Source organism: Equus przewalskii, chromosome 17 (assembly GCF_037783145.1).
Source record: "Equus przewalskii isolate Varuska chromosome 17, EquPr2, whole genome shotgun sequence".
Taxonomy (NCBI): domain Eukaryota; kingdom Metazoa; phylum Chordata; class Mammalia; order Perissodactyla; family Equidae; genus Equus; species Equus przewalskii.
The window spans coordinates 60027190-60315547 of NC_091847.1; the positions used below are offsets into that span (position 1 = coordinate 60027190).

Below are 288358 nucleotides of genomic sequence, written 5' to 3' on the forward strand. Positions count from 1 at the left end.
GACAAGAAATATTTTTGTTCTATTTCACAACTATTTACCATTCCAGAGCTATCCTAAGGTTCATACATCACCCCTGACCTACCCTTGCTGATGCCCCAAACTTTCCTAAGATCCTACCCTACAATTGTAACATCATCCCATTTCATGATGTTAAGCATGTGGGGAGGTGGTGATGGCTATTTGGAGGGGCAGCCACAGAACTACCATACCATAAGTGGTGTCATCCCCCTCCACATCCTTGTGGTTAGTGGGAAGTTCTTTTCTGTATTTCCTTTCATTTCTGAGACAGCCTCCTCAATAGCCCACAAAACCTTTCCTTTTGGACTGGTCAAGCTTCTTTGAGCCATCTTTTCTTTCTTCATAGCTCCTTGAGTTCTCAACACTCCCCATTCAAAGCAGAAACAACAAATGATGTGTACATTTTACCCAAAGAAAAACAGCTTCAGTTGTCTTTCAATATGTCAAATCCCCTTCATAATGAAAATATTTAATGAAAGAAAGCAGAGGGAATTAGGTCATGTAGAATAGTTTTTTCCTAGATCTCAGAGGACTCAGGTAAAGGGAGGGATAAGGGAAATGCTCTAAGAATGACAAACAGGGGTTGCCCGTGGAAAGCAGCCATTCTGGTTTTACTTGTAGTAACCATCCACTTTTAACTTCAACTTTCCTCCTGGCCCTGTGGAACACTATTAACTCCATACTTATCTCCAAATTCAAGAGAAAACAGAAACAGGAGGAAAATAACATTTTTTCCCACTGAGAGTCATATTTCTTTAAATTTTTAATCCCGAAAGAATCTCTTTAATTGTTTATTCACTTGCTCATCCTATATGAGAATAATTGCATTGAAATTTTTATTTTGTTGGTGAGGACAACTGAAGAGTTGAAGTGGCAGTGTTTGGGGTCAGAGTTGGGGCTATGCTATATAGACTCTCTGACATACTATTGGTAGATCTAAGTTTGAGAAAAAAGCATTAACTGCTGTGTGCCTGACACCACACTTTTTCACAAAGTCAGGATGGGTTTATCTTTTTATCAGCAATTGCAATGGTGGAAAACATAACTTGGGAAATAAGAATAAGAGGATCTGAGCAAGTTATGCTCCTTACCTAACTCTGAAGTTCTAAATCCTTGATTTCTTCATCTGTAAAATGGAAATAACAATATCTGCTTCACAAACCTTCAAGGATTACATGAGGTAACACACGTGCAAGTGTTTTGTATAGGGCTCTAGCCACTGTTAGACATTATTACCCCAAGGAGATAATTATCAAAGGTACGACTATACTGTTTTTTTAAATATTTATACAGCCAGCAACCAACTTGAAAAATTCTCTGGGTTGCATCTCAGTAACATTAGAAATCTCTGCTTTACCTCATTTTTACCATGTTCTTGAATGCTGGTATTATTTAAATATTAAAATTCGGTCTAAATGAACAGCAATCTTGAAATACTTAATAGTCATTTTACTTGTTGGAAAATAGCAAATAATTCCTTGCAGAAGGCATTAAGTAGTGCTATTTACTCACAGTGACTTAATTTTTATGTTTGCTTTCTTGATATATAACAGATGTGGGAAGACATGGATTTGTCCCACCCCACCCCCAAATGTTCAGTGCAACATATGGCACCGAGTCAGATTACACTCTGTATGTGACACAGGGAAATACTCACGCATCCAGGAGGAGAATCCAAGTTTGCTGTTATTTTAATTTTTACTAGCTTATTCAGCATGCATCTAACATTTTGTTGTTATTTGGCTAGGAAAATTAAAATCCTGAAGGTGAATAAGTTTCCAAAGAAATTTTAATTTTATAGATCTCAAGGTTACTGACAAGGATGCATATAGATTTAAATGTTAGTGGCTTTGAAAGTTAGTACCTGTCAGAAAATCCTGTAGGGAGACACTAATGAGATATATTTGTATTCTGGCAATTGCAGAGTAGAAACGGTCTAGCAGTCTGGTTAGAAACGTGAACATCGTGATAAAAATCATGTCATCCCCCAGAGAAAGCCTGCACATAGTTTATAAATGAAGATATTGCAACTCTCAAACTGAAATACCAAAAGGACTTTCTACCATTAGAAACCATAAAGTACTGGCAGAGCCTCATATAAATAAGCAAAATCAAGCATTGCCAGTACAGATTGTTAAAACGGAAAGTGGCAAAAAACACTGCTAAATCTGAGAATCTGGTCCTCTTTTGCTTATAAATATTATAATTGTATATGTATTGAGCATAAATTGCATCACATCTCTACACAGAAACTAAGTATTACCCTCCAGCTCCCAAAAAAGAAAGGGATGGGAGCTGGAAACATTGTGGCTTTCATTGTACACGGAAACATTTCGTCACTTAAAATTCCTCTTACTATGCTCTGGAGGTGTCAGACATTTTGTGGATTTGAGAAACAAATTCCTTTAAATCTCATGCAGTCAATTCTTGCCCTTCTTCCCATAGTTAACATGAAAAAAGCATGAGAGAAACAGGATGATGCAGAAACAAAACTTTCTAGTCCTCAGGCCTTCAAGTTGAGGCATAAATATCAGGATGAGAGATCCTGAGGTGCAGTTCTTTCAAGTCCAAAGTGCAGTGGCACTTCACTGCCCCCCTGTGATGCCCAAACTCCCTTTTTAAGCCTATGCCAGCAGCATCTAGAAAGAGATGCTCCCGCCCTAGCCATCTGAGACTAAAGTCCGAAGGGCAGACAGCGAAATTATCTGAAGGCAACCACAGGGCAGCTCCAAAGACTCTGCAGTCCTCCTGTGGGCACAGGTGGGTACTCCTTCTTCTGGGATTGTGCAAATTGTTGGGGTTTGGAGTCAGTCAGAAGGCAAGGATGTTCTCTTACTTCCAAAAGAGAGAATTTAGATGCATCATTATTTACCATTTTGGGAAACTTTGAATGAATTCCATTCTTGCGTGATTGTCCTTGTAGAAGGAAACATAGCACCATTTTGCTTCATAAGTGTTTTATTTGCAGCAAACCACAGCTTAGAAATTTGGTTCTGCTAATCTCGAACATGTAAATGGAAGGAAATGAGGTTTTCAAGCGATTGGCGCCGGCTCTCAAGACCCCTGCCAGAGGAAGGGTGGAACAATGGCGTTTGTTCCCTGTGGTCCGTGGGGAGCGCGCTGCAGCTTGGTAATGAGAATCTGCATTTGTTTCAAAAGTCAGAATGACCTCTCTCCTGACAACGATAATTCCTTTTATTAGGCGTATTTTACTGAGCATTAAACAGCACAAATCCAAATGATAAAGTGCAGGCCAGTGCATAGGCCTGTAATTCAGTCCAGCTTGGGTGTTAGTGCACAGACACACACATACACTAACACAGACACACGCCAAAAAAATTTAAAAAGGACCTTGCATATTTTACCATCCCGTGACTACAGCATTTTATAGAGCTACACATTTTTTTAAAATAACACCCCGGTGCACATGCATACATACTTTCTTTTCCTGGTCAGTGCAGCAAGTGAGATTTATTTTAAAAGAAGAAGAAGAAAAAAAGACTTACACCAATGGGTTTATTTAAAAGGAAGCAAATTAAGCAGCTACGCTGATAACAGCAGATGTCTAGTTATAATTCACTTCCCTAATGCTGATTAATATATTCATAAACAATTCAAACGTATTGCCAAGAGAAAAATGCTACTGTTAACACCCCAACAGCTACTGGGTTCAGCTGTACTTCTCAATCAGGCAAAATGTTCTTTCCCGGGCTCCTAAGACTATTTATTTTGCTTCCTGCCAATCTTGCAAATAATTCATCTTGTGTGTCATTTCCTTCTAAATGCTTCCTGGTGCTTGATTGCTTTGCCTGAGAGGCATTTGATTTCAAACTCCCATTTTACCTTTATAAACATTTAGAACTTTCTAAGCGTGAGGAGAATGCCCAAAAGGCATACGAAAATGGGGCTGTGATTACATCAGCAGAGTATGTTTTACAGCATATCTAGCTTTCTGTGTGTTGTGTATACTGGAAACCTCTCTTTGCAACCAATACAGCATTCCCAATCTGGGTGCAGAACAGTAAATTAACATTTACTCCAGCAAAGAGGCCCTGGAATCAACATGTTTAATTTATTATTATTGCAAAGAACAGTTTTCCCATGATTAGTGAAATAGAATACATATAATATATTTAAGGATCTGTACCCAGACCAAAAACAGTGTGGGGGGGGGGGGGCGGAGGGAGAAAAGCAGAAAACAAAAGAGAAAATAAAAGTAATATCAGTTACCACGTGATTTTTGTGGTAAAAAATAGAATATGACGTGCAATAGTGCAATTTTCCTTTGCTAGTCCAGCAATGCAAGTCTTAACAGGAAGTCCACTGATGTTCTTTCTGCGTTTCAGGATTTAGTTGCGTGCTTGCCGGGGGTTAGTGTTCCTGCCAGACTTCTGACTCTGGGTGGAATCACTGTGGCTGGAATCACTTTTATTCAGTCCAAGATGCCGGAGCTTCATATCCCAGCGCTGTGAAATTTAAAACAGAAGATGGTCACATCCATGGATCACCAGGGTCATCATTTCTATTATTCTAACAACTGAGTAAGACTGCAACATCAGATCCCAAAGCATTTTACTACTTCCCCAAAAGTATGAAACCTACATTCCAGGGCAACAACAAAATTGATGCTATATGATATAATTTTCTGATTTTAAAAAGCACAAAATTGTCCACCTATAGTAATGCTGTCATAGCAAACCTTAAACTTAAAATTTCCACATTGGTAAATGGTGACCAAATATCCGTTGATATCTGCAGGTATTTCCTGACGTAACATACTCAAGTCTGGCGCTTCACAAACGATCAACAAAAGGAAGATTGACATACAGAATTTGAAGGAAGGGCTATTTTTCATCTTCCTCTCTTACGACACATAAAAACATAGTCTTTTTAAACCTATGTGATTTGAGGAGTGAAGAAGTTGGAAATTTGGAGGAGGTGGATGGGGTCTCTTAAAAGTCGTTTTCTAATATCTCCCAAGTGCAACTAATAGAACAGACAAGGTTCTGCCCTCATTCTTAAGATTTAAAAAGCAGACATTACCAATGTTTCTAATAACCACAATCAAGTTTACCAATATTTCACATTAACAACGCCAATAATGTTTACAAGTAGTAAGTTAACAGGAAGTTATATTATGGGTTTTATAGGTAATAAATAAGAATAAGGACCACAGCAGTACTTCTCAAATTTCAATGAATATAGAAATAACCTGGAGATCTTGTTAAAATCGCAGATTCTCCTTCAGTGGCTCAGTGATGAGGCCTAAAATTTTCATACTTAACAAGCTCCACGTGATGGCAAAGTTGCTGGTCCAGGGACCACACTTTGAGTAGCAAGGAGGTAATGTTTGATGGCACAAGTTCCAATTCTAACTCCATCAGTTACTCTGAGAAGTTTCTTGAACTTATTAGACAGACCTCATTTTCATCATTTACACATTGGAATTAATAACAGAATCTGCTTATAAGACTGTTCTGAAGATTAACGGATGAACAACGTATAAAGTGCTCAGTAAATAATAAATTATCATTTTTCAGTTACTGAAAGTAATTCTTCATTTTAGCACACTTTACTCCGCCATCTTATTGTTTTTCATATTAAAAAACAGTTGATTCTCATCTCCCCAAGACAGGCCAAATATCTTGATTTGAACAACCTACTGCACCAGAGACTTAGGTAAACAACCATTTGCATGGCAAAGCCATAAAAAAGTCTTTATTTAATTCTTGATCTATCCACTGAGAGCAAAAATCAGCTGAAAAGTCAACTCATTTAAAAAAAAAAAAAAAAACCAGTATCCTACATAAAAACTCTTTTTTATTACATCTTCAAATGGACTGGAAAACTAAACTAAGGATCTTAGTAATTCTAGCCAAGAGGGATTTTCCATCCAACGTCTTTAGCCCTGAATATTGCATACGAATTAAAAATTGTTCAACTTATTGGTTTAATTCTTCCCTTTAGCATATTTATACCCAGACTGAGAATATAAATGATTTCACAATAATAACTCTGTGGGTTCCCTGTAAAAGCAATGGAAAACATGTTTCTCTTACCAGGGAACAACACAAACAAGCCATGTACCCTGGGTCTTTATATGATGATAATTGTTTTGGTACCAAAGAGAAGCAGCAAGCCTTGTTACATGCATTGCAGCAGACATGTTGAAAGCTCTTCCAACTGGTACAGGAATTTAGGACAAATTCCTGTTCTGCATTAGCAAGCAGAAAACCGAATTAAAAGGACAGTAAGAGATTTCAGCATAGTGAAGAAGGCCATACTGAAGGTTTTTAATAAACACCCAACTAATTGAAAAGAGATACAAATAGAGAACTCTCACATATCGGAACTTGAAATACATCTCATTTTTGACAAACACATGAGGATAATAAGAGCTTACTGGAGGGCAGTTTCTCCCTGCAAAATAATGCCCTTTACATTTTTGTAGGTCACTTAAACTCAAATGTGCCTGCTGTGTGAAGTGCCAGATGTATAAGATAAACTGCCCAGGGGTGTTTAACTTACCCTGTAAATGTTTCCCAAGCCTTCTTCAAACTCACAGAGAAAGAGGATGTATTATGTTTGGTACAATTCCCATTCTCCCCTTCCCTTTTCCCCTTCCCTGCCCATTAACACACACACACACACACACACACTCCTCTTTAGTTTTAGGTCCTGTATGCATACTCCTCCACATTCCTTTCTTTGAAATCGAGTTGCTTAGTATAGTAGGAAGAAATGGAACCTTCTATATTAAGGTAATTTACTGGGATTTTAAAAAACTGCATCATTCCAGAACCTAAGAGTCACTAGCTTAAAAATAAAACTACATTACTGCTCTAAGGGCCTAATTTAGTCAGATCTCTTGTATACAGATGAACGTGGCTACACCTTGTACATAGGACCTGGTGTCCAGGCATCCGGACAACATTGGTAGTTTCCTACCCATCCTTTATTCTCCCCTTCTTCTTTGACTCACAGAGGAGCAAATTTGTTCAAGGAAGCAATATGCCCAGCTAAAAAAGCTTCACTTCCCAGCCTGTCTTGCAGCGAGGGATGGACATGAGACTCAGTTCTAAGTAAAAGTTACGGGGCCAGCCAAGTGGCATAGTGGTTAAGTTCATGCTCTCTGCTTTGGCTGCCTGGGGTTGGCAAGTTCAGATCCCGGGTGTAGACCTACATGCTGCTCATCAAGCCCTGCTGTGGCAGCATCCCACATACAAAGTGGAGGAAGATGGGCACAAATGTTACTCAGGGCCACTCTTCCTCAAGCAAAAAGAGGAGGATTGGCTACAAATGTTAGCTCAAGGCCAACTCCTTAAACGAAATACACATTAAAGACAAACTCAGTGCTTGAAATAATAATACATACACAAGTTCAGGGTTTAATATTCCTCATGTAGTTGAGTGCAGCTATTTTGCTTAAATGACAAATGGCTGGTTTTCTACTTTTATTTCTGTGCATCACTTTGAACATAAAACATAGGCCTACCTTAACTTTTTTACCAAGTCGATCCTTCCATTTCTCAGCAATAGAACCTTCCACCAACAGCAATCTGCATTTTTTAAAGAAGCAAAGATTTTTGAAGAATTAAAACATACTAGTGAAATATACAAAGAATCATTGCCAGGAAAGACTTACCTGTTTATTTTAAAATACGACGGCCAAGGTTTAGAACAGTAATTCTTAACAATTTGGGAGTTAATGGACCCCTTTAAGAACAAATGGAGTTACAATCCCTCCCCCAAGAAAAATGCACACCCACAAATTGCACACAGACGCCTTGCTATCCAATACATGAAATGGAGGGACCTGACTAAAACCTATCTGTAATCCCCTGGAAGGTAGAACAGATCCCAAAGTAAGATCTCTAGAGAAATGCACTAAGGATGGACAGGCATAGAAAGTATTCCGAATCCTTAAGGGAGGGCATTACCTGGAGCGTTCCTCATCTTCATAGCCCATGATGATATACTCCTCATTAACGTTAAGTGGCGGACACAGGCAGCCAGAACTGGTGTAAAGGTTAACAGTGTCCCTTGGAATGTTTACCAGAGAAGCCTTTAGAATCTCCTTGACCTCCACTACTGCAGTCACGTCATGGCACTTGGTCTTTACCTCTTTAACTTTAGCCCGAATGACTGGATAAACGACAACAAAGACGATAAGGTAATATGACACGCAACGGGTGCCCCATTCAAAAAAGGCAAGTAGGCTTCTTTCTAATCAATTCTTATCCACCTCGTGCTCAATGAACGGAGAAGAAAAGTCAATCAGACATTTTTGCCTTAGACAGTAGTGAGTGAAACACTGTACAACACACCAGGCCCCTTAACATTCAGCCCTGATCCCCTTCCAATTTGCACGGACGTACATATTTGTGTATACATATGCATAAGTGTGTGCATGTATTTCATTGTGAGAAATCCATTTAAATAATCAAAGATTGAGTGAATCTGATATAATTTTCCCCAAAAATTTCATTTTGGATGTGTGTATATGTATGTATGCAGTTTCAATTGCTGCCAACAGGAATTTAAACTATATTAATTTCACTGTATGTACAGACCCAGTGCTTAAAAATGCTTTGTTTGCTTGTCAGCATTCTTCTATCAGGTCTATTAATAGATTCTCTAAAGAATTGGGGGTCTCTTCAGTAGTATAAAGCTACCCTGTTCTACGGGGTTCCCAGACTGATTCTGCAATCTTTTCACCTTCCTCATTTTCGCTCACCATTCAGACATCAGTTCCTTTCTTCCTGTCTTTCAGCACAGATTATCTTTTATACTCTCCTGTAGGTATTTTCTTTTGGAATAAGAGCTGTCACCACTAGAACTTGTTTCCTGCATCTGCTTTGAAGTCAGACACTCCAACATCCCCTCCCCTCACACGCTATGGAATATGGTCAAACCTGTCAACTGCATTAATCTACCTCTCTCAGTGGATATACTGGCACCCAATTTATCTCACAAGAGTCAGTGTCACTTCTCAGTATAAAGAGAAACTGCCTTAAAAATAATCAATTCAGTTGCAAAGTCAAAGTATTTAACTCAGAAGCTAGAAAGTACAGTACTGTTTCTTTTCCCTATTTCTCCCCTTTGGAAGAGCCAAATTCTTTAAATTCCTATTTCTGGTAAATAAGCTTTTTTTTTTTTTTTTAAGGGGGGAGTTTGAAAAGCCTAGGAAGAAGCAAAAATGTCAATTAGTAAGAAGCCAATGGCTTTTGACCCTCATTTCTCTGGTTCAGCATCCATGGATGTTACGCAGAGGAAAACACAACTTATCCACATGAATCCACTTTTTGAAAGCCTCTTAGGCACATATCTGCAAACCACTTTCATCTGAGTCCCTTCCCACATATTTTAGGGGTTTAGACTACAAAGGAATGGAAAAAAAGTAATCCATGAAAATATAAAGCCAGCTAATAAACCATTCCCCCTCAATGACCCCACTCCATACAGAAACTTTCAATAACGTTCCACCGGGACAAGATACATACGATAGAAATTGTTGCTAATTAATTCTAAAAACTTTAGGACAAAACCTCATTTTTGCTTCACAGATATTTCAATCTTCAGAGAATTAGCTCTCTCAAGTATGAGAACTTGTAGCAGACAAATTATATCTGCCCGGCTGTCCCAGCTCCGTGCGATTTGGGAGTGGAGTCCTTTTCTATTAGGGTTCTTTCTCGTCTGTATTTTAACAAAAGATAAGATTGCCCTTTTTGAAATGTCATTTGGGAAAATCAGATAATAAATCCACAACCCCAGCTAGCAGACATTTTTGTGTGTCCGGGCTTACGTGAATGTGCTTCATAGCATTCGTCAACCATGAGAGATTAGTGAGCTGTGCAAATGTTCTCAAGCTAGTGATTTATTTACCCAGTGTGTCTACTATTTTCATTAGAAATTTTTAGCACATGCACCCACTCCAAAGTAAATATCTCTCTACAAGCCTTACTTTGATTATTCAAGTAATTTTGTTAAAGCTCAAGGGCTTTTAACTGAATTAATCCAAAGGAAACAGAGGTTTTGTCTGAATTATCAATTGCTCCCACTCCCACTTTGTTTTCTGATTAGACACATGCAGATATTTTTAAAAAGATGAAAATCAAGATATTTTAGAATTTAAAATGTATTTTCTTTTCAGGGTTTTTCCTTCTATTTAATCAGAGTGCCTGCCTTCCCCAAAGAAGCTCTAAGTTAGCCCCAGACAAATGAAAATCCTTAAACTATGGGCAACCTGGTTATTGTTTGGTTCTGAGAAAGAAGTTGTCTCCTCATCCCATTTCATGTTATAATATTCACTCAGCTACCTTGTGAGCTTCTCTTTCCATGACTTGTAACCACTAGTATTTTAACTTAAAAAAAAGTAGCACCAACCATTATAGCACTAAGGAAGTTGGATAAAGTAAAAATTGATAATAAGTAAAATAAATACAAACTCAACTAAATTCCCCTGATGTAAAATTATTATACTTTTGTTTTTAGAATAACTTGACTTAAAAGTTCATTTAGCATTTTTCAATTTAAAAGCTAATCTCCTAAAAATTAAGGCCTCCTTTTCCTGTGATTTCCACATCAATTTGTAGAGGAATGGGTCCTCGGATAAGCAGGCATTTGACTTCTTAGACAAACATAACCTTTCAACCTTGGAAAGTGTGTCCATCATTGGCTGAGAGAAATTAGATTCCTCTTGAGCAGTAAGAAAAAAATAAAAGCTGATTCTATTGAAGAAAAACTTGGGAAACTAGGTGTATTTATTTTAAAGAGATTTAACCATACTGAGAATTTCCCACTTTATACCTTTTAATACACAATATTTTCAAAGATCAAAGATTACTCTTACGGTCTTACTCATTTCTCTCCTTCCAATTCCCAAAACTATAAAAGTAGAAATAAATATGCAGTATATTTCCCATATCCTCTAAAGTAGGACACATAAACTCAATAATAAAACTCTCATTTTAATAATTAAGTTCCCTTAAAAAATCTATTTAATTGCCATGTTTATTCATTGACTCAGCCTTAGCAGTCTTCTGCAGAGATAGTAACATGACCTTCATTAAGATCATGGATGCTAGGAAAAAAATCACAATAAAATCCCCATAGAAAACAGCAAATATTGATTTGTCCCTTATTTTATCAACTGAAAAACCATATTAATTGACTCTTCCAAATAGAATGGTAATTGATATCTGTGGCTTGGAAGCATGCCAGTACCCAAAAGTACATTCTGAATAATCAAGGAAAGGACAACTTAGCTTCAACAATGGCTGATAAAATGCGGATAATAATACATCCCACAGGGCAGTTGAGAAAATTACACAAGATAGCGTCTGGAAACCACCTAACCCAGTACCTGGCACAGGGACAGTAGGCTTTTCCCTCCTTCAGTTGTTTGTCAGCTACATTTCGCTTGGTAGCTCTTCAATTAATATTTTATCAGAGGGTCACATTTCTAGGCCAAGCTAGACAACAAAACATTTCCTTAATTGAATACTAACAACCTCCAGAAGTGTCACTTTCCAGCTCTGTCGATGTTTTCCGTGAGATAGACTGACTGAAGAAACCAAGTTTGACTCTTAACTCCCTCGTGTCATGCATCAAAGGGCTCCTCTGCCCATCCCAGTGGAGCACTCAAGCCCAAATGAGGATCGCGAGGCTCCACTCACTCAGCCCCTCAGAAAGGGAAGAGTCCCTCGCATCTATTTTGACGCACATCTCCGTGCCCTTAACTGCATGGTTCTAGGATGCCAGCACTACTGCCTGATATGCTTCAAAATCAAGTGTTTGTTAGGAATTTTAATTCTTTGGAAGAGGGGGACTATGCTCTTAAAGTTGTCCTTGTTTATTTGTTTCTAAGCCTATTCTTAAACTGCTTTACTAATTTACACACACACACACACACACACACACACACACACACACACTCCTTTCTTAATGGAGCAGTTTATCGGTCAAACATGAAGTTATCCTTACCATAGTTGTAATTGTTTCGGAAATAGGTCTTCTGTGTGGCTCTAATAGGCTTACATTTACAGCGTTCTGGAAAAGAAATATTTTAGCTATAAGCAAATTTCAACATTAGCTTTCTTTTGTTTATTCATATTTTTTGTTGGCATTAGATCCAGATTTGGTGGTGAGGAGCCTCTTAGCCATTCTATATATCTGATCTCTTTCTCCTGGGACCACATTCATATTTGTTCTATCTATAGAACCTCCTGTTTAGTGTCAGGATGCTCAGAAGTTCCTGCTCTCCAACAAACCACCCAAATCCTGAGGAAACACTCACCACACGTGAGGAGAGCACGACTCCGGAATCCTCAAAGAGACGTGCTTAGTGCTTCTGAAAGCACAATCAAGGCCTGAGAGGCAATGTTCTGCTTACGCTCAGGTGACTGGTTCACCTCAGTGGAGTACCTCCCGCATTCACATACGTTCTACAGATTGCACAGCATCCCTCCAAATGTTACTTCCTGGATCTAAAAGCAGCTCAGTGAGATAAGCAGATCTTATTACAACCCAGTGAATTTAGTGAAGTTCTTAAAAGGAGGAGCCATGAGCCCCTTCTACAGGCGGAAGAGCTGCCGTTTAACTTAATGGTATTTTTATGCTTATTGGAGGAAATTATTCATATATACATATACATACATATATGAAGTTCCTTTTTTTGTATGTGTGAGAAAGATTCACCCTGAGCTAGCATCTGTTGCCCACTCCCCTTTTTTGATGTGTTTTTTTTTGAGGAAGATTAGCCATGAGCTAACACCCGTGCCAGTCTTCCTCCACTGTGTGTGTGGGACGCTGCTACAGCGTGGCTGATGAGTGGAGTTGGTCCACACTCAGGATCTGAACCCACAAATCCCAGGCCACCAAAGCGGAGCATGTGGAACTTTAACCATTCAGCCATCGGCCACCCCAAGTTCCATGTTTTTTTAAATATCTGGTAAGTAGTGACCAGAACGCATTTTCTATGCAGTGTAGGTATATGTAATAAAAATTCTAATTGTCTCAAAATGTTTCATATATAGGATAAATCATTTAAAATCTTTGAGAGTGATTACTATATCTTTTATAGATTACATAGCTAAGAAATATGTCTTACATACATCATAACCATGGTAAATTGTTAGTCGTTAAAGCCAATGTAAAAATAGAAAATACACAATTACCTTAGAAGGCATTTTACTTTAGGTAAAGATTTCTTTAAAATAGTACCCCTGAGAAAGCTTCATTAAAAATAAAATGGTATGTGTTTCTTCTGTTTTGACACAGAAAAAGGAAAAAAGAACACATGAATCACAGAAAGGAAGCCAACAAAAAAGTTTTGTTAAAAGTGTTTTATATTAGCTTGGAGATCAATAAAAGGCAGAAGCTTTTGACGACCACTTGAGATTGTATTTTCTAATCAAAATAAACTTCATTTCCAGTTGAACTTATAGATAACTCTCTTTAAAGTAGAAGTCCCAAGGAGAGTAGCACCCTCACCACAGCTTTTAAGTTCTAGAAATAAGCACCTTTTCTGGGGATGGGAGCTGTCCCACAAAGCAGTAGGAGCAACAATGGTTGTCCTCGTCCATGAGAGAGGTGAGGGGTTTTTCAGCGCTACACACAGCACTTCCCTTGTTCTGCAGATAATTTTAACATGCAATTTCTGTGGAATAAGGATCTCTGCCCAATAAACAATGGGTAATATCAGTGCTGGTTGCTGTTTTGAAGAAGACTCCTCAAAAAATAACTTCCTGATTAGCAAAACTTTTGTATTCCCATTTCAAAGAAAATAGACAGTTGTCTAGTTCTATTGTGTAGTTGTCTTTATTTTGTAGTGAAATGAGACTATCTCTGAAGAAATAAATGCTATAGTCTTGGATTTATATATTAGTCTTACCAATATATAGATATGAACTTGTACTTTTCTATCTATTTAAAAATTGACATTCATTTATCAAAAATAATGCACATACATAAATTATCCACATATTTATAATTCTTCAAAAGTTTGCACGTGTGCTACTAAAAATATTCTTGGCAAAAATATGCAGCTGTCACTGGATGGAGACGAACACGATGTTACCACGTAACTTTGCTTGAAGCAGAAACAAATGGATTCCATAAAGCTTCCCAGGCAGAGATTTCTCAAAAATTATATCATAAAGTGATTTAGGAAGATTTCAAGTAGGTATTTACATAACTATGTATACAACTACATATCCATAGCTAAACTATTTCCTCATAGCTAATGAGCTAAGCAATTACATTCTTGGGACTAAATTTTGTTCATCCTCAACGTACTTGTTTCTCTTGCCGGCCTCAGAGGTGGCAATGTCCTTTCTATGCTCCAATCCCTAGCTCTTGCTATAAGCAAATATCTGTCTGGTTGAAACAAGTAGTAGCTCAATAAAATAATGGAGTAATAAGGAGGAGTGAAATTTTATATGCACGAGGCTCCAATGAGGAAGAACTGCCTTTCATTTATTTACGCTAACTCAACCCAAACATGTTCATATCTGAGGGTATTCATAAAAATTGTATCGTAGACCAATAGATCTGGAGGGTTATTCCTCTTCTAAAGTATGTTTACTCACCTCTACACATATATCCACCAAAACCCAAGAACTGGGAAATGGCAAAAAATCATAGAAGGATACACTGCATGTATTATTTATTCCATTTTTTGGACCAGCCACCCCAAATCAGACTGTAACAGTTTCTTTTTCTTTACTACCAATAGTTGATTTCTCAGACTTTTTATTGGGCCAGTACCATTATCATCGTTTCTACTTTATTTATTTTTTTTAAGATTGGCACCTGAGCTAACAACGTTGCCAATCTTTTTTTTTTTTCTGCCTTTTGTCCCCAAATCACCCCTGTATATAGTTGTATACTTTATTTAGTTGTGAATCCTTCTAACTGTGGCATGTGAGATGCCACCTCAACGCGACCTGATGAGTGGTGCCATGTCCACACCCAGGATCGGAACCGGTGAAACCCTGGGCCGCTGAAGCAGAGCGCACGAACTTAACCATTTGGCCACAGGGCCGGCCCCATCATTTCTATTTTAATTCACTAGTAATTTTGCTAGTAGTCTTCCTTTCCTGGCTTCCCAACGGTACAATGCCTTCAAATTTTGTTTTCTATAGCGGCAAGATGAAATCTATTATTTACCGAGCTTTGCACAAAAGCAATTAGCTATCGATTTGCTTGCATTTCACTGGTGAGAAAAAAAACTCATAAAAGGACTGCCTCAGTGTTCTTATCTAAGGAAAAAATATGAAAAAGTTAAAGGAGCTGGCTGCAACAAAATAAATTAAGTGACAAAGAGTTCTTCAAATATGAGGAAGGTTTTAATATTAGCAATTCATTCTCCTCGAAGTCTAGAATTAAATATAACACTCTGAATTGCAGAACAGCATGCAGTCCTGCATCCCACAAGCATTCATGGGCCACGACCAGGAAACTGGCTTTGGCAGCTCTCCTCACATCCTCTTGCTTGGTTCTCTCAGCTACGCTCCTGGAATCAATGATCTCCTACTTCTTTGCTAATAAAACTGAAGACTGTTTATTATCCTAGCACAAACATGAGTTTATCACCCAAGAACAAATATGAGCTTGCAAAATTAGCATACTCAGAGTTCCATAGAAGCCAGTCCGCAATTCAGGGGAGATGCCCTACAGTGCATCGCGGTGCCCGAGTCATGAACAGCCTCACTCTCTCCACAGCGAGGCTTCTTATAAACATAGTTCAGAGAGGAAAGTGATCACATCCTTTTTATTCCATTTTTTTGCTCATAAAAATTGGCTCTGGGGCCGACCTGGTGGTGCAGCGGTTAAGTTTGCACATTTGGTTTCTCGGTGGCCGGGGGTTCCCCGGTTTCGGATCCCGGTGCAGACATGGCACCACTTGGCATGCCATGCTGTGGTAGACGTCCCACATATAAAGTAGAGGAAGATGGGCACGATGTTAGCTCAGGGCCAGGTTTCCTCAGCAAAAAGAGGAGGACTGGCAGTAGTTAGCTCAGGGCTAATCTTCCTCAAAAAACAAAAAATTGGCTCATTTATTGAAAACAAATAAAGACAATAGTATTTTTTAAAGAGTCATATGGTTTTACAAGATCTAAAGAATTATAAGTCCCTAACATAATTATGAAATTTGATACTCACTGGACCTATTTAACACAACCTTATTTGTATTCAAGGGTAAATGTGATATGACTTTGTAACTAACCTTGACCTTTGTTTGAAATTTACTTCTCTTGGGTCTCATACAGAGCTGTAAGACTATAATTAACTTTGCCAGATTCCAAAACCCCTATAACTTTTCAGGTACCATAACTTTGGAATACTACTATCTATGAGTGAGGCTTTTTCTGCTTTTTTTAGGAAAAGACCTTAGATCTGTGCTCAAGATTTATTGTCAAAAAGCAGGAGGGCGGGGAGAGAAGAAAACACAATTCTATTTGTGTTACAATTTCCATTGTAACTCTTTCAAGACTGACTCTTTCTAATCAGGTCAGAATTTAAATAATTTTAATTTGTACCAAATGCACTACATGTTTCATATTTGACCCTGGAAGCCCACTTGTCTTCTTTCCTTCCAGTTTAAGACACATGGGACCAGACCACAACATATTTTTAAACAGATGTAATAAAATGTTTATGATTTGAAAATCTATATCCTTAACCATAACTTCTTTACTGAGATCCAGATCTATATTTTCAACTGCCTAAGAGATGTCCATGAGCATGTCTTTAAGTAATTTTAAACATATGTCAACACCCATCACACAATAAACTTATCTTTCTTCTATGAAAATAGTGTTTTCTCACTCTATGACCTTGGGATATTCAGGATTCTCTAAGTATGCAATAGGAAATGAAAAGAGAACCAACATATATTAAGCTCTTTCAGTCACTTACATATTAATTAATTCATTCTACAAATATTTATCAGCATCTGCTATATGCCAAGCTCTGTACCAGCCATGTAGGACACCTGATGGGCAACAGACAATCCAGAATAGGATACAGACGTTGAACAAATGGTTACACACAAATAATTTATTTTCATATCTGATGCATGCTATGAAAGAAAAATACAAAATTCAATGAGAACGTGTAATTTGATGACCTAAACTAATCTGATCTTCAAATTCCTCTGAGGAAATGATATTTAAGCTTCAAACTCTGAAAGAATGTTGTAGTTACAACTACAGGAGGAAAGGAGAGCAGTCCTCTGTGTCAAATGACCTTCAGAACTCAAATGAGTTAAGAGACAAAGGGATCCATTAAATTCAATTGTCATGGAGAGGATGGGACCTTGAACAAAGGGAAGAAGAGGACTTTGAAAGCCAGAGGGATACTTCAGCCGCTACACAAGAAGAAAAAGGAGAGAGGGCTACTGATGTTGACAAGCTTCGAAATCTGTTGGTTGGATGAAGAGAGAGTTCCTTCTGATGGTTCTACTTCCTCCTCGAAGGAGGAAGTGAAGTCATCAGCTGCAGGGAAAGAGTGGCTAAGAGAGGCCGGGTGTGGAAGAGTAAGGAGAGAAGAGAAAGAATTACACAGCTATTTATCAAATGGAAAGGCAAACTTTCTAGAGAAACAAGGTGGGATTGCTAGGCAATGTTGATTGTATTTTAATCTTATCTTGAACTTAAAGTGAAACCAGTCAGCCCAGTTGACTGATTTTCTCCAGCAATTAGAGTTGGGAATTTGCCAGCTGAGTATGGCAGAAGAAAAGAAAGGCAAAGCAATGGAGGATATTTTCAAGGGAATGATTATTACAGTAAACCATGAAATCTCAGGTAGACAAGGAGGTTAGGGTTGAACAGATAGTAAGTGGTAGCTGATGAATAGGCAGTTCCAATGCAGCAAAATTTTTAGCAGTGAGTACTACAGCAAATCTGCTGGAAAGAAAAGAAATGGTAAGCAAAGAACAGGATAAGAAATTAAGATTAAGATTACAGAGCTGGCACTACTGCTAGATGACAAAGGCACAGACTGTCCCCATGGAAGTGAATGGCCAAGGTAGAACAGACAAACAGGTTAGCAAAGTGAAGATGTCAATGCATTAGATGGGTGATCTACTTTATCATCAAAGTCATCAAAATGGCAACAGGGATGGGTGCAATTATGGAAATGGTTCAGATAGACCTTAATGGAAGGTGGACAACACATCATTTGGCTTTCCAGAAGGTCAGTTCCACTACCCTTCTAGAAACAGAGAGACTGTGAAACATCTCTAGATCTTGTACCAAGGACCACAATCCTCCCTCCCAAAATTGCAAGTCATGAAATGAATACTTTATTGAAAATCTAGAGGATCTTATTGTCCCTAGGGCATTAAAAAAAATAGAGAACCCCTTGTGTCCTGATCTCAATGCAATCGTAAAAAGAGAACAACAATGCATCTGCTGCAGAATCAGCAATCAAGTAGATCGATACCACCATGTAGATCTATACTACCACAGCAGAGTCAGAAAACACCGTGGCTAAAGGGACGGACTTTTATTGTCAGACACAGCTGGGTTGGAGCCTAGGATCCATCCCTTACTATTTATATGACTTTTAATATCTAAAAAGTGGTATCTTACAGAGTTACTGGATAATTAAATGAGATAATACACATAAAATACTTGTCACAATACCTGGCACACCATGCCCTACAAATTCAATTATGCTCCAGATTCACTGGGAATCCCAACCCACCATTAGATGGTAAAGACCATCTAACAAGAAAGAGGAGCAATATTTTACTAAGGCTCCTTGCCACCTATAGAACTGTGGTGCCTACCAAAAGTAAGCAAAACAATCAGATTTTTTCCATAGTGTCTGACTCTGCTTTTTTAATTCAGGGAGGCCAAGCTAATTTCTCTCCTGTTGTAGGGGGTCCATTTGAACTATTGTGTACATATCTAAAATTTGAAGGATCAAGCGTAGGAAGCTGAAATGACCATACACGTGGCTATTCTAATAAACTATATAGTGCTAAAGAGTATGGCATAGTGACTAAGGGTTCATGGATTTGAATCCCAGGGCCATCCCCTCCCAGCTGTGCAGCCTTGAGCAAATTACAAAACCTATTTCTAAACTAATGCTGTCTACCCCATAGGGTTCTAGTGAGAATTTAAAGAGTAGTTCACATGAAGAATTTGGCACAGAGCCTGAAACTTAATCACTCATGGAATGTTAGCTATTATTAGCAATAATAATATATAAACAAGCCAAAAAGATCTGAATATATCTTATGCAAATTCAAGAGCAGTTTATGAAACAGAAGAGACAAGTTTCCAACAAAAAAATCATCTATAAATTTGAGGATAAAAATTTGCTAAATATTTTCCCTAGAGATAGAAACTTTTAATTTAGATGTATTACATTTAGTTTGGGGGGGAACTATATAAAAAAGGGTGGAATTTAGAAATCATATTGGTATTATGCTCAAATAAGGGTGTACGATTCCACAATAAAAAAGAATGAAATGATACACAGAACTAAGTGGATGTCAAAAACATTATGCAAAAATAAAAGCAGCCAGTCATAAAAGAGTATGTATGTACTGTATGATTTCATTGACCTGAGCCTGAAGAACAAACACCATTAATCTATGGTAATAAAAATCAGACCTGTGCTTGCTTCACAGTGGGGTGGGTTATTGCCTGGGCTGAAGGGAATTCTCAGGGGTGATGGAATGTTCTGTATCTTAACGTGGGTGATAGCTAAATGAATGCACACATTTGTCAAAGTTCAATGTGGCATACACTTAAGAACTGTGCATTTTACAGTAAGTAAATTATACCTGAATAAAGTACTATTAACATAAAAATTCATATTTATATGAATTCCTTTCATTTTTCCATAAATTAAAGTATGTCATGACTTAACAGCTGTTCATTACGTGCTTAAAATAATATTTATTTCCTAAACATATACTTAGAGCAAAGAATACCATATTAGATTTTATTTTGAATTAGAATAGTATGTGGAAAATGCAATGAAGTTGATTGGTGAACTTAGATAATATAATAAGGCTTTCAAAAGCAAAAATAACATTTGTTCAATTTCGCTGAAAAAACAAACCTCAAATATTGTAATAAAGGTCTCAATTCATAGTAATTTGCACTCCGTAAAAGGGAATTGCTTAAGATTGAGAGGACTAACACTATATTAATGAGAAAAGGAAATTTAGTTTAATCCTTTGGGATTTATGCCCTTGGAAAATTTTAAATAAACTGCCTTTCACAAAGTTTCTGGATCTAAGAGTCATTCAGGGTATAGAAAATATAGAGAATCAAGGAAAGATGCCTGTTTTCTCTTATGGGATCTGAAGTGTTACGCTTTATGATGTATTCTAAAGAGGTCAATTAACAAAAAAACAAAGTGGGCTTCACCATCTTTCAGAACATCATGTATCTACTCAATGCCAAGCACAAAGAAAAGGGAAATGCAGTCAACTGCTCACTCCTTCATTTCATGTCTTCAGCATATAGTACGCCTGGTACGAGGAGGTGGTCATTAAAGTTTTGATGAATGGTGGGGTGGATGGAGTAATAAACTGACCATGAAGTTTCAGTACTGGGGATCTGGGAAAACCATAGTGCTACATAATAAACAAGAAAGTCGCAAGGAGAAAATTTTTAATGAAAAAATAACTTTACTGATCAAATATGTTGTATTTGAAGTACCAATAGGCTACCCAGGTGGAAGTGCTTTTTGAAGGAGAAATGTGGTCCTCTACCTGGCAGGGTGATCAGAAGTAGCCCCAAGAGTGATAATTAAGCCTATGTAGCTGGATGAACTCCAACAGGAAGAAATCATCGTAAGGAGAGAAGCACAGAAGCTTGGAGAATTCTATGGCTGGGGGAGAGGAGGAGGAGAATTAGGATAATTTAGGTAATAGCTCAGGGAGGAAAATGCTTAGGAACTGGTGAAAAGTGTCAAATACTGCAAAGTGATAAAAAAGAAAAAGGGGGTATATTTGTATGCTACTATATAATTATAAAAATACTATTTTTTATCTATCTTGATTTTTTTCCACGAAAGTGTAGAAGTTGCCCCAAGTTGATTCAGCCTCTGTAGTCAGCAAACATTTGCAAAGAAAATAACTGGATTCCTTCCCAAAATTAGTAGGAAGCCAAAGGGGAGAAAAGAAGTCTGGAGAAGGAAAGGCATAGGCCATCCCAATAAAAGACGGGGGTGCTGGGGCAGGCCTGGCAGGTGTGGGCAATTAGGAATCTCCAGTTACTCAGCTGCCCACAAGAGTTCTTCTGAAGCACCTTTGCAAAAGGGTCAGAAAGATGTTAATGAAAACTCTGGGAGAGTACGCAACTTACACCAGGGAACACTGCTAATGGATCCCTAATATGAACATAGATCAGAAATACATACCAGAACTCAGAGGTCAACATAATCTGATATTATATTAGGAAATAGATGCAGAGAAGTTAAGTAATTTGGTCATGGCCACAGTCAATCTGTGTCAGAATTTACCATCTACCTCTCCTCTTTTGGGAAATTCATGTTCTCCAAATATAAAAGCTCAAAAATTGGTCACCATCACAAAGGAGAAAACCGGGAGGATTCTTTTTCAAAATTGTTTTAAGTGAAAACGTATCTTTTCCTTGCACCATTTGAATACCCGCCTTAATTTTCTGTGTTGATTTGACAGACCAAGTGACTCAGTGGAATAGAACTAAAATTGTTTTCCTCCATATTCCATGTTATGGAGATTAGCGAGGATGTACTCCTTATTACGATAGCGGGTTTACAGCAGTAAAATACACAAATTGGAAGCTGCTCAGACAGAGTTATTATCTCCAAAAAAAGAGAAAGAAGATTGTTAAGCTTTGAGGCAAAAGATAAATTAACCAGAGTGAAAGAATTTCTTTTCCAAATTCCAGACAGAAACAGCTTGACACTTTTGAAAGAGGAGTTATGAGGGTTACAATGTTTTTGTGTCTTCCTCATTTCCTGTTTTATCATAATCAACCTCAGCTGTTACATTTCTCCAAAGTATAAAATTTTGAGCGTGAACAAATTATATTTTCTTTTCGGAACATGTGAATATGTCAATGTGTTTTCTCATAAGCAGAATGAACTTGGTTCTGCCTGTTTGTTAGTTTGTTTTCATCACTCCCGTTATACCAGGGAACAGGAAAACATTTATAAAAGAAGAACAGTAAACACTGAACCCAGGAACACTACATTTATTCTAGGTAGTTTTACACATTTAACTATTTTTGTATATTATTTATAGTGTTGTTGATGTCCTCTTTCCTCTTTCGCACGTTGAAGTGCTGTATTATCCAAACCACAGCTTCTGGACAAATTGATAGCATACGCATGCACTTGGCCAGAAATTTTGGTTCACCAATTGTACTGTCACACAAAAGAGCTTGTTGGTTTGTTTCAACCAAATGTAACAGAGGGAGTGATCCTTAAAATAGTACCCCACTACTGGAAATCATTAGTTTTCCAGTCTCAACAAAGAAATACAAGATATAACGAAGAACCAATTGGAAACTTTAACTTTGAAAATTACAATAACTGCAATAAAAAATTCATGAGCTCAACAGCAGAATGAGGATGACCAATGAAAGAGTCAATGAACTTGAAGACAGACCAACAGAAATTATCTAATCTAAAGAACAGAAAAAAGATTGAGGGAAAAATGAGCAGAACCTCTGGGACCTGTGGGGCAATACTGAAAGATCTATGATGCGAAGATCTTCATATCATCACAGACTTGGAAGTAGAAGAGAATGTGGTATAAAAATAAATATTTGGAGAAATAATTGCTGAAAGCTTCCCAAAGTTAACAAAAGGTATAAACTTATAAATTCAAGAAGTTCACTTAGCCTTAAACAGAATAAACTCAAAGAAGTCAATGTCCAGATGTATCATAATCAAACTGCCAGAAAACTAAAGACAAATTTAAAAATCTTGAAAGCAATCAGAGAAAACTGATGCATTACTTACAGGGGACAATGATTTTAATGACTACCAATTTCCCATGAGAAACTGAGGACAGAAGTTAAGTGGAATAACATTTTTTAAGCACTGAATGAACCAACAAACAAGAATTCTATATCCAGTGCAAATATCCTTCAGGAATAAAGGTGAAATGAAGACATTTTCAGATGAAGGAAAACTGATAGAATTTGTTGCCACCAGAACTGCTCTAAAAGAAATATAAATGAAGTTCTTCAGATGAAGGGAAATGATACCAGCAGGAAGCCTGGAACAACAGGAGAGAAGGAAGAACAATAGAAATTATAAACATCTGGGGCCGGCCCAGTGGCATAGCAGTTAAGTGCACACATTCTGCTTCGGCAGCCTGGGGTTTGCCAGTTCGGATCCCAGGTGCAGACATGGCACCACTTGGCAAGCCATGCTGTGGTAGGCATCCCACATATAAAAAAATAGAGGAAGATGGGCATGGATGTTAGCTCAGGGCCAGTCTTCCTCAGCAAAAAGAGGAGGATTGGCAGCAGATGTTAGCTCAGGGCTAATCTTCCTCAAAAAAAAAAAAAAAGAAATTATAAACATCTGTGTAAATACAATAGCCTATTCTTCTCCTCTCAAGTTGTTTAAAACAAATTTAATGTTTGAAAGAAACATTAATGGTTGAAAGAAAAATATAACATTATCTCAAGGGGAGATTTTATGTACATATATATATAAAACACACATGCATGGGTGTGTCTGTATGTGCATGCACACATGAGTGAGACAGAGAGAGATATTCAGATAACCCAAACAAAAGCAGGAAATAGGAAAAAGGAATGAAAAAGAGAGAGAACATAAAATAAATAATAAAATGGTAGATGTAACTACAAACATATCAATAATTACAATAGATGTCAATGGTATAAACACACAAATTAAAAGACAAAGATTGGCAGAAAGAATAAAAAACCAACACCAACAAAAAAACATGACCTAACTATAAGATGTCTGCAAGAAATTTATTTAAAATGTAATAAGTATGTTAAAAGTAAAAGGATAGAAAAAGATACACTTTGCAAACATTAATCAAAAGAAAACAAGAGTGGCTATATTAATATCAAACAAAATAGACTTTAGAGCAGAGAAAATTACCAGAGATAAAGAGGGACATTATGTCACAAAACAGGTCAATTTACCAATGAGACATAAAAATATTAAATGTGTATGCACCAAATAACAGAGACTCAGAACACATGAAATAAAAGGGACAGAACTGAAAAGAGAAGTAGAGAAGTTCACAATATTTGAAGACAAACATTCCTCTCACAATGATTAATAGATCCAATAAACAGAAAATCAGCAAGAATATAACATAACTAAACAATTTCAATCAACCAATGTGTTTTATATTTAAAGAACATTCTACTCAACAACTGCAGAATACGTTTTTCCCCAAGTGCATATGGAACATTCACCAAGATAAATCACATCCTGAGTCATAGCACAGACCTTCAAAAATTTAAAAGACTTGACATCATACAAAGTATGTTCTCTGACCATTATGGAATTAGAACAAAAATTAGTAACATAAAAATAATGATAAAAACCTCCAAACAGCAGCAAATTTAACAGCATAATCCTAAATAATACCTGAGTCAAAGAGGTAGTGTCCAAGGAAATTATAAAACATTTTGAACTGAAGAAAAATGAAAATAAAACCTACCAAAATTTGTAGGCTGCAACTAAAGCCATTCTTAGATGGATACTGATGGCATTAAATTATTAGAAAAGAAGAAAAGTTTCAAATCATACTCTAAGCTTCTACCTTAAGAAACTAAAAAAAAATTTAAAAAGTAGCAAAATAAATCCAAAGCAAATAGAAACAAAGAAATACTAAAGAGCAGCAATCAATAAAATTGAAAAAAGGAAAACAATAGAGAAAAATCAATTAAACCAAAAGATAGTTTTTTAAATCCAAAATACTTGAAAGAATTCTCAAAACTCAGTACGAAAACTGACAAATTTAAAATGGGCAAAAAACTTGAACAGACACTTCACCAAAAGGGATATATATGAATGGCAAATGAGCCCAGGAAAAATACCATTAACCATTAGGGAAATACAAATTAAAACCATGATCACCTATCACTCCACACCTGTTAAAAATGGTTAACGTTTATTTATTTATTTATTTGTTTGTTTATTTATTTATTTATTTACTTTGAGGAAGATTAGTCCTGAGCTAACTACTACCAATCCTCCTCTTTTAGCTGAGGAAGACTGGCCCTGAGCTAGCATCCATGCCCGTCATCCTCTACTTTATATGTGGGACGCCTGCCACAGCATGGCTTTTGCCAAGCAGTGTCATGTCTGCACCCAGGATCTGAACCGGCAAACCCTGGGCTGCCGAGAAGTGGAACGTGTGCACTTAACCACTGCACCACCAGGCCGGCTCCTAAAGTTTTTTAAAAAATACTGACAATATCAAGTGCCAGTGAGGATGTGGAGCAACTGGAACTCACAAGTATTGCCAGTGAAAAATTGAAGAGCCATTTTGGAAGCAGTTTGGCAGTTTTCTATAAAGTTAAATGCACCTTTACCATTTAACCCAGTAATCCCATTCCTAGATATCTAACCTAGAGAAATGAAAACTTACGGTTACACAAAAACCTATACACAAATGTTTATAATAGCTCTATGTACGATTGCCAAAACTGAAAACAACCCAAACGTCCTTCAAGGCACAAATGGATAAACAAATGGTAATATATCCAAGTAAAAAACTATTCAGCAATAAAAAGAAATAGACTATTGATACATGCAACAACTTAGATGGATCTCAAAGGCATTATGCTTAGTGAAAGAAGCCAATATCACAGGGTTACATGCTCTTATCATTCCATATACATGACAATCTCAAAAAGACAAAACTATGGTGATGGAGAACAGATCAGTGATCGCCAGTGGTTCAGGGTGGCGGAAGCCTGTAACTATAGGGAGAGCATGAGGGAGTTTTTTCTAACGTTGTGGAACTGCTCTGCATCCTGACTGTAGTGGCAATTACACAAGTCTATACATGCCTTAAAATTCACAGAACTGTTGGGGCCCGGTGGCATAGCGGGTAAGTTCGTGCATTCTGCTGTGGCCATCCAAGGTTAGCAGGTTCAGACACCGGGCGTGGACCTAGCACCACTCATCAAGCTATGCTGTGTGGTATCCCACATAAAACAGAGGAAGATTGGCACAGATGTTAGCTCAGCAACAATTTTCCTCAAGCGAAAAGAGGAAGATTGGCAACAGATGTTAGCTCAAGGCCAACTTTCCTCACACACAAAAAATAAATTCATAGAACTGTATACCAAAAGAAAAGGTCAATTTTACCACAATGTAATTTTTTTAAATATAAATAAAGAAGTAATTTTTACAAGTTTATCTTTAAAGTGTAGGGCCAAACTTCCCCAATCAAGACTTGAGTATCTAGCTAACATCAAAGACTAATTTGACCACAAACGAAAACCAGGAACATCATGATATACTCACCACCACTCACGCCTCTACAGTTTCCATTACTAGAATCCATAGGAAAATCTGAAAGGTGAGAGAATAAATTAAGAACCACACATTAATTATTATTTCAAGATTCTCATATAGAAATCTAATTCAGTCACAAATTTGATTTGGGTAAGAACCCAGGCATCTCAAGGAATTCGATTCTTACTGGTGTCATGAGGTTGGCACTCTATCATTTGTAGGTTGAATAAGAACAAGGTCTACTCTTTCATGTGATTGAAAGGCAATATACTCTTTTGAATCCTCATCCACTGTGAATAAAATTCCAGGATTTAATAAATAAAATTTGAGTTTCACAAAATTTGTGAATGATTAGCGTCCTGTCACAATAAAGCCTGAGCACATATTAGCACTCACCCAACACTTGTCTCATGATGACTAAAAGATCCAAACACGCCTCTTCAATAAAGAGATGTATCACACTTTACTGGCATATATTCAAATTCTTAGTGCCTAAAGAAAACATTCAGAGAGCATTCTCGCTGTGCTCTTTGCTAACTGCAAACTCACCAGTTCTTCAGGAGAAAGGAAGCCTACCATCCAGGGACTTCTCAAGCCAGTGGAATTAACGCACATGGTAATAATTAGATATTGCCATTGACTCTTTTCATCATCCTATAATCCCAGAAGACGGGAATGACAAATGGTAATGAAAATCATAATTATATAAAGTTCTTCTGTGTTCTAGTTAAGAAAGCAGCCTCTAATGAATAACACTGAGTGCCTTAGCAGATCGCCATGCTGAGCAATGTTGTGCCTAGCTACATATTCTTATGGACACTTCAACTCAGCACTTTCATATGAGTTTTATATTTATATTAATACTTTAGGTTAAATGAGTTTAATGCCTCTATTTATCCTATTAGAAAATAACATTCTTCTTTTTCCTTCAGAGGTCATATCATGAATATATTAAACAAGGAGGAATTAATACTATTTTAGGACAATAGCACCCAAAATTACAATTAATGAATTACTTTCACCAGCTGGTATTTAAAAACCTATATCCAGGCTCAGCCTCAGTGGCCTAGGTTAAGTTCAGCATACTCTGCTTTGGAGGCCTGGGTTGGGATCTCGGGCATGGACCTACACCACTCATCTGTAAGCAACCATGCTGTGATTGATGGTGGCCCACATGAAAAATAGAAAAAGAGGAAGATTGGCAACAGATGTTAGCTCAGGGTGAATCTTCCCCAGCAAAAAGAAAAACAAAAAATAATCCCTATATCCAAGGAAAGTTAGCAGCCGCCAAATAAATAAATAAATACGCAGGCAACAAATACTTGATTCTAAAACATTTGGCTCAACTCAGTCATACACTATTAATTTAATGACTTTTATTCTAGTCAAAGACTTTATTCATGATAAATGTATCCAAGTATTACAGTAATATGCAAAGATTTTTTCTATTCCTGAATAAGTCTAACAAACATGTAATACGCATATGATTTATACAAAAATGATCTCTCTGTAAATGATGAAATTATGTTGACCCACGTTTAAAATAATTGTTTAGTGTTGAAAAGTTGAAATAAAAATGAAAAATAAAATTTTTCTCTTGGAAAAACCCTTTGAAACAGCTGAACCTAGGAGATTGGTTTTCTTCTTTCATTCTTATTCACAGGAAAATGTTTCTATACTTTAAAAAGTGCTTAGAAGTCAATTATTAGAATTATACGAGAGAAAAACCAAAGTTTTCAAATAAAAAATAATCCCAAAAAATTGTCTTCAGAAAGTAGGAATTCTAACAAAATTATCCTAAATTAAAACAGTAGGTATTGTTAGTAGGTTTTATGCCCCCAAGGATTTCAGGCAGGAGTCATAGAAGTTTCCAGAAGAAGAGCCTAAAGGAGCCAGGGGAGTTGGGGAGGGTTTTCCAGATAGAGGATAGCATGTGCAGAGGTACCGGGTGAGAAACTACAGTGTTCATGAAGGGACCTGTACGCCTCCCAGTGGGGCTAAAAACAGAGACCGGTGTAAGCAAAGAGAACTGAAACTACAGACAGGTAAGAAGGGATGAGATCATGAAGGCTAGACGCAGGTACCAAAGGATTTTAAGCAACAGATTGCGTTTCAGAAAGATCACACTGTTGGAACATGGAGGCGCAATACTGGAGGTAAGTGAGGCAATTATCATCCCACTTCTGTAATCCGTGTAAGACACGGTGAGGCCCAAACAGGACCGTAGCCTTAAAGAAGGAGGGAAGGGAACTGGATTCAGAGTAGATCTAATAGCATTTGACTACTGAATGTAGGGTAGAAAGAAATGGTGGAAACGTGACTGACTCCAGGGCCTGGAGGATGGGTGTGGTGGTGCCTTGAATAATATAGAAAATAGTAGAAAAGCAGACAGTAGGAGGGTAAGGAAATGAGGAGTTCGCTGTGGGGCATGCCGAGAATGAGGGGTCAGGGTTAGATGGGAGAATCTGGAATGTGTGTTCCCTGCTATCTCAAAAGTCCAGAGAAGTTGTTATCTCTTATCTCTTGGAATCCATTGTCCAGGGCTGCCTTTTATTCTCTTAAGCTATGAATAAATGGGCTTTCAAAATATACTGAAAAAAACTGGATTCTTTAACCGCAAACCGATGGTCAAAAGACATTCTCTCTAAAGTTAGGAATCACCTCTTTCTTCATAAAAGAGGAAGTGTGGTATAGAACAGGTTCCGGTTTGCATCTGCTTTCCCTCAACAGCTGTATGAACTTGGACAAGTCACTTAACTTCTTCTGCAAAATCAGAATAATAGTACCCACCCTGTAGTTATTATGATAATTAAATAAATCAATATGCATAACACCCTTAAAACAGCACCTAGAACATGTGAAATGTTATTAGTTCTTGTCCTGTTGCTGCTAATGATGCTTCTCCTGAAGATGACAAGTCCTCTCCATCACCATGTTGATCTTAAACACTTACATTGTGCTTTACCGTTATCAGTCGCTTCACCTGAGTATTTCTTTTGTTCTGCACAATCCCTAATGTCAACATCAAATGACTTGCTCAAGGTACAACATTAATGGAAAAATCTGGAATTCCAACTAAGAGACTATAACTCTAAAGCTGTGGTTTTCTTTAAATTGAGGAAATATAGCCAATTCTTAATTATTCAAAACTATATGTCTATATGGTACTTTTTGGTCTCCTCTTTCTATACACCCAGTAGAAAGAGAATGGCCAAGTACAACTTAGTTGCTATTTATTGCAACAACTATTTGGAAGTTTGGTGGGAATGTAATAAAAAATGAAATATTAAAATAAGATTTGGTGACTATGTAAGATTCTATTACCACTGATAACAGAATCATGCATTAGCTGTAAATTAAATACCCTAACACTCTGAGATACTCTTTCCTACCCCATTCAGAGCACCTTTCAATATTCTACATGATGAAGGATCCTTAGAATCATGTTTTCTCTCTAGTCTTAATCTAAAATTTCCATTTCTCCTTTCCATTCCACTTTCCTCCTATCACACTAAATAATTCTTCCTTCTTGGCGTTTGGCCCCTCAAATATTTGTAAGCCAGGGCTAAAGAAAAGGCTGCCTGTTCCTCAGAGAGTGGAGAAATGATTAAACAGCAGTTTGTGCATGTGAAAGTTGGCACAGCTCGGCCAGGCGAGAGAGGGCCTGGAGAAATGTGTTGAGCAAGAGGTGGAGTGACAAGTTAACACAACCACGGAAACCAGCAATGACTGAGGAGTGATTATAAAGACCTTGGCATGGCGAACCCTGGGAGTTGTATAAATAGCTGTTCAATGTCATACCATAAATTTTCTTAAATACTTAATTTCTATGTTTCTGAGATAAACTATTTGTAACTAACAGACATCCATCAGACCCATTCCTTCTTCCTGTTGCTCCCAAAGGGATTTGTTCTTAAGCCTGACGTCCAGGTCAATTTGTATAAAATAAAATATTAAGTTTATATATTCAGAAGAAATAAGATCTGCTTTTCCAGTTAGGTCCCGTGTGAAGCTTGTTTTCCAGAGCTGAACTGTTAAAAGTTCTAGACTGTATCTGCATTGACCAACATACCATTTAAAAAAAACAAACAAAAATGAACATATCAATTTGATATAACAATGATAATAATAGGAAAACAGCAGCAGCAGCAGCAACAATTTGTTAAGGGCTCTGTACAGGTACTATATATGCTGCTTAATTTCATCTTCACCATGCCAGTGGGCTGTAGGCAGTACTGTCCTCATGTTACACATCAGAAAACTTTGAATCAGAGAGTTTTATAATTTCCCTATAACAGTTGATATGAGGCAGAGTCAAGATTCAACACCTGGTCTGCCCAACTCCAAATCCATACTCTTTACTCACCATACAATATGAAAGATTTGACCAAATGCCTTAATTAACTGGCTGAATGACTAAATTGAACTGAATTCACAGATGGAGCAATTGTACATGTAGTCACAACTCTATAGTGAATATAAAATGAGGAAAAAGAATAAATTTATGAATTTATTAGTACTGGTCAGGATATGATTTTTTCTTTAATAAAAGTATGTTTGCCCACAGTGTTTCAAAAGCAAAAAGCATTTTGAAGCAATACTCCATTGCAGTAAGATTTTGCCTTGTAAAATACCCTAAACTGGTTTGCGGAGTCACAACACACTATGAGGGTACATATCCATGTGAATGATAGGATTTGCGAATCCTCTTGGCATTGAAGAGATGTGAATGGTGGTCCCATTTTATTCAGAGACCTCATTTTTATGTTCAGTTGGATAGATTCTAGTCATAAGACAGAGGGACTCTGTTTATACTTAGAGGAAGGAAAAAAGTCCTGCTTCTTGAACTATTATATCCCACTAAACCAAGTAGTATATTGCATTGTAAATTAAACTGGCCACATGTGGTAGTTTCTAAGTAATTCCAGGTGCCTGAAAGTTTGACCCAGCATAGGGAGTGTAATTTTCAGCAAGGTGGCCTTGGAAGCCAGGGGACCTTTCAGGCTAGACTCCACCCCTCCATTGCCCATCCCCATGTCCCCTTAGCTCCCTCCTGCCACCACAGTCTCTGAGTCACACTGAAGATTATGGTAAAGGTAGGGGGGAACAGAGACCATCACTAAAATATGTTTCTAACTGCCACCTATCTCTACTTATTTTTTCGGCAAGGACGCTATCAGTAGAGCAGAGATTATGGCATTTCAAAGATGCTCAGAAATTAGGTCCCATGGACTGACAAATTGTTTCCATGCACGTCCTGTTTGAGTGCTTCAATGAGGCAATTGTTTGGTCCACGATGATAGGGAATTCAGGGCCACCTAAGGAAACTGCTTCCCATCCATATTGACTATGGCTTTTGAGAGCAATTAACCTTGCCAAACCTCTCTCATTTGAGGTCCATCTCTAAGAGAGGTTTCAGACTATGTCTTCTCCTTCAAGGGGAGGAATGCGTTTCAGCATGAACCATAACCACCTCATTCCCAGCCCTTGGCCTGAGATGAGCCAGCATTTAACTGATTCTAAGAGTCTGGCAGACCAGGCAGCAACTGACCAAGCTCATCCAGAGCCTGCATGGCCTGTGACATTAGTGAGTATAAAGGCTCAAGAGTGCTCTTTTAGCCCAAGGATTGATAAGAAATACATTGCTTTCTCATTACTTTATACAGCCAGTTCTTGGTTCTTGATTAAAATCAAGGCAATAGATGTATTCGAAGAGTGATAAACTAAGTGAGGTGATCATCAAAAAGCTCTTGGAATTTTTCTGTTCTGTTTTGGTTTTGCAGATCTTTGGACAATCCCCCGACCCCATCACCTCCCCCACTTTATGTTAAGCAGGTCAAGGTGCACAGAAAGCAATTTTTCCAAATCAGTTCCCTGACAACCAAGAACTACTACCTAGAAGTGGACTAAAGACATGAGCTTAGGCTGAGCAAGTTGAGGGTTGAGACGCAGACGAAAAGGTTGATGCCCAAGAAATGAACAGGGAAGGAGGCAACCAGGTCATCACATCTAAGAACAGAGTTGATCCAGGGAGAATATGAAAGAGGGCCAATCATAAAAGATTGAGTTTATTTTTAAAGCATATGAAGGGTGAAATTCAAGTTTTGGGTTAATTGGTAGGAAGGATATTCAGTTATAATTGAATGGACCATAATGAGCAATGTTTAGTTGGGGTCTTAAGAGTTATGACAGTCATAATCCAACTGACGCTAATGAGAAAACAACTTGTGATTGATTCCATTAAATGTAGAACTGCAATAAACTTTTAAGGTAGAGAAAGATCAAAATTAACGGGTGGCTGATGCACACACAGAGAAAGGACATGAAATAAGGTATTAAAGACAAATTATTTGCAGAGCATAAGAGTACGATAAGGGATAGGATTAAAAATAACATTACATGAGTGTAGATGATAACATGCCTGAAATATAACTCCTTTCATCCATATGTCACTTACAAAATGACTTGAAGGCATGTGGGAATGTGAAAAGAGGCCAGCAGTTTCACTCGCCAGCTCTGCGGCTGGAGTAAGTCACAGAAGCTAATTAGCAGTGCATAGCAATGTTTCACAGCTATTTCAGTCTGGAATGGAAGAACAATTTCTCTCATTGAAAGGAGGGGGAAATTTAAGGTGAAGGTAATTGCTCAAATTGGATATTGAGCAAACACATACCACTAACATCTGTGGTTTGGAGTAAGGTTACTGCAATTATCTTGGCATTTTTAATGATTAGAAGAAAATGGTTCTTCACTTTTCTGTTTTCACCATGCAATCTTGGCAAGTAGGTAAAACACTAAAGAAAGTAAGGAAAAAGCATCACTTTACAAGATGTGGTTACTTCAACACGTAAAGAGCGGAAAGTGAAGGGTCAGTGTTCCGCAGTGTGATGGGAGTTAAATAAACGGAGTGTTTAGAAAGACAGGCCACCTATTGGAACAGCGTGCATCCGTCTGGAAGGGTGACTGGGTGAGAGACAAAAGGAATAGTGCTTCACAGTAATTAAGAGATTAAGAGAAGTGATCCGAAGAGAAAAGACAGAATCAGAGAGTACAGGAGAGTAACAAGGACTCGGAGAAGTGAGCGGGCTGCAGGGCTGGGAGAGAGGCTGGGCAGTGTCAGGACTCACCCGCTCCATCCGCGGTGACGATGGCCTCGGGAGAGATGCACACGCCGCGGTCGTAAACCGGCAGCTCCTCGCAGGCCAGGCTCTCTGGCCACGAGTGGCGGTACTTGATGAGGATGGGCTCACAGCCCTGCCGGGCCCGCTCGCACACAGACTTGCAGGGCTTGATGGGCTCGTGCTGGAAGTCAATGGTGCAGATGGGCGCGTACATGGCACAGAGGAAGAAGAGCAGGTCGGGGCTGCAGTGGGTGCCCAGCAGACCTTCGAACTGCTCGATGGCCAGGATGGCGTTGGCCTGGGTGCTGTGGTGCAGGTGGTTGGGCATCTTGGTCATGTTCCAGGGCAGGGACTTGCAAAGGGGGATGCGGACGGGCTCACAGGCTGCAGCCCGGGCTCCGGGCACGCGGAGCAGGCAGAGCGAGGCCAGGGCGAGCAGCCCGGCCCGCAGCAGCAGCATCCCTCCCAGGCTGCCGCAAACCATGATCCCGGCAGGACAGGGCAGGATGCAGCAGTGCCGAGGACGCCGAGAGGCCCGTTCCGCCGTCTCCTCCTCCCCCCTGGAACTGGACACAATGATCTGGGAGCTTCTCCTCCCCCGGCAATCTCACAACTTCCTTGGATCAAATTCCCCCAATGGGGTCCCACGAGCTTCGACGAGTCCAGCCGCCGCCGCCCCTGCCGCTCTGGCTGCTCTTTCCCGACGTCTCAGCCTTCTAGGGCAGCAGCATCTATTTATTCCTCGCTCCCTCTGGCAGAAGCATCAGACTTCACAGATAATCAGATGAGAGGAAAGCAAGAGAAAGCGAGGGAGAAATAAAAACAAAAGTAGGATTCAGCTGAGGTATTTGGAGCTTTGGGGTGTCACGTCCCCTGGATTACAAAACGGTGCTAAAAGAAGCAAGAAATTCTCCAAAGTGAAGAGGAGGACGGGGGCGAGGTGGGGGCGGGAAAGGAAGGAAGGGAAACCAGAGGGGAAAGACTCCTAATGGGGGAGGAGGGTGCAGCAAGAGTTTGCAAGTCTTGTAGGCTGAGCGAACAGATCCGATTTTTGGTGTGAGCAGCAGCTGCTGCGACAACCGCAGCTGGCGAGAGAGACCGGCGGGAGAAGTCTGGACGGGAGGCCTGTGCCTGGACCAGCCGCTCTTCGCTTTCCTACCTCCGGGCCAGACGGGCAGCTCCGCCCCCTGGGGCAGTCCCGGCCCTCCAACGCCCGCTCGCTTCCCTGGAAGGGAATACGGGACCGGGGAGAGAGGGTCGGTGGGCTGGAGGCGGAGGGGAGAGAAGCCTTGAGCAGCAGTGAGGATGCGGTAACCCAAGGCAGCTCTGACTTGAGCCGTGCACCCCCACACTGGGCAGCAGCCCCCTGGCTCCAAAGAAGAGCCCCCAGTCCCTCACTGAAGAGCCCACCCCAATTCCCCACGAAGGAGTCCCCCCACTAGTTCCCCGCTTCGGAACCCAAGCCGAGCCCCTCGCTCCCTGGAGATATTTCCTTTAAGCAAACTACAGCTTTACCTCTGTGAGCACCCGCTCTGCAGAAAGTCAGACCTGAGGGAGAAACACTTAAGGGATGTCACTTTAAACGTCCAAGTCGCAGAAAACGCGACCCCTGCGAGCAGTGGTGGAGCCTTATCAGCCCAGAGCTCCTGGCTACAGAGGTCTGCATTTTGAATAATCAGGTTGGGGGAGCTGCCTTTCATAAAAAGAGAATAAATGCCGAGCAAAGTTACAAGTCGGCCACCAGAAGCAAGAAACAGTTTTTTCCTTTTCATTTTTTCCCTTTGCCTTGCAAAATTAGAACTTTTGAGTTTTGCTTATTAAGCTTAAGAGTGAAAACTGCTTTAAAGAACTGGGACTCTTTTTTTTCTGTTTTACTCACTAAAGTAAATGGCACTTATTCTTTAGCTCCTCTCATCAACGATTTCCCCTAACGCTTGAGAGAAATGTGTGGGAAAATTACACCGCACAGGTAATAATAATGATGATGATGATCATGACAAAACCATTTGCATACAAATGAGTCCAAACTAGAGAAGAAAATAGAAAACAGATCCCCTCCTGGTCTGCTTCTTCCACTAATGAGCCGCTTCTCTTCCTCCCTCCACCCCCGCCCCGCCATCTTTTCAGGGCATGTTGTAAATGAATGACCTGCAGAGGCCCTGGCCCCTGCCCTTTGAATGGGAAATCACTGAGCGAAAGGATTGCAGACTGTCAGAAAACACAGCCTTCATTGAGAAGAGAAGGAAACAAACCCTAAAACAAAACAGGAAGTCACCTCTGCCCCACATCGTTGAAGTATTTCCCTGCTTTAATCCAGCCATTTCTCACAGGCAGTAGAAGCAAAAAAAAGACGCCCCACTTTAGAGCACACAGGGGGATGTCAGTTTCCACTCCAGACCATTGACTTGATAGCACGTATAAAATGTCACTATGAACTTGAGTGGATGGAATTTTATCTCTAAAATAACCATAAATGGTAGTTTGTGACTGCAATAAATTATTTCAGAAGGAAGTTTGTTCCACTTAGGAGGAAAAAAAAAACCCAGATGGTAGATAGGGAGTCATTTAGTTGGTATACAACCTTTGCCTGGTCTCCAATTAGTTACTGTCATTTAAGAAAAGAAAGCCAAAAGTTACATAAATGAATTAGATGAAAAATTATTCAGCAAGTAAAATTTAGAGGGAAAAAAATTTAAAAACAGTCAATATTAGAGCATCTGGGGGTTATTCTGTAAAAGGAAATGTAAGTGGGATTTTCAATAAATTAGAAGGAAGAAGTGAGGAGCAGACATAATAGATTGTTGGCTAAATACGTTTTCCTGTTCATAAATCTTAACAGTGTAAGAAGAAATGAGCTAATGTTTTAATGGTTCTAGAACTATCTGAAATAAAGTCTCTTTTCCTTCCCCTGAGCAAAAGTCAATTACCCCCACTGTCTAACATGTCCCCTCACAACTTTTCTCTAATAATTTGTCTTTATCAAAACCCAAAATAAATTTCATTGCCTCCCAGAAGCCTTTTTAAGTACCCTGCCTGGTTCTGTTCATTTTTCTAGTTAGTTCCCCCTTGAATATTGTTCATTTTTGCAAATTGTTCTTTAGCACCTGCCAATTTATTCCTTCAAAAAAAATTTTCTTTCATTTCATCTGGATGTACTCTGCCTTCCTAAATAACACATATGATTTTTTTTAAAGAAGAGAATTCATCTTCTATTTCTTTTGTTATAGGCATTTGAGAAATGTTGGCTGATGGAATTTGGAATGCAGTATTTTAAATATTAAAGTATACATGTCTTAAAGAGACATAAAATACAAATTGAGTAAATAGTGATAGCTAAGTTTGAAAAATAGGCTTCCTGCATATGATCATGGAGGAAACAGGAATCAGATATGGCACATAGTTTCCACTAGTGGATGAGCTGTACCCCCCAAAAGGAGTGCCTTGGAACAGGCCCACTTTTATTTATTTATTTTATTTATTTTTTTGAGGAAGATTAGCCCTGAGCTAACATGTGCTACCAATCCTCCTCTTTTTGCTGAGGAAGACTGGCCCTGAGCTAACATCCATGCCCATCTTCCTCTACTTTATATGTGAGATGCCTGCCACAGCACGGCTTGTTGAGCAGTGCAAATGTCTGCACCCGGGATCCAAAACAGCGAACCCCGGGCCACTGAAGGGGAATGTGCAGACTTAACCACTGCACCACCAGGCCAGCCCCCCCCAGGCCCACTTTTAGAAAAAATTAGGGGAAGACTGCAACCTGGTACCCCAGAGGAAATGCGTCATAGGTCATTTGTTTCTCTTATGTTCTATTTTACATGGTTTTATTTAACCAGCGTTTAACTGACAGAACACTGATCCTTGAGTAAGACTGCACCTGGGCAACAGGAGAGACAGCCGACTGCCTTAGACAGTTCCTCAGACCTGATGAAGAATTTCAAAGTAGATAATCTGCAGGCAATGCACAAGGGGCTGGAGAAGTGAAGCTTTTAAATGATATTCTGATGGACATAGCAACAATGATCTTTTACAACTCACTTTTTTAGAATTAAGGGTGAGAATCCAAGAGTTTTATGCAGTGGATTTTATATTTGAGAAAGTTGTCAAGGTGGCGAATGAAAATTATGAATGTACCAATATCCTGCACAGCGCAGCCCCAGCACCTTCTTGGGACTATGAATCAACCCTGGGCTAACAGCTGCTTAGGAAGTGCACATAGGCCTGGTCACGGCCAATCTGTCCTCTTAGAATGCACCATGACTCCATGGTCAGTGGCACTTCATTTAATTTCTTGACAAGAATTTCTGTGGCAATGTCAAGAAAAGATTTTGCTAGAGGTTGACACTGCGAAATAGCTATATTTCCAAAACTTAAACTTGGCCGATTTCCAAAAGAAAGACTTGCAATGCCTTGTTTCATCAATCATTTAAATATTAACGTTATTTTTCACGTTTAAATACACTGTAAACTTACACCAGGTTTGTGTTTGGAAGACTATCCACATCTGTCCTATAAGAAAATGTGCTTATATTCCTACAAGCAGGGCTGATATGTGAAGGAATTAACAACTAGCCCAGCATGGACATCGATCAGTTCCATTCTGTACCAACTGAGGATCTACCCTGGGTACCCAGGGAGCTAAGGAACCAGTGTTTCTTGAGTACCTACAGTCTGTGAGACACATAAACCACACGATGCTTTACAGGAGGTGTTAGTTCCAAGAAGAAGAAACTGAGGCTCAGAGGAATGAAATAATTTCCCAAAGTCTCACAGCTAGATAAGAGCCTATCAGAAGTGGGACTGGAATCCATGCTCTTTTCATAATTGCAACAATCACACTTCTTCCTGGGCAGAAAGGAGCTGGAAACAGAAGGCTCCAGGCTCTCTGTGAGCCTGGGTCTCAGCCTGAACCCTGACCATGCTGGTTGTCAGGCACTGGCTCTGTCTGCCCAGGAATAGAATGGGAAGCCTTGCACTTCAAATGGGGAGAACTTCCTGCTTCATGGACTCTATCAGCGCTATTCTGTGGATCTAGCAATTCCTCGAGTTCCACTTTAAGAAGATCTCACCCTTTCCAGTCTCCAAGCAATCCAATAAAAGCATTCCACCTGTTAGCTACATCATCATTAGGGCAGCGACTCAGACTGTAGCCTGCAGCATAATCCCCTGCACGGCTTCTAAAAACACACATTGCAGGACCCCAGCCAGAGTTCCTGGTACACTGGGTCTGGAGTGAAGGAGGGGGGCCTGAGAATTTGCATTTATAATAAGTTCCCAGGTGTTGGGATACTGCTGTCCAGGGACAACACTTTGAGAATCACCTGTTTGAACTGATATTAAGCTCTGATTTACCCTTGGTAAACTCTTTTCATGCTGTAAAGACTTCATTATTTTATCTCCTGGTTATCTTTTCTTCCAGGGAATTTAGAAACAAAATTTCAGTAAAGCAGCCTAATGGCTAAATGACACTCTAAAAGGGGCATGGGGAGGTTGAGAGGACTAGATACCTCTATTAGTTACTCAAAGGCCATCCTAATAGCCCCAATAAGACTTGACAATAAAATCAGCTGGCTCTTTGAACGTCACATATTTTCCTAAAAGGTCATAGCACCACTCTACCCCCATTACAACAAAAGAACAATAGACCCAGCTTCAAAGAACTTCCAGAAGGAACCATAGTATCTTGGTAATGGAATGAACCTCAGCAATCTAGCCCACCGACCCATTCTCCCTCCCTAACCTCCCAGCCCTCCATATCTTAATTTGTAGAGAAAACTCAGGGATTAAATCACTTATGCAAAGTCATGAAGTCAGTTAATGGCAGATAGCCATGCTTCCCAGTTTGATGTTCTTTCTTTTTACACTATCCTCCTTCTCTATTGGAAGCATATGTTTTTCTTACATTTGGAAACACCATGTGCCTATGTAAAATATATATGATAATTAAACATAATGGTGTTCAGTTTACACAATCCCTCAAAATCATCTAAACCTTCTAAACAGCCCAATAGGGTTTGGGGGTCCAGAAGGGGAGATGCGGGCCACATCCAACAGGACCCCGCACTGTAGCTCTCCCTTTGTCTAATGTCAATTGAAATCCAGACGATTCTGAATTTCTTTCTAGTCTCCTATTTAACAAGTTCTAATTACAGATCGTTTCTAGAATACCCTTTCTACCATCTTCTCTAGAATAGACATATACGTTTTTTACACATTTCATCTTATCGTATCTTTGAAAGTCTTGGTTTACTCCTCAGTTTCCCCTTTTACAGTGACAGAGGAGAAGTCAAGTGGCACACAGGTCTTTCCAACATAGGCTTTAGGCCAAGTTATGACATAAACAACTAAGTAAGTGACTGTGACCATCAAGGCCAAGTTAGAAATTGACTTAAAATGATCCCCACAGTATTAGAAATCCTGCAAAACAATCAATAAGAAGCCATAACCCAGCTACTCCTCACTCATCTGTGATGTGAAATGTGAGTCGTACATCTCATGTGTAACCTGGAAGATGAAGCAGTCTCTTCCATGGATATATAAATCAGGAGGACATGAATCTGCCAATTGTATCAATTGTTAAAGCCAAAGATTTTTTTTTAAGTCACGAATTTCTTCCTTGGTTTTGAAGAATAAATTGCTCGTCAGAATATCAGAAATGGCTATTGAAAGATCTCTGGGGTCAAAGTGAGATACTTCAAAATAATTTAAGCCATATAAAGGGCCCAAATCTTAACATGGATCCTCCTAGTGCTAACAGAATCTTCCCTGGAACTAGGCTTAGTACCCTTATGTCACCATATCATACTAATCAACTAATATACCCCACGTGGGAATCTTGACCTCCTGACCTTCCTGCTAACCCAAGAACATTAATCATCATGGGCAGTTTTCCCCTGTGATCCTTTCTAATTGAGGCCCTTAGCCCTGAAGGCAGCCCTTACTCTTCCCAACACCAGTTAATAACTCCACCTCTGGCTAATACTCTTTCGGTCTTTCTCTCCATTCTTCCATCATAAAGAACTGGATCATTATAATGTGACTCAGGCCAGAATTGTGGGAGCCACCCAATGCTGACAACCTGAGTAACTCAATAGCTGTCAGTAGTTAATTTGCTAACCACAACTCTCAAAAGGTGAATGCAGATACCTTGCCTCTTTCTTGGGATATATTTAATCAAATTTCACAGACACAAGACTTTTTTTTTTTTTTAGGTAACATTGGTTTACAACATTACATAAATTTCAAGTGAGCATCCTTGTATTTCAACTTCAGTATGGACCACACTGCCTACACCACCAAAAGTCTAAGATAGTATTTCTTAGAATGTAGCAATAGGAGGAGGCAAATGTGGATGCTTTTTTATTCTTCCTCTGTATTTTGTTCTGTTATTATCTGTCTGAAATCTATCCCTTGGAAATCTATTTTCCCTTACTCAAACTTTGGCTCCTTTTCTCATGTGTTTACTCACTAAGTTGGAAGCAGAAAGAGTTGGAATTAAGTCAGCACCAGAGAGTCATGTTTTAAATTTTGTAGATTGTATAATAATAGCAAATACTTATATAGCATTTACTAAAATTTACTATGTGCCAGGCACTATTGAAGCATCTAACTCCTTTAGTCGTCACAACAACTCTATAATATAGTAACATTATTATTCCCATTTTACGAATGAGGAAGCTGAGCCACAGAATAAGTAAATAATATTCCCAAATTCCCATGACTTAATAAGAGGTCATGTCAGGATTCAAATCCAGGCGATCCAGCTGCAGGGCCCATGCGCTTCCCCTCGGCACCGCATTGCCTCTGCCTGAAGGCTTCCCCTTCCACAGGGTCCATGAGGAGCCGTTGGCAGGCTTTAATATAAATGACCTTCCTACTGAATTGCAAGCCAGTCCCTCAGATATCTTTTTTATAACAGCTGTATTGAGATATAATTTGCATACCATAGAGTTCACCCTTTACAATATACAATCCAGTGGTTCTTAGCTGATTCACAGAGTTGTGCAGCCGTCATCATGATCAATTTTAGAATATTATCATCACCCCCAAAAAGAAACCCATACTCGTTAGCAGTCGTTCCTCATTTCCCCCCAGTTCCTCCAGCCCTAGACAACCACTAATCTATTTTCTGTCTCTATAGATTTGCCTATTCTGGACATATATATGCCTATTCATATAATGGAATCATATAATATGTGGTCTTTGTGACTGGCTTCCTTCACTTTGCATAATGTTTTAGGTTCATCTATGTTGTAGCATACATCAATACTTCATTTCTTAGTGCTGAATAATATTCCATTGCATGGATATACCACATTTTACTTATCTATGTATCGGTTGATGGAAATTTAGGTTGTACTCACTTTTTAGCTATTATGAATAATGCTGCTATGAACATTTGAATAGAAATTTTTGTGTGGACATATGTCCTCATTTCTCTTGGGTATATTCCTAGGAGTGGAACTGCTGGATCTTACAGAAACTCTGTGGTTAACCTTTTGAGAAATTGCCGAAATGTTTTCAAAGTGGCTGCACCACTTTGCATTCCTACCTACAGTGTATAAGGGCTTTAATTTTTCCACATCCTTGCCAACGCTTATTATACTCAGTCTTTTTTATTACAGTCATCCTCGTGGGTATGAAGTGGCACCTCATTGTGGCTTTGATGTGTCTTTTATGAATGAGTAATGATGTTGAGCATCTTTTCAAGTGCTTATTGGCATTTGTATATCTTCTTGGAGGAAATCTATATTCAGATCCTCGTCATTTTTTCATTTGGTTGTCTGTTGTTGGTTTGGTTTTTGTGTGTGTTTGTTTTTGAGTGGTAGAAGTTCTTCATGTAGTCTAGATACAAGTCGCATATCATATATATGTTTTGCAAAAATCTTTTCTCATTCTACGGTTTGTCATTTTCTTAATGGCGTTCTTTGAGGCACAAGAGTTTCAATATTGATGAAGTTCAATTTATCTATTTTTTCTTATGTCTCTTGTGTTTTTAGTGTCATATCTAAGATGGCTTTGAGTAACTCACGATCACAAAGATTTACTCCTGTGTTTTCTTCTAAGAATTTTAGAGTTTTAGCTCTCATACTCAGGTCTATGATCCATTTCGAGTTAGTTTTTATGCTGGTGTAAAAGAGGTCCAACTTCATTCTTTTGCATGTAGCCATCTAGTTGTCTCAGCACTACTTATTGAAAAGATTATCTTCTCGCCACTCAATTGTCTTGACACCTTTGTCAAAAATCACTTGAATTTAAATGTAAATGTAAAGGTTTATTATAGACTCTCAATTCTAGTCCATTAATTCCCTAGATATCTTGATTCATTCTGATGACAATTAGTGAAGACCTTAACACCAAGATTAGTTTTATCTTAGGAAATTTGTCTTGTAAAGTCTGTCTTCTTTGAGCAATCTCTCAGAAATGGTAAGGCAAGACAGAAAGATTATAATTTCCAAATCCTACCCTGAATGTATGTTTGATATAAGATTGATGAAATATTATTAACTGAACATAATAATAAATAATTTCTTGAACCCAAAAGAAAAACACCTAGTCAAACCCTTAATTATACCAATGTTATGATACACAACAGTCTCTGGAATAATTCTAGGGGAGAAATATACCTTCTATTGCTAAATAAAATTTGTTTACTTATTTCCTTCGTAAGAAATAGATTCCAAGACTGTTTAGAAAATGATATTTATAATTATAATTTATAATAAGTAATATTTGTTTTGATCCTCAATATTGGCTGTCAATATTAAAATGAAGGAGAAGTAAGAGTGTCTCCAATTCCTTGCTTGACTCGATAAGGTTTAGGATTTGAGAAGACTTTGCACATAGATCTTCTGGGAAACAACCCTCTTCCTCCAAGTAACATGTCAGGTGAAAGGTAGCATGGTACGTGGGAAAGATTCCCAGAGAGAAAATTAGGGAAAGATGTTATATGGAGTGACATTGCTCATTTATTCCATCTGAGGTAGAAAGGACTATGAAGGCAGAAAATCAGCCATCCCTTGTCTTGGTTTGATAAAGATAAAAACCTGGCAAAGTTATGAAAACAACCACAGACGTGAAGATCAGCTAAGGTATCCAGAAACTTTCTAAATACACAATTTCTATAAATCCTTCATTTCCTCTCTTCACAGTTCAGATTTGACTTTTCACTAGTAATTACCAAACAAAAACAACTTGAATTTTTAAATATTTTGCAAGAGTAAGAAATAGCACTCTTTTTCTTAGATTTCCTTTCTCCCCAATTTTGAAACTAAAATGATTTTAATTTGTAAGCAAAATATAATCTGCTTTGGATGAAAACAGATTATAGGACTTCAAGAAAACCTTGGAATGGAGTGCTCATTGGAGTCCGTTTATACTGTTTTATAAACAATATAAATGTTTTAATGTTTTTGATGATGACGATGATAATGGTGATTAACACAGTGCCAACACAGCTCTCAAGGTCTAGAATACTGTATCTAATAGGACCAACTGGACAGGATACAGAGGCAACAATGAAACTATTTGGGGGCAGGCAGGGGGCTGAGTGGGTGGGAGTGGAATATAATCTCTGAAGAAAGTTTAAAAGAATATTGTTATCCTGGAAAAGATCATTTATCCCTCCATCCATTCATTCATTGAATACTTATTGCTGACCTTCTAAGTGCCACAGTTTTAGGTTGTGGAGATAAACAACAGAAAAAGCAGAGTCTGGGCCATAAAACTTACATCCTGGGGCCAGCCCTATGACCCAGTGGTTAAGTTCGCATGCTCTGCTTCGGCGGCCCAGGGTTTTGCCAGTTTGAATCCTGGGCGCAGATATGGCACCGCTCGTCAAGCCATGCTGAGGTGGCATCCCACATGCCACAACTAGGAGGACCCACAACTAAAAATACACAACTATGTACCAGGGGGCTTTGGGAGGAAAAGGAAAAATAAAGTCTTTAAGAAAAAAAAACTTACATCCTAATAAGTTTTCTCTACAAAATGGAAAGAAATATATAATGGTCAGTCCTCTATCTTAACTGAGGAAAGGCTAAGTTACAACATAATGTTACAGTGAAGAAGATTTACACTAGATCTGAAGAATATTCTGGATAGAGGTTGGTAAAGTCCTGAAATTAATCCCTTAAAAATTAAGTTACTGTGGTTAGAGAGAACATCTTTCTTTCCCAAATTTTAGATGACACTACCCTGCAAGCCAGGCCAGAAATATCACTGTTTTCTTCAGACAAGCCCTAAGCTTAATGTGGAAGGAGGGGGCCGTAGGAGGTGAGGCTTTGAACGAACTGGCAGGTGGAAAATGGTTAACTTGGCATTTTTGATGGAGCATAGAAACTGCTTTTGAAAAACCGCTTACATTGCACAGACGTATTTTCATGTTGGTATATATTTATTTAGTTACTTTTCATATACTAAGAGCCTAAGTGTGTGCGTTTGAAATGATTATTTGTCCTGCAGGTGACATATTTAATGTCTCATTTCATCAAATTATAGGTACATATTTTCTTTTTCTTTTTGTTTGTTTTTCCACCTCATCCATGGCCACGCTTTTTGCAGAAAATTGCATGTGTTCTTCTAGATAGAAGAATTTTTAACAAGAAGTATGTGTAAGACCATAAGTGCCGGGTTTGTGCAGGCCTCAAAGAACTCTCTGTCACTCGGCACCACATCAACAACTCAGTGGGTGCTACCGGGTGTTAAAAATATCATTTGTGAGAGGAAGATTGGCACAGATGTTAGCTCAGTGCAAGTCTTCCTCACATGAAATAAATAAATGAAAATACCATTTGTGGTGAAAGGTTAGGTGGGGAGCTTTGCAGGGCTTTATGACTGCTATGCATTTTGTTTTAGAGCTTCTTTTTCTCTGAAGAATGTGGTCAAGCCACAGGCTAAGATTTTCCCTAAGGCACTTAAGAAGAACCAAATAGAAAACCATAAAATTATAATGCTCAATCCATAGTAAGACTATGACAAAGGAACCAAAGGCCATCAAGAAACAATTTTACATAGAAAAGAGTTCAATCACATTTAGAAAAGAAAAAATTATCCAAATAACCAGCCAATTGCCTCTATCTAGCTATTACTACCTCTAGAGAAACACAAATTTCTAGGTTATGTTTATAATCAAACTTCATCTATATTTTTAACAATGTAATGTTCCTAGGTTTTCACATATTCCATGTTTTCAACCTAAGTATGAATTTGCTTTTTCTTTCCTCAATTTAGAGAATTAAGATTTGTCACTATATATATAGATCTCAAAATGTATAAAGTATTTGTTTCCATTTGGGCACTCATAAATGGGTATAAGTAATATCATTATTATATCCCTAAGCCTACTATATATTATTGAAATAAATTATTAGAAGAAAATGCAAAGGAACTCATACATCTCAACAACAAAAAAGCTAACAACGCAATTAAACAACGGGCAAAAGATCTGAACAGACATTTCTCCAAAGAACCAATAGGCATGTGAAAAGATGTTCAACATCACTAGTTACTAGAGAAATGCAAATCAAAACTACAATGAGATATCACCTCACTCCCGTCAGAATGGCTATAATTAAGAAGACATAATCGCTATAAATAACAAGTGTTGAAGAGGATGTGGAGAAAAGGGAACTCTCATACACTGCTGGTAGGAGTGAAAACTGGTACAGCCACTCTGGAAAACAGTATGGAGATTCCTCAAAAAATTAAGAATAGAATTACCATGTGATCTAGCTATTCCACTACTGGGTATTTATCTGAAGAACATGAAAACATGAATACGTAAAGATATAGGCATCTCTATGTTCACTGCAGCATTATTCACAATAGCCAAGAGTTGGAAGCAACCTAGGTGCCCATTAAGGGACCAAGGGATAAAGAAGATGTGGTATATATACACAATGGAATACTACTCAGCCATAAAAAAGGATGAGATCCAGCCGTTTATGACAACATGGATGGACCTTGAGAGTATTATACTAAGCAAAATAAGTCAAAGGGAGAAAGTCAAATACCATATCATCTCACTCATAAATAGAAGGGAAAAAAACAACAGCAAACAAACACATAGAGGCAGAGATTGGATTGGTGGTGATTACCATAAGGGAAGTGGGAAGGGAGGAGGGTGAAAAGGGTGATTAGGCACATGTGTATGGTGATGGATTGTAATTAGTCTTTGGGTGGTGAACATGATGTAATCTACAGAGAATTCGAAATATATTATGATGTACACCTGAAAGTCATATAATGTTATAAACCAATGTTACTACAATAAAAAAAAGAAGAGGGGCCAGCACGGAGGCACAGTGGTTAAGTTTGCACATTCAGCTTGGGCAGCCCGGGGTTCACTGGTTCAGATCCCGGGTGCGGAGATACTCACCGCTTGTCAAGCCATGCTGTGGCAGGCATCCCACATATAAAATAGAGGAAGATGAGCACAGACCTTAGCTCAGGGCCAGTCTTTCTCAGCAAAAAGTGGAGGATTGGTGGCAGATGTTAACTCAGGGCTAATCTTCCTCAAAAAAAAAAAAACACACACACACACACACAAAGAAGAAAGTGTAGAGAAAAACATTGATCGGTTGCCCATGATCAACACAACATGAACCCCCCTCCCTGTTGAAAGAGAACAAAGAAAATGAGAAGAGACGCAGCAACACAGGTTGGAAGGACGCTAGGAACGAACTTAACACTAGTGGGAAACAAGAAGGTGTTTCCACAGAGAGGACAAGACGTCCACTCTTCTCCCCAGGACTTAACACATGGGAGGGACCTCACAGGAGAAGCAACTTTTCTGATCTGTGAATTTGAACAAAGAAAGCTTCTGGGATTTTCTCTCTCCTTTGGGGATTTCCAAACCTTCTCTGGTGCCCCCTGTGGTCACTTCTAGAGGTGGTGTGGGGAAAGTTTGCTGTGGTCCAGCACTCCTGTGACTGGGTTCTTAATTCTTATCAATCCTGGGCCCCAAAATTAGCAAGCCCTCGTAGCCAAATTTCTAAAGCCACACTCTCCAATCAACTTTGTTACTAATAATATCCACCAGTTTGTCTGCTATAACTTATTTTCCAATGGTTCCAAATTTGGCTTGGTAAGAGGTGGGTTTGTTTATAGGACCCCTTGAAGATTTACCAGGAGTCTAATTTCATCCCATCGGCCTCGGGGACAACTGTAAGTCCCTGGTGTCTAGCTCTCCTATGATATGGAGTGTACCGGGACCTCCCCGCAGTGCCTCGGCAATACCTCACCAAGAAGACAATTCCAAAAAGACGCTTTGATGCTAAAGTACTCTTATTAATAACATTGTTTATTTTTATAAATAGGATTACAAAAGACAAATGGGTCACAGATGACAAATATAAAATGCTGTTTACCAGGGCTTCAACTCTCACCATTTTATTTTTCTCATGGTGCCATGACCCCCGCAACCAATTCTCCTCTCATATTGCCTCTTCTTGGCCTCTCTATAAACAAAAATGCCCTGGAGATTAAGGACTACATAAATGTTAGATGGAACAGGTGGTGTGCTGCATAACCCCATGTTCCCCCCACAAAACCCAGGACTGAAGGTGCTTTTGACATACTGTATGTTTTTATAAGGTCAAAACTGTGTTACATGGTTTTATAATATGAGCGCTATTCGGGAATCCGATCTGTACTGGGGCTGAAGCCATAAAGTATTATAAGATTCTGAGGCAAGAGCCATGAAAATAGCTGAGCTCCTGTGTGAATCTGCTTGTAATTCACCACGTATCATACCAAGTTTATAATTTTCTGTCACCAAGACTCTCCTGCTTGTTTTATTTGCAACTCCCCACTGATAAAAGTAATGAATTCCAGGCATGTTCACATGGGCTTGTGAACCAGCTCAAGTCAGGACATAAATATGTTCCCCCGTGATGTGGAATGGTTACCAAATATTGACACTTTAGGGGTAAAAATTCCTATACATTTCCATTATTAATTACTTTAGAGATTGTTTATTCCAATTTATATCTGTTGAATCCTTAACTGGTCTCTCCCAATTTCTTTTCCTTTCTTTTTTAAACAATGCCCACACATAGCTACCTATTTACTAGATAATGATAGCATGTAATTCCAAAGGGAGTGGTGATTAGGGCTAAGGCATTTTAAAACCCTTTATTGTTTGGAATGATTCTTTGATTGTCTAATGATTAACAAGAGACTGTGTTAGGTTAAATGTGTCCTTTAAAGGGTCTAAAGTAACTGCTACAAAAATAGCAATAAAGTATATAACTTCCAAGCTAATCAAGGGCAAAGTGCAAGAGGAGCCAGAGAAGAAAATGAAACTAAAAATTCAAAATGTATCTCTATACTTAAGAGCGGACATAAAATTATTTACATCTGCAAATATTCCAGAGGATGCATAACTCCTCCACCCTGTGACCTTAAACCCCACTCCCTCACCAAACCGGAGGGTCTCTCTCTCTCTGTCTCCCTCGTTCTCTCTCTCTCTCCCCATCCTTTCTCTTTCTCTCACTATACATGCACATATATACCTATACCTATATACTTTATTCTTTTATGTTCTCTACTTATTTTTAGATCAACTTGTCTACATTTTAAGCCCTAAGAAAACGATTTCCCCATCCCTATGATTGAATCTACATATTAATAAATAAATTTGACTAATTAAGAACAAAAAGTTAGGGGCCGACCCAGTGGTGCAGCAGTTATGTTTGCACGTTCCGCTTCTCAGCAGCCCGGGGTTCACCGGTTTGGATCCCAAGTGTGGACATGGCACTGCTTGGCAAAAAAGCTATGCTGTGGTGGGTGTCCCATGTATAGGATGGAGGAGGATGGGCATGGATGTTGGCTCGGGGCCAGTCTTCCTCAGCAAAAAGAGGAGGATTGGCAGTAGTTAGCTCAGGGCTAATCTTCCTCAAAAAAAAAAAAAAAAAGAACAAAAAGTTAGGTTGAATATAATTGAATTTTGACTTATCTGGTTGTTTGGCGATGCTGTTAGGGCTTTTTAAACCTATTTTTCAAAGATAAACAAACTCAATTAAATTTATGTAGCTTAAATCACTCTAATAAATCAGAAGCATATGTTGTTTCACTGATAATGATAACTTAGGGGAGAACAAGGAAGGGGGCGGAAACAGGTCATTAAGACCCATGGAGAAGCCATCTAGGGCTGGGAATCAGTCTGCAGTAACAGGGACGTGAGACCCTCCCCAGCCCGTTTCATCAGCTGTTTATCAACACCACCTCTTTCCTCTTTCCAACTCTGATTGGATGGCCCTGACTTGATAAACGAAATACCATGAGGTTAGAATTAGATTCAGTGTCTCATTATGACGGCCTCCAGAAAAGACAAGACAGTCCATGCTTGTGAATAACGCCATCACCTATAGCTAAGATCTGCCCGTAGCCTGTATGCAGCACAGCTTGATGAGAAGAGAATACAGGAGGCTTCGAAACTGGATTAAACATGAGCAAACACAACCCTTTAGAAAGGCATTCTATTCTACTTTAAAGAATTAGATTTTTCATGTTGAATTTATGGAGTTCCTCAAACTTGGTGAATATCCTGCAACAAATTTTAAATCCATTTGATTTAAAGTAAACCAATTAGAAAAACTTTAAAGAGTTAGACTTTCCATTACGGTTTGATTAATATGCCAATCTAAAATTGAAGTCTCTGTAATAATTTGTTCCCATTAAATATTTTCCAGAAACCTGTAAAATGTTATGTTGACTTGAAAATTCTCCTGGCCATTTCATCTCAGGTGGCACAGTGAACTATGAATTTAACGTATTTTGTATATTTGATTCTCTTTGGTAGACACATATTAGGCAGTGTTTTCCAGACAAACATGAACTATCAACTGGCTGAGCTTAAATAAAACCTTACTACCACCAATTAAAGGTTCCTTAGTGTAATGTTTTGAAAATGTTCCAGAAATCTCAATTTGCTAAAAAAAAAAAAAAAAAAAAAAGAAGGAGTTTTTGCCAAAGTCAGTATTGCTGCATTGGCCCAGTCTGAAATGCACAATGTAGGAGTTGTGGCCCTAACTGTTGAGAAAGCAAACAAGCACAAACTATTTTAGATGAATGATGCTCAGCGTTCTGGAGCTCATTTATTCCCTTTGGCTTTGTTGGGTGGCAAAGATGTGAAAAGAGCACTGAAATTTATGAAAATGATCACAGTGTTTATCTTTTTTTATTAGAGCAATCACAGCACTTAAAATATATTCTGAAGCTCCAACCTGGTCTTCCCAAAAGAAAGCTTTCAGAAGAAAATCTTATGTTGTTAATAAAGAAATCAACGTGCTTTGACTAGAAAAGTCTTGAAACCACCGTTCCCACCAAATGCCTCACGCCTCTTTCCCACTCAGTGGAAAACATCACTTGTTATTGGAAGAAAGCTATAAAACTGGATAACTTGAGCACTAGGTTCTTCTGGAGGCTGTTGACCTTCAAGGTGAGCACACGGACGCTTTCAGCCCTGGGGCCAACCGCAACAGAGAACAGTTTGGCTTTATTTATCAAAACGTTTGGTTCTGACTTTCTCCTCCGAGGCACACAGGTGCAGGGAGTCGCTGAAGTAAACCGAACCCCCTGTTTGAGGTTATGAAGAGCGGATGTGATGGGACGCATAATCAAACGGCTTTTTCCCACCAGAAAGGATTCCGACTATAAGATTATATGAGGAGAGCACAAGTCAGGGGCCTCCAGAGAAGGCAGGGGACAGCACTCCACCCATCCTGTGTCCCCAGCAGGGTGTCTTATATAGTAGATGTTCAACAAACATCGACTGTGAGAATGAAGGAGTGACTGAATGAAAAAATAAACAAAAGAATATGGGTCATTTTTCTCTAGTATAGCAACTTTCTGTTCTTTAATAGTGTTTTGACATAAAAAATCATTTTTTAAAAAGTTTCAGGACACATTTTCCTAGTGAGGTTCAATCTAACACTAAACGGGAGTGAAGGGAAGAAAGAAAACAGTCCTTGGAAGTCACCCCCTGTGCACCTCATGTCCTGAGCTTTAGGGAGGACCCAGAAGGTCAGTGGGGCAGCTCAGCCTCCATCTCCAGCATGAGGAGGGGCCCCGAGTCCCATGTCCAGGCTTCCCCAAACTCATGCCTCTTCCTCAAAGTGGCATAAGAAGTGGCCTGGAGCTGAGACTCATCCTTTGAACTTTTAGTCAGAACCCTTTAGAGTCTTGGCCCAGCATGGCCAGATGTCTCACATTCTCCCACCATTCAGGCCACGCTTCCTCCTCTACCCCCACCCCATGGCTCCCTTTGGTCCTGGTCTCTTCATACCCTTCATATAGACCTTATTCCACCACTCTCTCCAAGCCAACACAGAGCTCTTTCTCTCCACATCCTCCGCTCCAGGGAGGCTGCTGTATAAGCATGACCTTCATGAATTCTTCCCCAGCCCTGGCGCTGCGTGACCGCACGTACCGATGGCTACATCACTAATCAGACTACCCTTTGTTAGAGACGCATGTGTCAATTTGTGATGGCTCAAGGTTGAGGGCCATATTGTCACTCTTCCGTAGGCCCCACTATGCTTTATGATGTGCTATTCCCATAATAGTTGATTACTATTTGTAATCTCAATGAAAATAGGTTCTTTTTCTCTGGAACTACCTTCTGTAGCTTCTTTATTTGAGGCATGTTAATCCAGAGCAAAGCCCTCTCTGGACCAGCCTGTGATAGTAGTAGACTAAGAGGTGTCCCTTGTCATGTGAAAATCAGCTCAGGAATTCCTCCACCCGGCATATTCACCACTCTCATGGATACACAAAGAGGTGAGATGTAAACTTGCTCTGCAAAGCACTAGTGTGGCAGATCCAGGGCACACGACCAACATCCTATGACAGTTACGTGGTCACCGAAGTGATGATGAAGATGATGGTGGTGGTGGTGATGGTAGTTTACTCAGAGACCTGAGAGGGTCCTGGTGTATTTTCCACCTAAAAGGTGACCCTTGAAATTCTCATCTCCATATTTCTTAATGTAGGAGGGCCTCAGGGCTCGGTCCTTTATCCTCTTCTTTTCTCCATACTCTGTCCCTTGGTGATCTCATCCAATCCCACAGCTTTTATATTCCGTCTATAAACTGATGACGCCCAGATTTATGTCTATAGCCCAGACTTTGGCCCTGAACTCTACTCAACATTTCCACTTGGATAGCTAATAAACATCCTAAATTTGGCACGCCCCAAATTGTGTTCCTGATCTTTTACCACCACTATCCTCCAAAAATAAAATAATAAAAAATTTAAAACCAGGCCCACTTGTAACCTTTCCAATCTCAGTTAATGATAACTCCATCCTTCCAGCTGCCCAAGCCAAAATCCTGGGGGTCATTCTTCCTTTTGGCTCTACCTTCAAAATATATAAAGAATCTGACCACCTCTCACTGCCTCAACTGTTAGAAGAGTGTACACGTCTGGATTATTGCAATGGCCTCATAACTAGTCTCCCTGCTTCCACACTCAGCTCCTTACAGTCTCTTCTCAACACCACGCTCAGGGTGATACTTTAAAAATGTAAGTCAGATCATTTTCCTCCTCCAATGATCTTCACTTTCACCTAAAAGCAAATGTCACCTAAAGCAAATGTCAAAGTCTTTACTGTGACCAACAAGACCCTACAGGATCTACCTTTCCCTTTCCTCTCTGATTCATGTCCTCCTACTCTTAACCTTGTTCACTCCACTCTACCACATATATTTCCTTGCTGTTTCTTAAAGGTGCTCAGAGCGGAAATGCTCTTGATTCATGAATTTTGCCTTTGCTCATTCGTCCGTCTGGAGCACTCTTTCTCAGACGTTTTAAGTTTTTGCTCAAATGTTAACTTTTCAGTGAAGACCTCCCTGGCAACCCTATTTAAAAAGGTATACATGCCCAGTCCCATGACCCTTTTTACCCCTCCACTTTCACTGCATTATTTTTCTCCAGAACTCTCAGCATTTTGTAATATACTATATAATTTATGTATTTACTTTATGGTCTATTTTCTTCCCCTAGAACATAAGTTCAATGAAGATAGTGATTCGACTGTTTGTTCTGGTGCCTACAGCAGAACCAGGCACCCAGTAGTCACTCAAAAGATTCTTCTTGCACTAATTAATGGATGAGTGAGTGTGAAAAAGAGCCTTTAAAGATTTTTATAGAAAAGAACAGCAACATTGAGAACTCATTCATTATGATAACCCCACCGAATATAAAGTCTAGCAAGGAATAATAGGTTTTAGTCCTGGTTCCATCCATGCTAACAACTTGACCTTGCGTAAGTCATTGAACCTCTCTGACCCTCATCAGAGAGTGAGTGTCCTCACAGTCCTTTCACACTGTACATCAAAAGGCAGTTTTGAGGGTAAAATAAGATAATGTCTATAAAAACAGTATAAATTCTATGTAAGTTCTAGTTATAACAATGTCAAACAAATCATTTTAACAATGAAATTTCATGGATAAGTTGACTCAATTCCTTGATTTCTTATTCATTGAAATTATTGTCTGTTTGACTTAGCATTTTATCCCATTACATTTTCTGAAATTTCCAGGATTGTCATTTATACTTACTCATTCAACTTTTCATATGTGTCCACTAAAATGAGATTTTTTACTATTGCTTCTGTTGTCTTACAATAGTAAGATTCTGAAGGACGGAAATTTTGTGATACATGTTTTTGTATTTCTCTTTTATAATAGGTTCTCAGTACATATTCGATGCCTACATTTTCATTAAAAGAACTTATTAAACAGATTCCTAGAAATGTGAGCTGTGGTGGAAGTGGCTCAGGAACAGTGGCTTACAGAAATCAGGTCCAACTGACTTAGACTTGAGGTACATAGCAATATATAATTAATATAGCATAACATCACACAATTATATTATTATAACTATATAGTAAATTATAATGTAACATAAATAGAATATCAAACTGATTTTAATCTTTTGTTTATTTGTTTTTTTGTTTTTTGTTTTTGTGGGGTTTTTTTGGAAGATTAGCCCTGAGCTAACTGCTGCCAATCCTCCTCTTTTTTGCTGAGGAAGACTGGCCCTGAGCTAACATCGTGCCCATCTTCCTCTACTTTACACGTGGGATGCCTACCACAGCATGGCTTGACAAGCGGTGCCATGTTCTTACCCGGGATCCAAACCAGCGAACCCTAGGCCACTGAGAAGCAGAGCAGGCGCACTTAACCGTTGCGCCACTGGGCCAGCCCCTGATTGTAATCTTAAATATTATTTCATTCTTCATCCTTTCTTGAAGTTGGACTGAGTCTAAATCATCTTAAGATTGATAAGAATATAAAAAAGATCCTTACATTTCTATAGACCTAGGCAGACCAAGACATACAGTTACATGAAGTTAATTACATATGCCAGACTTAGGTGTGTAATTATCTCACTCTAGCTAATCCACCCCCAAGTTTTCAGGAGAATGCAAGTTTTGGGTCTTCCTAATTCTTTCCTCTATAAGTTTTCAAGAATAATAGCTTCACATAACTGAAACTCACCTATAAAATCCATAGAAAAATGAAAATGCTCTTAAATTAAATCCTACTTTTACAAGGACATTTGTTGCTGGCTAGTTTATAACAGAAAGTTGGAAACAACATAAATGATGTTGAGGGGACTGACTCAATAAATGAGGTACCTACCTGAGAGTGACACTGTATAGCATTGAAAAGAACAAAGTAGATTTGCCCATGGTGACCTGAAAATAAATCCATGATACATGAAGCAGAAAATAAATCCATGATACATGAAGCACTACTCTGCTTTGTGGGATTAAATACTTGCATATATCTGCACATATCACCGCGTGTCCTAAGAACAAATTGAAAAAGATAAGCAAAGAACCTAACATGATGGGGCACATAAAATTTTCCCTGGAGGGTGGGATCGAATGGGTGCCTAAGCAGAGGGAGGGGGCATTTAGCCATTTCCTTGATACAATAAAAAGATGGGATAAAAAGGGCCAGCCCAGTGACGCAGTTAAGTTCGCTTTGGTGGCCTGGGGTTCGCCGGTTCAGATCCTGGGTGAGGACCTGTGCACCACTTGCCAAGCCATGCTGTGGTAGGCGTCCCACACATAAAATAGAGGAAGGTGGGCACGGATGTTAGCTCAGGGCCAGTCTTCCTCAGCAAAAAAGAGGAGGATTGGCAGCAGATGTTAGCTCAGGGCTAATCTTCCTCAAAAAAAAAAGATGGGATAAGTAGTTTCTATGTTACTGTATTTCCATCATTTTTCAAATAAAAATTTTAATTTTAAAAAGTTACTTGCTTCCACAGCTCTTCAAGCACTCTTAGCAACACTTCAGAATCAAGTCTAGGGGAAGCAACTGCCTCTGTGAGGCTGAACCCCTTAGTCGGAGTTGTTGGTGGCGGTGGGTCAGAGGATGTTTCAGGAGCTGTGGTCAGGAGACAGGAAACCAAACCTTCTTTTTAGTGATTGCATAAAAACAGAAATCTAGGAAACAAAGTCTAGAAGTTTCCAAAATCTAAACATCTTCAGAAAGAATATTCCACAACCCTTCCCAGTGATGCCTTGAGTCTGCTTCCATGATTTACATAGCCTGCATTTCTCAGAATTATCTGCTCATCTCCAAAGCCTCTTGACATCTCTCTGCCCTGTGGGTCCCTTTTTCCCACAGACCCCAGGGACCCAGCTACCATCCCTGACCTGTCTCTTGGTCCCAAGCTCAATTCTTTTTACTGCCCCCAGAGACAAACATTCAAGCTGTTTTCACTTAAAATAGTAAAGTGAATTTTCATAGGGAAATTGAGTGGAATGACAAAGATAGGCAACATGAGGAGCTTACAAAGTTGGCAAACCACAAAGAGTCTTGCTCCCAGGTTTATGCTTCCTACTTACTTCTGGAATGGAAGTAGAAACCCCTAGGATTTTAGCCCCCCATTTTTATTTTTCTGGGGTTGGGGCTCACCAAATTGGCTCCGCTTCCCTTGTCCATCATTAGAGAAGGCCACCAACTCTCTGTAACTTTGAGCAAGTGTCTTAACTCTTCTCAGCATGAGTTCTTCCTCTATAAAATGGAGTCACAATAGTTCTTGATCTTAAGAGGTTGTTGTGAGGATTAAATGAGATAATACTTGTAAAACTCAGAACATGCCTGGCACATAGGAAGGCCTCATAGATGTTAGCTATTATTACTTATTTTTGTCCTCAAAAGCATCTCTTCTATCCTAAAAATCCCCCACCCCTTTGCCAGGAGGGCACTTTGCCTGTCCAAGCACCTCCAGGTTTCATGGGATCTGCCCTGCCCAGACATAACCTGGACATTTTCCCCACCTGCCGCATTTTGAACTCACTACTTATATTTTCTTATCAAAGGAAATAGCTCATTAATAATCGCCCATCCTCCTGTGTGGAAGAGCTTCTTATCTCCACTAGAAACCCAGGGAACTCACCTTACACTTTTTCCACACAATAATAGTTCTAGTGCCTGTCAGTGAGATGATCTCTGGCTTTGGATGAGGCGGACTGCCCAATGGTACCCTTCGTTCTAAGGAGACCACCTTTACGGTTTCTGCAAAGTGTGAGTGGAGGGATTTGCCCAACTGCATTGGAAATTCTCGCTCCCAGACTTTCCACTGTTTGCTTCTCCTGGACTGGAAAGGGCAGGCAGATCTGTGATCTGGGCCCGTCTAGCTGGAGCTCAAGCCCATGCCAGCAACTCTCCCCTGTTGGGGATTCCTGAAAAGCCGGCTGAGCTCAGCCCTTGTTGCAGACCTGTCAGTCACACGTTAGCGTGCTGGATGAAGAAAATTTGGAATCTATTTTAAAATAGGGAAAACAGGGATAAAGTGATCTGTCTTTATGAAAATAATGAATTTGCTCATTCAATAAAGATTTATGAAATATCTATTCTAGGCACTGGTCTTGGCCCTGAGTGTACAGCCATGACAGACCAATCCTACCACTTGCCTTTGTGACCCCTAGAATCCGGTGAATCAATGCCATAATCAGAAAGTGAGCAAATATCTGATCCCCTCCATTCCCGGGCCTTACCCCCTCCACAGTGAGTCCTGAATAAGCCCTTATGGGCTCTAGAATCCCCCACACAACACAACTTTCTCTTCCTTCTCCCTTGTCTTCCTGCTTTTCTCCTTCCCTCCCTTTTTCCCCTCCTTCTGTCTTCTATCCTTGACTTTCCTCCTCGTCAGCAGTGTTTATTACTCTGCTTCTATCTGAGTAAACTCCACACTAAGAAGTTGCCCCTCATTATACTGTTCTTCTAACCACTTCCAAATGGAACGGTCTTTCTTAGCTCTAGTGTAATAACTCAGCTGAGGAGCTCTGCCAAGGCAGACTTAGGTAGCAGGGGGTGGGGCTTTTTTGCTCATCCTGGAGGTGTTAGTCTTCAGTAAATATTAATACATTACAGCTTATTATGTTAATAAATACCATTCATTTTCCTCCTTCCTTTTAAGGAAAGTGAAATAGGAATATCTTAGTTATCAAGAAGAGCAGAGTAGGTGTCAAATCCACCGGTTTTGCAGATGGTGAAAATTGATCTTTGAATTCTAAGAATTACATAAACGTCCTCTTTCATATAAAAGGTCCTAAACTATTACGCCGGAGGCTGGCAGGATACCTGGGAGATAATTTAAAACGCCAAATGCATCAAAGCTGGTGGAAAAGGCTCAGCTAGACATGAAGATGAAAAGAGCACCACCCCCACCCCGCCTCCTCCACACACACATCCAGACCCCCGCTGCTGCGCGGGGGCACAGCTCATCCAGATACACACACTCACGTGAGCAGACACACGCACACACACTGGGAACCTTACAGACCACCTGCTCTCACAGCAGGTCTCTTCAGAGCTCGGGAAGCTGGGGGCCGAGCCGCAGGGAAGCGCTCCCAGAATGCCCCTCTGCCAGTGGGCTCAGCTGGGGCAGACAGGGGGTCCCGTGTAACCGCTGTCACCTCTCTCCCCTCTGTGGGGAGTGAATGAATTAAAACTTTCCATACTACCAGATTGCTGGCTCTTTTTGTTTTTTTTTTTTAATATTCTTCTTCCTCAGAAATGAATATACTCAGTGTTGTTCCATCTATTCATTCAATCAGCTTTTTTTCCAAACAAAAGTTCTCACATATTTATTACTGAACCAACCTATTAATGTGGAGGCACAAAGGGAAAATTTATTTTGCCAATAAAACATGTCCAACTGTCCCAATAGTGGCAATTTTTCAGCTCGATAGGGTAAAATGCAAGTGACCTTCACACAGCCTACCTGTGAGCCACCGGAAGTGTGAGTCCTTACAGACCGGGCTTGGTTCTTGTCCAACGTCTCCTCTTGGAGTTGCCCCTGATTTTATTGTGAGTTTTCATTAGAATTCATTGGGGAATGAAATGAATCTAATTTGTTTCTTGGCCAGAAATCACCTGATCCTGACAGTCTTGTAGACGACCCGACAAGGAAAGGAGTAAGCCACACACATTACTGGGGTGGAGAAAGGAGCGGAATTGATCAGTTATGATTTCTTACATCCATCTACATGCAAGTCTCTGCGTCAAAGCAAAATGTATTAGACATAGCCTTGCCGTCGAGGACGAGAAACACACTATTTGGTCAATAAGTAAACTGGGTAGTTAGTAGGTGCAAGTGGTTTAGGACAGGGGATGAATCTGATCTGAAGCCAGGATATATCTGGAACTAGCCTTCTTAAATAAATTCATTTTACAAGCTTGAAATTTGTAGGTCGTAGGGCAAAAAAAAAAGACAAGCAAAAAACATAAAAACCCCAACGTTTTACCTTAGCTGGCAGCAGAATTCTTGGAAAGGAACCTGTCTGTTTAGGAAACGTTTTCATAAACACCTTGGATGAATGCCAGAGCTAAAGGTCAGCAGCTACCAAGACAGCAAACAGGAATGTGGGTGGCAGAAAAAAGAGAAGAGATAAAGAAGAGAGGGGAGGGTCAAGCCACATAGTGGCAGGCCAGATAACAATAATATGATAGTAACAGCAAGAGTAAAAGTAATGGCTAACCACCTCATGCCAGGCATTGTTCTCAGTGTTTCTCATGGCTTATCTCATTTAACCCTCACAACAACTCTATGATTTAGGTATTATTATTCATCATCATTTTACAGAAACTAGAGCCCACTTTTTCAGAAACAGCCACTTTCAAAATCAAGAATATCTGCCATTTAATGTGTAAGTCAATGTGTCTGGGATGTCAATCCTTCTACCCAAAACTTCAGTCAAGTTTTCCACATACAAATAGATATTTTTAAAGAAATTTTTGTGTGTGTGTATAGAAATTAAAGAAAATCACTGAGTGTCACATCAGGGTCAAAGTGGCACAAAACACGGACAAATTTGTGGGATAGTGAGACACTCTTCTAACAAATAACTTGGCAGAAGCAGGAGACTGTAGCCATAGGTGACCGCAACCATAAGCTCTCGGGAGTTCATGGACATTTGTTGGGAAGGTATTGGATTTTCTGCAGATAGTGAAAAGGCGTTTGACTTTTAAGGAGGCAAAGAAACCCCCAATGACACCTAATGGAATCAAGATACTTAAATGGAATCCCAAACAATTGTCTATCCCACCTCCTAAAATTTTTTCTGTATGCTAAGTTCTGTGCTAAGTGCTTGAGATATATTATCTTATTTAATCCTCAATAAAACACTGTGAGTTTTAAGTCAGCCCAATAGCAAAGAGCTGGTAAGTGGTAGAGCTGGATTTGAACCCAGGGCTTTCAGAGCCTGCCTCCAGGGCTTTCAGAGCCTCCTCCAGGGGCAGTCTTCTCCTTTTACCATCTAGAGCTGAAGGATGATGCTGCCGGCTGAGTACCAAGATTTCCTTCCGTCATATGTTTGCCTGTGTTATATCAGAGAAACATACAGCAACGTTCCACTGGAGATAAAGTGAGTCAAATAAGGAATCACAATTAGAAGAAGATTTCCTCTTTCTCCTCCACTGGACAAGGCTGTGGAAATATCAGTTAACCTAAAACAAAGAGAGGGGATAAAAGAACAAGAAAATATTGAACTATAAAGAAAAGAGGGAAACAGAGAAGGAATGTAGAGGAGAGCGTGAAGGAAGACAAAGTGAATAGATGTGAGTACACGTGCAGGAATGGCAAGAACACCTCAGGAGTGGTAGACCCACGAGATGCCCACCTCTGCCCAGACCTGCCTACCTCTGTCACTAAATGCTTTCTTTCCATCGTGCATTTTCATGTGTTTTTGTTGATGTTCTACGTCAATCCAATACAGATTATTCCATTTTCAGTAACCCCTGGAGTAAATCTATCCTTAAGTGTGCAGCATTGGTTAGTCTATATAGTTTATATATAATTTATATAGCAACCTCTTAGAGCTAGCTCCTCATAGATGCAGAGTTTATGAAGGCACTACTAAATACCATAGCTTATTATTTGAAAATGTAACAAAAATTAGGGTTGCATAAATTCTGGCATGTTGTAGACTGAGCAAAAACTTCAAGCTGTTTTTCAAATGTTTTGTGTTTAGCCAAATGCATTTTCCAACAAATACAATTCCCTTGAGTCAATGAGCATTATCAGAAAATTCAATCTATATGTTTTTTATTAATTTATACTTTACTCACCAATTCTGTTTTAAAGGATATTTTGATATCTAGGAATTTATTTTAGTTTCTTTTTACAGGTCTCTTTAAAACCTATTTTGTCCTGGTGACTGGAAGTTGCCTTGCACTAAACTCTTGTAGATTAGAATTTGTTTTAAGGGGGCTGGCCCCGTGGCCCAGTGGTTAAGTTCGCGCACTCCGCTGCAGGTGGCCCAGTGTTTCGTCGGTTCGAATCCTGGGCGCGGACATGGCACTGCTCATCGAGCCACACTGAGGCAGCGTCCCACATGCCACAGCTGGAAGGACTCACAACTAAGCATATACAACTACGTACCAGGGGCTTTGGGGAGAAAAAGGAAAAAAATAAAATTAAAAAAAAGAATTTGTTTTAAAACCCTGAACTGACGAAATTTCTGAATATTACAAAACGAACCATGCCATTCTTAACGAAAATAACAGTTCTTTGAATGTATAGTTAAATGACATTTTGCCACATAGCTAAAAGAAAGAAACATAACTGGGAAGTCAGCTGACGAGGAGTCTATTCTCGGTGTTTGCTTGACCTAATCTTAGTTTCCTACGTCAACCAAATACTGGATATTCTTCACTAAACCAACTATAGCAACCCTCTTCACTCCCAGGCCTGATGTAGAAGACATTGTTAAGTGGACGTCCGCGCAGCAGTTGCAGCCATCCAGATAAAGAATAGCCCCTAAAAGCTTGAAGTAGTGTTTGGTAACGAGACAGGGAAGCAGTCCCTCTCAAACCTTGCTGGTAGAAGTAGAAATAGGAACAGACCATCTGGAAGACAGTGTCATTGAACAACAGAAGCCTTACAATTTTGATTCATAAATCCACTTCAGAGAATCTATCCCAATAAATAATAGGGGATTGGTCAAAGTATGATACATGGAATACCAGGCATTCGACTATTAAAAATGCCTTAATAGACTATATAGCAGCAGAAGAAAATGAGGAAAAATGCTCACGATACGTTAAGTTTTCAAAAGGTATCCAACAGTGGGTACTGCATGGTCTCATATAAGACTATATAGATAGAGATATTGAGACAGACCGATCAATTGATCAATAGATAAATGTATAGAGGGAGATGTAGATATATTTATACATACAAATGTAGATATAGATATAAAAATACATACAGCTCTATAATGTACATATGTATGTATATCTATATAGGTATATAGATATGTTTATCTAGATCTAGATTAAATGTTAATAAAGATGGGATTTTGGGTGATTTTAACATTTGTGTGTTTTGCTTATCTGTATTTTTCCTGAATAAACATGGATTTTCTTCAATAAAGATGTAAATTTTCTTCCATAAACAAGTATTACGTTATAATATGAAAAAATTATTTACGTTTATGACACTAGGAGAAAATAACATATATAAACCAAATAATAGACTACACCACACTTACTCTCAAAGAAAGAAGTCATTATGCATATTGTTATGTGCTTATACTTTTCAAGCCCAAAGTCTACAAAAGTAGTCTCAGGCCCTTTGGGCTCTGGTGTAGGCCGAGCTATATCTCCTGTGACATATGGCCTGATGATGTGGGAACAAAGTCACAGGCGCCATCCCAGGCCTCAGCCTCGAAGTTACTCAGGGACAACTGACCTGGCAGCTTTTGGTTTCCCAGGACCTCTTAAGGAACATCTGACTTTTCACGCAAATTCTAGGGCACGGGGCCACCCATCAGCTGAAACGTGAGAATCAGGCACTGAGTGGTTGTTTCTGGGAAACATTTTCAGATTTTTGAAGTGAAGATGAACCTAATTCCACACTGCATCTTTATATGGCAAGCAAAATAGGATCTAGTCCATCAACCCGGGGCCTGATGGCTGGCTAGCACAGGGAATAGGAAAATCTGTTTTGGCATCCAATTCCTTCTTATTTTTTCCATCTGGGCCTGTGTGCCCAGTTTAATAACAAAGGAGGAAATGTGGTCGCCTCCACTAGGGAATATCACCTTAGAGTTGAATGTTTCTGGCATAATATCCTCTCTGTAGAATGCTGGCTCTTAAGATGAATGTTTTAGAGAAATAAATACGGAAATATTCTTTTTCAGCTGTAGGAGATTGGGATTCCACCTGATACATGACAGAAGGTCTAGATATTACACACGAGTAGGAAGGAATGATTATGGAGCCCATTTTGCATTACAGTATACTCTATAAAGAAGCACATGGAGTAGAAAGGTATGTATGCCAAAAGGTTCAGTGTAAAGGTATCATGAAAAGAAATTGTTTCTGATTCTTTAATTTTCTTGAATTTGGTTTGTGACCAGTAAAAATAAGGTTGTTTCTTTTCTCTTTTTTAAGAGTTAGCTTTCTGGTGACAGTAACCAAAGAATAACTATACTGAATTTCTCTTGAATGAGCTAAAAGAAAGATAAGGTGTGGGCATCACTCGTATCATTGATTATGCCCTTCTCTAATGCCCAGCCTCATAAATTAAAGACTCCTTGAAAAAATATTGAGCTAATAAACCATATTCCTAAAACATTTCCTAGTTTTTAAGTCACCTAACTTTTCTCTATTCAAACTAATAAAATACAATATACCATTATTGGTCTAACTTGCTCATAGGAAATCCCATTACACATAACCTTTCCCATGCTTAATGTCAAATGTGTCTTTTCTCTTCATTTCAGTATCACAGTTGATTATGTGCTACCTACAGTGCAGACACAAGCTACGATTACAAAGAGGTGGCAAATATACAAAACAGGTTATTATTCAGCAGGGACTACTTAGTAATACATAATTTACAATGTAACTTACTTGTTTCTCCTACAAAGTTATATGACTATTGCAAACACCATAAAATATGTTCACTTCCACTCATAAAAGGGGGATTTATTGTATATTTCCTGTTTCAGCTGAGCTCTTGTTATAGCTCCCAGAGGTAGACAAAACACAAGAGAATTTTAGCTTCCTTTAATAATTGCTCAAATTTGAATGTAGCTAATATAGAAGGAATTAGAACAGGTTGTAAGTATATTGCACCCCCTGGGTGTCTGGGAATCTCTGGTTTGTATTTCCAAGTTGATATTTAATCATTTTATCTTTTAAAAAATTATTAATTGTGAGGTTTCTTTCTCTAAGAAAAAAATCAACTAACAATACATTGGATTGTATCATCAAAGCTGGATTTCCCAGGCCACGTTTCTGGTTCTTTCCTTAGCAATGTACACTTGCTTCTTAAAAATAAGAAATAATAATAAAATCATTTTCCCAAGCACCTCCGTCTAAAGTTACAGCTGTATTTGGTTACTCTTTGGATGGGAAAGCGGCTGGTTGCTTTTCTTCTCGGCATCCAAGCTTTGCTCCTGAATCCTTTCCACACACACAACTCTTATTTCAAAGAGAAACCCCACTGGGATGCTGGAAGACCTGACTGTGAGTGAAGGAAGTTATGCTGATTTCCCACCCCCAAAGACACCAGTGAGTGTTTCAAATGCTTGCAGCTTAGGGGGGAAAAAGGCTGCATTCTAGATTGATTTAAAGTGTGGTTATCACACTTGCAAGTTTTCAGGCTCTGCCATCTCCTCTCTCCTTCCCTCTCCCCAGCGACTGTGGTGATTGAAGACATGGACGGCTGTCATTCCAGGCAGCAGGGCAGCTGACACTTTATGTTTGGGGGAACACACAGCCCCCGAAGTGTTCAGGCCACAACTCGCCTGTGTAGCTTCCCTGGCGTTCAGGAGTACTTTGCCTCTCAAACTTGAGAGATTCCAGAAAAAGGGAAGAGGGAGCTCTGGGAAAGGAAACAATTAGTTAATGTTTACACACTTGCTGACGGTAAAATAATAGATTCTTGCTTTTGTTCATTGAGGAGAGTTTCTAATGAAGAAATCTTTCAAGAAGAAATGGTACATATTGAAAGGAATCTCTCCAGAAGAAATACCAATGCAAGCATTCATTCCACAAATATTTTATATATGTTATACAGCGCAAGAATTCTTAACCTCCTACCCATGCTCTTTGAAAATCTGATGAAAATGAACTATTTCCCCAGGAAAAAGCGCGCACACACACATATACAGAACCGAGGTCACCACCTCTTGCAGGGGGCCCTCGGCGCCCAGTCAGTCCCACCGCAGGTTGAGAGCCCTCGTTTGAATCCTGGGGTGAGGGTCCCACTCGGCACTCCTGCCAACAGCGCCCACAGCCCCTCACAGTGTGAAAGGAGCACTCCATAGGGCTCGAAGTCCCTGTAGGCACAATGACCGAGCAGCGTTGTGGAGAATGTTTTGCACATCCTTTTGTGTTGACCCAGGAAAGTGTGAGAATGTGTTCTTTTGGAAGAAAAACCCTACACTGGGCTGGGAGTCAGGAGTTCTAACAGGTTTTTAAAGTTGCTTCTCCCGCTCATGTAACGTCTCTAGAGCTCAGTTCTTCTGTGTAAATGTGTGAAATGAAGGAAGTGACAGAGCATGAAAGCAGAGGTCCCTTCTTGTCATAAATTCTGTGAACAAATTAGCTATTTGGATCATTGCTTCCCAGAAGGTGAGGGCAGAAGTCTTGTCACTTTACCAGTTGCCAGCTGTGTCACTGGGCAAGTGGCTGGAACTTGTTGAACCTGCTTCCCCGCCTGTTTGCCATACAGATTAAGTTATGACAAATGGAAGGCAATACCATAACGCTTCACAAAGTGTTTAATGAATAACTACTTTTTCATAAAAGAGCCAAGTTTTTTTTGCCATGATCCACATACCAAAATAATAAATCAATGATTTAAAAGTAAAGAATGAAGCCATAAAAGTCCTAGAAGTGACATGGAGAATTTTTTTAATCTTGAAAAAGTGGATGCATTTGTGTCTATGTAACTATTTAGGAGTTCTTCATGGCTTCAAAAATGTATAAAGACAAATGATAAATTTAGAAAGCTTTTGCCAAATATATGATAGACAAAAAAACCCTAATTTTGTTAATATGTATAAAAAGCTCTTGCAAATCAATCAACATATAAAAGTTGCTCAACCTCACAGACACTATTTTTCATCCACTAAATTGACAAAGGTTAAAAAATTTGATAATATCCATTGCTGGAGAGTGGAGAAACAGAGGTTTTTACACTGCAGGTGGGAGTGTAAACTGGTGCAAACACTTTGGAGGGAAATTTGACAATATCTACCAATACTATTAAAACAGATACCCTTTCACCTAAAAGCCATCATATATATTTACCCAAGTGCCCAAAGACGTATGTTTAGATGTTCACTGGTGTATTGTTTGTTTAAAAAATAATATATGCATATGTATATATCCTGAATGTCCAGCAACAGGACTCTAATCAAAAATTTAACTATTGGGGCCGGCCCGGTGGTGCAGCGATTAAGTTCACATGTTCCGATTCGGTGGCCCAGGGTTCGCCGGTTCAGATCCCGGGTGCAGACATGGCACCACTTGGCAAGCCATGCTGTGGTAGGTGTCCCACATATAAAGTAAAGGAAGATGGGCACAGATGTTAGCTCAGGGCCAGTTCTTCATCAGAAAAAAGAGGAGGATTGGCAGCAGTTCGCTCAGGGCTAATCTTCCTCCAAAAAAAAAAAAAATTAACTATTTCAGGAAAAGAGTATATTTTTTTTTTAAAGATTTTTTTTTTTTCCTTTTTCTCCCCAAAGCCCCTCAGTACATAGTTGTATATTCTTCATTGTGGGTCCTTCTAGTTGTGGTATGTGGGACGCTGCCTCAGCGTGGCTTGATGAGTAGTGCCATGTCTGCACCCAGGATTCGAACTGACGAAATATCGGGCCGCTTGCAGCGGAGCGCATGAGCTTAACCACTCGGCCACGGGGCCAGCCCCAGGATAAGAGTATATTTTGATACCATCTAAAGGAATGGAGTGGATCTATATGTTTTGATCTGAAAATAGGTCTAAGATAGAAGAAGCAAATAAAGCTGCTTACAGAATTCCTTACATTAAAATACACACACACACACATATATATGCATATATACTTTTAGGTATACATACATACATACATGTACACATATGCATAGGGAGATTCCTGCAGGAACACACAAGAAAAATAACAGTGGTTACTTCTGGGGAGTATTTTTAACTGCTTTTTTTATTGTGGTAAAATATACAAAATAAAAATTTACCATTTTAACCATTTTTAAGTGTCCATTTCTGTAGCATTAAGTACAATCATATTGCTGTGCAACAATCACCATCATCCATTTCTAGAACTTTTTCATCTTCACCAAGTGAAACTTTGTCCCCATTAAACACTTACTCCCTGTTTCCCTCTCCCCCAAATCCAGCCCCTAGCAACCACCATTTTAGTTTCTGTTTCTATGAATTTGACTACTCTAGAAATCTCATAGAAGAGGAATTCTACAATATTTGTCCTTTCATAACTGGCTTATTTCACTTAGCATAATATCTTCAATGTTCATCCATGTTGTAGCATGGGTTAAAATTTCCTTCCTTTTTAAGGCTGAATAATATTCCCTGTATGTATATATCACATTTGTTTATCCCTTCATCTGTTGATGGACACTTGTGTTTACTGCCTTTTCTTGTGTATTGTTATTTTGTTTATTTGTTTAAGTGAAAAATGACTTTTTCAAGACAAGTTTTCCCCGAGAATATGTTTAGAGCACAAAGCATCAAAATACAAACAATTTGGGGCCAGCCCCATGGCCTAATGGTTAACTTCAGTGTGCTCTGCTTCAGCAGCCCAGGTTCAGTTCCCAGGCATGGACCTACACTACTTGTGGGTGGCCATGCTGTGGCAGTGACCCATATACAAAATAGAGGAAGACTGGCATAGAAGTTAGCTCAGAGCAAATCTTCCTCAAGCAAAAAAGAGGAAGACTGGCAAGGGATGTTAGCTCAGGGCAAATCTTCCTCAGCAAAATAATAATAATGATAATTTGACTAAAGGGAGAGAGCTTTCTATCCTCCATTTTGAATTTGATTGGCAGCGTTCAGAGTGGAGCTTGGAGCACAATCTGATCTGAGGTTCAAAATGACCTTCTTGCAAAGTTTTAAGAAACATACTTCCCTGGGGTCCATTGTCAGTAACAGAGTTATTTAAGGGCCAAATATCCTCCTGGTCAAATACCACAAATTCTGTCACGTTTGGTGTTCAGACACATTTAACCATGTCTGCTGGAAGAAGAGTGGAGCTGGTGAAGTTCTCATCACACAGGAGACTAGCCAGCTGTCCCAGCACTAGTCAGGGTGGTAGGTACAGGTCTGTAGCTCTGGAGGGGGGCAGTCAACTCAGAGCAGCCCACCCCAGCTGCAGTTTTTGTGTGAGAGAGCCAGAATGATTTGTGTCTGTACCCAGGTGAATATACTAACGTACTTTAGGAAGGTGGAAGGGACTATTTTTCAGGGGGTTGGACGTTTGGTTGAGTATATGGGGGAAAATGGTGACTATAATTTGGGCCTGGATGTTGATGTGTCCTCATATGTACCCACAACATTTGGCGCCTTGGGAACATTTGGGTTATGTTTCCTTGGCAAAGAAGGTGCTTTTCTCCACTTGACCTGCACAGGAGAATCTCAGATCTAGGAGAGCTTCAGACCACTCAGGATTCAAAAACTAGGTAGGTGGCGTTACGAAGGCTGTGGCTGTGGTCTGAAGTAACCAAGGAACGCCAATGTCTTTAGTTTTGTCCATCATATGAAAGCACCATAGAATTTCACAAATTTTAAACAGTGAGCAGAAAACATTTTGTGAGGAGTTTTAGCGGAAATGTATAAATCAACCAATGTCTCAAATAAAGACCTCAGATTTCTAAAGTGAAGAAACCCAGTGAGAAGAATCTTTTATCAGGTTCCCTCATGGTGGCCAGAGGACAGGTAGAATGATATATTTGAAGTGCTGAAACAAGCTACCAATGAAGAGTACTTTATCTAGCAAAGTTGTCCCTAAGAAATGATGGCGAGATTAAGACTTTCCCTAATAAACAAAAGCTGGGGGTGTTCACCACCACTAGACCTACCTTACAAGAAATGCCAAAAAGAATTCTTCAAGCTTAAATGAAAGGATGCTAATTATTAACAGGAAAACATATAAAAATATACAAAATAGTGGTTAAAGTCAGTCAGATTCAGAATACTCTAATCCCGTACTATAGTGGTGTGTTAACTACTTACCTCTAGTGTAAAGGGTAAAGGACAAAAGTATTAAAAAAGCTACAATAATTTGTTAAGGGATACACAATATAAAGAGATATAAATTGTGACATCAAAAACACAAAAGGGGGAAGTAAAAGGGTAGAGTTTTGTAGTCAATTGAAGTTAAATTGTTATCAGTGTAAAACAGACTGCTAGATCTATAAGATGTTTTACATAAGCCACATGGTAACCACAAAGTAAAAACCTACAGTTGACTCACAAAAGATAAAGAGAAGGGAGTCAAAGTATACCACTACGGAAAATCACCAATTCACAAAGGAAGACAGCAGGAGATAAATAAAGAACAAGGGAACTACAAAACAGCCAAAAAACAGTTAAAAGGATGGTATTAGTAAGGCCTTACCTATCAGTAATTAATCAAAATGTAATTGAATTTCTCCAATCAAAAGACATACAGTGGCTGGATAGATAACAAAAACAAGACCTAACTATATGCTGCCTACTAGTGACTCAGTTTAGCTTTAAGGACACACACAGGCTTAAAGTGAAGAGATGGAAAAAGATATTCCTTGTAAGTAGAAGCCAAAAAAGAACAGAGGTAGCTATACTTATATCAGACAAAATAGACTTTAAGTCAAAAATGGTAGCAAGAGACAAAGAAGGTAATTATATAATGATAAAGGGGTCAAATCATCAAGAAGATATAATAATCATAAATACATATATGAACTCAACATTGGAGCACCTAAATATACTAAGCATATACTAACAGATCTTAAGGGAGAAACAGACAATACAATAATAGTAGGGACTTCAATACCCTACTTTCAACAATGGATAGATCATCCAGACAGAAAATAACAAGGAAATGTTGGACTTGAACCATACTTTAAATCAAATGAACCTAACAGACATAACAGAACATTTGATGCAACAGCAACAGAAGATACACTCTTCTCAAGTGTACAGAACATTCTCCAGGATAGATCATATGATAGGTCACAAAACATGTCTTAGGAAATTTAAGAAGACTGAAATCATATTAACATGACAATAAAGTCACCTAATAATGCATTTCTCAGAACATATCCTAATTATTAAACCATGCATGACTGTACAGTTGCAGGATACAAAATAACATACAGAAATCACTTTTGCTTCTATAAACTAACAAAAAAAAAAAATCTGAAAAAAGAAACAAAACAATCCTATTCACAATAGAATCAAAAACAATAAAATACTCAGAAATAAATTTAACCAAGGAGGTGAAAGATCTATATGCTGAAGACTTATAAGTCATTGATGAAAGAAATTGAAGAAAACACAAATAAATGGGAATATATCCTGTGTTCATGTACTGGAAGAATTAGTATTTTTAAAATGTCCATACTACCTAAAGTAATCTATAGAGTCAATCCAATCTCTATAAAAAATTCCAATGGCATTTTTTCACAGAAATAGAAAAAAATCCTAAAATTTGTAAGGAACTACAAAAGACCTCGAATAGCCAAAGTAATTATGATAAAGAAGAACACAACTGGAGACATCACACTTCCTGATTTCAAACTATACTACAAAGCTACAGTAATCAAAGTAGTATGGTACTGGCCTAAAAAAAAGACACATAGACCAATGGAACAGAATCAAGTGCCCAGAAATAAACCCTCACATATACAGTCAACTAATGTTTGACAAGGGAACCAAGAATATTCAATGGGGAAAGGACAGTCTCTTCAATAAGAGGTGCTGGGAAAACTGGATCAGCACATGCAGAACAATGGAATTGGACCCCCATCTTACACCACTCAAAAATTAACTCAAAATGAATTAAAGACAAACATAAGACTTGAGACCACAAAACTCATAGAAGAAAACAGGAAAATCCCCTTGACATTGGTCTTGGCAAAGATTTCTTGAGTGTGATACCAAAAGCACAAGCAACAAAAGCAAAAATTAATAAGTGAGTGCATCAAACTAAAAAGTTTCTTTACGGCAAAAGAAATAATCACCAAAATAAAAAAGGCAACCTATGGCATAGGAGAAAATATTTGCAAATCTTATATCTGATAAGGAATTAATATCCAAAATATATAAAGAACTCATACAACTCAATAGTAAAACAAAACAAAACAAAACAACAACCCAAACAATCTGATTAAAAAATGGCAGAATAACTGAATAGACATTTTTCCAAAGAAGACATACAAATGGCCAACAGGTACATGAAGAGGTGCTTGACATTGCTAATCATCAGGGAACTGTAAACCAAAACCACAATGAGATAGCATCTCACATCTGTTAGAATAGCTGTCATCAAAAAGATGAAAGATAACAAGTGTTGGTGAGGAAGTAGAGAAAAGGGAACCCTTGCGCATTGTTAGCAGCAATGTAAATGAGTACAGCCACTATGGAAAACACTATGAGGGGTTCTCAAAAAATTAAAAATAGAACTACCATACTATCCAGCAATCCCACTTCTGGGTATATATAAAGGAAATGAAGGCGGGATCTCAAAGAGCTATCTGTACCCCATGTTCATTGCAGCATTTTTCACAATAGCCAAGATAGAGAAACAACCTAAGTGTCTTTCAACAGATGAATGGATAGAGATGTGGTGTATACATATATAATGGAATATTATTCAGCTCTGAGAAAGAAGGAAATTCTGCCATTGGTGAGAACATGGATGACACTTGAGGGCATTGGGCTAGGTGAAATACGTCAGAAAAGGAAAGACAAATACTGAATGATATCACCTATATGTGGAATCTAAAATAGTCAAACTCATCGAAATAGAAGAATGGTGGTCACTAGGGATTGGGGGGTGGGGGCAGTGGGGAGATGTTGGTCAAAGAATACAAACTTTGTATTTTCAGTCATAAGATGAGTAAATTCTGGGAATCTAAAGTACAGCATAGTGATTACAGTTAATAATATTGTATTAGAAACTTAAAAGTTACTAACAGAATAGATCTTAGAAGTTCTCACCACAGAAAAGAAATAGTAATTATGTGTTGCGATAGAGGTGTCAGTTAGCTATGGTTGTTGAGTTATAATAAGTGTGTCAATATATAAGTGTACCAAACCAACACGTTGTACACCTTAAACTTATATAATGTTATGTGTCAACTATATCTCAATAAAGCTGAAAGGGAAAAAAGACTTTACTGGAAAAACAAAACAAAACCATATTTCAGGGGAGAGCTTCCCTCATGTACTCTTTTGTAAATGCCTCAACAATGTGAGATGGTTATATATTTTTCAACTTTAGTTTTTCATGATTGTATTAGAAAGCCATAACTGCATTGACACTCTTTCTGATAGTCCACTTAAGGATGAGTTTTGCATTATTCATGCATTTTTCACAATAGACTCTTCATGTCTTTGAGTTCTTTGAGCTGGAGTAGGAAATGCAAACAAACCAGCAAATGGACTTAGCCCTGGAAAGCCTATGTCCAGCTGAGTAGTTACAACATCAATTACATCAGGAAAAATGCCTTTTACCTAGAAAACTGCTAAAGCTCAGAGGGTTGCAGTATTATTTCTCAGCATAGGACAGACTGGAAAAGAAAATGTAGACCCCTTTTAACTATCTTTAGATGTTGGCAAAAATTAGAGTTTTTTGATAGGAGAAAAATAGGCATTTGCCTTTAAGGCAACATGTTGCCCATTATGTATTAATAAACTGGCTTCAACAAAGACTTTCTTATCCATTGCTAAAAATTGACCAACTATAAACAGCTACCACAGTTCTGTTTTTGCCAGTGCCAAAAAGATTTCCAAATCCTTTCAGCTGAAAAGCCAGCAAAGATCAAAGAGGTTTCACAAGCTCTCCATGTGCCAATGAGATACAAGTGCCATCTTTTAGCACATTATAATAATCCTGTTGTGCAGTACTCTTTTTCCAATGACCTGTAAAACATATATTTGAGAAAGGCATTTTTTTTTCAGTTAAAGAGAGAAAGTATGAATTAGGAAAGGTACAGTTAACAAGCTCAATGATCTATTGTTATAAGTGAATATACTTCTTCCCCATTCTGTAGAGTTCAGAATTGCAAATGCTTAGCTAATTAGCCATAATAGAGACAACTTGAATGTTACAGTGCAACTTTACAAAATGATTTATTGCACCTTGGTCATTGGAATAAACAATATATGTGATCTAACATTTATAGCTTTTCACTTATTTTGTTATGCATGCCCTGCACCAAATTAAAATATGTACAATAGCACAATATGGTAGCTAGATTTCAAAAAGAAAAAAAGAGAAGAAGGAAGGTAGGAAAGGAGGGAGGGAGGGAAAAAAATCCAGCCAAAGTTGAATTTTTAGTTAACTGCAATTTATTTATTCTTTTGCTAATGACATCATACTAATTTTCTAATGCATTCACATATTCATTGGCCATGATCAATAAATTGAAACTTTCACTTGACCTCCTAGTTAATTCTGATACTACAACACTGAATAGTCATTTGTCTTACTGTCTGTCTCCTGTATCAGATGATAAGTGTTGACACTCGGGTTATGGTCAAAATCAAATGTGTAAAATCTGTCTCCTCCACTATATTGTTAACCCTGTGATGTCAGGGGGCATATCTGCTTTGTGTACACGCTCAGCATTTAGGACACAATGCCCCACGCATTCATTCATTCAACAAGTATTTACTGAGGACCTTCTCTGCACAGGTCCTTTGGGTTGCAAGAGACATAAATTCAGTCAAATTAATTCAAGTAAAAGAAGAGAATCTGGTTATTTTCTCACCATCCTCTTCTCATGCTTCTTTGCTTTCCCCTGTGTATCCACTCTATTCTTTTCACCTGATGAGCTTTCTCTGATACTGTCGACCTTCACAACCTAAGAGCACAGGAAACCCCCAAAGGGCTGCCCCAGTCTCGACTCCATGAGATTTTCTATTTAAGTAGCCACTACAATCTTCAGCCTTGGGTCTAATTCATGTGAGAAAGCCTGATAAAAACAGCCCACCGTTTTCAAGTCACTGAACTAACCCTCCTTGGATTAAGTTTCCTCCCTCGTTTAATCAGCTGTAGCCAGAGAGAAGAAGTCACATATTAGGATCAGAATGTGTAATCGCGAGGAGACAGCCCCTGTTAGGAATAGCTCCCCAAAAGAAAGCTGTGCATAGGACAGGAAACCATAGACAAGTCTAGCTAAACTGTGTTTTTAGTTATTTTTGTTTTGTTTTGTATCATTCTGCCCCAGTATCTGGCAAATAGTAGCTATTAAAACATATTTGAACTGATGCCAGGATATGACAAAATATATTATTTCTTTTAAGTTTTATAATTGTATGGGATGGGGAAGGAAAGTGGAGGGAGAAGATGAAAGAGTTGCTGAGGTTCTGGATTCCGGAAAGATATATAATGCTCCCGGGATAAGCAGAATTAAAGCTAGAAATTTGTATTTCTTTAACTTTCCTACTCAAGTTATTGTTTTTAAAATGAAAACTCTTATCAAATCAATCTTTTAAAAATCATAAAATGGACTCTAGTATATAATTTCTCAGAAACCCATTGCCCACTATAACCATCCTTGGGGATACTCCACATTTCAAAAACGCCACGATACTGTATTCTCGCCTTTTCTGATTCCCTTTAGAACTTAAGTTATTTAGAATGACATGAAGGGTTCTATTATTAATTTCAAGATTTAAAAGTAAGGAGACAAATCTTCCTCTAAAAAAATTCCTCCTTAGAAAATATGCTATGAGGTGGAAATGGCTGATGGCTAGACAGATATTAGACATCCGTCGGTAGAGATGCCCTTTACTGCATGTTGAAAGTAATTATTTTTCTCTTTGTTCTTGTGGAGGGGCCCTTCTAGTGCCCAGAGGAGCATTTATTAGCTTTTCCTCCCTTCCTTTCAAATAAATCAAATTTTGTAAGGGGCAATAAAACCAAGACCAGATGGGATCATTTAAGCTGGGAATCCAGCCATGCCAGTCATCAGAGCATGTTGTGAGCTCCTCTACCTGGGTGCTCCCCAAGAATACAGATCCTCTCAAGGTCTCCTCCCTCTCACACAGAGACAGTCCAACTCATTCTGAGGACTCACCCACTGTACACATTTGTAGGAACCTCAACTTCAAAAGGTACAATGAGGTTTGCTTATGCAGCAAAGGAGAAATCCTACAATAGGTTGTTCATAGAGTGGTTTGGGGGATTCAGAAACTGTTATCGAAGCACCACAGTTGTCTTCCAGCTGTAACAATTTGTATAGCATTAATGTTCAGATTGCTTTTCTAGAAGGCCGTATGGCTTACGGCTGAAGAGAGCACAGTTGAGTTGTGCATCTATCCTTCAGAGCAGAATCATGGTATTATTTCACTTGCCAGCAACCCTTGGACTTGGGCTCAGATGAGACAGGAATAGCAGGACTCACTGGAGAGGTCATCAGCTGCTTCCTCTAATCATTTTCTGGGGGCTGTGACCTCCAGCAGCAGAGGCATGCCTTCTCCAAGGGTGTTCTGCTGTCTGGAAAGCCTATGAGCCTCCTCGGTCCTCAGTGTGTGATCAGCTGCCAGTGCAATCTTGAGAATAGATGAGAAGTTACACTGATAGGATAACATTTCAAGGCCTGCTAATCCTTGTGCCGGTGACATGAGAAGATCATCAGACCGGCTGGAGTATGGGAGGTATTTCTGCTAAGGGCTAAGATTACAGTTAAGTGTCTCAAAGCTCCTGCCTTTCTTATGAAGTACTGACTCTAGTGAAAGGTGGGGCACCAGATTAAAGGCTCATTTCTCTACCTCAGGCCAATGACCTGAGCAGTCACTTTGTAATTTCTCTGATGGCCCCTCGTCTTCGTTCTTAGCATTTCACTTACACTTCCAGATAAAGAAGTCATTTTCCTGTAATATGGAACACAGAACACCTTTTTGATCTCCTGGCAATGCTCCCACCCTTATGCCCACTTATATAAGAAACTCAGATTCTGCATTTTCTACCCCAAATACTCCAGACATGAAAAGCACTTAAATGGGAGAAATCACATAAACCACTTCTTTGTGTCACCATTGACACAATGGTGCTGGAAACTCCACTGACCTGTACCTCATAATGCCCTGCCCCTCCACAAGAACCAAGAGAAGAATAACCACTTGCTCCCAACATGAAGCGAAGGGCATGTTTACCAGTGCAATTCTGTAGCATCTGTCTAACCATCAGCCTTTTCCACCTCACAGTATACTTTCTGAGAGCTGTGCAGGGTTGGGGGTTGACTAAACAGAAAGATGAAACAAACATGGACCCTAACCTCAAGGCACTCCCAGAATCGAGGGAGACACAGATACATAACAATTAGACTATGATTCAATAAGTACTATCATAAAGGCATCCACAAGCTTCAGAAGAAAGAGGATGATGTACGAGGAAAACGGAAGTGATGTTTGAGCTCACTGTTTACAGTATGAGCAGGAACTTGCCAGCCAGAACATAGGAGAACACTTCATTTCAGGGGTAGGAAACAAGATGAGGAAAAGCAGAGGCTTCCAATAAGCAGCTGTTGAAAGTGTTCTCGATATTGCAATGACATTTGAAAATATAAGCTTTACATCTGTTGTGTATAGTATACAACAATACAGTATAAAGCATATATAGTATAGAGCAGTCTTAAAAAAACCTCTTTCTCATTTACAGTAACAAAAAGACTTTCAGCCAGAGCTGGAATATAGACTGACACAAAAATGTCTCATTTTCATGAATTTAAGTTGTGATGTTACACTATTCATAAAAACCATGATGAACTCTTTGAAAGTGATTATTTATAAGAAAAACCAAATAGCCTAATAATATCAGAAAAACAACCACCATTTACTGAATGCCTGCTATGTGGCAGGTCCCAGTCTCACTATTTATATACACGATCTCATTTACTCTAATCCTCACAACAGCCCTTTGAGGTAGACATTATCCCCATTCTATATGTACAGAAACAAACTCAGAACACCCAAGCAACTCATCCCTAAGTGACCGATCTGGGATTTAAATCCCAAATTTGTTTGATGCCATGGCATAGTATCTCACTTCCACCCCCAAAATCCTACCAGGAACCAGTACATGTTCATTATGATGACGACTTTATGATCATATAACTATAAGCAAATATGTAGCAGCATGGCACAGTATAAAGAGCACTTAGTATCAAGAATCAAGAATCAAGAGTCAAGAAGGGAGTATTCTAGTCCCCACACATCTTTTCTATGTGACTTTAGTTAAATTACTTAACCCTTGAGTAGGTTGAACTAGATAATTTCTAAGGCTCTATCCCACTATAAAAGACTAATATGCTCCATTATCACAGTCATTGCTGCATAATGAGTTTTTCACTCAAGTATTAGCTATTATCTTGAAAACAAGTTCCTATTTCATAAAGCCAGAATCATTCAATCAATCAGTTATATTTACAGAGCTCCTTACACTAAGTCTAATGCTAGGGCAGGTGTCATATATTCCAAAGTACGATCTCACTTCAACAGCTGGGTTAGCTTGACAAATTAACCAAACCATCTTTCTTAACATAGAAAGTAAATACTGTGTGAGTTTAAGCCTCAAAAGTAAAATGAGTATTTTCAAAACTGGTAAAGATGTGACGTACTATGTACTACACATAGCGGAGGAGTGTGAAGATAGACTAGGAACGAAATTTGATCCCGTAGAGATTAACCTGTGGAGGAGAAGAGAGAAAAAGCGAAGTAAATTAGGACCAGGGAGGACAGAAAGTGGGCATGGCACCCCTGCGCCCACTGTCAATCACCCAGGAAATGGTTTTCAGCGTTTGGGGAAAGAGCATGATACAGTACAAGCAAGGGCCAGAAATTTAACAGCCATAGATTTTAATCTCAGCACTGTTACTCAATAATTTTGTGAAACTGGGGCAAAGGATTCAAAGCTCTGTGAGACAATTACCTCTTTCATTTATGAAAATCAAGAAGATAATCCCTACTGAGCAATTTGGTTGTGGAGATTAAATGAGGTAATGGGCATGAAAATGTCTAGCATCGAGTACTATAATGTAAGCACTCAGTTATTTTTCTGTTCCTTGAGCTGCAGTTAAATTCGTGCAAAGCACCTTGAAATGCTATTGGATTTTAAAAGCCCGCATTCATATCTGAGAGATTGGAGAGACAATGTTATCATAATATACAGCTCTGGGCCAGATTTAAATCTTGGCTCTGCTATTTCCATGCAGTGTAAGGAAGTTACACTGTACTTACAAGTTTGTAGGAGTTACTCACCTTCTCTGAGCTTCAGTTTCCACACCAGTAAACAAGGATAATTATCACGTAGGGTTATTGTGAGAACTAATGAGCAGTACTTAGAGGATTAAATTAGATAAAACTTAGCACAATGTCTGGTGCATAGTGAACTCTCAACAAACGTTTGCTGTATTATTACTATAGCCAGCATTTTTGGCTTGGACAAAACTTCTTTTAACAGCCAAGTTGAAAATTTCCCCTCCCTCTCATCTCAAGTTCTGCCAGTTTGGGCTCTGCCTCAGGCTGCACACAAAGACCCTTGTTCATTTTGGCTGAAGTTAAGAATTAGGAATGAACTGAAGTTCAGCTTCAGCCTGGGAAGTTGTGCATTATCTGCTCCTCAGACTCAGCTTTTTCAAGGTCTGACAGCTGGCTACTTTAACGTGCTTACTGGCACCCACAACTTGTGTGCAATCAATGACCATGTGATTACACAGGTTACAGTCATGCCTAATTAGCATGGCACCCTGATTATTAATAATTGAATATTCACTTTCAAATAAAGATAAGCATTTTAGATGTAACTTGGAGTGAAAATCTCCCTATTTGCTTTGTATGTTAAATACTATCCATTGGTTTAAGTGTGAACGTGCCTTTAGAATGCAAGTATTTCTTACATGTTACTTGTAGTAAAGATTCTCTTTCTACTCCAGAGAAGATGCTGAAATTGGTGTGCATGCAATTAAAAGTCATATGCAAATAGGAATTCAAAAGCGATATTTTCATCTTGAGAGTCAGTTACAACATTGCCACATTTCTAGAACCCAGTTTATGGACAATTTTTTTTTCTCTAGTAACTGTGTGATCCAGTAAGTGTACTGAAAAAACATTAGAAAACAATAAGGGCAACATATCTTAGGTTCATTTCTGAAAACATCATTCCAGAGCACATGAAGTTTCAGTTTGTGAGAATATTTTAATGAAATTTTATATCACTAACCATCAAATCTTCAATTCTGGGAGTTAAAGAAGAAATGCCTTTAACTTAGTTATTAATGGAGAAAAAGCAAATCTTAATAATAATTTCATAGCAACCTTACCATAAGTTGTTACCTGCTCTATACTTGAAAGTAACTATCTTAAATGAGTAGTTTAACATGAGTGCAGGAGCTTATTAGCAGGCAACAAAGCTAAGAAATTAATGATTCTGAACTATATTAGATTTCAAAAATATGACTTTTGTTATATAAAAATTTTAAAATAAAATTTCATATTTGTTCATGTATTCTAGAAGCTTGTATCCTATGATGGCAATCTTCAACTTAGGTGTTGGCCAAATATTAATTTCAAGACTCAGCCACTGAGCATTTGGTAAATATATATGAATGTGACTCAGCCATTCATCACAGTTAAGATATGGCAATCACCAAGGTTGCATACCCAATACAGTTCCATCTCCAGGTCACATATCTCCCAGGTTTGTGGACCTCATTTAAGAGGTTGACTAGAATTCTCCTGCAACAAGAATTTGTCCATCCATCTTACTCCTGAAGTTAAGAGAAAAAAGTAGTATAGTAAGTAAGGGTCAAGATGGGTGCTCTTACATAAAAAATGAGACATGGCCCTCTGTGGCTAGGTTCCTGACTTTAGATTGCTAATCTGTCCTACTTTGTTATTTTTAGCTTGAAAACTTTTCTTGGAAATGAAACATTTCAGAGTTAGGCATTGCTGTTAATAACAGCACTGTGTCTGAAAGTTCTTTTCACACAGGAAAGAATGAAATTTTAACATACTTAAAGCAATTTTCCACACTGAAAATAACAGCCAAGTAGAGTCAATAAATATTACTTAATTTTTCTTTCAATTCAACAAAACCAAATAACTCAAAAATCATTGTGCACTAAAGATTAAAACACAAAATTTCAAACAAATTCTTTTCCTCAAAGACAGAGGTCATGGCAAATCTTTAGAAAAAGAGGGCATGCTGTCTATTTGGAAATTCAGGCCAAGGCCATCAAATGAAATGATGGTTCATGTTCAAGTGGCTATAAAGAAGAGATAAAGGAGAGATGGAAGGAGTTACTACTTTAAGGATTATTCATTCACAAAAGTCTTTACAAATAACACAGCTGAAGTCTCCCAAAGACAAGTCATTATAATAGAAGGGTGGGCATGATTACAAGTAAATTAACAAATAGATTATGGTTCACTGCCTGATAGAACTCGAGCTTGGTTCAGAAGGCCTGATAGTGTATAACAGACTTTACCAGTCTCAGATCAATAACACAACATACCTGTGAATTCAATTCATTTCCTTCTTTATAATCTACCTACCTTAGATTGGATTTGTGAACTCTGAATACATAAGCAAAGAACAAAGAAAGAAAGGCAGACCAGTAAAAGAAAAGAGCTGGCTAGCCCAATGAGGCTCCTAAAGGAGCCTCAGGCGCTCCTTGTGACAGAAATGCTAATTGGTATTACACTTCTTCCTACTTCTCATCCATGCGAAGTTTGCTCCTGCCTTCTGGGCCTTTACCTTCAGTGTTCTCTCTACCCATTTCTGGTTCCTTCTCATCTTTCTTGTACCAGCCCAAATGTTTCTCTTACAGAGGCTTTCCCTGATGACACTTTTTAAAGTAGTGCCCCAAGTGACTCTCTCCCCCACTCCCTGGCCTGTCACTCTAATATGTCCCTGTCACTTTGAGAAGTTTGCTCCTTTATTGTCTTCCATCATTCAAATGCAAACCCAATTGTAAAAAGGGACCTCTATTTTGCTCATCATGATATCAAGACATCTAGAAATATTTGCTCAAAGAATGAATAGAAAAGTATAAGAAAATGATTACAAGAGTGCCAATGACTAACAGGAGGATCCAGAATGGGAAGCTATGGGAAGCACATGTGCCAAGTTCCATGATTACCTCTGGCAAAGAGAAGGAAGGGAGAATTAAGAGAGAAGTTGGAGAAAAGAAGAAAACAAAAAAGGAATGAATAAGGGTCTAACAGAAAAGGAGGAAAGCCCTCACCTCAATTCTGAGGCACTGTTTACTAGGTGGGGAAATAGAAAGACCAGGTCGGGGTACTGCTAGCTTCAATTCACCTCATCCAGCCAAAACTTGTTCCACTGCATCAGGTCCTCACAGCTATCTCCACAGCACTATGCCAAGTACAGTCCATAAAGCCGGACTCTGACTTTTTTCTGGACTCAACCTTCTCTTGCCTGTAAGTTCCCAGCAGTCTCTTTTCCTGAATAAATACCAGAGCCCTAGTCTTATGGCACTGAACTCCAGAATTTTTTCCACCCTTCTTGGATTAAAAAATTGGCAGCGCTAGCACAACTAGAATAATCAGCTGACTAAAATATGACTTAAAGGGTACAAAGTTCACTTAAACAGTGCAAAGCTCCTGAAAGGCAGGGGCAAGATCTTACACATCTTTTACGTGCCCAACAGTACAGACATATGCTCTCAAATTGACAGAGCAGAGGACACTCTGTGACCAGAGATCCTGTATTAGCTCAATCTATGAAGGTAAGGATTACAGTAAATAAAGATAAGGTGAATTAATGACACGTAGGCAGTAATTTCCTCTCAAGGAACTATTTACATTACATTTAAAATAAAGTATGATAGAGATTTCTATTTCCTTTGTATATTTAGTAACAAAAAGGCCACTTTATCTAGGTTCCAAAGCATTTTGTAAGATGGGAAAACTTTCCATAAAAAGAAGGCTGGGGTGGAATGAATGAGAGAAACTTAATTCTATCAAAAACATTAAAATATAAAGAGCTTTAAAAATTAACTTGAGAGGATGTAATTTAATTGGAAGACAAAGGTTAGTATAACACTTTAGGAAGAGAGTGATTTTTTTGGTCTTTTCTCCTTTCTTTTTTGAAAATTATGTATACCAGGCTATTAGTAAGAAAGGCAAGGAAAGTCTTACACAATTTTTTGCCTTCTAACTGGTGGATTTTTTTACTTGAGAACATAAAGTTTTCAAAATGACATCTCTGAGAAATGAGGTTAAAATTGGTATATATACCCTCTCCTACATATAGCATCTAAGCACACAAACAGCATCTTCCTGAAACAGCTTAACATATAATTTACAATACACCTATTTAACAGTATAAATTTAGAGTAAAGGAATCAGAATCTTGGTGTAATTGCAATCCACTCTGACGTTCATATATTTAAATTGGACATCTTTTCATTTTTTAACAGGTATATATCTCTCCTATATTAATGCTATTCTTAACTTGGACTTGGAAATAAATGTCCTATACCTCTAAAAGCTAATTAAAATTCAGTTACCAAAGTAGCTGTACCCTAACATTAATTACTACGCATTATCAGTATATTTTAGTAGTTATATCAACTACACTCAAGATGGTATAGGCATTGTTTTAAGTCCTAATTACATGTACTAAAAAATTTTATAAATCCAAGTAAGCGTTCCATTAGTATTTTAAAAGAAAATCATTTGAATACTCCACTTGAAAAAAAGAGAATAAAAATGAGCAATTCATTAAATAAAAGCAACCAATATACATAAAAAAGATATTTCACCTCGCTAATAAACAAAGATGTACAAATAAAACAAGATTTATGTTTCACCTTTTGAAGAGGCAAAGATGTGTCGGAAATAGTGGAGGAAATTACACTCACACACACAATTGCAGGAGTAAAATGGATATATTCATATTGGAGGGAAATCTAATAATATGTATCAGCATTTATAATGTATACATCTTTCCATCAAGCAATCTTACTAGTAAGAAATTATCCTAAAGGAAATAATATGCCAAGTTCACCAAGATACAGATGCAAGATATTCATAATAATGCAAAACAAGAAATGGCCTAAATTTTCACCCAAATGAAATTGTTAAATTAGCTATGGTATATATGGAGTCATTAAAAAGAACATCAAAGAGCTTTTTCTACTATCAAGTGAAATAAGTAGATTATAGGCTAGCATACATGGTATGATCACATTATTGTAGCGAAAACAACAAAAACAGTATGTTGCAGTTTAAATTTAGAAGAAAAGTTAAAACAAACAAGATGCTAAAAATAGAAGCTGACAATTTACTTTAAATTTTAATTTTTTCCTCCAAGTTACCTTTGCCTTCCCCCCTCCCCCTCTTTTCATAGAAAAACTCTCTGTAAAGAATAATTAATTAGTACACCAGTCAGTCAGTCTGTTTGGGTATATGAGGAAAAAAATGTGGGCAAGAAAAGCTTCAGGTGACTATTTAAGTGGTCTTTTCTTGGCCTGAACAAGGGTAAAGAATTGCTTATGTACATTCTTATGCCCTTCCACATATTACCCTAATCAAAGTGCACATACTCAAACGCCTACGTTACCTCGTAGGATCTCATTACCAATAAGTTATTACCACTTTAGGGTCCTAATATTTCAAAACAAGCAGCATTTAATCTTAGTTTCAACTGTTCACTGTGTAATGAGGCTATTTCAAGTTTGAAACTATTCCATTTAAAAATTCTTTCCCTTTTAGAAGCCTCATACACTGCTGGTGGGAGTGCAAACTGGTGTAGCCGCTATGGAAAACAGTACGGAGATTCCTCAAAAAACTAAAAATAGAACTACCATACGACCCAGCTATCCCTACTGGCTATCTACCCAAACAACTTGAGACCAACAATCGAAAGTGACCTATGTACCCCTATGTTCATCGCAGCACTATTCACAATAGCCAAGACATGGAAGCAACCCAAGTGCCCATCAACTGATGATTGGATAAGAAGGATGTGGGGTGTATATATATATACACACACACACACACACACACACACACACACACTGGAACTCTACTCAGCCATAAAAAAAGACAAAATCATCCCATTTGCAACAACATGGATGGACCTGGAAAGTATTATGTTAAGCGAAATAAGCCAGACTGAGAAAGACAAACACCATATGATTTCACTCATATGTGGAAGATAAACAAAAGGACAAAGAGAACAGCTCAGTGGTTACCACGGGAAGGGGGCTGTAGGGTGAAGGGGAGCACTTACATGGTGACAGACAAGAAATATGGTGACATTACAAGAAATAATGTACATCTGAAATTTACAATGATGTAAACTATTATGAACTCAACAAAAAAAAATTCTTTCTCTTTGAAAAACTTCTCATAGAATCACTAAAAATTTTCAACAGTGACAATCATTCCCTGCTTTAAATACAGACTGGAGAAACCATACACAAAATAGCAAAACAATCATCTTGTGGCACCTCAATTTCATTCCACTCTCTGAACAAAGAAAAACATTATAACTGAGTTCATAGCAGCTTTCTTTTATCTTAATACAAGTTACCAGTGTACACATAAGAAGCCCTGAACAGCAAATGCGCTATGTGATATCCAGACACAAAGCTGTTGAGAAAGTCTTTACAATGCCAATAAGAACAAAACATCTGGTTAGTTTTCAAACTAAATGAGCTGCTCCACCCTCCGTGCCAACCACCAAGCAACAGGCCCTTTATATCTTTTCCATTAATTATTGACTGATGTAATAATTCTTAAGAACATTTTCACTAGTTCCACAATTAGTCAATTTTTTCCCATTCTTTCAAGTATTTATTTGATCACAGATACAATTAGCAAGCTGATGGCACAAAAGTTTCCTTTTAGTTCATAATTTTTATTAAAAAAGTTATATAATTTTATTTTCTAATTTTAATATTTTTTCCACTGCAGTGTTTTTCAAAACTTTTAAGCAACTCTTGTAATAGATGACCTGGTATCGAATGCTATACTGGGACATTCCTAAACTAAGCTAAAGTTTATTTTAAACTAAGTTTAAATGAAAGTTTTCATAGATTGAATAAATTTCTGAAGATCCCAAATTAAAGAAATCATTCAAAAAGTGATACAGTCTAGTGTTTATTTTATGTTATGGCAGGTACACTTGAATTTCAAAAATTTAAAACATATAAAAAGTGGTTAGGGACTAACATTTGTATCAACAGCTGATAAATGTCTAAGATTGTTTATTATACAGCAGGGTACAATGGTAGTGCTAATGCCAACAGGGCACCATGGAAGTTAGTCTAAAAATTACCACTAGGCTTTATACAAGCAACAACATATGCTGCTGTTTTAGAATTTCAGGACATAGTCTGCTTCTAACGCTAAGCAGTCCTTCAACATTTTTAATGTTATACAGTGTTTTAGTATTTAGTTTGGCAAATGTTTCAAAATAAAGTAGAAATGTATTCATAACATCACAGAAATGCACATCCAGTTTTGTTTTCAATAAGAACCATAGGTACAGATCAGAACTCTTCCCTATATGAAATAATTTACACACAGATGAATGCTATAATATCACTATCTAAAATAATCACTAAATACAATTCTTTTTCAGAAATAAACAAGCAAAGTTTTTTTTTCATTATCAAATATCAAAAACATAGAGATAATGTATGTTTTTCAAACAAATGATATCCCAAAATTATAGGAATAATTTCAGTGAACTCAGTGAATGTGCAACGTAAATCAACCAAGTATACTGTAGTACAACTGTATTAAGAAACCAATGATCAGAAAATACAACCATATGAAAGAAATTTATAATCCACAAAACTGTTTTTCAGGCCTTAAGGTAAAATAGTTCCACAGTTTACAGGAAAAACTGAGGCAACAAAAATGCGTGCTTGTCTTCAATAAGTAGATATTTTAAGCAGAAGATGTAACACTTTGCTTGTAGACAGCATGGTATGCATTTCTCAGCAAGACATAAGGAAAACAAGATTCCAAAAGATCCATTGTCAGGAATGGGGATTCCTGCACAATCTGAAAAATTCCAAAAATGCATCAGAATTCAAGTTACTTATTATAGGAAGATATACTGACAACTGGTAAACCATAATTTTATGTTACTCTTATTGGAAACAGACACAAATTGTTTTCCTTTTACTTTAAAACCTGAAATGTAAATGTGCCAGAGTGTATGCTATCAAAATGTTTACAGTACTACTTTTCAATTAAATCAATTAATCAACAGGAACATACTGAGCGCTTTCATTGCCCTCAACAACATACTAGACATAGAATACAAACATATTTAAAATGTGGTCCGTATCATCAAGTCTAACCAGGCACTCAAGACTAAGTTAGAAAGTCAAATCAAACATAAGACCAACTATAATTAAGTAGAAAGCTATAAATACTAGAGGAGTTCAAAAGGGAAGAAATGTTAATGTAGGCCAGAGTAATCAGGAAAGTCATCTGGAAAAAAGACTTGAGGTACGGAGCATGCTGAATCATTAGGATAGACATGGATCTCCACAGGTAAAGGAAATTATTCTAAGTGAGGGAGAGTCACACGGTAGAAACAAGTATGGCTGGTCTATGGACAGTGAAGAGAAGGAACTGACTAGGTATAAAGACTTGTAGGAAATTATATTACATGGGCAGAACGGAGTCAGAAAACAGAAAACTCGTAAAACTGGAAGAGTTAAAATTGATACACTAGAAAAGTATAAGGCCCAAGTGTTTCTCAACAGGGTAAAAAACCATCCACAAAAGAATACCCTATAGGTAATTCTAATCTTTTATTTTGTTATTTTCTGATATGATTATCATATGGTAAAATACAAGTAATGTCAGTCTTCTCAGTAATTTTTAGAAAGTGGGTGGCTTGGGTAGAGTGAACACAAGGGATCAAAAAAATACTTCAGCTCTTGTTATTTAATCACTAAAATGCCAAGAAAAGACTACTAAGAATGACTGGAACTTTTTTCTTGTTAATAAAAATTAAGATGAAACTTACCATATCTAGCAGTAAATAAACAGATTCTCTATTTCTTGTTGTTGTTTTGTCTGTCTCCTGGCCAATTTTCAGTAGACTGGAGGATGCAAGCTTAAAAGTATACATACATTTTAAATAAATTTTTTTAATGCAATGTTCACCAGTAGTTTATTTTCATTACGCTTCAACTTGCAACACATTGCAATCATTCAGCAGCTATATATAAGATAATGAGCAATTAAATAACAAATAAGACGAGCTTAGAGTCCTTATATTCAAGCAATAATTTAGAGTTATTAAAGTATGAGTAGACACAAAGATAATAAATGTAATCAAATGTTCCTGTTGGTCTTCAAAACTGGTTTTTTTTTTTTCAGAATAAGTCTTTTTTTAAAAAAACAATTTAAATGATTTTTTCTCTTTCCAATATCTGTATTAACTATATTTCTTAGTACTCAAATAAGAAGAAAATTTCACATTGAGTTTGAATTAATGGAAACACTGTGAGATTAGGACATTAAGTCTTGAATGAAGGAAATAAAGGAAATGGAAAGAAAAATTTTAAATCTTAATACTGTTTTCTTTGAAATAGAGGTTATTTTCTCTTCAAGTCCGTACTATATTTGCTTTAAAAATTAAAACAAAAATTTTTTAAAAAGCTAACAGGATTTCTAACTTAAAAAGCAGCAAATATTCTAGTGTTCATCTTTCCTTTAAGTAAACTATGGAAAAGGCACACTGATAAAGGAAAAGAAGAACACTGCTTACACAGAAACCAAGAGCCGTGCTTCATGAAGCTAGTCAGCACGACCACCCTCTTCTGGTAGTGATTAGTATTCTTATTTTGAGCTTGTCATCATTAACAGTCTTTCTCCAAATAAATGGAAATAAGTAAAATACATCCTTTTGGAGGGAGCACTCTCTCTCTGCTTCAATTTCCCTTTGTTATGTTTTTTCCTTTTTCAAATCCTAGGCAAAACTCTAAGGCAGTCCAAACATTAGCTTAGCAAAAAAGCCACATTGCAGAGCTCTAGAAACAAGAGATTTCTAAGTTGGAAAAAATGCTACGCTAACTGCTCCTTGATTTTAATGCCCTGCCTTCACCTGTTTCTCCTTCCAGAAAAAATAAATTAAGAGAATTTACTCTGTACATCTCATAGTTATGATTTTTAATTTTCTTTATAAAATGTCATGAGTTTTGCTCTTCGATTATACGTACCGCCAGAAATTCTTTAAGACGGTCTTCAATGCTTCCTTTGTGGATTGTAAACAAAGCGGCAGCAATCTGGTTGATGGCTTTGGCCAAGCAATGTATGTTGTTGCAGTGCCCTGAGAAAGTGCAAGCAGAGTTTGCGGTTTCTGTGTGACCCCAAAATGTCAAATAATACACAGAAGGCAAATCTTTAACCACTTCACAATCTGCATAGACAGTAGCATGATTAAAACAGAGTGAGGGCATGACCTGCTTGCCTTGCTTTCCTTTCACTTTCAGGAGGACTAGTGCTTTTAAAAAAAAGGGTAGCCAAAAGAGCACCAAATGATTATGCCTGTATTAGATAGGTAAATTTTCAAAAACCCTTAGAAGAAACCATACATCAGTTTTACATTGCCTTGGGAACGTAAAAAAAAGTACTTAGCTACTTTCCAAACATTTTCTCATTCAGTCCTTAAAATAATCCCAAGAGTTGGATATTCCCTTACCATCCCCTGCCACACACAAGTTCAGGCACCCATAGGCTCACACATACACATTTCACATATCAGGAAACTAGCGCCCGGAAAAAGAAAAATCAACCTTTCAAGTTTATACAGCTAGTAAGTGGCAGAACTTAACCCATTTTATTATAAAAGAACATCAATTACTTGAAAAGTGTCTACTATATCAAAACTCATGACTTTTCCATTGCCAAAACAATTTTAAACCACGATTACCTTCTATAGCAGGGCTATATTGAGACATCACATTACTGGCCAGTGTTGGCAAAGAAACTGCCACAAAGACCATGAGGAGGCAGGCAATTTTATACTCTTCTTCTGGACTTATGTTTTCTAAGGGAGAAAAATTAAAAATAAAACCAAGGTATTTCTTCAAGATTGGTTAAGAGTTCATAATCTAAACCAGAAAAAGCAAATTTTAATTTTTATATCAAGTATTTTACTGAGCCTCTACAGAACTGATGACAATTCTCTTATAAGAAATACAGAATAAACAGAAATAATATACATTATTATTGGCTATTATCAACTACTTAGGCATAGTTCAAGGACCTCTATGAAATAATAAGGAAAATTTTCCTTTTTTTAATTTTAAGATTATAGGACAAAAAATATGATTAGGATAACTAGAATCCTAAAATTTCCTAATTGAAAACTGATGATAAATTATTTTACAAGAAAATTCTATTTACTACTTTAGAAGATTTATCTCAAAATTACTCTGCAAAATCATAAAAAAATGCTTAAATTTTTTTTCTACAATAGATATGAATGTGATTAGAAATTTACTATTTAAAAGATATAAATGGGGGAAGTGGACTGTATTTCCACCCTCTTCATTTTAGAAGACAGAAAGAACCAGTCGTAAGTGAAAATAATTAGCATTGCCCTAAGGCTTTTAAGAGAGAACCTCTTCTAAAAGATTCACTGTAATATGTACTAAAATTGTCGGTTTTCTAGGCACTTGACTGATTTGGTATCTGGGAACCTCCAGTTACCCTACTATTTACCACCACATGTAACTAAGAATTAAACATAAGAGCCAGAGTATCTTTTAAAAATTTGGTTGATTATGAAAAATACAGCTGTAGCAAATTAAGTATTAGTACTAATTATCCATATGACTATAATTAACACACTGTATGAATGACCAAAACAAAGCACTGTTAAATAAAAAAAGAACTGATGAACCCAGTCAAACACCAGGCTACATGCAAGAGGGTAGGAGAGGATAATTTAGCACCAGAAACAGATGAAATGTTGTTTACTTTGTAAACAAATCTAGAAACATCTAGAGCATTCTGGGTACATTTCAAAGGGCTGGCCTTAAAACCTTTTAAATGTTTACTGTTATATAATAACGCACAGACCCTCCATGACAAGCAGCTCTAGTCCAATTAAAACAGGACACTTCTCTAGATATCAATTTTGCCATCTCCTGGGCCATCTCCATCAGCATACAAATGCTGTTACTTCCCCATCTGAAAAAAATCCTTCCCTAGATTTCACTCCTGCCTCCAGCTGCTATAACTTTATTTCTTTGCTCTCCTTTACAGTAAAACTCTTTGAGAGAGTTGTTTTATACTTATTGTCTCAAATTCCTCTTCTCGTATTCTCTCTTAGGCCCTCTCTAATCAGCCTTTTGCCCCTAAAACTCCACTGACACTGCTCTTGTTAGCAGCACCCTTTAATTCTACATAGCTGATCATTCCCTTCCTGCTCTCCTAGAAGGTGCTCTTTCCTTGTTTTTCTTCTCCTTCACGGGTCCTTTCTTCTCACTTTCTTTTTTTGGCAGTTCCTCCTCTTCTCCCTGAGTCTTAACGTTGACAGTGTCCCAGGGCCCAGACCCCGAACATCCTCACTTCTGCATCTACACTAAATAGCCTTAATAATCTCATCCAGTCTCACGGCTTAAATATCTAATTTGTGTGATGACTATGCTACAACATTAGCTCCAGAAAACAGGGATCTTTGTCTTTTCTGCATTGATACATACCAGCTACCAAAAAAAAAAAGGTTTGCTATAAAGCAGGCATTTAAGTAAACAGATAAGTATCACACCTATAAACACTGCCCTGGTAATTTTAACTACTAACACTACTCCGTATTTACTAGCGCGTGTCACCTGATTTTTGTGAGGAGAGAGCTACCACCAAGGCAGGATCAATCTCACAAGGTAACCCAGCAGCTGAGGACAACTCATACACATTCATTGCAACCTGATAAAAAATAAGAATTACAGATTAAGAATTATTCTAACAAATTTCTGAGAAATCTCACTTTAGTAAGAAAAGATATACCATTTAAATTAGAATCTGCCTACAAGAACACTACAGAATTTCGGAAGCGGCTGAAGCAGGAACTACAGCACCACCGACCTACACTGAAGAGCTGATCTAGTACTCTGCGACGTGCTGCTGCTTGTAACTTCCTACCGTTAGGCCAAACAAAATTTGTCTACTATTGTGTGGCAAATTCGAACAGAATCATTCTAGAGTGATTATTTTTTCTTGGAAGCATGGATATAAAATATCAAGCCAAAAGAGATGAATAAAACTCAATCAAAATTACTGAACTTATGTTTATGTCCATACTTGTTTAAAGAAAAATTATAGTGGTTCAATGCCTAATCATGTATCTATAAATATGGTAAATAACTTACTATAATAGACTTTCTAAGGGGTACTGATTTAAAATCTGATAAAGGAATTCTTAACAAAGTAATTTTTTTTGGATACACATATGGATTTCAAGTATTTAAGATATTCTGACTGCTCAAACCTCATTTAAAAATCACCTACATAATTGGTTACTTCTCATATTACACAAACAAAAAACTCAGGATAAAATATGAAGTAAAACTGTGTATCTTAAATGGAATGCCATGGATTAAGTTTTAGATAATTTGTGATGTATTACTCACTCCACACACAAAAATTTACTCAAAATGGATCAGAGACCTAAACATAAGAGCTAAAACTATAAAATTCTTAGAAGAAAATACAGGCATAAGTCTTTATGACTTTGGGTTAGGCAATGATTTCTTAGAAATGGCACCAAAAGCAGAGGCAGAAGAAAAAACAGATAAATTGGATTTTATCAAAATTAAAACTTTTGTGCTTCAGAGGACACTATGAAGAAAATGAAAATACAACCCACAGAATGAGAGAAAAGATTTGCAAATCATGTATCTGTTAATGCACTTGTATCTAGAATATATAAAGAACTCTTACATCTCAAAATTAAAAAGACAAACAAGTCAACTGAAAAATGAGCAAAGGATGTGAACATTTCTCCAAAGAAGATATACAAATAGCCAATTAAGAACACGTGAACAGATGTTCAACATAATTTGTCATCAAGAAAATGCAAAACAAAACAATGAGATGCCATTACACACACACTAGAGTGGCTATAATTAAGAAGAGAGATAACAACAACTATTGATGAGGATGTAGAGAAATGGAAACACACTGCTGGTGGGAATGCAAAATGACATAGCCACTTTGAAAACAATTTGGCAGTTTCTCAAAAGGCTAAACATCAAGTTTCCATGTGACACAGCAATTCCACTCCCGCGATATACCCAAGAGAAACGAAAGCATATGTCCACACAAAAACTTGTACATGGATACTCACAGTAGTAGTACTTGTAAGAGCCAAAAAGTGCAAACAACCTAAATGTCCATCAACTGATGAACGGATAAATAAAATGTGGTATATAGCATACAAGGGAACATTATTCAGCAATAAAAAAATGAAGTACTGATACTTGCTACAACACAAATAAACCTACAAACACTGGGCTCAGTGAAAGAAGCCAGTGTCAGAAGACTACATATTGTATAATTCATATGAAGTGTCAAGAATAGGCAAACCTATAAAGATAGAAAGTAGCTAGTGGTTTCCTAGGGCTGGGGACTGGGAAGAAATAATAATTGCTAATGGGTACAAGGTTGCTTTCTGGGGTGATGAAAATGTTCTAAAATTGCGGTGACAGTTATATAACTGTGTGACTATACTAAGATCCACTGAATTGTATACTTTAAATAAGTAAATTTTATGGTAGGTGAATTATATCTCAATAAAACTATTAAAAATTATGTTTGGCTTTTTAAAAAATAATAAGTTCTGTAGAAAGTTTGCCGGAACTAAATACAATTATCAGGTGCTAAGAGAATTGAATTTTTGCTAGAATATTAATTAGTATTCTCAGAATCTGCACACTAGTATCTTTTCAGGGACGGATTTGTCTTTAATATTTTCTTAACTTCTTTTTCCTACAGTGTTTCCCTTAAGAAATAATTTTGTGCTATTCACACAGTTTTCAATCATAGGACAATCTTTGATCTCAAATGTTTATTCTATGCAAAGCACTGTGGGAGAAACAAAAATAAAGCAAAAAAGGTCTTGGTCTTCAACATATTTACAAACTAGTAGAAATTTAAGTGGAAAAATTAAACTATAATACAAGGCAGAATGTGCTTAATTCTACAATGGTTAAACAAAGAGTTCTCTGACAAGACAAAGAAAAAAGAAATTCTTTATCACTTGGGGATCAAGACATCTTTCTTAGAAGATGGCAACTGAATCAGGCCTTAAAAGACAAGTATGATTTCAAAAGAGAGAAACAGAGAAGGGTGGGATTTTCAGACAGAATAAATTAGAGGACAAAACAGATAGATGTAGGAATGCTCACAGGGTACATATGAAGACAGGAGTAGAGTAAGAAAAGGAAGAGAGCAGGAGAAGGATGGAACAAGCGATGGAAAATAAGCCTCAAAAAGTTAGAGTGGCATCAATCTGAGGAGAGACTTCAGTGTCATACAAAAGAGTTTAGACATAACTTTTTCCAGTCAGTGCTTTCCAAAATATGCAAAACAGAAAATAATCTTTCCAAGAAACATGAAAGCTTAGAAAACATAGATATGAGCCCTGATATGTCACTTACTAGAGGTGTAACCACTGGTAAATCATTGCTGGGATTAGATCAGTGGTGGGATTTCATGATCAATAAATTTTCAAAACAAACAAAAACTATGGACTCACATAAGACTACCAACTTTCTATCTTACATTTATTAATTAAAAACAGGATATTAAAAAATTTAAAAATTATAGCCCACAATTAACATCCTTCTATGACTTTTTTTTTCCTGAGGAAGATTCACCCTGAGCTAACATCTGTGCCAGTCTTTGTCTGTTTCATATGTGCGTTGCCACCACAGCACGGCCACCAACAAGCAGTGTAGGTCTGTGCCGGGGATCTGAACCCAGGCCACTAAAGAGCAGCACACTGAGCTTAACCACTAGGCCACGGGCCCAGCCCCCTGTAGTGACTTTTTAACATCAATTTTTAAAAACTGATTGAATTGAGCTTTATTTAAAATAAAACAACTCTCACTTCACTGACTTATCTTTCTCACTCTGCTTATGACCATTTATAAACAGCTATCAGTTTAAGGAAAAAAAAGATCAACATCAACTCATTTTACATTGCTACAGGTGATCAAGGAAGACTGACTTTCAAAACGTCTACATAATATTTTGGTGCTGAGCTCCCAAAGATGCATTTTCAATGGCAAGCATGCTAAGTGATCACTCTAAAGTAGAAACTTTACCCTAGTACAGGATTTATTAAATCTTACTTTTAGAAACCGTAAAATCCAAATAGAAGTTTTTTTTACCTTCATATCAGTTTCCCTTGGAATGTGATCCTTGAAATCTTCAATTGAACTTACAAGAAAAGGAATGTGATAGGACAAGACCTGACAGGACAACAAATAAGAATGCAGAATTATTTTTAAATGGCAACCTCTAGATTTACGAAATATTACCATTTGATTAATTTTGGTTTTCATAAAAGTTACTTTACTTTATCTATTTTCATGTGATTTTCTAAAGGACTAAGATACATAGAAATGGAATGTATTCGATACCAAACCGAGTATAGTCAAAATGGAAAGTATTTTCATAAAGAGAAAAGTTGAAAAAGTAGGACAATATCCAGGAAAGTTATACCCTGTGCATTTCAATATAAAACAAAATGAGTTTAAATAACTATAACTTCTATATACTTTATTTTATAAAAGTATGAAAATTTGAATTTTAATTATGTTACTGCCAGGCAAAATTTAGAGTAACTTTTAATTTCTGGGAAATGGAAAGGGATTATTTAGATAAAATATATGTACTTATAATGGTTTCTTACGTCTCTAAGTGCTTCTTGTGCCAATGATCGGAAGGATAAAATTACACCAATTATTGTCATCCTCTTCAAGACACTGTCAACAGCTAAATTTAAAGCAAGGGGAGGAGAAGAGAAGAAAAGAGTGTGAACTAGAGTCTTTCTTAACCTTGGAGAAAACACTTAGTCATAAAACTCCCATGATAAAAGGCACAATTAATAGCAATTTGATTACAACAAATGACTAAAGAGGCAAAAGTACTGAAAGCTGATATTAAAATTAAGAAAATTATAGTTTACTTCAAATGAAGTACACTTTAAAATAGTTTAGATGGTTTAGCAGAATCTTGAAACAATCGTAAGTAGCCACCGGTATAATCCTGTCTCAGAAATGGTAGAGGTAGGAAGAAGGTGAGAGACAAGGGGAGAAAAAGGAAGAAAATGATCAGAGTGGATATGAGTTAAATCTTCAAATGGACCCAGAACGTCCATTCTAAATTGGAGATGCTAAATTCTTAAGTTACTGAGCTGTGGAGATCCAGAAACAAAAAATGACCTTTGAGATCACAAGCAGTTTTGCAAGACTAGGCAGCTGAAGACTATGAATGGATTTGATCACTTCATTGTGGTTAGAGAGCATTTTTCTGAAAATTATTACTATATATTTAATATTAGAAAACTTGGCTAACAAAATCAAAGGCAATTAGGATTAGAAGGATCAATACTTTCATATTTTAAAAAGCCAACAAACATTTATTGAATTACGCTCCATATACAAGGCACTGTACTATGTAATAATACAAATATACAAATATATAAATACAAATATAAAAATACAAAAAATACAAATATATAATACAAATATAAACAGAATAATAATCTAGACCTTCAGTAACAGTCTAAATGGACTGTCAAGAAAACTAAGAAAATAAGATCCCATTTACATGAGAGAAAAAGATATATATATACACACATATATGTGTATACATACATTTATATATACATACATATAATTGTATGTACATACATATAATTTGCATATAGATGACAAATTGACAGAAAGATGCATAGAAAACTCTTAACTGTAGTTAGCTCTGAGGAGTAGAAATGGAGAGAATTATTTTGATTTGACTTTCTACCTCCTGTACGGTTTGTTTAAACCTTTACCATAAGTGTCTTTTATTAAAACAAAAAAACAGGCATAGTATAAGCCAAAATGTGATGAGAATTAAAATAGCAGTGTTAACAAAATGATGTTAGGCACAACTATGTTATAAATTCCACATGAGCAGGAACCAGTCTTATTAATCTTTTTATCTATCTCTAGCACTCAGCAGAGTACCTGAGACCCAGAAGATCAGATGTTCAATAAGATGATTATTTGAGAAATGAGGGGGAAGCCAGAAGTTTGGATTTTTATGTGAAATTTCCCATTTAAAAAATAACGACCAAATTTTTTCTCTTTTAATTTAATGCACCATAGGGAGAAACAAAGTATGTCTTTGGGCCAAATGTGACCCACCAACTAGCACTCTAATCTGCAAGATACAGCTATTGGATGTGGATTGTGATAAGAGGAAGTATCAGGAAGGATATCCAGGTTTTCTTGTGTGAGTCACTGGGTGGATGGCAAGGGGCGTAATGAAATGGTCAATTACCAAAGACTATCAGGCTTTTTCTCCCCCACCCACTTGCACCTCCCATGAGGGGAAGATCCTTCCCATTCCAGAGACGCTGTGAAGTATCTATGAGTCATATAGCTGAAGATGTCTAACCATGTTTCTTAAACTTTAGTGCAAATCAAGAGTCACCTGCTAGGCCCCAGCAATCTGATTTAGTAGGTCTGGGGACCCAACAATTTACATCCTTAACAAGCTCCTAAGTGGTGCCGTTGCTTGTTGCTTCTGGTCCCTGGACCACACTTTGAGCAGCTCTGGTCAAACTAGCACTTGGTATTAAACATCTGGAGCTCAATAGAGAGAGTCAAGGCTGGGGATGAAAATTTAAGACACAGTGATAAATAAGACTGGATAAATTTTCCCAATAGGATTGTAGAACAATGACTAAAAAAGGTAGAGATAAAAGTACTGGCAAATGAAGAGAATAAAGTTTCAATAAAAAGGAGAATAAAAGAGATAAACACTACTGAGCAAGTAGAATAAGAATGCGGAAAGAGGGGCAGATTTTGCAAATGAGTAGTCACTAATGACCTGTTCAGAAAAGCGTCAAGAAAGTAGCCATACTACACTGTACTTAGGGAAGATGAAACAGCGAATACAATTGAGTCAAAAAGTTTAGCAATATGAAGAGTGGTAGGATGAGTAAGTGGCAGGTTTAAGAATAGACTTAAGAAGTGTTACTTCACAAGCAGACCAGGCTTCCAGGGAGCAGGAGACTTTTCTAGGATCAGGGAAATTGCTTAGGATGTTCAATGTAACAAAAAGTCAAGGGTATGACAGCACAAAGGAGAATGCAATTAAAATCAGTAATCACATTTTATAGTCCAGAATAAAATAAGTAAGTAAGTAAAGCCAGGAAGAGGCTGATTAGAAAACTGGAGAGACATCAAAGTTTCAATGAGCCAGAACAAAGTTTAACAGGAGTGAAGGAGTAGGAGAGCTGGAAGACACAACTGTGGTCTGAGAGTGAAGCTCCAGATTCAAGATCTTACTAGTACAGCCGTTTCGGGATAATAACATCCAAGCAGTGCTAAAGTGAAGGTCTCTGGAGGCAACAGAAGGTTTGTAGATGGTGGTGAAGTCAGGGCAAAAGTGAGTGGAGCAAGTTTTAAAAAGTAAGAATTTGTACATGAAAACCAGAAAATAAAGGTCTGGAATAAGAGAGCCAGTAAAGTGATGAACCTAGCCCCAAGAAACGTAGTGTCAAAGACTAGAAAGTAAGGAGTAGGGACAGTATTAAATTTGCTCAAGTCACACAGTGAGAAAGTCCTAAAACTGATAATTCCAGATTGCTCCCCAATCCAGAGCTACTTTTGATAAATTATATCGCTTTTTCTTTTTAAGAGTATTTAAAAGAATGTGCTTGTTGACTATGAAGATCAAACTGCTATAAAAGTACATCAACTTCTGGATAAGGGGTGAAGGAAGCACAAAGGCAGAGATCAGAGACTAAAGAGAGTATTTTGAAAAACAGGTCGACTGGAAGAGTATCTTTCTCTATTCCCCTAAATGAGCCACTCTCAAGCAGATCTTTTCTTTTTCCAAATCACAAAAAAGATCTAATAAATTCTATTTTAAGACAAATTCGATATATATGGCACATTAAGACTCAACAATTTAGCTTTTGATTTTGGTCAATTCTACAAGTCATGAATCACCACTACTACACACAAAATTCAAGTAAACGGTTGCGGCTGGCCCAGTGGCATAGCAGTTAAGTTCTTGCACTCTGCTTCAGTGGCCCAGGGTTCGATAGTTTGGATCTCGGGTGCCTACACGTCACTTATCAAGCCATGCTGTGGCATGCATCCCACATATAAAACAGAGGAAGATGGGCATGGATGTTAACTCAGGGCCAGTCTTCCTCAGCAAAAAGAGGAGGATTGGCAGCAGATGTTAGCTCAGGGCTAATCTTCCTCAAAAAAAAACAAAAAAAATTCAAGCAAACAGAATCTAGATAAAGGATTATGGATTTTAGTTTGAAAACTTGAAAGTTCTGCTTGGAATTTTAACAAATTCCATTTTGTTTCAATTCCACAAACAGGTGAGTTAAAGTAACAGTAAAAAGGCATTGAAAATTGCAGTGGATTAGTAGCCTCTAACCAGATAATACAGTGAAAACATTGTTTATTAGTAGGACGTTAAATAGGGTTAAGGTTAGTTGGGTGGTGAAATAAGTATTAAAAAATAAGAGAAACATGAAAAAAAACAAAAACAATAAGAATAAAGAGAAAAAGACTGGAAAATATAAGTATACAGTAAAACAATGAACAAAAAAAATCCGGTAGAGATTTAAAAAATAATGTTCTACGAAGTATTTATTTACACTCCTCCTCCCTATAAAGCTACTAAGTCAGTCTTGTCTTTCCCATTTTTTTAATTTCGTATTTTAAAGTACCATACAGTAAACCTTTTTTCTCCCTTTGGTGTATAGCTCTAGCAAAAGATTTTAACATGTGTAGATTTGTGTTACCACCATCACCACTATAAACAGTTTCACTACCCCTAAAGAACTCCCCCGTTGCTTTCCCTTTATAGTTCTGGCAATCACTGATTTGTTCAAGGCAACCTGTTGTGTAATTTAATTTATATTCATTTTTATTAAGTTTGTATTTTTTTTAAGTAGGACAAGACAGCCTAATAAATTGATCCTCTAAATCATTTTATAGTTTTATAAAACATGTTATAGCTGCAAAACATTTAAAAGAAAAATATCAAAGGGGAAGAATGTAAAATACATGCATGGCTTTAATCTTGCTCAGGACTATTTTTTATTTGGGAAGATAAACTCTTCCTCTGGTTGTCTCAAATACAAAGACTATTTTATTTGGGATTTCACTAATTTTTTTTTCTTTTAAGATTTTATTTTTCCTTTTTCTCCCCAAAGCCCCCCGGTACATAGTTGTGTATTTTTAGTTGTGGGTCCTTCCAGTTGTGCCATGTGGGATGCCGCCTCAGCGTGGCCTGATGAGCAGTGCCATGTCCATGGCCCAGGATTCGAACCGGAGAAACCCTGGGCTGCCGAAGCAGAGCGAGAGAACTTAACCACTCGGCCACAGGGCAGGCCCCGGGATTTCACTAATTTTTAATGTTGGGAAGGCTTTTAAATAAACAAGAAGTAATGGTTATGTGGATATATACATTTGTCAAAATCCATCACACTGTTCACTTAAATTTAAGTGAGCATTTTGTTGTATGTAAATTGTACTTCAATAAAGTTGATTTTTAGAAAGTTACACACATAAAAGTTAATTTTCCTTTAGTCTAAATTAATATAGATTTACTGTATTAAACTTAATAGGTTCATGAACTAACTGATAACATTCAACACATCATACTAAGAGTAGGGCAAAAAAAAATTGTGAAGCACATAAAAATGGCTTGACTGCAAAAATTTTCTAGTTTTCTTCATAAGCTAAAGAGTACTTTTCATAATTTACTACTTACATTTATGTTTACAGATTTTGAGCACAAGCTGAACACTGAGTGTCAAGGTCTTTTTAATGCTTATAAAAAAGTATCATGAGTTACCCACATGATAATCTTTTAAAGAGCGCGGCCATCTGGTCTGGTTTGTCAAAGCTGGTCCTCATTTGTGTCAGTACATCAACATTCTCCACCACAAGTTTCTAAAAAAGAAAAAAGAAAAATCCTAGGTCAGGCATAGACCTCCTTGTGTTAACTATATAAGAGCATGCTTGGAAATTACAATCTGACAAGTAGGAAACACAATTTATGAAACCCAGATACTCTACGCTATGTATTTTTGTTGCTGTTTTAATAAAAGAATCTTAAAATTATTTACGTAGGATTGTTTTCCTTCAGTTTTCAAATTCAAGAAGGGAGGAGTTCAGGAAAAAGCAATAAAGATAAGCAGTAGGATAAAGGATTATCTTATGCTTAGATACAGAACAGCCTCAATAATAAAAAGCAGACACTGAAGTGGACATAGAGAGCAATAAATTCCAACCAAAACAAAAAGAACTTGCTAAAGTTAAAGTTGGTCAAAGACAGCCTAGAGTTCATCACGGGACATATGCAATCAGAGGGAGGATAACATGTCGGGGTATGGGACCACGTCATGGAGATTATAATAGGGCAATGTCTCCCAGCACAAATTATAAAATGGAAGTGTCCACTATCTACTTTCTCTTTCAGGGACCATTGAGAAAAGGGAAGAGAAAGAAAGAATATACATAAGGGAAGGGAGTGAAGGACAGGTACTCAAAGAAAAGTATAACTCATTAAAGAAGTTTTTCTTAAAAGGAGCACTGGAAAAGTAATTTTGCTTAAAAATTATAACTAAAATGAACAGAATTAACTTGATTCTGGCAGAGATAATGGATATATGTATTTGGAAAGCCTGGATTTTTCAATTCAGTGGGTCTGGGTGCAAAGATATAGCAAGCATATTGTTCAAGTGCCACAGCAGTTTTGTTACAAGCCAAAAAGGCTGATGACAAATGATTAAGGGGAGCATGCAAAACACTACACAGAAAATCTATAAAAATAATTTTTCCTGTACCAGGATGAACTTTGTTTAGATTACTTGATATCATTTCAGATCATTTCTCTTTATGCTCCCAATCAGCTGTTCAACTCCCATTTTTATGTTTTACTCAACTTCTACAGTCACTGATTAGACTGCCTGCTCTCTTTGGGGCCAATTCGATACTCATCCCATCCTAGAACTTGATTCAATCAATACACACTCAAACTATATGTCCAACTTTGACAGTACCCATGCACCTTAAACATAATATCACATCAGTGCATCAAAGACATCACTGAATTTTAAATGCACCATTATCTTAGGTACCATTAAGAAAAAAACCTCTACCAATTAAAGTGACACAATGTTTTTCTGATATGTGATGATAAGACACATGCAATTTCAGAAATATTAATATAGGATCAGTGTGTTTTAGAACAAATAAATTATTGTTAGCACAGTTGAATTGATTCCAACTCCTAGCAACCCTGTGCACAGCAGAGCAGAACCCTGCCTGGTCTTTCTGCGTCATCCTCTCACCTTCAGGCACTATATCAGACAATGCTGCGCTGCTACTCATAGGGTTTTCATGGCCAGTTTTTCTCAAGTGGGTGGCCAGGTCCTTCTTCCTAGTCTGTCTTACGTGGAAGCTCCGCTAAAACTTGTCCACTATGTGTGACCATGTTGGTATTTAAAATACCAGTGGCATAGCTTTCAGCATCACAGAAACATGCAGCCACTACAGTATGACGACCGACAAAGGGGTTGTGTGATTCTCTAACTGAGAAACGAACCCAGGCCACAGCACTGAGAGCGCCAAATCTTAATCACTAGACCACCACTGATAAATTATAGTATATATTTAATAGTAAGGATACTACAATCATTTTTAAGATTCTACATTAGGCAATTTACAAGTAATCCCATTAATCTGATTCAAATGAGGGAGGTGATATTCTAATTTTACAACTGAGAAAACCAAGGCTCGAAGAAGTTGGATAACTTGGCCAAAGTTGCAGAGATATTAAACAGTGGAATTTGGAATTTGAATTCAGATATGCCTGATTTAAAAATCCATGTTCTTAATCACTAAAGAGGTGGTTCCCAATCTTTAGTGTGCATCAGAATGATCTGGAGGACTTCTTAATTAAAACACACATTCCTAGGTCCAGTCTCACAGGTTCTGATTTAGCAGGTCTGAGGTAAAACCAAAAACTGTACATTTTTAACAAGTTCCAAGGTAATGCTGCTGGTGATGTGGGGATTGCACTTTAAGAACAATTACCCTAAAGTATCTGTTTGCCCATTACCCTTTAAAAGAAAAAAAGAAAAGTTAATGTCATCTCCTCTTGAAGGTAATGGTTTACATAATTTTTTTCCTTTTTTCCCCTCAATTGTATGCTGAAATAGAGCTCTCTATATATTTAAAGCCATTGATTAATATCACTGACAAATGAAGTGAAAGCTGGAAGTAATACTAGGAAGTACCAACTACATGGTTTAGAACAAACTGATACAAATAGAGTGAAACAAATCAAGGGCACTAAAAGAAGAACTGGTTAAAAAAAGTGTTAAAATTTTGCCACAATTCATATTTAAATTTGCTACTTCATTTGAAAAATAAAATCTTCTAGGACTCTGTGAAGTACCAGAAGAAGTGATCCATAAAACGCCAAAACAATCCTTTTGGCAGGATTGGAAGGAGAAATTGACTCAATGGGCACAACTTCAAATGAAACACACCAAGAATTTTAGTAGGCAATAAGACTGGTTGTTTTCTTCTCCAGAAAATAATAAATACATTTTACCATGAGTGTACACGCATAGTGCTGACTGTCTGACACATAATTTATTCATAATCGTTAAATATAAAGATCATCTCCTATTTTATTGGAACACGAATTTATTCTTTGAAACAAAAAGATTCTCATCTAAAACAGGAACCAAAAACAATTAAGGTCATCTCTAAAATAAAAAGATGCAGCCATATAATATCTAGTTTTATGTTGGTTTAGATTAAACATTAAAAAAATAGAGAAAAAGAAAAGATAAGATGTTAACAGGACAACCTTAAAAATATTATAATTCCCCTCAAAACATTTTATGATCTAGGGGCTGGCCCCGTGGCAGAGTGGTTAAGTTCGCGCGCTCCGCTGCAGGTGGCCCAGTGTTTCGTTGGTTTGAATCCTGGGCGCGGACATGGCACTGCTCATCAAACCACGCTGAGGCAGCGTCCCACATGCCACAACTAGAAGGACCCACAACGAAGAATATACAACTATGTACTGGGGGGCTTTGGGGAGAAAAAAGGAAAAAAATAAAATCTTTTAAAAAAAAAAAAAACATTTTATGATCTAATTTCAAAAAAGACTAAAATGCTATTACATCATCATGTTCTAATGTGGAGAACATAAGTTACAATCTTTTCAGAGAGGTATACGGCAGTATCAGAAAAAATGTAAATGTTCATATCCTTTGATCCACTTTCAGAAATTTTTCCTATAGAAATGTTCAAACAAGTATGTAAACTATGTGGAAGTGATAGTTAAATGTAGAAAATTCTTCACATGCCTAAAACTCAGCTTCTTCCAGAAATCCACTGAAGTGAGAAGAAAAAGAATAAAAAGGCATAAACCTACAATAACAGAGGAAACAAGACCAAAGGAGAGAGAACAAATTCCTAGAAGATGGAAACTAGAACAAAGAAGTAGAGGTGAGAATTCTGATCATCAAGTTCTTGTTGTGGAGATAGAAGCTAATGCACACCTCAGGACCCAAGCAGGGCTCAGAAATTGTAGGCAGTGGCACAGAAAGGAAGGCTTGAGGTTGAAAACAAGCGGGTTACCACATGTCTGTATGGGGATTATTATGTACTCAATTTGTTCTCACTATCTTAAGAAGTAATGCAGCTAAAGAAGACACTAAATTCAAGGAACACCAGAAACAGGGTGCTCCTCGTTTGGTGGCAGGAGAGAGGCAGAATGACATAAGAATCATGGCAGCCAGCCAGATGTATTAAACCTCCTACCTCCACCCTCCACTGATCTCCCACAGACTTCCACTCCCCAGCTAGAACTCATTGTGTTTGAAAAACTATTTGTAGCAATCATTTAAGACTAGGATGAAGATAAACTTTCTCCAGAGTGGATTTTTGTTAGCTTCGGGCAAGCACCTTGGGGCACTACTAACATAGGACCGCCTTAACCCAGGTTCAAGGCTCGAGATTCCTTGCACAAAAAGAATAACACGGACAGGGCTGCAAATCCTGGAGAGGGGTGAATCACTTGCAGTTCACTGTTACCCTGCAAAGGTAACCTTTTGGGCAGTCCATGTAAAAAGGGTGACGGTGACGAAGAATTTAAGCAGACTTCCCACTCCCACTTTGGGTACGCCTGGGGTTTTGAGTATAGACTCCCTCACCCGACAAGGCCACCAAAACTACAGTTTAATCTTACAAATGCCACTTCTGGATCAGCAAATGTCCTCAGGTCAAAAGTGCTTTCCAATGTCAGGCTTGTCTCCTAGTTCCCACATTCTCCTTATTTTAGCCTAGAAATACCGATCTTTTTTCTCTCCTCTTTAAAAGAAGACTCTTTCTCTCTCTCTCTCTCTCTAGTTTTTTAAGTTGCCTATAGGGGACAACTAGATAACCTAGCCTACCAATACTGGAAGCAAAAATCTACATTATTTTGTTTTTCCAATTTAATAAACTAGATTATCCTAAGGAAAGTAATTTTGTAGGACACTTAAAGATGCAAAACAATTAGAATCATCACTGAATGAGTACTTTTGGAGATTTATTTCAATGAAATAGAAAAGTATACAACACATTGAACTTGTCTATATGAAACATCATTATATTATGATCATAAGATTTCTTATAGAATTAAATACAAGAATACACATGGAATTATGTTTCAGTACACAGAGGCTGAGAATATAAAATCATGAGTAACACCTTCTCTAGTTCTTAAATAATACACAAGTAGTTGAATCCAGAGAAATCTGGATTACATCTTGGGATTGTTAAGAGGCATTTCCAAGAAAATCACTGTAAAGCACTGTGCAATTCCAGAAAACTGAATCCTTAGGACTAACTTTGTTTTGAAGAAACTTAAATGATAAAGACACAATGTTAGAAAAGTAAAGCTTTCATATTTATGGTTGACCATATGAAGAAGCCTTTTGAAAGACATTTAATAAAATCAGGATTTACTACTTCAGAAGAAAGAAGTAAAAATAGAAAGCCCCTAAATACCAAAACATAATTGCATGATTTTCTAAAAGTCTTCCTACAACTAGCATTAAATCATTAATAAAATACACAAGTTTTTTAAAAGGTAAAATGAAAAGTCAAGTGAGGAAAATCACATAGAAAATTACCAAAATGCTAAAATCAAAAGTTTTAGAGAAAAAAATGTTTTAGTATCCTAAACCATCTCAGTTTTGGAGCATATTACATTTAATGAGAAACTCAAGCTAATTCACACCCATAGAGCTCAGAGATAATGAACCTAAGCTCTTACACAAGTCTCTTTTGCCTAGGTTTTGGACTTAGGTTTACTATTATCAAATATTTGAAAAAGAATCCAGCCAAGAAACAACAATCTCGAGTCAGAAAATTCAATAGCATTAAAAAAGAAGTTAACATTATTTATATTATTAACACATCAACTTTAAATTAAATTTTAATAATAGCTGAGAAAGAAAATATAGTCACCCCAAGATATGAGAGAAATGTTAAAACACAAGCTCCTTCCATTTCTTTTCAAGAATCAGAGTATTTGATAACATTAATACTTAAGGAAACAGCTAAGACAGTTATGTTTATAAAAGGATTACTAAAAGACTGACAAAATCTCAACTCAAAGATCTGGAAATAATGGACACTAGCTAACAAGATCAATTTTTAAAAGAGCAATAAAGTGACACTTAGGTCATAAAAAATTGTACAAAATACATGATGTGGAGAGCCACAGTTCAAGGTCAATATATATAAAAAAAAAAATCAAAGAAAACGTATCTGATTGCAAGTTGATATGAAAATAATATGGCACAGCTACCAAAAGTGTTAATGCTACCTTAAACTGTATTAGTAAGTACAGTATCCAGAGTAGGCAAGTGGCCCTCACTAATCAGATCTCTAGCGAAAGTTTACTGTCAGTTCAAAGCACTATTCTCTAAGAATGACACTAACAAGACAGAATTTGTACTGAAGAGAGGGAGACCAAATATAAATGTATTTCACATGGGGATGACAATAATACACAACAAAAATTTTTAAATATGTGAAGAGTGATCTTGTCAAAGGCAGTCTCTGCCTCCTGATGTAAGAATGAGGCCCAATCAAAAATTCCTATTTAGATATTGACTCAACATAAGTAGAGATACACAGTAATTGATAAGACTGCTTCATTTTCAAAAAGACCAGATCATCACCTATCACCTAGCATATGTGCCTGCATCAGATAAGGGTGGGTTAGACGACTACTAAGATTCTTTTCTTTTCTGGAGACAGTATAGCATGGCATTAGTATCAGCTCTAGAGCTAGGCAGACTATACGGGTTCAAATTTTAGTTTTACCACTTACTAAGCATGTGAGTCTTGACAAATTACTTAATCTTTCTTGGTCTTATTCTCCTAACTTGTAAAATAGGGACACTATCAGTTTTAAGGATTTAAAGTTAATAATATATGTGTAAAGAGCTTAGAAAAGTCCTGGAACAAAGTAAAGAGTCAAGAAAGCTAACTATTTTTATTTTTGCATCCAACAAATATTTACCAAGCACCTGCTACGTGTTGGATATTAACTTAGCACCGAGGCTTTAAGAGAGTTTATGCAGTCATCCCTTGGTACCCACGGAGGATTGGTTCCAGGACCCCCCCAATCCATTCCAAAATCCCTGGATGCTCAAGTCCCTTATATAAAATGGCACAGTATTTGTACATAACCTATGCACATCCTCCCGTATACTTTAAATCATCTCTAGATTCCTTATAACATCTAATACAATGTAAATGCTATGCAACTAGCTGTTACACTGTATTGTTCAGGGAATGAAGATAAGGGAAAAAAAAAGTCTGTACATATTCAGTACAGATACAACCATTGTAGACCTTTCTATCTGCAGTTGGTTGAATCCACAGATGTGGATCCAGAGATACAGAGGGCCGACTGTAACTGAGTTTTTATTCTAGTGAGAGTGACATAAACAGATACGTGACATGAGAGGTCACAAGTAAGATACACACAAAGCTGGATAAAGAGAATAAAAAGAAATAATGTAGAAAGTGTGGTCAAGGAAGGATATTCTGATATGGTGACGTGAAAAATACACAAATTTTATGAAAAGACAAGCTAAGACAATATCTCATTGAAGAGTGTTTTGAGATGAGGCAACAGCAAGAGGCCAACGAGGCTGGAAGAGTAAAGGAGGTGAGGAAAAGTGGAAGGCCAGATCCTACAGGGGTCTTGCAGTGCTGTTAAGGACATCAGATGCCTCTGAACTCTCATAGATACAATACAGAGAGATTCAAACAGGCTAATTTTATTACTACATCACAATACTCAATCCAACACATTAAATGGCAAAGAAGCACTAAAAACACTAACAATTCCAGAAGTATCTACTAATTTAGTCTGAGATTAAAAATAGTTGCCAAACTAAAACTACTGGGCCATAATTCTTCTATTACCTCGTACTGAAAGGAACACAAGAAAGTAAATTGGAGATGAGAAATTTGTTACCTGAGAACAGTAGGACAGAAAAGAGATCATGTATTTACAGGGAAATGTGTCTAATAAACAAAAATGATATTTCTTGTAAAGAACCAAAACTAGTATTGTAATGTTTATTTAAACTCACATAAAGTATAAAGTTTGTGTATTTAAAATCCACATTAGAAAGTCTAACAGTTGGTTTTTAAAAGAGAATGGTAGAGGAGGCTGGCCCCGTGGCCGAGTGGTTAAGTTCGCGCACTCCACTGCAGGTGGCCCAGTGTTTCGTCAGTTCAAATCCTGGGCACGGACATGGCACTGCTCATCAAGGCATGCTGAGGTGGCGTCCCACATGCCACAACTAGAAGGACCCACAACTAAAATATACAACTACATACCAGGGGGCTTTGGGGAGAAAAAGGAAAAAAATAAAATCTTATTAAAAAAAAAAAAAGAGAGAATGGTAGAACATTCTTTTAAAAAAGAATGAGAGGAGGGGTTGGCCCCATGTCCTGGTGGTTAAGTTTGGCATGCTCTGCTTCAGTGGCGTGGGTTTGAATCTGAGACATGGACCTATATCACTCATCAGTCATGCTGTGGCGGGGACCCACATACAAAATAGAGGAAGATTGGTACAGATGTTAGCTCAGGAGGAATATTCCTCAAGCAAAAAGAGGAAGATTGGGAGCCAGCTCCAGTGGCCTAGTGATTAAGTTCAGCACACTGTGCTTTGGTGGCCTGGGTTTGGTTCCCAGGCATGGACCTACATCACTCTGTTAGCAGCCATGCTATGCTGGCGGCCCACACACTAAAAAAATAGAGCAAGATTGGCGTGGATGTTAGCTCAGGGCGAATCTTCCTCAGCAAGAAAAAAGAAAAGATCAAGAGGATAACGATATGATAAACACCAAAATAATATTTACTCAGTACTTACTGTGTCAGGCACTATACTGAGTACCCGGGTGCTTGATATGTAGTACTTCATATAACTCTCTCAAAGTAAAAGGCTGGTGAGTTTAAATTTTGTCCAAAGTCAAAGTTCATAAGTGAGAGTTAGGACTGAAATTCAGATAGCCTGACTTGAAAGCTTGAGTTCTTAACCACTGGATAATGTTGCTTCTCCTTTTAGTCACACTGACTCTTGCCATCTATTTTATTCACTCAGCAAAATATTATTAATCTTATAGGAATTGACTTATCCAATAAATTTGATCAATTTTCAGAAAATCAGATTACCACATATAGACGTCTATATGCTACATTTGAAATGGAGGCTACTTATCAGTGCTATAGACTATTTTCTTAAGAAATTAAAAATGCAAGGCACAAATAACCACCAAAAAACTTTCACAAACAAAAAGGCATATTTTCTATTCTGCTCATAAGTTCAAGTTTTAGTGGCTCAAATTCCAATTCTTTCAAAAACTAGATACCTATTATATACACAGGCTTATTCAATATAAATCACCTTGGCACGGGGATGTTTCTAAAAGGCCTTCAAAAAAAGTTATTTAAAATGTTGTTGCTTCAGTTCTTTTATGTCTTTATTAAAACTCTAAGCATTCTAAAAACATTTTTCATTTAGCTTAAAAAGGGCATAAGACAATTTAAAAGATTGCATAATAGTAAGAAAAAACAGTAAGCGTAACAATGTTTGTATTTTAATCTGTGGAGAGTAACACATTCAAACTACAAATTTAAACAAATGACTCTGGCTGGAATTTTTAAACACGGTCATTCAAAGAAAAGCATCATGGTACAAGAGAATGAAGACTTGACCAAATGTCAAGAAATCTGAGTTTCAGTCTCCTTTAGTATGTCAATTCACCCCTCTAGGCTTTCAGTTTTTTCATCTGTAAAACAGAGAGAACTAAACTAAGATACTATTGAAAGGCCCTGCTGGCTCTATAATTTCATTTACATACAAGAACTTCCATGTCAGGTTAAAGTAATTAACATTCTGGCCTTGCTGTTCACAGTCTTGAAATGTTTTTCAGGAATTAATGTTTTTACTAAAAGCCCAAATCAATAAAGTCTGTATTACCTTAAGTTCAGCAACTTGTGATGAAATATGCCACATAAGGCTTTCGCTTAGGAACTTCATACCATAGGGGCCTAGTAGTTCTGATAACGACCTCATTTCTGAAAGGAAACATAATTAATTTTATACTTTGACAGAGCAAATACTTTAAGAAAATAAACGTTAACATACTGGAACATTCCATTATAGAAGCAAATTATTAATATAGAATCTTGAGAAAAGTCTCCAGAATAAGAAAAGTAACAAATGCAAAGGTAAGTCTAAGATATAATGTATGATCACGCATATAATTGAATGAAAATAGTCATAATAGAATCAAAATCCAAAAGAATCCAAGTTTCTTCATTCTTTAAAATATGTCATAGTATTATTCACCTGATATGTCAGAATATTCCTCTGCATTGAATGTTAATTCATTTTCTGTGGGTAGGTTCACAAATGCTTTCATTGCAGGGAAATAGGCTATATGACCATTGCTGACTTGTCTTAACAAGGTTTCCAAATACCTAAGGAGAAAAGTAAATATATGACCAGGAGAAATTGTTTAATTCAGAATTTATTATGGTATACATTCCTGCATATATTTTAAGTTGACCAATAAATTAACAGGAATGAGCACTTATTCAAAAGAAAATAACTTTCCTAAGTAGTTCATTACAAAGACACTTTATATCACTCCAAATTTCTAAATGTGTTCCTTACCAATTTGTGTATAGACTTGTAATGGTTGGCTCTCCATGACTGTCTAAATGTTGTGTTTGTTGAAGAAGAACATTATTAAATACTCTTGTAATATCAATTTGCACATAGTTTTCTATTGACTGGAGTACAGTCATGTATGCTCTTACACTTGTTAGAAGCTCTGATGGTTTTGCAATTTCCTGTGTGGCTTGATTATACATAGTCATTCCAACAATTGACCTGGGGGAAAAAGAGTAAGAAAAGAGCCCTTAACTTTTGCATTTATGTCAACAGGCCATTCACCCTCTGATCTCTATTATTAAATAAGCGATAAAAATTAATTTTAAATAAAAATTCGTTAGAAAGCCATGCAATTACTATCATTATTTTCCAAAGAAACAACAGAAAAAAAAGAATGAATACCAAAAAGCTACAATGAAATGGGAATGCAAGTGATCAAAAAAATTCTAAGGACATCAGTAATAAAAATGACTTAAGGATAAAGGGGGTTTAAAAAGTTCCTTTAACATGATATGTGGTCTGTAGCAAGTACAATGGACTATTTAGGCCATAGCTTGAATTCACCTGGGACTGTGATGTGCCAGTAGTTTTTTAGGCTTTATATATATTACTTACGATCCAAATAACTTTACTATGTAGTTACTATCACCACCATTCCACAGATGGAAAAAACTAAGGCTCAGAACTCAAGTAAACTAATCTGATCAAGGTCACTTTCCTTGGAAGTGGTGGGTCTAGGGTTTGACCCACGATGGCCTAACTTAGTGCTGCCTCTCAGCAAAATGCATGACATTCAAAACAAGGCAATAAATAATTTCATCATTCTTTAATCACTCACAGCACACAAAACACAGTTCTATTTGGTTTATATCCTAAGAAACTGTATAAGCCTAAAAGGAAACAGAAATTTTGAAAATATTTTCCTAAACTGGCCACCCCATTTCACTGTCTTTAAAGCTCCCTGAGCATTAGATTTGCAAAGATCTTAGAGCTGTATTTCTAAGGATGAATCCTTAAAGACGACAAACCTCATCACTAGAAACAGTCCCAAAACACCAACTCAAGACAAAAACTGCTATCCTTGTATACAGCCTCTAAGTCCTAAGATTGTACTCAAGTGACGAGCAAAATTCAACCGACTAATACTCATAACCTATTTCTCCTGGTACAAAAATCTTTCCCAGGTAATCAAGTTTACAGGCTTGCCTTGATCCTGATCACTAAGCAGTTTGGTAAAAAGAACATCTGCTTCTCCATGGATTAATGGACCTGACTATTTACAGAAGGAAAACAAGGGAGCTATAAACTAAACCCCACCTTCCACCCACCACTCCACCACCCCCACCTGGTTGAAAATAATAAATACCACAGGGTATAATGTCCCTTTGGTCTAAATACTAGAGCATTCTGGGTTTCACTGTCAGGGTGCCTGCTTACTAAAAGAGAGCAAAAGACAGTCTTTGTTCAACACCAGACTCTTCTCTAGGCAACTGATGGCTTAACACTCAATTTACCACCCATTTATATAGTCTCCTATTTTGTTCTCTAATTGTTGTAGCTCTAAGCTTTATACTGTTTCATTACTATTCATGGTACTTAAAACATTGTTAACCATATGGTACAAATACTATTTGTTAATGACTACAAAACTTTGAAAAACTTTTGGCAAAATTTTGCTTTATAAATTGCTTTAAGCCTTTCAAAAAAAAGTTGTCAAATCAATCACTATTTTCTTTGATAAATAAATGTGTAATTTTAGGAAAAGTTTGAAGCAACATTTATAAAACTGAAAGGTTTCTGTCTTACATGCAATAACATTTCAAGAAACATATATACAACTTACAAAACTCTAATTAGAATTGAGCACCTCAAAAGTCTAGAATTCTACTGGCACAACAGCATAGATCTGAATTCAGAAAAGACTTAAGAGTTCATCCAGTCCTGAGGTTTTCAAACATTTGACTATGACACACTGTAAGATATGTATGTAGCATGATAACTCAGTACACACACATACACATAACTGAAAAGTTTCATGAAGGAATATTTCCACTTATTACATACAATGCACAGATTCCGTTTTATTTCTTTTTGGAGGAAGATTAGCCCTGAGCTAACTGCTGCCAATCCTCCTCTTTTTGCTGAGGAAGACTGGCCCTGAGCTAACACCCATGCCCATCTTCTACTACTTTTACATGTGGGACTCCTACCACAGTATGGCGTGCCAAGCAGTGACATGTCCACACCCGGGAGCTGAACTGGCGAACCCCAGGCCACCAAAGCAGAACGTGCGCACTTAACTGCTGCACCATCGAGCTGGCCCCGCACAGATTCTTTTTATTCTTCCTTCTTTCCTTTCCTTCCCTCCCTCTTCTTTCTTAAAATGTTGACTACAACCTTCTAAACTGATTTCATCACCTTATTGGGTTACCACCTGCCTGCTGAAATACACTGATTTGCTCCGGTCTTCTCATTCTGCTTACAAGGAAGCCAAGGATCATGGAGATTAATGGCTTGTCCAGTGTTACAACTAGTTAATAACCAGTACGGGACAAGAATCTGGGTAATTTAAGAAATTCCCAGTTCATTATTCTTTATACTATATCAGTTCTACTAATGCTTCTCATCATAAAAGGAAACACTGTATAGATATGAAGAATAAATATAACAAACATTAACTGAACCAACAACCCAAAACAGTTTATATTCTTTCTTACTTAGTAAAGCGGATTTCCAGATGAGAAGTCAAATATTCTCGGGGGGTAAAGGTATGCTCCCAAACCACCATGTTTGGTACGTAATTTATAGAGAAACACAACTCAGAAAGTGCAGTGTGCAATTTATCAAGGCTGAAAAAATATTAATAAACAGTAAATAAAATTTTCAACATTTCATCATAGCAATACAAAATTAATTTTATAAACATATCAGATCTTACTTGGAGAAAATAATTACAGAATCCAATTTTTTTCCTCTCCTAAACTGACGAGGTTCAAAATCTTTAAGGGTATCGCTAACATATGAGAGCAACCTTATAAAGACAGTGTCATTCATTTGTTTCTACATTCAGATGATAATGACTATATTAACTTAATACCCAAGGAAGAGCTGATTCTGCACTCATAAATACAATCACTTCCAACTCCTGCTGTACCTTCTGTTGTGGAGGAAGAAAATTATCTACAAAAATGGCAAATAGCTTGCTTAATGCAGGAAACAAGGAAGTATGAAATTTACTTTAAACAAAAAAATATTCATCCATTATTGCCCACCTATGCCTCCCCTTCAAACAAACAAACAGCCTTGAATGCCATCTAGTCTGACACATCCATTTTAAAATGATACTAGGTATGTTCTAATATATGACAACATACCAAAATAAAGTCTCAGATATCTGATTTTAAATAAATTGAAAATTACCGATTGCTTATACTGTGCCCCCCCACCAAATTTTTAGACAGGTTCTTGGCCTTCACTATTCAGTATATAAAGACAAATATCATCTATTACATGTATTTTCTTCAAAAATTCAAAATCTGTATTTTAGGATGAAATAAGCACTAACTGGCTAATCAAGTTCACAAAAATAAAAAAACTAATGACTAGGAAATGAACAATTTACAATTACTAGCATTTCCTCAGTACTAAACGCCACACAAAAACATGAAAAAACCTCTTCTACGTGTAACAAAAAGATACAATAAAAGTGGAGGGCTTACTTGGTCACCACCAGCCTGTTTTTCCTCATGCTCTCCACTCCTGGTTTTTCCCTTTCAGGTTCCCCTTTCTTACCAGTCTGTTTTTTTGACTTCTTATTCACTGCTTGACTAATGGTTTTGGCACAATGCTTGGGCAGCAACTACATTTAAAAAGAAATGAAATCTTTACATTACTTTGAAAGCACAGTAACTATTGAAGCAAACCTCAGCTGAATCCAGACTGCGTAGCAATTACCACGCGAGCACTACTGTGAGGAGGACAGTTTACCTAGCCAGCTTGGGGGAAAACAGAAATAGGTAAATCTTTTGTGAAGAAACAGTTCATAGAGGAAGTTATACCAAGGCCACAGTTTAAAGGATAAGTGAAAACATATCAGGCAAACAAGGAAATGAGAAAGAACATTTTACTGGAAGGAAAATGGCCTATGAAGAACAAAACTATGTTAGGACATGATGTGTTCACAATCTTGTGAGTACTATTAGGTGGTGGAACAGAAAGCGCAGGGGAGAGTAGGTAGGTTGGAGCTATCAGGAAGGGACTTGAATGCCAAGCTAGAGGTCGGATTTTAAACAGAAAGCAATCCTAAAGACAGCGGTAATTTTTTAAAAACCTACTAACAGGGCTTCACAATAAGAGGTAATGAGATTTCCTGAAAGTCTGAGAATAAAAAAAAATTGGCTAATAGCTAATTTTCTTGCCTTCATACACAAATTTTCTATCTGTAAGGAAACACTTAAATTATTACCTGGTCACTAAGAGTACACTGCTCTGTGCAGATATCAGTGATGAGATTTCGAGCTTGTTTGGCCATTTCATCCAGAAACATATTACATAAGGAAAGACTGCGATCTCCAATGTGATGTCGCTGTTACAGCAGAATAACAATAACAATAATAAAAGTTACAAGAAAGTAGTTTGAATTAAAACACAACATGGAAAATAAGCTTAAAGTCTATTCTACAATAAGTAGTGGAGGTGGGAAATGTTATAGATTTCTTTTATCTCTTGTAAGAACTTATCTACCATATTGCATTTGCATACAAATGACATGAAATACATATTTTGTGATTATACAAGTAAACTATGATTAGAAGGAATCTTAAAGAACCAGTATTTTCCTTCACTAGAAAAACTATTAATTTAGTATTCAAATTCCACAATGTCCTATATCCAGTTCTTAAATACTAAAATGTCAAGCAGAAGATGTGAAATAACAGATTTAATGTTTTCTAATCTTACCTGATTTTATATGCATATAAATCTTGACACAACAAACAACTTTGTAGTGTATAAACAGAAAAGAAAAGCTCAAATATTTAAAACTGTTAGAAATCGAGTCAGTAAAACAAACAAATTCACAAGGCATTTGATTCCCCAAAATCAAACTCCCTATCCCAGAGGACAGAGAAAAAGCTGACTATGCATTTTCTGAACACCACAGGGGAAAAAAAGAACATTGTATTTAATTTTTAGGAGACTTTATAAATATATATATGTAGACACCCACTCAAATCCATCCATCTGTATCTACAGGATTCTGTATCTTTTTAGTTTTGGGGGATGTTGCAATAGTTTAATAGGTTTTTCTTGTCAATGGTAACTGGAATGTTGAGTATATAATGCTGTACAATTCTGTACTATACATTTGTAATACTTTACAAAGAGACAAATTTTAAAAAGTTTTCCTTCCTTGATGGTCCATAATTATATAACATATAGCAATTATATACATTATTTCTCTGCTGCTGTAATAAATGTAAAAGAATATAAAAATACTTAAACATGCAAAATAATTATATTCCTAGATCTATCATGATACCTTATTAACATATTTTATTTAAAATACCCTTTAAAACTTTAATAGGAAGCCAAATCAAAAGGGATCCCCAGGCCAGGTAATGTTAAATATTAGTTCACTTTACTTAAGGAATGATTTCAAATTATAAACATCTAAGAGTTTTGTTTAACTGAATTCTGACTCCTGAAAGATAAAACATGTCCTTTGCTGCCACTTCTTCCTGGAAAAAGAATACTGAATTAGCACTGCTTCAAACTTACTAGACTAACATCTAAAATACAGATCTGATTTCACTACTCCTCTTCAAGAGGCTCAGAAATTCTGAGACTGGAAAACAAAACAACTATGGTTTCTTAACATGTCACAAGTCTCTCCATGATCTAGCTGCTCTCTGTCTCTGGCTGCAGGGCTGAGAACAGACTTTAGAAGGACAACGGCAGAAGCAGAAAGATCATTTAGGAGACGTAACAAAAATCCAGGCAAAATATGATGTGGATTGGACAAGAGTGAGAAGAGGCAGGAGTTCAGATATATATAAAGGTAGAGCCAAAAACATAAAAGGCTCCAAGGTTAGGGGTGGGTTAAGATGCAGAGAATTAACAGTTCTATTCTGGACATGTTACATTTCAGATGACTAAACATACCTAAGTTGCAGCTGGATATAGAGAAAACCTAGAGATGAAGGGAAGAGTTAAGGGTGGAGACATAAATTTGAGAAACAACAGCATATGGAAGATTTTTAAACGGTGAGACTGGAAAAGATGAATGAACTACTTCTATACTCAAAAGTACTGACAGAGGAACACAATTACTAGTTTCCCATTAGTTCTGGCTGTCTCTATCTGGGGACCCTGCTGACCTAGCAGGGTGTGAATTTCAAATCTGGTTCAAAACATACTGCCTTTCTGCAAATTCATTTTAAGTATTCCAGCTCAAACTGAGGCCTCAGCATTAAGAAGCTGTTTTGGAGACTTTTCCCATAATGTTTTTGATCTAAATGCGCCAAATGGCTAAAATCAAAATTATAATGCTAGACTGCACTGAGAACTATGCCCACCAACTTACTCTACCCTCACCCTTATGTGAATTCCTTCAATGCTTCCAGAGTGCCCCATGCATATTTCGACCACAGCACAGATCATCAGATCAGAGATTTGTTAAGGGTTGAAATTGTATCTTCACATCTTTTTATCACAGGATTTAACAAGGCACAGCTGGAAAATAACAGGCTTTAATAAATTAGCTAAATGAAAAACAGAACATTGCCACTTACTAGCTTCATGACTACAGGGAGAAAAAAACACATCAGTCCACTAGAGACTTTCTTCATCTGTAAACTAAAGGTAATTAGCTGTACTGCCTATGTTGTCACTGCAAGAATTAAATGCAACAGAAGAATGCCATATAAGTTTTATGGTTCTATAAATATATAAACACATTATTAATTACCTGTTGTAATTACTTGATAAGAATTCAGTCTTGCCCTATTAAGGAACCATAACTTTACCAACTAAATGAGGCAAAAACATTAAAATAAATGATACAAAGTAGACAATGACATATAATCATGATATAAAGTGCAATGAAAATATGGTAAAGGAGGGACAAATTCTAACTGGATAAATGCTGAAAATCTTTATGGAGGAAGTCGAATTTAAGCTGAGCACTGAAGAAGAAATAAGAGTACAACAGGTAGAGCTGCAGTGAAATGAATTTTATGTATAGGGAAAAGCCTTTAAGAGGCCTAAAAGTAGACAAGTAAATTAGTATGATTTGTATAACATGGACTAATTATAATTACTAAGGAGTGGAAAGCAGAAGATAAGAATGAGGGTAGAGTCCATCAACAGAGGAGTGGATAAACAAAACGCAGTATATACACACAATGGATTATTACTCAGCCATACAAAAGAAGGAAGTTCTGATACATGCTACAACATGGATGAATCTTGAAACAGTATGCTAAGTGAAATAAGCCAAGTACAAAAGGACAAATAGTGTATGATTCCATTTATATGAACTATCTAGAATAGGCAAATTCATAGAGACAGAAAGTAGACTAGAGGATAACAAGGACAGAAGGGATGGGGAGTTACTGCTTAATGATTACAGAGTTTCTGCTTGGGGTGATGAAAGTTTTGGAAATAGATAGTGGTGATGGTCACACAACACTGTGAAGGTAATTAATGCCACTGAACTGTACATTTAAAAATAGCTAAAATGGTACATTTTTATATTCTACCTATATTTTTCAATCACAATTTTTTTTAAAGGCCAAAAAGAGACACTGGGAGTAGAGATCAAATTGTTGAGGATTTTAAATGCCTGACTGAGAAATTTTTACTTTCTCCAAATGCAATGGACAATCCCTGACAGTTCTTTAAGAAGGAAAGAGACACTCTAGTGGCAGTATCTTAGTCTTAAAGATAGAAATATTGAAAGAAGGAGAACTATTTAAGAGTACATATGGAGAATATTAAAAATATGAACTACAATAGTGACAACAGCAATGGAAAGTAGAGGATAGATTCAAGAAATGATACTACACAAGTAAAATTAAGAGGACTTGACGGGTAATTTAGTGGGAAGGATGATGAGGAGGAAAAAATTAAGTATATCTTATGTATCAACCTTGTGGGAAAAAATCTATTAAATCCAAAAAATTTGTAACTATATTAAAATTTGTGGTGTTAATATCCTCACAAATATTAATCCTAAAAGTACTCCCTAATAAACTTCCTGCAGGCTAATCTCTGTCTCAGAGTCTGCTTCTAATGGAATGCTAGAATATAATCTGCAACAAATGTTACCTAATGCTTAAAGATATTAACAATGCTACTGCTATCTGTAAGTTTCTTTTCTACAAGTTCTACAGTTCTAAGTAAAGGGACTTAGCACTAAGTTCAATTATAAAGAAATATACCATTTAGTTTTAATATATATTCTTACCACACTCATAAAGTGATATTTCTTCTTTAAAGATTAAAAGGAATACTGAGTACATTTTTTACATACTTGGTATCAATAAAACTACTGTGTAGTTCAATCATTCAATAACTGTGTATGCCTACGTGTGTGTGTCTTACAAATACCAGCAAATCTGGGACATCAGCAACGTGGCAGAGTGAGCTGTTCCCTTTGTCTCTCCTCCTCCGAAGTAAAACTGAATGGACATTTGTTGATCAACAGAGGATATCCACACAACACATCAGGACGCCTGAGAGACCAGTGCTGCTGTACATCTGAAGATGGATAGACTACCCTCAGGAGATAGCGGAGCTTGGTGAGCAGTCTCCAGCCCCCAGGCAGTGCAGTACACGCATGCTACTGATCTCCCGGCTGAAGCGCTCATAGCACCACTGCAGCACCAAGGGCCTTGGCAAGTGCCTTGACTCAAATGTGGAAACAGGTGATGGCATCCCTGAGCCCTATGTGATTGCTTCCCCATCCATGGGAGAGTCCAATGGGAGTGGCTTAGGCTCAGACCCAGTGAGGTGGCCCCGCCCACCAAGCACAAAGGCTTGTGTGACCTAGGAGCAGACAGCGGCAGAGCTGTGAGCATGGGCGAACAAGCTGCTGGCTGCCTCAAACACCCATAGTACTGCTGCAGTCCCAAAGGGGAAGTGCAACTCAGTGAGACTGCGGGGCAGGTGGCAGCAGCCCTGAGCCCACATGTGATCACTCTCTCCACCAGTGGGAGAGTCCACAGTCCCACCACAGTCCCAGGGAACAGCTATGGCTCAGATCCAGTGAGGAGGTCCCGCCCATCAAACACAACAGCTGGTACAACCTAGGACCAGACAGTGGCAGAGCTGGAGTCTAGGCGAATAAGCTCCCGGCTGCCATGAACACCCATAGTACCACTGCAGTCCCCAAGTGGGGAGGGCATCTGGGCAGGACTGTGGGAGCAGGTGGCAGCAGCTTGGAGCCCCTGTGTGATTGCTTTCCCATTTGGTGGGAGGCCCTACAGGGCCACTGTGATCCCAAGGAGCGGACCAGGCTGGGACAGACACAGCTGACAGGGATCCTGGTGGGCTCAGATTACACAGGTCCTGCCCCCTCCCCCTAGTGGCGGCAAGTAGAAACTGCAACCAAAGTCTGTCTATGTGGAGGCACAAATCCATGCCATCAAGCACTATGAAAAAAAATATTAAATCCCCAGACCAGAAGGAAAATGACAAGTACCCAGAAATCAATACTGAAGGCCTAGAAATTTATAATTTAAATGACAGAGAATTAAAAATAGCTATCATAAAAAAACAAGTTAAAAGAAAATACAGAAAGACAGTTCAAAGAAATCAGGAACAAATTTAATAAACAGAGGGAATTCTTCACAAAAGAGACTGAAACTATAAAGAACCACCAATCAGAAATGTTGGAGATGAAAAACACAATGGATGAGATAAAGAAAAATCTAGACTCCTTGAACAAGAGCTGATATTGTGGAGGAAAGAATTAACAGTCTTGAGAACAGAAATATAGAAATGTTTCAGATGGAGGAGGAGAGGAACTAAGACTAAAAAGAAATGAAGGAAGTCTCCGAGAAATATCCGACTCAATAGGAAATGCAACATAAGGATTATAGGTATTCCACAAGGAGAAGAGAAGGAGAATGGAGCAGAAAGCTTGTTCAAAGAAATAATAGCTGAGAACTTCCCAAATCTGTGAAAGCAGCAGGCAATCCATGTGACAGAAGCCAACAGATCTCCAAACTGCATCAATGTAAAAAGACCTTTTCTAAGGCATATAGTAGTAAAGCTGGCAAAAGTCAATGACAAAAAAAATATTAAGGGCAGCAAGGTGAAAGAAAATAACTTCCAAAGGAACCCCTATCAGGCCTTCAGCGGATTTCTCAGCAGAAACCTTACAGGCTAGGAGAGAGTGCAATGATATATTCAAAATTCTGAAAGACAAAAACTTTCAGCCAAGAATACCCTGTCCAGCAAAAATATCCTTCAGATACAATGGAGAAATAAAACCTTTTCCAGATAAACAAAAGCTAACAGAGTTCATTGCCACAAGATACCCCCTACAAGAAATCCCCAAGAAGGCCCTCATACCTGAAAAAAAAAAAAGAAAGGGGTTACAAGACCCTGAGCAAACAGATAGATAGACGAAATCAGAAAATTGCAGCTCTCTATCAGAACAGGTTACCCAACATTTAATGTAACATTAAAGATAAGGAGAAGGAAAACACCAAAAATAAATATAATCTTGTCTTTTTAACCACAAACTTCCAACACAAGAGGGCATAATATGTGACAATAACAACTTAGAAGCGGAAGAGGCAAGGGATGGAATTGGCTTGGTCCAAGGAATTAAGAGGCTATCAGACAATGGACTATCTCATCTACAAGATTTTTTATACAAACCTCATGGTAACCACTAAACAAATAATTAGGACAGAGACACAAATGATAAATACAGAGAAAACTAGAAAAAAAGTATCAAAAACTACCTAACTGAAATGGTAGTCTGAAATACACAGGACAAGAAACAAAAGAAATGCAGAAGAACCAGAAAACAAGTGCTAAAATGGCAGCATTAAGACCTCATATATCGATATCAGTCTAAATGTAAATGGACTGAACTCTCCAATCAAAAGACACAGAGTGGTGGGATGGATTAAAAAACAAGACCCAACAATATGCTGCCTCCAGGAAACACTTCTCAGCTCCAACAATACTCCAAGCTAATGGCAAACAAAACAAAACAGGTGTTGCCATATTTAGACAAAGTAGACTTCAAGATAAAACAGGTAGGGCCCAGCCCAGCGGCACAGCGGTTAAGTTCACATGTTCCACTTTGGCAGCCCAGGGTTTTCCAGTTCAGATCATGGGTGTGGACATACCCACTGCCACACCCCTCATCAAGCCATGCTGTAGGAGGTGTCCCACATATAAAGTGGAGGAAGATAGGCACGGATGTTAGCTCAGGGCCAGTCTTCCTCAGCAAAAAGAGGAGGATTGGTGGCAGATGTTAGCTCAGGACTAATCTTCCTCGAAAAAAAAAGATAAAATGGGTAAAATGGGACAAAGATAAAATGGGACAAAGAGGGGCAGTATATAATGATAAAAGGGACAATCCACCAAGAAGACATAACACTTACAAATATTTATGCACCCAACACAGGAGCACCAAATACATAAAACAACTATTAACAAACCGAAAAGGAGATATTAACAACACCACAATAATAGTTGGGGACCTCAACACCCCACTTACAACAATGGACAGATCATCCAGACAGAAAGTTAACAAGGAAATTGTGGAATTAAATGAAAAACTAGACCAGATGGATTTAACAGATACATATAGAACACTTCATCCAAAAACAGGAGATTACACATTTTTCTCAAGTGCACATGGAACATTCTTAAGGATAGACCATATGTTGGGAAACCAGGTAAGTCTCAATAAATTTAAGACTGAAATAATATCAAGCATCTTTTCCGACCATAATGCCATGAAACTAGAAATCAACTACCAAAAAAAAAGCTGGGAAAGGTACAAAGATGTGGAGACTAAACAACATGCTACTGAACAACCAATGGATCACTGAAGAAATTAAAGGAAAAATCAAAAAATATCTGGAGACAAATGAAAATTAAAACACACCATAACAACTCATATGGGATGTAGCAGAAGTGGTCCTAAGAGGGAAATTCATTGCAGTACAGGCTCACCTTAACAAACAGGAAAAATCTCAAATAAGCAATCTCAAACTACACCTAACAGAATTAGAAAAAGAAGAACAAAGCCCAAAGCCAGTAGAAGAAGAGAATTAATAAAAATTAGAGCAGAAATAAATGAAATTGAAACAAAAAAGACTGTAGAAAGAATCAATGAAACAAAGAGCTGGTTCTCTAAGGAGATAAACAAAACTGACAAATCCTTAGTCAGACTCACTACAAAAAAAGAGAGAAGACTCAAATAAATACTGACAAATTTTAATTCTGTTTACTATATCTACTATATTAACAAGTCATGAAATTCTTCTTTGACATGGTTATGTTTGGTCAGTAATCTGTACACTCAATTTTCAAGTCTTCAATGATAGTTTCAGACTTACAGTAAGCATACAAAATCAATTACTGTATATAACTTTACCATAAACATTAGTACCTGGCCCACGATTTATTTTAATAAAGTTAATTCCAAGTACCTTTATGCTATGTTCTTATAAAAATGTATGTATGTTTATCTATCCAAATATATTATATCTATATCACATATCTATTCAAGCATTCTTCTGATTCTGCATAAGGATGCATTAGGTGGGAAGTTAGATTAGATAATTATGACTTTGTAAACATTTAGTCAGCTACATGTTTGGTCTAGTTTATTCTGCATACCATATGAATCACAGTAATACTCTGAAATTACCTCTTCTGGACACAGTTCATGAGTGCAACTCATAAAATGAGTGCAAAGTAGTGGAAATGCAATTGAGTATCTTGACTGAGATGGTAACTCCAAACACTGTTGAAACATCTTCTCAAAAGCACGACTATAAAAACTACACAAGGAAACAAATTAAAAATTAGAATCACAATTTTTATAGTTAAAATTAAAATTTTATGATACAGGACCTTACAGTTAATTTAACTGAATGAAAGTTACCAACTGGTAGCACTTATTCCCTTAAGAAGAGAATAGTTATTTTTCCAAAGAGTACCTCTTACACATCAATAATCATTCTGGAGTAATAAAAATATTTTTATAATATTAACAAATTTTAAAATAAAAACAAAATAAACCATATCTATGGCATATGAGTATGTGACATTCAAATCTTACATCATCAAATTTCATCAAAGCTAAGTCACAATCAATTGCAAGAAACATCATTATTTTATGTCCTACTAAGAAAGAAACACACTGCCAATTCAAAGACACACCATTAATTTTAAATTACTTCTGAACTTAAGAGAGATTAAATCTAAAATAATGTGAGGCAATAAAATATAGTACATCTTGGAATAATAAGACAAACAGAATTTTGCAGACAAAATAAGAAGGTGGCTATGAGAAAATATGGATAAAAATTAATTAAATATGACCGAAAATTGCAAATTTTAAACATTACTCAAACTGCTTTTATTTCCAAGAAAAGGAAGAGGACTTTCTAATTGCTATATCCTTCTATCACAATAGGAACCTTTCTGTAGCTCAAAAATATCTAACCATATAATGTTCCTTTGTCTTTCCAAGGTAGCCTCTGGGTCAGAGAACAGTACAGGGTTTCAAATAATCTTTAAAATTCCTGCAAATTTGACATGTCATGTGTTGTGTTTCATAAATTCCTTTAAGAGATCCCTTATGCTTGCCCTGTCTGGTGATTCGGATTTCTTCTGCAATACTGCTAACTAAAGCCATCCTAAAACAAACTGCCAAAATCAGTGTGGATTGTGTTATTTTCCAAAATAAAAGCAATGAGAAGCTTTTCATAATGATCTCTATTCAGTAGACGGAAACTAGCACTATCCACTGAGATTATCTCAGAGTTTTAGAAATAAGGGGACATACTAGGTTATTCTGATCAGCTTCCCTAAAGGAGCAAAGGCCAAGGAGCAGAAATAGAGTTGATATTGTACAGCTTTGGAGCCAGAATACTTGAATTTGAATCCTGGCTCCACTGTTTATTAATCTGATCAAAATCAAGTTCACTTATTCATTCAAACATTTATTAAGTACTTACTATGTTAGACACTAAGGAAACAGAAACAGGATCTTCCTTCAAGGACCACATTATGTGGGGAGAAGGAGAGGGGGAAAAGTTATAAACTACTAAGTATAAAGAAAAGAGGGCATGATAAAAGCAAAAGTGAGTGGGGCACAATGGAGAGGGCAGTCACCACATCATCATATTAACATCTAATTTAATATTGCAGAGTGACATTACTTGGTATTTAATTTCCAACATTTGTTCTATTTGGTCTTGATCCACACTTCTTTCCCCTCAGCCTAATCATGCAAAAAAGCGTCCTAAGGCAATCTGAAGTGAGTGTATTTCACCTCTTCAAAAAAGGTGTAAAAAATAAATTCACATAAGTAAGAGTTGTTCTGACAGAAAATTAAAAATAAAACATAAAATCTCAATTTGTTAAACTTCTTTTTGTTGGCAAGTTGTCCACTATTCCCTTTATTCTTAAGAGTCAATTCTTGAACTGGGTTAAGGACTACAGTAACATAAAGGCAATCAAGAAACATATCTTTGAATACTAAAAATTTAGAATTCTGATTTGAAGAAAATTACAACATACCAAAATATAGAGAGATCTGATGTTTCCACCAACATTTCCACCAAAGAATCTACCATTTTTGTATGAAAAATTATTGTATTCATCATCTTTCCAAGTTCTCTGTGATCGCCAAGGCTGAGTGAAGCCTTGGAGACACTGGTATAGGCCTGTAGAAGCGCAACAGGAAGAAAAGCAGTTCAGGCAGAGACCAGTGACTTCAGCCTCGTCATTCTACAGGAAAAAATACCTGCTACTGAAAACATATAAAGTTTACTGTGACACTCTATCAGTAACATCATCTTTTAAAAATTGTCTATAGTGACCCAAACTTGAAATTCCCATCAAGAATTTCTTTAAAAAAATAAATTGAAATACTACTGTCCATAAAATAGAATATATGAGTTATCCATCACGAATCCCAAAGGAAGTGAAGTTACAATATCAAAATTATAAAACCATGAACTGTTATGTTGACCCTCCCAAAAGAAGTTTTCAAACTAGTTTGAGAGAACAGGTACCTAGGAAACAATTAGATGAAAGTAAGTATTGCACATGTTGATTCAGGGAGTGTTAGATTATATTGAATCATTAAAAAGTGGATAGTGGGGCTGGCCCAGTAGCGTAGGGACAAAGTTTGTGCACTTCGCTTCGGTGAGGTGGGGTTCATGGGTTTGGATCCCAGGCAAGGACGTACACATTGCTCGTGAGGCCATGCTAAGGTGGCGTCCCAGATACAAAACAGAGGAAGACTGGCACAGATGTTGGGGGGGGGGGGGGCGGAGGGAGGGAGGGAGGGAGGGGGAGGGAGGGAGAGAGAGAGGGAGATATGGATATGATCAAAATCAGATCATTTGTATCTCTTGTGAAGATTTGCTCCTTCTTGTAGTAATACTTTATACTAAAAACTCACTTTACTTGCCCTTGCCTCACTGTTTGCCCTTTTCCTGTGTAGGCTATTTTCCTATTCAAATTCTACCCGTCGTTCAATGTCCAGGTAAAATGTTGCTTTCTCTATAAAGCCACTACCAGCAATTCCAACTTGGGAAAAGGCTTTCTCCCTTCTGAGAATACTGTAAGTAACTGATAATCATACTGTCAGTGGCATCTTTTAACTTAATCTTTTAGATTTTCAACTGATATTTAATTTTTCATATCTTTTATGCCTTGTCTCCATAGCCAAATTTATAAAATCCTCAAAACAGGATCCATACTCTTCTACAGATTATATAATACTGCTCTCAATATTTTGTCTCTTGTAACCTATGGTCTAGAAGTCTGTAGGCTTGGAAACTTCCCTGTTGACCTGCTCTTCATCATCTATGCAAACCTCCTAGATTCTGGACATTGCTTCCCACCTTGCACTTTTGCCCTCTTTTCCTAGCCCAGACTTCTCTCGACTACCTGTATGCCCCATTCTTTCCTTCCTTGGTATGCTTTGTCCTACTGTCACCAGAAAATAAAAGTCTATTATGCAGTAGAAAGGGGCCAAGTGACTGTATGTCCCAATCATGGTTAAGAACAACAGTATGGGTTGAAGTGTCCCCCAAAAAGATATGTTGAAGTCACAGTCCTCAATACCTCAGACTATGACCTTATTTGTAAACAGGGTCTTTACACAGGTAATCAAAGTAAAATGAGGTCCAGTATGACTGGTGTCCTTATAAAAAGGAGAAATTTGGACAGAGACACACACAAGGAAGACTATGTGAAGAGAGACAGGGAGAATGCAATTAGAGTGATTTGTCTATAAGCTAAGAACACCAAAGACTGCCAGCAAATCGCTAGAAGCTGGGGAAAAGGCATGGAACAGATTCTACCTCACAGCCCTCAGAAGGAACCAACTCAGGTGACACCTTGATTTTGGACTTCTAGCCTCCAGAACTGTGAGACAATAAGTTTCTGTTGTTTAAGCCACACAGCTTGTGGTACTTTGTTATGGCAGCCCTAGGAATCTCATTCAAGCAAGAACTGACTTCGTGAAAGTATCTGACAGACAGCAGGTGATATTCTCAAAAATATCTTATAAAAGTAAAAAATCTCACCCAGAGATATATTAGTTCTACATTCTCAATGCTCATGCAAATGCTTTATATTCTGCCATATGACTGAACAAAGCTAAAATTCTCAAATGAATCCTTTGAATGAGTAAGTTTAATAATCCTGGAAGTATTTAGTAAGGGTAAATTTGAAATCCACCTAAATCTCTAAAATTCTCTGAACTCAAATATTGGTTTAGGCACTCCCACAAACTGAGGGCAGGAGACCAAAACAGTCCAGGCAAAAAAACAGCAGGATTGGCAACAGATGTTAGCTCAGAGAGAATCTTCCTCACCAAAGGAAAAAAAAATTGTGGATGGTGGTAGTTCAAGAATTCTTCCCTGATCTCAATCAGCTCTGCAACCTCAGTCAAGTTACTTAAAACTGTGACCTAATTTATAAAATCTTCATCTCTAAAACTATGTTGCTGTAGAACACAGAACAAGAGAGAGAAAAGTGTCTATGTATTTTGAGGTCAGAAGGAAAGAACCTAAGAAAAGCAAAAGCAACTCAGGGAACTAAGAAGACTACCTGAAAAGTATTTGCTGCTTAGGAGTACTTCCTGAGACTGTATTCTTCTAAAGGTCTCTTACATAAACTACATACTGCTTATAGTTCCACTTTTTTTTGCTAAGGAAGATTTGCCCTGAGCTAACATCTGTTGCCAATCTTCCTCTTTTTTTTTATGTGAGCTGCTGCTACAGCATGGCCACTGACCAATGAGTGGTGTGGTTCTGCACCTGGAAACTGAACCCAGATTGCCAAAGCGGAGCATGCCAAACTTTAACTACTAAGCCATCATGGCTGGCTCAGTTTCACTTTTTAATTAAAAAAATTTTTATTTTTTTAAGTTGCAAAACAGTATATAGTATAATCCCATTTACATGTTTGAACCCCTAAAAGAATATAGCCCAGTTATAAAAAGTGAATACTTCTAGGGAATGAGATTGGGAAAAGTGTAAACTTTGACTTTATACTCTGGATACTTTGACTTTTTATAATGAGAACATACTACTATAATTTTAGAATATACCTATTTTTAAAATATGCAGTTATTTAAACACTGGGTGACAGCTTTATCATAATTACTAGAACTATTTAACGGCCAAATTAAATTCTATCATTAAATTTACAGTATATACAAAGATTTTAGGCTTGAATTTTAAAAGCCCTTAAAAACTATTTGTGTGAGAGTTATATATTAAATGAAAACTTTAAAATTCTAATATCATTTATTTCTGCATTTCAGGAAAATGAAGCTTTTGGCACTAGATCAGGGGATGTTAAACTATGGCCTACGAGCTGGCTGCTTGTTTTCATAAATAAAGTTTTACCGGAACACAGTTATGTCCATTTGTTTATGTATTGTCTACAGCTGCTCTCATGCTACAATGGCAGAGATGGGTAGTCATAACAGACTATATGGCCCACAAGCCTAAAATTTATATCAATTGGTTCTAGATTATAAATGTCTTGTCAAAAAAACATTTTGTGCTTTCACTTTAGAATTAAATATTTGAATTAGGATAATCAAGATATTGGGATTTAAATATCTGGATATTTTAAAATTATAATAATGTACTTTATTCAAAAATCCTTTTATATTGGCATAAGTTAGAAATATATTTATCCAAGTTTAACAACTAATACAAAATGTTTCTTCTATATACAACTCAATAGCAAAAAAGCAAAAACTTCGATTAAAAAATGAGCAAAGGATGTGAATAGATATTTTTCCCAAAAAAACATACAGATAGCCAAAAGGTACATGAAAAGGTGCTCAACATTACTCATTATCAGGAAAATGGAATCAAAATCACAATGAGATAATCAACTTACACCTTTTAGAATGGCTATTATCAGAAACATAAGAATAACAAGTGTTGGAGAGGATGTGGAGAAAAGGGAACCCAGTGCACTGCTGGTGGGAATGCAAATGAGTGCAGCCACTATGGAAAACAGTATGGACGTTCCTCAAAAAATTAAAAATAGAAATACCATATAATCCAGTAATTCCAATTCTGGGTATTTATCCAAAGAAAACAAAAACACTAACTCAAAACAATATCTGCACCCCCACGTTCACTGCGGCATTATTTACAACAGCCAAGACATGGAAACAACCTAAGTGTCCATCAAGGGATGAATTGGTAAGAAGCTGTGGTAGATGTATACAATAGAATATTATTCAGCCTTGAAAAATCAAAAGGAAACCCTGTCATTTTCAACAATAAGGATGGATCTTGAAAGCTAATTTATGCTAAGTGAAATAATTCAGACAAAGACAAATAACATAGGATTTCATTTATACATGAATCTGAAAAAAAAAAACAGACACACAAAACCAAACAAACAAAAAACTAAACTCATAAATACAGACAACAAATTGGTGATTGCCAGAGGCAGGAAGCGTTAGTGGGAGGGGAGTAAAATGGGTGAAGGTGGTCAAAAGGTACAAACTTCCAATTGAAGTCCCAGGGATGTAATGTACAGCATGTTGATTATAGTTAATAATACTGTATTTATATTTGAAAGTTGCTAAGAGAATAAATCAAAAGTTGTCATAAGAAAAAATAAAATTTGTAACTGTGTGGTGATGATATTAGCTAGACTTATTCTGGTGATCACTTCACAATACATATGTATATTGAATCATTTTGTTGTATAACTGAAATTAATAATGTTATGTCAATTATAATCTCAAAAAAAATTTACTCTACAAGATAAAGAATACGGTAGTTACACAAAAGAAGTTTTTTCAATAGGTATACAACAATGAATATTTCTTCACATTAAGTAATGTTTTCATGTTTACTAAGGTAGTCAATAACAAACCAGAATGACAATGAAAACTATTAAGTTATTCTTACCTGTAATCTGAACCAATCTAATCTCATTCCTCTGAAATCAAATACTTCCCCATCTTCAACTAGGACGACAGAAAAAAAGATTACAAAGCAAATTAATGTCTTCACAAACCTATAATCACATTTTAAAATTTAAGTGCTAAGACAATCCCACCTCTGGGCATACATACAATAGAAGTGAAAGCAGGGTCTTGAAGAGATATTTGTACACCTATGTTCACAGCACTGTTACTGACAACAGCCAAAAGGGGGAAGCAACTCAAACATCCATCAACAGATGAATGCATAAACAAAATGTAGTGTGTGTACACAATGGTACATTCTTCAGCCTTAAAAAGGAAGGAAATTCTGACACATGCTAGAACATGGATGAACCCTGAGGACACTATGCTAAGTGAGATAAGTCAGTGACAAAAAGGCAAAAACTTATGATTCCACTTATAAGACATATCTAGAGTAGTCAAACTCATAGAACCAGAAAGCAGAATGGTGAATGCCAGGGTCTGGGAGGAAAGGAAAATGGGGAGTTTTTATTTAATAGCTATAGAATTTCAGCTTTGTGAGATGAAAAAGTTCTGGAGATTGGCAGCACAACCATGTGAAAATACTTTTGAGTGTACTGAACTATACACTCAAAAATGGTAAGAGAATAAACTTCATGTTATGTGTATTATACTACAACTTAAAAAAAAATTTAATAGCTAAGACTATTAAAGTAATTAAAGTAAATGGGTAAAATAATTCTCAAATCCTAGAAAGATGGTGATAAAGGAGGCAGTTATGCTAAGAGAAGTGTAAAACATAGACTTCTCTCCTAATTCTCAGTTTGCTTACATGTCAATTTGAAGGAGCTTGAGGAACCCTGTGAATAGAAACTTTGGATAGCACACTGAAGTTCCAGAAAATAACTCTATATAAACAAAACATCACCAGGGAAGTTTATAGTAGTTTCACTACTTCAGCATGATAACCATAAAGATTGATTAAACTAAAATAAATATATTCATTACTCAGAAATTTTCAAGGTTTCTGATAGCTTTTACTTAAAGATTATAAAACTAAAACATCATTATCAATCTATTGAAATGGAGTCTTCAAGTAATGGAGAGGCATTCAAATATAGGACATCAACTTTTGAGACTGACAGACCTGAACTTAAATTCCTATTCTAGTATTAATACCTCTTAGAGCTTGGACAAATCATTTTAAATAACTGAGAGGTTAAGTCTCAAGCCTTAAGTTTCCAAATCTGACAAATAAAAGTAATAATAGCTTTTTAAAAATGATGCAGATAAAAGAGAGTAATTACATAAAGTGCCTGGCACAAATTAAATATTTTACCAATGGTATCCATTATTGTCATATGTAATGCTTGGACCAACTATACCCTTTGTTATGATATGAGATACTCTTTTTTTTTCCCTTCTTTTTTAAATAAAAATGTCCCTTTTCCTCCTGCTGGATACTAAGAAATTTCATGCTATAATTCTTATGATTTTTATAAACATCATCACACATTCACTTTGGAAACTTTTGCTTCAGAGAGACAAAAGTTAAGACAAAAGAGAAGAGATTAAACATGTCCAAAATTAAGATAAATGATTCTATAAAAATGAATTGTTAAATCCTCTTCTTAACAGTCAAATTTGAAAACCTAATTACAAAACATTATGCTTTTATTTAAAAGACTCATTACCTTGTTTTACACTCAGGGAAGTCATAGTGTTGACAAAAGAGGACATGATGATCGACTCATCTTCAGGGCAAACCGAAAGATTCTGGGAAAAAAAAAATAGTAAGGTTAAAAACGCCTAGTTGGGAAACAACTCATAGGTGGTCCATCAACTGCTGAATGGATAAACAAACTGGTATATCCATACTATGGAATATTTTTCAGCAATAAACAGGAGTGAGATGCTGATACACACAATAACATGGATGAATCTCAAAAATATTATGCTAATTGAAGCAAATCGAAAACAAAAGATTACACAGTGTATGCTTCCATTTATACGAATTTTTTTTGCTGAGGAAGAGTCACCCTAAGATAACATCTAGGCCAATCTTCCTCTATTTTGCATATGGGTTGCCACCACAGCATGGCTGACAAGTGGTGTAGGCCCATGCCGAGGATCCAAATCCATGAAGCCTGGGCCACTGAAGCACAGCGCGCCAAATTTAACCACTACGGCATGGGGCCAGCCCCTGAAAATTTTTTTAAAGGGAAAAAAAGTGACAAAAACTAGATGGATGGTTTTGAGGGGTCTAAAGAGGGAATCAACTACAAAGATGCACAGAAAATTTTGAAGTGCTGGAAACGTTCTGTCTTGACTGTGATGGTGGTTACATGAATGTACAGAGTTGCAAAACTTCAAACTGCATACCAAAAATGGGTGATTTTTATTGTACGTAAATTACACCTCAACAAAATTAGGACCAAAAAAATCCCTCTCAAACTGGCCAAAAAAATGAATATTTGAATACATCTGAAGTGGATGTTAAATAATAAATTTTTTAAAACGTAGATGCTTAGCTTACAAACTGCATAATTTTCAAAACATTAAGACCTACACAATAATGTAAATGTACATAATGTCACTATACTGTACACTTAAGAATGATTAAAATGGCAACTTTTATGTTATGTGTATTTTATAAATAAATAAATAAATGTAACCCCTATTACAATGAACTATATTAACAGGTTAATCTTACTTCTAATTTTAAGTCCTAGCAAATGGTTAAAAACACCATGAGTATACTTTACAACAGAAGAGGGAGGTGAAAAGCTCAGGTGTTGGAGTTAAGATGTGAGTCCAAATACTGGCTCTACTACTTATGAACTATGTGATGCTGATCAAATTACATAAGGTCTTTTTTCTTCAACAAATAATGATAACTATACCTAACCTCAGAGTTGTCGTATATTATAAATTATAGTATAGTTTATAGTATAATTATAAATTATAGTATAAATTATACTATCAATAAGTTTGCCAATCATTAATATTAGTATTATTATTGCTGCTACTACTATTACTATAATTTCAGAAAAAATAAGAAATTCTCTCAACGTTGTTAAAATCCAGCTTGTATTTAATAAAATACCAAAAGATATAGAGTGACATAAAATTTTAACATCATAACTTAAGTCTGTAAAATTTATTACTAAATATCCAACTAGCCACAGCAAATGACATGAAACCAGCAGTCTGGTTTACTTTTTAAACTGTGATAGCCCGACAGCCTCTGATTTATCTGGTTATGCAGTAACTCTTTAAATAAAATTACAGCAAAGCAATAACACTCTAGGGATAAAATCAGCCTTTCTATCCCCTTTTTTAATGGACATTCTAGAAAAGAAGCATCTGAGCTCCATCTAGTGGATAAAAGGAGAAATAAACTAGTTTAGGGTAGTCACCTATAAGCTGTGTATAACTCAAGGTAAACAATTACATGAACAATTTTTCTATCCATGTTTGTATTTTTAGGTAGGTTTGAAAGAAATTAGAATTTCAAAGTATGTTGTTTCTCTGGAAAACCAGCAGTTTTAGAGTAGTCTTAATATAAAGAAAATTTGTGCTGTTCTTCCTTTATACTAGTTTTTAGACATCTGTGATTTTATAAAATGAAGCAAATAACATACTATTGTCCTTACACTCAGTTTATTTGGCGTAAAAATAAAATAAATTTACATTAAGATGAAAAAGACTGAATAAAGACATTATGGAAAGTAAAAAAAAATGCTAAGACTAAAACTCCAAAGATGAATATCCAAATTGAAAATAAAATTAAGACATTAAATGAGGACATCTAGATAAATTTTTCTTTTACTGGCCAACCTCTGACACACTTGCAAAAAGATTTATCTTCTATTTTCCTCTAATACTTAATTGTCAATTATAATGTCTCCATCATCTCTTTTTTATCTCCACAGCCTCTGTCCAAGTTCAGGCTCTCCCAGGTTCTCAGCAGCCCACCGCAGTAATTCTGATCTCTGCCTCCACCCTTGGCCTGCAGCAATCCACTGTCCACACTGAGCCCGAGTGATCTTTCTAACTAGTAAAAGTGATTTATGACTAAGGCCCTCTATAATTTGGTTACTGTACCCCCACCCCCAAGACAAAGAATCATTCCCTGCATTGTGTTCACTCTGAGCTTCGTCCACACATAAGCCTAACACCTACCACACGGGACTACAACAAAATGTTTTTTCCCCTCTATAAGATGATCCCCTTGACAAGACATGGCCATAATTTATCTCTGTTTGTATCTCTGCCACTTGGGGCAAGATTATATTTTATAAATGCTTACTGAGCAAACAAATCAGTCACTAGAAAGGAGGGAAGGGAGAAGAACATGAGAGAGTTTTTACCTGCACAAGTTCATTGAGGACAACAGCATCAAAGCCAGACAGGTACTGCACGTAATACCTCTGCATCACAGGCCCATATTTCCTGACATGTGCTCTAAGCTCTTCCATGTAAAATATCAATTCAGCAATGTGCCTTTTTTAAAAATTCAAGAAACATATTTCAAAAAATAAGTCCATTGCTATCAAGGAAAATATGAAATGACTTTGATATTACTACAAGAAGTTTTTCTCTTAGAAAAAGCACTGTCAAATATTTAATGTTGATTACTTTCTTTTAAAATTATTTCATATGAATAAAGAAATCACGGAAAGAAAAAAGAAAGCTAAGACTAAAAAGCTGATAGAGGAAAATCCAAATGAAAATAAAATTAGAACATCTCAAATTCATCATTTAAAAAAATCACAAATGAAATAGGATTAGAAAGAAACAAGATTTCCCTGTATGCTCTTATTTCTCTGCTTCATTTATTTAACTCCTATTGAGGGACTGTGGACTAAAATGAAAGAAAGACATTTCAAATGACACACTCGGTTGCAACTCTACTGTTAGGATTCTTATTTAAATTGTGTGGTATATCATTTTGAAAAGTGAATTCCAATGGAAATATTACTGGGTATACAAGGAAAGAAATAAGAACTTTATGACAACCTAGGGTACTGGAGAGAAAATATTAAAAGCCCTCATTTTAAGCTAAAGTTGACTTTGCATTCTAATTCATATCATCTAATGATAGATTACAAATATTCCTCTATTATGACAAACATGAAAAGCCCAAAAAAAAGCTTTTCAAAATAATTTTACTTCAAAGTCCCCAAATTCCATAGCCCATAAGTCAAAATACATTTTAAATATTGCTAACTTACTTATCTATAAAGTCATCTGCACTCTTCTTTGGCATGTTATCTGCATGACGAAGTAGCCAGATAATTTCATCACGGGCAAAGGATAATGCCATAAAAACAAAAAGTGCCTAATTAAAAAAAAAATAACATTGCTTACTCTCATGCAAAGATTAAGAAAAAGAAAACCTATTCATAATCTTTCTCCAAGTGAAAAGTCATTGGCAAGAAGTGATAACATCAAGTTCAAAAGATAGAAATGAGAGGACAGAAGAGAACTTGGACATATGTATGAAGGAAAACATGCACATAAGAAGCAAGGAAAATGCAGGAAGTGTGATGGACGAGTGTCAAGTCAGCAAAATCACTCTCAGCTAAATATAAAACCCTTTTATATAGTCCCTCACTCCAACTTTAGTAAAACCTCACTCAGAGGTAAGAAACTGTTTTTAAAGTTTAATATGGCACACTTGTAGTTGAAATAATTAAATCAATTACCTTGGGACCTAGCAAGCCAGGTTGATCAGACAGAACAGTAGCCAATTCTTTCAGTGCAGACCTTAAAAACTTGCGTCTTTCTCTGTGCATTGAACCACTATAGGAAAAGATACCATTACAGTTTATCCGTTTCTACTGAAATTACTACTGGCAATTAAAGAACATCATTTCAGGCTCAACTTCCAAAGTTTTCTTAGAAAGCAGAAGCCCTGAGAAGTGTCATCTCTGTGTTTGTCATTTAACAACTTTCCAATCTTACATTTACCCTTGCCTTTGTTGTGCTGCTTTTGTGACTGTGTTTATTCTGTTATTCTCCACCTATCAAAATCCTACCCAAATTTTAAGACCAATCCATCAAGAAGCATTTCTCAACATCCAGATGTCTATTTCTGAATAACTTCTACAATTTTAGTATCATATAGCCTAGCACTTTATAAACCAGACTGCGAAATCCTTGAAAGCAAGCACTGTCCTACTATATAAATTTTTGTCCCCTCCACATAGAAATCACTAAATATAATTTAATAAATATCTGATTATCCATACCCTTGTTTATTAAATATATTCCTATTAAATACACAAAACTGACTAAACAAGAGCTATATTCAATAAACATACTGGGATGAGATCTATTTGGCAGTCTTGTCAAAAACAGAACGATGAGGCAAGGAAAGGATAACCTTAATATTTAAAAATCCCACGTATTTTTAAAATAAAATGGAAATTAAAAAGAACTTAGTCTCACATATTACCACGGGGAAAAAAATTACAGAATGTTCTAAGTATTCCAACTCCTCATACTATGCAAAATATACACTGCTCCAAGAAAGTTTTAAAATTTAATAGGTGCAAAAAATAAATGGCCATACACACATACACAACGCATATGACAAAAAACCAAGTATAAGAAATTTACAAGCAATTACAAGTTCTTACTATTTATAATTATTTTATATAATAAAGGGAATAAAAATGCGTTACTTTTAAAACTTCATAAAAGATAGCTATATACCCACAATAGGGTCTATCTTATGAAGAAGTGATTGATAATCATATGCATTTGTGTAGGTCAGGAAAGGAATTCTAACACATTCCAAAGTATGTTATCTGTATCAGAAAACGATTTTTTAGAAATATAAGCACTTCATTCAAGAGAAAAAAAAATACATGAGAAAATGATACAGCACAGACAGCAAGGAAAAAAGACAATTTAAATTCCCAATATCCATGCTACAGCCTAAACCTAAATTCTAAAACTTCTTGTAGTTTTATATTTTCATCTACGATAACAGCACTTGTGTTCTCTCTGCTTTATAGAAATACCGATGGATCAGATAAGGTTGTCACTGCATTACCTAGGCTCATTGGAGAAAATATTCTACACAAGCATACCATATACATACCAATTAAAATGAAATATCAAATTATAATTATTTCATAAGAAAATTCAAAAGTTCAAAGATCTTAAATACACTAATTTCTAATTTATTTATTAATCAAATATATTTGCTAAAATTTGGGAGAGGTGTGGGATTAACATAATTTATAAAGTAAATCCCATTTGGAAGAGTGTGAAGATATGTCAATTTTCATGAAGTAGTACAAAAATAATCAGAATCTGCAAAGTACTGGCAGGGGAGCACAGTAGCAGTAAGAAACATGAATGCTATCTAAAATAAAACTCCTTTGTATGATACTTCCTTAAGCGTTTTTATCAACACTTCGAAAATATTTAACACTTGTCTGTACTAACTCCAAGATTACTAGATACTGAGATTATATACTTATTTTCATTGATTGAAAGTCCCCTACTTCAATTACCACACCTTGCACATCATTAATTTGCATTTACTTCAACAAATAACACTTTAAGAAAGGAATTCTTCTTGATTAACAGTACTATAGATAAGACAAAACTACTTACGCATGTGACACAGCTGCCTCTTTGCATTCTCTTATGTCATTAATACGCTTATTATAGCTATGCGCAAAAAAAAAAGAAATGGAACCATGTTAATCTTAATTTGATCAATAACAGCAAAAATAAGTCAATCAAATACCAAAAGTCAATTAAAAATGACTTATTATCAACAATAAAAACTGGTTCTCAAACTGGAAATGGATGGAAGAAACTTACCTACATCCTTTCCTACCACTTTAAGTACCCAAATCTTCCTGGAAAAGTATCTCTTACTATATCAAATCCAACAATAAAATTGAACTTCACAAAGCAGATTATTTTATTAAATATATTTCTTTAATCCACAATAGAGACATTAAATTATACTTCCAATGTAACTAACAGCGATTTCCAAAAATCTAAAGTGCTGACAAAGCTATTACTTCTGACTTTTTATGCCATCTCATAAGCATTAATAAGATCGGAAAGGACATTTACTAGTGATTAACACTAGTGACTATTTGGGGATAGGGGTTTTGTGGTGGAGAAAACTGGAGCAAGAAAGCATTTGACTATTTTAAATTATTTTAAGGAATAGAATTATGGGTGATTTTTACCTACCATTTTTTTAAAAAACACTTATTTTTCAAATTAAAAAAACATTTAATGAAAAGAAAGAGAACACCAACATCAAACAATTTAAAGGTGGCATCTAAAAACTAAGTACTAATAACTATGTTAGTTTCATGAATACTAGAGACAAAACCTCAAAATTCCTAAAATGCTAAAGAAATACTATCTTCCTAACAACCTGGCTAAAACCACTTAACCAATAACTTCGACTCCTAAATTAAGGACTCTAAGATTTACGTGTTCTCTGAGCAAACATCCAAAATAGTATACTAATTCTGTAATCACTGACCTTTATAATTAAGGAGCTTTTATACTGATGTTTTGATTTTTAACTACTATGATAATTCATATTTTAAATTCAATTGATCACTCACAATTTAATAAAAAATTAAAACTTCTCAACTTTAAATACAGAGATTTTTGAATGATAAGTTTAGCATTAAAAAAGCATAACAGGGGGTCAGCCCCATGGACTAGTGGTTGAGTTCAGTAACGCTCTGCTTGAGTGGCCCGGGTTAGGTTCCTGGGCACAGACCTATACCACTTGCCAGTGGCCACGCTATGGCAGCGACCCACATACAAAACAGAGGAAGACTGGCACAGATGTTAGCTCAGGTCGAATCTTCTTTAAGCAAAAAGAGAAAGATTAGCAACAGATGTCAGCTCAGGGGGAATCTTCCTCAAAAAAAAAAAAAAGGCATAACAAAAAAAGTTGGTTTCATGGTGCCATTAAACTTACTTGTACCATTCATAAGCTCATGTAATATGCACAGACTACCTGATTCTAAATGTTTACATATATTTAAATACGATTATTCCACAGAGAGGTTGTCAATATGCTAAGACATCATACAAGTTTCATGATTTTCAATCTGAATCAATCAGAAAATGAGAGAGCCCACATGACATAGAATATTTCCAGGTACTCCACCGTCTAAAATGAAAGCCAAATAAGAGATGAAAAGTACCTAAGAGCACTGTTTCTCATGTTATGACTAAGAGACTATCCTCATGAGTATCTCAGAATCACCTTTGGTGAGAGAAATCAGAACAGTGGTCACCTGAGAAAGTGGCTTGGGGGAGGGGGACCAGGGGTGACAGTACTGACCAGAAAGAGGCATAGGAGAAATTTCTGGGGATAATGAAAGTGTTCTATACCTTGATCTAAGTGGTCACCTTGAGTATTCATATACAAAGTCACTGAGCTGTACACCCAAAATTTATGGATTTTTCTGTCTGTAAATTTGCCTCAATAAATTAGTGGGGGGAAGGGTAAACTCCTTTAACCTTTCCAAGATACAGATATAGAAGGTGAGGGGTAATGCCCAGGAACCTAGATTTTAATTCGCAACCCAGGGTAATTCTTATGCACACTAAAATTTGAGGCAGTATACTGGCTTAAATTATTAGTGCAGACACATCTTTGTTTTTTTTAATAACTAAGAGATGCTTTATTTCATCTCAATTTCAGTAGGACATTACTGAATTAGATATGAAATAAATGTAGGTACATTCCATTTCTATCTGAAGCTAACAAGCCCAACATAATTATTCAACACTTTCAGGTACAGGGGATCCCAGGATATTTTGGATGCTCCCAATTTCAAAAGATTTCCTAATTGTTACTAAGTCTGAACCCAACTTGGCTTCTACATACTGGCTACAGAACCTCAGGTGGAAAGAAACACAGGCATTAAAAATTTCAAAGGAAACAAATTTCTGAGAATTATCTGCTTTACAGAGAATGAAGATAAATTAGTCACCTGCAATATCTTCTTATTATAAGGAAAAATGATTTTCTATATACCATTGGTCTGACTTCTCTAATTATTATAATTAATTTAATGAAGTATTTTTGATTGATTCACATACTTTCAGGAACACAGTGTATTCTAAAATAGCACTTCCAAAAATTTCAAAACTCTAAAATGTATGGTGTTTTTAGTAACATTTATGTCTAAAACCATATTACGATTTGCAAAAGAGTACATATCTTCTTTCTCCTGGAATACAAGTTTCAAAAGGGCAGGAACACTAGATTTTTTAATCTGTGAAGTTACCTGTAAAAAACATAATTACTACCACACTAGGATGTAAAACCAACTTGCTGGACCCGTAAGATGGTACTAGCTATGTCTTCTTGCATGATATGACCCTTCTCTAGCCCAAAACTTCAATAGATAATCCACTCACTACTCTCTCCAAAAAAGACAGAATAAGTGAAAATGCCATACCCTCGTATGTTTACAAATAAGTCTTCTGCAGCTTTGTGAATGTGGAAAACTTCATCCCGAAAGAGAGAGAGGCAAGAGCTACTTTGAAGAGCTAGCTTCCAAAGGTTCAGTGCTGTTGCATCAGTATTTAGGATCCCATGGCACAAAATAAAGCCAACTTTAAATAAAAAGAAAAGTAAATACAAATATGAAAGTATTCCAAAGCTATTTCCGTTATAGGGTAGCTTTTCAAAAATACAGAAATATAAACACAATCACTAAATTGAGGCTTTTAAGTGACGTATACATGTAAGATGGCAACAATATTTCTCTTTTTTCAATAATAATTTTCTGTACTCTGCAAAATCAGTTCTTTGAATCCACACTGACAAAAAAGGAAAAAAATATTGCTTCTGGGTTGTGAAGGAAGTCATTTCAATAAGTGAGTAAAAGACATTTTCAGAAATATTTATAAAATATTTTAAGCCAGAGACCAGAAGTTACTAATTAACAGATAACATGATAATCATTACAGCTGTTAAAATAACTGAAAAGTAAAGCTAATCTACTTTTCTAAATTACTAGAAGAAATGAAATACCATCTTGCATTTTCATAGCAACTTAGAGGTTACTAAATAAGTCTTTTCACATATATTCTCACATGATCATCCTGTGGAGTAGATGGAATAAGTGGTATCCTTCTTTTACAGTTGAAGAAATGAAGATTCAACGACTCGCCTAAAGTTATACTAATAAAGTATTAGAGCTAGACTTAGCCTCAAATAATTACTGTTAAAGTCCAAATCCGTTCAATGTATTATGTTGCTATTATATGAATTCAAAAATCTCTTTGACCTTTTGTTATCTAATTTGGAAATTCCACACAAATGTGTAATCCTGAATATGTTTGTTGATGTCCTCCCTGGCCCTCTTTATTTGTGGTAATTCTACTATTTCATTTCCACTGTATTTTATAAAAGTATCAATCCAAACAACACTCAAAAAGAAAAACTGGTCCTTCACGATAGTTTAAGAAACACTATAATAAAAAGTCAACAAATAGTATCTAAAGGTTAATAAATCCAGAAAAAAGAACTACAAGAACTAAAAAACACAAACTGCTCAAAAGTATTCCCCCTGCCAGTGGATCTGGGGGTGGTAGAAGGAATTATATTGTAGCAATTCTCATTCTGTGTCACATCTGTGTGTCCCTGGTGTCTATTTCCTCCATAGTTTGTGAACTTCTTAGGAAGAGAAACTAGTAATTTTATACCCCATGTACCTAACAAACTGCCAAACATATGAGTCATTTATTATACATGCTCAAGTAAATTAAAACCAAAACCTTTAACTGAATAAATGCAATAGTTAAAAAAATCATTAAAAACAAAACAAAAACTTAGTTTTGATGGCTATGTTGAGAGGCAATATAATGCAGACCATAAGCTCTGCAGTTAGCCTGAGCTCTTACTTTGTCTTTGTCACTTACTAGCTGCGTGGACTAAGCTCCAGATCCTCATTTATAAAAAAGACTACCTACCCGGACAGGGTCAAGGAGAGGCCTGAATGAGATACTGCACACAGAAGGCTTGGCACAGAAGTAATACGTGTTACCTGTTACTTTTCTCTAACACTTACAACCTGAGGAGTAATCACAAAACTAACCGATTTTACTTACAAATAATCCATTTTTCCATTGCATCCAAAGAGAGATATTCACAAGGCATCTTAAAAAGAGAAAATATAAATTTGTGGTTTGGAGAAAATCTAAAAAAAAATTCCATATTAAGTCACTCTCCTCTTCCTCCTGAGAATTCTTACTCCTCAATTCTTGGCTCAAATACCACAACAAATTTGAAAAGATGGACAAAAGCTTTATAACCTGTATTTAAACTTGCAGTCCATCAGTTGAGAGCTGTGCCCCTTTCATGTTTACACACCCTGAAACCTCTCTTTAAAAATACTGTTGCCAAATTGTCCTCAATTTGGTAAGCGACAACTTCCAAATTCCCCAAGTCTATTTCAGAGTTTGCAGCATTCCCAAGGATAAACTTTCAGTCAAGATAAAAAAGATTTAGGTACATTGATGCTCACTGTCTCACCCAAATCAGTAATTATGTGTGTGTTCTCCATATGCATAACACCTATGTTCATATACAAAGACTGAAAGGAATATAACAGAATATAATAATTTTCTCTAGTTTGTAAGATTTGAGGTGATTCTTGTTTTCTTCTTTATAATTTTCTGCATCTTCCAAATTTTCTACCATAAGAGAACAAAACAAACTTTAAGAGAAAATACTCATACTACTAACTGTATTAACTTAGCATCAGAATCTAGAAATAAAAAACTAAACAGTATAACTTAACTACTCAACATTTTACAATAAACTTCACTGACAGGTTAATACTAACTGGAAGAAAAACTGCAACAGCACTGCTTAACTGATATTTTTCAAAAAATCAACTTCACTATTTTCATTCAAAAAAGGGAAAAATGGAACCATACAGTGTCAGACTGTGCAGGATTAAGCATTGTGCTGGGTGCACTGATGAGACTCAGTAACTGGGCATTTCTCCATTGGTCAGCTGAAAGATTTCTTCGAGGATACACCATCTGAAGAGAGATTAGTGCATCTGAAAGAGACTAATTAAAATAGGAAAAAAGAAAGTTGAGGAATAAAAATGTTTTTTTCTTTTTTCATTTAAATTCCAGCTAAAACTGTTGTGCACTTCTAACTGAACCATCGTAAAACAACAGAGCCTAACTATAACTGTGCTCCATATAATACATGATGAGGTGAGTCCCAGCTACTCTCCTCTAGATTTTTTATTTTTTTTAATTTCATGAAAGCTACATAGATTCTATATTCCTGGGCAAGAGGTTAGCTCAGGAAATCATGTTACTTTCTTAAAGGTTAACATGTTTAGCAATGTTGGGATCTTTATTTCAAGAGGGGTAGAGCGCCTGGCATCATCCTTTCGTGCACATCATTTTTTACTTTAATAGGTCTCACTGAAAGAAACACATTACGGTTATATGACTAAGTGTTAACAGAGCTCAACACGTTTCAGATCTTTCCAAAGAGTGTCTTATAAAAATAATCCACTGTACTTTATCTTAACAAATTACTTAACGTCTATTTGCCATTTGGTCCGTTAATTATATCTTTATCATCAAGGCATTTAATGTTTTATTTCATCTGCTTCTTGCTTGCTTTGAACCATCTTTTGCTATTCATCCCTGTTTCCTAAAAATTCTGTACAGAGTGATTCTTTAATCTGGCTGCACATAAACTGCCAGGGTAGTTTGTTCAGAACACAGAATCCAGGGCTCCACCTGAACCTTAGTGACCCAGAACCTCTGGGAGTAGAACCCAAGAATCTACATTTTTATTACACTCTACCAAATGATTCTGAATGTTTCAGAAATCCTAGAAAGTACAGTATAGCTTTTCTATCAGAACTCTGAGATATCATGGAACATTGAAAAAACTAAGACTAGGAAATAACTGGACAAATGGACAGTTCTCCTCAAGTAATTATTAATAGTCTTGGATATGCTAATGGCTGTGGAAAACTTAAAAAGATCCAACAGCCTTTAAGGAAATAATCATCACCTAAGTGGGGAAAGGACCAAATTTGAAGTGGCTAAATACAAACAAAGCCATACGTGATCGGCGAAGTCAGAAATGGACCCAGAGAGAGAGAAAGAGAGAAGGAGGGCAGAGAGCTGCAGACGAGGAAGCAGCACGGCCGCAACCTGCAACCCGCAACCCACAACCCGGGAGGCAGGGCCCAGCCAGGGCATGGCCAGTGCGCTGAGAAACCTTGATACTTCCACCCACAATGCTGATGTTCACTTCAAAAATGTCGCCATCCACCAGCCTCTTTCAAAGTAATGACTCAACTAATTCCAAGACATTAAATCCATATATCTGTGGGTATAATACAGTTATGCAAAGACCTAAAATGGAAATGCATCTTCAAAACTGTCATGGGAATAAGAAAACTGAAGGAAAATTCTTGGTGTTAACTGTATATGAAAAGAAGTACAGATTCATACAAAACAGTGTATTATTGAAAAGTCTAATTCTCATTATTCAAAGAGAACAATGGACCAAGATTCTAATATCCTGGGCTTTAGCTCTGGTTTTGCCACTATGCTGCCAAATGGCTTACTTTGTCATGTCACTTCTCCAACACTCTATTTCCTTATCTATAAATAATGAGGATGTACAAGAAACCTATAAATTTCCTTGATGTGCTTAGGAACTATGGTTCTTTAAATTAGCCCTACCACAGAGAAGCCGTAATGGCAAGACTCCTTAGAACCAAAATTATTTCATTAAGAAGTATTTTTTAATATATTATAAAAGACAGACATTCCAAATTATTTCCAGAAAACTCCTATGATTTTTTTTTCTCATTAAGAGGCCATATAATAAGTGCCAGCCCTGGTGGACTAGTGGTTAAGTTCAGCACGTGCCCCTTCAGCAGCCTGGGTTTGGTTCCCAGGCACGCACTTACATCACTCAACTGTCAGTGGCCATGCTGTGGTGGTGGTTCACATAAAAAAAGAGGAAGTTTGGCAGTGGATGTTAGCTCAGGTTGAATCTTCCTCAGCAAAAAAAGAAAAAAATGCTAACAGAGGCTCTATTATAATAATACAGCTAAAATTTATCACGTTATGTAACTAGTTTTATGAAGTAACTCATTTAGTCCTCATAACAGTCATTTGAGGTAGGTGCTATTATTACTACACTTTTTACAGATAAGAAAACTGAGGTCCAGTGAAGTTGGCTAAGTAACTTGCCAGATATTATACAGTTAGTAACTGGCAGAGTTGGGATTGGAACCCAGGCAGTCTGGTATGGTATGAGAGTAAACATTCTAAAATACTAAACTTCACTACCTCTATACTCTACACTGAATCTAGAAACTATAATAAATCAAAATATTCCTGAGTCTCTACACACAATTCAGAATCTAATCAACTAGTTCTCTGGTTCACAATTAGATAAAACCATGCATAGCTATTACTCATATACCATTATAATTTTTTTTCTAAAAGAAGTTTATCACTCAAGTATCCATCCTTAAGCTATCTCATAAACATATTAAAGCCCATCTAAAAACCAGCTCTTTGGGGCCAGCCCAGTGGTGCAGCAGTTGAGTGTGCACATTCCGCTTTGGTGGCCGGGGGTTCGCCGGTTAGGATCCCAGGTGCGGACATGGCACTGCTTGGCAAGCCATGCTGTGGCAGGCATCCCACATATAAAGTAGAGGAAGATAGGCATGGATGTTAGCTCAGGGCCAGTCTTCCTCAGCAAAAAGAGGATTGGCAGATCTTAGCTCAGGGCTAATCTTCCTCAAAAAAAAAAAAAAAGAAGAAGAAGAAGAAGGATCCACAACTGAAAAATGTGCAACTATGTACCAGGGGGCTTTGGGGAGAAAAAGGAAAAAATAAAAATAAAATAAATAAAATAAAACCCAGCTCTTACCTTGCTATGGGGTACAAATTCTTCCATCATCTTCTTTAAAGGGTTTTCATAATCCACAATCATCTGACCAAGGCGTGGATATTCTCGATCACTTAAAATAGACATATCAAATTTCACTGAGCTGTAAACCATCAAATTGAGAATTTCACAGAGATTGTTATAATGCAGGTCTACCTTGCTCCATGGGTCATTTCATGAGCATAGTTGTATAATCCAATGATTGCCTTCCTTTCTTCAATTCGAGACAGTAGTATCATCAGTGTTGTATAGGTTATGATCAAATCTAAGTAGTTCTTTGTTAAATCAAAGTTTACAGTCTAGAAAAAAAATGTCACATTTAATGCCTTCCTATTTCATAAACTTTTAAACACACACACACATCTTCATGGCAGCTATAAAAGCAAATAATTTTATATAGTTACTTGTTTCATCCCCATTTCTGAAATTCTAACTCTTTTCACCAAAAATATGCCTAAAATTTGGGAGTTACAGATAACAATTTTGTGTTTGTGACACAATTTTATGGATGAAAAAGAATTTCTGATTGCCCTATTCAAACTGGTAACAGTTTAAAAGGACAACCAAGAATAACAAATACTAGAGGCCAATCTCACTAAGCAAGAAAAAGGAGTATTAAATAAATAAGTAAATAAAAATAAGTAAATAAAAAGTAAATAAGTAAATAAAAAAGTTCACCATTAAGTCAATAGAGAAGTTTTCAGTTTGCCTTCCTATATCAAGAAACTGTCTTCTTAAGAAAGTTTCTATCAAGTATGCCTTTTATAGAGAATAATATTATCCAGAACTTTTTTTAATTGGGCCTACTAAAATAAAATACTAAAATTAACAACTATTTCCCAATACGTATAAGACATATTCAGTGACGAATAAACAAGTAAAAATAGAGAATGCATTATAACTCCTTACCTTAGAAAACAAGCAAATTAACAATGCTAAAACTTTATATACTAGCCATATAAATTTTCTCTAAAGAAAAGCATTTGGTCCCCTTAGTTCTACTAGAAACAGGTAAGAGAACTGAAAATTTTTCTGAAAATAATACTTACAATATCAAAGAAGACTTGGCAAACATCAATAGTATTCAGCAATTCACAAACATGGTCCTGAAAATAAAAGCTTATTTTAATCTGTAACCTTTACAAATAATATTAAATTCAGAAAACACACACAAATAAAATGTATTTTAAACTTCAGTTCTAGAAGAATTTCAATTTTATTACTTACAAGTGACAAAGTAATTTATAGAGTTAATGAATATCAAATCTACCTCTGAAATACTAAATTTCATATATTAAAATACATACCTTAAATTCCATAACATCTACAAATGTGAAGTAATATAATGCCAGATTTTTCAGAATCTCTGATTTTTCTTTCTGCAGTTGTGCAAGCTGTTGCTGTAAAAACAAAATAAGAGTGCACTGCTCATTGAGAAGAAAAATATTTAATTTTACTACAAACTATCTTCTTTTATGATTGCTATATGGAAGCACAAGCTTTTAGAATAATATTTCTAATGATAAAGGCTTTTTAAAAAACTAAAATATTTGAGACAGCAACTGCTAATAGTGATCAGCAACTGACAGTGTGAGGCTCTAAAATGAATCGAAGCAGATTAGTATCAAACTGCACTACTACTAAGGAAAACTGGAAAATGTTAGGAAAACAATAATTATCAAATGAACTCTTTAAAATAATTAAAAACAACTCATGAGCATGATCACATTACTACAAGTGGGAGAAAAGAAAGCGAAAAATGTTGTAACTTACACTACAAAAACAATATGCTTTATAAATTTGGAACTTACCAAAAAGAACATCCAGGCAAAGCCACGTTACGCATGCAAAATAAAATGTAGATACAAACATAAAATACAGTAACGGTTCCCTGACCAGATCCACAAAACACAATACAGTAAACAAAAGCAAAAACCACAACAACAAAAAAGAAATGAGAAAGAAGCAAAACTGGAGTTAAGATAGTGGTAAATGCATGAAAGAGGGAAATGTGAATACAAAAGACAAATGTTATTTCAATCAACTGTATTAAATTTATAAAAGCCCTACGTTTTTTAAAACTATTAATATGATTTCTGAAAGAATCCAGCCATATTTAATGTCCTATATGATTAGACTGCCAGAATTACAATAAACCACCTAGAACTTTGATACTTTGAGTGTAGTCTGTAGAACAGTAACTTCCACATCATTTAGGAGCTTGTTAGAAAAGCAGAGTGCAGGCCCACCTCGGACCTAGCGAACTAGAAGCTGCCTGTTTTTGATTTTGTTGTTGTTATTGTTGAGGAAGATTAGTCCTGAGCTAACATCTGTGCCAATCTTCCTCTATTTTATACGTGGTCCGCTGCCACAGAGTGGCTGATGAGCGATGTAGGTCCACGCCAGGGATCTGAACCTGGGAACCTGGGCTGCCAAAGCAGAGGGCACTGAACTTAACCACTACGCCATGGGGCTGGCCCCCAGAATCTGCCTTTCAACGAGATATCCAGGTGACCTGAATGCACATTAAATGCCTGAGAATCACTTATCTAGAACCTAAGTAAACCAGAAAATATGGGTAAGTGATTTGAAATATCAAACCTGCTACCAAAGCCCACACAATTTGAGGCCCTCATATGGTTATTACCTACACAGAAGGGTTGGGTAAGAGGTGCTATACTTAATTGTGTTGAACCATTTACGATAAGCCAGAAAATTTACAGCAGTAAGCGTAACATCAAGAGAAGATTAAAAAAAACTACAAAAAGACTATCTAAAACAGCAAACACAGCAGTCTGGTAGACCCAACTATTATAGGGTAAAATACCCTAAATATTGCAGTCCCTGAAGACATTTAAAGAAGTAACTATGTCTGGAAAACGTGTAAATGAAGTACCTCATCACTTCCCCTAAATGCCATAGAAATTAAGGTATATACTTTCAGTGATGAGTAACTGCTCTTAGCTTTAATTATGAGAGTAGTTGACTTTATTTTCACAATATATCTGTTTCAAAACAATTCTATGTTCATATGCACATTTTAAAATCATTATTGTAACTCAACATCAAGCAGATACTTATCTAAAAATGATTCTACTTCCTCAGATTACACAACCTTTACCTTGTTCAACATGAAACATTTATGCTTGATGTCTTAGTCCTTTTCCCTGCTTTTCAGTACTTTAAATTTGAGTTTTGAAATATAACAGGTAAAAGCAGACTCATAATCATGAGTTAAGAGGCATAATTTGGTTGCTACTGGGCTTAACTATTTTTCCCTTCAATTTCAGTGTCCTAGTTTGGACAAAAAAATGACACAGTCACCATCATGCTGTGGGCCTGAATGATCTTTTATACAAAAAATCTAATTAAGAACCTAATACCCAAAGAACTTAAAAGAATCTTCCCACAGTTATATAATGACATAATGACAGGCCAGGATTGGAAATTTCATTTCCTTACCCCTAATAAAGTTTTTTTTCTACCATCTATGTGCCCACCATCTTTTTTTTTTTTTTTAAAGATTTTTTATTTTTTCCTTTTTCTCCCCAAAGCCCCCCAGTACATAGTTGTATATTTCTCATTGTGGGTTCTTCTAGTTGTGGTATGTGGGACGCAGCGCTGCCTCAGCGTGGTTTGATGAGCAGTGCCATGTCCGCACCCAGGATTCGAACCAACGAAACACTGGGCCGCCTGCAGCGGAGCGTGTGAACTTAACCACTCGGCCACGGGGCCAGCCCCCCACCATCTCTCTTTTTAATAATAAAATCTCATTATGGTCTACAGTTCTCATTCAACTTTATTTCCCCCCAAATCATATGTAACTAGCCTCTACAGTGCCTAAAAAAATTTATTGAACTAATGGATGCCTGAATTCAAAAGAATTAGTCAAGTTTTCAAAGCCCTAAACAATTTGGCCCTAATTGACCTTCCCAATCTAAATTTCCCCTACACCCATTCACACACTATACGCAATATCCAAAACTATTTCCTTTTTCCATACACATCGCATGTTTTCTCTACTGAGACGTCCAAATCCCAGCACTCATTATATGTCCAAATCCGCTACCCCTAAACTACTCAGTACAAATGTTAACCTCATTTTCAAGAAACCATCCCTGATTGAACTTCTTCCCTGAATGCAAATAACATCTCCTTCCTTTAAATGTGTACAATTTCTAATAGCATCACTTTCTACTTTCTATCATAGTTATCTCCAACACCATAAGACAATGTACCAAACTCAATTTTTTAATCTCCACAGCCCATATCGTACAGCTGTGCACAAAAAGACGTTTCCAATATAAACATCTATCAGATGAGTGATTGATTATGACAAATTTAAAAGATCTGTACATGTTAGCGTGAGACAACAAGTTTTGGTAGGTGATGCTAGAAAACCTACCTACCTTTTACTGTGCAATCACGGCTAAACAGGCAACTTCTCAGAGCCTAATAGCCTCATCATCAAAATGGGAGCTATTGTGGACGGTTAGCCAAAATAAACACATGAAAAAATCTAACAGTGCCTAGAATCTAGAAGCTACTCACTAAACAGATAAATAACAGGAGGCTCACAGACCACTCATTCAAAATAAGCAAAAATAAAGCTATTTTAAATAATCTCAACACTACTCATAGTACTTCTAATGAGAGCTGATACTAACTAAGCATGCATCTTTGCCAGGCATTGTTCCAAACATTCTACAAGTATTTCACACAATCCTCCCAACATCTCTTTGGGATAGTTACAATTATGTTCCCTATTTAACGAAAATAAATTCTATAAAGCTCTGCATTGAAGAGTTCAACTATAACAACAAAGAACAAACGGTCTACAATTCTCTGGCTTCAACTGCAAAAAAAAATGCTATATTTTAGTTCTTAAAGTGAAGGAGAGTAAATACTCCCCAAAAGTATTTAACTTTAGGTTCAACATCAAGAACAAGGTTTTCTTAATTAATTCATCATCTCATTGTTTTATAGCCAACAAAAAGCAAGAAATGGTTTAAGAACATAGACGAATAATAAATTGTTTGATGTTACAGAAAACAACATTAAAGAAGTACAATTCTGAGAAGAATTGATTCTATTTACTAACACTGTAAAAGTATATCATGGATACATAGGTTAACTATATTAGCAAAATACTTGTACAATGCTTTCATTAAAATTTCTAACTATGGATTATTATTCTTAACATTCAAGTAAAATGTGTAAAAACTGAAAATAAACAAAATAAACAGCCACGCAGACAGCAAAATATCTTCACACTGAAAAATCCTGATAATTAATCTTTGTACAATTAAGCATTTCCATACAAAAATAAGTAATCAAAAATTGATTGAAATTTAGTATCTATTAGTTTTCATTCTTTATTAAAAAAGTAGTGGCAAATTACAATAAAGAACCAATGACTAAGGGAGCTAACTCACTGATTTTCAACACAAAGGAAGGTGGCTTCGGTTCTTTATTCACCCATTTCAATTACTTTCTTTTATCATCGAAACTGCTTATGCATAATAAATTTTTTCTTGATCTAAATTATGCTAGTATTTTGTTCCTCTTAAAAAACAACCAGGTATTCAAGTTTGGTTTCAGGGAAAAGTTTGTTCAATTTCTTAGTATGATACTCAAAACCAGGCCTTTTAAAGTAAGAGTCCTGAGAGGCTATTTGCGTAAACCTCTTTTACAGAACTATCCAGCTACCACCCTAGTCATCAACTGTCATCTGGACTACTACAGTGGCCTCTAACTGGTCTCTGTACTTTTGCTCTTGCCTCTTCAGTCTTTTCCACATAGTAGCAGGAGAGAGGGCATTTTAAGGCAACACACTACCCCGGAAAGATGATTCCAATGATGGTTATGCAACATGTTAACACTGGGTAAAGAGGATACAGGAATTCTCTGTACTACTCTTTCAAATTTTCTTTTCACTCTAATATTATTTCAAAATACAAGGTTTTTAAAAGATTTCAACAGTTTCCTATCACACTTAGAATAAAAAACAAAGTCCTTACCAGCACTTCGGAGTAAAATCTAAACAGGATCCCTACCTATGTCTAAAACCTCATCTCCTTTTGTGCTCCTCCAGCCTCACGCAGTAGTTGTCATGCTGTTCTTCCTGAGTGCTCATCAAATGCATCAAGCTCAGCCCCACCTCAGAGCCTTTGCACTTGCTCCTTCTCGTGACAGGGATGCTCTCCTCCACTTCACAGAGCTCACTCCCTCACTTCACTTCTCTTCAGAAGTCACTGTTGAGCACTCTTATCTAAATTAGTCTCCTCACCTTCTTACTCTCTAACTCCTTAGCCTGGTTTCTATTTCTTCCTACTACTTATCTCCAAATGAAAGTATGTATTTATTCACTTTAGTTGTTTGTTGTCTAACATCCCAATTTGAATTTAAATTCCATGGGGGCAAGGACGTTTGTATTATTTCCTGCTGTACCACCAGCATCTAGAATACTGGCACACAGGAGATGCACTACAAATGAATAAATAAATAAATGATCCTCAAGTTTCTCAACATAAAAAGTCACAGTCAATTTTTAAATTGCACTGCTGATTATAAATGAATGCAATACCAGTTATCAATTCATGTCTCAAATGAGTTTACATATCCTAATACAAACAGAGTGGTGATTTAATCCCTTGAATAAATCTCCAAAGTTGGGCAAAATATGTTTTGTCCTTCCTGGATAGGAAAGCATAAAAGAAAGACGTGAAATACATCTAAAGAGAATGACATACTCCTATTGAATATAAGCGAATCTCCAAAGATTACCTAAAAGTCCAAATCAACATAGAGATTAGTCATTTTTAAAAAGGTTCATAGGACTTGGTAGGACTTTCCTTTTATCATATACAAAATATTGACTTCCACTGGCAGTCAATATTTCAGAAATGCTTTTTTTTCCGAGCAAAGAATCATAAAAAAAACTTCAGGGAAAGTTAACCTAACACTTGCCTAGTAAATAAGCGTTACCAAGTGTTTGAGATTTGTTACTAAATTTAATCCTCATAACTATTTTTCAAGGCACACTTTTTTATTGTGGTAAAATACATAACATAAAATCCACCATTTTAGCCATTTTTAAGTGTGCAGTTCATACCTAAAAATACATTTGCATTCTTCTGCAACCATCACCTCCACCTATCTCCAGAACTTTTTTCATCTTCCCAATCAAGGTATCTTTTTATAATCATTTTCCAAATAGAGAAACAGACTAGAAGAGGGTAATCTGCCAATCCAGCTCAATCAGATTTCAAAGCTCCAAACACCTCTTCATACACTTTAACATGCTAGGTACCATACAATGACACAAAAGAAGTATGGGGATAACCAACGCTAAAACTGTTTTCTTTTCAGAAAATACTTGTATTTAATTGTAGCCTCATCAATCTCACAGACTGAAGCTTTTAAGAACCTCTAATTCATTCTCTTCATTTTATAGGTTAAAGGGATCTTTTCAAGTTTACGTTGCTAGTCATCTGTTTAATCCTAAAAAGCAAAGAATGGAAAAGTTTTCTATTTTAAAAGAACAGAAAGGCAGAAAAACTAAAGGCTGCCTCCCTGCCTCTTTGCAATAGGATTTTATTGTTCTTCCCAATAGGGGTTGTAGTCTATTTTCCCACCCTGACAATCTCAGCTGAGCTTGTGACTTGCTTTGACCAACAGAGGGCAGCAGAAATGATACTCTTAAGAGGCTTTATTAGCTTCAGACTTTGCTTTTTTTGGAACACTGGCCTAAAGCTCCAGGTGTGAAGAAGCCTGATATATCATATAACGTGGAAAGTGAGGCTCAGCATCCTATCCCAGTTGAGCCCATCGCCCAGACGACCCACCAGCTGAATGCCACAGTGACCTAAGGCTGGTGAGTCCAGCAGAGGAACTGCCCAGTCAACCCACAGAATGATAAGAAATAAGTTGCTGTTGTTTTAAGCACATTAAGTTTTGCGGCAGTCTGTTATGCAGCACTAGGTAACTGAAACCAAGATTAATATAAAGTTCAGTAATACAAATGAAAACAATCTCTATTTTGCCACCAGAGCACATTAACTTTCATCAGAACAATCTTGAAAGTTTTAAGATTTCTAGTCACAAGATGGTCAAATTAACACAAACTAATGAAACTAGTATTATCATTGGTACTAGAAAATGACAAATTATATGTCCTAGTTTAGTGAGGTTGGTAGGTGTAACATCTTTGTATAAAAGATATTATACTGTGTTAATAATAATTTATTTCATATAATGGCAGCATTTTCCATCATAAATGGAAATATAAATGAAGCTAGACCCTCTATACTCAATTTTAATAATTAAAAAAAATCTAATATGTGATCACCTTGCTTTCATAACATGGGTGCACAGAAACAAATCAGATTTTTCTTACCGATTAGATGTCATCGTTGTAATTCATAATTATACCGAGCTATTTATGTCTAAATGGCCTCAGGTGCTATTGACATGTGCAAGGTAATCTGCCAACATTAAACAGTCCTTGCTGGTTATACTTTTTACTTTTTAAAGTGTTTATTTCTCTTCCTGTCAATTATCATTTGCTCCTGATGAGAGAATCTCTTAATGCACAATATGTTAGAAAATAGACTTGTTACAATTTTGCCTAAGGAAACAATAAACTTGGGCATAATGAGACCAAAAAGCTTATTTCTGAATAAACTTAATTTTTTTCTAAAATACCATTTCTGGTTGCTCAAAAGCATTTGTTTTTTACAGCTTTACTGAGATAGTTTACATACTATAAAATTCATTCATCGTAGGGATCAATTAAATAACTTTCATAAATTTACAGCACTGTATAACCATCAACCCTATCCAGTTTTAGAACATTTCCATTATCCCAAAAAGTTCCCTTGTGCATATTTACACTTAATCCTGCTCTTACCCTTAACCCTAAGCACTATTGATCTGCTTTCTGTTTCAATAAATTTGCCTTTTCTGGACCATTCCTATAAAATGGAATCATTTAATATGCAGCTTTTTGTATCTAATTTCTTTCACTTATTAGCCTAATGTTTTTGGAGTTTGTCCATGTTGTAACATGTATCAGTGGTTTGTTCCTTTTAATTGCTGAACGGTATTCCATTAAATGGATATACTACATTTTGCTATGCATCAGTTGACGGGCATTTGAATTTTTTTCCAGTTTTAGGCTATTACAAATAATGAATGTTGCTATAAACATATCTTTATGTGGACAAGTACTTTCATTTTTCTTGGAAAGACTCCTAGGAGTAGAACTGCTTCCTTCCTAGTTCTCAGATGTGATTCAGGGGCAAGTGATATAAGAAGTGACCTCTAGATAAGTGAAGAGTTACCGTAACAAATATTATTCATTTAGTCAACAAACGTCCCAATCGATTATATTGTCAGGCACTGTGGGAAGAGCTGAGGATAAAACTATGACTAAAATGCTCACCCTGCCCTTATATGAGCATACAGTCTAGTGAGGAAAGTCTATGCAGATATAAGGTAACTCCTACTTTTTTTTAGGTAAATGTGCAGTTTTAGAAGCTGGTTACACTACAACTAACTTCCAGGTGCAAAGTTCAAAGATGGTGAAAAACTACCATGATTAATTCCCACATTCCATTCATGACAAAGACCCTCACCAACTGGTAATAACATAAGACGTAAACACACACACAAGCACAATAGTACAAGAAAGACCACAAAAACAAAGGGCAGAGCTTCTAAGGGTGGTGAGCAAGACGGGGGAAGTTAAAGGTGGGCCTAGAATTGAGAAGGCACCCAGGGATTACTTTTGCTACATGAATACATCTTGATAAAGAGTGATTGATGGCTCATGTTAAGTTTCCTCAAGTGTCAGGCCTATAAACAGGAATAAAGTTTATGCTTAAACTGTCTTGGCTTCTTTCTGGCCTTTTTGGACATCTGCTGTTTTTGGGAGATGAGGAGACAAGGTGAAGTGGCATCAAAAGTAGACTAATTCCGGGGCTGGCCCCGTGGCCGAGTGGTTAGGTTCGTGCGCTCCGCTGCAGGCGGCCCAGTGTTTCGTTGGTTCGAATCCTGGGCGCGGACATGGCACTGCTCATCAAGCCACGCTGAGGCAGCGTCCCACATGCCACAACTAGAAGGACCCACAACGAAGAATATACAACTATGTACCGGGGGGCTTTGGGGAGAAAAAGGAAAAAATAAAATCTTTAAAAAAAAAAAAAGTAGACTAATTCCCATGTAATACCTCTAATACCCTCTTAATACCCTCCCCTCATCAATTCTTTGAGCTCAGAGGGACCTCCTATCCATTCACTCTACCATCTTTTTACTGTCACTCACCCTCTCATGTCCTATTTCTTGTTTTATCCATTTTAAAATTAAATGGCCCACCATCATATTACTCCCTTGTCCTTCTCTCAAGCTATCATAATTGTCTGATAAACCCACAATAGGAGAAAGCAGACACCTGTGTTGACTCGATCTCAACCTGAATTTACGATCATCAACCATAAGTAAGTAGCAACATTACTTCATTTTCACTGTCGATTCACTCTCCCACTCTCAATGATTATTCTGCTCCTTCTCCTCTCTGTTAAAACACTCAATAATTCCTCTACAACTTGATTCCAAGCTTAATGCTAGCCTGAGCTCTAGACTTATATACACAATTGGCTACTCAACATCTCCACTCACATTTCTAATAGGCCTCTCAATCTTAACATATCTAATAACGAACTGTTGAGTGCTATCCCTTCTATACCCCCATCCCAAACCTGTTCCTCTTGCTTCCTCAGTCCAGTAAATCTTGGTATTTGTTCAAGCGAAAAACCTTGGGGTCTCATACACCCCATACCCACTGCTTCAGCAAATACTGTAAGCTCTGTCTTCAAAATACATCCAGAATCTGAACATTTCTCACCTCTACCACCCTATTCCAAGCCACTATCAGCTCTCATCTCAATGACTGAAAATTTCCTAACTAGTTTCCCTGTTTTAAAGATGCATCCCCCCACCCCCCACACCCCCATATCCTTTTTGGTGAGGAAGATTAGCCCTGAGCTAATATCTGTTGCCAATCTTCCATTTATTTTTTCTCCCCAAAGCCCCAGTACATAGTTGTATATCCTAGTTGTAAGTCATTCTTCTTGTTCTGTTTAGGATGCCACCACAGTATGGTTTGATAAGCAGTGTGTAGGTCTGTGCCCAGAATCCAAACCAGCAAACCCCGGGCTGCCAAAGCAGAGTGTGCAAACTTAACCACGCAGCCACGGGGCCAGCCCCTCATTTCCCTGTTCTTACCTCTGTTCCCCTACAGACTATTCTCAACCAAGCAGCCATAATGATCACAGGTATAGATCACTTCATTCCTCTGCTGCTCCCCTCCAATGACATCTCAACTCACTGAAAATAATTAGCCAAAGTCCTTACTATGGCCCAGAAAGTCCTATACGATTTGCTCAACCCTTACAGTTACTCTGTCCTCATCTCCTACCACTATCTCCCTTCCCACCCCATTTGCTCTGTTCCACTCATAATGGCCTACCTCCTGTTCCCTGAACATGTCAGGCATGCTCCCACCGGAGCCCTTGCAGCTGCTGCTCCCCCAGCACAGAATGCTCCTCCCCTAGTTTATCTTACTCCCTCATATCTTCAAATCTCTGCCCTAAGCCTCCTCAGTAAGGCCTTTCCTGGTCATCTTAATTATATTAGCATGTCCTCACTATCATTCTTATTCACTTACCCTGCTTTGTTCTTCTTCTTAGAACTCATCTCTACCTAGTATTATGTTCCTGATTCCGTTTTTCGTCTATCTCTACCAAGCAGAATATAAGCTCTACAAGAGCAGTGACTTGATTTGTTTATTCACTGCTAGATCTCCTCTCCCAAAGCAGGACTTGGCTCATAAAAGGCACTCAATAAATGTTTTAATGAAAGAAATGAATGATAAGCAGAGGGGACAACGGGAACACATACATGCAGCACCTAACCTAAACTGAAAGGGTTAAAGAAAGCATCTCTGAAATGGTGACATCTAAGGATAGACCTGAAAGACAAGTAGAAGTTAGCCTAGTGAAAGAAGATGGGAGGGAAAGATTGTTCCAGATAATAAAAACAGCATAAACAAAGACCCAGAGGCAAGACAAAGTATGGTCATATGTTCCATGAAAGTGTACACATACTCTCCCAAAATAAAATACTCCCTAAAAAAATAAAGCAATAAAATGTATTTCTCCATGTTCTACACTCTATCCTACACTGGACAATGAGGACTAACACAATATACTATCCTATACATTCTTGGTCAAAGACCATTGACATACATATTTAAGACATTTTTAGCCAAGATGAGTGCCTAGGAAGAAGAATACAAGAAAATAAGTGTTATTTACTTCATTATGGTACATCTGTTATTTACTTCATTCTAACTTCTTTTGCTCTTCTACTTTGGATCTTGGCAAATAACTTTTGATCTGACAAAAGATGGAAACTGCCATGACAAATAATAATAAGATGCCATACTAAAGGTACTTGCAGGGTACCAGGTTAAAAGTGGCTAAAGCCCCCTTCAAAGAAATGACCAAGAAGGGCCAGCCCGGTGGCGCAACGGTTAAGTTCACACGCTACACTTTGGTGGCCCAGAGTTTGCTGGTTCGGATCCTGGGTGCGGACATGGCACAGTCTGGCAAGCCATGCTGTGGCAGGTGTCCTACATATAAAAAGTAGAGGAAGATGGGCACAGGTGTTAACTCAGGGCCAGTCTTCCTCAGCAAAAAGAGGAGGATTGGCAGCAGATGTTAGTTCAGAGCTAATCTTCCTCAAAAGAAATGACCAAGAAAACAAAAATCAAAGATCAGCAGGTGTATTGGTAGCATCCTTTGCCATTATGAATGAGATGTAACCATAATCACCACTGCAGCCAAACGGACTGGCTAACAACAGTTTGAAAAATAGCTGAAAAACTATTACTAGAGGCAAGACATAACTTCAGGAAATCTGGAGAAAATCAAAACATGACTACAAATGACAGGAATGCATCTCCTTGAGGGCTATGCTATGAAACCCTAGCATAATGCTCACTGGCAGTCTCATTTGCAAGAAAACAGAAAACATCCTTGAGCGGAAGAGGTTATTATGATCGTACTTTAGTATGATCAGAAAACATAGTATACAAAATTCACAAAACAACGTGATTTTAAAACAGATGTGCTTTAGGATAAGAATCACCCTTGAGAATATGGCCAAAGCTGAAAAATATATTCACACACAAATTCTGTACAGAATTTCAGGGGATTCCCAACCTCTATGAAAACTCAATGTGCCAGCTCAGGTGAAAATCATTACACTTGGGACAACAGAGAGAAATGTGTCCCAAAATGAAAGCTATGCAGTAGGCTTAAGCAAACTGTCTAGAGGGAAGTTAGAAGACAAAGGGTTATAGGAAAGTAGGCTCCAGAAAAAAAGGACAGCGTATACAAAGGTGGTATGATTATCAGGCTGGAGAGATTTAATAATTCTATAAAGGCACATAACTGTAATTCCAAAAAGCCATGCTATACCTATGAAACAAATTTAACTGAGAAACAATTGTGGAAGAAAGAATCCATTTCAGTTTAATGCAAATTCTATTACATTATAGATACATAAATATATGCAAATATATATATAAATACATATAATATAAATATATTATATTATTTGGACTTATAAGAAAGTCCAAAGTGTGAAAATGGACTGAAGCAATGCAAACTGAGTACTCAGGTCTTTACTAGTTTTCAATTTTTAGGATCAGCATATAATTCAATCTCAGAACTTTATAATTACAGAACAAAAAAAAGCATTAACCATTTGGTAAGATAAAATAAAAGTATAAACGACCAAGGGTGAGGGTATAAAAATAGAGAACTATATTATTTAAAGTTTAAAAAGGAAGTAACCAATGATCTAAAAATATTAACAAAAAAATTATCAAACATTAGGAAGAATGGAGAGGGTAAGCAAGGGACAGGAAATTTAATGAGCTAAAATCTTCATCTTTTGTAGCAAAGAATTATCAGACATTGTTTAAAGCTCGTTAATAAATATATAAAAGAATAAGCATATTTCTTACAGTTTTGGAGGTAACCTCTAGAAGTACTAAAAACAGAAGTTTCTAAAAACAGAAGTTCCCTCTGAGGAACATGATTGGGGTAGGAAAGAGTGAAGTAGGAGATAACGCTCGCTTTTCATCCTAAATTCTTCTGGACTGTTTGATTCATTACCATGTACTCGTTATTTTGGTAAAAATAAACGAAAATTTAAACCAGTTTGGGTAAGTCTATTAGTAATGATGCAATACTCTGCCAGCCACGTAACCTATTTCAAATACTTTTCAAATATATCAAAGGCTTACTTGTATCTTCTAATAAGGGATTCATTCTTTTTTTATTGTTTATTCAAGTTAGAATTGAAGACTACCTGTGGAAGAGACATTAACTGAATGTTGATGATACCTTTTTAAAAGAATACTGACATGCAAGTTAGTTCTTACTGTATTAAAGTTCTTTGAATTCTGACAAAGTTTAACTGGTCAAGACCAAATATTTCTTTAAGTTTCCATTAGGGTCTATATATAGAGAGAGACATATTTACCCACAACAAAGCACATCATCAAAAAACTCTGTTACATTAATCTATTGTAAGATGATTCCTTTCAAAAGCAAAGTATTTTTTGCTGGTCTACTATATTCTAGACAACAGGGATTCAAAGATGAGTGCACGGTCCACGAAAACGGAGAGTGAGGTACTACAGAGAAAGACTACAGTAGTTTTGTTTTATTCTGCTTCCCCTAGCGGACGCTGGGGGGAGGGACGGGGCCGGCAACAGGAGGAGAGATTGGGAGGCATGAAAAGCAGTGTTTAGATGATCATAGTGTTTGTCCCAACAGGAAATGTAGACCTGAAGGGGATAAATTCAAGAGAAACTATAATACTAAAAGCGACGAGCCCTAAATGATCAGCTTAACGTTTTATAAAAGTCGAAGGGGTTTCTGAAGGATCTAGTTTAAGTAACCAGTGGATGGTGATTGCTCAAGGCAGAGAACACAGAAAATAAACAAAAATGGAGTATAATCGTGTTCAATATTGGATAAAAAGTTTGCTATTTAGCTTGTGAAGCTGTCCAAAAGGTAGCTGGAAGTCAGATCTAGAACACAGAAGATAGAAGACAGTGTATTACCTAGCTGAAGCCATGTTTTCATACATATACACTGCGGGGGGGAAAAGGTCATTTAGACATAACCGACATTTAAAGGGCAGCTACAAGAAAAGCCAATGAAGTAGACCAAAAAGTCATAGAGGTAATATAAATAACACCTTCCATTTTTCAAAAGCAATTTGTCACACAAATCTGCTAAGCACTTTAGGAAATATTAAACTGCTTCTTGAGATTGGTATTATCACCATTTTAGAAAAAAGAACAAAGAAGCCACAAAATGTTAAATGATTTGTCCAAAATCATTCAGCTAATAAGTGGAAAGACCAGAACTTAAATTCTGGTTTATTGACTCCCAAGCCCAACCTCTCAATCCGTCTACTACCAAGACAATGGAAGCTGTGACAAGACAAAGAACGTCCTCTTACAGACTAACTAGGAACGAGCAGGGTTCCTTACCCTTTCCTTCTCACCCCTAACTAACCACAGTGCCCGTGTCAAGGGCCTCCCTGTACCCATCCCAACACCACCACCCCGCCCCCAAAACACATTTGTGTTTTTAAGAAGTTGGGACTCATTCTTTTCCAGGTTGCTTTCAGTAATATCATTAATGAGATGTATTTGTGTAGCTCCACTAAAAAAGTTATTTTTCAGCTAATAACATAATAAAGTTCAAAAAAGTATTGACAAGTTTGGGTTCTGACAAAGATCTAAGACAATGCTTAAATAAGTGAAAACTAAGTTAAAGCAGATCAATTACGTTCACGCACTCATCAAACATTTATTGAGTGCTTCTTATGTGCCCAGCACTAGTGATGAAATGGTGTTTAAAAACAGATTCTATATATGTTATAGATGCTAAATGCTCTATCTCTGAACTAACTTAACTGCTAATTATGACACTTGAAAGTTGCTTTATTTTGTCTTTCCTTGAGTGACCTTGAAAGCTAATTAAATAAAAAATATAATTTATTACACAGTATCTTGTAATACAGTGTTCTTCGAGAGGGGAGATAAATAATATCTATAAGACAAAATATTTCTCTAAGTTTGAAAACTTCATTTTCAAATTATTTCAATAACGGCCTATTTCTTGGTCCAGAATCCCTATATCATTCTTATGGCTCTCTACTCACTAACAAAGTCTTCATTCTTAGGGAGTTAAGATCTATTTCAACAAATATAGACAGTAATTTATATCACTTTCCCATTAATTTGGGACTCAAATCAAAATTTGATACTAAAATGTACAATAAATAGGCAAATTCCATAAGGATACTTTTGGGCCAGATATTTTACTGTTTTAAAAAACACAGAGTAGGTTTTACATATAAATACAACATAGGAAGAAAGGGAGCAAAATTAAGTGTAAAAAATATTGCAAAAATTTTAAGAAATGTTTTCACATACACCTGACCATGTGCTTAATTAAAATGCCTTCTAGAATTTCTTAGACAGGGGCCAGCCCCTTGGCTGAGTGGTTAAGTTCGCACCCTCTGCTTCAGTGGCCCAGTGTTTCATTGGTTCGAATCCTGGGGGCGGACGTGGCACCACTCATCAAGCCACGCTGAGGCAGTATCCCACATGCCACAACTAGAAGGACCCACAACTAAGAATATACAACTATGTGCCGGGGGGCTTTGGGGAGAAAAAGGAAAAAAATAAAATCTTTAAAAAGAAAAAAAAAGAATTTCTTAGACAAAATTTTTATCTGTTAATAAAATAAGCAGTTTCTACTATTTTCTTCATCCAGGGAAATATCAGACTTCCCCTCTATATGCTTATAAGAAACCTAAGGGAAACAAATTATAAATCCATTTGAGAGTTACACTTTCAAAATAAGGGAAGATACCATGTTATAGATAAATTAGACAATCTTTCAGCTCAGAAATGCTTTCCTTAATCTGAAATTAAATAAGAAAATCTATTAACTCTATTAAAATACATAGCCTGGCACATATTAGACACTCAACAAGAGGCTGCTATAATTCTAAAACTGGACGGCTTTTATTCATTTGAATTTTACTTAATCAGCCTGCCTTGAGGCGTACAGTGCATTCAGTTCAACATCATGACTGAGAAAAAAAAATCCATTCCTTGGTCTAGACTTTCTCTAACTCCAGAATTGGGGGAGACAAAAGTTTATAACTAGTCATAAAGGGGCCTGAGCAAGACAGTAAAAGTGACTCCAGAGAGTGCAACATCATCACTGTCGAAGCCATGTTAGGCACCAATCCTGCTGTCAGCAGTCCCCTCCTTTGTTGTACACCAAGCATCTACGTGCTCATAGCTTCTAACAAGATCTAAGAGTATGGGAACGGGAGCAGTTACCAAAGAAACAATCAAGAATCACCAATTTTTTGGCTGCAAAATAGGATTAGCCTTTTCTGTAAGGATTTATTTTAGAAACTTCAAAAAAAAAATGCTGCTGAATTTTTCACCAAAACAATCTCTTTTTATGACTGCCTTTTCTGAAACAAGAGGACAAGTGGTGTTTGTACGACACGAATCAAAACAGAAATAGTGGTAACCAGTAATTCTGCCTGATCCCTGAGATAAAGTAAGCATGCTCTGTGGCACATATTTATACAGTGACCCAAAGACCAGGAATAAGACGGGAAAAACCCCAACTGTGATATCAATACTATTTCTTCAGTGCACTTACAGCCAGAAATCTGCAAGCTCCTATCAATTCCAGATGCTGCTGTCATTTCCAGTCCTGAAACCTCCATTAACTACTTCGATGGAATTAAAAAATAATAATAAAACTGAACTCCTCATTTCTCATTTCCTAACCCAAGCTGTCCAGGAACTTCTCAAGAGGATTTTATCAGGTTTAGACCAAAACTGAGACCACAATCTTTATACATACTCAGTATACAGTACTTCAGTAGACAAAAAACAGCAGAATAGTACTACACCAAATAGTTGTAAAGGCCATATGACAAAACTCAGACCTTGCAAACAAAACAATCAGAGTAAATTCTACAAGTAGTCATAACATTCACTAACACTGTACAACTGATTTTATAGATTAAACACAGAATTACCACATGATCATATCTAGGAACAATTCCACTCCTAGATACATATATCCAAGAGAAGATATGTTCACATAACTTTTACACAAAAATGTTCATAGCAGCGTTATTCGTGATAGTCAAAAAAGTAGCAACAATTCAAATATCCATCAATTGATGAATGGATAAATAAAATGTGGTATATCTACACAACGGAATATTTTTTGGCAATAAAAAGAAATGAAGTACAACTTGGATAAACCCTGAAAACATTATGCTAAGTGAAAGAAACCAGTCACAAAAGACCATATGTTACATGATTCTATTTATATGAAATCTCCAGAATAGGAATACAGACAAAAAGTAGGTTAGTGTTTGCCTAGGGCTGGTGGGTTACCAGGAGTGAATGCTAATGGGTCCAGGTTTTCTTTCTGGGGTGAAGAAAATGCTCTACAATTGATTGTGGTATTGGATGCACAACTCTGTGGATGTACTAAAAACCACTGAACTGTACACTTTAAATGGGTGAACTGTATGGTATGTGAATTGTATATTAATAAAGCTGTTATTAAAAAAATCAATTTTGTGTTATAAAAGTTGGGAAGGGAAGTAAAACTACTAAAAAACACAGAACAACAGCATTATTCTAAACAGTGTGCCCAGCACATCAAGAACAGCAAAGATTCTTAATTTACTCGTTAACAAAAAATTTTACTGTTATCAAACAGTGAATATATATTAAACCACATCTTGGTAATTTTCTAAGAGAAGAGCTCATATTCAGGAACTATGCTTATTCTCACATGGAAATTTAGAAACACATACATATATATATATATAAACTAAGCTTAAAAGATTCTCTGAAGAGCTCACATCTCAGAGATTTTATGAGACAAGAGAAAGAGAAGTGTCTATGAAATTAAAAGACAGATTTTCACTATAAAATCTCTCATTTAGAGTGAATATATGATCTCTCAGATGAGTTGGCTAATTAATGTCAATAAAGAAAAACAGAGTTCTCCACACAAATCATGTTCTTAAGAAGTATGTGCTTTGAATCACTCGTTTGTATTCAAGAACTAATTGTGATACCTTAATATACTAATTATAAAGCACAATCTTCTATGAAACAAAGACCGCTATTAACCTGTAGTCACGAAAAACAGATTCTTTTTAAAAACTTCTTTAAAAAGCACTTTAACAGATTTATTTTATTAATTCTGAGTGGTATTTTCCATCTACATTAAAATATTTTTAAGTAAAAGTGGTACCAACAGGTTAAATACTAATCTTCAATGAACATATGTGATTTGAGGAAACCAAAAAAATGACAAAATATTTCTTAAACACAGCTTCTTAAAAGTAGAGAGATCATATGTAAAAGGAAATTTCTAGAGTAACTGCACATAAAGAAAAAAAAGCAAGAATTGTAACATGAGACTACCAAAACAAAAAAAATTAAAAGTGAAAAACGAAGACATACAGAAAGATTCCAAGTCAAGAAAATTTATATGAAAAGGCAATGTTAAGGTGAAAAATAACTCTAATTTTCCAAAATTAGTCAGTCATAGAAATTATTATAAAGAATTACCAAAAGATATGAAAACATATCAGGAAGACTCTAAATATGACTATATTTCAATACACCATGAGAAACTATCCCATCTGAGAAAAGTAATACGGGATAATAAAGATCCACACCACCACCTTGCTATATTATTTAATTTTCAGAAATGGTTTTCTCAATTATAAAAATACTAGAGAAATAAATGTATTTTAAATCTAGACATAGCTAATTACTAAAAAAAAAAAAAGCTCTACGAAGACATTTACTAGCTTCAAAATAAAGTTATGTTTATGACTATATGAAAAAACTCCCCAATTAGTCATGCAAATATTTGGAATACATACATATCTATTACCTTACTCTCTGTTGCAACTTGAAAAGGAAGAAGTGTATAAGAAATTAATTCTAATGTTTTCTATAATAAAATGACAATGTAGCTGAGTCATTTTTTCTAGTTTCAGAGATAAGAATATTGTCTCTAAAAGCCCTTAATCAATGTATGTAATTCGTATATCAAAACATAAAGAATTACATAAATAAGAGCTACTTTAAACATTATACTGACCATAACTTTCCCTACAGGTGGTTAAAATCAAGACATACAAAAATTTAGAAGACTTACATTGTTGTTGCGGGTTTCTACAGCAGGGAATTTTCTGACTATGAATTTCACAGCAGATTCCAGGTTTTTGTCAATAAGATAGGATGGTTTTGCCTTGGGGTCCCCACATGCCTATAAAACAACAGTAACAAAAAAAGTGAAATACATCCTTCTTCTAAAACCAAGGAATAAAAGCACATCTGTAATCAGAAATTAGAGAGATATTTATTGTTTTTGGTGAGCAGGTGATAAAATGAATAGGCAAAGTGCAGGGATTGTCACAGCTGAAATATGCAATGGGAGACAGTACAGAGATGTTCTTCTACTGAAAAAAATGCATGGAAAGTTTCAAAGCAGTTAGCGCAGAACAGCAGTGAAGGAAAAAGCTCAAACCTAAAAAAAAAGAAAAAGAAAAAAAATTCTTGGTTTGAGGTAGGATTGTATTCATCTGAAGCTAATAAAATATTACAAAATTAAATATTCAGTAGAGTACTGGAAATGTTTCTTTCTAAGTGTTATAAAATATAAGCTTATGTTTAAATGTCTCCTCAAAAATGTTTTCCTCATTCGCTTTAAACATTTTAATACAAGAGCCCTAGTTCAAAAGAACTGGAAGCTGCTAAAATTGTCTTTATAGTACTAAAGTGTGTTGCCTGTTGCTCTGAACATCTGAGTTACAGCACTGTTTTCCATCATACCAGCAGTACTTCAAACAATGAATTGAATCTACATCTGTTCTCTCTCTCTTAAGCACAGAACAAATGGAAATGTTTACATTTTAACCACATCAGCAGTATAGCATTCTCTGCAGTAAACTGTCAAGCATTATACATATGTCAGGTATAATTATTAGAAAGAACTTTTTATCTGAACTATCAGCAATACAGAATATTATCTTCGATATTGTTCATTGCTCCATTATGTGACATTTAATTAACTGCGTGCTAGTGAGATGTTATTTCTTAGGGAATTATGAAAATTGTAACATTCCTATTTAACTTTTTATTGCATTTTTAAAAGGATGTGTCCTTTGAAAAGTTCTATCTCTCTATTCTGTGTGAGGAAATACAGTATTGAAATTTAATGTTTTTTCATTGTTTACTATGGCTATGTTGTGGATTGTAGAAAGAGAAGTTATGAAACATGAAACTGATCTGAAGCGGGCAAGCGGGCAGAGGGAAGGTGAAAAGCTTTGCAAACCTTCCAAACTTGTCCTTGCTGGGGAAGCATTGTAATAAAAAGAGAGAAAATTACGTGTAAACAATGATTGTCAAACTATGACATACGTTTCAGTAGAGAACTTATGCACTGAAAACTATTAATAACAAAACAAGATTAGAACTATATGGTGCTACAATTTTAAAGGTATTCTAAGTAGCAAGTTTTAGTATACAATAGATTTATAGAGTTTATACTATTCATATATATTTAAATACTACTGTGTAAGTGTACAGCCATGTCAGCTTCTTGGTGCTCTTTCTAAATCAACTTAGAATAATACTAAAAGGAAAAAATAAAGACTACATGCAACTATAAAAATAGGAGCAAAACCATCAGTGAAATTTTACATACCTTAAAAAGAAATGGTAGCCAAGAATGAAAATAAATTGTTATTGGATGACTTTTGCACTTTAGCTCAAATTGAAACTATTTTTCAAATATCACCTAACTTCCTCGCAAGCCAAAGTACAAATATCAATGCAAACATTCCTATATTTTCCAAATGGAAATAGGAACGCGGTCAGAACTCTCTTAATTCTCAAACATAATTAGATAAAATAAAATTAAGAAATTTAGAACTTCATAAATCTTTAACCAGATTGACACAAGGACAAAATTCCATTTCAACATATTTAATATTAAAATATACCTGACTTTTCCTCAGAGTAGGTTATCATTTGTTCAAAATATTATTTTTCACAAATTAATCTTCCAATTAATCCACTTCCAAAAAAATTATACTCTAAAATAGGAATAACTAAGAACCACATAACTAAGAACTTGTCCTAATGGAAATAGCCACTAGCATTTCCTTACATCAATGATATAAAGAAAATCAAGTTTCATAAACATGCCTGAAGTAGTGCAGAAAATCCAAAAGTGATTCCAAATTATGTTCAGATTTTAATGATATGCATTCTCTTATATTCTAATTATTTAAAAATTCAGCTATCCATTCTAACAATAGTAGTGACTACCAAATAATGCAAGTGATAGACTACCATACCTATTTCCAATGACCACAAATTTGACTGTGTAAGAATTTAATCAAGTAACTAAAATCAAGTAACTAAAAGGAGTAAATCTCCTTCCTTAGAACTGATTACCTTTTCCACACTGCTCACCAAGCCATATCTAAACATACTACACTGGGATGTCATAAAGGTTAAGAACACAGACTCTGGAATAAGACTGACTGGATTTCAATCTTTACCACTTACTAGCCATGGGACCTTGGATATATTACATAACATCTCCTAGTCTCAGTTTCTTTATGGGTAAACAGGGAAATTAGTACTTACCTCACAGGGTCATTATGAGGATTAGAAGAGAGATAAATAAACCACGTACAGTATTTACCAAAAGGATTGGCACACAAGTACCCTAAAAATGTTAGCTATTGTTAATAATAGCTATAATTAATTACCCAAGTAAACGTTTCATATGCATAGTAATCACAGAATAGTTTTTATCATAGTATATACAACTAGCAATACTGACAATTCCCTCTCCCTATCACATATTTCTTTTATTTATCCTAAGTCTAAACATATCAGATTTGTTCAATCTATAAAGAGTTTAGCCTAGTTGTTAAGAACATGAGTTCCATGATAGGCTGTCCATGTTCTAATCCTGGCTCCATCACTTCCTAGCTGTAATCATAAGCAAGTAACTTTACTTTTCTGTGCCTCAGTTTTTTCATCTGTTAAATAGGTGATGATAATTACAACCTGCTCAAAAAGTTTTTAGTCCCATTACATGAGTGTGTGCAGGCGTGCACCTCTGGACACAGAGAATTTACAAGGGTATGTGGCATACCGTGAGCACTCAAAAAATGCTAATAAAAAATGCAAGGTTCACAGACACTAAACAGAAGTACTAGGGCCCATTTAATTTTTTCTGAAATCAACCTACTTGATTTATTTACTTAATATCAATAGAGACACTTGTGTGGGGAATACTCAGGCAAAAAAAGAAAAAGTAAAGAAAAAAGTAAACTATGACCTAACTAAAAGTTAACATTTAGGTAAATAAATCCTTGCAAAGAGCCATACTTAATAATTTAGTCCAGGAGGATTTCCTACTACATGTTTTAGTGTATACTAAAGAGGTATAGCAAAATTTCAACTAACTAGATGTCTCAGTTTATAAAGATTAATCATCTTCCCCACCCTAACTCAAAAAGTTTCATTTTGAGGACTCTGAGGACAAAGAAATTATAAGATAACAGCCTATATTTTAAGAACATAGCCTGCAACTGGTAAACCTGAAACCCTATCTTGTCTTAATACAGCTACAACACTACAAAAAATTAATCTTTCACTCTTAAAATTATCACCCTTTGAAGTACCACATTTAAAAAAACAATATATACTACTATACTTAGTTACCAATACATTTTAGACTAATACATTTCAGAAACGCTAACCATAAAGACTGAATCAAAAAGTTTAACAAGGGGCCAGCCCAGTAGTCTAGCAGTTAAGTCCGCATGCTCTGCTTCAGCAGCCCTGGGTTCACTGGATTGGATCCCCAGCACAGACCTAGCACAGCTTATCAAGCCATGCTGAGGCAGACATCCCATATATAAAATAGAGGAAGATGGGCACAGATGTTAGCTCAGGGCCAATCTTCCTCAGGAAAAAGAGGAGGACTGGCAGCAGATGTTAGCTCAAGGCCAGTCTTCCTCAAAACAAAAAAAAATTAACAAATTACCAATTCAATTAAATAAAATTTTTGAGTACTTCTATCCCCACCCAATCCCTGCCCCCAAAAGAGAAAGGTGAGTACAGGGCAAAATTTAGTCTAAATCCCTGAATCTTACAGCTCTACCAAAAAAAGTTTTTTCACATAGGCTATTTCACCAGACAAAAGGGAAATTATATGTGAAAGACAGAATTCACCAACCCAAAACCTTATGTTTTACTTTATCTAGACTCAACATGCTTTTGATAATGCACGAAATACTATAATTTAAAATTCCAGATCTAAAGCAAATTTAAATACTTATATACTTAAATTTCCAGTTCTCAGAATTAGAACTTTATTTTCCATGAACATTCTAATTATCTTTAAATTCATCAAAGATAAGATTATTCAATGTGAAATATAATAATTAAGAACTCTGTCTCTGAATCAAGTAGATCACAGCCCGTATGATGTTAGGCAAACTGCTTAACCTCTGAGCCTCAGTCCCCTAACCCATAAAGAGAGGAGACTATTACTACATACTTCATAGGGTAGACTGTTCAGATTTTTAAAATACAAAATGCACATTAAGTGTTTATTCCAGTGTCCAGCACATTAGTACTTAATAAATAAGTTCTAAATAATTATCTTCTATTTTTTAAAATAAAACTTTTGAAAACATATGAATATCTATAGTGAGTCCTCAATTATCAGAATAAGATTTTCCATCTAACCAATTCTAGGTATTAACTGTCAATTCAATATCTCCAAGTTCATTTTTTCACAAAACACAAATGCAATGTTATTACCAAAAATAAAGAACAAAGATGTTTCAGAAAACCACATACTATTTTATTCAGGCCACAAAAGAACGTCTTTGACTAGAAACCTCAAGGCTAGACTTTATATGGTTTTAAAGGATGACTTTAAAACAAATCTTTCTGCCAATCTACTACAAAAATGCCTTCCGAAGTCCTTTCCTCAGGCTGCCCCACCACAGATTACACCCCACAGCTTAATATTACATGTTAATGGTAGATATTTTTCAAGAACTTACCATGATGTTAAAAAAATCAAATATAGATAGAAATCATCCTCTATCAATTCATAAGAGATTAAGCAACAATCAGGAAAAAAGGAAATAAAGATACAAGACTGGGGAGTAAAAAGAATATTTACTGGGCACCTGGTATGTGCAAAACACCTATGCTTTAGAAATTATCTAAAACATCACGCGACAGAAAGAAAAAGAGCTTCAGAGAAATTATGCGATTTGCTCAAGGTTTTAAAACTACTAACTATGAGTACCCAAAGATTCCAAAGCACTAAAAATGCTTATCTGAAAATATATGCTCCAAAAACATGTATAAGAACATGCTCCATTCTTTCAACACCTCAGCTGTTCAAAACTTTCACTGGAGTAATTACTATCAGGGGAAAAACCTGATTAGGTCAATCAGTTTTATTTTTTAAGTCCTAGTCTAACTCAGTAATAAAACACATTCCTTTGCCAAAATACTATAGAATGAAATAATTTTAGTATAATAACTTAATTGAAAAAAACATGAACTCAGGATCAGAGTGAGAACGGTTTTTGTGAGAGCAAAGAAATAGCCCTATCTGAATCAGGTTAGGGAAGACGAGAAAAACACAAAATGTGACCAATTTATGCTAGAAGGAGCAATTTAATTTTTACTCAACAAACAAGAAAGACCATAGTTTTTAAAGGAGGTTTTGCAAAACTGGAGGCATAAAGGGACCAAGATTCTCCCTTCAGCCTTCAACAAATTGACACTAATGCCTAGAGGAAGAATACACGTCGCCTAACATCATGGACCATAAAAGCAACTTAGCTCTCATTCTTTTACTTTCTAATTTGAAACATAATGAAAGTAATACAGTGTGAAAATTTTCAATAAATATTGGAAAAACTACCAACTGCAGAACAAGTCTCAAATTCTAGTACTCGTGGTTAATTTTCCAATTTTTTTTTCTCACGTGTATCACACATTTTGGCCAATCAATTTGCTTTGAACTTTTCCTTGAGCTTGGGTGGATGAAAAAAAAATTTTTTTAAGTAATCCACTGCTACAGTTTAGATTAAGAGGTTTGATAGGGGGGCTGGCCCCGTGGCCGAGTGGTTAAGTTCGCGCGCTCCGCTGCAGACGGCCCAGTGTTTCGTTAGTTCGAATCCTGGGCGCTGATATGGCACTGCTCATCAGACCACGCTGAGGCAGCGTCCCACATGCCGCAACTAGAAGAACCCACAACGAAGAATACACAACTATGTACCGGGGGGGCTTTGGGGAGAAAAAGGAAAAAATAAAATCTTTAAAAAAAAAAAAAAAAGAGGTGTGATAGGAAAGTATACTGCAATTACTGGAAATACTATAAAATTAATGTAATTTTGTCAATAACTACCTGTTAATCACAGTCAATAATAACAAATTTAAAGATATATAAATTATGGTTACTGTTTTCTAAGCACAACTTCTGGGAAAATCACGAACTTAAGAAATATTTCAACCCATTATACATTTCAAAACTTATTAAAAATTTTAGTGGTTCAAATGAGAGTTACTAATTATTACTCAATTCACAACAAGATGTCTGTGTCACTGTTGTCCTTAAACATTTTTCAGCCTCCAATGTACAGAAACATCTCAGTTTATAAAACAAAGGTGTTCTGTTATAGTTTTTTAGAAGCGTTATAAATGGTCACATTTTTACTGTTCTTAGGAAGTTGCTCTTTAAAGGACTGCTGAAAAACATACTTCTGAAATACAAATCGTTATTTCGTATTAGCAGTAAGTAGATATCAAACTATAATATCAAATAGTAAAAAGGAATAGTTAAGAAATGTCTCCTAAAGGTGGTCTTAAGCTGGATTTAATAGGAAAAACAAAAGGAACATTTATTAAGCGTCCACTATGTTTCAAGCCCCAGAAACAGAACTTAATAACTTAAAGGAATGGACATATTCAGCTAGCTACATCCGATATGTTAAAAATGAGGAGGCCCAGATGAAAAAGTGTGTCAGTGTTGAAAGTTCTTGTCCTGACTGGTTAGGATGATTGAAAATCTGATTTATTTTCTTTTTTGATGACTTACTAGTTGTGTTAGTGTTAAAGAAAATTCCAACAATAATTTTGGATCAGGTTTAGTAGATGTATGTCTTATATGTTACTAGAACTAAGCAGTTTCATCTCTTTATTGTCCAATAAAAGTAATGTGTAATAAAAGTAATGTGTAATAAAAGTAATGCTAGCTGCCATGTGTTGAGACTTCACTATATGCTAAGTGTTTTATATTTTTTCTTTTATTTGTCCTTAGATCTGTGGTGTAGGTACCTATTTTGTAGATAAAGCAATTGAATTTGGAGAGATTAAGTTCTTATTACTCTAGAAAAATAAAAATTTGGATTGGTACCTTTCTTTATTGACTCCTAAGTCTGGACTCTTGATATAATTATTTTTGCCATTAGACTTATATTCATTAGTGAAATTTTTGTGGTAGATATAATTAGATTTGAAACACAATAACCTTAAAGAAATAAGGAATTGTATTACAGAAATAGTTTTTCTCAGTGTAGACTACTTTTGTATGAACTTTGTTTGCATTTGTATGAAAAGACCACTGAGATCATATTATGAGTGTACCAGGGTGATTATTAATGGAAACTTCTGCTTAATGTTGTAATGTGTTAAAATGAGAAATAGTTTAGAATTAGGATTTTTTTTTTTGAGGAATATTAACCCTGAGCTAACTGCTACCAGTCTTCTCTTTTCGCTGAGGAAGACTGGCCCTGAGCTAACATCCGTGCCCATCTTCCTCTACTTTATATGTGGGACGCCTGCCACAGCATGGTTTGTCAAGTGGTGCCATGTCTGCACCTGGGATCTGAACCGGCCAACCCCAGGCTGCCGAAGTGGAATGTGCGCACTTTGCTGTGCCACCGGGCCAGCCCCTCGAATTAGGAATTTTAAAAATCAATTTATTTAAAAATTTGGGGGGAAATAAATTTGTATTTACTTTTCAGGTTATATTTATTTTTCCTTTGTGATTATTTCTCAAGTTTAGTCCCTGACATATTAAAATATATACTGTGAAAGGACTAACCATACAAGCAATTCTAACGAAAATAAATAGGAAATTTTGCTTAAACTGGGGGAAAAGTATATATAAAGCAGAAAGGAAGGTGTAAACTAAGAGAAACAATGAAACAGCATTTATCTTCCTTAATTTTAATGACGTATGCAACTTTTTCCTCAGTTGATATTTTGTTTTTAATTTTGAAATTTCAGTATACTTTTTTCGTTTTACATTTTGATTTCTAAAGTCAAATGGCATCATTTTTACATTGAAAACCCTGTAACATGAAATGTAAGAAATGCAATTATGAAAGTACAACCAGTAAGTTTCTTTCTTTCCGTGTTGGACTTTACAAAATTAGCAGTACTCTTTTATTCCCAAGATGTTTTTTAGTTGGCTTTAGTACATTTAGTAAATGTACTAAAATCTTAATTTTGATCCTATTAGGAATTTGAAATACTGTAATTAGACTTTGGTAAATTGTTTACTTAATCTGACAGTGATGAGAAAAACTCCTAGTTAATCATTTCTTCAAATAACATTGTACTGAAATGTTTTACTTCTTAACATGTTTAAGGCTCTCTATAACAAAACCCCACTGGGAGAAAACAAATCTTATACTAATAAGACGACTTAGTCTAGAACTCGCCACAATTCAATCTTTGGAACATGCTTCTGCTCCTGAATGACCAACAGAGAAAATAATGCCCTAAACGGAGAGAAACACAACCCTGAAAGGGAAGACTAGAGCTGGTTCCTCTCCCTTCATCTTACACTGCACCCTTCACACACATCTTTTTTTTTCTCTCTCTATTGTATAAGCAAATACCAGCTGTGGACTTTCAATTTTATGCTGCCATTCTATTAATTTTTTCCTCATGAAATACATTTGTCCAAAATCATGGGAAAAGAATTGTGGGGGAAACAAAGAAAAATATTCCTCTAACCAACAAAAAACGTAAAAGTCGGATGAAATCTGCAAAAATACTCCATTAAAAAAGAAGTTTGCAGGGCGGGCCCAGTGGCGCAGTGGTTAAGTTCATACGTTCTGCTTCGGCGGGCGGGGGTTTGCCGGTTGGATCTGGGTGTGGACCTACACACCACTCAGCAAGACACGCTGTGGCAGGCGTCCCACATATAAAGTAGAGGAAGATGGGCAGGGATTTTAGCTCAGGGCCAGTCTTTCTCAGCAAAAAGAGGAGGATTGGCAGATGTTAGCTCAGGGCTAATCTTCCTCAAAAAAAAAAAGTCTGCAATAGTTGGGTAGGTCTTTCTCCTTTTGTCTTTTAGAGTTGAGGCAATAATTAAACAAGACGTAAAACACGCAAGTACTAACTGAGACTTTTTGGTACAGTTACCAAGTTCACGCTGGTGATGGTGAAGAAAAAGAAAGGAGACAGAAAAAACAAGAGTAAACAACAAAAGAATACTTTTAAATTCAGCAAAAATGTTTTCTTTTGGGATTAGGGAAAGTATTTGCTGAACAGCAATAAAATTTCAGAAAAACCAATGTTGCCAAAAAAGTTCCTGAGACTCCTAAATAAATACTATGTTCCATTCTTAGAAGTTTTAAACTATTTGCACACTGTTACTGCCTTTTATCTTCATAAACAATCCTGTGAAGCACGCACAGCAGGAATTACCATCCCTATATTACAAAAAAGTAAACTGCGCTCAGTTACTATTTAAGATGGGCCATAACTTCTACTTGTAAAGATACCATAATCAGAGCTGGAAGAGACTTTGGCCTTCCTTTTATAGTTAATTTTCCCCCATTTTACAGATGAGAAAAGATGAAGCTCACAGAAGTCAAGATAACTACCCAATGTCACAGAACTCTCAGTGACAGACTGAAAAATGGAATGTAGGTTTCCTAACTTGTGGCAGGCACAGTGCTATTTACTTCCACCACACTGCCTGCCCCCCGCCACAGTAAGAGATATAAAAGGAGCCTGAGAAGTGCTAAAAATCACTTTATAAGTGAGTAGCATCATTAGGTCTGGAAAAGGGAAGACCTGTTTTTAATAAAAAATAAAAACTTTAAGGGATTAAGAAATAAATTTAAATGTAAAATTATCTACTACCTTCATGTCTTTTCCCTAAAATCCTCCTTTATGTGTCCTTACATCCCTGACTAAGCTACAAGTTCCTTAAAATTTTCATAATCTGTACATATTAAGATCTCAAAATATTTTGACTGATGAAATTTTCTTTATAAAAGGAAAATATTTTTCAGTAACCATGTTACAGCCCCCTAACAAGCATTAGAGCACATTATTCTTGATTATAGCAACTTATGAAGTTATTTTACTTAGGTCACTGAAGTATTTTTCATTGTGTATGCTCACTAAAATATTTCCATTGCAACTTCCAATTGAAACAGCAGAGTAATGAGATCTGATAGACAATCTAATGCATTAATAAAAATGTGATAATTGACTGGCAGACATGTATTATGTGGTGGAAGGTTTTTTTTTAGGACTAGGAGATTGAGATTGAAAAGATTATGTGGTTTATACTGTCAAAAAATGCAGACAGCATGAACCTTATAAACACATGGTGAACAGATCTTACTAATTTTTTGGCAAGATTTTTGAACAAATGTTTCAATTCCTAGCCAGCCGGGAAGATATGCCAGTCTTACAGACAACAAGCTGAAAGATTCAAAATCTATCTGATGCATTTGTATGCAAAATTACACAAGGAGAGCAAACCAAAAATTATTATTAAAACTAGAGCAAGATTATACACACAAACTCATAAATATGTTAAATACATATAATATATATATAGTATTATTCACTTGAACAAGGCCTAACTGAAGGCCTCAAGGACCAGGTAAGGCCCTAAGTACTAGCAATTCACAAATGGGTAACACTGTCCCTGTCCAGAAGGAACTCACAATCAGGCAAGGTAGATAAAATATTTCTCAATAAACCATAAGTATGTGTTAAGTGCTGAAATACAACATTTCAATAACTCAAAATATTTGACACTTGGATATAATGATCACATTCAACTCATTTCAAATTTTACTAGTGCAGTAATACAAGAGCCTGAAATTTCTCAAAACAGGAAGTGAAAGAAATAACCTTTTGAGAATAGGCGGTGAACTGGAATTACAAGAGTTCAAACGCTTAGAATCTAGTATAATCTTATTTAATTTATGAAGACAGAATAAGTAAAGCTTGATCATATTTACACCATAAAAATGTTCAATGAAAGCTTAAAAAAACCTATTTTGCCCAAATACTCAAATCACTTTTGATGTTAACTCTCACTTCCTCTTCTGGAAACCATCATAACCATTTCCTTTAACCACAATACCACATGTCTAGTAACTTTCAGTAACGTTTGACTTGCTCATTTTTAGGACAAAGTTCAGATAGGAACCAATTTCCAACTTTTTAAGGAGTATAATGCTCACAAAAAAGTTCAGGTCAACGCAACCTATAAGCAACACTCCCTAAAATTAAATTATTCCCAGTCTACATAAATGTATAACCAGGGCTCTTTGGTAAATGCAGAAGGCTTCTTTTTAACGACAGCGATCTCCTGACACAGAAAATACAACCAACTGAACAGGCATGTTGCAGTTACTCTCCAAATTGCACAGCATCCAGGTGAGCAACCGTGAGCACAGCTATCCTTATGCAAAATTTATCACTATTAAGCCAGGAGAGTTTTCTCTTTTATAATTAGTGTCTAGATCAAATTGTTTAGTTTATACTTGAACCCCGTGATATGATTTTCAAAAAGATATTCTTTCTTCGGCAGCCCTAATTTACAATCACCATAATTCTATTATGATGATTAAACTAAAAGGAAATAGTCACGATATATTAAAAAGCCAACAAGAATAATTATGAAGACATGACATCAAATACACATTGGAAACTCTAAGGATCTAGACTGTACCCCAAAATTCTCTCTTTAATTTTCTCTTATCAAATTCTTTAAAACTTACTAACCTCGTCTTAAAGGAAAAAGGATTTTGTTTTCTCCTACGATAAATTAATATAATATTTGTTCTATCTATCTTCACCGCAACTCAGCCTTCCATTCCTTAATCTGCTCAAGCCATGCGAAGACTTTCAATGGGCCTATTAGCTACAGCTACTCAAATTCTCAGCATATGCTATAAATCGGCAGTAATAGCAACATATTTACAGTTTTCATTTTGTGCCAACACCGAACTTTAAGAAACGGTGTCTTGGTACTATCAGACAGGGTTGGAAAAACCAAGATGAGGAGGAGTAAAGAGGGAAGGGAGAGAAGGTTGTTATTCCTGTTCTAGTGACTCACAACCCTGAAGTATTTCAGAAGAAAATTGGTTCCACCCTCACTTCCCCCTCCTCTCCACCTTCAATACGAAATAATCCCAAATCGTCCACACGCCCTCAAACGGCTTTTATTTAGCAATCAATCTAAAATAAAGGGGCAAAGCGCAGGGGCGCGGGGCGCATCCTGATGAGGCATTCCCTGCCCACATTCCCACACTTACACACCAAAACATCGAGAAAAAACTGCTCCCATCTCCGCCACACTGCTACCATTCAAACCCCAGTTACGGAACCCCCAAGTTTTCCTCCAGCCCCCCAGCCCCGCGTCCCGTTGACCCCGCTCCGGGCCGGGGCGGCAGCGCCCCCCACCCGGAGCCGGGCCGGGCAGCGTTCGGGCGCTGGGAGCCGGGAAATGGCTTCTCTCCGCCCCCGGCCGGCCCGCGAGCCCCCGGGGAGGCGCCCGGGACTCCGCATTAGGCCGCGGCGCATCGCGGCGCCCCCGGGCCGGGCCTGCGGCGGCGAGGCCGGGATTCCAGCCCCGGCGCCGCCCGCCGCCCCGCCGCGGCCTCCCCTGCCCTCCGGCCCTCCTCGGCCCGCCCGCCGCCCCGCCGCGGCCTCGCCGGCCCGCGCGCACCTTCTTGATGTTGTAGAGGCGGGTGAGCATGCCGACGCCCCGGTCGTTGAGGATGGTGAGCTTCTCCGCCAGCTTCTGCTGACTGGGCTGCAGCACGGAGCGCGACATGGTGGAGGTGGAGGTGGTGGTGGTGGTGGTGGTGGTGGTGGTGGAGGTGGTGGTGCCGCCGCCGCCGGCCGCCTCGCGCGCAGTCCCCGGCCCGCGGCCTCCGCAGCAGCCCCTCTCGGGCCTCCTCCCCTCCGCCCGCGACCTCCGCCTCAGGGGCGCGCGCCCATGGCCCTGGCGCCCCAATCCCGCGCCAGTGACAGAGCGAGCCGCGGCCGACGCCTCGGGGGTCCCTGCCCCCGCAGCAGCCTGCGCCCCGGCAGCCTCCTGCCTTCCGCCCGCCGCCCTTCCGTCCCCGCCGCCGGCGCTCCCCGCCCCAGCCCCCACCGAGCCGCCTTCCCGGGCTCCTCCACTAGGTGTGGCGGCGGCGGCGGCGGCTCCGGCGGCTGAGAACGAGGCCGCTTCCCGCAGCCCCGGACGAGCGCTCGGTCACCTGATCGGCCGCGCCGGCGCCCCCGCGAGGCCGGACGGGGAACTGCGCCGGGGGGGCCTCGCCCTCCCCCTCCCCGCCGGCCTGGCCGCCGCCGCTCGGGACCCAGCATGGGCCCCAGACCCGGCCCGGCCCACCGCTGCGCCGGATCCCAGCATGGGAGGCCTAAACCGGGATCGAGAGGGCCCACGGTTCCACGTTGTCCCACTTCGCCCCACACCCCTCTCCTTCAAGTTCCCAAAAGTTGCCTTTGCGCCCCACCTCCCTAAGGAAACCGGCAGAAGTCCGGAGTCGGGGGCGGGGGTGGGGGGGGGGGGGTTTCAGGCGAGTTTCGCCGAAGAGTGGGCTGGTGGCTCCAAGCTCTTTTCCCTCCCACTGCTTGACAGACGCTTCCCGCAGAACACAGCAGATGTTGTGCTCTGCGAGGCGGGCCTCGCCTCTGCCGTCCTCCCCATCCCATCCGTATCCCCCCCGCCTCGAGGCAGTGCCTGAGAGAGGAGGTCGGAAGTGAGGGCAGTTCGAGTTCCTGAGATAATCAGAATCCGGAATTTGTCGACGAGGAGCACCCATCCGGAGAAGACGCTAACAGAGAGGCCCTGGCATGTGGAAGGCAAAAAATAAGATGTTTGTTCAATGAATGAAGGAACGCCCCCATTTTTTTCTGGCCTCCACCCTAAATCCCACCCCTTCTTGGAAACATTGTACTTTTATATCTCATTGTTTCTTTCCTGATCAATTTCTTCCCAGCCACACGCCAAGGCTACTCCCTCTGGTCAAATACATTAGACATGGTTCCAAAAGTTAACAAATCAAGGACTTATGTAATTGACTAGGGTGAGGAATTCTAGCCAAGAGGATTCAAGCCGCTTTAATATTTTTGGCCTTAGTTTCCTTCGATGTGTTAATCTTATTATATTACGTTCAGTAATTTTAAGTGAATGACAAAATGTTCTGCCACTTTTAATAAAAGACATTGTAAGAGTAAACTATCATTGGATTGATCAAAACACTTTATGAAAAGGAAATTGTGATGAATAGCTTTTAAAACATTTTTCTTAAAGCTAGTAAATGTACTATTCCTACTACGGAAATCTTCATTTTAATGTCCCAACAAGAGAAAGGGAGTTAACTGAATAGGTTTGATTAAGGGGCAATACAAAGCGCCCTACATCCACCAGGAAGTCTATCATACCTGACGTTGTGCTTCAAATTCTATACATAGAAAGAACTTCATTACGTTGAATGAAGGCTTTGTACCTAGAGTCCTTTGTTTGTTTTAATATAAACACCTCAGAGAGCTCACCTATTGAGCTATTATTGGTTAATAATACCTTGGGGGATTTAATTTATCTGTTTACTTTCCAACCGATAGTTAAAATTTTAATTTAGGGGAGGCAAGTGTCTGGAGCCTGACAAAGTGAGAGCAGACCTGGGAAAAGGAAGGCTACCTGGGGGGTTCGGGGCAGTAAGACAGGAAAACTGAAAGGTGTTGATTGTTGGGGGGAAATGTGTTCTTTTAGGGAACCACAAATAAATTTAACTGGAGACAGAATTGCAGAGTCCTACCAATGAAAGTTTATATCATTTTCTAGTTTTTCAAAAATGCTCTATAGAGAGAACAAGAAAATGGCGCCGTATCATAATTTGAACACAACTATTACTCCTCAAAAAAAGTCACTACCATGTTTCCATACGAACTTTAACACTTGTAGCTGCTTATAACGCAGAGAGTACTCAATAGAGGGAGAACTCTGTAGATATTAGCCTCATTCAATTTTTATTATAACTAATTTTTAGACATTATTGGCCCTAGACTGAATAGAATATGGCTATTTGAGTAAAAGAGATTAGGTCTAGATGAAGTATTTACAATTCTTGCATTTCTCTACATTTTGCATCAAAAAGCATTTTGTTGTTAAGATCCAACCCTTTCAAAGTTTGCCTATATGTGTAGTATAAAGTATTCTGTCAGTGCTAAAGTAATAATCACATATTTTGCCATGCATGTATGATTTTATGGCAGTTGTAATTAGTATATGTCATTTTATATTTCCTTTCAGTTTTTCAGCCTTTGAAAATATGCCATGCCGTATGAATCAGCCTATAAAGTTACTATGAAAAATTGCTCCTGTTGTGGATTTTTTTTCCCTGCTGTAGTTTTCTGAAAATGCATAAAGTTTTTTAAATGATTAGGAAACTAAGTTTTAAAAAGCATGATTGAAGATTTTATTTCCCTCATCATACAAAGCATAGTCTTCACACTTCCTTTGGAACTAAAGATTTTCAAATAGTTTCACTTCAGTTAAGAGATTTCTGCTGTTTGTCCCAGAACATATTCAGAGATCATTAAAATTATTATAAGCCTTTAAAGAGATGTAGAAAGTAAATAATAGCTTCATATTTGTAGTAAGTTTAAAAATTAACCAATAAAGTTAACTAGTATAGACCAGTATGCCAAAAAAGTGTGAATTTTACTGTATATAAATTATATCTCAATAAATTGACTTTAAAAAGTTATATATCTATGTTTGAAAAATTATTTTTATTAAGTATAATGGTACCCACTCTAAGGAAAGTAAGCATTTGAAAATCCAAATGGAAAATATTTAAAGTGAAGTGAGGTTAGCTTTATAGAAGAATTTATAATAGAATTACACTTTGTGGCACCCAAATATATTTTACAATGATTCGATTATAAACTTCTACTCATAAAATTTCAGAAACAAATCTACGGTACACAGCTTTTATATATGTATTATAAAACATTCAATCATTTATAGTAACAATCCTGGATGGATTTAAACAATACTTTTCAATTTTATGTAATACGTTAAACAATCAAATACTTAAAATATAAACTACTGTTGTTCTAGGAGGAGATATGAACCTGTATAAGATATAGATTTGGATTTCCTTGAAGTCACATCCTTGGGAGAATAGAAATATACGTAAGGAAGTCTAACATAGGGCAGACGGAGATACAGGGCTACAGGGGAAGACCTAGAAAGAACACTTTCAACCTGAAGTTTCTAAGAGACCTTTTGGAATACCTTTCCTTTGAGCTTTGAATGAGGAGGTCTTGGACTTATAAACTTGTAGAAAATGACATTCTAAGCAGAAGGTTCAACTTTGGTAAATGCAAAATAGTAGGAAAGTGCAGGAAATAATAGGAATATTCATTACATGCATGAAAGAAACAATGGGAAATAAAGCCAGAAAGAAAAGTGGAACAGAAAATATGTAGGCTTATGAATGCCAAGGCAGGAAAAAAATTCAACGCAGAAGAAGAAATATAGAAAAAAATGGGAGAACAAAAGATGATTTTTAGAACTCGAGGATAATAAAGATAATTTGAAACACTTGCTGACTGTGACAAACGTTATTGATTATCCTTCAATATCTATTGTTTCTTTCCCACTTAAAGACTACATCTCCCAGCCTCCCTTGCGGCCTAGTGTAGCCATATGACTAATGTTCTAGCCAATAGGATGTATAATTTCAAGAATCTTCCTTAAGAGATTGCTGCTGCTCTCCTTTTGCCAATTTTTCCCCACTTATTTCATTCTGCCACATGAACCAAGGATGCAGTGACCAGTATCTTGGACAATGAAGACAATGGTCATTCACTAAGGATGGCAGAACACAGAAATGGAAGGTTTATGTGGGCTTCTTACCATATCAACCCTGGCCTGTCTAGATCTGGATTTTGTGTGAAAGAGAAACTTTTATTTAAGCTTCTTTTATTTAATTAATTAATTAATTTATTTATTTAATTTATTATTGCTCAGAGCTAAACCTGATCCTAAATAATAACAGTTTTTGTGGCCAACATTGTAATAGCTCTACTAGAAATCAAATAAGGAATAATAGTTAAATTTAACATTTGTGTTTTTGCACTATGTGTCAGGTGCTACTATTTGAGTTACATTCTCATCTACCTGTCTCAACAACCATTTGAGATATTATTATCTTCATTTTAGAGGTGAGGAAACTGAAATGCAGACAGGTTTTTTAAATTGCTGAAGATCACACCCATAGAAAGTGGTAAAGCTGGCATGTATGGGATCCTTTATCAGTCTGACTCCAAAGTTCATGCATACTCTTAATTACTGTGATGTCTGAAGACCAGCTAGATGGCATAAATTTGTTAGGCACCCAGTGGACATGATTCTGTAGTTTCTTCTAGTGTCCCTTAACTCTGCCTAAACCTTCATAAATAGTCCTTCATCAAACTTTCTTCAATTAGCAGCTGGACTATGCCATATTTTCCCCTGACTGAGATACCAGCTCCTTTAGATGGCTTTCTTTAGCTTTTCTTTCCCTAGAAACTAGGATGAGAATTATTTCTGTAATACATTTTGCCAATCATAAAGAATATTTCAGTGTACTTTTTAAATCACTTAGCTGACTCAGCCTTCTGTTGCTTTCCTACTTAAGACAAGAAGAGAGAAAAATTGATAAAAGGCATCTTCTTGGGTTCTTAGGATAAAGCCCTTAGATTATGATGTCTCCTGTCAAAGGTAATGTTCCACTTATTCTTGAAAACAAGTGCAACATTTTTCCTCCCATCAGATTTCAAACCAGGTACTCTCGGCTATTTATGACTAGAAATGTGTGACCAAATTTCTCTTAAAAACAGCCTGGGAATAGTGTAGTAGACATATATTCTTTTTGTCAGTCCTCCATCCCTTCCTTTGGGAAACTGCTACATTCTGACAAAATTGAGTGCAGAAAGGGAAAAGTGGGTCAAGCTGTGGGAAGGGTCAGGCATATGTAAATAAGAAATTAATGGAGTTTTGCAAGGAATTGTGATTTTTTTAAAATTGTTTTAAAGACTGCATGTAGTTAGACCATATGTAAACAGAGGAACCAACTTTGGGTGAAGAAACAGGGCGACAGAAGATTTCACTTTTGTTTAACTGTGGCCATAGAAAGAATAGACAATAACCTAAACACTAAATCAGTACTTTAAGTTCTGTTCTCCTACAAACAAAGGCCCCTAGGAATGAAAATTTACTGCACTAAAAATGATTAAGAAAGAGAATAAGGAAAAGACAGAGCAACAATATCCCAGTATCTGTAGTAAATGACATAAGGAGTTAAGATTTAGCCAGAGATTGCAACTTGGTATTGCAAGGGAGTAAGGAACACAGGCCTAAATGAAACATAAGATGTCTCCAGTAGTCAGCAGAAGAGATGCCAGAAATAGAACTGATCTGAAAAGTTCAAAAAGAAAACCATGAAAAATTAATTACAGTCTTGATCTTAACTGTTCACATTCAATTAGATTCATCTTTTAGCCTGCCAGATCTTTGGTAATGCACTTCAGACATGTTTATTTGCTTCTGCTCTGCAAAACTAAAGATAGATTTATCTTTCCTTTTAAAGTCACTCAAAGAACTTCAGTTTTCTCTGTGGAAAAATTCTAATGTAATGAAAAATTTCAGTTTATGACTAGTTTTAATTCTTCTTGGTTCTTTTCACAGTACAAAGGACTTGTGAGTTCTTTGATTTTATTTTAGACATTTATTGTGCTTATAGGGGCCAACCCCGTGGCCGAGTGATTAAGTTCATGCACTCTGCTACGGCAGCCCAGGGTTTTGCCAGTTCGCATCCTGGGCACAGACAAGACACTGCTCATCAAGCCATGCTGAGGCGGCATCCCATGTGCCACAACTAGAAGGACCCACAACTAAAAATACTCAACTATGTACTGTGGGGCTTTGGGGAGAAAAAGGAAGAATAAAATCTTTTTTAAAAAAAAGGAAATTTGTCGTGCTTAGACTTATATGGTAGATGATGAAATACATACTACTGTATACAAATATTGGTTGATATTTCTGGTTTGATCTTAAGTCTTTTTTAAATACTAGGATGCTACATGGAAAGTTGGCAAAATCAATGGCAGAACAAAACTTGAGTTAGAATACAGGATAAGCTTGCGATGATACTCAAGTTGCAGTTGAACACATAAGACCCATTTACATTTTTATGTTGAGTCTACCCCAAAATGAACAGTCTTTCAAAAATTCGGAAGGATATTGAGTATACTGAACCAGACCTCCAAGGAGAGGCCTATACTGGAGATACAAATTTGGGATCATCAGAATATGGATGTTATTTGAAGCCATGGGAATAGATGAGATCATTTTTGGGGAGAGTATTTAAAAAGGAAAATAGGGCGTAGTCTGAAGCCCTGAGGAATTACAACTTTTAGAATCAAACAAAATAAATGGAGCCAGCAAATGAGACTAAAGAGGATGGAGAAGAGGACCAGAGCCTGGGGCAGTAGCTGGAAGCACTAAGGGAAGGGTTTTGTTTATTTTCAGCGGTAGTTGCCCGATTATCCTGTAGAGAGGAAGAGATTTATAACTCAGCACAGAGAGAAGAGATAATCAAAGGAGCAGAAGCCTTGACAGAACAGGAAGAAAAGAAATGGAGGGGAAGTGAACAATGTACGTATAGCCAGATTGATTTTTGATTGGGGCTTGCAGGGAGAGACAAGATAAGGATATTGGCTAGCATTTACTGAGTACTTCCAATGTGTCGTGTCCCAGTGCCTTACATGCATTAACGTGCTTTATCTCCACAACAAATTCTGGAAGGACGGACATGCATCGTTCCTATTAAACAGACGAGGAAGTTGTGCCTAAGGTCACAACTGGTAAGGGGCAGAGCTCAGGCTACTAACCACTAGATCTGTACACTGATGTAGGTCAGTAGAATTGGTTAGGGGAAGATGAGGAAGTTTTCTCATATCTTCTATTTTCCCAATGAAACAGAAATACTTCATTAGCCTAAAAGGGAGGTCATGTGTCAGAAAATGTTAAATGTTCATTTGAGTTTGGTGTCATTATTTAAACGGTTAGCAAAATACAGCCTAAGGTCTGGGGTCAGACTGACAGAGTTGGAAGTGGCTTTGCCACTTACAGCAGTGTGAACTTGGACCTGTGACTAAAGCTCTCTAAACCTCAATTTTTCACCTTAAGTGGGGATAATTGTACTATCTCACTAGGTTGTTGTGAGGAATGCATGCGATAGCTTTTAGAAGTGTACCTTATGCAATTCAGTGAGTATCAATGTTGCTGCTTGTTACTACTATTATGGCTATTACTATTATTTTTATTATTATTATTGCCCAGTCTGCCCAGTTGTGTGATTTTCTACATTTGCACATGGCACAATAAAAGATGGAAGGTCAGGATTTTTCTTGTTTTAGGTGAGTGCAGTGGAGGGAGAGAGTGGCAAAGGAGCTGAGAGAAGTGGTTAGGGAATAATATAGCTAGCTTATCATGCTTTAGCGTTCAATCCAAAAAATTAAAAACCTACCTAATTGTATTAACATTGCTTTGCTTGAGGAACTCCTATTTCAAAGTAATAATTCTGAAAATGACATTTTCACTATTTCATGTTAGATACACACCATAATCATTAGCTTCTAAGTGTTGATTATGTGTAAATGTTAAGGACATTAAATTTTTTCTTATTATAAAATATACATTATGCTAAAATACTATAAACTCATTATAAGATGGTTTTCCCCCATTAAAACATCACTGAAGTCTAAATATTTATAATAAGTCAAGTGCTCACTGATGCTTAAATTCAACTTTGTATTCTCACTTAAATTCATATCCAGTGTTCCTTAACCGGTACCATACAAACAGCTGCTACTGTCCAATCCTTTTTTCTGCTTTAAAACTATGAATATACAACTGCCTCACTTAGATTGTTTGCACGTTAAAGTATTACCATTTCTTCTATTATTTCTAATTACTTCAACTGATTACTCTTTCCCAGCAAAACTTTAGAATCAGAATTTATTCAATTTTTCAAAATTGCAGTTTATATTTCTCCCATTCCTGATGGTCTTTATTTGTGTAATATGTGAAATAATAGAATGAACAATTAACTTTCAGTTTGTAAAGAGAGGAAAGCCGCATTTCCTAACTAGTTTCAAATTATTCACTTATTTCGTATAGTAAATTCTACATTCTAAATATTAGGAGCATATTAAAGAAAACTTTAGCATATACATATGTATGTGTAAATATTTTCTTATGTCAGATTTTAATTATAGAATAGCTTGACTTGAACAGTAAACATTTGCAAGTCAATTTAAATAGAAAATAGTTACGTTATTTAATTGATTAAAAAATGCTAGTAGGTCTATTATCCAATATGTTAGCTAAAAATGCAACTGCCAGATTACAAACTATAGAACTTCCAAATATCAGAAAAGAACCTTGGCTGTGCAATCAATTCCGGAAATAACAGAGTTAGTCTAGCTCACTCTCTTGTTTTAAGAGAGGATGACATAGACCTAAAGCCCATGAATTGAATCCGAAGAAAGGAATGAAAGGAACAACTCATCTTTACTCATTTCCCCCAAGGACTCAAAGAAGAAACAAAAACAAAGCTGCCATCATTTTTTCTTTACATGTTGGTCTTTACAGGCCAAATTAATTCCTGGTTCTAACTAAGATTCCTAATTAGCTTTGCATCATGGACCCCAATATAAATTTAATGAAGCTATGCATCCTGTCCATAAAAATATACACATGTTTAGCACAATCTTAAAGAGTTTATGGTCTCACTAAAGACTGTATAAAGCTCCAAAGACCCAAGATTCAGAACCATTCTGGATTGTAATGAGTCCACCCAAAAAGGCACAAGAGGAGCAATAGTGTACCTAAGTAATCATGTGATTAAGTGTCCACAATGTTAAGAAACAAACTTTTTAGACCATCATTCAGAGATGTAAAAAGCATCTCTTTCCTGATCAGTTCGATGCATTACAACCAACTCTATAGTAATCTTCCCACAGAAGCCATAGGGTAGCCTCTGTAATCAACAACTAAATATCCCACTGTAGATGGATTACTCAAGTTGTATCTGCCTCCTCTGGCTGCCAGACCTTTGGCGCCTCCAAGGGAAGGTGAGAAAGAGATCTGAAAGCAGGAAACTCAAGTGGTTTTGTTTTACTTTCAATTGAATACTTTGACTAAACAGTTGAGTACAGAGATAAAAATGGAAACTGCTGTTTAGCACTAAGTCTTTGAATTGCACGCAAGTTATCATTTGCCTACATACCCCTTTCTCTTATTGCTATACATAATACGGGGTTGTCTGCCTTCTTAATGAAATGTACAGTGCTTTAAAGAGATCCTGTGGCTTCTGCACGTTACATAAGCCACAGTCTGCCTCAGAATGATGCAGGAAAATTGTAAATTTAATCTCGGAAACCTGCTGCTAAAGCAGACTCAGCCAGCTTTTCAGCTTTCAAAGCTGCTCTGTATAAAGCAGCACATTTGGAAATCTGTTGCTAGTTCACCCTATTCATAACAAGTAAAACTTAACACAAGAAAGAAAGGGACATAGGACATATGAAAGGATTACAAAAATGGAAGAAGCAATGAATTCTAAGAATATCCAGTATTGGTTAGGTTTTCAAATACCTAGACATTAATATGTCTCTGAATGTTGACAATATACTCTTGTTAATGAAATAACTCCCCTCTTGATTTCTCTGCCAGTGGCAAATTCCCACTCTAGCAGCACACAATTAGCTCTATGTTTCATACTGTTATTGCTTTGCCAGGTAGGCAAAAAGTAAATATAAAATAAATACCACCACCACCATCATTTAGCATTAAATAACAGTTTGACACAAAGCAATGGACTTGACCTCAATTATCTGAGTTAGGTTAGCTGCCTCAAATTCCTTGTAGAACGAAGTCATGTAAAAATACAATCAAACATTAGGATTAAGGGATTTTTCTTTCTTCCCTCCATGGGAGCCAGATTAATTTTATGTGAAAGATTTCTTTTTCTTTTATGTCTCTTTTATTTCAAGAATTATTCCTATCTTTAGGAAAGTTTTTTAAATTTTAACGTTTTGTTACAAATTGTTTCAAACATGAAAAGAGTAGAGAGAAGAGTATAATAACCTCCTGTATACCCATTAGCCAGCTTTGACACAATATTTTTTCAAACTTGAATGTAAAGGATTTTAATTTGTCTATAATCTAAATCAGAATTTTTTAGTTTATACTATAAATAATAGAATATAAATAATATAAATAACAAACAACAACAAGACATTCTTGAAAGAGATCACTGAATTATTTTTAAAAAGACAACTATTTATTGTTCCCTCAGAAAGGACCTGGAGTTATAAACAGTATTCTTAATGTGGAGTTAATTTTATTTTCATATTTCTTAATGGTAATTTTTAGAAAGATTTTTTTTTAAAAGGAGACTATAAGAATAAATATCAAAATGGCATGCCTAGCAATAGCCAAACCAGGGGTAAAACTTATGAAGATAATTTAAATACATATCTCTCTATTAAATGGAAGCGAAGCTAACAGCATGTGATATCATGAGTGTGTGAATAGTGCTTCCTAAATCAAGAAGCAAGTGAAGAATGTACCCAGTGCACTTATTATGCTGAGTCGCTGGGTTGGAAGAGAGAAAGCTAATCCCCCACTGAACAATGACGTTTTTTTCTTCTACGTGAGTCACAATTCTTTGAGGACTGGCAGGCATGAAGCCACCAGGCCTTGTGCTACCTGTCCTGTCTACAATAATACCTGGAGTTTGTTCCATGTATTTTGATTCCAGGCAACTCTGATTATTTGATTATGTAAAAAGCTCTCTGGCTAGTATGTAGGTGTAAGCAAAAACATTTTTAACTCAGATAATATTCAGAATCACGGTGAAGTATTTTATTGACTAAAACCTGTCTCAGTTAGTATTAAACACTTGCGAGATATTTAAGCTAATTGACAAGAAAAATTACAAAATCATTTTGATTGACTTAGTCTAAGAACCGTTTCTCCTTTTCTTATTTCCAAAGAATCATGGAAAAGCATTTTTGCTGGCAATATTAGCTGTCTTTTTGGGAAATTCAAGTTATTACAATGACAATCTTGATTAATATACTCTTCATTTAATTTTTTGTTAGTAAATTTTAAGTTAAGCCTATGATTTATTGTAAGAAAAAGAGCTATAATAAAATTGAGAAATATTAATCTTTATAATTTTATATTGTTTGTGATATCAAATGCCTTTTCTTCTCTATAACACACAAAAAAATCCAAACCGCATTTTCTCCATGAATTTACAACATAGGACAAAAAGAGGTCTCCAAAATTTAGAGCAGCAAGATTCCATGCTTTGGAAAACAGGAAAAATTAAGTTTAAAAATAAATTGCTTTTGTAGTAAAAACGGCACTTTCCTACAGTGCTGTGTCCTTTGGGAGATCAATTTGGACATATCTGTAAAGAACATTCAAAATATCCATGCCTTCTAAATATGAATATACATTCATACATTTGAATATTCAACTCCTGGAAATATTCCCTAAGAAAAAAATCCTAAATAAAAAAAATTTGTGCACGAGTACTATTTATAATAACATGGATTAGACACAACCTAAATTCTCAACAGTAGGGAATAATAGTTATAGGAGTTATAGTATACCTGCACCTAGAAATCTAAGCAATTCCATGTCAATGAAAGAAAACATGGATATCCAAGTCTTACTAAAACCTGTTTTATATCTGCTGCTAGCCTGGGCTTTTTTTTTCAAGGAAGATTAGCCCTGAGCTAACGTCTGCCACCAATCCTCCTCTTTTTGCTGAGGAAGACTGGCCCTGAGCTAACATCCATGCTAACATCTTCCTCTACTTTATATGTGAGACACCTGCCACAGCATGGCTTGACAAGTGGTGTGTAGGTCCACACTCAGGATTCAAACCAGCAACCCCGGTCCACCATAGCAGAATGTGCAAACTTAACCCCTGCGCCAAGAGGCTGGCCCCCCTAGCTGGGGCTTTTGACTGAAGTTCTTCGTCCTCTGTTAGCTTTTGAGAACTAAAACGTGGGTTTTTATTGGTGGAGTAGGTCCCATAACAAAACCAAGAAGATCACCAACTTGATGTGATATGAGTAAGACTGTAAGCTCTTGATATTCAAAGTATTATGGTATTACTTATCCTTAGCTCAGATTCTATAGCAGAAGGGAGAAGGAGGGTGAAATACTAAACTCTCTCTCAAGCCCCTTTAAAGGCACTAGGGTCATAACTCAAGATTAAGTAATTTAGACAAAAAGGCCCTCAGAGAGGGGTACCTAGAACCTTGGTGGTCTGACAAGAGGTCAGGACAAGGCAGGCACAGCAGTTTTGAGCTCCACTTGGCCTATGGACAATGACTGATAGAGATGGACTTTTGAGGTACAAAATCCACTAACTTGTGGGGGCAAAACGAAGTTTCCACTTGGGGTTCTTTTCATCCTCTGGCACTCACAAAGCCCAATGCCCAAACCACCACTCTCATGGATTGAAGAGGCCAATGGTAAAACCGTGCCTTTTGTAGGCATTCTATGGTGCTGCTCTACCCTTTTAAAATCCTCAACACTCTTTAGTGTGGCCAAAAAATGTAATGGCATTGACTGCAAAGGGCTGCTTTTTAAATGACTTATATCCAAAAGGTAGATACAAATTCTCCAATCTTTTCTTTTCCTTTGTTAGCATGGATTAAGTCAGTAGGCAGCCTTGTACCTAGCGGGAAGACCTAAGAGGACTTAGTACATTTGGGAGTGAGTTTGGATTGATACAAGAACTAACAGTGATAGTCTTGGTGGTCTGGCCAGGATGTGCTGATAGGAACACCTATGCCTAGATAAGAGAAAGAAGAAGTTTCCGTTCTCTGAAGACAGCAGATGAGGAGGACTTGTCAGCATTCAGGTGTGTTGTGAGGGAAGATGAGACACTCCAAAGGCAGGAAACAATTTAAAAGGAATTTTGAAGGAGTTGGGCCTAAAGTAAGAATTGACCTCCAAGGAAAAGTATGGTGTCACAATTCTGCCTGAGGCTGCTCTGAACAAAGGTTTAGGGAAGCTGCCTCCTCCCTATCCTTATAAATCTTGGAGCAGAGAGAATTTAATGGCCCTGGAGGTTGTTGTGGGAGGGGGAGTAGCAGAGATGCTAAAACCCAAGGAATCAGCCTTCCATTCGCCAGGAACTGAAAGGGGCTGGGTAGAATCAGTCCTGCTTTTTCTGTTCTCTCCATTGACTACATTCTGGCCCAGCCCATCCGAGGATCACAAAGACTTTCCTGATCCCTTGGGGAACCCTGACATTGAAACTCCATCAGAGGAGATGTGGAGGAGTATGTGCAAAATGAGTACCTTTAAAACTACAGAAAGGATTCTCCCTAATGTAAGTACCCCTTTCAATCCGGCCTCATTTTAGAAAATTAAGATATTCTAAAGGTTAAGAAAATGTTGCTAACTCTAATAGGAAAAAAAAAGGCGGGGTTAGGGTTAGGGTTAGGGTTGTTATGGTAAATAGTTTTAAAACTCTCCTTTATCTAACCTGGTAAAAGAAAAAGATTACCAGGCTTAGGTTTCAATTGTCTTTATTTCCTGAACTCATGTTCTCATAATGGTTCAGATTGAGTAGATAAGTTATAAAATCATAAAGTTTTAGAGCCGAAGGAGACCCGGGAGATCATTTCTGCCTCTTCATTTTATAGCTGAAAAATCTCAGAAAGGATAAAAGGCTAAAATGTAGGAAGTCAAAAAGTTGCAGGAGAAGCAATAAGTATAGATAATCCATAAGAAGAAAACCAGTCTGACTGAAATCTTGAGTTTATTATAGAAAGTATCTTTGCACTTAACCATAGCTTTTCTGCAGGTCTGGATATATGTGTGTCCTCTCTGTTTTCGTTGGTTAAGGAATAGAACAAGGTTTTTCAAAGTTATTTTTTGCTGCTACAGTGGAAATCTACAAAGACAAGTAATAGACTATTTTGGGACCATTGTTCAGAAGTGCATTTATCTTAGAAATGGTTACCATGGAGATGAGCACATGTTGTGTGACTCTACAGCTTTCGAGTTAGAGTCATCTATGCTACCAAGACATAAATAGCCTTATATACACAAAGATGCACATGAGGCCATGAGCACATGCACACTGAAGTTATATTGTTCCTCTCTTTTTGTAAAATAGTAATAAAATTCCATCCAGTCTTATCTCTGATGGTGGAAGGACCTGCAAACTCTAGACATTTTAAAATGTAATATTGTACAATGATATAAAAACTACCTTTTAAAAACATTCTAAGTTAGTCTGAATGAAGCTTAAAGACTAATGACATAATTAACATGCAAAGTAAATGATGAGAACATACTTCTTAGACATCATTACTCTTTAAAGTAGTATAATAAAAATAAGAAAGTAAAAAAAGAAATAAACCAGGAGTATATTACGAAAAAGTTATTGAGTAATTTTTTCCAAGGTACTCAATAATATTGGGCATAGTTTTTTGGCTAGTCTTTCTCTCCCCGCTCCCTCTCTCTAGCTAACTAGCTAGGTAATTTCTTTTTTTGTTTGTTTGTTTCCTTTCTTTTCTTTGCTTTTTCTTCTCCTTCAATAAACAAAAATTTTAAAATACGCTTAAGTTCCCAAGAGACTGGCCACTATCAAGAGATCACAAAAGTATATATTCTGATAAAAGTTAATATGCTTTTATCTATTTTACTTTTTTGCTTACTTTTCAATAATGGACATTTTCAAATTTTCAAACAAGGAGAAAGGAGAGTAAAATTAACACTGCTCCCATGTACACGTCATTTAGCTTCAATCCTTATCGATGGATCACTAATTCCATTCAATTTATAACCCTCCTTCCACCATCATTTTAAATCAAATCCCAAACATCACAATAAAGACTCTTTTGAATAACCTCACTAACCAATAAGAAAACTTTTTTCCTCCATTATTTAATTTTTCAAATATTTTTCTTGGAAACTTCAAAGGTTTCATTGTGTGTAGGATGCAATACTAGGTGCTAAACATAGTAGTGTAAGTAATAATGAATAGAACTACAATAATAATAATAATAATGCTTCCTCACACATTCAAGCAATTTAATACACCAATGATTTAACCACATTTAGCTTTGAAGCTACACACCATCGTTTGTTTCTTTTCTTATGTGAAAAGTAATCTTTTCTTATACACCAGCATTAATTTTTTTCAGACTTATTAGTACATATGTATTTAAAAGTATGTTAAATTAAGCCATGCACTTTGACTTATTTTATAGAAACACAAGAAATGTATATAAACAAGCAAAACCAATATATCTTTTTGCTTTTTTTCCCCAAGACAGCTATATTAACATATTTGATTAGTAAACACATACTCTAATAGCTAAAGAGTACACAAAAAGTACATCTATAAAACAGCACATAATTGTTAGCAGTCTTCTAATAAAAAATAATCACATAAAGTTTCTCAATATTTGCTGCTATTTTCAAACTGAAGCATCGTGTAGTTTGAGCTGGGGTAAATTCCTTAATTGAAAATCAACCAGATCCAAAACTGAGGTCAGCAAAAAGGAGCACTATAACCTTTATTCCTTGACTTTTGCTTCACTACTCTTCAACACTGCCTTCTAGAATTTCAGCACTGGAAGATTTGCGAAATTTGCGTTCTTTCCCAAATTCATCAATCCAATATGCCTTACTCTCTTCATGTTAAATACTTATTTATCAATGTACTTACATTAAATTCAAGTCTTTAAAAATTTAAAGTTTTTAAATATAAGTGTCAGGAAATGAAAAACTTACCTCTCATAGAATGAGAAACCTCTCAAATCTCAGGAAAAAAAAATCCTTTCACTCTATGTAGTCTCATCTCAAATTATTATAGTTATAATTAACTGTTTGAAAAGAATGAGAGCTTTCTCCTATATGCTTAGCTCTAGTGATTCTGGCTTCTACTATTCATCCTCATAGAATATCTATAGGGATATTTCCAGAGAAATATATAATTCTTCGAGAGTATTTCCAGGGGAAAAAAGTTACTAGGAACTCTTGACTCAATTGAGAGAGGATTGACGATAAAAATAGAAGACATGTTATATTGCATTGGACCAATGGGTCATCTAACTGAATGTTGAGACCAAGACACATTTTGAAAGGAAGCACTACGGCTTTCTAATTCATTCATCTAAAATCCAGAAATATAGATGATTTCCTTAATGAATTAGATCCACTGATGTATGATCCAAACATTTTCTAAACTTCTCGGCTGTTATTCTGTTGTTTGCTTATTCCAGTGCTTTAGACAACATATTTTGTTAACTTTACTACCCACCATGTTCTTTTGGTTGACATAAAATTACTTCTTTTAAACTTCAAGAGACACTCCCTAGTATATTTAATATCCCAGGATTTTATTAACTTAGTTAACATTATCCATATTATTCCTGAGTCTTTTAAATAATTTATTCATAGTTCTCAGCTTTTTATCATTTTAGATAAAAATATCACATACATTTTATATATACACATACATTTTTATAACTAACATAATTAAAGAAGTTTAGAGGATGATAAATTCCTGGCAGAAAGTGGAGACATCAACGTTCCTTGAGGATGACACTGTGGAAGGGAACTTTCTGTCACTGACTATTTAGTATTTTCTGAGCACGACCTACATCTGCACCACTTCCAATCCATCAAATCTCCTCATCTCCTCTAACTTGACAGCTGTCCCTACCACTCTATCGAAGCTGTTCTATGTAAAAACACCAGTTAATCTCATTTTATCGTGTCAAGTTCTCTCTTCTCAGTGCTCTGTATCCTAGCCTCTCTGTAACTTTTTATACCATTGGACAACTTTTTTTTTCTAAACCATAATTAACCTTTGATTACGTGGCCCAGGTTTTCTACTGGCTTGTATAACTTCTCCTTATTGTTTTTTCCTCAAATTTCACTTGCTTTTCAGGTCCCCAAAGTTTGTCCTCAGGGCATTGTCCTTGACTGAGCATTCTCTAAACTGGCTCCATTGAGAAATTCATATTTTCTGACTCAACCATCACCTCTACATGAATGACCTCAGGTCAACTAGATGTCTTGGCTTCACTCACTCTTTTATCCATTCATGAAATACTTACTGAATGCTTATGATATGACAGGCACTAAATAAAGAAATTGGGTTCCTCAACACTCTATAAAAATATGACTCATAACCCTTATTAGACTAGTGTCCAAGTTTCCCTAGCTTTAAACTGTCAAGCCATCTCTGATAATCCTCTTTCTTCAATCCCTGTATTCATTCTTTTAATATCTTTCATTTATTTTTTAAAAGTGACTTTTGAGTCATCAGGTTTTTGTATGGGCTTCAACATAATCCAAGTTGTCATGTCCCTTATACCTGGATTATTACTTTAGCTTCCTAGTTGGTCCTCTGACTATTTTCTTCAACCTGTATAATAGTATTTTTTTCTCATGTCACTGCTACAGTTCGTAAACACAACAAGCCCAAACACCACCTGATTTTTGAAGCTTATATAATCTAGACTCACCATACTATGTAAGTTTTATTCCCAATATGCACCCTTTTTACAGCCAGCAAGTTTCTCCACAATATGAATTATTACTTCCATGTTTTTGCTAATACTATTTTTTTTATTCTGTGATTTATTTTTTCTCAGCTGATTTTCCCCCTTCCAAATGGAATTGTAAGCTCTTGGAAATTAGGATCTATTTTTAGTTGTGGAATTTTATCAATTCTGAAATGCACATTTTTTCATATTATTAACTTCCCTGATATCAAGACGCATGTTATAAGCAATGATGTTTTAAACATTGTAATAGATTAACTGGAAGTACTTTTTCTTTCTTGGTGGTACATGAAATAATGGTGTGTCTTATAATCAATGGTATCTTAAATTCAATGAAATACCTTTTTTTAACCTTTGCAGCCCTTGATGGAGTATTAAGCTCACTGTAGATATTCCATAAATGCTTGTTGGTTTATTTATTTCCTGGTTATATGGTTTTGAACCACAGAAGTGGATGCAGAAAAAGATAACCCACATATCCAGCATGTTACTAATTTCAAAAAAATTTTAATGGTTTATTTTATTTTTCAAGAAAGATTAGCCCTGAGCTAACATCTGCCACCAATCTTCCTCCTTTTTTTTTTTTTTTTTTGCTAAGGAAGATTGGGTCTGAGCTAACATCCCTGCCCATCTTCCTCTACTTTAAATGTGGGACTCCTGCCACAGCAAAGCTTGACAAGCAGTGCATAGGTCCACACCCAGGATCTGAACTGGTGAACCCTGGGCCGCCGAAGAGGACCATGTGAACTTAACCACTGCGCCACTGGGCTGGCCCCTTAACGGTTTATTTTTTGAGGGAGGTAGAAAAGGTGAAAAAGCATTAGACAAGTATGTGAAGCCTACTTTTTCTTTTAAATGTGTATCACAAAGGATTGAACTCTAAACTTCTGAATTTTATCCTAAGCTCTCTTTCTCCAGGCTTTGAGAAGATCTCACTTATTTTGGGCCATGTGAAATCCTTAAATATCACCACAGACATGGAAATAATTAATATTTGGAAGGAAATGTAGAAAATTTCTACTTCCGTTTTTATTGCTTCTTTTTGTATTATCCCTATAACAATGCTTATATAAGCCAAAAATGCTGTATGATCAAAGTGCTCCAGCAACAAATTCACATGAGGCATTGTATTCATAAAGAAAATACACATTCAAACTTGCTTTAATTGAACTAATTTTTTTGAAAATGTCTTTAAAAATCTCTTACAGGGAGTGATGCCATAATCACGAGAGAAGTTTGGTTTTTCTCTGTATTCATTTCAGGCTGTGTCTGCGTGTTCTCAGTCAAGTGCAGAATTGACACTTTCAACTCAAGCCAAAAATTGTAATACAAAGTAGACTTTTGATTATTTATAAGTGTTTTTACCCATATAAGTCATATCTCAATTAATGAAGGTTACATGTTCCCATGATGATTTTATTGTATAATATGTCAGAATGTGTAATGCAGTGGGATGAAAGTGGGCCTTGGGATCCAAGAGACCTGAGACTGAACACAAGACCCACTGCTTACTAGCTCTTTGCATTTCAATTACTTTATCTAAAAGTGGGATTTTTGAGAGGATTAGAGATAATACTTGGAAAATGCCTAGTATAGCACTTGGGATAGATCCTCCAACTCTATTAGGAGAGAGAAATTATATGGCGGGGCACAGGGACATATTCCAGCATGCACTCACTTCACACTTTCCTCTTTTCCCCAGACCCAGGGCCCCTTAGTCCTTGTAAGCATATGCCCCCTCTTTCAGGAGAATCCCTTGCCAAGCATGCTCTAGTGTAGGCAACGCCTCCTTTATGGATGGAATGCTGCCCTCTCTCTCTCTCGCCTGGGTCTCACAACCCTTTGCCTCTTATTTCTCTTCTGCCAGCACCCCAGGCCTGAGAAACTGGTGCTTCTCCCAATCCCTCTGCATCCAGGCTAGCTATGTGAAAAGGAGTTTTGCCCTTAATGGACTTTTTGGAAAACCATGGAAAACTAGTGAAGTAGAACAAGCATTAAATATTGAGCCAAGAGGCCTGGCATCATGAGTGATGTGACATTAAACAAATCAGTTTACGTCTCTGGACCTTGGTCCTTCTTCTGTAAAATGAAGGGTTGAGTTGGGTAGACCCAGAGAATGAATCAGTGTAGTATTAGTATCCAATGCTACTGCAGGCATGCTAGCACTACAGTATGATTAGCAGGGACTGCAGCTATCAATGTGGAACCAACAGCTCCACCCATCCTCTATAGCATGATGTGATACAAAGAACATGGGCTTTTGAGTAAGACAGAACTGTGTCCAACCATCCGTGTTACTAGAGTCTAACAAACAAATCCAAACTCTGCAACCAAAGGCTAGGTCCTTAAGTTCCAAATTAAATGTCCTTCTCTTTTAAAAATGTAGCAATTACCCATCTCATTCGGTTGTCGTGAGGATTGAATCACATAATGTTTGTGTAGCACTGGGACATAGCATCTGCTCTTGCTGAGGAGGTCTTTAAATCCAGTATTAGTGCTCAGTCTTCATCTTACTCAGCAGTATCAGCAGCATATGACACAGCTGATCACACTGTCCTCCTTGAAACACTTTCTATACTCTCAGATCTCTCTCTTTTTCTTTGCCTCCTATCTTCTGGCTGTCTCCTTCTTAGTCTCCTTTGCTGGATCCTCCTCATTTTCCTCACCCCTTAATGAGGGCATACATCAGGCTTCTCTATCCACCATCACTACTAGATCATCTCATTCAGTCCCATGGCTTTAAATGGCATCTTCAAGCTGATTGCTCCAAAATTTACGTCTCAAGGGGAAATCTCTTCTACAAAGTCCAGAATCACATGTGCAGCTGCCCACCTGACAACTCCATTTGGTTGACTAATAAGCATATTAAACTTAACCTGTCATAAACTGAACTTTTCAATTCCACATCATTCCTTTCTTGGTAAACGGCAAATCTATGCTTCAGTTGCTTAGGCCAAAAAACTTTGGAATTCTCCTAATATCCCCCACATCAAACTACTAATAAATCATTTTGGCTTGGCTCTCATATGTCTAGACTCTAACTACGTGTTACCTCCCCCTCTGCTGTCATTCCACCCCAAGCAACTGTCGTCTTCCATCTGGAACATTGTAGTAGTCTCCTAACAAAGCTCCCTGCTTCCGTTTTACCCCCTCTCCTCACAGCAGCCAGAAAGATCCTTCTGCAGCGCAAACATGATATCATGTCACTTATCACAGATTGGGTTTCCCTGGAAGCAGACTGAGGTAGAGTTTAGCATGCAGAACTTTTTAAAAGAAGTGTCCTTGGGACTGACATCTGTGGAAGGGCAGGGAAGGATCAGGACTGGGCAGATGAGGAAGTCAAAAGTCACCAGGCCCAGTGACAGGCTTGGCTGACCACATGTTGGCCTTTAGAGCTAGAATGGCCCTTCAGAGTTGTTTCAAGTTGGGCCAAGATGGCCAGGCCTTTGTTCTCCCACATCAATCAGTCATGGCTGTGGTCTGTCCTGTGAAGTATGCAACCTCGGGCAAGGAAGCCCTCCACAGCTGAGGCAGTCCCTGAAGAGACTGTTCCAAGTCAGCCAACAGCACTCTCAGACAACAGATATTGGTTGAAGGGGGACCTGGGTAGCACAACACAAGATCCACCACTCCTCTCTAGCCATTTCCCTCCAGTGGCTTCCCATCTCACTCAGAATAAAATCCAAAGTCTTTATCATTTCTCTGTGATCTCATCTCCTACCACTGTTCCCTTCACTCACCCTCAAAAGCCACATTCACTTGGAAGTTTCTTAAACCTCCCCATCTCCTACCTCCCACCAGCTGGCTCCTGTCTCAGCACTTACTACTCCTTCTGTCTGCAAAGCTCTTCCCCCAGATATCTACAGGGCTGGTTCCTGCACTTTATTTAAGTCTCTGCTCAAATTTCACTTTATCAGAGGGGCCATTTCTCACCAACCATAGCAAATGGCACTCTGCTCTTTCATTCTCTTCCCTTATTTCACTTATCTTTTTTCCTTTTAGGACTTAAAGCATGACCTAACCTGGTTATATATTTATTTATTGTCTGTCTATCCTCTCCCTCCACTTGGATATAAGCTCCATAAAAGAGAGGATTTTGTTTTTATTCACTGCTATATCCCCAGTGACTATAACAGTGCCTGGCACATAGTAGATGCTCAGTAAATATTTGTTAACTACAATTATTTTGGGAGCAGGGCAGTGTTCCATAGTAAATAAGAGCTAAGGCATTGGACTGAAACAAACCGAGGTTTTATTTCTGGTTATAATCTTAGGAGCTGGGAGATGCAGGGTATGTTATTTGCTATCTCTGCATCTTGAGTTTCCTCAGTGGTAAAATGTAGATGATCATAATACTACATACAGAACAGATTTATGGTGAGATCAAATGTGTAAAGCATCATTAAGCATTTGATGGATAACACTGAGAAATTAAAAACTGCTTATAAACACAGTACCTAGCATGTAGTAAGTGCTCAATGGTTGGTCATTATTTTTTTGATCATTTTATGATAAATATATGGAATAATTTGTGGTTAGAGTTGTTTTTGATGAACCTGTGATTGTTTGGTGCAAATAATTTGTTCAACTCTTCATTTTAGAGCACCCTGTTGATAGTCTGGGCTGACATCTCACTCTTTTCAACAGGGAGAAATTTGGTTTTTTAAATTTTACATCAGAAAATTTCAACAACAACAATTTTAATGTGGTGTTGGAGAATAAGTTTTCATTAAGTACAACTTCACTTTATACATGTGTTCATGCATTGTGTCTAAGTCCATTTAAATTTAAAAAGAAATTTTTTTTATTGAGGTAACTGGTTTATAACCTTATATGAATTTCAAGTGTACATCATTATATTTCGACTTCTATATAGACTACATCATATTCACCACCAAAAGTCTAGTTGCCATCCATCACCTACAAATGTGCCCCTTTACCTCTTTCGCCCTTCTCTCTTACTGCCTTCCCTTTGGTAACCATCAGTCTATTCTCTACGAGCTTGTTTGTTGTTGTTTTATCCTCCGCATACGAATGAAATCGTAGTGTATTTGGCTTTCTCCATTTGACTTATTTTGCTTAGCATACTACCCTCAAGGTCCACTTAAAATTGCATTTTAGTGGTGTAAGGAAAATTCCTATTTAAGGTAATCTTGTGATTTCTTTTGCAAAACAAATCATCCTTTTGTAATCAGAGTCATCATTCTATCATTGATCTGCTTTGTAAGTGTGGATGTTTATACGTCCAATTTTCTGAAACTCTGAAGGGGACTTGCTGCAAATGCTTCCTATAAACCGAGTGCATATTTATTGCATAGGCTTCTTCAGCAGTGTTGCTGATGGTGAGAACGTAGGAGGGAAGTCAGAAAATACATGTTTCAAGCTCTTGCCAATCTGCATATAGAAACAATTTAGAAATTAAAAAGAAGAAATTAGAATTAAAGAAAGAATTTAGAATTAAAAAGAAGATTTTAAGTTGTTGCCTCACAAATACACACAACAGTTTCGTCCAGTAAGTTCCTCTCGGCAGTAACAGCAGAAAAAGAAAGTGTGCAGGACAGAAGCAGGGAGAAAGAACTTTTAACGTGTGCTGTAGCCCTCCGGATTAGCCGAAAAACAGGCGGGCAGGAAAGGCTCTGCGAACTCAGAAGGTTTGCACTGGGACTCCTCCGCCTTATTAAAGCAAGAGCCATACCCACCCAGGTCATACCCAGGTCAGCCCGTGTCGTGCACAGTCATACCACTAGTGACACCAATCGAACATATCTAAGAAATCGCTGCTTTTAAAGAGCGAGGAAATATCAGCTCTCTCTTCAATTAAGTCATAGTTTACCACTCTGCGCAAACAATAAAGCTGGATCTAAACAGCAACAGGAAGAAGACTCTTAGCAGATTCCCTGAGCCTGTAAGGATAACGCAGATTTTCCGTCGACCGGAAGAAGAAACAGCATCCAATCGGCGCCCGTTTCTCAACGGCCAATCATACTTCGTCTTACATTGCAGCGCTGGGACGAACGGAGCTAGAGTTCACTGTCTCTCGGCATTTTGCTACTACTGTCACCTGGAGCGGAGTGCACCCCTGCGGCTGTATGTATTGTCACCTGAGCACTAAGGGACGAGCAGTTCAGCCCTTCTCAGTGCTGGCTGGATTTGCTTGTACTTGTTCCCAGTCGCCGCTCATGTAATGCACTCCCTTAACCAGGAAATTAAGGCATTCTCCCGGAATAATCTCAGGAAGCAATGCACCAGGGTGACCACGCTATCTGGAAAGAAAATTATAGAAACATGGAAAGATGCCAGAATTTATGTTGTGGAAGAAGTAGAGGCGAGCAGTGGGGGTGGCTGTGGTTATGTGCAGGACGTTAGCTTGGACCTGCAAGTTGGCGTTATTAAGCCTTGGTTGCTCCTGGGTGAGTATATCTATTTGCCACTAAGTCATTGAGTGCTTTTAACGATGTTACTTTCTCTTTTTTTTCTCCTAATGTGTAATAGTCTGTACTATCAGCTCTCCTGACGAAAAGTTGAAATGTTTCCTTTTTTGGATGTGGAACGTACATTAGCTAGTTAGGGATGTTTCTGCACCAATATATCCATAAGAAGCATAGATTTTAGTAGCACATAGCACACACATAGGATAACACATTGATGTTGTGTTTTCTTGGATTATAAAAGGATATAGCCTTTAAAAAAATTAAATTTAAAAAGTGCTTTTATTAGGCAAAACTACAAGTGACAAGGATTAGAGTTGTAGAAAAGTTAATCCTTGAAATAGTCAAGTGCTTGTTTGCCTGCTTTACTGTTACAAACCATATGGAATGCATGCCTTCTATGGCCACATCTGTTCATACCTGCTGTGAGAGTTTGGGAGAAGGCGGGCTTTTATTTTATAGCTATGAGTCTGATGTTATTATGATTTCTTGTATTATGGAAAATATTGTTTCCCTATACAAAGCATAATCCACAAATAGAAAAACGATGCAAGATTATAAAAGTACAAGCTTGTTAGCTTGGCGAGAATATTACATGGTATTCTTAAAAAAAAGTCAACAATGTTTTCAAGTAGGTTTGAATTATTTTTCATTTATGAATAGAGAAATTAAGACTTGGAAAGATCAATGATTTGTCAATATTTATGCAGTCAAGCCATTCTTGAGTAAAAGGAACACTGAACGGGGAGTCAGAAATAGCCAGGTACTATGCAAAGTGCACACAGCATCTCACTCCTTTTTAAAAAAAAACTGTGAAGTAGAGATTATCACCTCCATTTTACAGATGAGAACTGGATTTAAGATTGGTGAAGTACTTTCACAAAGTAACACACCTAGTAAATAGCAGAGCTGGGCATCAAGCTCAGCTCTAATTGGCACCTCCTCTCCATCCTTGTATAGCCTGCCTCAGGGAGTCCAGATTTTCAGCCCTGCTCTGCCTCGAACTTAATGGATGAGCCAGTGCAAGTCATTTATCCTCTCTGGTCCTCCAAAAACCTGTCTGTAAAACTGATGTTAACAGTATCTGCTTATCTCCTAGGGTTGTCCTGACGTGGTTGTGAAAAGTTTTGAAACAAATCAATTGCAGTATATGAGTTATGATTGTATTATGTATTATATGAATTGTTACGTAAGCTATCTTTAAATTCACCAAATAAATATCTCCAACTCGGGTCTGCCCAGTTGCCTAGTGGTTAAGTTCTCATGCTCCTGCTTTGGCAGCATGGGGTATGCGGGTTTGGATCCCGAGCGCGGACCTATGCACCACTCATCAAGCCATGCTGTGGCAGCATCCGACACAAAAAATAGAGGAAGATTGCCACAGATGTTAGCTCAGGGCCAGTCTTCCTTACCAAAAAGCAAAACAAATCTCCAACTAATTTCTGTAGCCCAGTGAAAAATTAAGTGGGTCATTTAGCTGGTCTGGAGGGTTCACCCAGGAATTGCACACCATGTCTAGGAAAGAAAATATGTACAGGCACATTTTTCAGTTATTTGGCTTCCATTTTAGTAATAATGGTTTTAAGTAATTACAGTAGAACTTTAAAATATCATTCACCTCAGAGTCTTCATGAACTTTGCTTGTTATTTTTTATCTAGACTTACGCAGCATGAACTGATCAAGGAAATGTTCTCAGTTTGGCTTTGGAACCCTTCCCAGGATCCTGGGAGAGTTCTGGGAGGGACTTGTGAAACTAGGCCTTATCTGGTCTCCTCTCTGAACGAGGAAATGGGATATTTTCATCAGGCACAACCTCCTTTCTTCTGAGAGGTAGATGGACCTTTTTCTGCCTAGTTACAAGTGCCTTGTTCCTGAGGGACCTGCGGATGGTTACAGCTAAAGTTCTTCCACATGAATGATGCAGGGGTTGTTACTGACCAGACTAGGTTTCTCTCTGGAGATGGGGGTTGTTTTTAGGTTGCTTCAAAGAGCTTCCTTCATCTCTTCAAAGCAACATCACTCCCACCTAGCGCTCCATGCCAATTAACTTTTGGTTTTGGTGGGGAATAAAGAAAATGGAGAGTTGTAAAGATAATCTGTCTTTTTTGGTTAGCTCATAAATTCAAACAAGCTTCTGCATTTCAAAAATCTTACATAGGCCCTTGAACTATCTAACATAGTCAATGAACATTTTCATCCTAAGCTTTGCAAATTATATTTTTACAAGAAAAAATCACTAGGACTTTTCTTAAATCCAGCTTGATTTGTAAAAGTAGAAAATTCCATTTCTCTTGGGTAGTTAAAAGGCACACTTATTATTTGTTATATCCATACTGTTAAGAAGTCCCAACTGCTGACATTTTCAGATCGTCTCTTCAATTCTAGGTGAAAAGCTTGGCATTCTTTATAAGGTTCTAGAGGATTTCTGATATCTAGGAAGCCCAATAACCATGGGAGGCAGATACTACATTAAATTTGTATAGCTCTTTATTTTTAAAATGATTTCACAAATATTATGTTACCTTATCCTCACAGTAATTTATGATCCTATTTCTATCCACTTATGAATGTTTACTCATACAAATTTTCTCAAATAAAACATTTCTCTTTGGAATATCCGTTATTTCCCTTTTCAATAATGTAATAATGTTTTTTGGTTTGTTTTCATGATGATGAAAATAACAGTTTGTAAATTAAGACATGCTACATCAGAATTTATACAATACTTGGCATTTTCATAAAAAGGATTTCTTAAAAAAATAGAAAAAGGATTCTGGAGATCTCATGTAGCCTATTTTTTACGTTACATATAGTATGATTGCAAAACATTGAACTTGTTAGAAGTCCCAACTCCAGTAGCATGTATTCTTTCTAAACCAATCACCTCATCTGTAATACTTTCATAATAATCATTGGCCAAGATAATAAATATTAGTGGTTTGTAAGTGTCAATGTAAAATATAACTATAAATTGTTATCATTATTAGACCCCTTTGTTTAGTTGTGTTCCTATTCATTAACTTCTTTTATATTATTTTTAAAGTTATCATACAGTAAAATTAACTTGGTGTTCAGTTCTATGAATTTCAACACAATTATAGATTCATATAGCCATTGTTAAAATCATCAAATTCTTAAAGTTGGTATTTGTTTTTAAATTTTGATTGAGAGAGTTTATAAAAGGATAACATTCTGCTTTTTCAAAACAAAGGTCTAAATAACACATTGTCCTAATATATGATTTACAGTGTTTTTATCTTTTAATGATGTTTTTCCAATAAAAGTTTTAACACAAGACTGCAACATAAAGCAACCATTTAAAATTGGAGAAAAGCTAATGTTTGTAGCTAGAATTTAGAGAGAATTAACTTGAACTGACTACTCTCAAGTATTGAAACACAAGCCAATGACCTGAAGTCCGTTTGTGCGGACTAAAACTGTTCCCCACACTATTAACACTCATGTAATTTTCCTATTGTTTGAAATGGCAGAACATATAAGTTGCATTTTTCTCGTGTCGAGAACACTAAATTTGTATCACTATAGTCATATTCTGGAAGTCACTTTCAAAATATGACAGCCAACTCTAAAATATTATCCACCTGTTCTGTTTGGTGTGTGTGTATGTTTAATGGAAATGATCAAAGTGTCCAGCTTTGATAAATATAATAATGACGGTCTAGGGTGAAAAAAGGAAAGAATTTCATTCATGCATGTTTCATGTTTTTGCTATTTTAAGAAATGGGCAGAGTAGAATTATTATTTAAAAGATGACATGCATAGTAAACCACCAAATTTCAGTTAACTTATTTGAACCTATCTTTTTTCCTGAAGATAATTAGAACTTTCCACAGAAAACTGAAAAAGAGAAATTACTTTTTAATTATGAAGTATTTAAAATGTATAGAAAATTACAATAATATAACACACAATTATGTATCCATCATCCATTTTTAACAAATGTTAATGTTTTGATAGGCTAACTTTTAAGTAGAATAAAGTTGAATGTAGGCTCAGTAAGGAGACCATGAGCTACCTATTACCAAGAGAGTATTGGCCAACCAGCATGCTTGCTGGCTTTTCAGCTACCTAAAATCATGTAATAGAAGCTGGCAGATTTCCCAGATAGGTAAGGTAAGAATAGCATTGTTTATGGAAATGGACCCTAATTCAGGAAAGTAAAATACTTGACATCTTTCAATAATAAATGCCCTATCTTTTTCAGTTGTGTAACTCACTTTATTTTAACTAGTTATCCTCCTGTATGAATTTGCTTATTAACTAGAGTCATCTTCCGAGTGTGGGAGATCAGGAAAGCCAGCTTTGACAGGAGGAAACTGTAGATGCATACAGCCCTAGTGGTACATGGAACGTGGGTGGACTTCTACAGACCAGCAATGTTTGCTCTAAGCTACTCGGTGTTCCCAAACCAGCTGGCATGAAGTCATTTTGTGGGTATCTTTTTTTTAATATCCTTTTTTAAGTTACAAAAGAATTAGATATTCATTATAAAAAATACAAATGAGCATAAAGAAGGAAAAAATCACCTGAATCCCACTGCTAACATTTATTTCTATATACTTCCTGTCCGTTTTTAAGCATGTATTTTTTGCTTTTACAGAAATGGGTGATGGTATTTTGTAACTTGCTTTTATCACCTATTTATTGAGAACATATTTCCATGCCATGTATTCTTCTACATTTCTCATTTCTAATGGGTGTATATATTTCACTACATAATTGTACCATCTTTTATTCAACCCAACCCCTATTATTGGGCTTTTGGGGTTTTTTGCTTGTTTTGTTTTTTGTATTACAAACAATACTATGATGAACATCCTGATAGCTAATCTTTGCAACATCCAGGACTTTTAGGACAAATTCCTAGAAGTGGGATTTCAGAGCCCAAAAGTATATACAAGATGAATATTTTTTGGTGAATATTCCCAAATTGTCTTTCAGAAAGTCAGACTGAAGTCCTCCCAAGTTGTATTTTTTAAAATAAATGAATGACAGAATTGTTGCAAAATTGGATAAAAAGTCAGGATGATTATTTTTGTGTTCAAGGTGATATGATTTATTTCTTACAGGGTCACAAGATGCTGCTCATGATCTGGATACACTGAAAAAGCACAAGGTGAAAAAAAATGCTTCAGGTCTGGGACTATGTATAGGAAGTATTTTAATTGTTACATTTATTTAAGAAAAACTATTGGTCCATTTTAGAGTTTAATTGGTAACATTTTAAGCTATCATTTTAATAAAGCTGCAAAAATTATTGCACCTAATTCAAATATGTGGATTTGTAATCCATCTTTCCAGTTTTATATTCTCTCAGTCTCCCTTCAGGTATCCTCATGAACCTGACTTTGGAGGCACGTCTTCTTGCCCTGCTTATGTAGTTTCTCTTTGTGGGCCAGACTTTCCTCTCCTTTCTTCTTGTTCAAGACCTACCCATTCCTTGAGTCCCAACCCACATACCACTTCTTCCCTAATGCCATTTCCTCCCACCCTCCCCTATACAACTGATGTGGTTTATTACTTACTTCAATATTTACTAAAACAGTTTTAGCCGTCTATTTTGTCAAGCACTGTATCAGCCTCTTGGAATTGCTATAGTCAGAGGAATGCAAGAGGTTCCTGTTTACATGAACCTTATGATCTGAGGGGCAGGGGAGGGAGAAAGAAAAATAACCACCTACAGTATAGTGTATTAGGTGCTTTCATAGGGAAGTGCAGGGTGCTATAGGAGTGCATAGGAGATGATGCCCCTAACCCATACTGGGTTGGGTTGAGTTGAGATCGGAAGGTCAGAGAAGTCGTCCTGGAGGAAGTAATATTAAAGTTTTGCTCTGAAGGAGATAGGGAGGGAATAGACAGAAAAGTGTTCAGATAGAAGAAATGGTTTATGTGAAGGCCCAGAGGCAAAAGACAGGCTGATGGTTTTCGGGACAGAAAAGAAGTTCAGTAACCCTGGAGCAGAAAGTGTGAGAGAGAAGGGTACCAAGAGACAAGGCCGGAGAGAGAAGCGTGAGCCATGTCATGAGAGTCCCTGTAATCCAGTGTAAATTGTTTGGACTTGATCCAAATGACAGTGGAAAGCCATTGGAAGGTTTTACCCAGGGATGTAACAGGATCAAATTTGCTTTTTGGAAAGTTGCTTGTTGGAGGCAGTGTGGAAAATACATTAGAGGGTTGCTCAAGCTAGAAATGGGGAGACTAGTTATAAAGCTGTTGCAGTAATCTAAAAAAGATGATGGTGGTTTAGATTAGTATTCAGTGGGAGTAGAGAGAAATGGATGGATTGGAGGGTTTTTGTAGGAGGGTAGAATTCTCACAATTTAGTGATCGACTACCTAGGTCAGGATTGGAGGGGAGGGCAAGGTTGAGGGAGAAGGAGACAAAGCTGATATCCAGCTTTCTTGAGTCAGTAAGTAGGATTGGTGCCATTCCATGAGATAGGGAAGAGCCGGTTTTGGAGGAAAAAGAATGAGGTCAGTTTTGAACATTTTAAATTTCAGATGCTGTGGATAATCTCGGTTGTTATTCAGTAGACAGTGTGGATATATGGGGTCTGAAGTTCAGGAGAGGTAAAACTAGAGATTTAGGAATCTTCAGCTTATAAACAGTGATTGAAACCATTGGAGTAGAAGAAACTACCTGGGAAAGATGTAAAATGAGCAGAGAAGGAGGCCTATGACGGATCCCTGAATGCTACCAACCTATAAGAAATTGTCAAAGGAAGAAGACTCTGCAGCAGGAAAGGAGGAACTAAGGGAGGTCGTAGGAAGTCAAAAAAGTGTGGTGTCATGGAAGCAGAAGAAGGAGTGTTTTAAGAGGAAAGAGTCACTGGTGTCAGATGCTGCCAGAAGTTTAAGTACAATGAGTACTAAATTAGGTCCGCTGAACTTTGCAACAAAGAATTTGTTAGCGACTTTGGTGGGAACAGTTTCATATGAATTGGAGGCAAAAGCCAGATTTCTGAAGATTGAGAATTGGAAGAAATGATGGCAGCAAAACAAAAAGAGAGGAAAACGGCAAGAGCCAGAAGTGATGAGATCAAAGGAGGGAGATGGGAAAGTTCTAAGTATGTTTTAAGGCTGATGGTAGAGGAAGGAACTGAAAATACAGGAGAGCAAGAATTGTGGCTAGAGGGAGGTGCCAAAAAAGTAGGAGGCAGTATGACCACAAACACAGGTACCAGAATGAGCCTTATAAAGGATGTTGGAACACATCTTCCACTGTAATAAGAAGGCAGACGGAAAGGGTGGGTACACATGTAGGCAAGGTTGTTAAGTTTGATGGTAAGATGTGCGGGTTCCTAGGTGATGGCTTCTCTTTTTATTCTAAAGTAGTAAGTGATGTGATCTGCTGGGAGTAAGGAAGAGATGGTAGGGTTGAAAGTTATTAGGAGAGTGGGGAAGGTTTGAAAGAGCTGATATGGAGAATGAGGGAGAGAGCCGACTAGGGAAATAGAGTAGCTAAGCATTGCTGAGGGTCAAGAGAGGTTGGCTCTGATGAGTTTATGGTGGCATGAATGGCAATATTGTGACTTTTCTCCAGCAATGCTTAGCAGTCTGGGGACAGAGTGAATTTTTACCAGACAGGTGCAGAGAGGGTGGACCATGGACCATAAGCTGAATAGAAAAGGAAGTGAAGGCAAGAGGGGGCTGACAGATAGGAAGAAAATATAAAGATCAAGGACTCAATGGCTCTTGTGAGGTCTGGTGGGAGTAACTGAATGAAAGAGCTAGAAAGAGAAAGAGTGGGATGCCTAAATTAATGTCATCAGAGTTGGAACAGTTCTGGATATTGGCCGTGAAGGAGTGTGATTGAAGTGAAGGGGTGGTGAAAGTCACTGGAGATGAGGTAGTCAGGGAACTGTTAAGCCCAAATGGAAATTGATGTCACCCAGGATAATGGTAGGACTTGAGGTGGGATTCAGACAACTGACAGCCAGGTGCTTGAGGAACGCAGCGGATAGAAGATGGAATAATCAGTTTGTATGAACCTCAAAGAACAAGGATTTTTACTGGACAGTGAAAAGATATGAATTGGAAGAGGCAAAGAGTAGCCAAAAAGAATGCAGCCCTGCCTGTCACCATGAGGTAAACGGGATGCTAGGCCCTTTTGTAGGTGCCGGAGATACAGAAATGAACAAGCAATAGGTCCTTGCTCTTAAAATATGATACTTTCAGATGAGAATACATTCTCTGAAAGAATCAAAACAAGGCAATGGGAGGAGTGGCAGGAGGCCGCACAAGTCAGGCTAGGGCTGTCTGAGGGTCTTACATTTCAACTGAGACCCTAAGACAGGGTCAGCCATACTTGGATCAGGGAAGAGCACGTCAGGCTGAGAGATTAGCAAATGCGAAGGCTCTGGAGGGAAACAAGTAATCTCTTCCTCCCTTTTGGTCCCAGAACATTTTGTTCTTCTCCTACAGTGCTTAATACCACTGCTTTGTGTTAATAACCATCAGTGAATGTGTTTTCTCCTCCTCTATCATTTAGCTAACTTCTAGAGGATTGGAGACCTTGTTACCCACAGTTCTGAGAAAAGGTTTTGATTGAATTAAGCCTAAAAATTTTAAGTGATAAATACTTGCCATTAATTTCTCCAAGGAAATAACTACTAACCAATTCGATAACTAATTTGATGTTTACTTGTCAGCTTACTTATTTGTGTTTAAACTGGACTCTCCTTGTTTTGTTATAATAATTACTGGCTGACAATAAGAGATAATGGCCTGGAATTGCATAAGGATATGAGAATTACTGTATTTCTGAATAGGAACCCTCTTTGATCAATATTTTTACATAAATAGAACAAGTTTCAAAGTCTCACTTACACTAATAAATTAATATTTCTCAGGGTAAAAATGAAAAATAGAAAAACGGATAAATTTGTTCATTGGCAAGTCTTGTTATTATTTATGCCCTCTTATGTTACACTAGTTCAGATTATGTTTCATCCTGGTGATGTGAGCCTAGTAGCTGTTTATAAGTTCCTTCTGCTCTGCACAGATGACCCTGTACACAAGAGGCAAAGGTAAACTGAGCAGCTGAATAGAGGGTTTCTAGAAAAATTTAAGGATGCTGCAAACCAAAATTATTGATTTAAATGCATGGCACATTTCAAAGGGATATCCTAGCATTCAAGTAAAGTGCTGTGACTAGTAGAAATTCCTACAGAAATTTAATTTTAATGTTTAGATAGGGTAATAATAGTTGCTTTATTAATAAGGTACTCATTGAGTGCTTGTTGTGTGCAGAATAAAGCACTATGGGGGATAGAAAACTAAGTGTAACCTAAAATGTTCCAAGTTATTTATTGCAGCATTGTGTTTAATAGCAAATTATTGAAAAAAAGCATGTGTCCATCAATGGGGACTTAGTTACGTGAACAGTAGCACACACACCATAGAATACTATATAACTATAAAAAAGAACACACACAAAGGGCCTCTACATACTGATATGAAAAGATCTCCAGGACATATTTCAATGGGGGAAAAACCCCAAAGTGTTGCCTTTATGTAAGAAAGGGAGTAAATAAAATATCTGCATAAAGATACTCTGAGAGAATGTACAAGAAACCAACAAAGCTGGTTACTGTTAGGGTGGGAGATACTGGAGTAGAGAGGGACAGTGTGAGAGCAAGACTTCTTAATGTTTCTTTTTATAATTTTTTATTTTTGAGCCAATTCAAAAAATAAAGTTTTATTAAAAATAGAAATAATAATGCCTAAATGTGAGGATTAAGTGAGATAACCTGTATACCTAGCACATACTAAGCATTCAATAAAGGGGCTGGGGCCGGCCTGGTGGCACAGCAGTTAAGCGCTCACGGTCTGCTTCGGCGGCCCGGGTTCGCTGGTTCGGATCCCGGGTGCGGACATGGCACTGCTTGGCACGCCATGCTGTGGTAGGCGTCCCACATATAAAGTAGAGGATGATGGGCACGGATGTTAGCTCAGGGCTAGTCTTCCTCAGCAAAAAGAGGAGGATTGGCAGCAGTTAGCTCAGGGCTAATCCTCCTCAAAAAAAAAAATAAAAGATAAGGACTTCAAAATGTATTAAAAAAAAATAAAGGGGCTCTTTTTATTATCCCCATTATGAAGGGCATCCCAAGGACAGCCATCGTTAGGACCTCTATAACTACATTTGGAAGTATGCTTGATTACTAGAAGGGTTTTAGGCTGAGTCCCCAGCGCCAACACTACCTGTGATTCAGAACAGTTCTTTTCAATCAGGACCATTCAATCAATACATACATAAATTACATTTCCAAATAGCTGAACTACCCAGGCATTGGGTAGTTCAGTAATCCACAGTATTTGTAAAGCACTTTTACCTTTTTACATGTTGTACCAAGATTCTTATTTGGTCTTCTCCATAATCCTGTAATGAGAGATATCTATCTCATTACCCTATATATCTTCGCTGTATATCACAGGATGTGTGTGTGTATATATATTCTGTTAGAGGTCAGAATACACATATATTCCTGGTCTTTGGAAATCTAGAAAATGGTTGTGAAGACAAGGCAAATACATCAATATTATAAGACATTGGAGGATATCACGTAATTAAGGACAGAATCATATAATCCTGGGAGTGAGAAAGTGACTTGACATAGTCAGGTAAGACTTCACTGGGGAAAGCAGAAAGACTTTTCACACTTTAATCTCCTAACGAGGTTCTTCTCTTCTTTCTAGTTTCTCCCATCTCCTCTCAGAGTCTCTCCTGAGTAGACATTTGAGGTTTTTTCTCTTGTCTTTCTTTCACAAGGCAGTTAGGGTAGGAAATGGCCTATGGCTCCTTCTTCATGAGGCCTTGCTCCATGAGTGTCTTAGTCCTCTTTTAGTTTTGAACCATGGAAACATGAACCTTCTAAATAAGGAAGAAGAATGTGTACGCTGGTACAGGGCGATCTCTGGAACGAGGGCAGAGAGTGGCCATACCAGAGAATGGATGGCTATCCAAGCTAACCCTTCTGTCCCACTGGTACCATGGCCTCTCTGCACATTGACTCTAATTTTCTCACTTGGCAGCAGGAATTTTTCAGTTTCTCTGAGCACTTAATAGAAAATGGCCGTCTTAAAGCTCTCAAGGTTGTGGATCATTTTAGCTGTCTTTTAAACCTATTTAAAAAATTTCTAAAGATAATATGATCAGTCTAGCTTAAGTCAAGTGTCCATCCAAATCCAGTCAGCTGTGCTGAGAGGAGAACTGGGGCCCTGCCAGAGCCATACGTGTGAGGGTGGTGGGGGCAAGAGAGGCAGGGCTAGACAAAGACTCTAAAATATGTGTGAAATACGTGAGAATACTGAGATTAGGTGAAACCTAAGACTCATGCTAAGAAAAAGAATAAATACAATGAGAAACATTGTCGTGACAAGAAACAGTGACTCATTTTTCTGATCCATTTAGCCTTTGGATTCCCTTAATGGACTTTCCACATGGCTCCTTCCTCATGCTTGGTGGACTCAAGGAAAGAGGCTCAAATGCAAGGAGGAAGTAGGAGGTTGCTTATGTGCACCACCTGAAGGAAAATCTTTCATGGCCATCCCCTCTTTCAACCAGACTAACTCATAAGAATCTCTGGATATGAGGCCCTGTGGCATTGATAGTTTTAAAATCTCACCAGGTGATTCCAAGGTGCAGCCACACTTGAGAGTCGTTGTACTAATAAAGAATCTTAAAGAAAATAGGGAAATAATTATTGAAAGGGAAGTTGCATGCCACTGATGCACTTCCCCTGTTTAATAAGCTTTTTATGTGGACGTTCTTTGATTCATTGATTGATTTTTTTGGTGTTTTTTTTTTGAGGAAGATTAGCCCAGAGCTAATATCTGCCACCAATCTTCTTCTTTTTGCTGAGGAAGACTGGCCCTGAGCTAACATCCATGCCCATCTTCCTCTACTTTATATGTGGGACACCTGCCACAGCATGGCTTGACAAGTGGTGCGTACATCTACACCCAGGATCCGAACTGGTGAACCCTGGGCCGCTGAAGCAGAATGTGTGAACTTAACCACTGCACCACCAGGCTGGACTCTATTTAACAAATATTTTAAGCATTTTCTGTGCTAAGCTCACTCACAATGCTTACTTATACTGGTGAGTAAGCTAAACCTGGTCCCTACCCTCATGGAGTTTATAGCACAGTGCAGGAGACAAATAATCTCTCAGTGATAGGGGATGTAATAGGACAAGTATAGGGGGCTATGAGAGTATATAGAAACAGCACTTCTGGTGAGGGATGAGGCAGTCAGAGAAGGCTTCCTGGAGGAAGTATCATTCAAATGAGTCATACTTAAATTTTTTGTTATTCTTGTTACAGATCTCAACATCCTAGTTTCTTTTTAATTAACCTAATTCATGGGAATTTTTAAAAATCATCTCCTTTTTTTGTTCTTTAAGGTGACTCATATTCTCAATGTTGCATATGGAGTTGAAAATGCTTTCCTCAGTGACTTTATATATAAGAGCATTTCTATATTGGATCTGCCTGAAACCAATATCCTGTCTTATTTTCCAGAATGTTTCGAATTTATTGAACAAGTGAAAATGAAGGTAAGTATTGTTTTGATCTGCAGTTCTTCAAAAGGAGAAATTTAAAAGTATGGGTCCATTACCCAATCTTTATTCTTTTTGTAAAGAATATATAAAGAACCACTAGGAAATTTCCCCTCCAGTAATATTTCGTTATTCCCTACAATTATTTAGTTATGTAATTGCTCTTTTCTCAATGTCATATTTACTTTTAACATTAATTCAGTTTCTCATCTTCCTAGGCCTTCCTGAGAAATCTTAGGGGATAAAATTCTCCACTTACGGAATTTTCCTGTGAATATATGCACTTAGATTTCCTTTGACAGTTTGTGACCATCTGCCCTCTGACCACATGTCATACTCCATCTGATTATCTTGCAATAAGACTGCTCCAGTCCTGTTAGTGTATTTATGAGGATTAATATGCATTCATTTTCATGGCTGAGGTGGGGATTGTGAATCTAAGCATTTTTGACAGTGGAATTTTAGGGCCCTCTAAGGTCTAAACGTGTTGCTTTACTGAGATTGGATGAAAGTGCTGATCAGAAGCTGTCCATTGGGTCTCTGACTTTAGAGGACCAACAGATAATATAATACTTCAATCTTGGTATTGGATTCGAGCCAGCACTCTGACTGGCAGGGCTTCTAGGTTGGCTATTACCAATAATTATACCTTGAAATGACATCACTTTTAGTAGTGTATAATTCTTACAGAATTTATGTGGGATAAATGGATGGGACTGTAGAAGCGCTTACAGAAAGAAGTTAACTCTCCTGGTGCACCTAACAGTTAATGATGGTTAAGATTGGAATCCAGCTTAAATGAATTCTGTCTGATGATCTCCCTTCTACCTGCTCTCCTTCTCTTTCATTCTCCCTTCCTTCCTTCCATTTAGTAATATTTATTGAGTGCCTTATGTGCTCAGCACTGTTCTGGGTGTCTTCCTGTAGATTACCAGGAAAATATAAAAGTATTCAACCCTACTGTTCAACTTTATTTATTAGCAGATATTTGGATGAAAGAAAAGGAAGAGGTTTTCTAAAACAAAGCCTAATATTGGCCACTCTGTTCTGTTGTGAAAAGTTTTATAGGCTCTAGATTGTAACATTTCATTGTGCCAGTTAATAGTGTTAAAAATAAAAATGATAAAGTTTCTGTGTTAGCCGCTTCTCTAAGGAGATATAGAATATACCTTAGATGGTAAAGGAAAAATGTAGACATCATCCATATTCATATTAATATTAGAAGATATATACATGTTGCTAGTAAAAAGTGGAAAGGGTAATAGTTAATTAAAATGGTTCTTAACTTGGGTTTCCTAAAAAATGAAGCCTGAATTAAGGATTAAGAGCCGATGCTTCATTTGAGAGATGCAATCCCTAGGCAGTGAGAGTGAGAAGAAAGAGAAGTGATTCAGAGAAGTCTGAGAAGCAATGCAAAATGATGTGTTCACCTGCTGAGCACAACTTTACAATGGGCTGACTGTGAAATAGCTGGGTGCTCAGCAGGTACACCTGCTCTGCCACCTAAGACATCTCTGGGCAGGGAGTACAAAGAAACTGCCTCAATATAGACTTTGGGAGGGATAGGAGAGAGAGAATTTATCTGCCTGGCTCTCTGTCAGCTCCTACTTCCCATTGGTCAAAGTTTACCCATGGAGGAGGTAACTAACCCCACAATTCCAGATTACAACACTCCACTCCTTTAGCAGCCACTTTGAAGACTAACCCAATGCCCTGGGTGTGACTTTCTATCCAGGTGCAGAAGCAACAAGAGAATCCAGAACTCAGGGTGAACCTTCTATGCAGAGGTCACCACAGGGAAGAGTCAGGCCTTCTTAAGCAAACAAAACTCAGTAGGCCTAAGGAGAGCAGCTGGCCAGAGGTGGCAGCCGGGGTGGAGCAAGCTGAGTGACCATGTGATGATGGCACGAAGAGAATCTGAGAAGGTGCATAAAGTGTTTCTGCTGCAAGATGTATTAGAATTCCACAATGTGTTCTGATTTCTCAAGCTGTGTGTTTTATACTGGGACCCTAACCTCAGCCAATAATTCCTTGTCCTGAAGACTCTTTCTTGTTTAGATTAATACATATTTAGTTTTAGCAATAGACTTCATGAATTTTCTTCATTTTTTCTAGAAGAGATATCTTCATGACTTTGTCTATTGTATACGCAACTGTTGTTAAATCTAATTACTCAGTGAATTGCTTATTTCAAAACTACCTTTTAGGCTCTAGTTTGTTGTTTTCATCTTTTTACATACAGCTACCAAATGGAATGTCTTCCATTTTCCCACATCTGTCTTCATTTCCCTCTGTACTTATACAACTCTGTTTGGTTTCTCTGTCCTTCCTCTATCTCTGTCTCATGCATCATTTGTCAGGTTTATGCCCAACGGGACAGAAATACACATGAAAGGAAAATAGTAAGGTAACTTCTATAGCCTCAGGAGTTCTTTTAGGAGCTAAATTTACTTGGCCTCTCTTTTTATGTGCAAAAGGTTTTGCCTGTTAGTATGAAAATGACTATTTGATATTCTATGTATATTATTTATTTTATAAGATATGGTTTTAAAAACATGATATAAGTAATCCATGTTCACTATAGAAAAATTAGAAAATACAGATAAATAAAAATTAAGATCACCCTACTCTCACCACTTAGACATAACCACTGTTAGAATTTTGATATATTTTTCTAGACCTTTATCATTTACTTATTTAAAAAAGACCTGGACTTGGCTCAGTTAATCTGTCAACAAGTATTAATTACACATTCTGAGAAGATGTGAGGGATACCTATTGCTGCCCTCAAGGAGCCTGCAATCTAGTTGGAAAGCTATTCATAACAGTGTGAGAACAAAGAAAACATTAAAGTGGAAATACTGTAGCATTAATAATAACTATCCGCCCATAGCAAAATGGTGATTTGACTTTTTTGAGAGAACACTTTCCTCTGAGGAATGCAGAACAAAATGAATTTATTCATTTAGCACACTTTTATGGGCTACCTACTATGCGCCAAGAATTGCACTAAGCAGTAGGCATAAAAGATGGCTAAGATATCCCTCCTGTCCTCATCTCACTTGGAGAGAGCCAGGCCTCTTGGAAGGGGAGCCAGAGTTAGCTGGACCAAGAAGAGGAGCAAAGGTCTTCCGGCGGAGGACAACAGCAAGTGCAAAAGAAAAATTGCTTTATAAATTATTTCATTGTCACTATTTTGAGTTCTGGAAAGGGGACCTAAAGCCAATAATTTTTCTGGAAATACTTTCAAGGACAACATGATACCTAACGAGTAATAAAACATAAATACGTCAATTTAAATGTTGTAGGAACCAACAGAAAGGTAGCTGTCACCTAAATAATGTAAGAGAGAAGAAAATACTAACATTAAACACTAGCTAAAAATGGATGTACAGTGTATAGGACTGAAAATAAAGCTAGTTTCATTTTCAAAGGTATATGTATGGATCATAAATAGAGATGACTAGTATGTAGTCAAATATTAAAAATGACATTGAAGGTTGTATCTTATAACCTTATGATTCCAAGTTTCTTTGGAATATCTAATTTGTTTTGAGTTCAAAGAAGTTCATTAATAGTTTTCATCAGTTACTGTAATATGATTTTTAAATGTCTTAAGTCTCATAAAAATGAGCTATTGTACAAAGTGGTAAAAGTTCCATGTATGTATAGTGAATATTTGCGTTTTGCTTTTCTTGTACAGAAACAGTTAAAATTTGGAAATGAGTCGAAAACAATTGAAATTGTATTTTTGATATGAGGATTTGCAAAATATTAACACATTTTGTTGTCAGTCATTTGGCTTTCTTGAAGTGAGATGCACTTGCAAATTTAATACAACACATCTGGAAAAGGAATTTTGCAACAGATTTATGAATCTGAGAAAACTGCCTTGCAAAAGTAGAATAATCCAATGAGTCATAAACATGGTATTGTTAATGTATGCTTTGGGTAGAGAGTTTTCAGGAGTAAGTTTTGTTTTTTTCCCCCTTTCCCTGTTCCCATCTTTCTTTTGTGTTTTATCCAAGAAGAATAAAGAAATGAAGAAACTAAAACGTTTAATTCTGTAGGATGTGCTCACAGTTCGCTACATTTCATTTAGATCATTAACTTTTTAAAAGGCTGAGCTAGGTCACCCTGCGTCAGTGCTGCCCCATCAGATCTATCACGTTCATTATTAATGCGCTATTACCCCATCAGCATTGGTCTTGCACTGTGTCCCTTTTTACTTGTAAAGTATCACTTGCAAGTTACCTGAAACGTTTTTCATTTCTTGACCTCATGCTGGTGTCTGATTACCTTTTCCACTTCACATTGTCATGAGCTATTTGTGTCATCATTTTACTACCTCATAAATTTAACTATTTTTTAAGTTACTTCCCTCCAGAATAAAATATATCCAGTGTTTCCTTGCTGATCATTTTACACATAGATTTCCAAGCCAGTGACACTAGTTTCTTTATGGGAATGCTCTGTGGACCTAGAGTGACTCAGGCTTTCTGTTTAGTTTTACAATTATGGTTTTATTTATGTTTGCACATTTATTCCCTGTGATTTTTCTCTTGTTTATAGACATGTAGCTACTAAGTTACAGGCCTTTATGTATTCTTTACTGGATTGGTTCAGTTTATAAAAGATACTATTTCAAAATTCCAAAAACATCATGAAAGCATTTCATTCCTGGGGGATGGAAAGAAAAGGTGTTGGTGGTTGATTGATTTTTCCATTCATTGCTTACAGTGAATTGTATTTTGATAATTGTATAAATTGAGAAAATGATTTTTATTTTATAATTTTAAGCAGTATAAGAATGTGCAGTTGATTTAATAACCTTTCTTAAGTGAATAATGAAGATTTTTGTTGGATTTTATTGCAGGATGGAGTGGTTCTTGTTCATTGTAATGCGGGAGTTTCCAGGGCTGCTGCAATTGTAATAGGCTTCCTGATGAATTCTGATGAAATCTCATTTACCAGTGCTTTTTCTTTGGTGAAAAATGCAAGGCCTTCCATATGTCCAAATGCTGGCTTCATGGAGCAGCTTCGTACATATCAAGAGGGCAAAGAAAGCCATAAATGTGACAAAATACAGGAATTAGAAGGGGATAACAGGTCGTGAGTTACATTTTAGTGGATGATGGACCGCTGTAATTTCTGAATTGGCCTCTCCAGTCACCTCTCCACTTTTTTGAAGTAGACTAGTGAAAACTTCCTTTTCTCTTGCTGTTTTCAAGTGGAAATGGAAGTCAATGGATTGTCCTGGGCTAGTGTATAAATAAACATTTAAGTTATATTAGTTTTCTTTGGTATTATAGTGTGTGATTAAATGCTTCTTTGATTTGCTAAGGGAAAATAACAGTGTATTACCAATAATTGACTTCTGTAGAAGGAAAAGGTTTAAATTTAAAATCCGTATTAGAGCATGGAAAAATCAGTTGATTGAAACTTTTGCTATTTTTATATTCCAGCAACTGTTTCCATGAAGGAAAAAACTTGAAGTGCTATTTGACGTACTGTTTCAGAGGGAAGTAAATTTCTTTGTAAAGAATTTAAGATTAAAAACGAATACCTTAAACTTCCCAAGAGAGGTAACCAAAATCTGGAGGTTTACACAATATCTATATAGTGGTTACAATATTCACAAAATTTTTGTCCTTTTATGAAAACTTACCCACTTTTCATTTTTATTTTTACTTTAATTCTATCGCTTGCGTTTATTTTTTATTTTTAAAATTTTTGCATACATGTTCTCTCTTACGTTATTGTGAGCTTATGGTTCTTTAATTAGGTGACCTGGGCTGTTTTTTTTAATCCTGGGTCCCTAGCATTCTGTTTTTGAGTCCCATGTCATAATTTTTGGTCTTCTTGGATCTGTTTTACACTGAAAGTTCATTTTTTAGATGGGATTTGTTCAATGATCTGTTTTCTAGTTTGGTATTCGACTAGAGGACATTTTTAAGGAAAGAAGACTTATGGTTTTGTAGGAAATTTGACATACATTGTTAGGAAGCCTAACATAATTTGCTGTTTTATTTCCAGCCAGAGACTTTGAATCATTTCTTTTTTTTTTTTCATTGTCTCCATATTGGCAAGGCTGAATTCTGTACATTATAAATTTGCTTAGGGGTCAGCCCCGTGGCTGAATGATTAAGTTTGAGCGCTCTGCTTTGGCGGCCCTGGGTTTTGCTGGTTCAGATCTTGGGCGCGGATATGGCACCACTCGTCAGGCCATGCTGAGGTGGCATCCCACATAGCACAACCAGAAGGACCTACAGCTAGAATATACAACTACTTACTGGGGGGGCTTTGAGGAGGAGAAGAAGAAGAAAAAAAGAAGATTGGCAACAGATGTTAGAATAGGTGCCAATCTTTAATAAATAAATAAATAAATTCGCTTAAAGATATTCTTTGAATTATTCAGAATAAAATGTACTTAAAATTAATTATGGTAATTAAGATAGAATTCATTTAATAGCTTTCAAGTAGCCTCTCATGACTTAGACAATATCATTGCCATTTAGGTTTTATTGACAAAGTCCTGAGCTCTCTTTAAATACACATTATAGAGAGCAAGCATATTCCTATACGTAAGTTGGAAAGTGCCCATTGAGCACATCTGTGCCTTTGAGAAGGCTGGCTTTCTTATGCTGTCATGAGCAAAAAGTATAAGTGATAAATACAAATTATGTTTCGAGATTGCTTATAGTCTGAAAGGTGCCATCAAATGCAAAACTGTGAACTTTGCTTCTGTTGAGAAGCAACATAAATGTAATCAACCTACAGTGAGCTGTTTGAAGCCACCCATGGAGACAGAATCCTCTTAAATATAAGACTGATGTATAATGTTGTCTTTATGGTCAGTATTGCTGAGGGTCTGCTAGGTGAAACTTTTCCATTCACGTGAAAGCATTTATTTAAACATGGTTTATTTGGCGAGGTGCGGTTTAGTTTTCAGCTTTTAAGTGTTGTGACATGAACCTTGAGTAGAACCCATTCATAATGGATAGTATATTATTTATGTCTGTAGTTTGTGTGCTTAGTAGTTTTCTGTAGTTATCTGGTTATGGTGCAAACACATATCTTCTGTATCAGCTACAGAAGTGCTTTGAGCATCAGTTTTGTTTTATCTTAAATGGTAGTAGTTTGCTGTATCTAAAATGGATCAGTGAATGTAATTCAGTCTTTTAAATTAGGAGTACTGTGTGAGGTACTATGTACAATAGGTCATATATATTATATAGTAGGTTTATTGCTCTTCCCATGGATATAAGTCACTATGTCATACCTAGTTATTTATAAAAAGGAAACTCTTTCATTATGATCCTCCATCTCACATATTATACATTTTAAACAATGTATACCAAATATAGGTCTGTTTTGAGGAAGAGGAAAAAATATTTCAAGGAGTTTTTGCATGTATTTTAAAACACATTTTTCTACCATTTTTTAAAGGGAATAGGAAATGAAAATATTACTTGTTTTTAAACATTGGAAACAAATAAAGAGCCTTCTTAGCAACCTGAAAAAGATAAGCAGAACAAAGGTTTTGGAACATATGATAAAATTCTACTTATTTAAGGTTAATGTTTTTTAAATGTTTTGCTAACTTTATGTTTTAATAAAGGTTTATGATTATATATAATTCGAATTGAAAACCCAAGAAGTATTTAGATTTTTGGAAAACCAAAGAAATATTTTTCTTAGATTCTTCTGGGAAAAATTTAGACCATTATACTGATTTAAAGACAAAGATTTCAGAAGAAATGGAGTATAGAATTTAAAATTGTTATTGCAGTTTTACGTTTGCATCCCTTCTTCTCTACCGAACCTTGATTGAAATGTATGACTATAGCACTTGGAATTTTTGTTTTTTACATGTGACTTGGGGAACCTACTTTGATTCTGATTGGTAATTTCACTGGTGATGGGGAAACCTCTTGAACTTGTCAGTGTGATTATTAGAAACTCACATGGTTCAAATATATATAGAAAGTATCCCTCAAAGTAGTTTTTCCAAATAGTCTTGAATGTAGCAAGTATAAATCAGAGTATTGTTTTATAATGTTACCTAGTGAATTAACTCAATGAATGAATACCTTCATAAGCAAAACTATAATACATTTTAAAGTAACAAACGTAGCACAATGAATTATTTGGTTTTGCCAGGCGAATCTAAATAGTTGATTTTTCTGCCCAAGGATCCTGAGCATATTTAGTCACTCTGTAGTTATTTAAGAATTTAAACCAGAAGATTTGAATGTTTTATATTCTTGTAATACATATAGTAGCATTTACAGTTAACAAATTTATGGTTTGTTTCCATTATTATACTTTTAAACATAACATAGTTAAACTTTTCTATTTCAAGTGAAGCTTTGACTTACTTATTTTGTATCTATATTTATAATGTACTCTTTATTATTTCTAGATATTGATAAACTGTAATAAAAATAATAAATTTACTATTTCCCCGTTAATATCTTTATTTCTTTGAGGTTACTTGTTTTAAAAGACTTAACACTTATCTGCTGTCAAATTCTGGGTTAAAAAAATCTGTTGGGAGCCAGCCCTGGTGGTCTAGTGGTTAAGATTCGGAGCTCTCACTGCTGCAGCCCGAGTTCGTTTCCCGGTCAAGGAACCACACCACCTGTCTGTCAGTTGTTGTACTGTGGTGGCAGCTCACATAGAGAACTAAACTAACAACTAAGATAGACAACCATGCGCTGAAGCTTTAAAAAAAAATCTGTTAGAAGGACACAAAATTATACCTTTTGGAATATAAATTAGTTTAAGGTCTATGGAGGTTTGTTGTTCTAGCTAATTCAGGAAATGAAAAGCTAAAGTAAGGTCTTATAATTGGTATTACTGGGGGTAAATTGGCAGTGAAAATTCAATAGAACATCCTACTACTTGAAGTCAAGAGAAGATGCCGGATTACTCTGGGCTTAAACCACTGACTGTTCCAACCATGACAACACTGAGACTGTTTGGACAAAGTCCGGCTCCCACCTCCCGCCTTCACACATCGGGACTTCTCTGACCTCAGTGCTGACTGCTTTCTCCCTCACTCTCTGCTTTAACCACACTGGCTTCTTTCCTATTCCTTGAAAATGCATCATCAAGACCCCATTTCATTACCTGCCGTTCCCTCTACCTGCAGCACTTCTCCCCCAGAAACAGCAGATCTTTGCTCCAATGTTATCTTCTCTGACCACCTTATTTAAATTTGCCCCCATCCCTAACACTTATATCTCCCTTTCCTGTTTTATTTACTGCATAGCCCTAATTATTACCAACATTCTACATATTGTACTTATTTATTACTTTTTCCATCAAAATTTGGGCTCCCCATGAGGGCAGAGATTTTTACTATGCTGTTTATCTATACCAATGTATATTCCATTGCAGGCTTTCAAAAATTGCTTGTTAGGAGGAAAGGAGGGAGGAAGGAAGGAAAAAAAATTGATGCATGCTGTTGTGGCAGCCTAATAGTACCCACTGCAGATTACAGTTCAAACTCTGGAATGACCCAAAATGTACATCTGTAGCCATGTCTGATAGTTCATGAAGGTGGCAGCTTGAAATGACAGGTATGAAACAGGATCCACATAGGACCCTAAGCAGCAGCAAATATGAGTGTCCTTTTCCTAAGGTAAAGTTTTCTACCAAAATTATTTAGAAATTAAAAAGTTGATCAAATAACCAGCAAGAGTATTCAATATATGGTATTTTGGATTCACTGAAGATATGAAAGAACCGGGGCTCATGTGGCCAATTATCAATTTATTGTCTCTGAGCTCCAAACCCACTCTTCCTTGCCTCTGCAAAAAGCAAGATGAACCATTGAAATATTTTTCCTTTGACAACTGGCATGATGTTGAACTTTGTCAGTAGAAGTCACTGTGTTGGAGAGAGCTTTCAGGATTAAGGCGCATTTCTACCTGGTTCTGGTGTGCTCTCTAGGCAGGCTCCTGCAGTACAGACAGCTTCCTGGGAGCCAGGATCCTACAGTGCTCACAGCTTCTCTACCGCTGGTCCTGTAGTTCTGGTGGCTTCTCCAGCACTTGGCACCTGTTGCATCCTGAGGCCAGCGGCTTTCCCAGATAATGCTCTGGGCGGTTTTATAGCAGAGTATCTATGATGAGAAACCTTGGTCAACAGCTTTACTTAGCATCCTAGAGGGTGGATTTCCAGCAAGTTCTACCAGTCAACACAACAGTGATATCTCTGCCATTCAGTCAGCCATAGTTTCACTCTGCAGTAAGATCCAGATTTCAACTCCAGGGTTCCTCTTCCTTGAACTCTCATCCCCAGGGATGGTGGCTGTTCTTTATATCTGCTGTTCCTTTATTGTTCAGAGTTTTATTTACTTCTTTCTTTCTAACCAATCCCTTATTACTCTACTCCTGTTACAGTTAATAAATCTTTGTATTAAACTTTCCCTGTTCAAATTATTGTGTGATTTATCTCTTCTGATTGGACCCAGACTGATGCAGCCTATAATTTACAGTCAATTATTTTAATAATTGTCCTTGTGGAATATTTCTAACAGTAGTTCAAGCTATTTTACAATCATGCAGATTGTGATAATATAAAAGCTCAAATGGCAATTAATGTAGGAATTTTTTTGAGAGTCTAGTTCTATCAATATAAATAGCGCTCAATGTAAGAATATATACACGATGATCTGATGTTGTTAATGCTTGTTATCTACAGAGTGGTGAATCCTTCAAAGTTAAAAAAAAAGCACACAAATAGTGCAATTTGGTTTGCTCTTCTGTTTCTTACCCACTCTTCCCACCTGTATGTCATTCCAGTAGGAGAGGAAATGTGTTCTATTCTTGCACTCTCTAAGTCTGCACTCCCCTCTTTCCACAGTTCACTTCTACTAACTTTGTGAATTTACTTCATAATAGTTGTAATTACTGCTAATGCAACTTCATGAACTCTGAGGGATAAATGAAAACAGATAATGCCTCACCACTAGAGATTTGTTTAAATACACATTTTATAGAAGCAAATGTGTTCTTTTCTGAAATAAGGGCCTAAGCTCTGACATCAGATTGTCTTAGTGTAAATTTCTACTCCACTGCTTACTTGGGCAAGTTAACTTCTCCAGGCCCTTCACAGAGTTGTTTTAAAGATTAAGAGAGATAATGAAGGCTCATCATTTAGCACCTAGTTCTCAACAAGTATTAGTTACTATTATTATAGTAGTAAAAGTATAATAGTTACCGGATTAGGATCAAGCTGGCAGCCTCACCTGATAAACTTACACCCTTAGAAATGACTGAAGAGACAGATAAGTACATATATAAATCTTCAAGAGCACAGGAACATAGGAAACAATGTCACCAGTGGAGTAGAAATTTTGAGCAATTTCTGAAAGATAACATGGGACTAGGGATAAAAGCAACCACAGCTCAAATCATGTCACTTAGGACTACAGTGGAGGTGGAGTCATTGCAGAATTGCTCTAAGCTCAGAGACTATGCATGGATACTGTCCGGGGAAGGAGTATTTTGGTGAGGGCTGGGAATGGGGAGCACGAGGGGGTGAGATGTGCATTTGGCCAGCTCCTCCCCACTTCCTTGTGCTGAGGAACTAGCAGTGAAGGCCTTTAATAAAACAGGGATGTGGGTGCTTTGGCTAGTGGGGCAGATCGCTACGGAGGAATAAGGAGCATTCTCCCCACCATTGAAAAGACAAACTCCCAAAATGCCCCTAATGGCATTTAGCGTCATTCAAATAGTGTGGTGTTTATGCAAGAAGAGGCAGATCAATGGCACAGAGTGGAGTATAGAGTAGATCTATGTATATGTGAGTGTGACTTCTCTTGTTCTGGCCACCGATAGTGGCACTAGAGCAACTGAAAGTTTTATGCTTTCCCAGGAGGCTTGTCACATTGCTTATATTTTCATATTGCATTTGTAATTAACTATAACTCCTGATTTTTTTTTTTCACATCTCCATATTATGTTTTTTGGGGGGGCCAATCTAAATAGAATTTAAATATAGGTGAAAAGATGGCATACTCAAAAAGTAAAGATAATTTAATAAAGAATCTAATTACGAAGGTGTGGACAGAGTAAGGGAACATTCAAGAGATGGAGAAGCGCCTTGATCTAGCAATAGTGGACAGCCATTGCAACCACTTGGATGGAACGTTTAGGGGCGAGGAGAGAAGGTACCAGAACATTGAAAGAGCTGTAGCCATAGACAGGAACTGCTGAATAGGTGCATTGGCCTTAGGTAAAGGCACACAGCCATTGCCAAACTGTGGCATGACAGGGAGGGAAGCCCCTGAACTTCTCTTCCCTCCTGTCCTCCAATCTCTTCCCTGTGACTTTAATAGGCCAAACTCAACTGGAAGCAGGAAGTCAGTGGAGCCCAGGATGATGCAGTCTTTAGATATAGATCTCCTGGAGTGCAAGACAGAAAAAGGTGGAAGGTAGATCTATAGGAGACAAGAGAAAAGATCCAGCACACTAAACATTGAAAATCATTTTGGATCCTCATTCTGTCACCTCCATATTTATTATTATTCTTGGTTTCATAAAATCTGTGAACTTTGTAAGAATGCCATAGATATCTTTATTCAAGTTATTGACAAAAGTGTTCAACTGCCTAGGATAGAGCAACTCTACTTATATATATACTTACAACTGAGACAAAATGGACCACTCCCTTGAAAAACACAACCTACCACAACTCACCCAATATGATTAGAAAATCTGAATAGCTCTACAATGTTAGTTTGGAAACTGGCCGCTGTACACAGAGGGCAGGGAGAGACTAAGAAAGAGGCAGGCCATTCCAGATTGGTATGTGGCAGGTTTAATAAGCAAGGGAACTTACATATGAGGCTTGTCTTGGGTAGCTACAGGATGAGTAGACTTCCACATCCATCAGTCAGAATCTTAAAAGTTTATATAGGGGCCTTACCTGTGTTCAGTCACATGCACCATCCAGATGATCTCAACAGCACATTACTGTCTCAAGGCTGTGTCCTTTAGGCAGCTTCTAGTTTGGGAAAGGCAAGTGGAATGCACATTCCAAGGATGGAGGAGGAGATGAGCAGCCTCTGACTGCCCGGGTCCAGCTTATGGGTCAACCAGTGGTCACGCCCTCTTGATGACCTCCTCTAGCATATAACTATTAAGTAAATTGAATTAGTAATTTAAAATCTGCTAAAAAAAGGAAATAACCATGGCCAGATTTTCCTAGAAGTTCATTGGAGAGTTCTACCAAATGTTTAGGAGGCATTAACACCAATTCTACAAAATCTCTTCCAGAAATTGAAGAGGAGGGAATACTTCCCAATTCATTCTATGAAGCTAGTATTAGTCTGATACCCAAACCAGACAAAGACAATATAAAAAACCAAAACTACAGCCAATATCACTCCTGAAATATAATTGCAAAAATCCTTGACAAAATATTAGCAAGTAGAATTTTGCTATATATAAAGAGAATTATATAGCATGACTGAGTGGGGTTTATTTCAGGGATGCAAAGCTGGCTCAACATTTGAAAATCTGTCAGTATAATCCACCATATTATAAGGCAAAAGAAGATACATCACATAATAATGTTAATCAATGCAGAAAAAGTATTTGACAAACTTCAATACCCATTCAACACCCTCCCAGAAAAATGAGAAGAAGGGGGAACCATCTCAACTTGATAAAGAGCATCCACAAAAAACCTACAGATAACATTATAGTTAATGGTGAAAGACTGAATACTTTCCTCTTAAGATCAGGAACAAGGCAAGGATGTGCATTCTTGCCACTCTTCTTCAAAATATTGCTGCAATTTCCAGCCAGTGCAATAAATCAAGAAAAGGAAATAAAGGGTATACATTTCAAAGAGGAAGAAATAAAAGTGTTCCTTTCTATGTAGACAGCACAATTATCTACATAGAAAATCCCAAGTAATCTACAAAAATACCAGAACTAATAAGTGAGTTTAGCAAAGTTGCAGGAGACCAGATAAATATACTAAAGTAATTTGCATTTCTACATACTAGCGATGAACACTTGGATACCAAAATTAAAAATACAATACCATTTACAATCACTGAAAAGAGAGAGAGAGGGAGATAGACTTACATCTTACAAAACATGTATAGAACTTATATGCCCAAAACTACAAAATGCTGATGAAAGAAATCAAAGAAGATCTAAATAAATGGGGCAATATACTGTGTTTTTGGATTGGAAAACTTACCATAGTAAAGATGTCAATTCTCCCCAGATTGATGTATAGGCTTAATGCAATTCCTATCAAAATCTTGGCAGGAATTTTTATAGATATAGGTAAGATTATTCTAAAATGTATATGGAAGGGTAGGGAACAAGAATAACTACAATAATTTTGAAAAAGGAGAATAAAATTTACTTACTATATAGCTATATGACTTATCATACTGCTACAGTAATCAAGATTGTGTGTATTGGCACAGAGATAGACACATAGATTAGTGGAACAGAACAGAAAACCCAAAAATAGACCCACACAAACACGCTTCACTCAACTGATTTTGGACAAAGGTGCAAAAGTAATTCAATGGAGGAAAGATGTCTTTTCAACAGATGACGCTGGAGCAGTTGGACATCTGGACTTCAATAGGCAAAAAAATGAACCTGGATGCAGCCTGATACCTTCAACAAAATTTCTTAAATTTTGTTGAAAAATTCACTCAAAATAGAACACAAACTTAAATGTAAGACTGTAAAATTCTATATAAAAATTCTAGAAAAAACAGGAGAAAATCTTTGGGATCTAGGGCTACGCAAAAAGTCCTTAGACTTGACACCGCACTCATGATCCATAAAAGTAAAAATTTATAAATTAGACTTAATCAAAATAAAAATTTTTCTGTGTGAAAGACTTCGTTAAGAGGATGAAATGATAAGCTACCAAGTGCAAGAAAATATCTGCAAACCACATATCCAACAAAAGAGTAGTGCAAGGAATATATAAAGAAATCTCAAAATGCAACAATAAGAAATCCGTCTAATTAGAAAGTGTACAAAAGACATAGAGAGATATTTTACTGAAGAGGATATACATATGGCAAAGAAGCACATGATAAGATGTTCAACATCATTAGCCACCTGGGAAGTGCAAGTTAAAACCACAAAGAAATATCACTACATACCTATCAGAATGGTTAAAATAAAAAATAGTGACAAAACCAAATGTTGTCAAGGATGTGGACAAACCAGATCACATATATGTTGCTGGAAGGATTGTAAAATGGTACAGCCACTCTCGAAAACAGTTTGGCAGTTTCTTAAAAAACTAAACATGCAACTACCATTTGACCTAGTAACTGCAATCCTGGGCCTTTTCTGCAGAAAAATAATGTATAACAATACAAAAGCCTGTACATGAATGTTTGGAGCAGCTTTATTTGCAATCGTCCAAACTGGAAACAACTCAGATGTTCTTTAATGAGTGAATGCTTAACCAAACTGTTGTGCATTCATACTGTGGAATACTACTCATCAACAAAAAGGAACAAACTACTGATACCTGCAACAACCTGGATGGATCTCCAGAGAATTATGCTGAGTGAAAAAGCCAATCCCCAAATGTTACATACTGTATTATTCCATTAATACAACATTTTTTTGTTTGTTTTTTGGCTCCAGAGTTTGGCTTCCAGTGTTTTTTTGTTTTTTGTTTTTTTGGTGAGGAAGATTGGCCCTGAGCTAACATCTGTTGCCAATCTTCCTCTTTTTTTTTCTGCCCAAAGCCCCAGTACATAGTTGTATATCCTAGTCGTAAGTCATTCTAGTTCTTCTATGTGGGAGGCTGCCACTGCATGGCTTGATGAGTGGTGCTAGGTCCACGGCCAGGATCCAAACCAGTGAACCCCAGGCCACCAAAGCAGAGTGCGCAAACTTAACCACCTGGCCAAGGGGCTGGCCCCAGTACAACATTCTTGAAATGACAAAATTCTGGAAACAGAGAACAGATTAATGGTTGCCAGGGGTTAAGAAAGTGGTGGCAGGAGAGGGAAGTGGGTATGGTTATAAAATGGAAATACCTTGTAGCTTGATCAAATTGAAATATTCTGTATCAGTGTTCAATATGCTGGTTGTGACATTGTATTATAGTTTGGAAAAAATGTTACCATTGGGGGAAACTGTGTAAAGGATATATAGGATCTCTCTGCATTATGTTTTACAACTTGTGAATCTACAAATAGCTCAAAATAAAAAAGTTTAATTTAGAAAAATATTAACCAAAAAAACACAAAGTACCTGACTTCATGGAGCTTACAATGTAGTTGGGGGGATAGATATTATTTTAAAAATTACAGAAGTCTGTAATTCAAATTATGACCTTGTCTAGTTATAAGGGAAAACTTTCCTGACTTTTGAGTGACATTTGAGATCACTTCTAAAAGATAAGTAGGAGTTAACTGAGGGGGAGTGGGTTGTTGGAGACCTTCCAGAACTCAAAGAACACATGTAAAGACCCGGGGGTGGAAAGGAGCATGACGCATGGGAGTAATGGAGCGAAGGCTGAGTGGCTGCAGCAGGGAACAAAAGGAGATGAGATGGCATCAGGTGAGACTGAGCTGTTAGGCCGGATGAAGCAAAGGCTTGTAGGCAGCCTTAGGGTTTTCGTGTTTTAGAGCAGTGGAAGAAATTGAAAGCTTTTAAGCAGGAGAGCAACTTGCTCAGAATATTATTTTTAAAAGCTCACTCTAGCTGCACTGTGGAGAGTGGATTAGGGAAGGAGGGTAAGACTAACCAGGAAGCTAAATCCAATTACCAGATGGTAAAGCTGGGATGTGGTTAAAGCAGTAAAAATGAAAAGAAGTAGATGTATTTGAAAGGTATTTAGGAGGTAGAATTCACAGTACCTGGCATTGGACTGATGTTGGAAAGAGGTTTTCAAAGCCATTTCAAGGTTTCAGGCTTTAACAACTAGATGGCTGATGGTGCCATTCTCAGAAATAAATATTCATGTTTTATAGAAAGGACCATAAGTTTGGCTTTTTCTACGTGATTTTGAGGTGCCTTTGAGATATTCAAGTGGAAATGTTGTATAGACAGTTGAATATGTAAATTTGGACCTCAGAGAACGATCTGGATTGTTGGTATGAATTGAGAGTCATTAGGGCAAAGGATGTGGATGAGGTTATATACAGAAAGAGTTTAGAGTAAGACCAGACCATAAGATGGAGGCTCGGGAACAGCATTTCAAGGCTGGACAGGGGAGGATGAGTCAAGAAAAGAGACTTAGACATATGGTCAAGGAAGTAGGAGGGAAACCAAGGGAGTCAAAGACACTCAGAAGAATTTTGGAGTATTTAGTGTGAACTAATGCTATTGAGAGTTCCAAAGACTGAAAATGTCTTGGATTTAGCCTCATGGAGGTCTTTGGTGACCTTGGCAAGAGCTGTTGGGTGGATTAACGGGGGAAGAAGCCAAATTAGTTTATTAAAAGCTATGTAATATGCTGAATCACAGATAAGAGCGTTAGGATAAATTTCAGTTAGTGAATACATATTACATATAATGTATTTCTATCACCAGGTGAATAAGTCAATGTATTACATATGAGGTAGCTACCATTATTCCCACTATTCAGATTAAAAAACTAAGTCCTAGAGATGTTAATGTCACACAACTATTAAGTATTTAAAGTCAAGATTTGCACCCGTCCTCAACAAAATGCTACTTCACTAAATGAAGACATTATCAAGTAAGAAAAGATTTATTTTTTTCATTGATTTTTCACTCTCATTTTTTCACACGAGCTGGGACAGAATATATGACCTTTGAATACCCTAGAATTTAGGCTTATTGATTAAAAAAGAATTTAATGAGGGGAAAATGTCAAACATACACAAAATTATAGAGAATAGCATTATCGATTACCCATCAACAGTTATCAGCTCACGGCTTTTCTTGTTTAAAGGACACCCTCGGCCATCCTCCTCCTCCCCTGCTCCTGCCCTCCCCTACTCCAGCAAATTATTTCAGGGCAAATCCCATACAAAGCTCTTTCTAAAGTCAATCCTATATTTTTTCCAACGTCCATTTTGCCTGCTATAAACTCCCAAGGGGCTTTCAAATATCTGATTAAACCCATCTGATCGTTCAAATGTAAAAGCAGGAAATAAAATTCAACCTGAAAGTTATGTTTTTTTAGAGTAGTTTTTCACAGCAAAATTGAGCAGTAGGTACAGAGATTTCCCATGTACCCTTTGCCTCCCCACATGCTTAGACCCCCTCATTATCAACACCTCCCATCAGAGTGATACATTTGTTACAATTGGTGAAACTACATTGACACATCATTATTACTCTAAATCCATAGTTTACATTAGGGTTCACTCTTGGTGTTGTACATTCTATGGGTTTGAACAAATTTATAATGACATGTATCTACCATTATAGTATCATACAGAATAGTTTCACTGCCATAAAATTCCTCTGTGCGCTGCCCATTCATCCCTCCCTCCCAAAGTTATGTAAGTTTTTTAAAAATTTGAGTTCATAATAGTTTACATCATTGTGAAATTTCAGTTGTACATTATTTCTTGTCTGTCACCACATAGGTGCTCCCCTCCATCCCCTGTGCCCACCTCCCACTCCCCTTCCCCTGGTAACCATTGAACTGTTTTCTTTGTCCATGTGCTTGTTTATATTCCACATATGAGTGAAATCATCTGGTGTTTGTCTTTCTCAGTCTGGCTTATTTCGCTCAGCATAATTCCCTCCAGGTCCATCCATGTTGTTGCAAAGTAGATGATTTTGTCTTTTTTCATGCCTGGGTAGTATGCCTTTGTATATACATACCACATCTTCTTTATCCAATCATCAGTCGATGGGCACTTCGATAGTTTCCATGTCTTGGCTATTGTGAATAGTGCTGTGATGAACATAGGGGTGCATATGTTACTTTGGATTGTTGATTTCAAGCTGTTTGGGTAGACACCCAGTAGTGGGATAGCTGGGTCATATGGTAGTTCTATTTCTAGTTTTTTGAGGAATCTCCATACTGTTTTCCATAGTGGCTGCACCAGTTTGTGTTCCCACTACAGTGTATGAGTGTTCCCTTCTCCCCACACCCTCTCCAACGTTTGTAATTTTTAGTCTTAGTGATTATAGCCATTTTAACAGGCATAAGGTGCTATCTTAGTTATCTTAGTGTAGTTTTGATTTGCATTTCCCTGATGATTAGTGATGTTGAACATCTTTTCATGTGTTTATTGGCTACCTGTACATCTTTTTTGGAAAAATGTCTGTTCAAATCCTCTGCCCATTTTTTGATTGGGCTGTTTGTTTTTTTGTTGTTCAGTTGTGTGAGTTCCTTATATATTAAGGAGCTTAACCCCTTATCGGATATATGATTTGCAAAAATTTTCTCCCAATTCGTAGGTTGTCTTTTGGTGTTGATCCTAGTTTCCTTTGCCTTGCAGAAGCTCTTTAGTCTGATGAACTCCCACTTGCCTATTTTTTCTTTTGTTTCCCTTGTCTGAGAAGACATGGTATTTGAAAAGATCCTTTTAAGTTTGATGTCAAAGAGTGTACTACCTATATTATCTTCCAGGAGTTTTATGGTTTCAGGATTTGTCTTCAAGCCTTCATGCATTTTGAGTTTATTTTTGTGTATGGCATGAGATAATGGTCTACTTTCATTCTTTTGCATGTGGCTGTCCAGTTTTCCCAACACCATTTATTGAAGAGACTGTCCCAAAGTTATGTGAGTTTTGATGTTACTATTTCACTTCCAGTAGGTGATAGGAAGCATTTAATTGATTAAAACACAACAGAGGAATCAGCCAAACTCATGTTTCCTTTGATATTTGGCTGTCCCCTTTGTGCCAGTTGTTTACTGGAATGATCAGAAAAAACTCATAAATTTCCAAAAGTAATACTGTTTTAATCTATAAAGATGTAGCTTTGGTCATTATTATTTATAGAGGCAAATAACAACTAATGGACTTGTATTTTTCTGGACACCATCCCCACATCTTAAACACCATGAACCTCTTTTGGGGATCACTTGTCCTTGGGCCCTATGAAGGCATGGTTCCTCTGTGTGCTTTATGTGACATCACAGTCTAAGTGACTGACAGCCCATGTTACACCAACTGCCAAAGACTGAGATGATGAGCACAAGAGTGACAAGATGTTCCCTCTCCTTGCTCTCTTTCCGAAGGTGACAAACTCCATCCTTTTCCTAAAGTCTTACTAAAGGTGGGTATCTTTTTTCTTCATTTCAATTTCTAAAAATTCTTAGTTTTTATTTTTAAAATAGACTGAGAGTGAGATTTTAAGATAAACAAGTTGAATTTATATTTATGTACAAATACTGCATATTAACAGACACTTATAACTAAGATGATGGTACTCAGCATATGTGATAGATACACAAGCAGTTTGGCTATGTATATATCAAATATATTGAAAATAGATAAATTTTTAGATTTCACATATTTATGAATTTTTAAAAATTTGTTTTGAGTCTAGAAGAAAGTGAAATATATATAGCCCAGAGCTAATTTTGAGGTTGGCCTCTCTGCAGCCCTAGGTATTTCAGGGGTCATCTGGAGGTGTGAGAGTCAGCCGACAGTTTAGGGGGCAAGAACCCTGAGTTAGTGGGACTTGTATTCTTCTATTTTTCTCCCCCAACCAGAGTAGTTCTGTTGTATGTATTAAGTATCTGCACAATACCTTGTTTAAAGAAAGGATTCCCCATCTAAGTTTGAAAATCAATGTCTAAAAAAATAGCACTTTGATGAAATCTTTTGTCACTGGAGGGCAGCATTCAGGGAAGCACAAATCCAAGTGTTCCACTTTGTGATATTTTATTTAATATGTTCAGAAAAGAAAGTAGGAAAGCAAATATTGTAATTAAGATAACAATATTCATGTACAGAAGAATATGGTGAACATGCGTTATTTCTAAAGATTGCTGTTTAACAAGAAATTTTATAAAAAAGTAAAATTGTGCCATACAAGTATTTCTCATTCAAGATAATCCAGGTATGAAAATCTCATTTTACCAAAAAAAAGATAATTATAACTACAAACAGGTCTTCATTTTATAATATAAATAATAAGCACTTCTGATAGAATTAATGTGCAAAATTATGATTTTAAAAATCTGAAAACATGCAAAATTGCATCAAATAAGTTATGTCAGGTAATTACCCTTTATTCAATGTTTATTTAATTAGAGCTTGTCATTAATTTGTTCATTCACTTACTTTTACAACATATATTTATTGAAAAGTGATAGAAATATAGAAAAGAAAAAGCTATGGTCCCTGTCCTCAAGAAAATCCATCTAGTGGGGCCGAAAAGAAAACTTACAAAGCAAGTATCTTACAGCAAATGAGCTGCAGAAATAATGTGTTCCAAAATGGGATGATGATTGAGGGCTGGCAGGGCGGAGGCAAGTTTCATGGCGCAAGAGAGCTGCTACTTGTAGGAAGGACAAGACTTTGTAAATTGGGGTGGAAAGCAAAGAGATGCTAGGCAGGGGGGTGCTGTGAGCAAGGAATACAATGTGAAGATCCTTCACAGGGTAAAGGTTTGCAAAGGGGAATAATGCGAGAACTAATGGGAGCAGAAGGTTAGGGTGAGAGGGTAAAGAGGCCTTATTTTTGAAGCCAGGATTGTCAATCATACTAGGTGAATGTGTATTCCCTTTAGTGGTGCCTATTGAAATCTCTTGATGCTCCTACCCTCCTGTCTCAATCTGTTTGGCCTGTTATAACAGAATAGTATAGACTAGGTGACTTATGAACAACAGAAATTTATTTCTCACAGTTCTGTGAACTGTGGAGGCTGGGAAGTCCAAGATAAGGCACTAGCAGATTTGGTGTCTGGTGGGAGCCTGCTTCCTGATTCATAGACAGCAGTTTTGTGGCTATATCCTTACACGTGCAGGTGGAGGTGGTGAGGGGAGTTTTCTGGGATCTCTTTCATAAGAGCACTAATCTCATTCATGAGGGCTCCACCCTCATGGCCTAATCTCTTCCCAAAGGCCCCATCTCCAAATACCATCATATTGGGAGTTAGGATTTCAACTACGAATTTTGGGGGACACAAACATTCAGTCTATGACACCTTCCGCCCTAAGAGAATCTGTTTTTCCCCTTTCCTTGCTGCCCGGGTGAGAATGTATCTAGTGTAATGAGGGACATTGTTTGGTGTCATGCATTGCACACGTGAATCTTGTAGAGCTGAAGAAAACAGGCTGCTGTAGAGAATTGGAAGTCAGTGAGGGGTTTTGGGTAGCCAAGTAACATGAACAAAGAAGGGAGTATTGGCTAGTGGTGTGTTAGATTTGGTGGGGGGGACTGAAGGCAGGAAGATGTAAAGAGTTAACTGAATATGTCTAGGAATTGAGGAGGGAAAGAATAGGTCTTGTATCTGATGGTTTGATGGCAGGTAAGGTGGAAGCCAAAAAAAGCAAAGTGGCCCGGGAACTAAGCATAACCACCTTTCAAAGCAGGTATTGTTTCTATTTTACACAAAATAAAATCTACAGAGATTTAGTACAAATTCAAATAATATAAGATTTAAGTTGGAAAGTTGGGCTCTGAATTCAGGTCTGTTTGGCTTTAAATTCTACTATAACACCCTGTGCTTTTAATTTTCAGTTTCTAAGAGACTAACATAAAAAGGGACAACTGGAATAGGGCTAGTTTTAGGGGTAAGATGAATTTGTTTTTAAGGTTTGATGCGTTGGTAGGTGTTTAGCACACATCTGGAAAAGTATCATTTGGCTTTAGAAAGAAGTGGGGCAGACAATAGCGGAAATTATTTGCATAGACATGACAACTGATGAGGACTCCAAGGGAGACCATAAAGAACTGAGGAAGAGAGAGAGGACAAAGGCTTGACTAACAAGATTATGTCCAGGTGAGAATGAAATGGGATTAGGTATGGAAAATACAAGGAAAGAGTAGAAAGTTGTGAGGAGAAACAGGAAGCATAGCATCACCAAAACAAGGCAAACACTCATATATAGGGAGAGATCGGGAGAGATCGTCAAAGCTGTTGAATACTGCAGAGTCAAGGAGACAGGTCTAATTTGGCAATTAGGAGAAAAATAGTTGGGGTCAGTGGTTTCAGAAGAGGATTTACACAGGAAGCAGTGTTTAGTGAATTGGTGAAGTTAGGGAAACAGACCATCTACTAAAGTCTGTAGACCTTTTTTTTGGATCTTGAAAAAAAGAAGACATGTGAAAGAAATTAGTACATGATAGCTAGAAGAAAAAGCGACTTCTAGGAAAGGTTTTTTGATATGGTAAACTGGGCATCTTTATAACGTAATAAGGAAAGAGCCAGTTGAAAGGGTAGAAGATTGAAATGAAAGTGAAGAAAGGAAAATGACTTTCTTTCTTAAAGGAAAAAAGTTTTTAATTTGAATACTAAAAATAATAAATAACACCTAATAATAAATAACACCTCTAATCAACCACTAAAACTTATATAAAGTGAATTACAGGCCCTTCTTAGCCCTCCAATTTACAAACTCCTCTCCCCCTCCATCTTTCCTTTTAATGGTTTGGCACAAATGTTTTCCAACTTCTTCCCTTATTTAAACAAGCATCTCTCTCTTTGCATCTGTGCCCAGATATACTTTTTTTGTTAAATGAAAATAAAATGATGCCATATATATGTTTTCAAATTGCTTCTTTCAGTATATCAATCATGGAGATTTTTCTAGGTCAATACACACACACATATCAAATCCACCTTAGTTCTTTTTAATAGATGTATAATGTTCTTTTGTTTGGCTAAATCATAATTTATACAGAAATTCCTTCATTGATGAACCTTTCTTGGTACCTAAATTCTACAAAGGAGATTGCTGGGTGTGGTGGGCTGAATGATAGCCCCTAAAGATAGGCACACTCAAATCTCTGGAACCTGTGAATGTTAGCTTATATGGCAAAAGCTACGTCGCAGATGTGATTATTAACTCAATCATCACAACTGGATATTGAAGTGGGAAGATTATCCCGGATTATCTGAGTAGGCCCTAAATGTAATTCCACATGTTCTTATAAGAGGTAGGCAGAGGGAGATTTTACTATGAGAGAAAAAGGCCATGTAATGACAGAAGCAGAGAGAAGCAGTGTCAGAGAGAGAGAAGATGCTATGCCTCTGGCTTTGAAGGGAGAAGACAGGGCAAAAGCCAAGGAATATAGTTAGCCTCCAGAAGTTAGAAAAGGCAAGGAAACATATTTTCCCTTCGGAGCCTTCAGAAGAAACCAGTCTTCCTGACACCTTGACTTTAGCCCCATAAACTCATTTTGAATTTCTGGTCTCCAGAACTATAAAAGACAAATTTCTGTTGGTTTAAGCTATCAAATTGGTGGTAATTCAGTATGACCTCATCTGAACTTGATTGCACCTGCAAAGACTCTCCAAATAGGGTCATATTCATATGTACTGGAGGTTAGGACTTAAACATATCTTTTTCCACAGTTCAACCCATACACTTCTTAAAAAAAAAGGTCAAGTCATCTGTAAGCGGTTTTAAATTTTAATTTCTGGGAAGTTGCCACTTAATGCTGGAATTGTTATTGCCTTACTCAAATTACAAAATTCTTACTGGATTTGGGATTTCAGGAAATCCTAGAGGAAATAGTGACGGAAGTTGGGTGGGTATTTTGAGGATAATGAGTTTGGTATGGACCAGAGAGCATCCTGGAACATAAACATGTAGCATATCACTTTCACAAAGTCAGTAAGTGAGCAAAACTAAACAACATATTTTTGTACACACCTATATAGAATGTGTGTGTGATATCGGAATATACTCTAAAGAAAAGCACCAAAGTGAGGGGAGGACAGTCGGGATGGGACAGAGAGCAGCACACAGGATTCCGCGCTGCAGTGGGTTCACGGATGTTTATTATTAGCCTCTGTTATTTAATATCTTTTGTACGTATTAGTATGTAATAAAACAGTAAGTATGCGTTATGCTTTAATATAAAATTGCGCCTATATCACACAAAATTTTAAAAAATGGCATACATATGGTAGAAAACACGCTTTGAGAATGGGCTCTTACTTGGAAAAGCCGACAGACGACAGAGCACTAGGTAAACTCACGCTGACTATAAAACCGTGAGTAAAAGAACTTGTGCTTTTATGAAACTCAAGGAGCAACCAATCCGGAGGCTCACAGCATCCTGAGCTTTGAGCAAAAGCATTCCCAGAACCAGTTCCCACGCTGGTTTATCCCCTTACCAGTGAAAGCCGCCTCCCAGATGCTGAGTTTGCGTAGACTATTGCCCTATTCCAAAATGACGGCTCCGGCGCCCACTACCTAAGTACGGCGCATGTCCGGAAGTTGCGCAACCCCATAAGGTAGGGTGCCCCTCCCCATGGGGAGAGTTTCCGCCATTTTTGAAAATCGGAAGGTCTGGAGCTAAGTGTAGTTGCCGCCGCGATGGCAGCCTTTGCCGTGGAGTCCCAGGCGCCCACGTTGGGTGAGTGAGAACCTGCTTTTCCTCGCTGGCACTGCGGTCCACGCCGTCGGCCTGGAAGCGGGAAACACTGACAGGCAGCGGTCATCAGGCTCTCCTCTGCTAGTTTGAGTCGCGCAGGGGGAGTCCCTGGCTCGGCCCCAACTTCCCGAGAGGCCCCCTGCTCCAGGCGTCGCCGCACTGCCGCTACCAAGGCGGCTCCGGGAAGCCGCGGGCCCTGGGGAGGGGGAGAAAACGGCCGTCGAGTGGTGACTGAGCCGTTTTGTGCCCCGACACGACAGCCACACCACACCTGCCCATACCTGAGACTCCCCCAGTGCCTAGTACGCGCTGCTGGGTTCCGGGATCCCGCGAAGCGTCGATGGGAAGGAACTGACCGGAGTACACGTGGGTGGGCGGTGCCCAGGAGGTGGGGTTGCAGGCCTCCGCTCTGTGGTCACCTAGGCTTCTAGTTCCTGAGTCCTTCCGTCTTCTGGGCTTTGCAAAAAGGAATGTGTTATTAATGGACGCTTGAGTCAAGCGACATTTATTTAACCAGGTGATGACAGCCATCGAGATACTGGCCTTAATAGGAAGCCTGGAATTGGCATCTGCCTTTATCTTGAGAGTGACCAGGTATTGTAGGTGGTCTTTTCCTATAATTAGTCACGTAGTGAAAATTCATTCCATTATTTAATGGGGGGCCTTGCTGAAATGTGTTGTCGTTGGAGAAAATGTACCGAATTAACAGGATGTCGATTTCCTTTTTGTCTCTTGAGTTTTGGGACTTGTGAGAACCGTCGAAAATTTTAGAAGAGAAAATAAACTGTCTGCTGTTATAGAGACATTTGAAAATTGGGTTACGTCTTGCTGAGTTTGGAAAAGAGCAAGCGCTATATCTATCAGTAGAATGAGTGTTTTTGGATTTGAAGGCTATATAATGCCATCTTTTGTGCAAAATAAGTTTCTTTTGAGAATTGAGTAACGAACTGTTTTAGTGTTAGTCATGAGAAACTAAATGCATGTCAGTGCAGATACTCGGCTATGTTTAAACTTATGTACAGATGTTGGTCTAGGTATTTATGTTTTGTATTATTTTAGAGATCAGAAAACTGTTCATTTCCAGTTCGAATGTTTTGTACTCAACAGAAACATTTTGGAGTGCATATTTCTTGGGGTTACAAATGTGAATAAACCTGTTCCTTTTTTATTGCCTGGTCAGAAATCTGACATGAACTGATATTAGTTGTTCAAGCCCATATATTGCAGATATTCCAGGTGAGGAATAAACATTTTCTCGGCACCTGATGGTATCTTAAAACTAAGGGTTACTTCGACAAACAGTGCTAGCCGAGTAAGATATAATGCTTATTTTAGGAGTACAGACTGTGAAATGGAATGTAAGACTTGCAGGATCCATTGGTATAGTTCACTTTAAGGGATATTTATCCCGAGGGGTGGTTAATGACAGTTTGTTTGAGTCCTTTGTGCTCTCCTCGCTCTGGTCCCTTCTACTGTATCACAGTATATCTCCAGATATATCAGAACTTTTCTCGACTTAATTCTTCTTATACTTGCCCTGTATATGTTTTTTCTTTTGGAGGATGGAGAGTGAAGGTAGTTGGTGGTACCTAAAATTTTGTATTTATTATGGTGGAACAGATAAGCATATATCTATTCAGAATATGCTTTTGGTGTGTAATGTTCTTTGGAAATATGTAATAGTACCATAGTAACATAATAACTAGCATTTTAAAATAATTACAATGAAACTATAGTTCTTTACACCTATTTCAGTATTTGTTTTATTCTTTTCCAGAATTACGTTTTTTTCTCTTTTATATGCTTGCATTGTTCATATCTAGGTCAACTGTAATGAGAAATAAGAGGAAGAATAAATAATTGACAGCATTTGGATAGCAAGAAACAAATTTTTCTTGTGTGTGAGAGGAAGATTCACCCTGAGCTAACATCCGTTGCCAATCTTCCTCTTTTTTTGCTTGAGGAAGATTAGCCCTGAGCTAACATCTGTGTCAGTCTTCATCTGTTTTGTATGTGGGATGCCTCCACAGCATGGCTAATGAGTGGAGTAGGTCCGGGCCTGGGATCTGGACCCACAAACACTGGGCCACTGAAGCAGAATGTGTTGAACTTTAACCACTCAGCCATGGAGCCGGCCTCAAGAAACAAATTTTTGATACTCTTTAGAAGTTAAGTAATACTTAATAAAGACTGTATAAACAACATAGCAAATGTTTGACTTTTCTGAGTGCCATGAGTCACATTCCGCTTGTCACTTAGTTGAAAAATTAAATTTTCATCAGCAGAAATTGCAAATTTTACATTTATACGTTACTCAGTTTTTGCTATTATAAGATACTGTTGGAATAATAACTAATATTTGTTGAATGCTTACTGTCTATTAGGCACTGGGCCAAGTGCTTCACTTGCTATAATTCTAATCAAAGCTGTGTGAGTGGCTACTACCATTATGCCCATTTTGCTGAGATAGTAGAACCCAGGTTTCTGACTCCAGAGCCCTTGTTTTCCTTACTGTGCTACTTTGCTCTGAAATTAGACTAAGTATGGCTTCCTTATTTCGTAATGGGAATAATAATACCTACACTGTACTCTGTGTGAAGATTAATTTTGAATTGATTGTGAAGTGTCAGTTCTCTTTTTAAATTGGTTGTATATTAGACTTTTATTGATTATTTCTAACTTTAAAATGAATGATTTTAAAAAATGATCCAAAGAATAATCTTTCCAAATCTTTTCAGTCTGTTTCTTAGTTGGGATGCTAATCATCACTGTTATTTCATATGTGCTCTAATGTGTGTATGATTACACCTTTATTATGAAAATGATTTGCAATTTTTGTGTATGGGGAAGAAAAAAATGGGACATGTAGTGAGCTAAACACATCGTGTTTGGTTTGCTAAGGAGCTTTGTGTGAGTGGATAGTGCGCTCTAGCCTTGTTTTTGATTGTTGTATAGTAGAAGCTGACCCAGAAATGGAAAGAGGTCATTCTGTATGTATTAGGGATTTTTTTTAGATAATAAACTAAAATTTTTAAATTTAAAGATAAATGTTGATTCTTAAACCTGCGAGGAAATGTAAACAAAAACAGCTGTCAAAGATTAATATTGTTAGTACAAAATACTTTCACATTTTTCTAGAAATAATTTTTATTGGTTTTTAAAATAATAACTTCAACTACGGTTCTGGTATTTAGCAGGTTTTGTTTTTGTTTTAATTTTTGTTGAGTTAATGATAGGTTACAATCTTGTGAAATTTCACTTGTACATTATTGTTTGTCAGTCGTGTTGTAGGTGCACCCCTTCACCCTTTGTGCCCACCCCCCACCCCATCTTTCCCCTGGTAGCCACTAATCTGTTCTCTTTGTCCACATTTTTAAATTCCTCATATGAGTGGAGTCATACAGAGATTGTCCTTCTCTAACTGGCTTATTTCACTTAACATAATTCCCTTAAGGTCCGTCCATGTTGTTGCAAATGGGATGATTTTGTTCTGTTTTACGGCTGAGTAGTATTCCATGGTATATATATACCACATCTTTATCCACTCATCTGTTGATGGGCACTTAGGTTGCTTCCATGTCTTGGCTATTATAAATAATGCTGCAGTAAACATTGGGGTGCATAGGACTTTTGGAATTGCTGACTTCAAGCTCTTTGGATAGATACCCAGTAGTGGGATAGCTGGGTCATATGGTAGTTCTATTTTAATTTTTTGAGGAATCTCCATACTGTTTTCCATAGTGGCTGCACCAGTTTGCATTCCCACCAGCAGTGTATGAGAGTTCCTTTTTCTCCACAACCTCTCCAACATTTGTTACTATTAGTTTTAGATATTTTTGTCATTCTAATGTGTGTAAGGTGATATCTTAGTGTAGTTTTGATTTGCATTTCCCTGATGATCAGCGATGATGAACATCTTTTCATGTGCCTATTGGCCATCCCTATATCTTCTTTGGAGAAATGTCTGTTCATGTCTCCAGCCCATATTTTGATCGGGTTGTTTGAGTTTTTGTTGTTGAGTTGTGTGAGTTCTTTATATATTATGGATATTAAGCCTTTGTCAGATGTATGACTTGCAAATATTTTTTCCCAGTTAGTGGGTTGTTTTTTTGTTTCAATCCTGTTTTCATTTGCCTTGGAGGAGCTCTTTAGTCTGATGAAGTCCCATTTGTTTATTCTTTCTATAGTTTCTCTTCTCTGAGAAGACATGGTGTCTGAAAAGATCCGTTTAATACTGATATCAAAGAGTGTACTGCCTACATTTTCTTCTAGAAGCCTTATGGTTTCAGGTCTCACCTTTAGGTCTTTGATCCATTTTGAGTTTATTTTTGTGAATGGTGAGAAAGAATGGTCAATTTTCATTCTTTTACATATGGCTTTCCAGTTTCCCCAGCACCATTTGTTGAAGAGACTTTCTTTTCTCCATTGTATGCCCTCAGCTCCTTTGTCGAAGATAAGCTGTCCATAGATGTGTGGTTTTATTTCTGGGCTTTCAATTCTGTTCCATTGATCTGTGCACCTTTTGTACCAGTACCATGCTGTTTTGATTACTGTAGCTTTGTAGTATGTTTTGAAGTCAGGGATTGTGATGCCTCCTGTTTTGTTCTTTTTTCTCAGGATTGCTTTAGCAATTCGGGGTCTTTTGTTGCCCCATATGAATTTTAGGATTCTTTGTTCTAATTCTGTAAAGAATGTTATTGGGATTCTGATTGGGATAGCATTGAATCTGTAGATTGCTTTAGGTAGAATGGACATTTTAACTATGTTTATTCTTCCAATCCATGTACATGGAATGTCTTTCCATCTCTTTATGTTGTCATCCAATTCTTTCAGAAAGACCTTGTAATTTTCATTGTATAGATCTTTCACTTCCTTAGTTAAATTCACCCCGAGGTATTTTATTCTTTTTGTAGTGATTGTGAATGGTATTGTGTTCTTGAGTTCTTTTTCTGTTAGTTCATTATTAGAATATAGAAATGCTACTGATTTATGCAAATTGATTTTATACCCTGCAACTTTGCTGTAGTTGTTGATTACTTCTAAAAGTTTTCCAATGGATTCTTTGGGGGTTTCTATATATAAGATCATGTCATCTGCAAACAGCGAGAGTTTCACTTCTTCCTTCCTTATTTGGATTCCTTTTATTCCTTTTTTTTGCCTAATTGCTCTGGCCAGGACCTCCAGTACTATGTTAAATAAGAGTGGTGATAGAGGGCATCCTTGCCTCATTCCTGTTTTCAGGGGAATGGTGCTCAGTTATCGCCCATTGAGTATGATGTTGGCAGTGGGTTTGTCGTATATGGCGCTTATTATGCTGAGGTAGTTCCCTTCTGTGCCCATTTTGTTCAGAGTTTTTATCATAAATGGCTGTTGGATCTTGTCAAATGCTTTCTCTGCATCTATTGAGATGATCATGTGGTTTTTATTCCTCACTTTGGTGATGTGGTGTGTCACGTTGATTGATTTGCAGATGTTGAACCATTCCTGTGTCCCTGGTATGAATCCCACTTGATCATGATGTATAATCTTTTTGATGAATTGCTGAATTCTGGTTGCCAAAATTTTGTTCAGAATTTTTGCATCTGTGTTCATCAGCGATATTGGCCTGTAGTTCTCTTTTTTCGTGGTGTCTTTGTCAGGCTTTGGTGTCAGCGTGATGTTGGCTTCGTAGAATGTGTTAGGAAGTGTTCCATCCTCCCTAATTTTTTGGAATAGCTTGAAAAGTATAGGTATTAAATCCTCTCTGAAAGTTTGGTAGAATTCCCCAGGAAAGCCATCTGGTCCTGGGGTTTTATTTTATTCTGGATGTTTTTGATTGCTGTTTCAATCTCTTTCCTTGTGATTGGTCTGTTCAAATTGTCTGCTTCTTCTTGAGTGAGCTTTGGGAGATTGTAAGAGTCCAAGAATTTATCCATTTCCTCTAGGTTATCCATTTTGTTGGCATATAGTTTTTTGTAGTATTCTCTTATAATCTGTTATACTTCTGCAGAGTCTGTTGTTATTTCTCCTCTTTCATTTCTGATTTTGTTTATTTGAGCTTTCTCCCTTTTTTTCTTTGTAAGTCTGGCTAAGGGTTTGTCAATTTTATTTATCTTCTCAAAGAACCAGCTCTTTCTTTTTCATTGATCCTTTCTACTGCCTTTTTCATTTCAATAGCATTTATTTCTGCTCTGATTTTTATTATTTATCTCCTTCTGCTGACTTTGGGCTTTGTTCTTTTTTCTCTAGTTCAGTTAGGTGTAGTTTAAGATTGCTTATTTGGGATTTTTCTTGTTTGTTAATATGTGTCTGTATTGTGATGAGTTTTCCTCTTAATACAGCTTTTGCTGTATCCCATATGAGTTGGTATGGCATGTTATCATTTTCGTTTGTCTCCAGGTATTTTTTGATTTCTTCTTTAATTTCTTCAATGATCCATTGCTTGTTCAATAGCGTATTGTTTAGTTTCCACATCCTTGTGCCTTTCTCAGCTTTTTTCTTGTAATTAATTTCTAGACTTATAGCATTATGATCGGAGAAGATGCTTGTTATTATTTCAAGTTTTTTAAATTTGTAGAGGCTTACCTTGTTTCCCAACATATGGTCTATCCTTGAGAATCTTCCATGCGCACTTGAGAAGAATGTGTGTTCTGTTTTTGGATGAAGTGTTCTATATCTGTCTGTTAAGTCCCATTGTTTTAGCTTTTCGTTTAGCTCCACTATTTCCTGATTGATTTTCTGTCTGGATGATCTGTCCGTTGATGTGAGTAGGGTGTTGAGGTCCCCTACTATTATTGTGTTGATTTTAACATCTTCCTTTAGGTCTGTTAATAGTTGCTTTATGAACTTTGGTGCTTCTGTGTTGGCTGCATAGATATTTATAAGCGTTATTTCTTCTTGATGAAGTGTCCCTTTGATCATTATATATTGTCCCTCTGTGTCTCTCTTTACCTGCCTTATTTTGAAATCCATTTTGTCTGATATAAGTACTGCAACACCTGCTTTCTTTTGCTTGCTATTAGCTTGAAGTATTGTCTTCCACCCCTTCACTCTGAGCCTGTGTTTGTCCTTGGGGCTGAGGTGTGTTTCCTGGAGGCAACAAATTGTTGGATCCTGTTCTTTAATCCATTTTGCCACTCTGTGTCTTTTTATTGGAGAGTTCAATCCGTTTACATTGAGGGTGATTATTGATGCATGAGGGCTTAAAGCTGTCAATCTGTCGCTCTTTATCTCCTTTTCCTGCGTTACCTTTGTTTCTCGTCCTGTGTTTTTTAGCCTACCCATTGACTTCTGCAATTTCTTATGCTGGGTTTCTTAGATTATTCCTTATTTATGTTTTGTGGCTCTGTTCTGTTTTTTAGTTTAGTGGCTACCCTGAAGTTTGTATTTAGAATCTCGTGTATAATATAGTCCATTCTCTGGTGGTCTCTTACTTACTTGGCCTAGACTGATTTAATCCCTTTCCTCTTCCCCTCCTAAATTATTATGTTCATCTGTTATTCCAACTCCTGTTATGAGTTTATAGTTAGAGTGATAAGCTTGTCTTTGCTTTGGTGGTTTCCTTACCTTTATTCTAATGCTATAGTTGAATATTTGTATCCTATTCTGGTTCTATCTATCTGTCTCCCTACTCTATGGTTTGTGACTGCTTTCTGCCTTTTCTTCTTTTTTCAGGTAAGAGAGCCTTCTTGAGGATTTCTTGTAGTGGAGGACTTTTGGTTACAAATTCCCTTAACTTTTGTTTGTCTGGAAAAGATTTAATTTCTCACTTACATCTGAATGATATTTTTGCTGGATAGAGTATTCTTGGCTGAAGATTTTTGTCTTTTAAAGTTTTGAATATGTCACTCCATTCTCTCCTAGATTGTAAGGTTTCTGTAGAGAAATCCGCTGAAAGTCTGATAGGAGTTCCTTTGTAGGTTATTTTCTTCTGTCTTGCTGCCCTGAGTATTCTTTCTTTGTTGTTCATTTTTGCCATTTTTACTATTATATGCCTTTCAGTATGTCTTTTTACATTGACAAATCTAGGAGATCTGAAAGCTTCCTCCACACACATGTCTCTCTCAATCCCTAGATTTGGGAAGTTCTCTTCTATAATTTCATTAAGCACACTTTCTGCTCCATTTTCCTTTTCCACGCCCTCAGGAATTCTGATGATTCTTAAATTGGTTCTCCTCATTGAATCCGCTATTTCTCTGATATTTTCCTCGTTCTTTTTAATCCTTAGTTCTCTTTTTTCCTCTGTCTGGAGCCATTCAGCCTGTCTATCTTCGATTATGCTAATTTGCTCCTCTATGGTGTCTACACGGGCATTCAGGGAATCCGTATTCTGTTTTATCTGATCCATTGTATTTTTCATCTCTAGTGTTTCTGATTGATTCTTCTTTATAGTTTCAATCTCTTTTGTGAAGTAACTCCAGAACTCGTGACTTGTTTCTCTGTATTTCCCTTTACCTCATAGAGTTTTTTGATGATAGCTACTCTGAACTCATTTTCACTTAGTTTACCTATGTCCAAGTCCTCAGGACTTAATTCTGTGTTTTTATTGTTTTCCTTCTGGTCTGGAGCTTTTATAAATTGCTGAATGGTAGAGGAGCAGTTTTTGCACATGATGGTAGTATTCGGTTGCAGTTACAGCCTGTCACCACTAGATGGGGGTCAAGAGCCGTGTGTGCTGAGCCCTCCGCCTTCAGCCGCCATGGCAGGTGCGCAGCGCGGGTTGGGGAAGGAGGGGCACTTTCTCTCATGTACTGATCTGGATTCTGATCAGCTCTCACTCTCTGGTCTCCCAGGGCCCTGGCTTGATGGGGTCCCCGCACTCAGAAGGTTTCCCCCGTCAGTGGGTTTCCACTGCATTGGCGGTGGGAGTCCTGGACGATCTCTGGACGCACGATCCGCCCCCTGCTCCTACCCTCACCTGCGACAGCGATCCCAGTCTCTAGGGGAGGGAGCGAAGTTCTCTCTGACCCCGTTCCAGCTCCTCCAAGGCCGGCTGCACCCTCTTCATCCTCTGTCGTCTTGCTGCTGTAGGTCTCTGACAGTCTCTGTATTAGGGTTGTTGGTTGAAATTCAGTTGTTCCGGTTCTTCAGTTGTAGTTTGGAGGGGAGAGAGTCCCGGGTCAGCTCACCAGCCATTTGGCTCTCACTTGTGCCTAGTATTTAACAGTTTTGATTAAATTATCAAAATTATGCTATATTCTTGCATCTTTTTGTTAGATATTGTACCATTAAAATCCTTACTTCGTTTTTATTTTTTGATTAATTTAGGATCTGAACCAATGATGCTGGGTTCACCCACGTCTCCAAAGCCAGGGGTGAATGCCCAGTTCTTACCTGGATTTTTAATGGGAGATTTACCAGCTCCAGTGACTCCACAACCTCGGTCACTTAGTGGCCCTTCAGTAGGAGTAATGGAAATGAGATCACCTTTACTTGCAGGTAGGTAAATTGCTTAAAATAGTTTCATAGTACTATCAGTACATGTACTAGAATTTTAAAAAGAATAATGGTGCAACTTTCACCCTCATCAACATGTTTTTTAATTTAAAAAAATTAAGCACTGCATCTGTTTTTTATTTTAAGACTCTTGGAATAGAGGTGTAAGCAGTAAGCTATTATATATAAGCTACTATAATTCCAAGAACCACTTATTAAAAATATGTGTACTACATTTCATCCAATCTAAGATGTTATTGATTATGAAACTCACCATTATTTTAACTGAGAAAGAAAAACACTAAATATGATACAGTGCCAAGATGCCAATTTTTTGTAAAGTATCCCTGTTTCAGAGATGTTGAAGTGTGGGAGCAAGAAAAATATGGTCGTTTAACTTCAACTGAATTCAGTTTAAATAATTCCTAGTAAATATAATAATGGCAAATATTCAGTTAAAAGAAGTGTAATTTGAAATTTGTAGATATGAGTTGTACTTCTAATTATAATGAATTAAATTCTCACTTGTGTGTTTTCTGAAAGGACTAACTCCACAAACTATGGGGAAATCTTTTACGCAGAATTTGCAGTTGTCAGCACAAAATATTGTTACCTAAATGCAATGTGTATCTTTTATAAGACTCCTTTAGTAAAGAAAGATCTTGAAAGATAACTTTTGAAGTTTTGACTATGAGTAGTGAGGATTAGCTACAAAAGTGGTTGAATTCCAAATGTGAGCTAATATCCCTTTAGTAGGTGTTTAAATAGAAACTCTTCTGATTTTAATTGTCCTTAAGCTATTGTTTGGTTTAAAGTGGTTTATTAATTTTCTTAGGATTGATCAGGGAGAATTACTTAAATTGTGTTTGAAATAGTTGACTAGAGAACCTTATTCTGGACATATTTTTGTTTTTTATATATTTCAAATGTATTTGTTATTGTAGCTACCATATATTGAGTATGTATGAGCCAGGCAGTATGCTAAGCATTTTATATGTTACTTTCACTCTTTCATCAATCTTAAAGGCTAGTAGTAGTATCCCTGTTTTTCAAAGGAGAAAACTGAGGCTAACTGCAATAAAGAACTTGCTGAAGGAGCCGATCCAGTGGCATTAGTGGTTAAGTTCGTGCGCTCCACTTTGGAGGCCTGGGGTTTTGCTGGTTCGGATTCTGGTTGCTGATCTAGCACTGCTCACCAAGTGGTACTGTGGCAGCACCCCACATGGAAGAACTAGAAGGACTTACAGCTATGATACACAATTATGTACTGGGGCTTTAAAAAAAAAAAAGAACTTGCTGAAGCTGACTTGTTAATAACTGACAGAGCAGGAGGTTAAAGCCAGGTCAGTCTTGTTCTATAGCCTGTTCTCAATGGCTTATGCTGTACCGTCTAGGCTCAGACATTAATCTTACAGAGGGCCTGAACTACTTCACTATTTGGCATTGCTCATACTCTGACTTATAAAGACATCTTTATATCCCCAAAAGTTGGTCCTTTTCCTGTATCTTCATGATGTACTTAAATATATTTCTACTGTGAGAAACATGAATGGGATCTGTTTAATCTTGACAGTCAAGTTCCACTTTAGGGGATGCTATTTATTAAAGTGTATACAAACTGGCACTGTTTAATACCTACTTTCAAGTGAGAAATAGGATCAAATTTTGTATTGAAATGTTAAGCGTTTTGTAGAAAAAGCAAAAGTTACATATGTTTACTAAAAACTCAAGTTTCTATTTACTTATTCTGGAAACTTTTATTCAAAGTGCAGTCTGTGGATCACCAGTGTTGGCATTACTGGGAACTTGTTAGAGATTCATATTCTCAGGCTCTGCCTAATTAACATTCTGAATCACAATCTGAATTTTAACAAGAACCTGACGTGACTCTTAGGTCTATTAAAGTTTGAGAAGCACTAGGAGACAGGAGTTTGTCTGTTTTAAAAATATAAATTGAAAAAATCTTATCAGAGAGATGGAAAATTTGTTTACTCATCTAACTGTAATTTTTGTACATTGTAGGGGGGTCACCACCTCAGCCAGTTGTACCAGCTCATAAAGATAAAAGTGGAGCTCCACCAGTTAGAAGTATATATGATGACATTTCCAGCCCTGGACTTGGATCAACACCTTTAACTTCAAGAAAACAGGTGATGCATGTACCATCATTCACGATCCACAATAGATAATTTCATGTTTTTATGTGGCTATACAGTGAGAGTCAGTAATTTGGAATGGTTCCCTGAGGTCTATTTAATGTAACGAAATATGTAGCTGCACAGAATAAGCATTAAGGACGTTTATCATGGAATCTACTTAAACTGTGTTTATCATGAAATGTATTTTAAAATGTAGCAGAGCTCCAGATTATTTTCTCATATAGGCAGTTCCGAGGTTTTTATAGGTATGGCTTATTTATCTGTCCATACCCCAACCTACTTAATATACAGGTAGAAATGATCATGGTTTTAAGTCATTTGTATTGTTTAAAAAGTTCAGTATTTATACATAATTTTGTGAAAGAACAAATGAAGATTCAGGGTTTTATCCAGATGCAAGGCACTTTGTAATGATTTGAGACCTTTGTTTTAAGAATGATTTTATTATTTTAAGACCAATAGCCTTTTAGAGCTACGTTCACACTTTACTTATTTTACTAAAAATGCTGCCTCCTGCATATTTATGAGCTGATGGTTTAGTATGTTCCGGGTGGCGGAGTTCTGATGGTGATGTTTAATTTTGGTTGGTGGAGGTGTAGGTGTTCTGATGGTGGTGTTTTCAGTCATACAGTATGCAAGGTAGGGATTCTCTGTTTTGATGGGACTGATAGCTACAAGAAAGTGTCTGTTCTTATGAATTATCTACTGTGCACAGGCCCTGATCTTATAGCTTCTTGTGTATTATCTCAATTAATCCTCACAGTGAATCTATGAGGTAGCTACGAATGAGCTTTGTTTTATCATTGAGGAAAACTAGAGCACAGAAAGCTTAAGTAATTTGTCAAGGGTAAGGCAGCCAATCTAGCAGAGCCGGGCTTTAAACCCAGGCAGCTGTGAATCTAGAGCCACTGTTTGTGACAGCCATTCCATGCTTATATTATATGATAGCTCTTGGTTGTCAGTTGAAAGATAGCATGAATTTTTCTTTTAATTAGGAAGTTTAGTAGCTTTTATAGTCACAAGTGCTCTCCTATCACTATTGTGCTTAGCATAAACAAAGTATCAGTTAAACTGATAAGTTCTTGGTATAAAGATATTTCTGCTGTTTGGTTTGGAGAAATAAATAAGATATAGCATAAATAAAATTCCCTAAATAAAATATAGCATAGTTGTTGGAAAGTTTAAGAATAGTAGAAAGCATCTTTCGGTAAATTTTGTCTGTTTAGTCGCTTGATATGCCTAGCATGGTAGTCCTATTTGTCAAGCAAAGCAAAATTAATTCACTGTGTTGAACAGAATACTTTCTCTTTCCGACATTTCTAAACCTGCAGTACTATCCAATACAGTGGCCACTAGCCAAGTGTGGCTGTCGACACTTGAAATGTGGCTAGTCCTGTACTTAATTGAGATACACTTAAGTGTAAAATATACGCTAAATTTTGAAGACTTAGAAATAAAGAATGTAAACTATCTCATTTATCTTTTTATGTTAATTACATATTGAAATGATAATATTTTGGATGTATTAGGTTAAATAAACTATACCTAGTTTTATTTTTTTAATGTATCTACTATAAAATTTAAAATTACTTGTATGGGTTGTGTTATTTTGGGACAGTAGTGTTCTGGACTCACTAAATCTAGAATATTCTGTTCTGGAATATTTTTCTAAAGGTTGATAAATAAATCTGATGTTTAGTTTGATATGAAACCACTGGCTTATAAATTTACGCCAATTTTCATTACTCTGATGATGATATGTTAGAAGAAAGATAGTTCACCGTTACTACTATGTTCAGAATTTTTAAAAGTCTTGTGGGTCATAATTTGTAGAGAATATTTTTGACTTGAAAGTTGATGAGAATATTATTAGATTAACGCCCAAATTAGTTTTTCCCCCTGAGAATCTGTTTAACCTCTCTCTAATCATGAAAGAAGTTGACATTAAAAATTGACCAGTACATTTTGTATCTCTCCTAACCATATCTCAACATTTGGTTCTGGTTGCTAGATAGTAGCCAAATTTTAGATTTCTTTAGTTTAATTAGAACTTGTTTAAAAAAATCTTTATTTATATAATTACTTATAGAGAAAGAGCCTGTTCTCATTCTTGATTGGATATTGTTGTCTTTGTTTATAGAAGGACATTTAACTATTTTAATCTTTAATTTTCTCACATTTAAAGAAAATAGTACTGATAATTTTCCTGCTTTGTAACTTTCAACTAGTAGAAGCAGAGGTATGCTGTCTTTTATTGTGTAGACTGATTTGAATCTGTAGTATTTCATGGTTTGTAAATGGCTGTTTAAAAATAGAATTGTGCAGTCTTTCTATTTTTCTATGTGAGCTTGGTAATTTGAAGAATCACCATTCTCTCTGATTTCAAATATTCTACCTTAAGAACTAAAAACAGCTAGCAGTGTTACTTTCTACTAAAAATAATGTCTTTTTACCTAATGTAACTTTTGTTATTTTAAACAAATATTCTGAAGGGTCTAGCATATTTTAGATTAATACTGCTTAACTTAAAGAAACATTGGAGTACTCTTAGATTATTAGCTAATTAGAGGTATCTTCAGTACCTGGTAGGCATTCAGTTGCTTGTTGAATGAAGCTTTTCAACACTTACTGTGTTTCTGTTACGGTTAGAGCTTTGCATTTTTGCCTGAACACTTTCTTCTGTTTTTGTGCAGCTAAACATTTCAGTAATGCAGAGTCCTCTTGTTGGAGTTATGACAGCTACTCCTGGAGCAGGTGAGTAGTGCCTTTCAACACCAAAGACTATTCTCTACTCTTTGAATGAAGATAATATACTACCTTTGTTGATAATTGCTAAAATTTTTTCTTTTATATTTCAAACTGGCAGACTTTCTCAAATGTCAGTAACTTCCTTCAGGGAGGAAATACTTTGTATATTGATTCTTTTCTGAACCTATAGATAAGTTGTGGTATTTTGCTCAAAAATATTAAGAATTGAAAAAATATGTGTATACTTAATATTATCTCCTAAGTTATTAAAAACTGTGGTTAAAAAAAGAGCTGTTGCAATTGAGAAGAAAAGGAATACAGAGACTGAATAATAAAAGTGTTTTGAGAGATGTTAATGCATAGCTATAAATCTAAATGTCATTGAGTATAAACAGCCACTGATTATATCTAGTTTTTCTTTAAGATTAATGGTATTTTTGTCACCATCAGCATTATCATTAGCATCACTCTTCTAACATATTCATATATTTATAATTTATCAAATGTCATTCAGCAAATATTTGAGCACATAACCATGTACCAGGCCCTGGGAAACTGAAAAAAATAGATAACCCTTGCCTTTATGGAACTTTTATTTATTTACAGAATTTACATTTATATGTAAAGTTTGTTAGAAGATAATACGTTTTATGGAGGAAAACCAAGCAGCAAAGGAGAGTGGGGTGAGGGCTTGTGGTTTTAAATAGGGTAGTGTATTAGTTTTCTATTGCTGCCATAACAAAATTACACAAACTTAAAAGTGGCTTAAACAATATGGATGTATTTCATAGTTCTGGAGGTGAGAAGTCTGAGGTGGGTCTCAAAGGGTAAAAATCAAGGCATTGGTAGAGTTACATTAATTTATGGAGGCTCTAGGGGACTATCTATTTTCTTGCCTTTTCCATCTTCTAGAGGCTGCACATTTCTTTGTTGTGGGGCTGTCCCCTCCTCCATTGTCAAAGCCAGCAACTTTGCCTCTCTCTGACCATTCTTTTGTAGTCACATCTCCCTCTCTCTCTTTAAGGACCCTTGTGAATACATTGGGCCTTTCTGGATAGTCCAGGGTAATCTCCTTGTTTTAAGGTTGGCTGATTAGAAGCCTTAATTCCACCTGCAACTTTAATTCTCCTTTGCCATGCAATGTAACATATTCCCAGGTTCCAGGGATAAGGGTATGGATGTCTTTGCGGGGGGCCATTATTCTGCTTACTACAAGTAAGTTAGGGGAAAAGTAACATTTGCTCAAAAACCTGACCTAGGTAGGGGAGATAGGGAAAGTGTTGTAGACGGAGGAAATAGCAAGTACAAAGGCTGCTTGTTGTGGTGAGAAGAGCCTTTGGGGTAAGGGGCAAGGGTGGAAGCAAGGAGACAGACGGCAGGCTACTGTGTTAATCCAGATGAGAGGAGCTGGTGGCTTAGACTTAAAGGAAGGCGGTAAGGGAAGAAAAGAGGAAAAAGAACAACCAAAAGATGGAACCAAAGAAACAATAGCAAGACAGTAGATTTAAAATGAACCAAATCAACAGTTCTATAAAACGAAATGCACTAAACACTCCTGTTAGAAGGCAGAGAGTGTCAGAATGGGTAACAAAAGCAACGTCCAATGACAAGTCAGATCTTTTTATCCTCCAAATCCACATTTCTTCAAGCAGTCTGTGGATCCTCACTGGCAGCATCCTTAAAGTCTAAATTTCTACTTCCAGTTTGTTCAAGGCTATATAGGCTTTTTCTATCATGCTCCTTAAATTTCTTCCAGTATCTACTGACTGCTCGATTCGAAAGCCACTTCCACGTTTTCAGGTATGTTACAGCAGTACCGCTTGTGGTACCAAAATCTGTGGTAGTTTTAAATTGCTGTCATAACAAATTACCACAAATTTAGTGACTTAAAACAGCACAAATTTATCTTCTCAGTTTCTCTAGATCGGATGTCTGGGCACAGCTTGCCTCTTTGCTTCAGAGCTCAGGTGTCAGCAGGGCTGTGTTCCTTTCTGGAGGCTCTGGCATGACTCTGCTTCCAAGGTCTTCAGGTTCTTGGCTGAATTCAGTTCCGTGTGGTTCTAGGGCTGAGGTCCCTTTTTCTTTGATGGCTGTCACCCAAAGGTTCTCAGCTTCTAGAGGCTGCCCTCATTCCTTGACTTGTGGCTCCCCTTCTATCTTCAAAGACAGCAATGGAAGATCAAGTCCGTTTTATGCTTTGCGTCTCTCTGACTTCCTTTTTCTGTTGTATCTCTGACTTGACTTTTCTGCCATCTGCTGCTAAGGGCTTATTTGATTACATTGGGCCCACTGGAATAATCCAGGGTAATTCCTTATTTTAAGATCAGTTGATTGATTAGTAACCTTAATTCTATCTGCAAAGTTTCTTCACAGCAGAACCTATTAGCATTTGATTGAATTACCCACCAATTAATCACACCAGGGGACAGAAACTTTGGGGGTATATCTTTAGATTTCTGTCCACCACATACATCATGGTGAAAAATCTAGGATGCCACCTCAGCCTCAGTTACATACTTGGGGTGGGATCTTCTAGGGGAGTTAGTTTAGGTTTTAACAGTCTTAATCTGATCAAACAAATAGGTAGATAGATGACAATGCTTTTGTTATGTGTGACTGTTTGTTGCAGTAGTGATTATTCAGTTTTTTAATTGAGTCAGTAAGCGATCCCAAGGACATTGAAAATGCGAAAGCATAATGTTAAGTAATGTATTTTATGCTTTAAAGGATCTCTTAGTTGTCTGAAAAGCATGTGTGATAATATTCTTATTGTTGTCAAGGGGAAGAGTACAGGATTAAAGTTAGCTAAATAGTCTTTTAACTTATTTTTTTCTAATGTAATTTCTTTAGGGTTCTTACAATTTTGGAAATCATGTATGAAAATACAAGAACTGTGATAGGAAAATATACCTATCATAAATTGGCCACTGGGAGCCACTGCTGCTTCTGCTTTGAGTTTAAGGAATTTATATTTATAAAATCTTAGTGGGGCATAAGTGAAAAAGAACATTTTTGAAAAGATATGACTGGTATGCAGACCTATCATGCGTGGCCAATAATAAACAAGAAATGGAAAAAAGATGTTGACTTGAGAAAATTTAGGGGAAAATGTAGACTTTTCACTTAGAGCTATTTTTTTATCTCCTATATTTAGTGTTAAATAAATGAAAATTTCTTTTATAATTTGTAAATTTTAACTTTCTAAGATGGACAGCTTTTATAAAGAGATGTCATGGGATTTAGTGGCAGAAGTGGTATGTTATGCTTAGGTCTTTGTTCCATAAGGGGTTTTTTTTGTTTTTAATTCTGTACCTGATGTTAAAATCTCTTTTGGAATCTTGTTTCTGGTCCTGGAAAACCTTGGTCATATGACAAAGAGGGAAATCTGGATTAAAGAATTTCAGGAACTCTTTTCAACCGTAGTATATTATTGCCCTGGTAAAGAATATTGAACATGTTTGTGCTATCTTTCCCCATCCTCACCCCTCAGTTTTCTTTAGCTACTGTTTAAATATTCCTCTGCTTTTTCATCTTTTAAACTTTTGCTTAATTTTTTTCTGGAGAAGTTCTTTCACTAATCTGTCAACTCTCTTCTCAAATGGTATACCACTTATATCTCCTGAATTAGAATCCCTGTTTGTGTTAGCATATTGTTAACAGATTAAGTGTGATATTTAGACTATAGCACTTTCTGGCTGCTTTTATTGGTCCTAGGAGTTCAGAGTTCTGATAGTGTTGCCAGAAGAGGGGAAAGGGACTAATTTATCTGTGAAGGACCTTTCCCTTACACTTGTTTTTCTGATATGCATTAGCTGCTCCTTTTATGTGCTCCTGTAAATAGCTCTTTCTGCTCAGCTCTCTTCTTTCCTCATCACTGGATTATGAACTCCTTCAGGACAGAGATTCCTTCTGTATCTTCATTATTTACTCATCACAGAGCTGGGTATAAAGGGACTTCAGTAAACGTTTGTTGGCTGAATAGATTGGTGGGCGTAAGTTGTAGTGAGTTGAATGGTGGTCCAAATCCTAATCCTTAGAACCTGTGAATGTTACTCTGTGGCCAAAATAAATGGTTAAGTGAAGGATCTTGAGAGGAGGAGCTCTCAGGGAGACTTTAGAGGGTTAGGGGAGGGAGAAAGAAGTAATCCTGATAATTACCTGGATGATCCCTAAATCCAATCGTAAGTGTCTTTATAGGAGAGAGGCAGAGAGAAATTTGACACAGAATAGAGACATGCAGAGGAGAAGGTGATGTGAAGACTGAGGCAAAGATTGGAGTGTTGTGCCACAAACCAGTGAACACTGAAATATCCTGGCAGCCACCAGAAGCTGGAAGAGGCAAGCACTGGGTTCTCTCTTGGTGACTTCAGCAGGCATTTGGCCCTGCTGAAAACTTCATCTTGGACTTCTGGCCTCCAGAACTGTGAGAGAATAAATTTATGTTTTTTTAAGCCACCCAGTTTGTGATAATTTGTTATAGCAGACATAGGAAACTAATATATGTGTATAGTGTTTTGAGGCAGTGACATCCCAACACCAAACAAGGATTGGAATATTTGTGTCCAACTTGGCACAGCATAGTTTTTCTTTAATAATAACTAAACACTAACCTTATTCTAGATTGTGTTAGTTTCTTATTGCTACTGAAACAAATTATTACAGATTAATGCCTTAAAACAACTCAAATTTATCTTAAAATTCTGGAAGTCTGAAATGGGTCTCAGTGGGCTAAAATCAAGGCATTGGTAGGGCTGCATTCTTTTCTAGAGGCTCTTGGGGAGAGTCTTTTTTTCCCCCTCTGTTTCCCAGCTTCTAACAGTTGCCCGTATTTCTTGGTTCATGGCTCCCTACCATCTTCAAAGCCTGCAGTGGCCAGTGGAATCTTCCATCACTCTTTTCCCTCCCCATATAAGATCACTTGTGATTGTGTTGGACCTACTGCATAGTCTAGGATAATCTTTTTATTTAAGATCAGATGATTAGTGATCTTAATTCCATCTGCATCTTTAATTCCTCTTTACCATGTAGTGTAACTTGTATCTGGGTATTAGGACATGGACATCTTTTGGGGACCATTTTCTGCCTACCACATAGACTTCTTAAGATTAGTCACCGACATTTATTTAGTCTCATGCCAGACTAGCCATAATACCATTGAGTGGTTTCTAGTTTTGGTGGAGGTAATATTTTATGTTTCAGTCAAAATAATAAATGCAGATAGTTAAAAAAAATCGAATATAGTCATGTGCCACGTAATGATGATTCGGTCAATGATGGACCACATATAGGATGGTGGTCCCATAAGAGTAGTACGATATAGTCTAGGTGTGTAGTAGGCTTTACCATCTAGATTTGTGTAAGTATACTCTATGATGTTTGCACAATTACAGAATCACCTAACGACGCATTTCTCAGAATGTATCCTAGTCTTTAAGTGATGCATGACTGTAGTATGTAAATGCTTATAATGAAATGCAGTGGTCTTTAGCCTTAGTCCTCCAGAACTAACCAGTCCAGATCTTAGAACTATTCCTTACAGAATTTACCTGTATTTATCTAAATGAAGTGCTGTATTATTTTCCTGTTGCCTCTGTAACAAATTACCACAAATTTAATGGCTTAAGACAACTCAGATTCATTCTCTTAGGTTCTAGAAGTCAGAAATCCAAAATCAGTTTCACTGGGCTAAGTCAGGGTGTTGGTAGGACTGCTTCCTCCTGGAGGCTCTAGGGAGAATCCATTTTCTTCTTTTTTTTTTAGCTTCTAGCAGCTACCTGTGTTTGGTTTGTGGCTCCTTCCTTCATCATCCAAGTGCATCACTCCATTCTCTGCTTCAGTCGTCACATCATCTCTCTGTAGTAAAATCTTCCCTCTCCTCCTTGTCAGGATTGTGCTGGATATATTGGGGGTCCACCTGAATAATCCTGGACAGTCTCCCGCTTTCAAGATCCTTAATCACATTTGCAAAGTCCCTTTTGCCAAATAAGGTAACATTCACAGGTTCCAGGGATTAGGATGTAGTTATCTTTTTTTTTTTAATTGGGTTATTGATAGGTTACAATCTTGTGAAATTTCGATTGTACATTAATGTTTGGCAGTCATGTTGTAGGTGCACCACTTCACCCTTTGTGCCCACCCCCCACCCCACCTTTCCCCTGGTATCCACTAAACTGTTCTTGGTCCATAGTTTGAAATTCCTCATATGAGTAGAGTCATACACAGATTATCTTTCTCTTGCTGGCTTATTTCACTTAACATAATTCTCTCAAGGTCCATCCGTGTTATTGCAAATGGAATGATTTTGTTCTGTTTTGCAGCTGAGTAGTATTCCATTGTATATATGTACCAAGGATGTAGTTATCTTGGAGGGCCATTACTCAATCAGCCTTATATGATTATATTGCTAATTCTTGAGTTTCAGTTTTCAATATTGCTATGTTTATCTTAAGGTAATTGAAGATATATCTTACCTCCCCCACATTATCAGAATATAATTATATCAAATTTTATTCCTTTGTCAATGTTTTCTGTGTGTCATTTGTTCCTTTATTTTAAGCAAATGTTTTGTTGCTGTGATACATATTTATCTTTTAAAAATGCTCAAACATAGTTTCAAACACATTTTGTTGTTGTTTTAAACTGAGAAATTCTCTGTCACCCTCTCTTTTGGCTGTTTCCTGTTTCAGCACGGTATGCAGCTATCATCCTAGGACTTGCCTTAACAAGTTTCTAGAGTTGAGCTATTTTTCCTAGACAATCTGTTTTCTTCTTTCTTAGTTTATTTACTCATTTTGGTGAAGAACATATTTGGGTAGCTTTCTAGGAAAGCTTGCATGGGAAGTGAAATTTAGGACCTCATGTCTGAAACACATTTTTTCTGTCTTCATCCTGGATTGCTAGTTTGGCTGTGTGTAGTATTTTAGGTCAGAATTTTGGAGACATCATTCCATTGTCTGCTAGCTTCTAGTGTTCCATTGAAGTCATTTGCATTGATGATTCCTGAGTCTTTGTATGTGGCCTGGTTTTGAAAAATTTAAGATCTCTGTATGGTTAGTGTTCTCAGTTTCACAAATGTGTCTTGGTGTGGGACTTTTTCATTTGTTTTACTGGGGAATTAATTGCTAGATCCTTTAGATCAAGACACTTGCCTTCAGTTGTGGGAAACTTCCCTGTATTTATTTGATGATTGCTCTCCCTCTGTTTTCTCTATTCTCTCTTGCTGGAATTTCTTGTTTGTGAGCACTGGAGATTTCCAATTTTCTACTTTTTCTCCCTTTCTTTGTCTTTTGTATATGTATTGTACTTTCTGAGAGATGTTCTCATTCTCAATTTCCAACTCTGGTAGTAGTTTTTTATTTTGCCGTTTAATTTCCAAGAACCTTTTTTTTGGTTATTCTCTGAATGTACTTAAAAATGTAGCATCCTGTTCTTGTTTCATGGGTAAAATATATTATCAATGAGATTGATGTTGGCCGTTTTTATTGCTACTCATATTGTCTATTTCCTTCTAGTTTTTATTTTTTCTTTTTTCCACCTCTTCTGTCTTTCTTGGTGGAGGCATATTTATTTCTTGAGTGAGGCGCTGAGAAGCTACTTGGAATCTCTGCGTGTATGTGGATCAGTGTTGGCAGGAAGGGGGAAATTGGTGGGGAGAGGCTGTTTTGTCTCTTATTGGGCTTCACTTTAAGGGGATTGGACAGTTAGCTAGATTTTTTGGGGAAAATCTCTGTTTTCAACATATGTAGGTCCTTTTTTCTTTTAAATTTTCCCAAAGAAGAGTGCTTTAATATTCAGTGTTAATTTCTAAGCTGGTGTTCTGAATCTAGAAAGGGAGAAGTCTCCTTTGTAGTGGGCAGATTTTCACTTAATCAGTCTCCTTATAATTGTACTCTACTGTGACTGGATTCATTGAGTCTTGAGCCATTTAATATTTTTTCCTCAGAGACGAAATCCGTGGTTTCTTGGGGGATTTCAGTGGCTGAGTGACAGTCATCTGGCTGCCTGAGACAAGGAGGGGCCTGCCATCTCATCCCTTATTTTACACACTTTAAACTAGTTTTCCTTGACTTCAGCCAGCAGCCTCCTTCACAATTCCTGTGGTCTCCAAAACCTGAGACTTTCTAGAATGACTGTCATTGGGTGTCTGACAGGGAGTAGAGATGAATACGAGTCTTCATTCATGTTTGATTGGATGTTGTATCCATTGTTCAGTATTCTTTTGGGTACAATGAGTTTGTCAAACTAAAAAGTCTTAGGAAACAGCTCCCACAAGATTGCCCTTATTTCAGAGGCCAGCTGCGGGTTTGGCGATCCCCAGGGCCCCCTCACTTCAGACCAGCTGACTACAGATTCAGGGGTTTCCAAACCTGCCCTAAGGTTTGATAATTCACTAGAAAGATTCAGAACCCTCTGAAAGTGCTATATTTATGGTTAAAGTTTTATTATAGCAAAAGGGTACAAATTAGAGCCAAAGAAACATGCTCAGGGCGAAGTGTGGGAGGGTTTCAAACACGAAGCTTCCATGACATGTTACCTTCCTGGCATTGATACACATAGAGTATTGCCAACTATGGAAGCTCTCTGGAGCCTCCATGTCCAAAGTTTTTATAGGAGTTTCATTATGTAAACATGATTGATTGAATCATTAATCAAGTGGCTAAACTCAGTCTCTAGTCCTCTCCCCTGCCCAGACGTGAGATGGTATCATGTGGCTTAAAGCTGCAATGTTTTTGTCAGATGGCTTGGTCTTTATGGTGTGACCTGCCCCCACCATGAGTTATCTTGTTATTGTAAACAGGTGCACTTGAGGGGTCCTGCCCTGAATAACAGAAACATTCCTGTGGCTGGAGGAATTCCTAGGGTTTAGAGGTTAGCTTCCAAGGAACCTGACAAAGGCCAGACCTCTCTTTTGGCTGAGGCCAAATTCTTTGTTACACAATATGCTACTTTGTTTCATGGTAAGAAGGTACCACTGCCAGGAACCTCTTTTTTCCAAGTTTCTATGCCATGTAACTGTTTCAAATTTGCCGCTCTTTTTATCTTTTGTTTTCCTTTAGGTTGGTAGTCTCTTTTGAAATAATTGAATCTGTTCTTGAATTGAAGACATTTTCATAAAGCATAATAAGGTCTTTTGCCCTCCACTTTAATCTGATCTTATGAAGAGTGTTTGAGTAGTGATTTACCAAGGGAGACACATTACAGTCCAATCTGGTGTGGTTTGCTAGGCACATTTTTTATTTTCATCTTATAAAGCATAGCATGTGGGTACCAGAAGTCTGATTGAAAGGAAGTAAAATCATCGGAGCAATTAAACATTAACACGGTGGGGTGGAATTATGCTAGGGTTATGTAAATAGTTTTAGACTATGTATAAGTAATTATGTTTTGCAGAGTAGTTGACAGGGCAAAAATTAGATTGCTTATTCGTTTGAGACTTAATTTTGATTTGTTTTATTTTTAAAGGTCATAATGGTTGTCTTGTTTTGAGCCTTCATTTAATTTCTTGCTTGAAGGTTATTACATGATGTAGCATAACTAAATTGTACCTTCTTAATGGTAATACAGAGCATAAAAAATTTGAATTGGCTTCAGATTTTATACTAAAATGCCTTTACTATCTTTTATGTGTTAAAGGCATGTCTTTGTAGTAAGAACTGAATTTGTTTAAGAGTATGTTTTGTGCGCTTCTGTTTATTTACTAAAGGGGTAGTCGATAAGTATACACTTGTCAAAGTGGAGTGTTTCATTTTAAATCAGCCTCATTTTAGAATTGTGTTGTACCTATTAAATATATTTGTGATGATGAGGAAAAAGAATAATTGTTAAATGTATTATAGCATGTATGCAGTTTGATGTTCTTTTCAGTTATTTATTTTGTTTTTTTTTTTTTAAGCATGAACTCAGTTTTAAAAGTCAGATAAATCTATCAGACTGAGCCATGTAATATACTGGGATTCCGTTTCCTTCTTATATACCTTTTTGTGTTCCCTAGAGTTTAATAATTGTTGAATATCTTCCTTGCTTGATTGCTTTTATAAAAATATTTCAATATTCCTTTCTCAAGCTTTCTGTCTTCTAAATATTTTTTGGCTTGGTTACTTGATGACTGAACATAACGAATCAGTCTTGAGCATCTTTCTTTGTTTTCTAGTAGGGTCTAGGATAGTGTTCTGAATTAAATAGATCCTTTAATAAGCCTAATAGATCTGAGATGATTTGAAATGTGTTTTTTTTTTAAGCAAAGGCTACATTAAAAGATTAGATTAATTGTGGTTTCTAAATTTGAGTCCAAATGAAGTAAAGGTATCTAAGTCGTATGGCATACTTAAAGAGTTAAGAATTTTGAAATCTTTTGGTGACCATATTTTTTTTCTCTTAGTTAGAATCACATTGTTGCATTGTAGTTTTTACTTGTGATACCTTTAACTTTTGATCCTATTGAGGGTGCAGTTTTAGTTTGGTACTGTTTGGAGGCAAAAGATGGATGTCATTCCTAAGAAGTCTTTTAGACTTGACTCTGAATATATTTGTGGTGTTGATGCAAAAGAGTAATTGTACCAAGTGCATTATTTATATTGAAGTTATATATTGTTAAGGCAGTTCTTTTTGTGAGTTCTTGTCTATCTAGTATTCCATTTAATTCTTGGAATAACAAGTGAGTCTTGTGTTACAAGTTAATTTATGGATATAATAACTAAAGTAAACAAACATTTATTATAGGTTTATCGACGTATAATTGACATAAAACATTATGTAAGTTTAAGGTATGCAATGTGTTGTTTGATACACTTACATATTGCAAATGACCATAACGTTAGCTAACACCTCTGTCATGTCACATAATCATGGTGAGAATATTTAAGATCTACTCTCTTAGCATCTTTCAAGTGTATAATCCAGTATTATTAACAATCACCATGCTGTACTTTAGATCCCCCAAACTTATTCATCTTATGCCTGGAAATTTGTACCATTTGACCAACAACTCCCCATATCTCCCATCCCCCAGCCCTTAGTAACCATCACTCTACTCTCTGTTTCTACGAGTTTGGCTTTTTTTACGTTCCACATATGAGTGAGATCCTACAGTATTTGTCTTTCTGTGTCTGACTTCTTTTTCACTTAACATCATGAACATCACGCCCTCAAAGTCCATCCATATTGTCACAAATAGCAGGATTTCCTTCTTTCTCAGGGCTGAATAACATCCATTGTATACATGTACCACATCTTCTTTATCTATTCATCTTGTTGATGAGCACTTAGATTGTTTCCATATCTTTGCTATTGTGAATAATGCTGCAGTGAACGTGGGAGTACAGATATCTCTTTGAGATCCTGTTTCATTTTCTCTGGATATATACCCAGAAGTGGATTGCTGGATTATGTGGTAGTTCTATTTTCAAGTTTTTGAGAAACCTCCGTACTGTTGTCCATAGTGGCTGTACCAATTTATATTTCCACTAGTGGTACACAAGGATTCCCTTTACTCCAAATCCTTGCTAACACTTATCTCTTATCTTTCTGATGATAGCCATTCTAAAAGGTGTAAGGTGATATCTCATGGTGGTTTTGATTTGCATTTCACTGATAATTAGTGATGTCAAGCATCTTTTTTTGTACCTGTTGACCATTTGTATGTCTTTAGAAAAATTTCTGTTCAGTTCCTCTGCCGAATTTCTTACTGGATTGTTTGTCTTTTTGCTATTGAGTTGTATGAGTTTCTTGTGTATGTTGGATCTTAACCCTATCAGATATATGGTTTGCAAATATTTTCTCCCATTCGACAGGTTGTCTTTTCATCTTGTTGATGGTTTTGTCAATGGCTCTGAGAAGTGTGGACTTTTTAGCAATATTAATTCTTCCGATCCATGAGCGCAGGTTGTCTTTCCATTTGTTTGTGTCTTCAGTTTCTTTCATCAAAGTCTTTTGGTTTTCAGGATACAAACCTTTCACCTCCTTGGTTAAATTTATTCCTAACTATTTTGTTGTTTTTGATGGTATTGTAAATGGGATTTTTTTCATTTCTTTTCCCGATACTTTGTTGTTAGGGTATAGAAACAGACCTGATTTCTTTATGTTGATTTTGTATCCTGCATCTTTACTGAATCCATTGATTAGTTCTAACAGCTTTTTGGTGGAGTCTTTAAAATTGTCTGTATATCATGTCATAAGCAAAAAAGGGCAGTTTTACCTCTTTCTTTCTGATTTGGATGCCTTTTTTTTTTCTTGCTTGGTTGATCTGGCTGGGGCTTCCAGTACTTTGTTGAATAGGAGTGTTGAGTGAGCACACTTGTGTCGTTCCTGAGAGGAAAAGCTTTCAACCTTTCTCCATTGAGTATGATGTTAGATGTAGGCTTGTTGTACATGGCCTTTATTATGTCGAGGTATATTCCTTCTATATCCAATTTATTGAGCATTTTTATCATGAAAAATTGTTGTATTTTGTCAAATGCTTTTTCTGTGTCTATTGAGGTGATCATGTAATTTTTGTCTTTCATTCTATTATCGTGGTGTATCATGTTTATTGATTTGAGTATGTTGAACCATCCTTGCATCCCAGGGATAAATTCTGGTTGATCATGGTGTATGATCCTTTTAATGTGCTGTTGAATTTGGTTTGCTAATACTTTGTTGAGAATTTTTGCATCCATACTCATCAGGGATATTGGTCTGTAGTTTCCTTTTCTTGTGTTTGTATCACGGTAATGCTGGCCTCATAAAATGGAAACTAACGTTTCTTGAACTTCTTAAACATGCTCTCTCAGTTAATCTTCAACTATGTTGGATAGGCATTTCATATACATTTGTGCTTTATGTTCCTTGTATGTGGAACGGAGATGGTAGTTTCTATCTCAAAGAATTGCTTTAGGATTAAATATGAATACATGCAAAGAATCTGCAATAACACCTGTATATAGTATTAAGTGCTCAATACATGCTGGCAATCATTAGCATTAATATTGTTATTGTTTTTATTTTTGTTCTATTATTCGGGAAGTGAGACTCAATAACTTGCTCTAGTTATGACAGTGAGTAATAGAACTGCAATGTGAACTGACTGCAAAGCCTATTACTCTCTTCCCACGACATGGTGCTCTCTGTCAAGGTGAATGATTGGCTCAGGGCTAGCAGCACTAGCCATCTGCCATCCAATCCGATACAGCTGGGCTCCTAACACAATTACATGTTGCTTTCCAAAGAGTGAGATGTTGTGCTGCCTTTTTCTTGCTATACGTTAAAGATATTTTCTTTATTTTTTTGTAGTTCAGTTGAGTTGGAACATGATCTAGAATAAAGTAGTAATCTCCCAAATTAATTTTTGGGGGCTGTTTAAGGTTTTTTAAAATTTACTTTGACCTTTTGAGTGTTATATCTTGAGTAGCTTGACTGCCCAGTCCTTGTTTGTTGTGGGTTAACAGTGTATCACCGTGACTGGTCACTGAATATAAGCTTGTTTGTTAACAGAACTTTTTGTATGATTCTGAGGAAGTCAGTCTTTATCCATGAGTAGGAAATTAAAACTCAGTTGGTAACCCTTTTTGCACCTCAGCTTTGGATTTGGATAGTAGCTTTATTATTCATTTCCTAATAGGCTTGGTGGGTATAAATTCTTGTGTTAGCCAAGCATTTATAAGGCATACCAGAGTTATTTGACACATTATTTACCAAAATATGTGTTTTCTGAGGGTAAAATGTGGTCTGGTATAGCGTAGGAAATTTTGAGTTGAATGAAGTTATAAATATTTCTTTATTGAATAACCTTTGAGCATCTTTTATGTGCATTGTAAATCTATCAGGACAATATAGTGTTATGACCTTTCATAAGACGTTTACCACAGTAGTTTTTTTCTTTCCCCCTCTGTAGAGTATCTACTTTATTTTTTAAGAGCATACTTTGAGAAATCCATTTGACTGTAAACACTTTAGAATGACTTAGGGATATTTTCAACTCAGTTGGGAACTCAGGAGAAGTGACAAGGCAGCAGATATAGAGTTAGAATGTGTTGAGCAGAGACCGTCCAGAACATTGGTAAACATGGAGTGTGAATCATGTACAAGGCCCTATAGAGCATTTATTTTCAGACTTTTTAGTTTTAGGGCCCTTAATACTCTCTTAAAAATTGAAGACCAAGGAGCTTTTGGATTACAGCTATTGATAATTACTGCATTAGAATTTAAAACTGAGAACATTTTAAAGTATGTATTAATTCACTTAATGTTTTATGTAAACATAAATAATCTTTTTTAAAGTGAAAACCATTTTCTATAAGAAAAGATTTTCTTGCAAAGAGTGACATTGTTTTATGTTTTTCAAATCTTAATGTCTGCCTTACAATATAGTTGAATTCTCATATCTGCTTCTGTATTCTATCTGAATCAATTGACTCACATCAAGTAGCTTCTGGAAAAGTCCATTGTTCACTCATGAGAGAGTGAGAGTGAAAAAGACGAATGAAACCTTAAATTAATACGAAAATCTTAAATTGTTGTGATTTGACTTGGCTGATCCTGTGAGAGGGTCTTGGGGAGCCCTCTGGGATGAGGGAGTCTCTGGACTACACTTTAGAACTGCTGCTCGAGTAAACACGAGTGCTGGATGACTGCTTTAGAGCTCGTGCTTTGCATTTGGATTGCCTAGATTGGAATTCTAACTTCCCTTGTGGATGTTGTTTAACGTCACCCTGTTTCCTAATTTGTTAAATGGAGCTACTAATAGAACCTATCTTACAAGATTGTTAGGATCAAATAAAATTATACATGTCAAGAATGGTGTAAGAAGTACTCAATAAAGCAGTACCATTCATTATCATTTAAAATTTCTGTCCTGTTGTGTCACCTTTGTTCATAATTTTCCGTTGGCTTCCTAACTCTTTTAAGGTAAAAGCCAAAGTCTTTATGGTGGCTTACGAAGTTTTTCTTCGTGATCTGACATCTTGTTACCTCCCTGTGCTCATGTGCTTTTGACCTCAAATGCCCCTCCACACTGCGCAAATACTGGCCTTGTTGCTGTTCCTCAAACACCAGTCATGTCCTTTCTCACGGCCTTTGTACTGGCTTTTTTCTCCACCTAACATTCACTTAGTCAGATAATTGGCTTATTCTGCCTCCCATCTCCTTCAGGTTTTTGTTTTAATGACATCTTAGTGAAATCTTTTCTTCATTTAACCCTTCGACATACATATGTACATACTTACTCCCTAGCTCCCTTCTCTCTCTCTTTTTTTTTTTTTTAGGATTTTCTGTTCTCTAGCATACTAGGTATTTACTTACTTGTCTCTCTTCCACTAGAATTTAAGCTCCATTAGAGACAGGTGTTTTTTTTGGTCTAACTTGTTCTCTACTGTATCTTCAATACCTAGAATGATACTTGGTGCATATTTAAGTGCTGAAAAAAATATTTCTTGTATGAGTAAATCATTATTACTACTTCAAAGATGAAAGGAAAATAGTCTGTGCTTCTCAGAAATGTGTCTTCTCAAGAGGATAGTGCCTCTGAGATAAAATGAACACGTGAAGTGTTTAGCTTGGTATGTTGGACATGTAGAGGTACTCATTAATTGGTCACTGTTAGTGCAGAATAAGAAAAGAAAGAACAGAATCAGACATTTCAGGTAGAAACAATCTGAATAGAAGAAAACTGCATTCACACGTTAGGGGCTAGCTTAGGTACTGTTTGGGTGCATATTGGAAAAATAAGATTAGAACTCTATTGCGGAGGCCCAGGCTTTTGGATTCTGTTCTGTGGGTAACGAGCAATTATTGGATATTTTTAAGGCTGAAGTACCATGATGCAAGTGGTAGGTTTGGGAGATGAATCCAACAGAAGTCCTTGAGATTGACTGGAGGTTCTTCTGGTATAGGATTAACCTGAAATTAATAAAACATTTAGCAAATTTATAATAAATAATAAAATAAAACATTTGCAAAATCACAAATTATGCTCAATTATTAATGACTTCCTCTCAACTTGTACAGTAGTATAAAATTAGTTGATTACAGTTGGATATTTTGAACTATTTATGTGGTTTCCAACTTTTAATATGCTTTTTCATGTGAAACTAAGAGTTTTGATTTGAAATAAACCAAGATGTTTATGTTGGTAACTAACTTACTAAATGTACTAATGTAGGGCAAAGTATGTTTAGTCCAGCAAACATTGGTCAACCACGAAAGACAACGTTATCTCCTGCCCAGTTGGATCCTTTTTATACTCAAGGAGATTCTCTGACTTCGGAAGATCACCTCGATGACACTTGGGTGACTGTATTCGGGTAAGGTTTCTAGATCATTTACCTTTTTTTTTTTAAAAAATTTTATTTTTTTCCTTCCCAAAGCCCTCCAGTACATAGTTGTATATTCTTCGTTGTGGGTCCTTCTAGTTGTGGCGTGTGGGACGCTGCCTCAGCGTGGTTTGATGAGCAGTGCCATGTCCGCGCCCAGGATTCGAACCAACGAAACACTGGACCACCTGCAGCAGAGTGGGCGAACTTAACCACTCAGCTATGGGGCCAGCCCCAGGATCATTTACCTTTTTGAAAAAGAATACTCCCTCCCCAATGTTTCATAATGAATATTATCAAACATAGGGGGAAAAAAGAATTGTACAGCAAACACACATATACCTACCACCTAGATTCTGCTGTTGTTCACAGTTTGCTACATTTGTTTCATCTATCTATGTATCCTTCCTTTAATGCATTGTATTGTTGTTGGTACATTTCAGAGTAAGTTGCAGACCTGTGTACCTATCACCCTGACAGTTCATCATGCATGTGATTAACTAGTGTTCAATATTTGTTTATAGTTTTTCATCATTTATCTGTTTGCATCTTAAACTATTTTCTCTTCAGCATATTTACTGGATATTGGAATAGGGTTGCCCCTTTACACTTAGAGAGCGCCTTTCTCTCTTTTTAGTAGCTATTTCTCTGCTTCTAGTGGACTTAACCAGTTTTGAACTAACAAATTGAATTTCATTTATAACATATCTACTGTATTACAGAGTTGATACGTTCTAGTCATAGAATATTGAATATTAATAGAAATTTTTCATGATGGTCCTAGATGCATTTTGAATAGATTTTTTAGGTTTAAAAAAGTACTTTAAGGCATCTTAGAGATCATATTGCATCGTTTACAGATGAAGAGACTGAGGCATAGACAGATTGTGATTTATTCAGAGGTTTACATCTAGTTATTAGTAAAGCTTCAGCAAAACCCCAGGTCTTTTGATTTTTCAAGCTGCTGTTGTTTAGACTCTACTACGTAAGATTTGTTTCTGAAAGCATGATATGTCATAGTGATATTGGACCTTACTGTATATAGTAATAGGGTAAAAAATTAAAAAAATAGCACGAGTTCCTTGAAGGAAGAACAGTGTGCAGTAAATACTAGTGGAATTTATATGTTCAATTTATTTAACATTTAAAAACTCAAAACATATATAACAATAGACAGTGAAAATTTTTCCTTCCCACTTTTATCCTCAGCTACAAATTTTCTCCCCTTTAGGGTAATAAGTGCCATCTTTTTTTTTGTGTAACTTTCCAGAGAGAGTCTACGTGTTGCTGGTTCTATTTAGGTAAAAGGCAGGATCACTGCTTTCCATTGTTCTCCAGAAAGCCCACGCCCAGCCCTGTATCCGTAGCACTTGGGCTGGCTTCTTGACTTTTTTTTTTTTTTGAACTTTGAAAGCACATTTATTCGCACCTCTATTCAATAAATGTTTACTGTACAACATGTCAGGAACTGGCTGATTTTTTTTGGCTTCTTGACTTTAGTTGTCATTGTCGTTCTTTTGTGTTTAACTTTTTGTATTCTCCCATGAAATGACTGTATGTTTTTGAGCTTGGATGTCTACTACCAAGTCTGTTTTTCAGGCTCAGTAGTAGTGTTGTCACTTTTAAGTTTCCTTAGTAGTTGGATAAATTACTTCAAGTACTTCTGCTAGTCCTTTTTTTCATTTTTAGGACATACACTTTCCCAGTTATTTATTTTCTGTTGGTTTTATGTGCTAGTAACCCTCTATATGAGTTTAATTGCAAGAACTGAACCATTTCTTCTAAGGGATAAAACATTTTATTTTGATCATTTGTAGGGAGGTGCTTCTAAAATATATGATATATGGTCTTTCTTTGATAATTTAATCTTTTCCCGCTCATTCAGGATCATCATGAAATATCATTCATTGTTTTAGGGTGATTATTTTACAGAATTTTGGAATGTTTTTACTGATCTAGTCCTAGAGTCTTAGAATTATGTTGCATTTCTCAAGTACCTCTCTCACTTGCAACCATTATTTCTTTATTTCATTTTTCTTTTCTTTTTTTTTTTTTAAAGATTGGCACCTGGGCTAACAACTGTTGCCAATCTTTTTTTTTTTTTCTGCTTTATCTCCCCCAACCCCCGCTGTACACCGTTGTATATCTTAGTTGCACGTCCTTCTAGTTGTGGAATGTGGGACGCCACCTCAACGTGGCCTGATGAGTGGTGCCATGTCCACGCCCAGGATCCGAACGCTGGGCCGCCACAGTGGAGTGCACGAACTTAACCACTTGGCCACGGAGCCAGCCCCTCATTTTTATTTTCTTTAGCTCTGCTTCATAGGCACCCTGCCTCATTTGGGTTAGAAGTCTTATATCCAAACTTATAAAACATTAAATTCCAGTTCTGAATGCAGTGACTATTTTACTCATATAGATTTTAATGTGTGGAGTTTCTTATTTATTTTTGTGACTCAGATTTTTTTCTTTAGGGTTCTAATCCAAGCTCCAGATAACTTAAGTTACTGGTTAATGAAACTCTAGACTTTCAAATTGAAAATAGATTTATTGTTTGACTATAAAAGTAATAATGTGTCATTGTAGACTATTCAAACCATACAGAACTTTGTAAGAAAGAAAGTAAAATTCACTTAAAATTCCCGTACATGGATATATGGCTATTAAAATTTTGGTAACCCTCCTTTTAAATGTTTTTATACCATTGATCTTGGTACTGGTTTGTTTCAGGACTAAATTCCTGAATTTTCAGGTGGTGCTAAATGTATAACGATAAGACTCTATATAATTTAAAATTCTTTTCCTTTTAAAAATTGTAGTATAGTTAAATATTTCACACACACCCCCTCTTTGTAATATAAATTATATACTGAACTACAACGTCATAGTTCTTTTCTAAGGACTCTGATAATGGCAGTGAGAGTAGAATTTTAGAGATTTCAGAGGTGGAACCTGGGGATGTAGAACAATGGCTGAGTCAAAACTAATTTTAATGTCTTCGTTTTTGGGTGATGGGCAGTGATAGATTTAGCTGATTAAAGGGGAAAACAGGATGATCAAGGACCTCCCGTTAATATTCTAGATAGTTGGGGGGAATTTATCTCGAAACACTTGCAAGTATGGTAATTTGCATTTGTATTGTGGAAGTTGACTCTTTGGACAACTCTGTTTCTTTCAGGTTTCCTCAAGCATCTGCTTCCTATATATTACTACAGTTTGCACAATATGGGAATATCTTAAAACACGTGGTAAGGTTTAATTCTTTTCAATGTTTAGGTTGAGGAAAGAAAACTGTGAATTGAGGGTAACTTTGCTGCTGAGTTTTGTCCCTTTTCCCCAAACTTAAAGGCTTTCTTTCTTTTTTCAAGTTTTTGTAGAATATGTCTTTTTTGGAGTCTGGAAGGCTGAAAGTTGCATAGTATTTGATAAAGAGAGAAGATAAGCAAGACAGCGAGAGTTTCAGGGTCCACCCCCCTTTTCTTAAATAGTTCAGTCTCTTAAAAAAGATTATGCCAAATATTATATTACTGTTTTTCAGTTTGAGCTTGTTTTATTTGGGATAAAGGAAAATGGAGAAGTTCCTGACTTATAGATTTCTTAGAGTCTTTTTAGCTTGTAGAGCACTTTTTTAAAGATTTTATTTTTCCTTTTTCTCCCCAAAGGACCCTGGTACATAGTTGTATATTTTTAGTTGTGGGTCCTTCTAGTTGTGGCATGTGGGACGCCACCTCAGCATGGCCTGATGAGCAGTGCCATGGCCGCGCCCAGGATCTGCGAACCGGTGAAACCCTGGGCCGCTGAAGCCAAGCACGCGAACTTAACCACTTGGCCATGGGGCCTGCCCCGAGAGGTTTTTTTAAAAAAAATTGTTTTACCTTGCACAAGTTATAGATAACGAATCTTTTTTCTGTTACTAGAGATTGACTTATTTAATTTCTACACAAAATCAGATTGATAAATATAGTTAAAAAAAATTTCATAGCAAGTGTTGATAGGACCTTTTTATAGAAACAGTTACCTTTTGATAACTTTTTACTTTCAGAGAATGTATTCCACATATTCTTTAGATTAGAGAATTGAGAGCAACATAGAGATTATTGAAATTATTGAGATTATTGTTTAATAGGATTTTGTGAATTCCAGTGTACAGCTTTTTACAGGGGATCAAATAAAAAGTGGAAGCAGATTTATTGTTGTTATTTTCTATTTTCTAATGGAACTCATTGTTTAGATTTTATATATTTTATATTTTGAGACAATTTCATTCTTTGCAGATGTCTAACACAGGAAATTGGATGCATATTCGTTACCAGTCTAAATTGCAGGCCCGGAAAGCCTTAAGCAAAGATGGGAGGATTTTTGGAGAGTCCATCATGATTGGTGTAAAACCATGTATAGATAAAGTAAGTTATCGCTGATGTAAAGAATATAGCTTAATCTCTATTAAGAGCGCAAGTCTGAGTGTTGACGTTGGTGGTTATGTCACTGCTTCACTGTGCCTCTTTTTCTTAGTTTGTAAAGTGTGATGATATTATGGTACTCTTTTAATGGTAAGGCAAAGGTATTTAGTCACAAGACTTTAGAATTTAGAGGTAATCCATCTTAACCCCTTCATTTTACAGATAAAGATAAGAGACCAAGAGGACTTAAGTAATTTATTCAGAGTTGTTAAAGGTGAGGCCTAGATTCTGGGTCTCTTAACTCGTAACCCATTCTTTCTTGTGCAGAGCAACATCAAATTCTTTGAGTACTTTAAAGAAATGGTTCTATTTCTGAATGAAATTTCACGTAAATGGTAACTGAGGGTTAACTTAAATGGCAGAAGCTTTTTTCTGTTTTAAAATATTAAAAAATTATTATATATTTCTATACTTATAAAACAATACTAAGTATAATTTAAAATTTTCTTCGTGGCTTGTAAAATCAGCATGATCATTCTTTAAGTAGATATAGGTGAACTACTACCTACTAGGCACTATGCTTGGTGCTTGTATGCATACATTAGAGCACAAAGCAGACAAGGCTGCTCTTCTCAACATTAGTGTCGCTGTGTAGTTGTGTAAGTTTTATACTGTGCTGTAACAGATGTTTGCAGAGGCTAGAGGAGAATTCGGCATTACTGGATACTAAATAGCATTGAACTTTGATTCCCCCACCCCCTAGATTTTCCCAAGAGTTCTGTTTCTTCCTTGCTGATTTTCCATAGTGTTAGGAGATTCTTACTCTTGTGAGTCTGTAGTTGTCTTCAGGATGTTTGAAGTCATTGAAGTGAGATTTCTGGCTCAGTGTTAGATCTCAAACGCTAGCAAAGAAGCACATATTGTTTTATCAAGCCTAAAATTATTTGAAAAGTTAATTAGATCAAATGAAGTATGCATCTTTTTGGTAAAGTTTTCTTTGCAAGTGGGATGTAATATTGGATAATATGTATTATGTTTATAAACAGAGAAGTTCTTTATCTTTGTTTCTCCAGAGTGTTATGGAAAACAGTGACAGGTGTGCTTTATCATCTCCATCTCTTGCCTTTACACCACCAATCAAAACCTTAGGTACACCAACCCAACCTGGAAGTGCTCCTAGGATTTCTACCATGAGACCTCTTGCTACAGCATACAAAGCTTCTACTAGCGATTATCAGGTATTTTAAGGATTGGATAAGAAGGAAGTACTTTAAAGATTGAAGAGATCGTATGTTTAACTTTTTCATTGGATTAATTTGTATGCCATTATATATTTCCTACTGAAGTGATTGCCTTGATGAAGCCTACAAATGTCGCATTCTTAAATTTCCTATTTTAAAAATTAGAGGTTTGGCTCATTAGAAAGTTATCTTAGATTTAAAAAGTATTTCTTTGCCATTTTTAAGACATTTTGAGAGTTTGTTAGGTTAGCTTTTTCTGAGTTATATTTGCATACATAAAAAGTTTCTCCTGTCAACATTTCTAGCACGAGGGGATATTTAAACCCTATTAAATTGACGACTAAATGTGATGGCATCACAAATGAACAACCTCAGGTTGGAGTGGCTTTGGTTATCAAAAGCATATTGACCAGCTACCATTTCAAAATAGTTTGAATGATAAGTTCATCGTATTCATTAAAGAGTGATAGAAGCATTGTGACTCTCATTCGTTATGTTATTGTCTTATACTTAATTAGCCAGGAGTTCTGAACTTGCCTAACTGCAGACACAGGTCTTTAAACAGTAAATAAAACACTTGTGCTTTTGTAGGGCAGGTAATGACAATTTAATCTTTTGACTTCCCCTAAAATTTTTCCTTTAGTTGTTTTCTTTTTACCAATATTTTGGTGCCCTCATCTCTTGTAGCTTTTGTGTTATTTGTTTCTTTGGTTCCCTTATTTAAAGAGCAGATGTAATTTGCCTTGCCAAAGGAATAAGATTTTGCCATTCTTAAAAACATAAGGATGTTCTAACTAAATTCATATTTTAGACTTTTAATACACAGTTGATTGCTACAAATGCATATCAGTGTTTGGCTCTTTTAAATTAGCCATTAACTCTAGAATTGACTGACACTGAAGAAACTATAACCTAACAATTGTGTGTGTTTTTTTAATAGGTTATTTCTGACAGACAAACGCCAAAAAAAGATGAAAGTCTTGTATCCAAAGCCATGGAATACATGTTCGGCTGGTAGTATAATAAGAGCTAAGAACTCAACTACAAAGGAGGGGGCTACTACACTAAACAGATTTAGCAAAGTACTGCCGGGTTTCCTTGGGTTAGTTGTATAACCACTCTTGGCAGTGCTGGATGGCTATCTCATACTTCCTTTAGAAGCCTTTTTCTTTAAGGATACAGCATATTTGTAGCTCGCACTTTACAAAATGCTTGAGATACAAAAAATCACTGTAAATACGATTTTGTGCTTTCTGGGATAGTGCATGCTTAGCACAAAGACTTCAGCATTGATTACTGTAAATTGTGTAGTTGAGTTTGTGGTGAGGCTTTGTAGTCTTCGTGAGTTGGTGGGGTGAATTACATGAAGGGTGACTGTACACTTCTAATAAGACACAAAGATTACAGCTAACAATTTGAATTATGGTCTTTTAATTCAGATAGTATTTAATATTTTAATTATCCTTGTTTGTATATGTCCTGTTGTGGGTTGTCATTTTTCAGTATTCTAAAACCAAAGCAGTCTTTTTAAAAACCTACTAAATTTCTTGATAATAAACTTTGTCAATTATATGTATTGCACATTTTTTGAAAGAGTGATTTATTATTTTATGAATTATTACAAAAACATGTTTGCTGAAATAGAGAAAATAATGTCATGAACCACTATGTACCTGTAATCCAGCTTAAATAACAATCAATATTTTGCCATACTTGTTTCTTCTCTTCCCCTTTTACTTTAAGCATATCTCAGATATAATGTCATTTTAATCTAAGTACTTGAGGATATATCAGAAAAGAACATCTCCATATGTAACTGCAATATTATTATCACACCTAACAGATTTATTAATTTCTCAACATCTGATAGCTGGTCAATTTTAAAATTTCCCAATTGTCTCCTAAATGTATTTGTGGTTCGTTTGTTCGAATCATTATTTAGACTAGGTCTACACAGTGTGTTTGGTTGTTTTGTCCTTGGAGTGTCTTGAAATCTACATTAGTTCCTCCTCTTTTCCCCGCTATCCCACACACCATGACTTATTGAAGGAACCGTGTGAGTTTCCTGCAGAGTGTCCCACAGACTCAATTTGGTTGATTGCTTTCTTGTTTAACTTGTTCATCATTTATCTCATATCTTAGAAGGTAGATCTAGAGAGGATTAATTAGATTCTGATTCATTTTTTTGAGCAGCAGTACTTGATAGTAGTATGGTGCGCTTTTTACTATATTAGATCAAGAGGTATTTAATTGTGGTTGTCTGGTTTTAATGATACTCGGATTGGTCATTGGGCACACGGGCGGAAGCTTGACACCTTCATTGGAAAGTTCCCTGTAACCTTTTTACATAATGCTTTTAAACACATGCATTAATGATACTTGCCTGAATCAGTTATTTCATTAAGGTTTGCCAAATGATGTTTTTCCAAATCTGTCATTCCAGTTGGATTTATTAGCTGGAATTCTTTAGTATAGAAGAACTTTGTTTCATCCACAAGGCCTATTTGGTTATCATGGAATACATTGATACCAGAATGGCAGGACAAATATTTAATCCTTTTCCTTTATCAGTTTTCAGAATAATTTTTGGTATTGTAGCACCCTCCACTGATGTCCTATGAGTTAAAAAAATTTTTTTCCTTTGGTATCACTATGCACTCGTAGCTTATTTTTTGTTTTTTAATTCACTTGTAATCACTTGCAGTCATTATTCTTTTGTTCAGATTATCTCCCTTGGCCAGTGAGGACCTTATCAGACTGGCTCTTGTGTGAAAAGGAAGTTTTTAATTGAAATAATATTTCGCCATAGTACATGTGTATATAGTACATCTAGATAATCTGCATCTTTCCTTATCTTTAACAGATCTTTATAGAGAATAATTAAAATAACACATTGTATGGAAGGTTTTGATATGCTTTTTCAGTCACAGCGAGGTGCCATTGCAGACTTGTTTGGTTCTTCGAGGTGAGGTGCTACTAAGGAATGCACTGGCATGGATGAAAGCATTTCTCATCTGAAACTTAATATTGTATTTTATATCCTATTTCATTTTGTGCTGAACTCAATTATTCAAGGTAGAACTGGCTACTAAATTCCATTAAGCTCTTGCATTTCTATTTGAGTTATATCCATTTTTGTATAAGGGCTGTGTTTTTAAAAATTTTTTGAGAGAGCGTTTTATTTCCATAGACCTTTGAGGGGCATGAAGTTTGCTTTGCGGCTAAAAATATTTGTTTGCTATGTTTGGGTGTATTTTTTTACCTAATGTTGTATCTTCCCTATCTTTGTATCCATCACATCATTTATTAAAAAGCCAGGAAATATATAAATGTATCAAACCAACACGTTGTACACCTCACACTTACACAATGTTCTATGTCAACTATATCTGAATAAAAAAATATAATAATAAAAGAAACCAAAAAAGAAAAAGAGAGCCAGGAAAGTTTCTGAAACCAAGCTACCATATTTTTCAATACTATACAAAAGCAACAGAAGTGGGAAATCTCTGAAGCTAGAAAAAATGCCCTGAACAAAGCCTCTTTCGAAAAGTTTAGAGAAGGTGGTTTCACACAAAAATAAGTAACGTAAAACGATAGTCATGCAAAGTTCTTACCAAAAATAGATAAGGAACAAAATACCATTCTGTAGACATTGAAAGCACACCAGAAAGACATGCCCATAAAATACAGTCATGTATTGCTCAGTGATGGGGATAAGTTCTGAGAAATGCATCGTTAGGCGATTTTGTCATTGTGTGAACATCATAGAAGTATACTTACACAAACCTAGATGGCATAGCCTACTACACACCTAGGCTATATGGTACCAGTCTTATGGGACTACCGTCATATATGTGGTTTCTTGTTGACTGAAATGTGTTTCTGTGGTCGGTGCATGACTATAGATTAAAACTATGACCTATTATTTAAAAATGGGTTACAGGATGTTTTGAAAATGGCACAAAATATGAAAGAATACCAAAAATCAGAATTTGAAACACTTGAGAAAATGTTAGAGATAAAGGGAAAAAATCATTTAGAAATGAAGACTAAACTAGGATAAACACAAAACAGATAATGCCTAAAGAGAGAGAGAATGTGAAAAAGAAGAATGGCTTTAGGAATCAGAAAAAAAAAGGGATTATTGGGAAAATTGACAAATTTTAGAGACAAAATAAAAATATACAGAGCAAAATTATGTGAAGAATGTTTTGCAAAAAAAATATATTTGGATCTACATATTGAAAGAACTCCCTGCCTACTGAGAATATTATTCCAGATAAAAACTTTGAGTTTGGCTATCCAGACAAAAACAGCAAGTGACTTAAAATATAAGAGCAAGACTTAAATAGCAGCACTATGCCAGGAGAAAGTAACACATTCAAGATATTTGTGGGGAAGAAATGTGAGCAGATTTTATATCAGGGCCGGCCTGGTAGCGTAATGGTTTGCATGCTCCACTTCAGCGGCCCGGGGTTCGTGGGTTCGGATCCTGGGCGCGGACCTAGCCCTGCTGGTGGAACCACACTGTAGTGGCATCCCATATAGAGGAAGATTGGCACATGTGTTAGCTCAGCAACCATCTTCCTCACACACAGAAAACCCCAAAATATTTTATATCAGAACTGAATTTTTAGTAAATCACTGTTGAGACGTTATCAACATGCAAGAATTCAGGAAACAATGTTTCCGTTGAGTACTTCCTAGAGAGTCGACTAGAGAATGCCCTCAGGCAAGTTAAATAACTAGAAAGATGTTGATATAAAGTCTGTGGTAAGCATTAAATTTGACATCACATCACTAGACCAGAGTGCTGACCAGGTTTATTGCTTGAAGCTCAGCCCATTGGGTGGATTTTCCCTCATTACTGTCTTTCAAGTCCACTCTGGATCTAATATGGCAATAGTCAAGTTTTGGCTTACAGCAGTATACCAAGCTGACGCATCTGTGAACCAAACCTGGATTTTTCTCTCCTCTGCCAGCTGATGGTAGTGAACTTCATTGAAGTCATAGGTTGTGAATTGAGGGAGAGATGTTAGTGTCTTGGAGGTAAGTGGTGTCGGGTTCTGGGCCACATTTTCATGAAACTTGGAGCCTTTCATCATGCCTGAGCCACATTCTGAATGTACAGTGGGTTACTTCTGTGCTGGTCCAGGCTTATCGCTTGATGGATCTGACAAGACTGAGCTTATGATGAGCAGCTTTGTCACATAGTTGATATGCTATGATGTAGTTGATGGTTAGGTGCTAAGTCACTTGTTCTATGCCGTCTCTCACTCTGGACCCCACTAAAATCTTCCAAGTCACCTGAGAAGTGGATCAAAGCATTTTTCCCATCTATATTTTGTGTTGTCTCCAACATCCAGAAGCCTACCAAGTACTGTCTCTCTTCTTCAGTGATGGGAGGAGCAAGATGCAATAATTTATCCTGTATGAAGGGATGTCTCATCATGCTCCAGACCGCTGGACCACTTACAACTTCACCAATGTGGTGAACCTGAGTTTGTGGCTTATCTTTCACCTTTTGGCGTACATGTGCCTTACCAGGATGCCCAGAGTATTTGCCACTTATTGCTTGCAGGTTCAGTGAACGTGATGCTATCAATGTAGTGGACCAGCACAATGTCCAAATGATCAAGAGTTCTCTTACTATACTGTGACTTGCCTGCTGCGAGACAATCATGGACCAAGGTTTCATTTATCTCTTGGCTTCCTTATGGCCCCACCCTAACAGGAACCATGAGAATATTTTGGTTGATCAGTGTCGACTAAGACCCTGTATCTAACAGCCCTTGAAATATGTGGGTATTCCTCTTCTTCAGTGTACAGCTACTCCAAGAAATGAGGAAGTCCTGGGAGAATTGCTACTGTAGAAACTTGACTGTGGCATTGAAAATTCCTTCTTGATTGGAACTGCCCTCTCATTTACCCTGGGTCTAAGAATTATGTCTGCTTTGTGGCAGCTGACATCATTCTGCGTATCTGCTCTTAATCTTTTGAAGTTGTATGTAAAGCAATACTTTTGTTAGCCTCCTTCCCCTTCCTCCTTTATAAAAAGCATTTTAGTTACCAAATAAAATATAAATACAACTTAATAAATTGTAAGGTGAATTATCTTGTAACTATCACTCAGTCAAGAAAGAGAATTTTACCAGCTGTCTTCATATGCCCCATTCCAATCTTTATTCTCTCCTTCCCCACAAAATTAATATAACTTTTACAATTACTTTATTGGTAATAGTTTTATTATTCAAATGTACATTCCTAGATACTATAGCTTGCCCTTTAAAAAGAATTGATGTCTTTTAATCTTTTTTAATCTACAGAGTCTTCCTGCATCCTTTTCTTTGCTTACAATTTATTGTCGAAGAATCAGTGTCATTTGATGTATAGAGTTGACCACATTCAAGATTTGCTGGTTGTATCCTCTGGAGTGGTTCTGCATGTTCTTCTGTCATCTGTATTTTGCAAATTGACACATGGATCCAGAGACTTGATCTATTCAGGTTTGATCTCTTGGCAAGACTACAGCTAATGTGTTCTTTTATCAACGTTCCATTAATTCACTGGGGGTTAAAAAGGGTGATGTTCTAATTTTATTATTATATTTAATAGCGTTTTTATAAAAAGACACTTTCCCTTCACGTGCATTTTGTTACCAAATGGTATGGTTATACAAAAAGCAGAATGTGTATGTATCAGTTTTGAAGTTACTGAATTAGTTCCCTATCATTCTCTGGAGGTGACCAATAAATTAATTTTATTTCATTACAAACTCTTGAAATTAAGTATGTTTGATGGTTTCAGTCCATTATAACAAACACATTGAAGCTCAAATCATCCCATCTTTGGGAGCTTCTTTGTTGGCTCAAGTTGGCTCCTGAGTCCTTTTATCTTAACCCTTGTACTCTGATAGTTTCTTCATTATCTGCTGTGAAAAGATGTTCTGTGGTCATTTTGTTACATTTTACTGCCTCATTTCTCCAATAAACCCCAACTCCTTTTAGGGAAAATTACTTTTTGATCAGACCGTAATCTGAGTACTTGGAATTGCTTGTTTCTACTAAGTTGGTTATTATATTTAATAAAGTACTTCATGAGCTCATACTGATAGAATTTAAACTCAGGACTACAGTTTTGTTTGTTTGATAAACTTAATATCTTCTGTATTACACTCATATCTCATAGAATTCTGGCTTTTAAAGACATAGGTAATGTAGGGAGCTGAGAACACAATGGAGAAAGGATAGTCTTTCCAATAAATGGTTTTGGGAAAACTGGATATTTACATGTAGAAGAACGAGAATGAACCCTCACACTATGTATAAAAATTAACCCAAAATGGATTAACTACTTAATTGTAAGACCTGAAACTATAAAACTTGTAGAAGAAAAACATGGGGAAAAAGCTTCTTGACATTGGTTTTGGCAACAGCTTACTAGTCATGACACCAAAAACACAGACTACAAAAGCAAAAATAGACAAGTGGGATTGCATCAAACTAAAAAGCTTCTGCACACCAAAGGAAACATCAACAAAATGAAAAGACAGCCTACAAAATGGGAGAAAATATTTGCAAATCATATATCTGACAAGTGTTACTATCCAAAGTATATAAGGAACTCATACAACTCAATAGCAAAAAATCTCCCTGATTTAAAAAATGGGCAAAGGACCTGAATAGATGTTTCTCAAAAGAAGACACACAAATGGTCAAAAGGGACATGAGAAGGTGCTTAATCATCATCACTAATCAGGGAAATGCAAATCAAAACCACAATGAGGTATCACCTCATGCTTGCTAGAAAGGCTATTATAAAAAGACAAAGGGATGACAAATGCTGACAAGGATACGGAGGAAAGGGAACCCTTGTACACTGTTGGTGGGAAAGTAAGCTGATATAGCCACTATGGAGAACAGTATAGAGGTTCCTCAAAATTAAAAATAGAACTACCATATAATCCAGCAATTCCAACTTTGGATTTCTACACAAAGGAAATGAAAACAGGATATTGAAGTGATGTCTGCACTCCCATGTTCATTGCACAATTATTCACAGTAGCTAAGATATAGAAACAACCTAAATGTCTGTTGACAGATGAATGAGTAAAGATTACGTGGTTAAATGTTCTTCAGCCATGAGAAAGAAGGAAATCCTGCCATTTGCAATAACATGGATGAACCTACAGGACATTATACTAAGTGAAATAAGCCTGACACAGCAAGATAAATACTGCATGATCTCACTTATATCTGGAATCTAAAATAGTCAAATTCATAGAAGCAGAGAGTAGAATGGTGGTTACCAGGGGCAGGGGAGAGGGGAAAATGAAGAGATATTGGTTAAAGGGTACAAAGTTTCAGTTATGCAAGAGAAATCAGTTCTGAAGATCTAATGTACAGCATGGTGACTGCAATTAACAGTACTGTATTGTATACTTGAGATTTGGTGAGAGGATAAGATCTTAAATGTTCTCACCACACACAGGGAAAAGAAGGAAGGAGGAGAGAGAGGGAGGGAGGAAGGAAGGAAGAAAGATGGTAACTTGGTGCTGAATATGTTAAGTAGCTTGCTTGTGATCATTTCACAATGTATACATATATCAAAACATCAAACTGTACACCTTAAATATATACAATTTCTATGCGTCAGTAAAGCTGAAAAGAAAAAGACATATGTAATGATAGAATTAGAATGAATTATTAATCATTCACTTTATCCTGCATTATATACACATCAGAATAATGATGCTAATACTCCTTCCATCTACATAATCGTTGAAAACCATTTTTTTAATCTACCTTCCCCTGCCCCACCCATTTTTAGTTGTTTTACTATATCTACACTTTCTGAGCATTTGGCCTTTACAATACAATACTCTCTCCCTTCTAACTTTATCTTAGTTGTACAAGTAACTATTTAATGCTCATGCTTATGTAGATATCTTTTTATTCATTTTCGTTGTTGAAACTAGTACATTGCTAAGGAAGTGTTCATGGAAGCTTGAACACTGAATTATTACATGTAGATAAGTTTTTACCCTTTATACTTGAAAATCAGTGTTGCTAGGTATAAAACCTTTGGCTTGTATTTTCTTCCCTTGAGTATCCTAAATATATAACTCCATTTTCTTCTGGCATATAGTGTTGCTGTCAAAGTATCTGATGATATTCTAATTTTCCTTATAAGTCACATGCTTTTTTTGCCTACGTGAATGAAATATATATATATTTCATAATATAAATAAAAAATATATATAATAATAAACAATATATATATATAAAATATATTTTTTTTGAGGAAGGCTAGCCCTGAACTAACATCTGTGCCCATCTTCCTCTACTTTATATGTGGGACGCTTGCCACAGCATGGCTTGACAAGTGGTGTGTAGGTCCGCACCCAGGATCTGAACTGGTGAACCCTAGGCTGTTAAAGCAGAATGTGTGAACTTAACTGCTGCGCCACTAGGCCAGCCCCTAAAATATTTTTTTAAATTTAAAATTTAGTAATTTTACTAGAATATGTTTTGGTATTGGTCATTCTGGGTCAATATTCTCAGATATATAATGCAGTACCTGTGAATTCTGATCCAGAAACTTCAATATTGTATGTAAATATACTGATCCATAAGATTTTCATATTTATTTTCAGATCTTTTTTTTTAAATTTTAGGAAAATTTTCTTGAGTTACTGCTTTTATTGTTTATCCTGTTCCATAGGTTTGATTTTCCTTTGCAGAAACCCCTATTTTTGGTATGTTGGATCTTCTTTGCCTACCTTCAGTATTCGTTGCTTTCTCTTAAATGCATTAAAAAATATATGAACA

The 288358-nt window shown here is 36.8% G+C and overlaps 4 protein-coding genes and 1 pseudogene across 15 annotated transcripts; 2 read left to right on the top strand and 3 right to left on the bottom strand.

Annotated features, from left to right (window-relative positions):
• Nucleotides 1–3195: 3195 nt before the first annotated feature.
• FRZB (frizzled related protein) lies at nt 3196–34976 on the bottom strand. Its single transcript, XM_070580384.1, has 6 exons — nt 33630–34976; nt 26512–26559; nt 12004–12069; nt 7959–8163; nt 7514–7577; nt 3196–4484 (listed from the first exon to the last, which is right to left on the bottom strand). The coding sequence occupies exons 1-6, from the start codon at nt 34105–34107 to the stop codon at nt 4368–4370; spliced, it is 978 nt and encodes a 325-aa protein (XP_070436485.1). The 5' UTR covers nt 34108–34976; the 3' UTR covers nt 3196–4367.
• A 23721-nt stretch (nt 34977–58697) lies between these two features.
• Nucleotides 58698–59083, bottom strand: LOC103553226 (large ribosomal subunit protein eL39-like; annotated as a pseudogene).
• A 26365-nt stretch (nt 59084–85448) lies between these two features.
• NCKAP1 (NCK associated protein 1) lies at nt 85449–180033 on the bottom strand. Of its 6 annotated transcripts, none has more exons than XR_011528467.1 (32): nt 179799–180033; nt 168081–168098; nt 166902–167012; nt 147822–147914; nt 147564–147620; nt 146671–146813; nt 146497–146587; nt 143502–143639; nt 142671–142719; nt 141014–141170; nt 138171–138227; nt 136247–136343; nt 135773–135879; nt 134909–135041; nt 132230–132311; nt 130537–130595; nt 125651–125796; nt 123771–123903; nt 115332–115451; nt 114586–114725; nt 113584–113715; nt 110867–111085; nt 110540–110670; nt 110168–110265; nt 100448–100541; nt 95258–95340; nt 94734–94814; nt 91173–91266; nt 89264–89380; nt 88551–88660; nt 87353–87547; nt 85449–86373 (listed from the first exon to the last, which is right to left on the bottom strand). XR_011528467.1 is itself a non-coding variant. In XM_070580386.1 (32 exons), the coding sequence occupies exons 1-32, from the start codon at nt 179904–179906 to the stop codon at nt 86257–86259; spliced, it is 3399 nt and encodes a 1132-aa protein (XP_070436487.1). In that variant the 5' UTR covers nt 179907–179925; the 3' UTR covers nt 85449–86256. The 6 variants fall into 6 exon arrangements, 4 of the variants coding, with proteins under 4 accessions (XP_070436487.1, XP_070436486.1, XP_070436489.1 ...); XM_070580386.1 differs by having other exon boundaries at nt 87353–87442; nt 147822–147908; nt 179799–179925; XM_070580385.1 differs by having other exon boundaries at nt 87353–87442; nt 179799–179925.
• A 23685-nt stretch (nt 180034–203718) lies between these two features.
• Nucleotides 203719–225244, top strand: DUSP19 (dual specificity phosphatase 19). 3 transcript variants are annotated; one of them, XM_008523694.2, is made up of 4 exons: nt 203719–204168; nt 209278–209324; nt 216615–216767; nt 221647–225244. In XM_008523694.2, the coding sequence occupies exons 1-4, from the start codon at nt 203943–203945 to the stop codon at nt 221884–221886; spliced, it is 666 nt and encodes a 221-aa protein (XP_008521916.1). In that variant the 5' UTR covers nt 203719–203942; the 3' UTR covers nt 221887–225244. The 3 variants fall into 3 exon arrangements, with proteins under 3 accessions (XP_008521916.1, XP_008521918.1, XP_008521917.1); XM_008523696.2 differs by having other exon boundaries at nt 203741–204168; nt 209278–209343; nt 216733–216767; XM_008523695.2 differs by having other exon boundaries at nt 203741–204168; nt 218506–225244.
• An 11631-nt stretch (nt 225245–236875) lies between these two features.
• NUP35 (nucleoporin 35) lies at nt 236876–280106 on the top strand. 5 transcript variants are annotated; one of them, XM_070580394.1, is made up of 10 exons: nt 250936–250964; nt 251052–251285; nt 251527–251697; nt 253717–253844; nt 256547–256607; nt 272734–272875; nt 276063–276132; nt 277159–277287; nt 278358–278522; nt 279466–280106. In XM_070580394.1, exons 3-10 carry the CDS (start codon nt 251538–251540, stop codon nt 279541–279543), a joined length of 933 nt encoding a protein of 310 aa, XP_070436495.1. In that variant the 5' UTR covers nt 250936–250964; nt 251052–251285; nt 251527–251537; the 3' UTR covers nt 279544–280106. The 5 variants fall into 5 exon arrangements, with proteins under 5 accessions (XP_070436493.1, XP_070436491.1, XP_070436494.1 ...); XM_070580392.1 differs by lacking the exons at nt 250936–250964; nt 251052–251285 and adding an exon at nt 236876–237001; XM_070580390.1 differs by lacking the exons at nt 250936–250964; nt 251052–251285 and adding an exon at nt 242119–242262.
• Nucleotides 280107–288358: the final 8252 nt, after the last annotated feature.

Bases quoted from the DNA above. Each gene is read 5' to 3' on its own strand.
- NCKAP1 (XM_070580385.1), bottom strand. From the start codon at position 179,906: ATGTCGCGCTCCGTGCTGCAGCCCAGTCAGCAGAAGCTGGCGGAGAAG. The intron at 141,171-142,670 runs GTAAGTAAAATC...TTTTATTTAAAG, and splicing joins AATGGAAAAATGGATTATTT to TTGGCTTTATTTTGTGCCAT. The intron at 114,726-115,331 runs GTAATAATTTAA...TTTTAAATGTAG, and splicing joins AGTGTACTCTTAGTGACCAG to TTGCTGCCCAAGCATTGTGC.
- DUSP19 (XM_008523694.2), top strand. From the start codon at position 203,943: ATGCACTCCCTTAACCAGGAAATTAAGGCATTCTCCCGGAATAATCTC. The intron at 209,325-216,614 runs GTGAAAAAAAAT...TTGTTCTTTAAG, and splicing joins ATACACTGAAAAAGCACAAG to GTGACTCATATTCTCAATGT. The intron at 216,768-221,646 runs GTAAGTATTGTT...ATTTTATTGCAG, and splicing joins TTGAACAAGTGAAAATGAAG to GATGGAGTGGTTCTTGTTCA.
- NUP35 (XM_070580390.1), top strand. From the start codon at position 242,223: ATGGCAGCCTTTGCCGTGGAGTCCCAGGCGCCCACGTTGG. The intron at 242,263-251,526 runs GTGAGTGAGAAC...TGATTAATTTAG, and splicing joins GTCCCAGGCGCCCACGTTGG to GATCTGAACCAATGATGCTG. The intron at 256,608-272,733 runs GTGAGTAGTGCC...GTACTAATGTAG, and splicing joins GACAGCTACTCCTGGAGCAG to GGCAAAGTATGTTTAGTCCA.
- FRZB (XM_070580384.1), bottom strand. From the start codon at position 34,107: ATGGTTTGCGGCAGCCTGGGAGGGATGCTGCTGCTGCGGGCCGGGCTG. The intron at 12,070-26,511 runs GTGAGTATATCA...TTTCTTTTCCAG, and splicing joins CTGTAGAGGCGTGAGTGGTG to AACGCTGTAAATGTAAGCCT. The intron at 8,164-12,003 runs GTAAGGATAACT...TCGTTTATCCAG, and splicing joins CCGAAACAATTACAACTATG to TCATTCGGGCTAAAGTTAAA.